Source organism: Coloeus monedula, assembly GCF_965178545.1.
Source record: "Coloeus monedula genome assembly, chromosome: 7".
Classification (NCBI taxonomy): domain Eukaryota; kingdom Metazoa; phylum Chordata; class Aves; order Passeriformes; family Corvidae; genus Coloeus; species Coloeus monedula.
This window is the reverse complement of record NC_138787.1, coordinates 24,815,786-25,059,578: the sequence shown is the minus strand read 5'-3', so window position 1 is coordinate 25,059,578 and position 243,793 is coordinate 24,815,786. Positions and strand designations below refer to the sequence as shown.

Sequence of the window (243,793 nt, the reverse complement as noted above, 5' to 3'; positions counted from 1 at the left end):
AGCTGCGGCTGCTGCGCTGTGGGTGCCCTGTACAAGCCCTGTCCCATGATTGGAGACAGGGCAGGGCACGGGGGCACTTACGGGACCGCGCACCTGTGCACCCTGGACCCCAGTACAGACCCATTAACTGCAGTGCCAGCCAAGCTGAGGGGATGGCAGCCACACCTGTGTGCCCTCAGACCTGACACCACGGTGCTGGGGGTCCCCTCGCCCCATGCAGCTCCGTACAGAGGGGGTTTACAGCTGGGCTCTCTGCAGAGCAAGCAGGGAAGCAGGTGGCACAGCAGGTTGGCTGTGTCCCAGCTCTTAATAACACTGCCAGCCATTAACGAGGGTGTTGCCGATGCTGGCAGGTCCCCTTGCCTGTGGTACCTGTCGCCATGGTGGAGCTCAGCGCCAAAGTCACCAGGACATTGAACAAGACCACGCCGGGCATCCAGATATGGCGAATCGAGGTGGGGACGGGGCTGCATCACTGGGCTGCTTGGGGGGGGCCTCTGTGAGGGAAGATCCTCCCTTTGTGTCCTCAGTACCTGGGTTTGGGGGTCTCAGTGCAGCACCCAGGGTTAAACCCAGCAGTGCTGGTGCTGGGGACAGTGGGTGCATGGAGCTGGGGTGGGGGGATTCCCCACCAGGGCTGATGTCTCCCTTCCTTCTGCAGAACATGGAGATGGTGCCAGTGCCTACCAAAAGCTACGGCAACTTCCACGAGGGGGATTGCTACGTCCTGCTGTCGGTAGGGCAGTCAGGGGTCACACAGGGAACTGGGAATGGGCTCTGCCCTGAGGGGGCAGGGAGGGGTGTCCTTGGCCAGTGTGGCCTGGGGACACAGGGGCTCTTCTAGCGGGGACTGGTGTCCTGCAGACGCGCAAGTCTGGGAGCAACTTCAGCTATGACATCCACTACTGGCTGGGCAAGGAGTCAAGCCAGGATGAGCAGGGGGCAGCTGCCATCTACACCACCCAGATGGACGATCACCTGGGCTCAGTGGCCGTGCAGCACCGCGAGGTCCAGGGACACGAGAGCGAGACCTTCCGCACCTACTTCAAGCACGGACTCATGTATGTCGGTCGCCCCTGGGGACCAGCTCCCATGGTGGGTGACAGTGGGGAGGGGTCCTGTGGAGACATCCCCAGTGGGGATAGGACAGCTCTGTGTCAGTGAGGTGGGGGAGGAAGGAGGAGGATCTGGAGCTGGGCTCCATCTATCCATTACCATGTGTGTGGATGGGGGTCCCCGAACACCTCCCTGTGCACAGAGGTGGGAGGGAGATTCCAGTGGTGTGAGGAGGGGGACCCAGGGGTGACACCATGTCTGTCCCCTCCCAGCTATAAGAAGGGTGGGGTGGCCTCAGGCATGAAGCATGTGGAGACAAACACCTACAACGTCCAGCGACTGCTGCATGTGAAGGGCAAGAAGAACGTGGTGGCAGGAGAGGTGAGTCATGGAATGTGTGGAGTCTGTATCAGGATCAGGCCAGAGCTCCCCCAAGACACAGCTACCTTCAAGCAGGGCACAGTGGGTGTGGGATGATGCTGCCTTGCCTTAAGAGCAACCGCTCCCCAAGAAGTCCCTCTCAGGGTAGGGAGGAGGAATATAGGCTGGAGGCCTGTATTCCTGAGTGAGTGGGGCTGCAAAGCCGTGGGGACCTAGTGTTCTGCTGCTCGACACCCACCCTTCCCAATCCCATCTTGCTGCAGGTGGAGATGAGCTGGAAAAGCTTCAACAGAGGGGATGTGTTCCTGCTGGACCTGGGCCAGCTCATCATCCAGTGGAATGGCCCTGAAAGCAACCGCAACGAGAGGCTGAGGGTACGGCCAGGGGGTCCCAGTGTCCCCTCCTGGAGGAAGGGGGGTCACCAGCCACCGCCTTCCTGATCTGGGCTTATCCCTTCTCCCCTGGCTGCAGGCGATGACCCTGGCCAAGGATATCCGGGACCGGGAACGTGGGGGCCGTGCCAAGGTGGGCGTAGTGGATGGTGAGGATGAGGATGCTTCACCGGGACTCATGAAGATCCTTAAGCATGTGCTGGGTGAGAAGAGGGACATCCAGCCAGCCATCCCTGATGACAAAGTGGGCCAGATTCTCAAGTCCTCCCTCAAGCTCTACCAGTGAGTTCTTCGGGTGGGTTACCCATGGGGGCATTTTCCATGGTGCCAGAGGGAGCCAGCAACCATCTCTGCTGCATCCAGCCCCATGGACAGACACCAAGAAAAGGTCAAGACCACAGTGGGGGTGGGGATAGGTCCTTTGGGTGCCATTGGAGCAAGAGGGATCCCTGGTGCCAAGAGGATTGGTGCCCAATAGAGATGCTCATGCAAGCATCACCCTTAGATGCTGTGGCAATGCCCCTCAGTGGCCCCATAACATCTGACACCCATCTGTCCCTCCCTGTGGCCATGAGTGAGCTGCCTGGCAGGGCAAGCTACAAACCAGGTTGCCACCATGGCACAGCAAGAGAGTCCCTGGGCACCACCCCTGCCATGATCTGGCTGGGGAAGGGGATGGGGAGGGGACACCCCCACTAAACCCTACCACCCTGTAATGGGGATGGGGTTTTCCAACCCATTTTCTAACCCTTTTTTCCTCTCTTTTTCTCCTGTCAGCATCTCCAATGCCAGCGGGAACTTGGTCATACAAGAGGTGGCAATTCAACCCCTATCTCAAGACATGCTCCTGCACGAGGTCTGTCACCCATGGCTTGCTTGGGGGTGCCCAATTTCCTTGGCAGCTTTAATCCTTCAAAAGCCAAATTTGGTGGACTTTGCCTAAAGTCCTAATTTCTATTGTTGCCCCTTCTCCAAGGACTGCTACATCCTTGATCAAGGAGGTACCAGGATCTTCGTCTGGAAGGGCAAGAATGCCAACAAGGAGGAGAAGCAGCAGGCGATGAGCAGGGCGCTGGTGGGTGCTGGGTTAGGGGCTTGTGGAACAGCCTGACTGCTCCCTGGGGTGCCAGGCACTCCACACCCACGCTCTGTGTTTGGGTCTCACCAGGGCTTCATCAAAGCCAAGAACTACCCAGACAGCACCAGCGTGGAAACAGAGAATGATGGGTCCGAGTCAGCTGTCTTCAGGCAGCTCTTCCAAAAATGGACTCTCCCCAACCAGAGCAGTGGGTTGGGCAAGACCCACACTGTGGGCAAAGTGGGTGAGTGTCTCCTTCCAATGTGGCAGGCCTTCTTGGATTGGGATGGATGGGCTGTGGGGAGCCCCTATGGCCAGAGGGATTTGGCTCACCCCTCTGCCCTTCCCCATAGCCAAGGTGGAGCAGGTGAAGTTTGATGCCACGACACTGCACGCCAAGCCCCAGGTGGCTGCCCAGCAGAAGATGGTGGATGATGGATCTGGAGAAGTGGAGGTAGGGTGGCCATGGAAGAATGTGGGACCCTCCCAGGCACCCCCTTTGCTCTACCAGGGGATGGTGTGGGGTCCAGGGTATGCAGGGCAGGAGGATGCACCAACCCTGACAGCAGTATATCCCTGTCCCACCAGGTCTGGCGCGTGGAGAACAATGAACTGGTGCCCGTAGAGAAGAAGTGGCTGGGCCATTTCTATGGCGGGGACTGCTACCTGCTGCTCTACACCTATTTTGTGGGGCCCAAGGTGAACCGCATCATCTACCTCTGGCAGGTGAGACCTCCAGGTCACTGTCCCATGGGTGGGGGACAGGGGTGTATCTCCCTGGACTGGGGGTGCTCTGCCCCTTGGGAGCACCACGAGAGTTGCCTTTTCCCAAGAGGGAAAGGGGGGCTGAGATGGGTGCTGAGCCCCCTCTGCCCTGCCCAGGGCCGCCAAGCCAGCACGGATGAGCTGGCCGCCTCTGCCTACCATGCCGTCGCCCTGGACCAGAAGTACAACAACGAGCCCGTGCAGATCCGCGTCACCATGGGCAAGGAGCCAGCCCATCTGATGGCCATCTTCAAGGGCAAGATGGTGGTGTACGCGGTGAGCACAGGGCTGCTGGGGCATGCGCAGGCGCGTGAGACCGTGGCACTGGTGGTGACCTCCTGTCCCTGTCCCCCAGGGTGGCACATCACGGGCGGGCAGCACGGAGCCCACACCCTCCACCCGCCTCTTCCAAGTGCACGGCACCAACGAGTACAACACCAAGGCCTTCGAGGTGCCCGTCCGCGCCTCCTCCCTCAACTCCAACGACGTCTTTGTGCTCAAAACCCCCAGCTCCTGCTACCTCTGGTATGGGAAGGTGGGTACTGCCAGGCACTGACATGGGTGCTGCCACCCCCAAAAGAAGTGTCCCCACCTCCTCTTCCTCCTCTTTGGCCTGGGCCAGTGACAGAGCAGCTGTGCTTGCTTGGCAGGGCTGCAGCGGGGATGAACGTGAGATGGCCAAGGCTGTGGCTGACATAATCTCCAAGATGGAGAAGCCAGTGGTTGCAGAAGGACAGGAACCACCTGAGTTCTGGCTGGCCCTGGGGGGCAAGTCCCAATATGCCAGCAGCAAGAGGTACCAGTCTTGTCCCTACCCACATCCAGGGGTAAGATGGGCCACCAGTTCCCAACCAAGGGTGAGCCTCATTCCCATCACATTGACCCCTCTCAGGCTGCAGGACGAGAACCCCTCTGTGTCCCCCCGACTCTTTGAGTGCTCCAACAAGACAGGCACCTTCGTGGCCACGGAGATCATAGACTTCACCCAGGATGACCTGGACGAGAATGATGTTTACCTACTAGATGCCTGGGACCAGGTGAGCTGGGGGATCGTGGAGTGGGGGACAGACCTTTGATCCCACAAGCTGATGTTCCCAGGGTTGGAGGACCTGCATCAGCCACAGTTGGTGGGGTGAGAGGCTGGAAACCTGCCTATACGTGGCCCCATGACGTTTTTTTCCAGCATTCTTGCTCCAGGGAATGCTGAGGATGGACTCCCAGTGTTCTTCCCCAGGGACAGGGCCCATGTGCCTCCAACCATGGCCCCAGAGGGCTCCATCTCACCCCAGTGGTGGACATGGTAACCTTATTGCAGGTTTTCTTCTGGATTGGGAAAGGCGCCAGTGAGGCAGAGAAGGAGGCGGCAGCAGTGATGGCACAGGAGTACCTGCGGAGCCACCCCAGTGGGCGTGACCTTGACACCCCCATCATTGTGGTGAAACAAGGTTATGAGCCCCCCACCTTCACCGGCTGGTTCCTGGCCTGGGACCCTCTCAACTGGGACGTGAGTCATGGAGGGGGTTTGAAAGACCAGGGAGTCCCTTTCAGATGGGACCAGATGTGGGTCTGGCCTCACGAGCATCTCCAGGGTGTGGGCAGCAGCTTGCCTGACCCCTGCCCCTGCTGAGGGGCTGAGCACTTTTATCTCCTTCCCAGGACAAGAAATCCTATGAGACGCTGCGAGCTGAGCTGGGTGATGACAGCAGCTTTGGGGAGCTCACCTCAGTAAGTGGCACAAGGAGAAGGACAACTGGGCTGGGTGGGGGCACAGAAAGCCCCCCCCATCCCCTTCGCAGGGTGCCAGGAGGAGCTGCAAGGACAGATTCTCTAGTGAGGAGGCACCTGGAGCCAGCCTGGTGCCTCCATGCCCAGGCCAGGCCCTGACATGACTCTGCACCCCCAATAGGTGCTCACATCCAAGCAAGAGGTCTTCACTGCCTCCACCACCCTCGTCCCCACCAAACTGGAGACTTTCCCCTTGGATGTGCTGGTGAACACCTCAGCCGAGGACCTGCCCCAGGGTGTGGATCCCAGCAGGAAGGAGGTAAGCTGAGGCCAGGGGGCTGGTGGAAGGGGAGACAGGGAAAGCCCCCCCCAAGTTCTTCAGCTCAGCTTCCTTTCTCTGGCCCCAGGACCACCTCTCTGATGGGGACTTCCAGGCTGTTTTTGGCATGAACCGCTCCGCCTTCAGCAACCTGCCCTTGTGGAAACAACAGAAGCTCAAGAAGGACAAAGGACTCTTCTAGGGCAGGAGCCTGGGCCCAGGGACAATCCCAGCTTTTTAGTAAATAAAATTAATTTTAAAAACAGGCCTGTGGTCTCTCCCCTCCAACCCCAGGGCCTAGCCCCAAATGTGGGGGTTATTTGGTAAAGAGCTAGCACAGAGGAAGACACAGGTCTTGACTGGGCACCAGCAGCACAGGGAAGGACCCTCACATCCTTTCCCCTGAGGCCTTCTTTTGTCCTTGCTGTGCTCAGAGGTGAGGCACAGGCTGGGCATGCTCAGGGAGCCAGGACTCTCCCATCCCGGCACCCGCAGCTCCAGGCTAAAGGTCCAGTATACAGCTGGAGCCACTCCCTCCCTTATCACCTGAACTGCAGTAAATACGTGTGGTACCAAAGGTAAATGAGGGGACAGTGTGTCTGTGGGGACACACACCAGGGAGCACTTGTCCTTGACCCAGGAGGGGAGGAGGGCATCTCCCTTCTACTTGGGCTCTACAGGGATGCTGAGAGGCACTGGGGTGTCCCCCATGGGGCCATATCTCCGCCAGGGGAGCCAGGATGGACGTGTGCTGAGGGGCACTGAACACACACAGGATGTTCCCAGGCAACCGAGCAAGTCCCAATGCAAAAGGGGAGGCGAAGGTGTAGTGCCCAGCAAGAGCCAGCAGAAATAAGATTCCAAATCAATAGAGGGTTAATAAAGAGGTTTTAATTTCACAAAAATCTATCTACACATCATTTAAAAACGGGCAGGGGGAACCCAAGAGCAAAAATTATAAAGAATAGAGAGGAACAGGTCTGCTAAAACACAGAGAAAAGCACTGCTCCACATCAACAGTGTAAAGAACCAGAAAGTCAGGGTGCAGGCAGAAGTCAGCGGCAGGGAAGGCTGGAGTCTGGCAGCAAAACCACATGGACAGCAGCTGCCAGGGGTCCTGCACCCCTTTTTCTCTCTTTGGCGGGCGATTACAGGGATAATTAGCTCCATTAAAAACAAAGCAGATGAGTTTTTCCCAGCCCCCTCCCCGGAGCACGACATTCCCCGCGTGCCTCGTGCCAGGGTGAAGCACAGCACGAAGCCCTGAGCTGGCGATCAGCTCTTCCTCGGCTGCGGGAAGGGCAGGAAGATGCGCGGGCAGATCTTATCTGTGCTGCACTGGGCGGGGGGGGAAGAGCAGGCCGAGGCCACAGGTGTTGCAGAGCTCCGCTCTCTCCTCCCGTCAGTCCCACTCTGCTGCTCTGGTTGGGAAACCAGTCCTTGCTTTGCAAAGGCTCTTTGTGCAGACCTGCTGGCCAGGGCTCCCCAGGGACCCGCACACAAGCTCCAGTTCATTGACACAAAAGCTCTGCCCCTCTCAGATTAGGGGTGTAAATCAAGAGCAAATTATTGCAGTCAGACAACGAAGGGACGAGAGGAACAGAGGGATGGGAGTTCCTTGAGTTTCTGTGCTGAATCACACTTGTACTAAGCTAGGTTGATTCAGAAGTGGGTAAATGTTTAACTGAGGAAGAGCCAGTACATGTTCAGGGCCCACAACTAAGCTTCACCTACCTATACCCAAGGACAGGTATCCCACATGGAAGGGCCAACCTTACTGACCTTTCTGCTGCAACAGTGTGAGCAGTGGGAATGACACAACTGATGGGCAGCACATCTTTTGAGGATTACACATCGATCATCCTCCCCACCGCTCTTGGGCAGGGAAAAAACTGGCTTCTGCAAGGAAGGGACTCTGTGGACACTCCTGCCCAGGTGAAGGTGCAATTGAACTGCTGTATGCCAAACAAAAAAGCTTAAATTACAGTATATGTCTGCAAATTCTTAATGACTAGAATAAGAAGCAAGAACTTTTCATAAAACAAGGAACACTGGTTTCAAGCATCAGCTTTTGCACCTTGATCCAAACAAAACTGGTTTTAAACAAAAGTTACTGCACTGAAAAATCAGGCAATGTTTGCTTTTATTATAAATTAACTGGAGTGCAGCACCTTGTAAAAACAACCTTGCCACCCAAAAAAGCAGAGCTGACTTCTGATACTACAGGAATACCAGTTATTTACAGCACAAGCATAGGATGTGCTTGGGGAAAACAGGTTTGCCCTCTGGACGGAGCAGTCCATCACATTCGCAGGGCAATCAGTTCAAAGGACAACTCCCACGTCACCACCTCTTCCCATTGCCCAGAATTCGACCAAAATTAGTATTGACAATAGAAAAGTATAATGCTTTGTAATAAATTAACACACACACCCCCCTTGGGCTGCATCTCACCAGATAAACACTCTGGCAAGTCTACAACCAAACCTTTGCTCCTGGCTCAGAGACCAGGAAGATGCCACCGTGACCAGGGCCCCTGTGCTTGTCCCAACCTGGGAAGTGGGAGGGAGGTCAGTCTTCACCCCACCAGGGTTCCCCAAGGATCAGGGTGGGGAGGACACCGACGCAGTCACTCGCTGTCGCTTGCTGCTGCACACACATGTGGGAAGAGGTCCCTGAGGCAGCGCCCTGCCAGCCTGCCAGGATAAGCTCTAGTGTGGAAGTGCCCTTGAAAGGTGCCTGCTGTCTCTTAAATCGATGGTTTTGTCTGCTTTGCTGCAGCCGATTTATTCCTGAGAAACTCCTAATGATAGTTTAAAAAACTCAGAAACTATCGCAACGGCAAAAAAGGTGATTTTCTTCTTTTTTTTTCCTTAAGGAAGTCTTTCACCTCTAAAACTCAGGCTGCAAAAATCAGAACTAGAGGCCAAAACAAGAGCAACTACTCTGCTTACAGCAACAACTTCTCTGAAATGAAGAAATGTCAGTGAAAGGAAACATCTGCCCCTGCTAATTAGTGCAAAGGTGCTGAAAAGAAATGAACTTAATAGGCCTCTCCCCCCACTGCTGAAACAAGCTATAAAAGGAGCATCATGCTTCTAAACCCAGCAGAAAGCATCACTTCTTCCTAACCATGTTCTGTTAATGCTGAACAAGGGCCTTCCGAAAGCTTTCCACCTGGTTTAGTTTCACAGTTTGAGCACTCTGCACTCCTCAGAGAGGAGAATGGAGGCACGGCTGCAGTGCAAAGCCTCTTACCCTGGGGTGACGTAAGACCATGGCAAGACCACAGTTCAATCACAGAGCAGTTCAAGTGCCAGGTGCTGCACAGGAAGGGTAACGCCAGAACGCTCTTTGCCCCCCAGAATATGCAAAGAGGCTGTGCTCACCTCCTGCCACTGCTCTGTTTGCTCCATGTACTCAGCTATCCCAGAGTCACATCAGAGCAGCCCTAAGCAACATAACTCCAGTGTGAAACACGGCACACCCAATGAGAAACCTCGCCTCTCCAAACGGCACTGATGCAACAGCCTCATGGAGAAAATGCAATCAAATAACAGAACTTGTAAAACAAAAGAAATCACATATATAATCTCATGCCTAAATGAGGATGACAGTGAATGGTGTAAAAAAACAACAGAGCTGCCACCAGGTATCAATACATTCCACAGCACCGACAGTTTGTTTCCTGGAACCGCATGTAAATAGCGGAGCGCTTACAAACCCATGAATGTCACAACGCATCAGCTTGACTGATTCCAAAATGCCTGTTAGCCAGATGACTGGCAAGAGCCTGCTCAGTGATCTGGCTTTCCAGTGAATATTACTAACACAACACACGCCAGGTTACAGTCTATTGCTTAAATTGCTCTTGGAGAAAAGAAAAAAAAGCGCCGAGTGATATGTAAATCTTCGCCACTCACGCCTCACATGTGAATGGGCTTTTAAAGTCGAGTCTCTTTTTGCACTATTTTTTAAACCAGTTTATGAGCAGCTGTAGTCTTGTGACTTGTTACAACTCTTTAAGGCTCCATGCTGACAAAATTATTTGAGGAACATTAAAAATTTCACCACAGGAGGATCTCTCTGGATGTCAAGGTTTAAACACGTAGTTCAGGCCCAGGACTTGCACAGATGGTTCAACAAACCAAGCGTCCCATATTTCTACCTTTTGTCTCATGTTTTGGCCCTGAGCTGTTTGTTACTCCTGCGTGTCTGGCACAAGTTCAGAATCTTCCTTGCTCCTCAGGAGGAACAAGGTGTTTTATTCTTCACAGAGGCTGACGAACCGATCTTCCTACTTCCATGCTAAGTGGCTGTGCATTCTTTTCCGTTTCTAGTAACTCATCGAAGATATCCCTAGAACAGAAGGAAAGACCAACAGTGAAACTTTTGTACAACAACAAACCACTATGTAAGACAGCCCTGAGGGAATCAGCAACTGGATTTGCTCCACAAACTCCAGTGTCACAGAACCTGGCAAAGAGAGACGTCTTATCTGACATCTCCAAGCACTAGTAAAGACAGAAGAGAGGGGACAAACCTTCTTCAGTTCTGTGTGCCTGAAAATACATGATTTCTACCTACAAATCTCATTTTGTCTGTGTCCTGAGGTGACCGTGGCTGCAATAACACAACTGTTAGGAGCAGGGGTAAGGGCATTTACAAATATCACAGCGCTTAAGGAAAAAACCCAAGCTCTATTATGATTCCTGGTGCAAAACATGCACTGAGACACTGAATCCCATTCTTAAAATACAATTTAACGTATTTGTTAAAACACCATGTATTACTGATGTACAGTCCCACACCTCTGAACTAAGAGCACTTCAATTTTGTCATTCTGGAGATATTTTTCATCCCAGCAGAGGACCAGAGGAAGAAGAGAAGCCCACTTCTTCACAACCAGTAGGTAATTTCTAGCACCAAAATTCCCCAAGACACCTACTTGTGCATGTAGAAGAAGATGTATCCACTTCGGTCTCTGTCACACTGAACAGTGGTCTCTAGAGTTCTAGACACTTCCAGGTCATTGTAGGTGAACCAGGACTGCTTCTTGATATCATAGACATCACTGATATAATGACCTTAACAACAGAGAATCACAGAATGGTTTGGGTTGGAAGGGACCTCAGAGGTCATCCTGTTCCAAACTGCCTGCCATGGGCAGGGACACCTTCCACTACTCCAGGTTGCCCAGAGCCCTATCCAACCTGGCTTTGAACACTTCTGGGAATGGGGCAGCAGCCACAACTTCTCTGCACACCTTTCCATGCTGCACTTTGACCAGTGAGCTGGGTAGCTAGGTACCCCAGTCCAGCCACCTATGCCAGATTTAAAGGCTAAAAGACCCTTAAGATCCCGGTCCCTCAATCAGCTGGTAACAAGCACAAGCAGTTCTACATAGCCCATAAGCTGTCCATTTCCTACATGCCATAGTTACACACCATGACATTCCCAACCTGCTCCCCCATCAGCAAGTCATGACAGAAGACTTGCTTTGCTGCCTGAATTCTTCCCTATAAATAATTCTGCTATGGTAATTCTGTATTACAGATTTTTCAAGCTAGGTAAGAGATGAAGAATAAAATGTGGCATCTTTTACCTGAAGATGATGTGCTTCCAATATGGCTGACGATGCTGATGAGACGATAGGAGTGAGGAAGCTCTCCTGTCTGGGGGGGGGGGGGGGGAGGGGGAAAGTACAATTAAAGCTTTCAGGCATTCTTTTTTTCTCCACATAGCTTATGGACAAGATGATTTATACCTGTGATATCAACTTTAGCTACTCTATTCAAAGCTGCAACCCAATGAAGGATTACAGAAACAGACACCCTGGTTCACACCAAACAAGGAGTTCTTCCAGAAGTGGGAAATGTCTATTTAATCTATCAGCAAGCCAGTGAAGGAGCCTCTCCGACCTCAGAACAGATGCTGACATGAGCTCTACACTGCAAAGTTTTCTAAACAACCATTTCCTGACCAACTTCCACTGATGTCAGAATTAATCCAGCAAATAAACAGAAAAGCCAAAAAGGAACACTATGCTTACTTCTGAAATATCAAAGACACGCCATTGATAACGGTACACAGATTCTACAGCTAATACTGGATATGTAGCCCAAATTCTCTTGTTCTGCACCTGTAATGTCAGTGGACAACACCCTCTTCACATGCAGGAAACATGCTCTATCTATTCACTGGCTTTTGACAATTTATTTTTTAATCCTCTCTTGACCAGGAAATGTTACTTACAGAGTTCACTAACAATACTCTTTAAGAGTTCCTTAGAGAAACTCAGAAGGTCTCTGCAGCTGTCTGGTTTTTTTTTTTTTTTTTTTTTTTTTTTTTTTTTTTGGTTTTTTTTTTTTTTTTTTGAGTTTTGTTTGCTTTGGTTTTGGTTGGGGTTTTTTTGTAATTAAAGTAACACAGTAAGACTTACAGATAGAAAATTTTCCATGTTTTCACTTCTGAATATAAAGACCTTTCTAGCCTCTAACCTGCTCTGTAAAACTACCTTCTATAGTATAAAGAATAGCTATATTTCTTATTTGGCTTTTGAAATCATGGATCACACCTCAGCATTTCTTTTCAGCTCTTCTGCTTCAGCTTCTGAATACTCCATGTCAAGAACATCCTCATTCCCAGAGTCTTCATCAGAGCCAACGCTGTCCAGGAGAGAGCTGTTAAACTCTAGATAGCAAGGAAACAATGATAACTGCGTGAGAAGCTGTGGACCACACAGGAATTCACAACAGGCTGAGGTCTATCTACCCACCTAAATAGGCGTAATAAAATTTCAAGCTTAATTTTCAAAGAAAACAGGGGATACTGGAATTTCCAAATAAAAGCTCTTTCCCTTTTCCAACTTGTCAGAGCAACAGTTAAGTATCTTGGAATTAATTTTAGCACCATCTCCCTCATACTTTTCCAAAAGGGCACTATGGCAATGACAGCTGGCTGATAAAAGAGTAGTTAACACCCAACTGGCTCTGGAGCACCAGTGGCCTGCTGACAGGACAGACAGCAAAAGAAGGACAGCCAGTCTGGTCAGTGAACTGTGAGTTCCTGCAACAAGAAGCTATGAATTACAGTTTTAACTATAAGTTGCATTAACAAAGTGCATTTTTGAATTAAAACTGGCTTCAAAATGTGACTGCTGGCAGCAGGCATCTTTTCATTGTTTTCCATGGTAAGAAGGCTGCTAACCACAGGAACTTCCAGTTTGCTTGGCTGAGCAAAATGCACGCAGCTTTCTGTAAAGAGCCGGAAGGCACCACTGCTCCCTGTACACGCTGTTCCAAACTTCCCGGGGTTCTGCAGCTACCCAACTAATTTAAGATTTTGTACAGTACTCATTAGGAGAAGTAGCTATGCTTTTGCCAGCTAAATTAAAGCTATGGAGTCCGGGGTGGATGAGAAGTTGAGATTAACAGGACATTGCTTAGGAATTTTTTCTGCTCTGTTTTTAAGAGACTATCACACTAGCTGTGATGGAGATGTTTTGCCAAAGAGATTCTCACACTGCTTGTCCTGTTAAATCATCAGTCACTGGATTAGTATAATCCTGGGAAGTTTAGAGATTACTCCCTTGCTTAACTGGGAATCCTTTACTGCTGCTTTCCACACTTACCTGGGCTGTAAGGTAGACTACAGCCTAGAAACACAGCCACTTTGGTAGGTCTCTGCATGAAGCACCTGCCACAGGCATTGCTAAATGCCACTTCACCAGTGGTGCCAGGATGACTACTGGTTCTTTGGTTACAGCATCCATGGGATCCCTCCTAAGACAAATGCTACCAGCTCTGCATTCAAGACTAAGTTCATCTCCTTGAACAACTGCTTCCTGATGCCTTACAAACAAGACAGTAGCAAGGAAATGCTTGTGTTTAGGTCAAGCAACTGTAAATCAAGGGGATGAAGAATTTCTAGCCTTGAATTCTTCCTGGATAGGAATCAGGGAAAACCCAAGAGGGACCGGTCACTCAGTCTGCCAGAGCTCAGGGTGACGGATGCCTAAACAGCATTCAACTTACTCCCCTTCAGAAGCTGACACAGGTTCATCCAGTAACATCTGAGGGCCTTTAAAAGGCCCTGAGCAACCACAAGTATCTTAACACAATACTTTATTATCCCTCCCTCTCCCTCTTTGGAGCAGGAATTTTCTCTCGGTTATGCTTTGCTCTGCCAGATTGTATGAAATCACTCGCATGCCAGCCTCACACAAACGTTGAACAGTGCCTGAGAAGGCCTACAGCACTGTCTGGATTTGGAGGAGATAGATAGTATGTTTTGGATTCTTTTCTTCACCCCCAACAGCTATACCTTGCAGTGAGGTCTGTCTCCCTCCCATCCCCTATCTGACAGATACAGCACTGATTCATTTTCCCAAGCAAGGCCAGGGCATTCATTAATCAGCACTAAAATACCAGTGCAAGTAACAATCCTTACGTTCTGACTAGGGCCAGGAGCATGCTGGCTTTTGCAGGGAATGCAAAGTTTCAAGATCCATTGTGCTTTCTCTAAGTTAATATTATGCATTATTGTATATTATATGTGGTTCATATAATATATTACACATACCTCTCTAGATATCTCTATATCTAAGTAAAAACTCAAGAGACTGAAGTAAGTAATTTTTCAGATTAAGTTTTTCCTGGCATTTGCTTTCACAACCAAGAACAAGAAAAACTGACCTTGAGTGCAGCCAAACACAACAAAGCACACACCAAAAGAACATGAATCCCAGCTGTCTTACTGACAGTCAGGAGCTGCACTCATACACACATAACAATTTCCTCTCAAAAGCAACATACTGGAAGAACTTAAATAAGTTTCACCTTGTAGACTTAATTCTGTGGCTCGTTTGAGGTCATCATCCTCTTTCTGTTCTCGTGCCTCCTAATGGGGAGAGAACAAAACTTAGCTCATTGAGACATTTCACTGTTTAAAATTCTTGTGGTGCTCTTTTTCCATTGAAACTGTGCTGCTCTGGTTTCTACAACAAACTTGACATTGTAAATTAAAGGTTCCGTGTGAAGGAATGTTTGCAACCAGCGAGAGTCCAATGTTCCCGTGCAACAGAACCTGGGACAAACCTTCATTAAGGCTTGTCAAAGCTCCTGAAGTTTGGTATGCAGCAGAGTGAGTCTCCACTAACACCGAATGCTTTCCCTGGATCATTAATTTGAAAAGCATCTGAATGAATTTGCAACCCTTTGCTCAGGAAAGCTGTCACTTACACACAAAGCTCCTCACACTTCGGTAAAATTTAGTCTACTTCTGACCAAAGCCAGCTGAGGACATGGTCATTAAATCCTGACAGATTTTGTTATTTCTAAGCCATTTGAAAATAGAGCCAGTGGTTCTATGTAACAGGTGTAATCCACAAAGGCAGGATGCAAAAAGACACCACTAAACAACCAGGTATTAAAAATATTACCATGACCAAGTAGCAAAGAAACCTCAATTCAACCAACACTCCCAATGTTTGGATAATATTCTGCCCCTGTTCCTCCCACCACTCTTGAAAGCCCAGAGCTACAGCAAGCCAGACAATATTTAATGAGCTGGCTTCTTAATTCAGGGTTTGAGTGCTTTCTGCACACCTGAATGCAGCACCCCAGCTATGTATTTCAAATAGAGATAACCACAGCTACCACATTTCCATGCCCAAATCATTAGAATAGCAGATTTTTGCTTCAGAACTGTAGCAGAAACACACTCAAAGGGCAGTTTTACATTATTAGCATGAGGCCTTTTATCTTGCTATTTCTAAAGGATTTGGGAATCTTTGTTAAACTAGTCAGCACTGCTGAATCAAAGCTACATCTGGCATGGAACATACCAACCAGCACCTCATAATGAGTAATGGGAGAGAAAAATCCAAGAGCCATGGAAACATCAGATCTCATAAGGAAAACCATGACAGCTTTGGTATTAATAGAGAGCAGACAAGGGCACCTATTTAAAGAAAGACCTGGCTAAGTGCTTGCTTTATTCTCAGCAGCTTGGTTAAACTTGTAGAAATCAGTTACAGGTCTTGCAATTCAAGTGGAATACAGACAGCACACAACTCAAGAACCCCATGCTTTCCAAGCCTACTTTAAAGGACTTATTTTAGACTAAATTACTTGGGATCCTTTTTCCACTTTACTGACAGGGAAGGATCACATAAATGCTCAGTTCCTATATTCTTCACTAAGCATCCCCTACTCGCTAGCACCAGAGACATAGCCAGGATAGACACATCTTCAACCTGACCTGACATGGCCATTCTTAGCCTTGGCTTTGAAACCTGCCTCTTTCACTGAGTCTTGACAGGACACACTGCAAGAAGCAACTGCCAGGGAAGTTAAAGGTGGGCTGGCTTCTTGATGACAGAGAGGAAGAGTTTAGTTCAGGTTATCATAGTTTTTAATATAATGTGACAAACCAGCGTACAAAAGCACGTGAGGAGCTTTGAGAAATCTATGGGTCTGTGATGTGATGAACAGTTTTCAAAGCACATACAAAATGTGCCCAGATGTATCCAGTGTCATCACTCTACTGACACTGGAGCTAGAAGAAACCCAAACCTTTTTCCATCTAGTTATCTCAAAAAACCCAGAAGAATCCCTTTGCAGCTACTGCCTGAATCCAAGGTTTTCCTTTAGCTTTTAGGTTTCCAATGTTGGGGAACTTAAGGAAGCATACTATTTTTCTTACTTGCTCTTGAAGGCTTTGAGCCAGTGCCTGCTGAAGTTCTTGTTCTTCCCTCTCTCTCTCCATATCGTACTGCTGCAGCCAGTCAACCTCCCCTTGGGAGCCTTCTGGAGTTTTGTTTTCCTTATTCTCATCAAAATCTTTAGTTATCTCAGTGAAATTGGCAGGACCTGAGGAATCACAAAGTACAGTTTATACTTTCCTGGGTCTTCTGTCTGTTACCAGCGAAGTCCTCTTTAAATCACCACAATCCTTGCAGCATAGTGACATCTACTGACAGGGAGCTCACCCACCATAAAACACCCACACAAGAGTCAAATGGAAAAAGTTCCAAAGCGCAGTCTTATACTCATTTTAACTGGAGCACAATGAACCATTTGATTAACACCTGAACCTGTTCTCTTCTTAGCCTTTTATGTTCCCTCAGAAACAGCAAGTTTAACTACAGAAGCCACACACCACTAGGTTTCTGCAGCCGTGAAGCTGACACATGAATTTCTCTATAAGAAACCATGGACTATAAAAATTTGCATTGCATATTATACCTCAGAGTACTACAGATGAAGCCACAATTAAAGCCAAACCATATGCAAGATGGAAAAAAGCACAAACTCAGGTACTGTTCAAATGTGCCACCTTCTGCTTCAGGTAAGAGCCTCAATCTTGTGAACACTACGTACAGCTTTAAATGTGCATGAGGACTATAACTTTTTAGTTCACCTTTGAAGTAAACACTATGGCAGAAGTGCTTTATGAAACATCTGGAATGAACATTCATTCAACCACTGCATAGACTCCTGCAGTTGCAGGACAATTTGATTCTTGCTTGCAACTGAGAAAGTGTCAGGACCTGCTCCAACAGCTGACAGGCAGCAGCATGTGAAACTTCATGGTTTTGTCCTGTGCAGACTTCAGTATCTGCTGATTAGTTATTAACAAGGATAAAACAAGGCAGTCTCAGTATCTGGGAACCCTTAAACACAAGACCACCAGAACCATAATCCATCTGTCTAATCCTTTTAAGATGAAAAACAAAACAGAATTTATTACATGACCTCTGAAAACTTCCAATGTAAGAAGAAATACAGAACTTACATTAAACACATACTTTTTGCTTAAGAAAAGAGCCTTCAAGTATTTACATTGTACTTTCCAAAGAAAACATGGAGAGAAATAAATTTATGTGGCTGCACTCTATCACAGCTCCCTCTCACACCACCACAAGCAACACTACTGTATAAAAAGGAGGGCACAAACCATGCTGTCACATACAGTATTATTCTTATACACTGCCTTCCACCATCAAGGCTGTCAAGAGTTGTCCATTGAAACAAGTGTCATTTTTGGTAACAGTGGGGTATTCTGTTTTCAAATTAACTGCCTGGCTCTTAGAGGACATGAGCTATTGTTGGTCTCTTCTTCCATGCTAGTGGAATTAAAAACCTGATGAAAAGCATGTGGCACACAATAAATGATAAACCACTTCTATTTCCTTCAGCTGGCTAAAGGAAGACTCAACTTCCCCGCACTGAGATCACACAGCCTCCTCCTTGTACTCAATCACGTGTCTCTGTCAGAGGCCATAAATCACTTGAGTCTCTTAAGCTTACAGGTCTACTCTCACAGAAAAAGCTTTAGAAAAAATTACAGAGATATAGTTAAATTCATTAGTAACTAGTGACAAAACAGCTGCATTTATGAAAGCATTCTAGTCTTATGCAGCCCTCTTGCACACCAGCCACGTGAACACTGCTACTGTGCTGCTACAACAGCTACAGAAATGAAAATACTTTCTGCTTATGGAAGAGTCAGTTCTAAACAAGGCCAAATATTAGGAAATTGAATTGTCTGGCACAGGAACCTGGGGAAGCATGTGTTAATCAAGAGAGGAAAAAAAATGGAAATTAACTTTGAATCATGGAGGTGACAGACTTACCAGAAAATACATTTTCACAGTTCGATGAATTAGATGCTTTATACACAGGGAAATTATAAAGTTTAAGTTCCTAAAACTCTTGAGGAAGTCAGGCAGTTTCACCAGTGCACTTGCATGTAGTTCCTACCACCAGCCATTACCAACCTGATGTTATCAGTAACCTGCTTTAGCCTGCTAGAGTCCAGTTAAGATGGTTACTCTGCCTTACCTGAGTCTAATACTGTTTTGGGTTTCTCCATCTCCATAGATTCCAGGTTTTCTGGCAATTCCTGAATTTCATCATCCCCAAAACCAGTGTCTGGGCTGCTTGTGGGCTTATCTTCATCATGGCTCAGAGACAGAGAAGCTTCCCTTTTGCTAATCTCTAAGACAGCTGCTAGCAGTTCATCTTCGCTCATCCCATCAAAACCAGCATTACCCAGCTCAGGTTTATCACCCTCCATTTTACTTCTTTTTGAACCCTAGAGATGAATGGAGTTATGATTAAGTGTTTGAATAAACAGGTATATAACATCAGTTTTACATTTCTGTGGAGATTTATTTTTATTAACCCCAGGGAGTGGGAGCTTGGCACTGTCAACATTCAACATAGTTACAAGAGACTCAATGGAGAGACAGCCTTTGTAGCTACATTTACTCCACAGAATAATATTCAAATATACACTACAACCAGTTTCTACAGGCCTTGTGGATTAACATACACAAGATAACCCTTGCCTTCTTCCTTTCCTTCAACAAATGTTTTTCCCCTTTAGGTTCTGATGAATTCTCAAGCCCCTGGCAAGTCAGTGCTGAGATACAAGCAGGGAAATTGCAAGTTTGTTAACAAAGGATGAAGCAGCAACATGAGAGTAACTGAACTTGAATACAGGGATAGAAGAATAGAAACTGAAATTGAGCTGGTATGAAGAGCAATTAAAATTAGGTTTTGTGCTGCAGATTTGCCATATGAAATCTTGATGTGGGTACAGGGAGGAGGGCAGGACTGCAAACCAAGTAAGAAAACAGTTTAACAGGGAAAGGGGGGAATTATTCTTTCCCAAGAAGAACAGAATGATTTTAAATTGGAAGAAAGAAAAAACACCTTAGTCTTAATCTCAATTTTCCTTTTTATAGTTCATTTTCCTAAAGCTGATGCTCATCAACTCCTACACCACAGTGATGCAAATAATATAGTTATTTCAATCATTTTGATATTAACTGTTAATCAGGAGGTTAACCTCCATGCATGCATGTTGACACAATTACACTATTTACCATATGCTTAGAATTTCTTTTCCTATATTATGTTAAAAAGGGGGTAAGATAGTTTCTATTAAAATGTACTTATCCAGGTCTTAATCCAAACTGCATCAGGATGGATCCCAGAACTTTGTTAAAATGAACAAAAGTACATTTTTACTGCTGCTTTTTACTCAAATACAGCAAGCATTTAGTATTAAAACTACCTTTTCAAAAAAGATTAGTAAATGAATTAGCCAACTAAACTGCTTGTTCTAGACATGTTGCCCTCCAAGAATTAGAAGTGACAAATTTAAACCTCTCCCCTCACAGCTATTTATGCACTGAGTAAGTAAAGCAGAGTACCTGCTTTTTAAGCTTTCTGATTTATCTCTCTGCACCTGTAGGCTACCAACATCAAAACTGGTTTAGCTCTTTGGCAAACCCTAGTTCCAGGCTCTCTGCCAACAACTACCACTAATTCAGTGGCTGGACTTTAAAGACTTGGCAGCATCTGTGCATTATTAGAATACAACTTTTCTATTAGACATTATTTGCATGGATTTTAAATATCTTAGGCTCTAAGACATGCTGTTTTAAGTAAGCATTTTTAAGAAGTCCTTCAAATACTACTTCATCTGCAAAAGCAGAGATCACAGGAATTGCAGTTCTGCCCTGGATAACTGCTATTTGCCCCTATAACCCAGTGCCATATCCAGATGCTTTCCAGCTGTTCTCCCACACTGCAGGGACATTTTGCAAGGAGTGCCTGGCAAGGGATGCACTGGCCAGACAAAGTGACCACCAAGCCCTTAATGCAACCCCATCCACAGCTGTTCTGAGAATCATACCAAGAGAAATGGTGCAGCAGCAGTGCTGCCACTTCTAAAAACCAGGACCAGGTTCCCCAGGGCAACACTGAGAAGGTCAGAGAACCTGGTTAATGGTAACAGATGGTTGGTCAGGCCTGTGTTTGAGAAGTGGCCAATATGCATGACCACAGAATAAAATCATGTATGTGGAATCATCCCCACCAGTGTCTCTTTCCCATAACAGGCTGTAAAGCCTGTAATTAATTTGTTATTCAAATTAGTATGCTTTATTCCCACAATTTCTGCACTTACAGGGCTTGTGTGATAGAGACTACCTACTCTTCTTCACAAACAGAACTCCAGGAAGAATCAGTTAGGACAGTTTGAAATACCTTTGAAGTCCCTCTTATGTACAGAAAAGACAAGCTTGTTTCCTTCCTGCAGCTGCAGCCAGGCATAGATGTGCCATGCAGGACAGCAGGCGCAGGACCTTCAGGAAAGGGTTTTCTGTATTTTTCCACAGCAATCCATTCCATCCCTACATATCCTGACCATCAGGAAGTGTTCCATAATATTTAATCTAAAAATGACTGTCTGCAACTTAGTTTATTACTTCTTGTTCTATCCACCACAGGCACAGCAAACAGCTCAAGTGTTTCTATTAACTTCTTCCTGTTCCTTGAAGACACAAACCTTGCTTATGTTTCTCTTTAAACTAAAGACCAAACTGAAGACCACTTGCCTGCTCTTTCTCTCAAAATCTTCCTTTCTAGACCTCTGACCATTCATGTTCCTCTCCTCTGGCCCCTCTCCAGTTAATCTCTAACTCTTTTCAGTCCAGAGCCCAAAGATGGATACAGAACTCCAGCTAAAGCTCAATGCTGAGGAAGAAAGGAGGGTTACATGACACAACGTGCAGGCTACGGTTCTGTCCAGATACTCCCACTTTCAACCCTTGTGAGTGACTGTCAACTTCCAGGCCCTTTCTGAAGGCCCACTGCTTTCCCAGCTGCTCCCATCCCACATTTATAGTTGATTAATCCTGACAAAATTAGCACCTTCAGCCCGTTCCTACTGAACAACCCTTCCTATTTTTATGCAGTTTCTCTCATTTGTCAAGATCATTCTTATCTGTAGTTCTGAGCTTCATCAGTTCTGAGCTCTTCCCAGCTCTGGATCTTCTAAAAATTTAATACTCAGTATCTATCATTCATTAAATACTAGGTCAGGATCCTCCCATCAGATCAGAAACTGTAGATACCTTCCTCTTGTTACCTGCTGCTATTCACCCAGATTTACACCTGTCCCTCAATGCCATAATCAAGGCCACAAGTCTCTGCTTGATTAAAATAACCCTATGAGTATTGTCAAAAACTTTAGTGAAGCAAAAGCTTTATGGAAGCAGAGATGCAGGAAACTTGTCCTAAGCACCAGGCCTGTATCACTCTTAACAGAAGAAAGTGGTACTGTAAGATAATCCTCTAAGCTGCTTCTATTCCCTCCTAGGTCATCATTTCTTCCCACACAACTCATCTACCTGCTAATACACTGCCCTGACAGAGGCAAAAAAAGCATCTTGGCAGCATTAATGCTAGTCACAAGGAAAAGCTCAAAGGCAATTTGAAATTAACTGTGCCATTACACCAATGAGTTTGGTCTCTTCACACTTCTATGTGTCCGCCTCCAAAGACTGTTAGCTTCAGATTCTAACAGCATTTTAAAAGCCACACTTCAAAGAGGACACAGATTGGATGTGCATGAAATTCTCTTAACTGAATTCTCTGCTTATCCCAACTTGTACTGGATCTAATTTAATCAAGGACTTTACTGCATACTTTTATTATTGACAGCACATTATACTTCGGCCCAGGAACATTATTAGTGAAAGTTACCCAAAGGACTGACCAAACTGCTAAGCAGCTGGTATACATAACCTGAAAACTCAAGTTCAGTTGCAATGCAATTACCTCTGTTCCCAGTGGGAAGCCAAGACAACTGTAGAGAGGGGTCAATTAGCAAAGCACTCCCTTCCAGCACTGCAGTGCTAATTAGGAGGAAAAAAACCTCATCTGACATCAATTTCACTCAGTTTATGCTAAAAAAAGCACACAGCAGACATGAGCACATACAGGATCTAGTACATGAAAGTTTGTGGGGTTTTCCCTTACCTTTTCTGGCTCTTCTTGCAGTTGTTGCTGATCTCTACTCTGTATGTTACACAACCTTTGGCTATGGGCAACAGAGCGTTTCAATGGCTCATCATCACTGTCAGAATCTACATAGAGTGCTGTGGAGCTCTTTGACTTGAAAGTGTATTTTCTGTAAATTAAACACATGGCTATAAAACTTCACAGCATTAGTAGCATCCTACAAACACGTTTCAAAGTAACTGTTGAAGTAGTGCTTTCACACTGTTCAACTGGGGAACAAACTGCCAACAACTCGACAGTGACAATTCATTAACATGGCAGTCAGGGTTTTCAGAACAGGTTTATTTTATTGGGTTAACAGACATATCTACTGGAAGCCTGCAATAATAGCTTACAACATTAAAAGTTACTAAGTGTGTGGCTCTTGCTTTTAAGGCCAAGGATTCTGCACTTTATTACCCCACAATCCCAGACAGAATTCATTTGAGACAAGACCACAGTAACACAGAATCTGGCATAATAAACTTGAGAAGTCAAATGATTTAAGCCAGACATAGGACTTCTCACATCATTATCCAGATATAAAAAGTCAGAAATGCACAGATTTTTCAGTTTTTCTGTTTGCTCTTCCATTAAGATAAATTTTTGCTTCTTTAGAATAGAAGACAAGGGAGTCTGGGGAAGTCATGATTTCCATTTTATTACTAAATCTGGTCTTTAAGCATCCCTCAATGCAAAACCATCCAGTGTGATATCACATTTTTCACAGTATCAAGAACTGGCTGTCTCATGTTTGCAAATAAACTTAAGGAATCAGCCACGTGTTCCCGAAACACACATTTTGACTCCATAGAGTCAGAATAAAGAGCTAGATTGCAGAAGTAGAAATCATTTTGCTTCCTAAACTAGGCAAATTGCACCACTGATGTTAATTTCAGCTAGCATGTAACACCCATAAAACTCAGATATGAAAAAAAGACAGTAACTGAAATAATTTGCAACACAAAAAATAGAAAACAACTAGAAAATCTTAAAATGCCTTAGAAACTATGCCCCAAAACCCCAGGCCATTGGATATGGACATTTCAGAGCTGTAACTCACCTACAAGGTGTGGAAGTGCTTACAGTACAGGAATTCACCATTTGGGAGGCTTTCAATGGACGGGAACTATTAAAAAAGCAAAGTATTTATTGCAGTAGTTACAGTCTTTAAAAAGTGTTTACTTGTCTGCTATGCATGCAAATCCATGACTAAAAGAACAAGCAGAATACCATTATGTACTTGCTAATTACTTAGATTTACAGTAATAACTTCATCACACTATAAATAAACAACAGTTGTTCAAAACCATATATAATTCTTTAAACTTGATTCACTTCTTGGCAACGCACCCTTAGGGACCAGCTCACAAATTAAAGGCTCTCGGCTCCCATGTCAAGACAACTCATTCCTTTATCCTTTATTTTTTATTCCCACCAACACTTGAGTTCCTGCTCCCAAACCACAGTCTCCTGCTGTTGTCTGGATCAGCCAGTTTTCTGGCATATCCCACATCTTAATTTCTCCTCCCTTACCTAGATTCTTCTAAAGAAACTTCCTGCTCCATTTAATCCTTTCATGGGCTCCTCAAAGCCCATCACTACCACTACATACCTATCAAACAGATGGCAGCCACTGCAGAAATCTTTTCTAATCTTCCCCCTAAACCAGGGCTGCTTCTCTTCAGCCTAGTTCCCCTTCCACTCTCTGGTCAATCACAACGGTTTTCATGATTGAAAAAAACTCCAAACACTGGAAAGCTATTTTCAACCTATTTTAAAGTATTGCTGCTCTGGGTAGCATAAACAGTTTATTGAGTCTGAGATTTCAACTGTTAAAGGAAATTTATGGGAAACACCCACTTGCATCTCAAACAACACTAAACATTTGGCACAACACGTGCCACACTGCTGAACACACACACCAGATGTGTCCTAGCTCACAATGGATACCCTGGCTACATCACTAGTCAGGGGCTACAAGAGACCAGAGGGCTTCTTGTTCCTTATTCTGCCACACGCTTCCTGTGTGACAACTGGCACATTTAATCTCTGTGTCTCAGGTCAGGCAGCTGTACAGAAATAACTGCCACAAGGAAAAGGAGAGTATTTTCAGCTTGCAAAGGGCTTAGATACTACGGTGGCACAGGAAAGACAATGAAAAATGAATGACAGCACAGGAGGTGCAAGTGGAAATTAGCAGAAAAAGACACAATGTTTTGACTTCTAAATAGAGTTAGGGTGCTCTGAAGGGAAACGTAATCTAGATTACTTCGGACTGAGAGGCCTACCTTTTAAAAATTACTAACAGAAGCATTCTTAAAAAGAATATGAAGTTATTTTCAAGGACAGTGAAGAATACTATCTTACCAAATATTCCCTAAATAATGCCCAACCATCTCTTCCTACTGCTTCTATCATGCTTCGTTTCCATACATGTTCTTATGACATTACCATTACAAACCAGCAGCACACATCCGAAGCTGCATAACTGTAATGTTTCCTTGCCCAGACATTCTCTGGAGGAGACCTGACAACTGCCTACCTTGTGGCATACATGATTAACACAGCAGGGACCAAAGTTGCACACTTACATGGCAGAATGGACGCTCCATCCCAGCGTCAGTGGCTGCCTGGTGCTTTCTGTACAGTGGGAAAGCAAGGTTAAGTATCTTGGAATAACCACCTGCTGCCCGACTTTATGGTTGAGAGACAATGCTACATTGAAGCTGTATCGTTTCAGATGAAGAATCAGGACCCTGAGAGAGATGAGAGAAGGACAAGTGTTAATCTCAAAACAGAAGTCAGAGAAAACCTATTCAAAATCCAAGTAACCCTTTTTTCCAAAGGCATGCACCTGACCAAACCAGATTATTACTTTGGGGTGGTAGGCAAATGCTGACCCATCTCTTACCTGTCAGACACAGGTAATTATGCCCCTGTCCATCACTCAACTTGTGCAATATTAAAATTCCAGAATATATTTACTGTATCGGCTTCATTCACACCCCAAAAACCCCAAGAAAAGGGGAAGGAGAAAACTCAGTCCTCCTTGTGTAGCAATAGGGAGGAAGACACAAGTACTGCTGAGAGTTTCCAAGAGCTTCTTTAGAGTGAAAGTGAAAAACAGCATGAAGATTGATTGCAGGTGCACCTCTCTCACAGCTGACCACTGTACACACTGTCCTGCTCATTTTCCCAGCTTTACTCTTCAAGGGATTTTTGCTTGCATTTTGTAACATATGCTTCCAGGAAGGAGAGGAACAGGTGTCAACACTTACCTGGGAAGCCTGTTGAACTTGTGTGTGACAACTGCAGACTTTCCATTGCACTTCTCACAGGAATACTCAATCTCCTCTGCCTGTTTAAGGGAGCAGAGAAATGATTGTGGAACAAAAGAGACATCAAACAGATGTCAACCAAAAGTACATCACATCTGTCACACAAACTCTTCAAAACAGCAGTAACCATTTAAAATTATAATCACCTTCAACTTGACCTAATAAGAGGGCATTTAATAAAAGGACAGGCAGCAGACCTTAAAATTTGACATCATATCCACTAATACAGGTGGAATTTTTCCTGCAAGTTTCCTGGAGACCAGTGAATTAGCCACCATTATGACAAATTAGCTTTCAAAGGGAGGGTACAATCTTACGAGGTTTACAGTTTTCTCTCCCACACACAAGATTTGTTTGGGGCTTTTTTCTCCCCTAATAATCTATGGTGGAGGATGGTGCCATGAAATTTTCTCCCTCTTGCTCGAATCCTCTGCTTTGTTCCTCAAAAGCTATTCTCATCTAAACTTATCAAGGATATGCTACATGAAAGTAGAGTTCTGAACAGACATAAAAAGAGGAAGCATCCCTTTCCTGAAATTATGTAACTTGCCCATCAAACATTCCTACAGCCCTTAACCTTAAATGAAGCCAAATTACAACATTACAATTTTAGGAATTCTTTAAAATTGTAAGACCTCCACCAGCTTTTAGAAGAAAAAGCACATCAATCACTCTGTTGAAAACACTACCTATACAGGGAGGAAAAAAGGAGGTTTGTCTCAAGATATGACAAAATACAACACCAATTCACACATCGTACAGCTCATTTTTAGGTTTCAGAAGCCTCACCTTGAAGCTCTACTTACAAAGTGAGCATCCACATATTACAGCTATTTATTTTCTTAAATTATTGTACCTGCATGACCTTTTTACTCCATGCTAATTAAGGCTTGTACACAAGCTGTTGAAGCATCCTAGCCCAGGAGAGGTAGCAATTCCTGAGTGATTATCCCAATCTGACATTCTCTCCTTTGTATTTGTTTATACCTCAAGTTTTTCACCACAAAATTGGGAAGTTTGCCTATTTTACATTAGTTAATTTCTGCACAGCATTTTACAATAAAAACTTCTATATGCTGTTAATGGACAAACCTCAAAAAAATGAAAAGTTAGTTATCTCTAGTTTCTGCAACCACTGTCACAGAAACTAATAATCAGCTGTACAATCAGGATTTCCATATGGTACCTATAACCCACACATGCTCCACAACGCATAAAAAACCCCCTCAAAGTACATACCCGAAAAAAGAGGTCAAGAGAATCCTGGATGGATCGGGAAGGAAGGAATTTCTTCCTTCGAGGAAGATCAATGGAGAGGTCATTAAACTGTTCTCGTTTAGTGACTGTTTCACCACACCTAAAAAAGAAACATGCTGTGCAAGTCTGATGGAAAATAAACTTGAAATTAATGAATGTTTGCATGTTTTAGGGTGAAGTGACTTTCCAGTGAACATGTATTTCTTGATCATCCTATTTTTACTCATCAAAATGGAATTGCTTGATGCTTAGGACAAAGTTGGATCTTGCAATTTCTTTTTGATGCTTTAGAAGTTGAAACATTTGTGTAAGGGTAAGAACGAAAATGCAGGAACTGCTTTGGAGAGGCAAACGATCAGGTATACAGGAAATCAAAGTGACTGCTATAGCTGAACACATCATCATTCAGTATTCTTAGGAGAAAAAAGTGAGCCTAGCCCAGCAGAAGGGCTAGAAATACTTTCAAACTGTTCTTAGAAACGAAACAGTAGAGTCCATCTAAAAAACCAAAGCCAACAAAACCCCCTAATTCTTCTTACGTTTCATTTTTCTTAGGGGGGAAAAAAAAAGACCCTACTACAGTAATTTGTCTTCCATAATTATCACCTGAATGCACTTTACTTTTAATTGCTCTATGGAACTAATTAAATACATACAAGCTAATATTCCCAAATATCTGTGTTCATGAAAACTCTGTGGAATGAAGCACTCCCATGCGGAAATCTGCCACACACACAACGAATGCCCAAACATACTGGTTTACATATTTTTCTTCAAGAATGTAGAGAGACAGAAGAAAATGCCATTTCCTGAAGTCCTTAGAAACATCAAATTAAAAACATGGCTTCCCTTTTTTAAGAGGAAACATTACTTGGCTGAAACCCCCTTTTCTCTCTATTCCCATATAATCAGTGCACAAAGAGCAAAGCACAAAGGCTTTCCATTGGACATGTAATGAAGAAAACTAGGTGGTATGAAACTGCTTAAAGAAGGCTTGCAGCAGCAGACAGTGTGGTGTGAGGTTTACAGCATTTCTAGACAAAAGAGTATTTTTCTAAATACCTAGGTTTGGATAAAACAGTTCTTAATTCTGGTCACAACCTGCAGATGAAGTCACATCAGATGGGAACACTTCCTGTCTTTTAAGGTAAGTGTGAGAAACGCTGTCAAGCACACTTACATTTTGCAAATGATAGAATGCTGAACCTCAAACTCTAAATTACTGATAACGGGACACGTATAAACTTTGGTGGCTGAGAGGTCATCAGAAGCACGTCCCGGTGAGTTATCCTCATTAGGGACTGGTTCACTCTTCCAAGTTTTGTTTAACTTTTCCATGTCTTCCTTCAGCTGATCCAGACACTGGCTCAAGAACTCATGCGCATCCTAGAAACAGGGTAAATGCAACAAAATGGCTTTGAACAATTTCATTCAGTATTTTTCAAACACAGACTGGGGAAACTATGTTTAGTTCATTGCATTCAGTAATACTGAGGCAGCTCTCCTCTAACAATCACTGCCATTCAATCAAAAGTCACTGTCAAACACAGCTGAGGCTTGACAGGTGTTCAACACAGTCCAAACACTGAACAAATTGCACATTACTGTTTCCAGACAGTATGATACTTACATTCTGCATGTACCCGGAAAATCTCTCTGCAGTAGCTGAAATGGCACTTTTCACCTTCTTGAGCAGCTCTTTCTTAACCTCAGGGCTGCAGACATCCTTTTTAGCAAGCAGATGGGCAAAACGTCTGCAGAAGTCAAGGCAATGAAACACTGGTTGGTTTTCCAGGACTTTAGAGAAACAAAACAGAACTCATGATATCTTATTTTAAGAGTTCATAAAAGCTTCTCTCCTGTGATAAGTGGTTCAGAGGTTCTGTATGAAAATATCCCATATATAATTAACCTTTTCCATTTCAAGTATTTTGAGATCTCATTTGAGGCCATCATCAAACAGCACTCAAATGAACATAAAAACCAATCCACAATCTTTTAAGGTAAAGAGAAAAGTCTTATAAAGCTCTAAAAACTTATTTCTGCTCTTTTACAATGAGAAAAAAACCTCTTAATGCTTTTTGAAAACATTTGTATTGATAGGAGAAATTATACCACACAGCACCAAAATAAGCAACACAAAATCACTAAATTCAACTTGAACGATCAGAATGGTTTCTATTTGTTTTATTTTTAAATTTCCACTCATTTTCAAGCCTTACTTCTTTCAGCAGTGAAAACATTATAACAGAAAAAAGCTGTAGCAAAAAGAGCCATGAGGAGTTCTTTGGTTCAAGCTAGTGCTTCTGTTAGCTTTACTACAAAACTTTTGAAATTAACTTTACCTGTGCCTCTCAGCTACTGTGATTTAGTTATCTTTTACAACTGCTTTACAGAATTTCATAGGACATACACACCAAATATATGCCAAGCACAAGTTTCGGTCATGCTACATAGATGGGAAGGTGATAGGAAGATGTGACATTCCAAGACACAAAAACCCCCCAGCCCAAAGACAGGGAAAACCTGTATAATCCCCTTGCATCCCAAACCCAACAACTAATACTCAGTTACCCCAAGAATCTGATCAATTTACTGCAGCTTAACAAGTTTCTGCTACTCTGCCGAATTCCAAGAACAGAGTGTGCTGTCCTAGCCCTCTACAGCTGCCCAGTGAAGCATGTTAGAAGACCACAGCACAGTTGATAAGCAATCACTGATCAACCAGAAAAACAGTCACCAGGTTAGATGATATAGCCAAACCAAGAGAAGACAAAGCAGATGCTTTGTGTATCAACTCTGACTTGTACAGGATCACACACTGCCCATTAGGTATATGGAGCACAACCTTCAGTGGTCTTTCTACAAAAATTAGAGAAAGGACATTTCAAGAGGCACATGGAACAACCTCCAATCCCAAGTAGTGTAGAAAGACTTCAAGACGACACATGAAAAACAGAAAACTACCTCAAAATATATAAAAAATGATGAAACAAAACCACAAATGGTTCTGATAATCCTGCATCTTATTTAGTGACAGGAAAGAAATGAGGTGCACAAGATAAAGTATAACAAAAATCCCAAATGACTGGATTTAGAGAAAGATAAAGTATGCAAAACTTGAACACTTTCCACAGCTACTAAACAAAAGGCATAAGCCCCCACATATCAGGTGAAGTTAGTGACCAGCTTAAACTCTATCTGGCAAAGTTTTAAAAAGAAGTTTTTCTGTATCTAACTTATGTTGCAATTTCTTACATTTTCTTATGAAGCATTTCAGTCTGCCACTAGAAATACAGTAAAAGAATGCCTGTAACTCCGTATTTTAAGTTTTAAGAGCCTATTTCTTATTTCAAAAGTAAAGCTCCAAAATTTCTTTTATTATCTATACAGGCAAATGACCCTCTACAAAGATGCTTCAGTATTACCTGAAACCAGTTTCTCAGTAATGAAGGAGAAAACAGCTTTCCCAGAAAGTGAATTTTACCTGATAAGTGCATTGAGCGGAATTTTTTTCCATGGGATACCCTGTTTGAGCAAATCATTAGCAAAAGACTGAATTGAAAACAAGGACTGTAGAATGGCATTCATATAGCAGGTGTTCCCCAAGTTTGAAAATCTGAAAAAAAAAAAAATTGAACATGTTGTGTCTAATGGTCAGTGTGCAAACCTGACAGAGTTAAGCACAGCACTACCAAGCACAGGATATTCACCCCAGCCACTCCCCACAGTTTCATACTGGAGCTGTTCCCCAGCCCTTCAGACTAAACTGAAAACTCATGGGAGGCAGCACTTATCAGGAAAACACCCATGAGTTTCTATGATCAAACTTTTAAAAAATGCATATATATATATACACATAAACACAAAGACAGAGAAATGAATCATCATTAAAGGAAATTAATTACCTGGAATTATTATGTCTCTGAAATTCCCAGGAAGTGAATTCAAGAACACATATCCTCCAAACTAGGAAAAATGTTCTCTGCCTCAGTGTTCATTAATTTCAGGATTATGCTTTTAACTAAATAATTATAACAAGAATGTGCATGTTCTTATGATCAAAGTATGCATGCTAGATAAAGAAAATTAAATTTACCCTTGCAACTGTTGTTGAGGATGGGAGGAAAGGGGCACTCGGGGTTTGTTCCATCCTGTGTAATCTTGATTAGATCTCATTTTTTTAACAGAAAGAGGGGCAGGCTGAGAAAGAAATCCTAGGCTTCTTTTGGCTGAAGAGGTCTGGCTGGATATGCTAGACCTGGAAACATAAAAGCATTAGAAGGGTATGATTTATAATGTTCTGCCTTAAAGAGCTATAGTCCATGACACTGGGATTGCAGCACTATGGAAGACAAGGACTGGTAAAACCATACAAAATAACTGTAATGTATCACAGTGGAAAAAAGGTGTGACAGAGAACACTTCTTTCCAGAGCACTTAAATACTTAGCTTGGTTAAATTTCCTTACATCCACTGGTATGCGTGCAGTGTAATCAAGTCTTTGGTCTCATAAACATTTAACAATTCTCTCTGCTGTATGATGAGAGGAAGAATGATTACACAGCACAAGACCACTGCTCCCAAGATATGCTTAAAATTCGTATCTGGGACAGAGTCTTCATTTTCAGTCTCTTTCTCTTGTAACCTAATCACTACAGACCTCAATTCCTAACATTTAAACATGGACAATGCTTCTTTTCTCTCTTGATCTTGTATCTCATCTATCTAGGGCAGAGACCAAGAGTCTAACTGCATAGCACCTGACAAAGAAGAATCCCAAGCTCAGCAGGATTTAGTATTTGCTAAAATACTGTTATTAAAATATAGAATTGCATGGCATTTATCTACTTGGGAAAAACAAAGCAAGGGTTCAGACTAAACTTCCAGAGTTTATATAGAATTTGAACCATTTAGAGTCATCCACTACAACTAAAACAGACTTGAGTGATTTCACAAAGTCCTTGTATTGAAAGCAGTAACTAGAGTTTGTAGATGTAAGCAGGGCAGTTGAAGACACACTGAAGAACTGGACTGTGCTCCAGAAGGAAGAAAAAAACCAACAAACCCCACCATGTTATGCATCTAAGCACCATGTGATCAACACACAGGAAACCGAAGAGCTTAATTCCTGTGAAACAACTGCCATTTACAGTTCATTCTAGTGAATCAGCCCTACCTGTCCAGGGTGGAACTGCCAGTGGAGTACTCTTTTGAAGAGGACCGACTACCATAAAAGGATGACGACTGCAGTGGTAAAACACCTTTAAAAGAGAAAGAAAGGCAGAACACTTTGTTTCAGATTACACAGCTATTTATACAATAAACAACTTGCCTGGACGTATTTACTCAAAAGGTTTAAAAATCCTCAAATATTGTTTTCTAGAACTGGTTGGAGACTACTAATACATATGCTTAGAAGTACTAATGTGAATATTAGTGATATGTAACTAAAGGCATGATGGAGTTTAACGTATTCAATTCAGTCTCCATCAAAGCGCAATATGAAATATTAAAAAGTCACGATCTTAACTACGTGAAAGTTAATAAATATCTACCTCTTGCTCAGAGAGACAAGACACATGTACAGAAAACCCCTGATTTCCATTGCAGTGCTCTCAAAATTCAAGGTAAATATGCAGAAGTGAAAACAGCTTCTCTTCCCACTCCCAATTCCACAGTAAATTACTATATACTTGTATATAGTAATATGATTGCTTCATTGCTATGATATCATTGTAACAGATTGTAGGAACCCAGAGTGCAGAGAATATTTCTCTGCCTGTTTTGAAGAGTTCTACCCCCCTGGACAAGTTTGTTTTTGACGCCCGTCCTTGGAGAAAATTGCCTACCCTCTGGGAAGAATTAGAATCTACACTGGTGTGAACTAGGTGATAGAATATTATGTAAGATTGTCACAGGGTGGAAAATTTAGAAGATTTGGGTTTGTTAATATAGTAAATAGATAAAAGCAAAAAACTTCAAAATGGAGGACTGTTGTTGTCCTCCACACTTTCTTCTTCTATTACTCCATATTCTGCAGTAGAAGCGGTTTGGGATGATTGGATAAAGAATTCTGCAGTTCCTGTCTACATGACTAGATGATTTCTTATACACTGGTGGAAAAGTAAAAATAATGTAAGCTTTTAGTGACCATTGGTTAATTTACCTTTAAAAGACTGTGTAAATCTTGATAACAGGGCATTCTCTGCTCTGTGCTATGTCTGGGTCACATTATATGGCTCTATTTCTCTGATAAGACTTAATAAACAACTATCTGAAAGCAGAGAAGGCTGAATGTCCATTCGTCTCACGAACTCCTGGCAAAGACTCTAAATTTCTCCCTCATCAGGGGAGGTGTAATTACGGCATGGTTAGTGTCACAGATCCTGAGACTCTAGTGTCTCAGATGGTGCCACATTAAAAAAATGCTCTCGAGTCAAAAACCCACCTATTACAGTGAATCACAGTGTAATTTAGTTTGAATAATGAATAACCATTTCCTTCTTTCCCAGCTTGAAGTTGTTTGAGCCATGTGACTTTCAGAAATGCAGATATATGAAATAAGTTTGCAATACTGTTATCAGAACTTGCAGGGATACACTCTCAGACTCTAATTTTGACTCTGAAGACAAAACCAGATTTCCATTCAGAGCTAAAAATTCACCTTACTGGCTGTTCCAGCAACACATCTGTGCCATTCAGAGCTGCACTAAAAACAGAATGCATCCACCAACATTCCCCATAGAAACAAGATCTTGAATGCATTCCTCTTTATGGAGAAAGAAGCTAAGTATTTATCCATAAAACTGAAGAACAGTGCTGCTTACTAGCTTATCTACATATAGTCAGTATTTCTGTATTGTCTATAAAGCCTTATCCCACAACAGTATCCAACAGAACTTTGGTACAAACAGGACAAAAGTCCTGGCCCCAAAGAGCTCCCCCTGTAAGCTCTGGGGAAGAGATAAGGAAGTAAAAGCAAGCAGTACACATTTTAATCACAAAAACCAGCCTACAGTTCACATGAGCATTAACAGCAAAGGAAAGTTTTAAAAATAAATAAAGTAAGCAAAAAGGAGTTTAAAGAAATCCCCTCCCAAGGGAAAGGGCAGCTTGGAATTCTTGTTGGAATTTTCAAACAAGCTGGCTCATGGGCTGGCATCAGCACCAAAGATAAAGGTCAAGGCCACACTAGAGCAGGACAGGCTTTGAAAATGAAGGAAAGTTATTTGCATCTTATGTACAGCTCTGGAGGAAGCAACAAAGTTAGTGGCATAGGGAAAGAAGATTAGGAAAAGACACCTCTGCAGCAACTTGCTAATCTAGTATCAAAGGGGTAAAATCATACTGGTCAAGGCTAGGTATCATTTGGCTTTACATCTATTCTTTTACCTGATGTCCTATTCTCCTCAGCCTGCTTCAGGTTCAACTGTTTCTCTCTGCTACTGTTCAAATACTTCCATGCTGGATCACTCAAGGCTTTATTATTCCTACAGAGAGAAGAGTGGAAGGCGGTGCAGTTATGGAAGATGTAGGATATTCCTGCTCAGTATTTACAACTTGTTTTAAAGCATTTCTCTCCTATCACCTTTAATACTTGACAACAGTAGAACTTCACTCACATATAAGTTTAACCAATTTATTTAAAACAAGCCCCCTTACAATTAAATCTGAATTCAAACACATGGAGCTGCTTCTTCCAACATCAACTCCCCTTTATCAATTTTGTTTTGAAAAGGGTCCAAGCACATATAGTACACATGCAATTCTGACTGACATAATTGACAAAAGAATGATGACACAGAATTTGCATGTGCCAGTTCATGCAAATCAACTGCTGGAGTAGTTTGTATTTCCCTTATTATCCCTGAACACACACCTCATTTCAAGCACCCAAGGCATTCACAAGCTGACTGGCCTGGTCCATGTGGCTGAGAGCATTCTTTTCAGAAAAATGTACCTTTACAAACGAACAAGGAACTTAAAATCAGAAACAATAGTTACTTACGTTGAAGAATCATTCTCTTTGGGATAATCTTCACTCATTTCTGAACCAGGGGGTTGTGTTCTTTTCCTCTTTTCACTGAAAACAGAAAAATTTGTGGTAATTCTTTCAGAAAGGTTAGTAAACAACCCTCTTCCAACTGAACAGAACTCCTCAATGCTTTCCACACATTTTGCGGCTATCTTCTGCAATCTCTGCTTTTATAACAGAGAAGCATTTGGTCTGCCCAACTCTTGAGCTGTACTTAAAGCTCTAGTGCCAGTACCAGTCAGAAGCTATAAAAGCATGTATTAACATCCTCTTAAAAGGAACAGCAAAACTAAAGGAAGATTTATGTTCCCTTCTTATATCTCTGTGTACTGAGTTCCACCTGTAGCTCTATAAAGAGCTGAGTTTTAACAGTATCACAGTAAGAAGAAAACCCTCCTACCGATTCTCCAACAAGCCTGTCCTGTGAGGGCCTGATGATGCAGGAGATGCCGAAATGTTCACCCTGTTGCTCGGTGGTCCAGCTCCAGCAGAATTCTTAACAGAGCCTCTCGCTGGGGTACCCAGCACCTTGCGAAATGTATTTTCCTCCTTACTCTCCACTGCCACTCTTTTGGGAGGAGTCTGCAAAACCCAAGTGGAGGGGGTCAGGGAGAAAACCCAGGAGTGAAAAAACAGGGCGATCTTTAGTCTTATCTATCATTTCCACCACTTTTTTACTTGCTACAATAGAGCATCCAGAAGCAGAGAGATGCTACTTGTAACAGATTCAGAGTTTAAACACTAATTAGACACATGTAAAGTTTTGACTGAATCATACAAGTCATCAACACAAAACTCTACTGCAGTAACCACTTTCCCTTTTCACTTTCCAATGCTAAGTCCCCATTGACATTAAGTTTTTCTAAATCTCCTTTACAAGCTTTGATATTAAAAAACCCAAGGCATGATTTCTAACTATCCCCAGATCAATCCTGGGTGGTATTACAATTAAAAATATTAAAAAGCTGTATTAAAACCTGCATAATTAAAACAGTGCCCTGACAGCTTAGGGTCAAGCAAGCCTCACATGTAATGCAACGGAAAGAGGTAACAATTGGTCAACTAAGGAATGTTGGTCAATTTTAGACTTGAAAACTGTACATGTCTAATCTCACCACTGCATACACAGCCTCGAGTTTTTACTGTGAGATTGTCTTTAAGTAATTGGTAGAATTTGTTTTGGGACAACATCAGAAATAGTCTCCCTCAGGGCAGTAATACAAGTACATTCACAGAGATAAAGTAAATTAAAGCCAGTAGATACACCATGAAATCTGGGGAGAAAAAGAAGAACGAAAGTATTTTGAAAGAAAACAACTTCTGGGAAAAAGTCCGTGAAATTTACACAAAAATGTGAGCAGAATGCTACAAATTCAGTAACTTTATTCTGATACAAACCTGGATCAGCTGCTTTTTGATGCACACATTTGGCTGAAGTCTGCTAAACTCATTAAGACCTACACTAACACATGGTCACACACATGTAAGGTGTTCAGCATAAAACAAAGGGAGATGCAGAGCTATGAGAGAAGCAAGTCTCAATCATGTACTTTCCTTCTACTTCTTTGCCTAAAAGCTCATATGTGAAGTCTGACTTCCATAGCCAGACACTGATCTTTCTTATTCATACAGAAGATATCTCCTCACAAGATACAACATTGCCAACCACCCCGTACACATCTATTCCAAGCTCTCTAGATTACAAACACTTTGGGTGTACAGTATTTAGAGTGCTATTACAACATACAATAGGAGAACGAGAGGAAGAAAGGAATAGAATAAAATTAGAGAGGAAAATTTGTAACAATTAAACAAACCTGGTTCTCTATATAAGAGAATTGCCTGTTAGCTTCCTTCTGTGTGGTCCTGCTGCCCAGCACACCTCCAAAGCTGCCAGATCCTTGTGAGGGTTTCCCAGCTGACAGGAAAAATACACAATATTTGATTTGATTGTCATTTAACTGATTGGGATTTTTATTTGCAAAATGTTTATCTGGAGCTGATTTTGGAAAGGGCATGCTAGATTTCTTGCCAACAGACTACAATATTCTGAGTGCACAGACGTAAGTTTATGGATATCCCTCTTACTGGTCATTTAGTCACTTGGCAGCAAACTTCCTATCCTTAAAAAGAACAAAATAAAATAAGTAAAATGAAAAATGAAGAGACTCTGCATGGGTATCAGACAATCTTTCAAATACCAATACACAACATAAACAAATCCTGTATGTTAATCTCTGATTATTGTTCATGAGAAAGGTATAAAACAAAAAAATGGGGTTTGAGGCCAGAAAGAAGCATTTACAGAAATACAAAGAAAGCCAGGAACAGAAGGAGGACAAAATGTGCTGAAGATGTGTGATGGTTTTGGCTGGAACAGAGTTAATTTTCTTCACAGTAGGGGCCACGGGGCTACATTTTGGATTTGTGCTGGAAATAGTGTTGACAACAAAGATGTTATAGCTATTGCTGAGCAGTGCTCACAAAGAGTCAAGGCCTTTTCTGCTGCTCACGTCACTCCTGAGGAAGCAGGGGGTGCACAGAAAGCTGGGAGGGGACACAGCCAGGACAGCTGAGCACAGGGATATCCCACACCATGCAGCATCACACTCAGTGTATAAAGCTGGGGAAGAAGTAAGGGTGGTACAGTGATAGTGTTTGTCTTCTCAAGTCACCATTACACATGGCAGAGTCCTGCTTTCCTGGACATGGCTGAACACCTGCCTGCCCATGGGGAGTGGTGAATGAATTCCTTGTTTGCTTTGCTTGTGTGCACAGCTCTTGCTTTACTTACTAAACTGTCTTTGTCTCTACCCACAAGTTTCCTCATTTTCACTTTTCTCACTGTCTTCCCAACCCAGAGTGAGTGAGCAGATGGTTAGGGCTTAGCTGTTGTTGGATATGGTTAAACCATGATAAGATGGAAGAAAACACAACACCTCTCCATAATGTTATAACATGATTTACAACAATTGCACTTACCAGTGTGAACCCTGTCTTGATGGACTGCATCCAAATACATCCGCATTTCATTTGCATCCTTAAATGGTACCTTATCAATTGTCAGGAAGCTGGTATCCTTTAGTGTTAGCATCAGGCAGCACAGTTTTCTGCCATTTGGTCGTAAGGTCACAGTTTTAATGTTATGGCTTAGCTGAAAACAAGAAAGCGACTATAAACATAAATCCAACTTTAAAAGGCCAAAATACTTACAAATTCAAACGAAGTATTTCAAATAGACAGGACAAGAGAGACTTCCACCAAAGTACTTCTTGCTCCACTTCAAGGAAACATTAAACCTCATGGAATTAATACAATCTGTGACCTCAGCATTTGACAACTGAAAGGACAGTATCACTACTGCTCAACAGTCTCTAGAGTCCTGGATAAGCTTTCTGAAACTTGCTTTCCTACTGAGTATGACATTTCTAAATGTAAAGGAATAACAACTTTAAGAAGTGCCATTTAGTAAAAACTTCCACATCAAGTTTGAAATACAATTTAAGATGGGGAAACTTCCAAATATTAAATACAAACTTCTCACTTCACAATTTGCTCCCAGAGAAGATGGATTTGAAATGGCTTAAAAAAATCTGCTGAGGGAGCAAGTCAGTAGGAAACAAGCTTAGTCTGTATGCAACATCGTAACAATTAAGTGGTGTCAAAACTTTCAGGGTTATGGGTGAGCACAATAATAATTTTAGTAAGAAGTTGTGCTCCCTAATGATGCAGCTGCTACTTTATTATAACCTCACTTAATTGTTACTTCATTCTAAGTCACCTACAAAAACTGGCTGCTGGGTAAAGGTTCTACTATTCATGAAGGTTGAGGGTAGCTCAGAAAGACTGGGAGAGTAAAAGACTCCATGTGCACCAACGAGATTTCTTTTTTCCCATTAAGATCTCTAGCTTCTTGGAAAACCAACCCAGACACAACAGCAGCTTGTAAGAGGGGCTGGAAAACCACCTCAATCAGAAACTAAGGGTTTGTTTTAATGGGAACATTACACTCCTGAAACACTTCGTGCTCAATCCTTGTGTTTTGGGGATTGTTTTTTTTTGGTGGGCTGTTGGGATTTTTTTTTTTTAATATAAGATAAAAATAGCTTCAAATGCCTAAGAATTGAATAATAGGCTCCAAGTTTTTCATCCTCTCTTAAAACACTAAGCCCAGTGCAAAGGGATTACAGTTACTTCACCATCTCAGTGCAAAACAACCCGTATCAACTCAAAATGCTGTCAGGAGAAGACTCCACCCATACTCTTCATGCACCTGTTATGACGCAGTCAGTGTCACAAAGTTTTGCTAAGTGCAGGGAAACAAAGTATTTCTCTTAATACATATCTAGCATCTAGGACAACTTGGTGAAAGCTCTGAAACATCACTAAAACATATCATCTGACAGAAGAAATTTGATGACACACCGGTCACTGTAGAAAGAAATACAATCCTGCATCCATCCAAATCTTCCATTACAGAAAAGCAAAAAAAGGCAGGGAAATCACTCACAGTCCTCTCAGGGCAGCTTGTCAAAAAAAACAGGGAATGCTACTTCTAAAGCAAGATCATCAGGAATCTGTCACACCTGAAGTGGCATGCTGACAGCCTGGGGCTGGCTCACACAGACTACACTCCAGCACAAGCCTTCTCCTCTTCCTTTGCTGCAGTCCCAGCTGCATGGTGGTTTATCAACCCCTCTACTAGAGCCTGCATTCAGTCCTTTCCCCAGACCTGTGAAAACCCTCCACTGAGCTCACAAAGAGATCTGACAAGTGCCAGAGACAGCAGACATGAGAGGCTAGGAACAAAACCTGCCCCTTTAGGCCATGGTTAGCTGTTCTGTAGGCTCATCCTCCCCGTGGAACCTCCCTTCGAGTTGCTGTCACACCACATCACTCACCCAGGCAGAAAGGAGTGTGTGAGAACAAGCACCCAGGGAATGCACGAGGGGAAGACAAGACTGCTCTCCTGAGGAGCAACATGGTCCAATGGTGGATTAAACCAAACCTGCAGCCACAGCATCACACATGAAAAGGGAGAGATTCTTTTCAAGTCTACAGTAACACAGGTGGGAACAATCCACAGCTAATGATTTCCTCACAGCCTTGATTTCAAGGCAACACCAGCTGCCAGATTCTTTGCTGAGACTTTTCAGCATATTAGGCAGCAAAAACCTAATCTTTCAAAAAGAAAGTGAACTTTTTTTCATAGCATCTTCACACAGAAGTAAATGGCTCAGAGAACAGACTGGTGAATGTTACTGGTGGAAAACAAGTAGCATCAAAAAGCAGAAAACAACATATAGATCAGTTTAGGCTGTTGCAAAGTTGCTAAATAGGATTTTTTTTCTTCCAACCGCTTGTGTCCTTTACATACTTTTAAAACAGATATGTATTTCTTACAGAAAAAGCACTCTGCTTTTGATTTGGGGCATTTTTCACAAAAGTTAGGAAGCCTGACCTGAAAACAACTATAGAAAAAGAAAAATTTTGGCTGAATATTTCAAGAGAATCTGCATTTAAAACCTAAAACTGTAACAACTAATGTTCAGCAAAGTCTTGCAAAAGGCTACAGGTGTGTTAACACCACTACACTTCAACTGGGAAAACAGCGGGTACAAAGTGGTCAGGATCTTCACCTCTAGAGAATGCAAATGTGCCAGTAACAGAAAAGTTACAGCTTCCAAAAATCCAAAACATGAGCCACGATGCTCTATACTTCTGTAACTTTTCTCTGCTTTTTCGGCTCTTCCCGTTAAGTGGTATCTCAATGCCAACGTTGGTAGATCCTTAAATAATACATGTAAATAATTTACTGCACAGTTATACAAAGGGATTAGTGTTCAGGAAACGAGGAACAAGAAACAGTGATAGAGAGAAGTCTGCAGGATACTCAATAGCCTTGAAGATGACAGCTGTTCACAAGAGAGCACAATCCATGCACTGTTAAAACAAAAGCCTTAATGTCTGGCATACCTGAAATGTCGTTGGAATTCCTCCAACATTGTAGTGAACTACTAGACTCACTTTGTTGTCCTTCTCCACAATTTCAAAGCTCCCTTCTTTCCATTTTGTAATCCCAGTCTGCATGCTGCGCATCCGGACAGGTCCGTGCACCTTTAACAGAGCCATGCTTTCTCACAGAAAAGAGCTAACACGAGTAAGTGTGTTCCACCTTAAAAACCTGTTAAAAAGGAGAAATGTATAACTTGGCAGGCCAAATGATGGCTAAAGGAAGATGGAAGCATGCCTTGAACTTTCCACAGACGTTTGGTAGAACCGTTTCACTGTTTCTAAACACAGTGAAGAAGAGGTGGAGAGAAGTGAAGAACACTTAAGATCAATAAAATCTCTCCCAGTATGAGCAGCAGTGCACCGACTCCTTACTGCTGAAAGGTGAGCAGACACAATTCCAGACACAGAAATCCTCAAAACCCCTTAACCTCAACGGATTTAAGGAAAAAAAAAAAAAAAAAAAGGTGCCGGAGAAAAGCCGGAGCCGGTATGAGATGAGAACCAAAGTTTTGGAGGAAGCCTAAGACAGAAAACGAGCTCGTCTTTGACCGCGCGGGACTCGCGGTCACCAGGCAGGGCCGGGCCAGGGGTCTCCGGCTTCCCTCGCTGCCCTCCGCCCGGGAAAGCCACGGGCCCGGGGGTGAGACACACAGCCCCACAGGTTCCGGAAAGCACGGCAAAGCGTATTCCCGACAAAAACCAAAAGAAATGAATGGAGCAGCCCCTGCGCGCAGCCCGGGAAGCGCTGCCGGGGAGGTTCCCCCAGGCATCCCGCGCTCAAGCCGCCGCCACCGCCGCTCCCAGCCCGGCCTGGCGACGGTCCCGCTCTTCCCGGGTCTGGCCCCGCTCCCTTCCCGCCGCCCACCCATACAGGGACACGGAGAGCACGGGGAGCGCCGCCCGCCCCGGACCGGGCCGGGCCGCTCTGAGGGGAGGCGGCTGCCGCGCGGCGGGAGGGGCACGCGGCCGGCGGGAGTGGGGAGGAGGCAGCGGCGGCGACCCCCGGTACCTGCGTTCCGGCGCGTTCCGGCGCGTCCCGCGGGGCCCGGGGTGAGGCCGGGGGTGGGCGGGGGAAGGGGGCGGCAGCGGATGGCGGGAACCGGCCACAGCAGCGCGAGACGGCGCGCGACGCGCGCCCGCTCACGTCAGCGCGGCGGCGCCTTCCCGGCGCGCCCCGCGTGCGCCCGCTCCGCGCGCAGGCGCCGGCGCCGGACCGGCCCCACCCGGCCCCGTCCCGGCGTCCCCCGCGCGCCGGGTGAGAGGTCGTGGCGGCGCCGAGTCCATGGCGGCGGCGGCGGCGGCGGCTTGAGGCGGCACCGGCTCCGCTTCCACTCTCCGACCATGCACAGTCTGGCTACGGCCGCGGTGAGTGCGCGGCTCCGCGTCCCGCCGGGCGGCTCCGCGACAGTGCTGGGGATGGGGCCCCGTTGCGCGGGCCGCGCGGGGAGCGGGAGCGCGGCCGCTTGTGGCTGTGGGGCGGACTTGAGGCCGCGAGGTGGCGGAGCCCCGGTGAGCTCCGTCCCCTCTGCGTCACCGGCGGGGTCCTTTTGGCAGCTGCCTGAGTGGGGCTGCTCCGTGCCTTCCTTCCTTCCTTCCTTCGCGCATCAGTGTTTTAAGATCCCTTAAAGAATCACTAGCAAAAGTATCGGCAAAAGCAGGTTTAATATAAAAGTAGAAGCGTGACGAAGTTCGTTGATAGGGTTTGCTCTACTGCTAAAGAAGCACATAGAGAAAAAGCAAACAAAAGTCTAAAATTAATTAATGTATCACCAAAATAAACCTAAAAAGTTATCCACAGTGTGTGTGGAGGGGGAGGAGTGGGGAAGAAACGGATAAGGATAGGAAAGGAGAAGATAAGAAGGGATAAGGAAGACCCTCCCGTTCAGAGTAGATCTTCCTTGATTGACCTTAAAACACTCATCTGTGACACCTCCTGTGTGCCCAGCCGTCCCCTCTGGGGACCTGTTCTACTGCTGGCCTTGACTGCAGAGAGAAAGAGTAGATATCAGAAAGCTCCTCAGAGCAGCCGATGCTGCCTATTCCTACTTCCCTTTTCCCCCATTGCAGTGCCCTCCATAGTTAGTGCTTGCCCTCATTCCCCTCAGGAAGCTGCCACGGTTGGATAATGGTGCTTGATGTTCAGGCTGGCGGGAGTGGAATGGTACCTTGGCCTGGCTGGGTTCGAAAATGGAAGCTCAGTTTGAAGGCTGTGGTTATTGCTTTGTATCTCCTACGTGACTGGGTTTGTGATTTGGTTTTCACTTCTCCAAATGCACGTTCATGGCATGTGTAAGACTTCCTAGAGCTGACTGAGTCTTGCATGTACTGAGTGTGGGAGGTGTGTTGCAAAACCAGCAGTTAGAGATGTTTCAAATGAACTTAGATCAAGGGTCTGCTTGGACTAACAAGCTATTGAGTGAGTAAAGTTCTGATGAACAGGAGTTAGAGAACTTTTTAAGTTTTTCCTCTTTGTTTAAATGCTTGTGACTTTAACTGGTTCTTGGAGTGCTGTCAAATACTACATTTGAAGTAATTTCAAATACTGATTTGAAGTAATGTTCTCCAGAGCATGGAAGGGTGTGCAAGATCAGGTAAACTCTCTTAATCAGCATTTACCTTTTTATAGCACTGTAGTTCCTAAGTGTTTGTTGAAATGCATGAAGGACTCCCATTATATGCATCTCCCATTAATCCTCTGTCTGTGATCTAGTTACCTCTCTTTTTTTAAAACAATTTTAACCAAAAAATTTATTTCAGAACAGAGATCAGCTTTATTTTAGGACTCACTTGAATGTATATTTAATTTATACATAGTTTATGCTAGCTGGTAGTTCTGTATTGAAATGTTTCCTACCACAGTTAGTGTGCTTGTACTGGAGGTGACAGGGAAGGGTGTCTGGCTCTGAAAATGTGCTCAGGACCTGTGGTAAATAAAGTCACCTCTTAGTAAGGTCATGAATTGGCTCGGGAATCACTTTGGGTGTTGTGAACACGGTTGTGATAAAGCTGTGGTGAGCCAGAGCATTGGTCTTCACACAGTGATACTGATGTGTGCAGAGCTGACACTTAGGTGTCAGGCCTGAAAACATCATAGAGTGCTCAAGAACAGACTGAAACAAATAAATGTAGCTGTAATTAGCTGTAAGGCATTGAAAGCCCTGCTTGAATCAGCTAATTCACTGCTATGGAAGTTCAAAGTTCATTTTTGGTGTTTTTGAGCAGATGGGCTATCAAACTAGTTTAAAAAGCTCATGTTATCCAGTTAGTCAATGTTCGGCTTTGGCTGACCAGGACTTTTACCAGTGTGCCTTGCAGCAACTGGTAGCAACAATCAGGAAGAGAAAGCCATTTGTCTAAATCAATTTGTTATGTGATTGTTGGAGATGTCTTTTCTCCAGGAAGGAGAAAAGGTGTTACAAGATCTTTTGTGATGTAATACTGTTGGCAAGTTTTGCTTTCCCTGTGTGCAAAAGAAAGTCTGCAGGATTTGTGTGACCCCCAGGGTTCCCCAGAATTTTGGGTCTTAGAGGGAGAAGAAGAAACAATAATGAAATAGGGAATTAGGAAAAAGATAAGTCTTCACATTTCAACTAAAACAAAAGGAGCAACTGTAGAGCCTATGAAAAGCAGTTTGTTCTGGATAAGGCAGATATTGGACATCATAAACTTAATTGTGTGGAAAATCTACTTAGTGTTCTCTAGGGATCACGAGCACATGATTGTGCTTTTAAGGGGCGAATGTATTTAAGCTTACAGGAACTGAAACTTCCAGTCAGTCTAGGAAAATAGATGGAAGTTTTAGATAACACAATTATAACAACGTTATTGCTACACTGCTTGTCAATCCACCATCCCAAATAAAAACAAATGACCTCTGTTCATTCTCCCTCTCTTTTTGAGCTTCAGTGTAGAAGTTAGCATTGCAATTGCACTCACAGTTGTACAGGCACAAGAAACTTGGCAGGATCACTAATTTAGTGTGAGATGTTTTGGAAAAAAAATTACAAATTGAGTAAGTAAGTGTCCTGGTTCTGGCCAGAACAGGGTTAATTTTTGCAGTAGACAGGAGGGAGCATAGCTAGGACCCAGAGATTATTCTATACCACCTAACATAATTTTCCAGGGAGGGAGGAGGGGCTTGCTTTGGGTTTGGGGTAGTGTGGCAGAGGGAGCAGTCAGGTATTGTCAGGGGGGTTAAGTGGGGTGAGCAGTAACTTTTCTTTTCTTGTACCCTCTGTCTCTAATATTGTTGTTTTACTGTTAGTTTTCTTATCTCATTGCTGTTTCCGGTAAATTATTCCTATCTCAGCCTGTGATCTTTACATTTTGTAAATCTTACCATCCAGGAGCAGGGGGACTGGGAAGGGGAGGAGGGAGGGAGTGAGTGAGTGAGTGAAAAGTGGTTTGGAGTGGTTTCAGTGGGAACATTAAATTGGAGAATACCATCCCTAAATCGTGACAGTGAGAAAAAAGAGGATAGGAGGAAATATGAACAGCTACAAAAATATTTTAGCCCTAGAGTACAGGGACTGATAACACTGCATTGGCTTATATATGAACATTTAAGTTAAATAATACAATGAAAGTGGCTGGAGGGGAGAGAAATCCCACAGCTGGGGAAGAATCTCTTTGGGCATGACTATGGATATAAAAATGGGGACAAACAGAGGAGGGAAACCTTTGCAGAAATAAAGAAAGCTGTTGGTGTCTGCCAAAGGTTTAGTAGTCTCTCTCTATCCCCCCTGCCTCCCTTCTGGGACTGCTTTTGCCATGTGGCTTCTGGTTTCATTGCAGCCACTCTCAGTTCCTGAGCTCCCTGTATCCTCCTGTGTGTCTCGGTGCTGAGCTGCTTGGGGGCAGCATTGCTGTCAGTGCGGTACGGGCTCTGCTCACATCTGTCAGGGGGAGCACATGAAGAGTTTCAGTCTAAAAGAGTTCCTTTTCCAAAAAAGAAAGGAGGAAATACAGTCCTGTTCCCAGCCAGGATCACCGTGCACAGTGGTATGCGGAGCTGGTTGCATGCTGGTTTGGCTGGCTCAGAAGCAGCAAGTACCAACAAGGCTTCAGTAACAGTAACAACCACTGCAGCAGTGTTTGAAAAGGTTCTGACCTGGCTTTTGGAAGTGTTCACACAGGAGGTTTTAGTGATGGTGTTTGTCTTCCTCAAAATTTTGTGTCTGAATCACCAAACTATCTCCTTAGGAAGCCTGCAGAGCATTTGTTTCCACCGAGTGCTGCTTGTACCAGCAGAGGCAGGAGACAAAGTATCACTGAAAGACTTGTGCCTTGCCTTCCCCACAGAAATTATGATACAGTCCCTCTTTTTTTTTTTTTTTTATTGAAAACTTGTTGATACTTGTCTTTCCCTGACGTTTCAAGAGAGGCAAAAGCAAAATCCTGAGTAGTAGAAAATGTGTCTTGGCTAGGAGTACAGATCTACCCTTCTCTGGGTTTATTTGAACAAGAATCAAATCATCCTCAGATCTTGTACAAAGTCATTATTGAAAAATTCTCTTTTAGCGCCATGCATGTGAACAAGGTACCTGGTATGAATATGAGCCATTGGTAACACCAGCTGTTACTGGCTGTGGCCGGTGTCATGCTGATGGTGAAGGAGTGAAATTTTTTCTAGTATTTGTATGAATATTTTTCTCATGTACATTGAGTGAATCTCACTAGCAGTTTCCAGTGTCATGGGTGTTTTTGGAGAGAAAAAGGTAACATCTGCCTTACTCTGAATCTGTGGAATCTTGCACTTGAAGCATGAAATGAATGCAGGCTAAATGCAGGGGGAGTAAATGATAGCTGGCTGAAGTGTGTATCACTCCCCAGGAGCTCTGCTGGCACAGACAGGCAGCAGCTTGGCTCTCATTGCTGAAAGAAGTTACAAAGGTACTGCTTGACAAGGGGATTACGAGAGACTGTCTTAACAAGTCAGGCCAGAAAATAAAGCCTTTGCATTTCAAATAGGTGAAATACTAAGACTAGTCTAAGGAAGGGATGGATCCATATCCAGAGCATCTTAATGGAGCCTTAGGTTCTGCCCTCTCAGTTGGGAGTTTCTTTTTCTGGCAGATTGTGGGAACGGTTTGGGTGAGAACTGGATAAAATGTTTGGACTGAAGCTTTCCTGTCTCCCTCCCAGCCTGTGCCAACAGCACTGGCTCAGGTTGACCGTGAAAAGATTTACCAATGGATCAATGAGCTGTCCAGCCCTGAGACACGGGAGAATGCACTGCTGGAGCTGAGCAAGAAGCGCGAGTCTGTGCCTGACCTCGCCCCGATGCTGTGGCACTCATTTGGCACGATTGCAGCACTCCTTCAGGTGGGTCAGGTTGTCTGTGTCTTTATTCTGTGGTGTAGCATCAGCATGTTGCAGAGCTTGTGCATCCTTGAGTTGGATCTGGGGAGGAACCGGTGGGATCCCTTATTGCCATTGCTTGGGAGTATGATCTTTGTTGGATCATGTGGTGAGGGGGGCAGATTAAGGTTTGAATGCAATACTGTGACTCCTTGTCAAATTGACTCTGTCCCAGCTCTGCCCTTGCCTGGGCAGCATGGTGGCTGCTGTGTAACTTGAAAGTGATGCTTGGTGAAAGCAGACTGTTATCTGCTGTCACTGTACTTCCTTACCAGGCAAGTGCTTTGGTCTAGCTTTCTGATATTTTTCTCCTTTAACTTTCCACTCTCTGTTAATTTTTAGGAAATTGTAAATATTTATCCATCAATCAACCCTCCAACTTTGACAGCCCATCAGTCCAACAGAGTCTGCAATGCTTTAGCTCTACTACAGTGTGTTGCATCACACCCTGAAACGAGGTAAGTGTTTCCAAGTTGTGCGAGTTTTCTGAGGTATTGATATTGACACTTCAGCCTGTGTGTTTTGACTTTAGAAGCACTTTAGCTGCTTTCTCTTTATTTACTTAAGTGAAACAGACAACAGAGCTGATAGATAGGCAGCTGCCTGCTGCTTTTACTTGTTTGCATGGATTATTAGGATGACAGCTTTATGGTCCTAAATGCATTGCATTCCCTGCGTCATCCTGAGATCTTGCAAATTCCCAAAACATTGGGTTGTGGCAGCTTCTGGGAGGTCAGCCAGAGCTAAGAGTACCTTTGTGTTGATTGCTGTGTTCAAGGATCCTTGTTTTAATGAGCTTAAAATTACTTAGACAAGCAGCTTGGTTAGAGCATGTTAATAATGCCAAGGTTGTGGGTTCTATCCCCATATGAGCCATTCACTTAAGAGGTGGACTCCATGATCCCTGTGGGTCTCTTCCAACTCTGAATATTCTCTGAAATCAAAAAAGAACTCCTTAAATTTCAGCTTACAGTTATTTAGACCAGCTGTTGAAAGGGTGGAATGAACAGGACTGTCCTTCCCAGGCAAGTGTGAGGCAAGGGAGCAATAGCAGAGCCATTTTTGGAGTCTTCAGCCAGCGTCTGACTTCATGTTTTCTCAATCTGTGCCCAGCCCATGTCAGTAGGGAAAAATATGATGTTGGTTCAGCCAAAATCAGTAGCTAAAACTCAGAAGGAAACTACCCAGAGGTCCATAATCCCATGCTTCTGTTACTGCTGAGCAGCAGCATAGCTGAAGTTGTTTTTGAGCTGCTGCAAAGCAGTGTTAAACAGCAACCCTCCATGAGATGATATCCAAAGAAAAAGGGTAGTTTTATGTGACTCACCTTTGCATTTAAAGTTTGAAAACTGAAAATGGAAGAAGTATTTTGGATGATTGTGCAAGAGAGCTTCCCTCCATTAGCAGAGCAATATATCAGCATTCTACCTGCAGGCTCTATTTTTCACTACTGCCAGAAGGCAAGGTGAGGACTCTTGGGGAAAGGTGTTTTTGCACATTTAAGCTCTGATGATGCCTAAAGCTCAGCCAGTCTGTATTTCTGACAGAGGCTTTGCACAGGCATTGTGGCTGACTGTCCTTGCCACTGGCAAAGTGCAGGGTGAAATGCAGCAGTGAATGTACAAAACAGAGGGTCTGGGTGGCAGGAGGAGGTAATAAAAACAGGGTGTGCTCAGTTCCTGGTCAGCTGAAGCAAGAATGCAGGTAACTGGCAGATCAGGTGTTAGGTTTTGTGCTGTGCCCCAGTGCAGGATTTGCTTCATGCCTTTCCATCAGAGAATTAACTGTTACCCACTTTTGAGGAGCAGTAGCAATGGGGTCCATCAGGAATAGTCTGAGGCTCTTTATGGTAATGCTGGATTGTGTGCTCGCTTTTTTTTCCCTTGTTGTTCACATTGTGTGTTCTCTCTTTCCTATAGATCAGCCTTTCTGGCAGCTCATATTCCTCTCTTCCTGTACCCCTTCCTGCACACAGTCAGCAAGACCCGTCCATTTGAGTACCTGCGGCTCACGAGCCTCGGAGTCATTGGTGAGCAGCCAGACTAATGCTGGAGCACTGATCTCTTACTGAGTTAGAACAGTTCATGCTGTGGGCATAGAGCCTTGGATGACCAAAGTCAGAGGTCTCTTGTTACTGGGATTTTCCAAGTCCTGTAGTAGTAAGAGGAGGAATTGCTCCTTTTCCATTGTGGAGGCAAGCTCCTCTTCCTTTTCAGTTATAAAAAACCCACTGAAGTCTAAATGCGTTGCCAAAAATACGTTTCTTTGAGTATCAGTACCTGCAGACTTGTACCTTCACTCTCAGCCCTCCCAGCTAGACACTGGGATGGGTGGGTGCAGGCTGGGCCTTCTTTGGGTTTCTGTCATTGATTGACTTGGGTGTATTTTCCCTGTCTTCCCCTTATCCTGTTTTTTTTTTAATTTCTTCTTTCTGCCCAAATCATTTTTCTTTCAATGCATAAAGAGTCTTAAAATGCATTTCTTCCTTCCAGAAGTTGCTGTGGGTGCCTTGATCCTCCTGTGTTTGGGTTCCTACTGAGGGAGAGTCAAGAGTGCATCCCCTTTCTGAAAATTAAACAACCCCCAAACCCAGCTTGATTACTTTTACCCTGCCTAAATGATTTTTTCCCCAGCCATGTGCTGCAACATGTTTAGGATGATAGTTGTTCTGCCTGCCATTCAGACTGAATGGTTTCCAGGGAGGGCAGAGCACAGGCCCTCTTTGAAAGGTGAGATTTTTTGAAACAGTTTATCGTTTCCTGATTTTGGGTTTTGTTTTTACTTCAAGGGGCCTTGGTGAAAACTGACGAGCAAGAAGTGATAAATTTCTTATTGACAACAGAAATTATCCCCCTGTGCTTACGCATTATGGAGTCTGGCAGTGAGCTCTCCAAAACGGTACCTTTTTTGTTTTGTTTCAATAAAGACACGTAATTGTTCATTTCTGACTGACCAGGCAGCCAGTGCCCTGCAGAGTTGGCTTCTGTGCTGTTGCAAATGCTGGGACAAGTCTGGGTGGAGTTTTTACCTCCTTAAATACCAAGCAGATCAGGACCTGAGGCTGCCTGAGTGGCCTGTCTGTAGTTGGCATCTTATGCAACCTGCATCCAGTCATCTTGTACACTGTGCTTTGTGTCCACTTATTTTGTTTAGCCAGAGATGCCAGGCATTGTGTACTGTCCTGTATTTTCTTTTGGCTTTTAACTATCACTGAGTAAAGCATTTGCTGCCTGCTGGAAGGCTTTTCAGCTCTGGGGCTGACTTGAAAAGAGCACCACACAAAGGGTGTCCCTTTTCAGGGTACATAAGTTGTCTATATGCTTTTTTTTCTGCTTTCTCCCCATTCTAGGTTGCTACGTTTATTCTCCAGAAAATCCTCCTGGATGACACAGGGCTGGCATATATCTGTCAGACTTACGAGCGGTTTTCCCATGTTGCCATGATACTGGTAAGATTATTTGTTTTTAAAGCATTTATATCTAAAAAAGAAAAAACTGTGCTGTAGCAGCCAGCTTTTTCAGCAACTACTTTACTGCTGTCTGGTTGGAACACAGGATGAGGGAGGCAAATCGTTCCTGGGCTAATTGCTTGTGGCACTGTAGCTCTGCATCTAGGTTTCCGTTGTATACTTCTGGTTTACACGTCGAGAGAACACATATTAGTTGTGATACACTAAGTCCCCAAGACAAAATAGGTAAACCTCTCCAGAGAAGAAGATTTTCCAGAGTTGTGGACGTTTCCAGTTGTTGGTGGGATGTGAATTGATTTAATTTTATGTAAGAATGATCACACAGTTCAGATCATGGATCTGTCTCATCCCTGTCTCTCACAACATGTTTAAAGAGCAGGACAGGTATATATGATACTTGTCCTCATAACAGTCTCACAGCTGCCAGCTACTTTCAGCTTTGGATTTCTGGGGCCACTTGTGGGTTTCTGTGTAGTAGCCCCCAGTGTTTGTCCCATCTACCCCTTGAACCCATGGAAACTTTTTGCGCCCACAGTGTCTTTGACCAAGGAGTTTGACAAGGTTTCCTGTTTGCTGCCTGGAATGCCACCCTCATTTTTCTTCCTTTCTGAATCTGGCTCCTACTAGCTGCTGCATATGATCTAATTTTTGTGTTGGAATACAGAAAGCAAATAAGTTCTGTCCTTTCCGTAATCCCTGTAAAGGACAAGTTTGGGTACTCAAAATTTGTTCATCCCAAGAGTAATAGCCCCAGCTTGAGCTTTATCTTTGAGCTTGCCAAGGGGAATACAAACCTACCCTGGAATAGTTATTGCCATGCTTCTGTGTGCATTTGTTTGCTTTTTAAAGGGTGGTCTCAGGAGAACAAAATGCAGCAGTAAGTTAAGCACTTAGCAATGCTGGTTCTCTGACTAAGTGTTAATATTTTCATTAGGGATATTTACTTGTCTGTTTTCACAAATGTAGAGAAAACATTGCCTCCTGTTCACCCACAAACAGCAAAATAGGAATGATTTTGAGCTAATGTCCCTAATATCCAGTATGATGTGATTTTTGCATTCAAGAAGATCAGTTTTGATGCAAATACATCTCAAGGTGCAAGGTGAAGGTTACAATTAGAAACTGAGGTAGGGGAGGGAAGGAGACCATGCCATTCCCAGACATGAATTCTTCTTTGAACATAGAAGGAGCTGGGTGTGTAAAGGTGTGTTAGCATGTGTAGTCCCACCACTGAGTGAAGCACTGGCAGGATCAATATTCCATAGTGAAAGAGAGGAAGATGAAAATGTTCACAGACTTTTTCGTTGTCTGTTTCAAAAATCAGGATACTGCACTCCTGTCTAATGAGGGTGATGATTTACCTCCATGTCTGCTGATAACTGAGTAAGATGTCATACAAGTATTATTGCTCTTTTAAAAGAGAAAGTGAGTATTTTCCATTCAGGAGCTCTCTGAGGAAACTTGTGGTTATTTATTTTGAAGAAATATTGGTATCCTGGGGAATTGCTAAGAACAGGAAGCTTGCAAAAGGGCAGATGAGGGGGACCTGCTAATTGCTAACTGCCAGGATAGACAAATACCGGTGAATTTGGCTAATGGGGAAAATGGTTAGTGCTAGCCAATGTAGTTTACAGGAAAAAACCCAACTTGTTGGGCAGATGTGATTGACACCTAAATACAAGCCAGCAGTCTGTTAAATTCTTCAGAGCAGGTGTGCGAAGGCAGCCACACTGCTTGCTCAGCTGGGCATGTTCAAAGGTGCAGCCATGTGCAAAGTCCTGCTTAGTGTGAGAAACAGAGACTGAGCCAGGAAGATCTATCTGTCTGTGCCTTGCTTCCCTGGAACAGCTTCCTGAGGGATATAGCAGAAAGAAAAAATACACTGCTTGGATGTGTGCTAAGACCAGATAAGGATCTTGCTACATGTGGTGTGGGTGAGCCCAGTCCTATGGCCTGGCTTTTCAGGGTATTGCTATTGTCTTAAAAGGTTGTTGAAGTGAAGGGAATGCATATGAGAACAGGAGGTGTTGCAGAGCTTGGAAACACACCTCATGGTGTCACTCAGCCTGAGCTTATCCACATGTTTGGAATGTGTCTGTCTTCCATGAAGGGGAAACCCCAGGTTCTCTTTTATCTCACAAAGAGTTGCTAAGCAGTCCTAGGAAGGTAAAAACCAAACAGAAATGAGATGAGCTTTCCCCGAGCTGCTGGGAGAATCCTTTCCAAGTCATGGCAAGCTGCTCTTCTCCAAGGCTTCTTGGCAAGCAGCACCAGGCTCTGTGCAGGGGTACCTAGATAAAAGGTAATAGGCTGTGCTGCACAGGAAGCCAGGGTGAGTGATTTAATGATCTTTCCCAGTCTCTGCTGGTTGTGAAGCTGTTCTTTTAAAGACTTTAACTGGTGGCACTGGCCTCTGTCAAACAGGGTAAAATGGTCCTGCAGCTCTCCAAGGAGCCATCGGCACGGCTGCTGAAACATGTCGTCCGCTGCTACCTTCGCCTTTCTGATAACCCCAGGTAAACATTTTAGGAGTTTGGGCAGGGGCTTCTCCTGTGCCCGTGGAACTCAGTTCTTCTCCACAGTGCCCACCTGGGGGGAATCAAGGTTCCTGGTCTGTCAGCCTTAGCTCAGTGTGGAAAATGGATGGGGGTGGGGGTTTTGCTTTGATTTTTTTATTGCTAGCCACAGGAGCTTTTATGGTACATGGGAGAAACAGTGACTGTTGGGGGCTTGTGCAAATTCCAGCTGCGCAGCTTACTACTCTCTGAGCTCAAATGTAGCTTGAACAAGATACAAAGGAGGGCCTGAGGTGGAAGGTACACTATACTCTCCCTCTTCTGCATCAAACAGGCTGTTAGCAATAGATGAAATTCAGCTGAGAGAATACAAACTCATCTCCTGCTGGCCAGTAGCTCTGCCCAGAGCTGCTGGGTGTGTTTGTTGCCTCAGCCTCTCCTGGCATCGCATCACTTTGCTGCTGGGTGTCGGGGTGCAGGGGCTGCGCAGGGGTTTGGTGTGAGGGGTGGGAGCTGTGCTGGCTGGCTGAGTGCCACCTGCTGCGGTGCTGCTGCTCAGTGTTTTCATTGGCTGGCTCTGCCGGGGAGACCTCCAGGCTAAGGAACTCTGTGTCCCCAGTGGGGTTTGCTCCCCTCTTGCCCCTGTGAGTTTATTTGTTGGGCCCCGTTACTTGTCTCTTGATGTAGGGCACGTGAAGCTCTCAGGCAGTGCCTTCCTGACCAGCTGAAGGACACCACCTTCGCCCAGGTCCTGAAGGATGACACCACCACAAAACGCTGGCTGGCTCAGCTCGTCAAGAACCTGCAAGAGGGTCAAGTCACTGACCCACGGGGCATCCCTCTTCCTCCGCAATGACTGCTGGGGGAGGTGGGGCACTGGGGAAGAAACAGCTCAGGTTTACAAAGAACCAGGAACAGGTGACCTCTTCTGCAACAAACTGGGCACGCCAGCTGGCTGCTAGCCTGTCGGACCATCCCACCCAGCCAAAGGGCTGCTCTGTAGCAGTGCAGCAAGCCTCCGGGGATCCCAGCACCAGCAAATGCTGATAGTACAGCTTCAAAAAAAATCAATAAAAACAATCTCTATAGATCCCAGTCTCTCCGGAAGGCTTGGGTGGCATCTCTTCCCCCACCTCCAGTCAGGGGGCAGTGCAGATGTCCGCTCTTCCAGCAAGCTCAGCCTCCGCCCAAGTGGTGCACGACACCAGGTGTGTGCACCACGTCCTTCCAGTTCCTTGTCACTTCTTGTTTACATGTCTGTTTAGATGAGTGAACTGAATAAAAGCCTATCCAGTTGTTTTATCCCCTCCTAATACTGCTACTCAGCTGCAGGTAGCCCAGGGACAGCTTTCTTCCCTGCCAGCACATCCTTGCTCATGGCTCTGCATCCGGCTGGCACAGTGAAGTTCTCTGTTCTTTTCCTTTGGTGTGGAGGAAGTGGCTGGAGCCAGGCCATTGCAGTGCTTGCCGCAAGAGGAGGGGTGAATTACTTGCAATGAACCCATGTGTCATAACCTTGCTTCCCAGGGCTCTGGGGAAGGACAAGACAGCAGGATTGTGGCTCTTGTGCTGTAAATAGTGCACTCCTGCAGCTGACCAGCAGCCAGGGGCTGATGTGTGCTGGCCTCTCATCTAGACCTGGGAAGGCTGCCGGCTGGCTTATCCCATGGAGCTCAGTGTGAGGGCACCTGCCTTGAGGTGGTGGGCAGGCCACCGACTGATCCCGTGCCGCCTGCAGGCTCCAGGTATGCTGCCTTCTGCACCCACTGCTGCCCGCCAGGTGGCCCTCAGTCCTGTCCCCTACCCTCCCCCCTCCTTCCACTCCTCTCTGCCAGCCGGGTGCATCCATTTCAGCTTTGAAACCTGCCTTGGCATCTGCCATGGCCCCACTGCAATTAAACTGGACCAGCAGCCACTTACCTGCCTCCCCTGTGCCGAGGGCCTAATGCGGCCGCAGCGGGCTCTCAGAAGCTGTGGAGGAGCTCCCAGGCTCTGCGGTAGCAGAGCCTGTTCTTGGCTGCAGGCAAGTCTGGGCAGCTACTTAATTTCTCCCCCCTCTTCGAGTAGTCCATTTTGCTGATCATCTGCAGTGTCGTGCCAACAGTGTCTTAAATCCCACCATTTCCCTTCCCTCCTCCCCTCAGCCTTGCATAACAAGGACAGAGCACAGCCTCTTCCTTGCCCTCGGGTTCCTGTTTTATAACCATTGCCTTTTCCCTCCTTTTCACCCTGACCTTGCCAGGGTGTGAAAATGCTTCTGTGTGGTTGATTGGTTTTTTTTAAAATTCGGATTAATAAATAATAAAACCTCATCCAGCACAGATTGCTCCTGGTCTGGTCTCTCGGGGTGGGGGGCAAACGGCGAGGTGGGGGCTTATTGCAGGTGGGAGGAAGGGTGGGATGTACCGTCTTGGGGATGTGAGCTGGGAAGAGTGGCTTTTCCCAGTGGGAGCTGGCTACGTCCCTGTGGCGCCGCATCTCTTCTGGGGCAGGTAGTGTGGAGGGGATGCTGCTCTGTTTTGCTTTGCAGGCAGGCAGCGAGCCTGCCAAGGAGAGAGGACTCGCTGCCTCCCCACAGCGTCTTTGCAAGCGCTGCCGCGCTCCCCCGGTGTCCAGATCTGTTAGAGCATCGCCCACCCGAAAGTTTAGTCCCTGCCCCGCACCCCTTGCCCCCAACTCGGCCTGCCCTAAGGCTGCCTCAACTTGGATCGCCGTGGGAGTTTTGCCTCTGGATGCTCAAACTGTGCCCTGCTTTTTGGGTCCCGCATCGCTCCCAACTGAAGTGTTCCGTGGACCACCGCGTCCTGGAGAAGACAGGGACACATTGAGGACACTCTGTGGATGGGGAGATTGGTCTGTGCTGGGTGCAAGCGGGTCTGGGGGCAGACGAGCTCAACCGGAGGATGGGAGTGGGGGCTCGACCCCAGAGGAGGGGAGCCGCAGGGTGCTCCCAACCCCGCCGGCCCCTCCACTGCCTTCTTTACCCGTCACCCCCCCTCCCCCCCCCGCCTCGGGAGTGGCGTGACCTTAATCCGAAGCGACCTTGAGAGAGGCTGCGGCTGCGGGGCGTGCGGGGGCCGGGGGCGTCCCGCGGCGGCGGGGCCGAGGGAGGGCTCGCCGCCCAGGCGCTGCCGAGGGGCGGGCAGCCCCGGCTCCGTGCGGCCGCCGGCGGTGGAGCGGAGCGGAGCGGCAACGGAGAGCGGGTAAGAGGCTGGGCGTCCGGTCCTCCGCGGGCAGCCGGGCGTCCTGCGGAGGGGAGGGGGCGGCGGCGGGTACGGGGCTGCGACCTCCAGGCTCTGGGATCCCCCAGGCTCTGGGATCCCCCAGGCTCTGGGACCCCCCAGGCTCTGGGACCCCCTGTCTCGGGCTGCGCTGCCCCGGAGCGGCTGCACTGTTGGGGTGGCGCGAGGCGGGAGGAGAAGTGCCGGCGATTTTGTCTCCTTTGCCATAAGGTGTGATTTGCCCCCTGAACCCCAAATCCCTTGGGGTTTGCCGCTCCATCCCGGAGCCCCTTGTCTGTTCCTCGCCTCGCTTCCAAGCCGTTCTGCCCCTGTCAGACACGGGCAGTTTGTAAGCACAGCGGGGCAGCAAGGTGTGGGGTGCCTGAAGGGGGGTGAGGGGATCATCCCTCCCTGTGCTGGCACGGTCACCCGTAAGGTGGCATTTTATTCTGCCGGGGGACTCCACACTGGAACGGCTGGGGACCGCTCATACTCGCTGGCCCTCCAGCTCTGCTGGGGCCTGTCACCATCAGGGGAGACTCTGCGATGGCTCAGAGTGTGCTGGGGTAGCTGGGGGATGTTTCTGGCAGCAGGCAGCTGCCCTGCGGGAAACTCTCGGGTTGGGTTTCTCCACACCGTGGCTCTCATCCCGCTTGGCTCAAGAATGTAACTCAGACTGGGGCAAGGGGGCCTGCATGGGGCCAGGCTGTGAGGGGCTCGTGGCATCCCTCACATAACAGGAGAGAGCAGAAGAGATGCGTCCTTGCATCCACATGCCCTTCCTTGTGCTTCCTTGGGCTTTCTTGGGCTGGAAGGGATCATCCCTTCTTTGCTGCGTTTGTGGGGAGGGCACTGCTCCATGGTTGGGACTGGGCATGCTTGTGCCGCACTGGGAGCCTGGAGGGGCTGGCACTGGGCGAGAAGTTTAGCTCCAAACTCGGTGTGGTAATGGGCCCAAGGGCTGCAAGCTGCTCCCTTGCACACTGCCACCTTGTACACATGCATGGCAGGGTGCCAAGAGGACAGAACTGTTGGTGGCACTGAGCCCATCTCTGTCCCAGTCTTGCATGTCTCCCTGCTTCTCCAGCCCTGGTGCCTCTTCCTCCACCCCAGCTTCCCTAAGACACGCCCATCTCTCTGATCTGCTGCGGCACAGGGGCTGCAGGGCAGGTGAGCACCTGGAGCTGTGGCTCTGCTAAGTGGCTGTGCCAGGCTGGGTGCTGCTGGAAAGCAGGAGGGTGCAGGCGGATGGGTGACTGGGGTTGTCCCCCCTGGTTCCCTGAGGGCCATGGGGTGCAGGGGCTGAGAGCGCACTGCGGGGAATGGATGTGGGACGCTCCTGGAGCTGTGCTGGCCAGCATCAGGGCACCAACTCTGCAGGGCACAAGAGGAGTGCTGGGCTACTCCCTGTTTTTGGGTGCGGGCACTCCAAGTCCTGGGCCAGTGGGTCAGCGCCCTGTGGGTTGGATGTGGGGGGATACAGGCACTACAGCAAGTCCTTGCAGTCTGAACCTTGCAAGAAGGATCCGTGTTGGGAAGGCACAGCCCCAGCACTGGGCACTACTAGGAAGGATTTGGGATGGCACCCCAGCTACTCCATGTCTCCAGCAACATGTGAGGTCCCCAAGAGTGGACAGGTGGTCCCTATGTGGCCTGGGGCCAGCCAAACAGCCACAGCTTGCCCCACGACTAGGATGTCTCCCAAGAGCAGGGCTACAGCCCTGGCCAGTGCTGTTCTGCCCTGCTGAGGCACACTGAGCAGGGGATGGCTGCTGTCTGGTCCGAGAGCCCACAAGGGTCTGGCAGTCGGGCTTGGCAGCTGCCTGCACGCTGACAGCACCAGCTATTCCCAGCCCTGCCTCACCGGTGCCTGTGCTGAGTCAGGGGCCTAGGGCACGGCTGCTACCCCTGCACCCTGGCACAGAGCCCTTTGCTCTCAGGGACCCTGGGTCCCCTCCTGCACCCAAATCCCAGCCCACCAGCTGTGGCATCCGCTCCTTGAGGGCCCAGCTCCAGCACCTGGCTGACAAGCGCATCCAGTGATTTGTCAGAGTAATTAAAGTCTCAACAGCCTAATCAAGGTCTTATTGTCCAGTAGTATTTATAGTCCCACTCACTGCAGCGTGCTCCCTGTACAGCTGCGGGTGCAGTCACTGCCTGGGGTGCTGGTATTCCCTGGGGAGAAGAGGCTGTGGGAGCTGAGGGTCATTGCTCTGTGTCCCCTTCCTTGCTATCACAGCTGCGCCTCTCCCTTACTTTCAAATTTGCTGGTTGGGGTGGTTTCCTAGGTGGTGGAGGCTATTCTTGGGCACCACCAGTGCAGTTTTTCCTGGTTTCAGGGGCTGCTTCTTACCTGGGAGCAGCAGGGCTCTGGTACCCACTGGGCTGTGGGGCGTCAGCGCTGGCAAGTTTTTCTGTTTTCCACCAACACCTTTTGAGCTCCGGCTTCCCGGTAACACAGATTAATATTTCATGAGTATGGCGGTGTGAACTCGACACTTAAGGAATGCAATGACCCAGCAGGAGACAGACACAGGTGCGCTCAGATGCGGGCAGGGGCACACACACCTCGCACACACATGGGTACAGCTGGAGACCACTCAGCGGGACCCTGGGCACAGCATGAGGGTCTGACCTTGCTTCCCCCAGCCACCCTCTCTCTTCCGTCCCCAGCAGCTGCCAGCGTGGAGAAGGCAGAGCTATGGCATCGCTGCTGTGCAACACCCGTGAGTGCCCCAGCGGAGGATGGGTGCAGGGCAGGGCATTGGGCCATCTGGATTTATGCCAAGGCAAATCTGGCTTCTGGGTTGAGCTCACCTTGCTGCACTCAGAAGCATACCTACCCCACCATGGCCATTGGGATTTGGGCTTGGAAGCGCCCAGGGTGGATGGGAAGGGTTGATGGGGAATTACCTTGTGCAACTCTTGTGGTGAAGGGAGTTTGTTTCTGGTTTGTCTCTCCTCCCTCACGGGTTGAGGGACCTTGTGGGATCCCGGAGGTGAGAGAAAGCAAAGTACCAGGGCGCAGTGCCTGGATACCCCCACCCTCCGTGATGCAGCCCATGCTACCCCCAGGCATCCAGCTCACAGACACGCTGGAGCAGATGCAGCAGGGGACCCTGATGCGCAAAGTCAAGTCCAAGAGCTGGAAGAAGCAGCGTTACTTCAAGCTGCAGGAAGACTGCATGACCATCTGGTACCAGTCCAAGAGGACAGGCAAAACTGAGTCTGCCTGTGAGTACCAGCTGCTCTGTGTTTCAGTAGGTTTCAGAGTGAACAGGGATGTGAAGGTGCGGAGATTCTTGGGCCATGCTTGCTAAGGGTGCTGGGGCATTGAAGAAAAGCTCTGCCTGTGAGATCTCTTCTCACCCACACGTCTCCATGAAACATCCTGTCCCCAGCAGGACCCATGGGTCAAAAGGACTGAGTAGAAATTGCAGCTGATACAAACGGAACCTCTGGAATTCCAGTGCAGGAATAAGCAGACAAAGGGGCAGATGGATGACTGGCTGACTTGATAGCTCAATGGTTAATGGATAGATTACTAGCCCAGTGGGTGGATGGATGGATGGATGGATGGAGTGGAAGAAGGGATGACTGGAAGGATACATGTCTGTGGGCAGGGCCCCTTCCCCTGTGGTCCTTGTCCCCTACAGACAGGCCTCCCCTCCCTTTGCCCTAGTCTCCATCAGTGATGTGGAGACAGTGCGGGAAGGGCACCAGTCGGAGGTGCTGCAGAGCGTGGCCGAGGAGTTCCCCCCTGAGCGCTGCTTCACCATTGTCTTCTACGGCCGTCGTGGCAACCTGGACCTCATTGCTGGCTCGGCGGAGGAGGCACAGTGCTGGGTCCAGGGCCTGCGTCAGCTCATCGAGGTGGCCACCACCATGGACCAAAGGGAGAAGATAGACCAATATCTTTCCTGAGAGCATCCCCCACACCCATTGCTGATCATTCCCCAGGCCCTGCATCTTCTGCCTTGCCCCAGCATGTGTGTAGCTATTCTGGGTCTCACCATCTGCATCAGTGTAGGGCACAGGAAAAGGAAAAGATGTGCTCTGATACTCCCCAGCCCCATTTCTCATAGCCAAGGTCCTTTCCCTTAACATTTGCCCTGGTTTCTCGCACATGGATTCGTGACTGGTTCCAGAAAGCTGACAAGAATAAAGATGGGCGCATGAACTTCAAGGAAGTGCAGCGTCTCCTGAAGATGATGAACGTGGACATGAACGAGGATCATGCCCTGCGGCTCTTCCAGGTAACCACAGCATCCGAGAGTCTGGAGGGGCTGGAGAGAGACTGGAAGGGCTGGAATAAGCTGTACAACACCTCCTTGCAAAAGGACCTGATCACTTTCTTCCATCCACCCATCCACCCATCCATGCATCCAGCCATCCACCCATCGACCCAGCCAGCCAGCCAACTACCTGTTTACCCCAACAAACACACATTTGTTCATTTATTTGTTAAACTAGCCAGCCAAGGCAGCTCTTCCTCCCATTCATTTCTCCATCCAGCTGCTTATCTGTCTACCAAGCTAACCAGCCATCTGTTTTTTTATCCCTCCCTCCCATCCATCCATCCACCTAACCAGCCCTCCATCTGCCCATTCATCCATTCCAACATTGATCAATGCCTGCCTCTGCCACTGGCATGGGGGTCTCTGTTTGGGGTGGGAGAATTCCCTCACAGCACCTTCTGTGGCCAAGACACCCCATTTTGCCCCATCTGGGTGCTGAGGGAGCTCCCTTGCAGGATGCCGACAAGTCAGAGTCGGGGACACTGGAAGGGGAGGAATTTGTACTCTTCTACAAGTCTCTCACGCAGCGTGAGGAGGTGCTGAGCCTCTTCCAGGAATTCTCTGAGGATGGAAAGAAGCTGACGCTGCTGGAGCTGGTGGATTTCCTGCGGCAAGAGCAGCTGGAGGATGAGGGCACAGAGGAGCTGGCCATGGAGCTCATTGACAAGTATGAACCATCGGAGACAGGTGAGAGCTGGCTCAGACATCATCTGTACTCTGCATGGGGGCAAGGAGGGGTCACAGACTCACAGCCCCATGGCAGGAGCATTCCCAGCCCCATCCTGCTGTGAGTGGGCACAAGAAGAAGACTCACCAAGGTGTGATCTGGGTGCAGTTCCACTCTATTTGGTCCGTTCCTGGGCCTTTTTTGTGTAGAAGGTTGACCAGCCATGGTGTGCAAGCTCCAGCTTTGGGGTCCACTGCCCACCTTTCCCCGTGGCATGTCTTTCTGTGCCCCAGACTCTGGCATCAGTTTGGGGATTCCAGGAGCCACTAGCAGCCCTGTTTGCCCCCATTCTGCCTCTTCCATGTCCCCTGGCTGTTGCTGAGCCTCCCCCTGTGCCTGCAGCCCGGGCTCGCCATGTGCTGAGTGCTGATGGGTTCCTCATGTACCTCTGCTCCCCGGAGGGCTCCATCTTCAACCCCCAGCACCGGGCGCTGTGGCAGGACATGAGCCAGCCACTCTGCCACTACTTCATCTCCTCCTCCCACAACACCTACCTGATAGAGGATCAGATTCGGGGCCAGAGCAGCATCGAGGGCTACATCAGGTAAAGGGACTGCTCCCTTCCAGCTGCCCTCTGACACCCTCCCACCTTAGTGTCATGTCCTCAGCAGCTCCATAGGGTAAACCCCAGAAGCTCCTTTGCTCCTCTGTGGTGCACTCCTCTGGCCTTGCCCTGCATGCAGCAGCATCCCCACCCTTGGTGGGTGTCCCCTGGTCCCTTAGGGGTGACACCCACGGGCAGAGGGGAGGGCAGGGAGCTGGTGCCCTGGCTGAGTGCAGGGTTCCAGGGGTGACAACCCACCCCCAGGGCTCTGAAACGGGGCTGCCGGTGCCTGGAGGTGGATTGCTGGGACGGACCAAATGGGGAGCCCATGGTGTACCACGGCCACACCTTCACCTCCAAGATCCCCTTCCGGGAGGTGGTGAGCACCCTGGGGAAGTACGCCTTCAAGGTAAGGCACCCTTCCCCAGGTGCTGGTGGTCGTGGGTGGTCCTCAGTGGGTGGGGATGCATGGTAGTGGTGGGTCCCTGGAGAGGGAGTGGTGCTGAGGCTCACACACCTGGTGATGCAGCCGGACTGGTCACACTGCGGGAGAGGAGGGCAGCTGTCACTTCCTGGGGACAGCCTGCACTGTGCTGTGCCAGGGGGTGGGTGCTGATGCAGACAAGGTCTGTTGGGGGTGCAGGGGTGAGATGGGATGTGGGAGGTACTGGGGGATTGGAGGGGTATGAAGGTCTCAGGGGACAAACAGACACAAGTGGCTCCATCCTGGCACTGATCATGCCTGGATGGAGCCCTTGTGAGAGCTCACCAGCCCCACCAAGGCTGATCTCCAGCTGTGCATGTTGCTCCTCAGACTTCGGACTACCCGGTGATCCTGTCCCTGGAGAACCACTGCAGCATGGAGCAGCAGGACGTCCTGGCCCAGCAGCTCAAGGACATCCTGGGGGAACAGCTCCTCACCACTACCATTGATGGGCATGTCCCCACCCAGCTCCCATCCCCAGAGGTAGGGACAGAGCACAGCTGTGCAGGGCATCTCTGTCCTGCCTTGAGAGTGTGCTAAGGAAGTGGATCTGCTGTTCAGAGAATAGGCCAACCTGTTCCAGCATTGTCCTGCTCCACTGGAGGATTTGAGGACCCTGGGGGTGGGTGTCCTCATGTTCACAGAGGTGCCAAGGCTGTCCCCAGGGTTGTCTCCCCATGCCCTGCAGAATCAGAGAGCAGGGCAAAACGCTCCTACCCCATCCCCTCCTGAGTGCTGAAGTGATCTGGTCATGCTGGCCTCCAGCAGTTCAGGATCCCAGGGGACGTGGCCATGGAAGCGCTGAGTAGCCCAAGGTGCTTCTCTATCCCCAACCCCACAGGAGCTGAAGCACAAGATCTTGCTGAAGGGCAAGAAGATTGGGCGGCTGGAGGACACCCTGGATGGGCCAGGGGATGAGGCGCCCGATGTGTCTGACAATGACAATGGGGCAGAGGCAGAGGAGGAGAAGCGGAGGGCAAAGGTAAGTGGCCCAGGCTGGGGACCAGCTGGGACCACTGAGTCCCTGGACACAGGTATGAGCTGTGGTGACATCCTACTGCATAGAGGGGAGACAGAGACTGCAGAGACATCACCAGGCAGGGAGGACAGCCCTTTCTGCCTCTGGCCATGCCAGCTCCCTCCTTGTTGTGGTGGCAACATATTGGAGGTCCCCTGCTTGCTCTGTTCCTGGCAGGAAGGCTGCTCATAGTAGGGATGCTGCCATCCACCAGCACACCTCTGGCTGCTCTTGCCTGCCCTGGCTCTACAGGCCCTGGCCTGGCTGAGTGCTGGTGGGTGGAGCCCAACATGGCTCTGCCTTGCAGAAGGACAAGGAGAGCCTGGCACAAGCATTGTCCGACTGTGTCATCTACTGCAAGAACGTGCCCTTCCGGGGCTTCCAGGAGGCCCGCAGCCATTCCCGGCCCTCTGAGATCTCCTCCCTCTCTGAAGCCAAGGCCAGGAAGCTCATCCGGGATGAAGGTGAGATTTAGGGGGCAGTGGCACCGGGTGACTGGGACAGAGTAGAGGGGGCCAATGGCTTCCTCGTGGGTAGTGCCAAAGCCCTCCTTTTCTGGGAGAAACAGGGTTCAGTGGGGCTGTACTGTGGGGTTTGGCTCTGGTAGGTGATGAGGTTATTGGCTTACAAAACAAGGCAGGACACCTGGATTCCTGAGCAGGGAGAGGGATGAGAATTGGTGGGTGGGTGCGCAGGTGGATGGATGGACGGATGGATGGGCAGCACATGTGGGTGGCTGTGCAGGCCAGAGAATGAACCCACAAGTGGCTCTCATGCTCTATCCCTAGGAAATGAGTTTGTTCGCCACAATGCCTGGCAGCTGACACGCATCTACCCCAGCGGGATGCGGACTGACTCCTCCAACTACAGCCCTCAGGAGATGTGGAATGTGGGGTGCCAGATCGGTATGGCCGGGGTGCAACAGGGCTGTGGGCTGTGCCAAATGCCACCATCAACACCTGTGTTAATGCCAGCTACAACCCTATCCGGAGCCAGGTCAGGTTGCTGGCTCTTGTGCTGCCCTGTGGGTGTCCAGGAACTAGTGCCTTATTCCCCTATGTGTTGGGGTCTTTCCTTTCCACGGGACTCCTGGTTTGATATATGCATGTTGCAGTATCCCTGCTGCAACACCTATGCAACCCCACATCTCTCTAGGTATGGGGACAGGCTGGTTTTCTGCTCAAAGCAGTGTCTCCAAGCTGTTCTGAACCCTTTTCCCTGCCACCTCCCTCCAGTGGCCTTGAACTTCCAGACAGCCGGCACGGAGATGGACCTGTGTGATGGGCTCTTCAGCCAGAACGGCCGCTGTGGCTACGTGCTCAAACCACCCTTCATGAGGGATGAGGAGACTCTCTTCAACCCTAGTGACCCCAGCAGCCGGGAAGGCCCTGGCCCCATCACCCTGACAATCCAGGTACAGGGTTGTGGAGAGACCCTGGGGAAGCCATGATAGTGTGCTGGGGCTCTCTTGGTCCCAGACAGATGGGGACACTGTTGGGCAGTGTGGAGCCAAGTAGCCTCACAACAGATAGATTTGGCTGCTCCCCAGCTCAGGGGGTTCATGCTCCTTCCTGCAGGTAATCAGTGGGCAGCAGCTGCCCAAAGTGGCCAACAGCAAGGAGGGAGCCATCATTGACCCACTGGTGCGTGTGGAGATCTACGGGGTCCCCGCAGACCAGGCGCACCAGGAGACCAAGTACATCGAGAACAACGGTGAGACCCACAGTGGTACCAGGCACAGTCCCTGCTGTCCTTCACTCTCTCAGCACCTGCTCTCTCTTCCCAGGGTTTAACCCCCGCTGGGACGAGACACTGCAGTTTCAGCTCCACGTGCCAGAGCTGGCCCTCATCCGCTTTGTGGTGGAGGATTATGACAAGACTTCCAGGAATGATTTTGTGGGTCAGTTCACCCTAGCCTTTGCCAACATCAAACCCGGTGAGTGGCTGCTGCTCAGTGGTTTTGGGCACCCAGGACAGCCCTGCAGGCATGTCTGGGGCTCAGTTGAGTACTAGAGAGGAGGGCGGGACTCCAGTTGGCCAGAACCTTGCTGTCCTTCCTGCAGGATATCGCCACATCCATCTCCTCTCAAAGGATGGCACCAGCATCCCACCCTCTTCGCTCTTTGTCCATATATGCATCACCAAACCACCTGCTCCTGAGCAGGACTGAGCTCATGGGGTGAGCAGCACCCAGACGGAAGCCATAGAGCCAGCTCCAAGCAGCTGGGGCCATAGAGCCAACCACCTTGCCCTCTTGTTGAGCTGTTTCTGTCATCCCTGTGTCATTGTTGCTGCTGTGACTCCTTCTGCAGTAGCCTCCAAGGGCTGGACAAAGCACTGACCTCCCCTTTCCAGGTTCAGGTTGCTGCTGCGCATGCATGAGTGTGGGGTCTACACCAGTGCAGCTCCCTGCACCCTCCACAGGCACCCTGTCCTGGCCCACGGTCACAGCTTGACTGTGGGAAGGAGGAGAGATGGTGTGTGGCCCAGCTCTGCTGCAGGGGCTGGTCCCCCTCCAGCCAGGGGAGCAAGGCTGGAGCCGAGCAAACCCTAGGGCTGGGCACAGCTGGGAGTAAAGTTGGTCCTCACTGCCCCCTAACCCTGCAGAACCCCATCACATCCCTTGGCCCCTAGAGCTCCAAATTAACCCTTGTCCCATCCTTTCTCTGTAAGCAACCTAATAAATTGTTCAGTGACAAACAGGTCCGGGTCTGGGCGCAGCAGTGCTGGGGAGAGAGGGGGAGCTGAGCTTGGGTTTGTGCTCTTTCTCTGTGGGTACCTGGCCCACTGTTCACACAGGGGTTCCAAGCAGCCCAAATAAATGGTATTAAAAGGAACTGAGGGATTCCTTTTATACAGTTGTGTATTTTACAACCCATATACATATATGCCTGTACACACACATACATCTCTGCAGCAGGCCTGTGCCACCAGCACCTTAAAGCAGTTGGGATTCAGCCTCACTGTGGCGTGCCATCCTTCTCCACAGGGCACCCTCCTTCTTGCTCCATCCTGGGGGGCCCCTTGGCCTGGCTCTCCCTCTGCACAGTGTGTAAGTGGACAGTGTGAGTGCTGGGGTCCTTTCCCACCCCCTGGCTAGGGTCGACAGCCCCGTGCTCAGGGTGATGCCGCTGGATGTGTTTGATGACCTGGAACTTCTGCTTGGCCTTGTAGGGGCAGTAGCGGCAGAAGAAGGGGTGCTCGTTGGTGTGCGTCAGGTAGTGGTGGCGCAGGCCAGCTGCCCAGCGGAAAGCCCGCCCGCAGGCGTTGCACACATAGGGCTTCTCCTCACTGTGCTTCTTCAGGTGAGTCTTGAGGAGAAAGCGGGTCTTGAAGGCTTTGCCACACTGCTCACAGATGAAGGAACGGGCTTCCTGGTGCCGTGTCTCCTTGTGCACCCGCAGGGCATCCGCACGGTTGGTGCAGTACTCACACTCATCGCAGCAGTATGGCTTCAGGCCTGTGGCAACAGGGAAGGGGATGGCACCGGGATGGGGGCACAGTGCTCCCCAGTCCACGGGTCTCACCATCCCTATAACAGAGCATCAGTCCCCAGGGACTTCCCCCCACATCCCATTTTGTTAGCAGGCATACCAAGATCCCCATTTCCAAGGCTCCAAACAGTGCCTAGGGTCTGTGCCACCCAAACTTCCCTCCCACCTGAGAGCACTGCCCCCACCCCATTAGCACAGGATGATGTGCTGCCCCCTAAATGTCCTCCTCCATCACCAGCTGGGCCACTGGCAGAAAGAGAAGCATGGAGCAGCCCCAACACCCTCCCTGGTGCTCGACAGCCTGTCCTCAGTGGGCAGCACTCACCTGTGTGCTTTGTCATGTGGTACTTGAGCTGGTTCACCCACTTGCATTTGTAGCCACAGTCAGGGCAGAGGTATTTCCGCTCCTCCTTGTGGATCCGCATGTGATACTGGGCAGGAGGATAGGGTCAGGATGAGACCATGTCCCCTGCCCTGGGGATGTGCAGGGCTCTGGGGTGGCAATGAGAGGCTCAAAGACAGCTCTGACATCTCCAGCTGCATGGGACAAGGAGGGCTGTGTGCTTGCTTGGCAGGCTATGGGCAAGGGGGATCCACAGCAGGGTCAGGATGAGATGCCTGTACTGCTGAGCTGCTCTGTCCCAGCCTGTGGATGGCACAGGCTTTGTTCCCCAGTTTGGTATGTAAGGCAGAGTCAGGTTAAAAAGCCAGCCCAACAGAGCTGAGCACATTGCACAGCCTCACCCAGGTGGCCCCAGGGAGCTCCGGCTCAACCTGGCCATTAAAAAAGTCAATACTTCTTTTAGCAAAACCAGACTATTTTTCCCTCCATTACCCTATGCCTCCATCACCCACGCATTTCCTTTTCCAGGAAAAGCCCTTTACCACACATCAGGATGCTAATCACCTACAAAAACGAGGGCAGGGTCATGCTCTGCGTGCAAGAAAGCTGGAGGTTTCCCTGCACCGTCTAACTGGCACCACAGAGCATGCCAAAGCCAGCAAGCAGCCAAACTTGACTTTGAATGGTGCAAGGCTGCACCCAGAGAAAGTCAAAGATGTCAGTAAGAAAAGAGAACACAGACTGCTGCCCATCTTCTTGCTTTGTTAAAAGTCTCCCTCGCCCTTAAACTGCAACGGCAGAGAAGAAATGTATTGTACTGACATGACTTTTATCTGCTTGTCTCCTATTTCTGTTCAGTATGAGCCACTGAACACAGAGGATAAAACCTCCCCTTGGGAACTTCTTCCCCAAAGCCCTGTGGCTGGATGCCCCTCAAGCCACGTAGACGCAACAGGATACATTCCCAAGCCGAGCTCTTACCTTGAGACGTGAGGGGTCAGCACAGGCATATTTACAGAGGTGGCACTTGTAGGGCTTCTCTCCAGTGTGGATACGGATGTGCCACGTGATTTTTTGCCTGTTCTTGGTGGTGTACTCACAGTCTGAGCACTTGTACACGCGGGTGCCCCCATGGCCCTTCATGTGCTGGTCAAACACAAGCTGGTGCCGGCAGGCAAAGTCGCAGAAGGGGCAGTGCAGTGGTTTGTCCTGGGGGGCAGCTGGTTCGTGGCTCTCCATGTAATGCCGCACCAGCTGCTGCCGCTCCTTGGCTGCAAAGCTGCACAGCTCACAGCGGTGGCTGAAATGCTGCGTCTTGTGCTCCTCCAGTGCCTCCCGGGTGGCGAAGGTCTCCTTGCAGGTGCTGCACTCCAGGTGTGGGTGCTGCTTCTGCACGTGGCACTTGAGCGTGGCCTCACTGTGACACACGAAGTCGCAGCGTGGGCAGCTGTAGGAAACCTTTTCCTCATGCCGCCGCAGGACGTGCTGCTTGAGGGCCGTCTCAGAACTGAAGCGAGCCTCACAGCGGGAGCAGCCGAAGTTGAGCTCACCATGGTGGCAGCTGTTAACGTGGCGGGTAATGTCATTCTGCAGGTAGCTGCTGTAGTCACAGAGTGGGCAGAAGTGGGTGGGTGTCTTCTCATGCACCCGCAGGCGGTGGATGCGCAGCTTGGAGTTGGTGCCGAAAGTCTGGCTGCAGATGCTGCAGGAGATGCGCCCCACGCCGGTGTGCAGGGACTGGTGGGCCTCCAGGCGGTAGCGTCGCGTGGTGCTGAACTCGCAGTAGCGGCACTTGTGCGGCTTCACCCCCTCGTGCTTGATGCGGACGTGCTGCCGTAGGCACCGGGCCTGCTTGCAGGTGAACTCGCACTGGCGGCACTGCAGCTGTGGCCGCTTGCTGTAGTGCTTGCGGTGCAGCCTGCGGTGCAGCCGCAGGGCTTTGGCCACCTTGGAGGTGAAGGGGCAGGAGGTGCAACGAAACTCGCCCAGGGTCACACAGCCCCTCTTCTTGTGCGTCTTCATGGCCCGTTCCTGGTGGCAGGTGAAGGGGCAAGTGGGGCAGGAGAAACGCCTCCTCTTGGGCAGGGTGGCTTTTGGTGGGGCTGCATCCAGTGGGAGCTCGCTGGGCTGGCCTTTCTCAACACTGGGTGGGTCCCCCTCAGGGAGTTCGGTCCTTTGGGGTTCGTCCTCCTTGGGATGCATGATGTGCTTTTCAGCACAGTGGCTCTTGAGTGCCCGCCGGGAGCGGAAGGCCTCAGGGCACAGGGAGCACCAGAACTGCTCCAGGTTCCGGCAGCCATCCTCCACATGGGAGGTGATGGTGGTGACACGGGAGCACACAAAGGAGCAGGCATTGCAGTGCAGCTTCCCTCCCTCCAGTCGGTATTTCTCTGAGGGCTTCCCAGACTGGGAGGCACCAGCAGCTCCACCTGGCTCAGTACCTCCCCTTTTCTGGGGAGGCTCTTCTGCCATCTCTGTGCTGTCAACCAGCAGGGATTTCTCAGAGGCATGACAGCCCAGTGTCTGTGCCCCAGCCAAAGGACTGCCTGCTGCTTGTGTTTTATCAGGCAGCAGTTCAGCTTCCCAAGGGCTCTCAGTATGCCTGGACTCCTCTGAGCCTCCCTTCTCGCTCTCTGCCATTTCTGTACCATTATCACCAGGCTGGTGAGCAGGTTGGCACAGTCCAGGTGCCTCCTGACTGGTTGGTTTGAGGATCTTGTTCTTCAGGATAACTGGGCACTTCTTCAGGAGGTGAGTGTTGAGTCCCCTCTGCTGTTTAAAGCTGGCGCCACACTCACGGCACACAAGCGGGGCCCGGCGGCTCTGGCAGCTGGCTTTGGAGTGCAGGGACATGGATTTCTCCTTCCGTGTGATGTACGAGCACTTCTCGCACTTGAAGACCTGGCTCTCCGACTGCACCACCAGCATCTGCACCCTGCCCTCCAGCACCAGCGTCTCTGCCTGCTCCTTGTCCTGCTTCCGCAGAGCCTTCAGCACTGACTCCGAGCCGCCCCTGGCATTGTCACCAGAGGTGGTGACATCCTCTGGGACAGGCAGGCAGCCCTGTTCACGTGTCTTCAGCATGCTGAGCCAGGCCTCTGGCAGCTTGGCTTGGCTGGTCTCTCTCAGCTCCGTGTCTGCCACCAATTTATGGTGGTCTGAGCATGACCCCTCAAGGTGGCCCATGTCCTCCTTTAGGGCATCTTTTCCCTGGTTGTCTCCTGCCACTACACTGCCCTTCACCACTTTGTCTTCCTGTACATTTACCTCCTCTTCCTCAAAGTCTGGGATGTCTTCAAGTGTATTGCCACTGTCCTCCAAGCCAAGGCCATCCTGGGAGCCCAGCATCTCATAGGCTGCGGGAGGCTCCTTGCAGGACAGCATTTCCACACTCTCTGGCTGGGTCACACAGGCTCCTCCAGTCAAGTTCTCCAGGAGAGGGTCAGACGAGACATTCAGTGCCTCCAAGTGCAAGGTGCAGCTCTCTGCCACATCTTCAGAAACAGTGAGCTCAGTAGAGCCTGTGGCAGCATTTCCTTGCAGGCAGTCATCTTCCAGGGCATTGCCAGCAATAGGACAGCTCTGCTCCCCCTCGCCCACACTTCTCTCTGCCTCACTGCTGCTCTCTGGTGGAGCAGCATCCTGCTCAAGGAGGGGCACCACAAACACTTGCTGGTAGCCCTCTTCTCCCTGAGACTCTGCTTGGGATGGCTTCTCCTTCATCCACTGCTCCTTGCCAGTGAGGGAGGAACTGGCATCCACATGCAGGGCTGCACCGAGCTCATAGCCAAAGAGTGCCTCAGATGAGCTGATCTCCAGCTCCTTGCTGGCGTAATTTTCCAGCCAGTCCTTGTCACCGGGAACATAGCCATGAACCTTGCGCTTGTGGAAGAAGAGGCTGGTGTTACTGAAGGTGCAGTATGAACACAGGGCACAGCGAAACTCCTTCTGCTTGGTGTGCTTGCAGTTCTCATGGTTCAGCAGCGCCTGCTTGTACTTGGTCTGGTAGGTGCAGTACTGGCACTGGAAGACAGGCACCTGGTAGTTCTGCGAGTGCTTCGCCTGCATGTGCTTCTGCAGCTCGTACTTGCGCTTGCAGGCGAAGCCGCACACCTCGCAGATCAGACTTTTACCCTGGTGCCGCAGCTTGTGGCTGCTCAGCTGGTCAGCACGGTGACACCGGTACGAGCACTGGTTACACTGGTATCTGTGGGGACAAGCAGAACTGGTCAGGCAGCACAAGGAACTGGGGCAGGCTGAGCTTAGTCAGGCGTGCTGAGCTCTCTTCCCCCACCCCAGACAAATGGGGAAGGGGTATTGTTCGATTTGCCAGATCTGACCTTTGCCATCCAGACAGCTCTTACCACAGGCCATTCCTCCCTGCTACAGCCCTTGGCACTGCTGGTTCTTTACACCCCCAGCCTGGGGACTGGAGATAGATTACCTGAGTAATCCATACAGTGACCATGTCAGACACACATATTCTCACATGTGCACACCAACAGCACTTCCAGCATCCCTGGAGGAAGGCTAGACCCAAATGAGGTGATAATTTGGCAGTCCTGAACAGGCCTTGACCCACGAACAACAGCAGAGCCATGAACCCAAGCTCAGAGTTGCACCTTTGAGGTAATACACCTCCTTGGTGGCATAGAGACAACAAAAATAGCTTTGCCTCCACAGCACCATGCTGCAAGTTCAAAGACCAAATTTCTTATGCACCAGACAGGGCAGGCCAGACATGAGAAAGTCTGGCACACAATGCAGCCAAGAGAAGCAGACCCCTAGAGCAGGATCTGGGGAGCCTTGACTATGCTGCCAGGCCAGTGGAGCAGGGGGTCTTACCGGAGATCTCCAGTGTGCTTGCGCATGTGGACGTTCAGGTAATGCTTCCACTTGGTGATGTACCCGCACTCGGTGCACATGAAGTTCTTGTCATTGGAGTGGGTCAGCATGTGTTTGGACAGGTAGCTCACATCCCGGCACGTGAAGTCGCAGAGCTCACACTTGTGAGGTTTCTCTCCTACATGCAACACACAAATGCCTTCAGCATGACAGCCAGATAAAGCAACACGGCAGAGAAACCAGCTCAGCAGGGAGCATGCAACAACTTCAGCCAAGTGATCCTGAGGTGGCAAAGCTGGTGGTGGGACCCAGGAGCCCTAACTCAGCCCTGTCTACCCACCCAGGGCCAGGACAAGACACCTTCCCCATCCCAGTTCAGCTTTTGGGACCCCTACAGGGACACCCACCAGTGTGCAACAGCATGTGCCGGATGAGCACCCGCTTGTGCGCGGTGGCGAAGGCACACTCAGTGCACTTGTGGATCTTCTCGTTGGCGTGCATCTTGCCCACGTGGTCATGAAACTCCACAGGGTTGAAAGTGGCATAGGGGCAGAAGCTGCACTGGAGCTGCTCACTGCCCGGGTGCCCCTGCTTCTTGTGCTTGCGGAAAACGTGCTTGTTGGAGCAGATGAAGTCGCACTGCTGGCAGTGGAAGGCATAGTGGGTTTTCCGGTGAGCCTCCATGGCCTCAGCCGTGCCAAAGAGCAGCGAGCAGGCATGGTACTTGCACTCCACCGCCTTGATGCCATGAGCATCCTTGAGGTGACGGACAAACTCCTTCCGGTCCTCTGCGCAGTAGTCGCAGTCCCCGTGGAAGCAGCTCAGCCTCTTGGGTTCGGCTTTGTGAGTCTTCAAGTGCTCCTTGAGGGCCTGGCTGAGTCGAAACTTCTCCTCACAGACGGGGCAGGAGTAAACATCGGAGTAGAAGTTGGAGATGTCCTCGTGCATGCTGGCCATGTGGCGGTTGAGGGCGTTCTTCTCCACTGAGCTGTAGTGGCAGAGTGGGCAGCGATGAGCCTTCTCGCCTGTTTCCCGCATCATGTGGATTTTCAGCTTGCTTTTGCTGGTGAAGTACTTGTGGCAGTTGGGGCACTGCAGGCTGGGGTCAGGGAAGTGCAGGTGGAGGTGCTCCACCAGGTGCGTCCGCTTCTTGAAACACCGCTTGCATTCGGGGCACATGTGGGTTTTGTAGAGGTACTCGGAGCCTTCTGCAACATCCCCTGGGGGAACAGAGGAGGGGGAGCAGTTAACAGGGAAAAGATGGAGAGCACAGGTGGGTGTTCTGTCCCTGATCCAGTTGTGCCACAGTGAGGGTTTATACACGTGCAGTCACACAGCCACCACCTACTCAAGAGGGACTGTTCCCACCCCAAGCCACCAGCACACTTCAGGTGAGCTCTTTCCAGCTCAACACTGGCAAAGCGCAGCCTACATTAGGTCTGCCCATGTGCCCCTGGTCCCCAAAGCCAGGCAGACCTTTGTCTAAACCTGGCAGCATGTGTGAACAGGAAAAGAAGGGATGTATTTGCTTGGGCAGAGGTTGGGGGAACAAGTGCACTGGTACCTGCAGGAGATATGAGGTCACCCATCAGCCTGGGCCACATTTCCCTGCCAGCCCTAAGGATGTGGTGCTTGTTCACAAAGCCTGACCACGTCTTAGTAGGGCCCCACATCCTACCTTTGAAGTGCTGTGCCTGTGGCACTCCAACTTTCTTGGGAGCTGTCTTCCCATTCTCTTTGGCCTCAGCTTCGCAGAGGTTCTCTCCATCCTCCTCTGGTGATTCATCCCCACTGCTGTCGGAGTCCTCTTCTCCAGCTGATGCTTTCTGCCCCTTCAAGAAGTTGTCCCCAGTACCCTCAGGCTTTGCTGGCCTGGCTTCTACTGCGCTGGCTTTCCACCCAGGGTGGCAATTACCTGCCTCCTCCTGCCCTTCTGATGCTGCTTCAGTGGGGAAAGACAAGAGATCATCACATTCCAGGCAAGAGGAAGCCACCCCCACACACATGCAGAAAATCCACCTGGCTGAGATGGAGGGCACAAACATTGCTGCAGGGAGGCAGGAATGCAGAGTTCCCAACCCTCCAGCACTGCAGCTTCACCCCCCACTCCTCCAGTTGTAACTGGGATACACAGACAAAGCCAGCCTCTGCAGCACCCACAGGCCCCAACCCCCCACCCAGCTATACCTGATGGCAGGACGCAGCACTGGTCGAGGCTGTGGGAGTCTGAACTTGGGGGGTCGCCTGTTGTGGGCATCTCAGAGGGGGACTCTATGGTGTGACCCTTCCTGTGCTGCCAGAAGAGCTTAGCATTGGCTGTGATGAAGTCGCAGTGGCCACAGTGGAAGGGGAAGTGTGTCCGGTGGTGCTGTTCCATGGCCTGGCGGCTGGGGAAGAGCAGCGGACAGGCCCGGCAGGCGCAGGACACGGGGGACGCCCCGTGCAGGTGGCGCAAGTGGCTGCGCAGTTGCTTGCGGTCCTCTGTGGTGAAGTGGCAGCCCCTCTCAGGACAGGACAGGGCTCCCAACGGGGCACGGTGGGTCTTGAAGTGCTCCTTGAGTTGGCCAGGCTGCACAAACGCCTCCCGGCAGACGGGGCACAGCAGGCACTCGGAAGCAGAGCTCTCCTGTGTGCTGGCTCTGGGCAGCTCTGAGCCCACAGGGTCAGTCTGGCCCTCACTGGCAGAAGCCAACAGTGCCCCTGGGAGTTCCAGGTGCTCTGGGGGGGGAAGCAGCAGGCACTGGTGCTGGGACAGCAGGGAGGCCTCTGAGAAGCTCTGGCCACACCTCTCGCAGAAGTACAGTTCCACCACTTTGACCAGAACCTCTGCAGAGAGCAAGGGATGAGTGTTAGAAACAGCTTTTGCCAGGCCCAGAGCTTGGGACTGGTGGTTCAGTTCCAGCTCTGGACAAGGAGAATAAACCCCTATTGCCACAAATTACAGTTTGGGAACCACATCTCCCATAAGAGGGGAATACCACCACCCAGGTGACCACGATAACCAGTTCTGTCCCTTTGCACCTTGGAGGCATACAGAAATGAGAGGCTGGTCTGGCCCCATTCCTATTAGGATGCACCCACACCAGATCCACGTGGGAAGCATGCTGGGGGGCAGCAGCCCAGGTGGAGATCTCTGTCTGGTCCCTACCAAGAGCCTGGAGTGACCCTCTCACACAGCATGCAACTCCCGCAGCCACTCTCCCCATCCACACACCCAGCTAGTGCCAGGTCTGTGCCCAGTGGTGGCACCAGACTCATGATGCAGGGTCAGAGATCTGAGGGCACCTGGGACAGGGACCCTGGCCAGACCTTTCTCCCTCTGCTGAATACAGTGGGGCCCATTCTGCGCTCCCTGCATCCCATACCTGTGGCACTGGCCGCGTTGCTCAGTGTCACATTGCCAGCCACTGCCTCGATGAATATTTCCACATTGCTTCCTTCAGAGTGAGCCCCTTCCCCAGGCATCGATGCCTCTGCCAGCAGCAAGTCCTGGCTGGCAGCCAGCGGGGGTGTCCCAGCCAGACCAGTGCTGGCCACACCAGGGCTTCCCACGGCTCCCACCTCTCCTGGTGTGGGCAGGAGCAGCTCCGAGCACAGGGACTCCATCTCCCTGCTGGCACCCTCTGATACAGTCACTGCTGCACTCATTGCCACCAGGCACTGCCTTGGTGCTGGGCTGGATGACCTCTCAGTCTGAAACAGAAGAAAGCACTTTAAATGAGGGACATCCCAGGGCCCAAGAGGATTTTGGGGAGCAGCCTGTGGTGCCAGTCTCAAGGCAGGGTATCTCAGTGCTGGCTCCTTCCTGCTGTGCCTCAAGCAGGCCGCTGGCAAAGCCCTCTGTCACGGGGGAGACAAGAATGCAAGGACACCTGTGCCCTCTCCCTCAGCCCAACACCGCGGGCTTGCTCCCCGGGTCCAGCTGGGCCGAGCCCCGAGCCCACCCTCAGAGCTATGCCCAGTCTCCAGCCAGCAGGTGCCTCCACGAGTCCCGCCCGGCCAGGTCCCCCCCCACAGCCCCTCGCCCTTCACCCCGGGCTGTTCCCAGCCCCCCCAGCCCCTCATCCCAGGCAGTTCCCGGCCCTCCCAGCCACTCACTCCTCACCCCGATCTGTCCCTGGCACCCCCAGTCTCTCGCCCCTTACCCTGGGCTGTCGCCAGGGTCCCCTCAGCCCGGGCTGTCCCCGCCGCTCCGGGTCCCCCTGCCCCAGCACATCTCGGTGGTGGTGTCGGGCGGCGAGAGCGCCGCCCTTTGTGCCTCTCGCGCAGCCGCTCTGCCCGGCCTGGCCGGCCCCGCTCTATGGTGCGGCCGGAAGCGGCGCGGGCGGGAGCGGAAGCGGCGCGGCGCAGGTGAGCGGCGGCGGCAGCGGCGCCGGGGGAGCGGGGGCGAGAGCGGGGGCGAGAGCGGGAGCGAGAGCGGGAGCGGTGCGGGTTCCTCCGCGGAGCGGCCGGGGCTGGGCCTCTGCTGCGGCGAAGGCCGGTGTGGATCCGGATCTTTTGCAGGGGAGGGTGGGGCTCCTGCAGGGGGAAGTTGCGGGACCCTGCCCACCGGCCGCTGTGGCCTGGGAAGGAGGAAGGTCACACCTTGTTCTAGTGGAGGGGGAATTCTGCACCTTGGGGAGCAGAGCGTGTCTGTGCGTCTCGCGGGGAAGGCTCCCCCTCGTTCCCAGTACATGATAGACCTGCTGAGGGAGATGGAGAAGCTTCAGGCCCCGGGAGCATGCGGCTGTAATGCGGATATGGAGGTGCGCCTTCTACCACCGTCGTGTTCCCGTTCTCAGCAGCAAAGACCCGGCTCTTGGCTCAGCCTGGGGATGTGCTTCAGCTTTTTCAGACGATAAACCTTAAATAGTTGTAGTGCTCATGATTTATGGCTGTTTAAAGAATAAAACCCTGTAAATCTCTGGGCTTGTTGTCTTGACTGAAGAAGCTACACATGCTCCTGTGCTTCTTCAAGAGCCTCCTGGCCCTCTCCTGCTTGGCTCACCCAGTGGCCAAGGGAGGAGGTTCCTGCAGCCAGCAGCTGTCTGAACACTTGGTAATAAGCACAGATGTGGGAAATCCAAATGTGCCAGGCAGCCTTTCACCTTGAGGACTGGCCACAATAAAGGCCAGGGAACTGTGGGTGATCTGTTGTGTTCCTTGCTACCATTCAGTCTTTTCTCGCAGGTTTGTTTCCAGAGTGCAGGAACCATGCTGTGGAAAGGAGCTGCTTAACTTCCCACGATGCCCCTTTCTGACTTTGTCTTAGCTCTGAAGGACAACCCATATTTCGGGGCTGGGTTTGGCCTCGTTGGGGTGGGCACAGTCCTGGCAGCAGCCCGTAAGGGGGCCCAGTTTGGACTGGTGGCTTTCAGGCGCCACTATATGATCACTTTGGAGGTGCCCAGCAAGGATAAGAGCTACCAGTGGCTGCTGAATTGGGTCTCCCACCACGCCAAGCACACGCAGCACCTCAGTGTTGAGACGTCGTACCTGCAGCATGAAAGTGGGCGTGTCAGCACCAAGTTCGACTTTGTCCCCAGCCTTGGGAATCATTTCATCTGGTAAGGGAGGGTAGGAGAAAGCAGTTTGGGGATTGAGTGTCAATTTTGGCAAATTGGGGGGCCTATAGAGGCAGCAGAGAGGATCCTGCCTCCTCTCTGGGTCTGGGTTAGGGTGGGGGATGAAGAGTAGCAAGAGCAGCCTGTACCCAACAGTGAAATGATTTCCTTACCTGAGATGAGTTTTCTTAGTGCATGAACCAGGCAAGGCGCAGCCAAGCAGTGCTGGATCATTGTACCCCCACCTGTCTTCCTGCCCCAGGTATCGCAGGAAGTGGATTCGCGTTGAGCGCAGCCGGGAGACGCAGATGATTGACCTGAACACAGGGACTCCCTGGGAGTCTGTCACCTTCACTGCACTGGGCACTGACCGGGAGATCTTCTTCAATATCCTTCAGGAAGGTCTGTAGGGGAACTGTGTGGGGTCCTGCTGGGAACAGCCTACTCCCTGGAGATGTCCAGGGCTTCCCGGGAGATCCTCTTCCTGGCAGCTGTCCCCTCTGCCTCTCTCTGCAGCCCGGGAGCTGGCGCTGCAGCAGCAGGAGGGGAGGACGATCATGTACACGGCTGTGGGAGCAGAGTGGCGTCAGTTTGGCTTCCCCCGCCGCCGCCGGCCCCTCAGCTCTGTGGTGCTGGAGGAAGGAGTGTCAGAGAGGCTGGTTCAGGACGTGAAGGAGTTTATCAACAACCCCAAGTGGTACAGTGAAAGAGGCAAGGCTCTGGTGTGGTGTGCTCTGTACCATGTGGGGTGGTGCAGGATGCTCATGGTCCTCTCTGGAATTGGCTGTGGAGAGATTTTTCCCTGCTGCTTAACTTCCCCAGGTGTATCCTCTTTGCATGCTCAGCACAGTACCACAGCTCGGAGGGAGGGAGCACAGAGCAATCCAGGTGGTTATCCTAAAAGAACACTGTCTTCTTAGGGATCCCCTACCGAAGAGGCTACCTGCTGTATGGTCCTCCTGGCTGTGGGAAAAGCAGCTTCATGTGAGTATTGCCAGCTGCCTGACAGCAGTTTACCCACCAGCTGCCTGCTCTGGGCCACAGCAGTCTTGGATGAGAGGGTGTGGATGAGTTTGGGTTTGGAATACAGGAGTGAGCTGTGCCTTACATGTGGTGCCTGTTGTAAGCATTTGCATTGCTGGCGCTGTGACAGGTGAGGGTGACAAGCCCTTTGTGCCCTTGCTTTGCACAGTGCTGCATGGCATGGGTGGGCTGAGCAGGGGCTTCCGCCTGCCCCTCAGATCTGATCCCTGCTGGGAAAGGACCCCTCTGCCCTCTCCCCTACTGCTGGGTGGAGAAATCTGATTCTTCCTTGACTCCGGGCTTTCCCACTGTGATTCACCCTTGTGGTTTGTGTCCTTTCCAGCACAGCCCTGGCCGGGGAACTGGAGTACAGTATCTGCCTGCTGAGCCTCAGTGACCACAGCCTCTCTGATGACCGGCTCAATCACCTCCTGAGTGTAGCACCGCAGCAGAGCATCATCCTGCTAGAGGATGTGGACGCTGCCTTCGTCAGCCGGGACCTTGCTGCTGAGAGTGAGCACTGCCCCTGTTCCTGGGTCAGCAGCAGGAGGGAGGTTCCCTGGCTGTACCAAGAAAATGTTTGGACTCTGGGCTGCTCAACCGCACCAACAGAGACCAGGAGTGGGGGAATGGGGGAATCTCTCAGGCCTCAGGGTCCAAACTGGAGCTTGTCTAGTTTTGGCTAGACTGTAAAAGGAAATTTGGATCCTTTATCCTCAGGCAAAGGTCATTCTCCTGCCCAGCTACTTTCAGCATGAGGGAGAAAGTGGCTTTCTCTCATTCTCTGTTTGTGTTCCCATGGGTCCGTGCGGGCAGGGGAGGTGAATGTGCTGCCAGCCAGGCAGAAGGTCAGCCTCCAGGCAAGGAGTGAGTGGGGAGCTTGGCATAAGCCTCAGGTGATAGGAAGGTGGCCCGCAAGCCAACGGCTACTATCTCAGACACCTCTGTTCCCAGACCCGGCTGTGTACCAAGGCATGGGGCGCCTGACCTTCAGCGGTCTCCTCAATGCACTGGACGGCGTGGCCTCCACAGAAGCCAGGATTGTCTTCATGACCACCAACTATGTGGACAGGTCAGAGCTGCCCCCTGGGAGGGAGGGGAGTGGGTAGCACAGGAAAACCTTGCTCCCTTTTGCTGGGCTTTTTTTATTCAGTCTGCCAGCATGAAGACTGGGGGTTCAGATTTCCCACATCCTCCCTTGGGATGCAAATCCCTTGACTGCTAATCAGGATCCCTTTTGCTGGACCCTCAAATGCCTACTTGCTGTTCAGAACATGGTTGTGCCCTTAAGGAGTGGTATCACCTTCCTGTCTGTGGGGAGCTGCAAGTTTGGGGGTTGTGTCCATGCTGTGAGTGGAGTGCTGGCCCCATGTGCAGCCCACTGGGTTGGTGGGATGCACCCTGGGACACTGCCTGCTGTGCTGTGGCAGGCTTGGCTCACTCTGGACCGAGCTGGCCTAGGGGTTTGTTCAGAGGTTGCTCATGGGACAGAGATGGGCAGAGCTGTTTCCAAGGATGTTCTTGTCCTCCTTTGGAGTCAGTCCTTCCCCAGCTCTCTCCTTTCTTTTGGGTTGACTTCCCCCTCAATCTCCCCAGGGATGAGCCTGCTTTCCCCCTTTACCATCTCACAGTGCACAGCACTTTGCAGATAGGACATGGGTTGTGCTAGTGTGGACAGGGGCTTCCTGCAGGACCCACCCTGCACAGATGCTTCTGATCAGGTTTCCCAGGCCCCCCCCTTTGTCTCTTGACAGGCTGGACCCAGCCCTGGTGCGTCCTGGCCGTGTGGATCTGAAGCAGTACGTGGGCCATTGCTCCCACTGGCAGCTCGCCCGCATGTTCCAGCGCTTCTACCCCGAGCAGCCCCTGGCTGCAGCCCAGCGGTTCGCGGAGCAGGCGCTGGCCGTCTCCAAACAGATCAGCGCTGCCCAGGTGCAAGGCCACTTCATGCTTTACAAGACAGACCCTGAAGGAGCCACTTCAAACATAAGCTCCAGCCTGCTGTGACTGGGGGCCAGCTTTCCCTTGTCACACTGAGAGGGCTGGGACAAAGATGTGATTGTCCTGGGGATACCATGAAGCTGCTCACCTGCACAGGCCAGGTCTCTGCTCATTTCTACCCCTCTGATTCCTTGGTTTTGGAGCATCAGAGCTGCCAGCCTCACAGCAAAGGAGGGAATCTGGCTCTTGCTGCTCCCTAGACTCGGGTGCTACAGTGTGCCTCATGTTGGGATTGCTATAAGCTACCAAGGCTCCTGGTGTGAATCCCCTTCCTTGTGGGTCAGCCTGGAGGTGCTCCAGAAGGGCATTTACCTTTGGGCAGGACATTGGGGTTCTACACTGCTAAAAGCATCTGGTTTTTTTAAAGGACAGTGGTCTCACTGGTTTGTGAATATCCTCTGTGAAGTGCACAACACAGCTTTTGTCTCACTGGTCCATTTTCCTGTTAGTTGCCCCACTATCCAGCTGCTGGTCCAGAGCCCTCCTGACCAGGGCCTGGCCAGGCCAGTACAGCAAATCCAGAGTGTTTCTAAAAAAAAAGCAGCTCCTAAGAGACAACTCATTGTTCCTCGAGCTCCAGGCTGGTGCCGCTGGTCCTGCTGAGTTATGATGTCCTGCTGAGTTATGATGCCAAGCCACAGATCTGCTTGGATATTGTTCCTAGGTGGACATGACTGTTCTTCCCACCAGAGGAGATGTGGGGCCCTGGAGCTGTATAAGGGCAGATGAGAGGCTTTGGCCAGTTACAGCATATTTTCCCAAGAGCTCTCCCCTTCCAGTCCCTCTTTCAGAACCCTGAAAATCAGTTGTCCCCAGAGCCAGTCCTGTGTTAATGTGGTCAGTTGCATCACCTTGCTGGGACTGGAGGGAATGGGTTCCAAGCCAAACCCAAATTGTAGATCACTGCTTAGCCCTCCTCTTGGCTCCGCCCTGTGGGGCCAAAGGCATAGCCAAAAGCACACAGCAATACACAAGGCCAATGGCACCTGGATGGATTTTGGTGCAAACAGGAACTGCTTTAATGCAACCCCATACTTACAAAAATGTTTCTGCAAATGCTGCTGGTTGGCATCTCAAACCCTGTGTTTGGCCATCCAGCAGAGGCTGGCTGCTCAGATCCAGCCTCTTCCCTCAAAGCTGGGGGTCAAAACTGGCCAGTGAGTGACTGGCAACTGTCCCACAGCTGTCTGGGAGGACAGGAATTGTTTGGGGGGGAGCCAGAGGGGCCCGATGCCATCACACACAACATCTCTCTCTGCTTGCTTTTAATAGTGTTAATGCTACAGACGCTGCCGGTGCCTTTCTGCCCGGCCCAAGGGCTTTTGCCAGTTAAGCCTCACAACAGCCTTGTGAGGTAGGCAAGTGACACAGGTGGACACCAAGCAAGGGGACCCAGGTCAGGTCAGTGTGCAGGCTCTCTTCCTCCCCTCTGACCTCGAGGTTTCGTTTATCCCAAGTTCATTTCCACATACTGTTGCAAAATGCCCTCTGCTCCAGGCTGACAGCAGAGAGTCAGAGAGGGCCCTTCCTAAAGCACTATTCCCAGGGAAAAATCCCTTCCCACTAACATATCTGGCATTTGATTGAAGTTATCCAAGTCCTCACTCTGATTTCCATGGCTGAATTCCCATGCTCCAAACATGGCACAGCAACTTTCCTGCTGAGAGTAATCCTGGCACACCAGAGGAAGCCAAGGAGCTTCAGCTGCTGTAAGGGGCAGAGATCTTCCATGTTTCTTTCAGGATACAATCAAATGGCTTTCTTGGAGCACAGCAGTTTCACCAGTGAAGGCAGGAGGCAGCAGAACAAGCACCAGTGTCAGGTAAAGTTTGTGCCTTTTCACCCAACTGTGGGCAGGCCATTCCCCCAGAAAATAGCTGAACAAGGACAGAGCGAGCACTGAAGAAAAATTAGGGTTCTCTTCAGGGCACAAGTGCTCAGCCCTCATCTGCAGGAGGGCACAACATCTGGCTCTCAGATCACCTAGCCCAGGACAGGTAGTCTAGGCTCAGGCCAAGGAGGGAGAAAAAAATTATTATTTTAGAGCATCAGGGTTGGAAATAGACCAGTGTTGGAAATTTAAGCACAGAAGGTTCTTGGGCAGCATGTTAAACCAACCCCTTCAGGTCAAGACCAGATATGGAGTAAGGAGGGCAGCAGATGAGGAGTTCTTAGTCAATAATGGGGTTAGTGCAACTTTCATGTGCCAAAGATCAGCCAGACAGATGTGTGCACTGGCAAATGCCCTTGTGGCACTGCTATTCTTGCACTTAGCAGAAAGAGGAAGACAATAACAATCCATGTGTGGGCACAAGAGGTGGGGGACAAGGCACAAACAAGTGTGAAGGAATCAGTATTGTCTAGGTGAGGCAGAGAGCTTACACTAAGCCAGGCAAAGCAGGGAGCCCTCCTGCCACCCAGGAGTGCCAGGGGAAGGTCTCTGCCTCGGTCCTGGTAGTAGGGAACAGGGAAAGAATTGAAAAATACCAGGGATCAACACCTTCGCTCCAAAAAGCAACAAAGAGGAGCAAGAGGGCAGAGGAAACAAAGGGAGCAGGCTCTGGACAAGACCCAACAAATTAATTTAATAGCAGTGCCCCACTCAGAGGCTTGGGGATCACTCTTCGTGGCTTTGGATTGGGACACCATTTAAATCTGTGGAGCAGCAGTAGATGTAACTGCACCAAGTTAGTTTAAACATCAAATCCTCATTTAGGCAGTATCAGCTTGATTACAGGAGGTTAGCAATATCCAAAATACTGGGGCAGGTATTCACTTCTGGGTTGTCAGAAGTGCCAAGAGACAGCCTGGCCTTGGAGGGGGATTCTGACAGATAAAGGTTACAAAGCAGAGTGCTCTCTTCCAAGGTTCCCCCCATCAGCTTCAGCCTCCACAAAAGCAGTTGAAGAACAGGGCAGGAGCTCCAGCTAAATATGGGCTTCCTGGAGAAGTGGGAGCCAAGGTGAGGCCTTAGCCACCAGACAGCTGTGACCTGCCAAGGCATTGACTTAAGCTTAACTTGGATCTCCTGGCTGGGACTGGGAGATTCCCTGTGTAAAGAGGACTTGCCTGGCCAATCCCAGCAGTTGAGAAGGTGCTCTGAGAAGGAATGGGGGACAGAGCGAGTGGAGCTGAGCTCCAATATACTGCCCTGGCACAGTCCCAGCACTTGGCACCACCACAGCTCCACTGGGACACTGGCTTCCAGGCAAGGTCTTGCCACAGCTTTGGCTCTGCCATGGCACCATGCTGGGCTCAGTCCATTTGCTCTGTAGGTGTACATATTTCTTGGCATTTCACCTATAGGGATGATGGCTGCAGATCCCCAAAACTACCTCTGTCTTCTGGGTCCTCTGAGACCTAGGCTGATATGATCTGTCAAGATTCAACTTCTCTAATGCTAGCGACAGCCAGCTGCTCATGCCAGGATGCTTTACTCTGCACATACCCTGGCAACACTGTCTGTCTCAAGCTGTCCCATGTGCCATCTGCCTCCTCCCTTCCATGGGGTAAAGTATCTGCTTGCTACTGCTTCACCAGAGCACTCATTGTTCTCACCAGAAACAGCCCTTTTTTCCCCCAGCCCAGCCCCTCATCATTCCTGCTAGGAGCCACTCTCCTTCTCAGGATGGGCTTCTTGATGTCCACTGGGCCTGAACACCCCTCGCCCTCTTGGTGCTCTAGGGTAGGAACCACGCTCCTGAACTCTGGACCTCTCCCACCTTCCACAATCCCAGGGCCTATGGTGGCCCTGCCAGTTGGGGGCAGCTTTGTGGTCACTGCGGTTGAACATCAGGTTCTCCTTTTTCCTGCCCTGGGCCTCAGTCCCCTCCTCTGTGCTCCATTTCTCCACGTCATGATGCTCCTCTTTCAAGTCCACAGCCTCTCTTGCTGGTGAGGGCTCTTCAGGGCAGATCCCCTTTCTGTCAGCCAAGGGAGCAGCCCTGCTTCTACTGTGAGGCTTTGAAAACTCCTGGCTGTGCCGTCCAGCAGGTCTCCGCTCCGGTCTCCGGCTGAAGACCCTGGGCCCCCTGGAGCCATGGAGCGGATGACAGGCTTCCTCTCCTGGTTCCTGCGAGCCACTGCACAGCTGCCTGCCTTGGCCTCTGGAGCCTGGCTTCTCCCCTCTGTGCCTCTCCCTCTTGCTCAGTTGCTCTCTGGGCACAGCAGGCCTCTCAGGCCGCGTGGGTTCTGCCCTGGCCTCCGACGCCCCAGTTGGCTCGGGAGCTGAGGCTTGGCTTGGTGGCTGGGGCACGTCCGCAGCACGGGCACTCACCGACAGCTCAGAGGCAGCGGCTGCTTGGCCTGGATCCACAGCAGCTGGAGGCTGAAAGAAAGAAGCCACCAGTGAAGGAAAGGACAGGGGTGTCCCACAGCAGATGCCAGTGCTTAGTCCTGCAGCCCAGAGCCCTCTCAGCAGCTCTCTGCCCCCAGTGCCGTACCGCCTGGAGGCTGATGAAATATCGGTTCCTCTCTGCCTCGGGGTCGATGATTCCCCCTTTCTCTTGCTGTCTCTTGAAAATCAGGCGCAGTTCTTCCTGGTGCTGCAGCACCTTGGCATCTGGCCTATACGGCTCCTGAGTGGAAGAAAGCAATGCAGGGTAAGGGCTCTCTCAACACCTAGCATGGATAGGCAGTGGCAAGGCTGGGAGCTACTCCCCAAACCCTTCTTTGCACAGTGCCAGGCAACTTGCTTCCTTCTACCACATTGACCAGGCCTACAGATGCATGAGAAATCCCTGGACAGAGGCACAGCATCCCAGTGCAGACCCACTGTTTCTGCAGTGACTGCTGTGGGGCAGAATGCAGAGCAGCTACCATCAGGTCACTCTCCTGACCTGATTGTATCCCAGTGAGGGCAGGGATGTGCCCCATGGCAGAATCAGCTCTCACTCAGCACATCTGCTCAACTCAGGGCTATACAACTGAACCTGCTCTGTGAGCTGCCCTTTGGATGGGACATCTACGAGGACCTGAGAGAGAGTGCATGCATTCATCCTTTACAGTGTCCCAGTTGAAGCCACAGCTGGGCAGGTGAACCCCCATCTCTTACCAGAGGGTGCTGTGGGGGTGGTGCTGCCTTCAGAGCAGAGAGGTCGTAGACCAGGGTCTCCCGGCAGACAGGGCACTGCACACCAACTTCCTGTGGGGAGGCAAGAGGTGACAGCAAACCCTGTCTGCAATCCAGCTCACATGCTGCCCCATAACCCCACCCTAAGAGTGGTCTTCTTCACTCTTCTGCCAAGGTAAGGAAGCCCAGAGGGGTTCCAGCAGCATGAAAGCAGCCTGGGTTCTCAACAACTGCTAGGGAAGGTGTCTCCACATGAGGCATGCTGGGACTTGTGCTCCAGCAGCTGACTGCTTTACAAAGCATCCCTGTCAACACGTATGGCTTCAGTCCTCAGCCTAGGATCTATTTCTCTCTGCTCCAAAGGAGTGTGTCATCTAGGCAGCACCTCTTTGAAAGGATTTGTAGGAAGGAACCTTTGACTTGTTCCATGCTCAGCTGTGGTGTTTGCTCCACAGCTGACAACTGTTCCAACATGTGCTAGGCAGGTTTTATCACCCCAAAACACAGCTGATTGTGTTTACCCTGCTGCAACCTCCTACAGTTCAAGGACTAGGACTAGGGAAGGAACTCTCTAAATCCTGTGGTTCCAGAAGTCTAAAAATGCAACTCCCTTGCTCCCTCACACAGCAGGCACTGACCCAGAGATCCAATAAACCAATTTGTTTGGTTCCAATCTCCCTGGAAAGGGCCCTTGGAGATAACTTAGTCTAGTCCCTGCTCTGATTCTCAGCACAGGCTCCATGTCCCAAAGAGCATGATACAGATGTTAGAAGGGTCTGTGCAGGGGGCCAAGGAAGTGGGCCCAGTACCTGTTTGGGGGATGGTGCAAGGTGCTGCTCTCTCTCCTCCTGCTGCATGAGGATCTCCTCCTCCATGTGCTGGGCGTAGCGGGCCAGACAGTGGGAGTGGAAGTAGTGGTAGCACTGGGTCTTTGTGAAGGCTTCCTTCTCCTGTCAAGAGAAAAGAGTGCCTTTGAAGGATTTCTAAGCAAAGGGTTGTGTAACCACCCAGCTGAGTTGGGTTTTCACTTCCATGTCAGTGGTGGCCATGGGGAACTAGGGCTAGTGGTGGCAGAGGCACTTAACACCTTCTGTTGGGCTGCATCTCCACTCCCTCAGCAATTACTGAGATGCTGCTTCTTGTTTCAAATGTTAGAAATAGTCCTAATGTCAAGATGCAAAGATTTTATGACTGATTTCTCTGCATGTGTTCCTGTGTAAGCAGCAATCTTCCCACCTGATGTGTTCTCCTTCCTAGGCAGGTGCTGACTTTCCTTGCAACCCTGATAAGGCCAGCTTCCCTGTCCCCACAGACCTCAGCACCCGCATGGATATGTTCTAGTCCCTCCTGACCACCTGTGTGCTGATCTCCAGGTGAGGTGTAACCAACACAGGGAAGCTGAAATGCACCATCAACTAGTCCCAGAGTCTATGCTTCTTTGGAGATGCTCCAGCATCTCTCACTGCCCCATGCCCATTTTCTGTAGAAGATTATCTAAAGGTTGATGGGAAGAGCAGCATGTATTGCACTAGGAAGGGCCCTGTGCAGCCAGATCACCCACAGAATGAGGGGCAGGGGACTGCTGGGGCACATCTTGGTCCCAGACTGATATCCCAGTGTCAGACTTCCTGTTCTCTTGCCTCACTTCCCAGTCAGTCTGTGGGGTCAGGAGACACATGCCTACCTGGAATCCATAGAGGCAGATCACACACTGTCCTTGAGGAATATTATTGTCAGTGAGGATCTCCTTCCCCTTCTGTGAAAGCATTAAAGCAAACATTTTACTCACTGGCCTGCCCATGGGCTCAGAGATGTCCCACCCCTGGGCCGTCAGGGATCAGTGTCTGTGGCTGGTCACCCCCAGCCTCCTCCAACTCTCACCTCGATCAGTTCATAGAGCACCTCTGTCCCCAGTCTGGCTTCAGCAACACTTCTGAGGGTCTGGGAAATCCTACAGCAAAGCAGCAGAAATCCTTAATACAAATTTAGCTACCTTTTCACTGTCCCACATACCTGCCATCTTGCCATGATGACAAGAAAAAAGAGAGGACTGGCCTTCAGACTTTGCTTGGAGAACAGGACAGGCACACATGCACACACATATTCACATGCAGTCCTGGCTCCCCACAAGCCAGTGCACAGGAAGCCTTTGTCATGACAGGACTTGCAGGAGCAGATTTGCTGATGGCCTCAGCTTGAGCTCACCCAGCACCCTTTGGTTTTGGTGAATCCCAGGCTTTGGTGAATCAGCAACCCCTGAGCAGGGGGAGCCTGCCTGAGTGTTGGGAGCTGCATCCTCACGTGCTGCTGGCAGGCACCAACGTCTCTGCACACATTCCACTTTGCCAAGGACTGAAGCACAAAGGCAAGAACTGACTGCCCAAGGACTTGGATCAGTCCTACCTCTGCCAGAGCAGGACCAGCAGCTTTCAAGGCCCTGGGGATTCAAATTACATTCCACGGGGACCACAGGGGAACAACCACAAGGTGGACCCCTCTGTGTCAAATTCGGCACCAGTGGCTCCTGAGAAATTTAGGACAAAGTAATTTAGGGACCTGTATCCATCTCATCCCTGTATCCCAGACATGGGAAGTCACATGAATTACAGAAGGCTTGTCCAACGGTTCTGCCTCTCGGATCTCTGGAGGAAAGGATCGCCACTCCCCGCCCTCCTGGCACTCACTTTTGAATTTGCTCATCTGACAGCCCCCGCGGATTCCTGATGGAGATCTCCGGAGTTTTATCAGGATACTAAGATAAAAGAGAAACACCCGAAGCACAAGGAAGGTGGAGTGGCCCGCGACCGGGAGGTGCAGGGGCGCGGGGGGAGCGGGAAGCCTACCTGAGGGGGCACGGAGAGGACCAGGGTGAAGTGCACGTACTGGGAGTCCTGGTCCTGGGCCGTGGCAGGGTGCAGGGTGATGCTGATCTCCCAGGGCTCCCACCTGGAGAAGGGGCAGTTCGGGGTGAGGAGGGCGGCGCTGGGCCGGGCCGGGGATGGGGAACGCGGGACGTACCTGCCCAGGCCCCGCGCCACCCGCAGCTCCTCCAGGTAGATGGACTCCAGCACCTCCACTTCCGGCGGCAGCGCCCTGCGGGAACCGACCGGGCGGGGGTCAGACGGCCCCGGCGGGCTGGGGGTGCGGGACAGCAGGGGTGCGGGCACGGGGGAGGGTGCAGAGACCGGGGAAGGTACGGGGGCTGTTACCAGTCCGTCGCCTCCGCTTCCTCACCGGCCGCCGCCATCTCCCCGCCCGCCCCGGAAGCGGAAGCGGGCAGTCCGTTGCCAGGAGACGGCTCGGCGGCGGGTCCGGGGCAGGAGCGGAGCGGGGCGAGGCTCATCCCGCGGCGGGAGTGCTGCCGTCAGGGCTCGCGGCTCGTCCTGCCGTGCGGCCGGTGGGCAGGAACAAAGCCTGGGGCGGGGGGAGGACACTCGCCCAGGGGAACGGGCGCTGGGTGCAGCCCCGCGGGAGGGGAGACGTTGCTCCTCACTGGCCTCTTTGTCTCGGCAGCTCAGCGGCCCCGTCCCGAACGATGGAGAACTACCACATCCTCGAAATGGTCGGCGAAGGCTCCTTTGGGCGCGTGTACAAGGGGCGCCGGAAGCACAGCGCCCAGGTGAGGGGAGAGGGTTGGGGCTCTGTTGTATGTGGCTGGGGCTGATTTCTGGTGCCTCTTGGGTTCTAAGACTCTGCCAGGCCTTTGGGACTCGGCGTTCATTCGGCTTTCTGCTGACATTCCTGACCAGCTCCTGCTGGCACTGAGTCATTTGGATTCAAGGGACATCAGGAGCGACCTCAAGACCTCACAGCAGGGCCAGCGCTAAATTTAGATCCTCTGAAACCCTCAAGACAAACACCCTACAGCTGGTGCCTGACTATTACTAGGATGAATGTGTTTTCCTCTTATCAAATTGAACCTCCCTCTGTTTCAATTTGTAATCCCTGTGTCGTCCTTCCACGTGTTTCAGTCCCCTCAACCATCATGGGTCTCTCTGCTATACCCACTCCAGCCTACTGATGTCTTTCTGGGCCAAAAACCTGGCCACAATATTCCCAACATGGTCCACAAGGTTGAAAATAAAGGCCAATAATCACTTCCCTGAAGTTCCTGCCTGTTGATCCAGCCCAGGGTGCTGCTAGTGTTCCTCATTTCCAGGGCACACTGCTGGCTCATGTTAGACCTGCTGTTCACCAGCATCTTGAGGTCCTGTCCCATGTTTCTGAAGTCCTGGTTTTATCTGTGTTCACTGATTACATTTCTTTGCTTTAAATGCCAGTGTGAAAAGAAGTGTGAGCACCAGTGCTGATGTGCAAGGGCCTGGGGAGAACCCTAGGTCCAAGGGGCCCAGTGAACAAATGTCTCATTGTTCTGTTGTCTGTGTTCAGCTGGAAAGTACTGAGTCCTGTTTGGGTTAAAAGCAGCCTTTGCCAGGGTGGGTCTGACCAGGAGCCTGGTCTGATCCCAGCTTTTCCTGCTTTGAAAGGTGGTGGCCTTGAAGTTCATCCCCAAGGTGGGGCGGTCTGAGAAGGAGCTGAAGAACCTGCAGCGGGAAATTGAGATTGTGAGAGATCTCCATCACCCCAACATCATCCAGATGCTTGACAGCTTTGAGACTGCTAAGGAGGTGAAGGGGACTACTCCAGGCAAACGCTTTTTCTTGACTGGGGCAGGGGAAGAAGGGCTGTCCCCTGCTGTTGTAGGGACATCTTTCTCGGGAGATGGTAGTGACTTCATCCCAGGGTCTGGTTAGTGTTTTTCAGAGCCCTTTAGTATGTGTTATGTGGGGAGCCAACACCTGTGTGGGCTGCATGGGCTGTACTAGGTCATATGCAGAGGTGAAGGAGCTGACCAGGGGGTGTGTGATGCAGGAAAAGTGGTTTGAGATCACAGTATGAGTGTGACTCTTCACTCCTCAGTCTCTCCAGAGACTAGCTTTTCACTGATTTAAACTCTCACGGGTAGAATACGATTATAGAGAATTGAAGACCTCTATGGAACATGGGAACATGAAATGAAGTCATTAGACAGCAGATTCAAAACAAGCTCAAGGGAGTGATTCTACCCACTGGGCTTGGAAGTACCATTCTGGGCTTGTCCTGTTCTTCCCTCTTCCCTTGTTTCTGCTGGCTGTCTTAGATATGGACAGCTACAAGACCTCTGCCAAGTGCCAGGTCCTTGCTGCAGTGCAGCCATGGGAGGTCTATTCCATTCCAAGTCCCAGCCCAAGCTGATGGACTTTGCACGATGACACCCCAACACCTCCCTCAGATTTCTTACCCTGCTCTGTCCTGGTCCCCAGGGCCTGATCTCACCATGCTGCTCTTCCCTCCAGGTGGTAGTAGTGACTGACTACGCAGAGGGAGAGCTCTTCCAGATCCTGGAGGATGATGGGAGTTTCCCTGAGGACCAGGTGTCTATCATGGTAGTGGCCATGCAGTGTTTGCTGCAGGCTGGAGAAAACAGGACTTGTCTGCCTGCAGGCAGAGGGTCTCTGCTGTGAGCCAGGAGATGTCAGGAGGGTGAGGGTGCCTCTGGGGCTTTACCTGGCAGAGTTTCTGGAAAGGATGGAGAGGAGGCCAGGTTGGCACTGTGGGAGAGTGGGGTCTTGCAGAGACCTCAGTTTCTCTGTTCCCTTTCCAAGGGCCACAGCACCAGACTGCTGCCTTGGCTATTGGCCTACTCCAAGAAACTGCTGGCCCACAGCTGGGGTCGGTCCCTGCCCCAAGCAGGACAGAAGTAGAAGTAGTGTGGGAGCCAGGCTGTAAGGGACCTGGCCCCCATGGTTGTGCCAGTGGGTGGCACCATGGGACACAGGGTGAGGCTTCTGTGTCTCTGGCAGGTCCAGACCATAGCTGCCCAGCTCATCTCCGCTCTCTATTACCTGCACTCCCACCGCATCCTGCACCGTGACATAAAACCCCAGAACATCCTGCTGGCCAAAGATGGTGTTGTCAAGCTCTGTGACTTCGGGTGAGTGCTGAGGGAGATGCTTGGCCTTGGAGCAGCCAAGGGGTGTCCTGGATGCTGTAGAGGAGGAGTGGGGGAGTGTGGAAGGGGGCCTGGATTCTGTGCATATTTAGAGGTTAAGCAGAGAGGAGAGATTTTGTCCTCCAGAGGGAAGAAGTATTGGTAAATTCATAGGGAACTCCCTGGGAGCTGCAACAGATGTTTCAGCCTGAACTTGCGATCTGTGCTTTGCTCTGAGCAGCTTTGCCCGTACCATGAGCATCCACACCATGGTGCTGACCTCCATCAAGGGCACCCCGCTGTACATGTCCCCTGAGCTGGTGGAAGAACGGCCGTATGACCACACAGCAGACCTGTGGTCTGTGGGCTGCATCCTGTACGAGCTGTTTGTGGGTACTCCTCCCTTCTACACCAACAGCATCTTCCAGCTTGTCAGCCTCATCATCAAGGACCCTGTCAAATGGCCCATGACCATGAGCCCAGTGTTCAAGGTAAGGGCCGAGGCCCTGTCTGCAGGGTGAGATCTGTTAATGCAGTTTTGGCCTTGCCTGCTGCTGTAGTGGGTCACTCTTAGCTTTTATGTCCCCTAACAGGGACTTCAGAACATAGAAAAGCAATGAGAGCTGGACCCCCTGGAAGGGGAACCCGTATCACTGTTACCAAATGTCTGCTGTCCATAAGCTGGGAAACTGGGTCCAACAGCAGAGGAGTGATTTATTGGGTTGGGAAGTGAAATGTCTTCCCATCTGCCCTAGGCACTAGAGCCACTCCTTTCCCAGAGCTAGGCAGGAAAGGCAGGCCTCCTGGGTGCCCTCACTGGGGGAGACTGGTGGGTACATTATGCTCACTGGTGGGTGCTGAACATGTGTCAGTGATCCTTCTGCTCTGCTGCTCTGCAGAACTTCCTTCAGGGTTTACTAATGAAGGACCCCCACCAGCGCCTGTCATGGCCAGAGCTGCTTTCTCACCCCTTCATTGCTGGACGGGTTACTGGTGAGTACTTACTCTTTTTTCCAAAACTGTCCAGGTCTGTTTCCTTCTACTACTGGCTGGAGACTGGGAGGACCTCCCTGCCCTGCTATTTTTTACTATCCTGGTCAATGCCTCCCTCCTCTCAGCTTTTTCCAAGCAATGACTCCTAGCTCCTGCACCTGGTCTTGCTCTGGGTCCCTTGGGATTCCCCTGGGATCTCAAGAGAGATCACTCTCTCTGTGTCACAAGGTAGAGCTGCTGCTGAAGTTCTCCTCTTGCCTCCCCAGTGATTGATGACACAGAAGAGCATGTGATCTCAAACCCCTTCACCACCAAGCTGTCCCCAGAGCTGCAGGCCCTGAAGGAGCAGCAAGTCCATTCCATGGCCCCCAGGAGCAGCCAGTCCAGGATCCTGAGAAAGGCCCAGCAGAAGATGGCTGAAGAGAGACAGAAAAAGGTGGAGAAAAGTGTGGGGTTCCCCTGGTTTTGTCTGACAGTCATGGCAAAGGAGGGGCACTGGAATGGTTCCTGGGGGGAAACACATGAGTACATGGGTCAGGCTGGGGTGTCAGTGACACACAAGGCAGGATGTGGGGTGCTCATGGTGGTGGAGTCTAGGGGACTCATCTGGCTGAGTAACCCTGCCCTGACCAAACTTCTCTGCCATCACCAGGGGCAACTGAAGGCAGGTGATGCATCTATGAAGGATTCTGACAATGGACCTCCCACGCATAGACCCAGGGCAGCATCACGGAAGGCAGCCCGTGAGGAGAGGGAGCCACTGGCTGCCTCCAGTGAGAAGAATCCATGTCTCCTGCAAGGGAAAAGCAGCATAGCAGAGTGGGAGTTTGAGGAGTGTCCTCCCAACCCAGGGTGAGGAAGGCTGAGGCTGGGGCAGGAGGAAGAGGGAAAGAAAAGGTCTTTCACTGACTGTACTGTTTCCTTGGCCAGGCAACACAGCCTCTCTCGAGACTATGAGTGGGAGTTTCCTGAAGCAGGTTCCCATCCACAGCCTGGTGCTGGCAGGACAGAGCCCTGGGGCAGGCACAGCACTGAGGCTGTAGACTTGGAGAGTGAGGTAAGATGGTGTCTTAAGTGAGGACAGCAGGGCCCAGTTGCCAGGGGCTGGTACAGAGACCCTGGGACTGGCAGGGTCTGTGGCACCAGTCCTCTCTCCTCTGTGGCTAGGAGCTGGAGAGCGATGAGGAGTGGCAGCATCTGATTGAGGGAACTGAGCCCTCAGCCATGCAGCTGAGCATGCCTCTGAGCCTCCTGAGGGACCCGGCCTTCCAGCACCATGTCCGGGACCACCTGGCAGACTCTGCTCAGCAGGTAAGTGATGGCTGGCCCAGACAACAAAGACTGGAGACTTGGATGCTGCCTTCTTCCCCAGGGTTGGGTTGGAAACATTTGGAGAGTCCTCAGTCCAGCCAGCAAAAAGATCTTCTGCTTTTCCAGGAGTTGTAGCTGTCCCATGCACTTGGCTTGCCACCTGCTCTTCTGCTGTCCTCTGCCTGAATGGGTTGAAGGGCTGTTCTGTGGCTGGTGGAGAGACCAAAACTGCTGCTCATTATAAGCTCTTCTGGCTCCTCTGTGTCCAGGTGCTGGAAGGGATGCTGGAGGGAGCCTCCCATCTTCGTTCTGTGCTTCGTGTTACGGGCAGCCTCCTGTCTACCCAGTGTGATGCTGAGCTGCTGGACCACTTCTGCCAAGAACTGAATGTGCCTCTGTCCCTGCTGTGTCTAGCCAAGCAGATCCTGGAGACTGGTTGCACCAAGCAGGTGAGTGTAGAACCCCAGAGAAATTTGGGCTCCTTCCAGCCCTGCAGAGTGCTGGTGCTGAGGAGGCCCTGGTGTCCTGCTGGATTTGGCTCACAGATTCCTCTTCTAGGCACCCTTGAGAAGGGGGAGGTTCTGGCAGGGAAGGATCCTGTCACAGTGGTGTGGGGATGGCCAGCAGACAATCCCCATTTGTGGTTTCTTTCTGGATTCTGCAGCAGCCCTGGTGTATTGCTGTGCTGACAGACATCCTCATGGTGACCAAAATTTATTTCAGCAGTGAATGCAGCCTGCAGGAGAGTGGGCAAAAGGACAGGTAGGAACAACTTTTTGTTCTCTGAGGTCTCGTGTGGCCACTTTGGGGACCTGGCAGTAGGTAGAAGGGTGGTGTTCATAGTCTGCAGCTGGAGTTGCCTCTGTGGGGAAGCATCATGGTCTAAGCGCTTCATGCCATATTGCTGAGCTTACAGAGGAGCACTTTCCTTGAATGGGACTAATTAAAGGAAAGGCACAGTTGACAAGTCCAGTTGTGCTGCCTGCTGACAGCAGCTCACAGTGTGAGTGTGTGCTGCCTGCTCCATTAGCCAGCACCATGTGGGCCTGTTCAGATCCTGTCCTCATGGCAAGGGGCTGTGTTTCTCTGCACTCATTTGCCCCTGCTGCCCCCCCCCCCCCCCCCCCCCAGCCTGCAGGCCTTTCAGGAGAGTGCTGACTGCTTCTTGTCCCTGCTGCCGGAGCTGCTGGCTGCACCCGTTGACACTGAGATGAGACTCTGCCAGCAAAGCCTCCTGGTAAGGGTACCCCCATCTCCCTCTGCCACACCCTCTGCCCCAGGGACAGAAGCTATGGGGTTGTCTGTGTATGTTGGGGGAACACAGGCTGAGGACTGTGCTCCTAACTACGGGGTCTAATGTATTCTTGTCAGGGCAGGCTGTCTGACCCCTTGGGGTTTTTGTGGGGAATTGCATACATAAAGAAGGTCTCTTAGGGGGCACCTTTGCTGGCTTTACCATTCTGCTGTGGCTTTACCATTCTGGTGTGGCTTTACCAGCTGAGCTGATGGCAGGCACAGTCTCTTGTACACACCCTGGCACAAAAACTGTCACTTTGCCAGACATGCTTCTGGTTCTGCTGCCAAAAGTTCTGCTGCTGGGATTGTGCTGGGTGGGCACAGCAGGTTCTCAGCGTTGGAGTATGATTCACATGTGGCTCAGGCAGGAAATGCATACAGGCTCACATTTGATATCATCTTGCTTTTAGCCTTTGTTTTTGAGCTGAATGTTTTAGGGCCAGAAGAATTAAGAGCAAAAATAGCTGTTGGGCATGCTCTGCCAGGCTGTGATAGAGGTGAGAAGGGACATGTGCCTCCATATGTACCCCTCACTTCGTCAGCGTGCAGCCATATGTGGGTCCCGTACAGTAACCTGGCTGGAGTGGACATTTGGAGGTCCCTGAAGTTCCAGCATGAGTCCTTCTCCCATCTCTGCTGTCCTCCCACAGCTTCCTCCTGTGCTGTCCTTCTCTCCCCTCCCACACTCAGTCTGCAGTGATGGCAACCCCTGTGTTTTTCCCAGTGCTTCACCCAGCTCTGTGAGAGCCTGGACACGACAGACCCCTCTATCTCTGCACACTTCTACACCAGGCTGCGAGAGGAGTATCAGCCCCTGCTGAACAGACTCCTTCAGGGATCCATCTCAGAGCAGCCTGCTCTTCGAGGTAGCAGTAGTAGCAGCTCGCCACATCTTCCTGGGGTTTCTTCTCCCTCTTGCCCTTGGGCTCCATCAGAGCACTGACGGCCATTGTAGAGCTGTTGGCCAGAAGAGGTGGCTGAAGCTTATCTGTCCAGACCCCTGCTAACTTGGGCTCTCCTCCCTCAATCCCAGATCTCACCCTCCTCCATATCACAAGCCTGACTTTTCCTCTCTTGCCATCCAACCCCATCCTGCTGCCCCTCAGCACCTTCAGTACGACTCCCAAGCTCTGTCCCTGTGCAGGTGCAGCGGTGGAGGGAAAGTCAGCCCATGACCAGAGTCCATGTGTGGCAGACGTCTTCCTGGCTGCGTTGGCTGCTGCCTGCAGCATCCCCCTGGAGAGAAACAGCTGTTGGGAAGCCAAGCAGCAGGTCAGACCAGCTCTGTGTACAGGGTGAAGAGGTGTGTTCTCCACAGGGGCAGCAGCCCTTTCCAGGAGGATCTCTTTCTCAGCAGTAGAGTGGAGGGCTGGGATCCTCTGGCTTTATTGGCTGCAGGGCTCATATTTGTGGGCTGCACCTCCCCAGCCAGCAGCTGACCCTAGGAATGTATGGATTCTTGAATCAATTAAGAGACTCAAACTTAGGATCTGAACTGTGAGATGGGCTAAGTAAAGAACTAGGCAATGCATGGAAAACATGAAGAATTCTTTTATTACAGTGTTATGAACTGTAGGAAATCTGAAATTGAAGGGGCAGTAAGAGGGAAAACAATTACAGGTTTACATTTGATTCTTTAGCTCTGAGTCAACAAGGAGGGAAGCAGAGGAGGAATCTTACCTTGCTCATCTCAGCTCTGGGACTGTGCATCAAAGCCATGCTAGGTCATGGCAGATAGGCATTCCTGAGTAGACACAGGCAAAATGTAGGAAGCAGATGCTTTTTTCATTAAATTGTTGCTAGCATTAAACTTCTCTAGTCTGTGCAGTCCTTCAGGTACCCAGAGTGCAAAACAGGCTGATTTCTGCAGGTTGCTCATGCAGTAGCTGAAAAGCTTATGGAAGGAGAGAGCCAGCAACTTGCAAGACTGCTGGGGAGACTGGAGCACCCAGGCTGCTCCTTGAACATCCTGAAGGTAATGGCCCCATCCTTTTATCTGTCTCTGCCCAGAGGTGCCTGGGCCTTTGCTCTGGAATTAGGAGCATGGGGAAGAGGGAACCGTGGGTTTAGCCCTCAGTGTCTCCCATCTGCCTAGTGTCAGTTATTGAATAAATGAGCTTATGGTAGCCATGGGGTGGAACCTGTCCTGGTAGGCATCTCTCCCCTCTGCTTTGCAGATCCTCTACGCTGGCTGCCATGCCTGTCCAAACCTGTGCCAGCACCTGGGAAGGAGCCAACCACTGTGGGATTCCCTCATGCAGCTCTTGAAGGGTGAGGTAGGACTGACCACAGCCCTGGTGGTGGAGTGGGAGCATGGGCAAGCAGGATGCATTCCTCTGAGCACTGGTCAGCCCAATCCGTGTGGGAAGAAGAGTTTAGGGGAGTTTAATCTGAAGAGTGCAGTTCTCCTCCGGGGCCCAGAAACATCTTCTTCTCCCCTGCTGTGACTCCTGTTCCCTTGGTAGGTCCCTGTGGTGGAGGTGGCCCAGGAGGCAGCCTGTGAAGCCTCTCTGTACCTGCTGGCCCTGCTCACCCTGCAGCTTCAGGCCTCCCCTCCCAGGTAAGCACCCACTTGCACTCATGGGTGGGAGAGGAACATGCCTTGCCCTGAACAGCCCTCTGTCCTGCACCCTGCCCAGAGCTGGGAACCTGTCCCACTGATCCCTCTGATCCAGACATACCAGTGGAATTCTGGGCAGTGTGGGTGGGTGCTGAGGATGTGGTGAGGATGACCCAGTGCAGACAAGGAGGTGCTGTGAACCAGGGCTCCTCCTGAAACATGGCTGCTTGCCAGCCTTGTGGGTATTTGGATGCTGCCATTCTGCATGATGTGAAGCTGTGGGAACATAGTGCTTGTCTCCTGGTCCTTGCATTTCAGGCTTGAGGAGGTGGTTACCCTGGCTGTGGACCTCATCACCCAGTCTCCTGTCGTGTCCCTCGTGGTAAGCCGCCCCCACTGCCAGAGCCACCACTGAGAGCCTTGCAGACCCCTGCATCCCATTTGGGCCTTACTGTTCCTCACTCAGGGTGGGATGAAGGGTCAATAGTGACCAAGCAGATGGGAAAGTCCCAAAGGTGCTGAGCTCTCCTTGTCCTGCAGGGTGCTGCAGCATTCCTCCTGGCACAGCTCAGCCAGCATGGGGTGGCTTTGGAGCTCAAGAGAGAAAAGATCCTACCAGGAGTGACAAATGCACTGACAGCGCCTGCAGAGGTATGGGATGGGGACAGAGAAGCTGGGGAGCCATGCATACCCCTCTGTGCAGGTGTGCAGAGATGGGCCCAGAAGGGTGCAAGTGTGATGCTGCTGCCCTCAAACCCAGCACCCAGCTCCAGACTGTCTCCCACTCTCTTACAGCTGTGGCTCCCCCTGCCAATGGGTGCTGGTCTCTATGATGGGCTCTTTTTCCTCCTGCTGGAACTCCTTGAACAGGTACCAGTCTGGCCATCTCCTTTGCCTTGTCCCTGCCAAAAGGTGTGGTGGCAAAAAGGCCTGAATGCAGATTGGTAATGAGGCTGAGGGAAACCAGTGAACTGTGCAGCTTTGGCTGAGCTGTGCAACCCCATGAGAGTCAGCTTATCTCCCTGATGGGAGATGGGTGGGGAGGGAGGGGTGATGGGAGAGTGGTGGGCAGGGAGGGGTGATCCATGAGCACACTGGAGTGAAGGAGGGCAGAGATGCCCTGGGCTTGACACTATTGAAAGGTGCAGCAGGACCCGTGGGCCATGTCCGTCTAGCCCTGACCTTCACAGGGCCATGGGGCTGGCAGAGCCATTTATCAGAACCCTGGGGAGCCACAGAGGACCATGAAGGCCTCTGACATCTGCCTCTCTGCCTCTAGGAGGATGTGGCCTTGGAGCAGGGCTTTGCTTCCTCAGAGCTGTGGAGCCTGGTCTGGCATTGCGTTGCTGTGGTGCTTCATGTGGGCACCAACAGGGCAGCGCTGGAGGGAGACCCGCCCCCAGGTGCTGGTCACCACATGGCAGAGCCAGACTGGAACCTCCTCTCCCCTCAAGGTAGGAGCTGCAGGACAGCAGGGCATCTGCCCTGGACCCTGCTTCACATCCTGCTCTCAGACTTGCCCATGTTTGTCCCTGTTCACATCTGTTCCCTGAGGCCAGAGGACCAGGTGGTTTTTCTTGAGGATTGCAGTGTCTTCTGGGGAGAGAGGGCCGGGCTGGCCCATGCTGTGCCCAGTTGGCAGTAGCTCAGCTGAGCTGGCTGTGGGGGAATGAAAAAGGGTGTCTATGCTGCAGGGAATGTCCACTCTGGCAGGTGTGACCACCTGGGTGGAGGTTTTCTGGTTTTGGGCAGGGAATCACAGAATCCACCTTGGAGCAGCCTTGAGGTAGCACAGACAGAAGTGAAGGGACTTTACGGCCTTCTCTAGCTGTGCCCTTCTGCCTGCTGTTTCCCCTGCAGGAACCCTGTTCTTCCTCAGCCTGGCCCTCAGAGTCTTCACTCGTGAGTCCCACCAGTGCCTGCCTCAGCTCACCCAGTCCCATGGTGTCCTCATGGTGACCCTGAAGAGACTGCTGTCCCCTGGCTTCTTGGCATGCCTGGCACAGATGTGAGTTGTGGCAAGGGCTGAGCTCAGCTGCTGAATGGGGCATGGACATGAGCACACCAAGGGCTCAGAAGTTCCTGACCTGGCTCTTGCAGAGCCTCTTAGTGTCCGGTGCAGGGAATGCCCTTTGCCCCTTGCCCTGAGGTTTTTCTGATCACCTCTGTATTAAGCCCTCTCTTTCACATATTCAGGCAAGCAGGAAAGGATGGGGACCCTGAGGTTGTCCCAGATGTGGTCATCCAGGTCTGCCAGCTCCTCTGTTTCCCTTTTACCCTGGATGTGGATAAAGACACCTTAGCACTGATCGTGGAGGCTGTGAGAGATATCCAGATCCCTGCCCAGCTGCTGCAGGTACTCTCTTGGCCCTGTGTTCCTCCTTCCCCCCATACTGTGGTCACACCTCCCTACATTGCAGTCCCCAATGCATGGCACCACTTCACATCATGTTGGCAGTTCCTGCCCACACAGGAATGTCAGTTGGGTGCTATGTAGCCCTTGGAGAAGCTTGACTGGCTGCTAAGCTTGTGCTGACCTGCTGGCTGCATTCAGCTGCTGCTTGGCTTGGCTCGGCTCACACGTGAGTGCAGTGCACTTGGCAGTGCTGTCTGTCCTTTTTCCTTAGGTCTGCGCTCGCCATCTGCCCTTCTCGTTCACCGAGCTCCCCATGGGCCTCTTGTGCCATCTTGTTGTGTCTGACACACAGGTCATAGACCAAGTAGTGAGGGAAGCTGCTGCCTCGGAGCACATTGTTGCCTTCTTGAAGTCTGTCTTGTTCTCAGACAATGTCATGCTTACAACTGACCTCCTGTCTCTCTTGGCCCACGTGGCCCGGACCTGTTCAGAGCACCTGCTCTTTCTCCAGAGGATCCTAAGGGACTCAGATGTGGCTGACCAGCCACTGACCTACCTGCTCAGCCACCAGCAACACCTGATACGGGCCAGAACCTGCAACTTGCTGGGCAACCTGCTCCGCCACAGCTTTCCCCCAGCGCTGCAGAGCCAGCCCGGTTGGCTGGAGAGGCTGCTGGAGTGTCTGTCGGACCCGGAGGGCTGCGTGCGCAAGGCAGCCACCTTTGCAGTGGGCAACGCCGCCTTCCATGCGTCTTGCCCGGCGGGGACCCTGCACAGGGCCGTGCCCACGCTGACCCGGCTGCTGAGCGACACGCAGGCCAAGACGTGCTGCAACGCGGCCCTAGCCCTGAGCAACCTGGGCCAGCGCGGGGCGGAGTTGCGGGATCTGCTGATCCAGAACAGGGCCCCCGACCTCCTGCTGCAGGTGACCTGCCAGGACCCGCGCAAAACCGTGAAGGAGGGAGCCCTCGAAGCACTGCGAGCCCTCAGCCAGTACCCCGGGATCCAGCAGGTACTGCACGGGGACCTCGGCTCCTTTGGGGGACCTAATGGAGTTGTGGGGACAAGGGTCAAACTGGTGGGTGACTCCTGTCCCTCTCTTGACTGTGCAGGTCCTGCTGGCCCTCAACGCCACCGAGAGACTGGCCGCGCTGGCCGGTGGCAGTCTCCGGTCGCCTTCTGCCCGGCACTGCGAGGTGCTCCTCCGCCGCCTCGCAGCTCTGCGCGGCCGCGCGGGGCCCAGCCAGCTGTAGCCGCAGACCGGCGCTGGGCGGTGACGCCCGGGCACCCCGGGACGCCACCGACGCCTCCTTCGCCCTCCTCAGACTCCAGCCCAACCTTCCTTGGAACTCGCGTTGTCCGCCCGAGGGGGACTCTACCCGGCCTTCTTTACCCGGGGTGCCCCCCGTGGGAATCCGGCCCTGGAAAAAAATGTCCGTTCCTTTAGAAACCGCCTGTTTCCCGACGGCTCCCAGTGCCGCGCCCGCGTCGCGGGGCTGAGCTCCGCCGCCAGACTCCGCCGCGCCGCCAGGGGGCGGTGCACCCCGTGGCGCGGTGGGTGCCGGGAGCTGTAGTCACGTGGGCCCGCCGGCTCCCCATGGTAACGGCGGCGGCGGGTCCGGCGGGCCCGGGTGGGCGGTGAGTACGGCGGGGCCGCTCTGTGGAGCGGGGCTTTGCTCCCCGTGTGTTCCCCCGGGTGCCACCTTCAGAGTTCCCCCACTGGGGCGTAGGGCCCTTGGCCCTCTCGCTGCCTCCCCGGCCCCTCCGCCCCATAGCCGTGCCCGAGCCCCGAGGAGGCACCTCGCTCCACCCCGGGCCTTCTCGCGGGGCTCGCCATGGCCTTGCCCTGTGGCCCCGTGGGGCTGCGGGAGTGGGTCGGGAGCGCTCTGTAGCGAGACGTGCTGGGGTTGGTGGCCTGGGCGGCGCTCCGGGGCCAGGATAGAGCATCCTGGTAGCACCTCTGGCCGCAAAGGCTTTCAGTGGGAGAAATGAGACACAGCATGTTCCCCGGGCGAGCGGCAGGGAGGAAGAGCTGGCTTCCCAGCCAGCCACGGCCCCAGAGAGCCTCTCCAAAGGTACTTGGAGTATCAGGATGGAGCTGGGATTGACCAGGCCCAGGTGGGGTGCTGGGACATCTTGGCTGTTCATCCTTTCATTGAGGTCTTGGCTTGGCTGCTCTTGTGTTGTAAAAAGGAGCTGATGAGTCTGAAAGGTGGAAGGCAGAGCTGAGTTGAGACAAGCCTGGACTATTTCCTGAATGGCTCCGGGTTTGGGCAGGGAATGAGGAGTGAAGGCATGGGGAAGCCCTTTGGCACTGTACCAGCCTCCTGTCTCCCTTCACAGCTGGGCTGTGGATTTCTCATGGGAGTCAGAGTTCAACCCCTCAGCTCCACATCAAAACCCTGCCTACATGACTCCCTGAGATGAGACTTGTCTTTCTCATTGTGGTGTGCTCCTCACAGAATGGGCAGATGATGTCTTGTGACTCTTGGATAGTTTGGGGGAATTTACAGTGGATTGTTGGCCATATTATAGTTTTATAGAATAGTATTTCCATGATTCTTACTGTTTGTACCCAGCAGATAGTAGCATTTGTCTGTCCTTTTGTTGCTCTCTTGCTGCAGTTGTTTCATGTTAGGCAAACTTCGCTGATCACAATTGCCGCCTTCCACACCTCAGTTGTCGGGTCCTCAGCACAGCAGGGATCGCATTTCGAAGAGGAGCTGAGGGGACAAATGTCACCATCCCCAGATAACAGTGCCTGCATGAATATGTCAGATCACTGACACAGGCTGTGGGCTTTGGCTGCTGTATCAGCCTGGCTGGGTGCCACTCCTTGACATTTCCCAGGTTCCTGCCATACATCAAGTCTGGGAGTATTTGGCAGCTTCTCACCTTGAATCTCTGTTTCTTCTCCACTCCTGAGCTCTGAGAGATTGCTGTATGGAGTGAGGGTTTTGCAGTACCTTCAGAAGAATTTTTCTCAGCCCTGTCAAGACATGGAAGAGTCCTCAGCACATACTGAAGGACAAACTTGGGAACCTTTTCTTCCAGTTGCAGATATATTTCAGTAAAATGTATTAAGAACAGAGGATGGACTAAGAATTTGTGTTTTGAACTAATGGGTTGTTCTTGTCTCCTTGCTATGTGTTAATGTCTTATAGTTGTTTCACTCACTCCAAATCCTCCACTTTTTAATTTTTCTACTAAAGGCCAGCCTGGTAAGACCAGATGGAGCTGTGCTGACTGCCCTCAGTTCCTACACTGGTGGCCAAACTCTTCCCAGGTCTTGCCATGTAATTCTCCGATACCTTTTCTCCCATCATGAAGCTCAATTGAAAATGCTGTCCCTTCAGTTTGGATCTCCAGGAATGGGCTGTAGACCTCCTTAATGAAAGGCTGTTAAACACCTCATGGTTTAGCTTGTTGCTTTTAACCCAGACTTGTTTCTCTACTCTCATTTATGCTGCAGTAGGACTGCTTCTGTAGCCCATGTGATGAAAAAGTATAAATCAGGTGTGGGAGGAAGGGCAGGCACTTGCCAGCTTCACTGCTGGGGAAATAGAGCTGCACGGTCTGCTGTCACTATGCAGCATGTCTGCTTCAGGGCCTGGGGAATCTGCCAGGGAGAAAAGTTTATATCCTTTGATAGCAATAGGGACTCCATGCTCTTTGCCCTTTGCTGTGGCCCCTGCACTGTCTGGTCACAGCTCTCCTGGGGTGAGCACTGAGCCAGCCCTTTATTGTAGGTGTCCTTGGTGCACTCAAGCTACAGTCCTGGATTTTCTGCCTAACTATGCCAGAGTTCCTCACCTAGTCTGGCAACGGTGCTTCAATGCCCTTAGAGTGGTGGGGAAGTCCCTCGTGAAGTCAAACACATGACCCTTCAGTCCCCAGCCCACCCTGTGTGTGTGCATGGAGGGAGGCATTTGCTGCAGCACAGGGTGAGGTGGTGGCTGGATTCCAGCTCTCCCATGGCTTGGTCCAGCATCCTGCTGTCCCTGAGGTCTGCCTCCACCTCGGGAAGGGGAGCACACAAGGAGCTATTCTGTTTCTCTTGCAGAGCAGTGAGCAGTGCTCTGCTTACGTAAAGGGTCTCTTTGGGCAGCCGTACACTTCTCATACTTTCTCTGTTCAGTGTGGAGTGGAGTTCAGCACACAGCTGTTGAATGGAAATGAGCAACCCTGGCACAAATGTAATCCTGGGATGAAGTGGAATTTGCTGGTGCATCCTCACAGAGGTCGATTTCTCACTGGTTTTTTTTTTTTTTGTTGTTGTTTTTTTTTTTTTTTGACCTAAGTGGCCAAGAAAAACTTGGTGTCTTGATTAGGACAGAAATTGATTATCATCCTCTGGATTTGCACAAAGAATGTGGTTCTGCAAGGATGACACTGGAGGTGAGAGGGAACAGTGATGCTTAACTGTGGCAAAGCGGCACACCAGGCTGTTGCACCAACAGCATTTCTGTGGTGGCTAAGCTGTCTCTGAGCTGTCTTGTCCTCATGAACAACTTGTGGCCAGCAACACCCTCTGCTCTTCAGCTTGTACTTGCTGGTAGCCTCAGGCACTGCTTTGGCATGGTGTGTGACTGCGGTTGAGGCCACTTGTTTCTTGGAGCTGCTGTAGGGGAGGAAGGGGGATGGAAACACAAGCTGAATATGCTGTTGAAACACAAGTTTGTACCTAGCTACCAGCTGTTGGAGCAGCTTTAGGCACTCAGTTGGTTTCAGATCAATGTTGTTAATCTTGTTCAAAGTTTTAAATTTCTTGAAGGGATACAAACGCTTATTTTGAAATGTATATTGTTTTAAAACCTGTGTTTTGCGTTGTTGTTAACTTGCTTGTTCAAGCTTTAATCAAAAGTCCCAGAGCTGCAACTGAGGAACTTGGTGTGAACTCAGGTCTCATTTAGAAAAAAATGTTATCCTTTTTAATTATCAAAACAGAATATGCACCTTGCAATGGCATAGAAAACAGTAGCAATTGCAGTTGTCTAACCTCTCCTCCTTTGGGCTGTGTGTGGCTCACAGCACATTATCAGGTCAGCTTGCGGTGCATGCATTTACAAGCTCTTGTTATTTTAAGTGTGTCACCAAGCTTCGTTTAAAATAACCTCCCCAGCGAAACCCCTTTAACAGTGGGATGATGTGCATACCTGGGCTCTTAAGGTCTTGTCCTTTCCTGTTTGGGAGAGGACTGTGAGGAGCTGCCACGCTGCCATTGGAGGAGCACATGCTGCAGCAGGGCTCGGGCTGGAAGAAAGGATTTTGACTGATGCTCCTGGGGTGCACAGAGGCTGGGGCATGTGTTGGTCCAATGCACTTGTGACGTGACATTTGTACAGGCTGTGGCAGCGCTCCAGCTGGTGTCCCAACATTTGTGAGCAACCTGTGTGGCAATAGAAGGTGCTGGCAGAATCATTGTAAGCAAGTGCAGCTGTACAGTCACTCCAACAGTGACAGCTTTGGCCTCTGTATTGTGTGTCAGTAAGTCCAAGCCAAGATCCATTAATTACTTGGTTGGGTTTGAATTCCAGCCTGGCCAGTTCACCCAGGGCTTTTCCTAGCTCACATTTCTACAATAAAATTTCAAGAGTGTAGTTTTATTTCCATTGTGAGATGCAGAACAGACTCCAGCTCCTTTGTTGTAGGGTTAGATTGGCAGAACTAGGGATTGCATCAAGCTGTGACCTTTATCCATCCCAAAACTCCAGCTGAATTAAAGATAAAGGGAAGACTTCCCTGACTGGTAACCAGCAGGGATTTACTGTGGGGCAGGTGATGTTGTTCCTGCCCAGAGCCACAGAGATGTGGCAGCTGCTGTCCTATTGTGACCGCAGCCTGGCATGTGAAGGTGCCTCCCTCCATCTCCTGGATGCTCAGCAGCTGCTTTGTCAAGCTGTCCTTGCAGTAAGGATGGGAGACACTTTTCAGGTGGACATTAGAGTTGGCTGTGCTGGCATGCAGGAGGTGGAACAGAAGGGTGAATGGCGGGAAGGACAGGCAGTATGGGCTGGTGCTGCCAGTCTGGATGCATCCTGACCTGCCCCTTGTGGAGGCATCTTCCTTTCATCCTTCCTGCCCCTTCTGCCCCTATCTCTGAGCTCCTGTGTCTCCACAGGGAAACAGGGGTGATGACTAGCTGTTGGCCAGCCTAGTCCTTAACTGAAAGCTGTACTAAAGGCCCTACCACTTTCTTATGCAGCTGCTGCTTCCAGCACACCCCTCCCCTGTGCTGGCCCAGACGCTTCTGCAACTCCATGACAAAACTGCTTCAGAGAGAGGCAAGCTCAGCACATTTTTGTCTGCTACTGCGGGGCTGGTTTTCAGGCAGTGTTAGCTAAGGCCATGCCATGGCCAGATCTCCACCCTGGCAGCCACAGTTGTCAGCAGTACCCCGTGTCTGTGTCAGTCACATCTGTGCTACCATTGTTACTTACTCTGGATCGGGGTCACACAGGGCTTCTGCTGGCATTTTCACGCCTGTGTATAAGCTGACTGTAAGATTCACAGCCCTTGTTACAGCTTCATTAGGCCACATCACTTTTATTTTTACAGCAGGATGATCCACTGATAGCTGTAAAGCCGGGTGGAGATGAGGTACAGATGGCTTTCACTGCAGGCTGGTTTTGCAAGGTCATTCACTGCTGGGTGACAGTGCAGGCGATGGCCAAGCTGGCAGCACATGTGGTGATGCCACAGTGACAGACTCTCTAGGCAGGAACACTTTCATTCTCCTTGAATTTTAATTTGCTCTTTAACACCTCCGTTCACTGGTGTGCTGGGGTCACTTTGTGGTCTGAGTGCGCTTGGGAGGTGGGTGTATCTGGGGGGCAGCGTGTGGAAGCCAAGCTTTGCTCCCTTGTTTACTGGTGGAAATTTGAGCTGGGCAGGTGGTGGCATCTGAGCCACAGTTCTTCACTCTGTGCTAATCACTGTGAATGTCACAACACAGCCAGGTTGGCTGTTGGGGGCAGACTGGGTAGCAGTGGAATAGTGTTGTACATCTCAGTTGTGAGATTCTCTTCCCTGGAGATTGGAGCCCCTCTGGGCTGCAGCTCCCACTTGGATGCAGGTGTCCTGTCCTCATCAGGAGTTCTCAGCTTGACTGTACAAGCACTAACAAGCAATGCAGCCCTATGGGCATGGAGTGGACTTGGCACCTTCCATATTTCCTTGCAGAGCTTGGCAGGGTAGTAGCTCTCCTTGAGAATGTGTAGCTCCTATGGGATCCTGCATGGGATGTTCCATCTCCTACATCCTCTGGCTGGGATGCTGCTGACCTGGTATGTGCTGGTTCTGGGGCACATGAGACTGGAGCTGATTCACAGATTGAGAAGATCTGGCAGGTGTAGGTCTGTCTGACCCAGCCCTGTGATGGTGTGAGCTGCTGTCATGGTGCTACAGAGCAACCTCAGGGTCTCCAAGCTACCCTTTAACTACTGCATCTGAGGCTTGTCTTTCAGGTGAGAAAGGAGTGCGTATGTGTATTGCAAGAAAAGCGAGAGTGTGATGGTTGATGCACTCCTTATCCTTCTTTTTATACCTTTTTTTTTTTTTTAAAACATGCAAGAATGTGAGAGCTAGAAGGTGGAAGAACCAGCTAGCCTGCTTGGAATACAAATTCCTATCGCAGCTGTATCCAGGGGCCCTCTAGGCATGTGTTAAAGCAATAACTGGCTTGTGGTTTGTTTTCTCTTTTCCCTTCTCCTCAGGCAAGAGGATGTTGCAGGTATGGTGCAATAGTTCATTCTAGGAGGATTCAGGACACTTATATCTGCAGCTCTGTGGTCTGCCAGTTTGCTCCTTGCAGGAGGCTTTTCTGTAGGACTGCAATGGGGAGAAATGTATGTGCACAGTAGTGCCAGTCTCTGCTGGAAACCGAGGTGTTGATGTTAGAACAGCGCTGCATTTGCTGCTTGCTGTCTTTTCAGTCCTGAGCTTTACAGGATGCCCTTAGCCCTCACTGAGCTTTTCTACAAAAAAAAATGCTCCTTTTAAAAGCAGGGGCTGAGGTTCTTGCCTAGTTGTGTAATGTTATGAGCTGAAGCGTTAAGGAGCAGGGACAAAAAATAAGCAGATGTTTTGGGGCTTGTGGTGAGTCAGGAGGCTGATGTCAGAGACACAGACCTGTAGGAGTGGGTCCCAGGCAGGCAGCCTCTTGCTGCAGACAGGGCTACTGTGCTGGGGCTGCTACCCCATGGCCCTGGCTGGTAGTCAGGCAGCCCCATGTGTTTACAGGGTGCAAGCTTTCCTGCAGATGGCCCTCTCTATATTTTTCTTTGCATCCTCTGGTTTCATGTGAGATGCCAGCTGTTCTTTGACTTGGTCTCAGGAGGCTCTTGGTGAGCTCAGTAGACGAGAGATGTGGTTTTTTTATCCTGCAGGAAAAGCAGCTCACCCTGCTTTCCTCATGTGGCATTGGGCTGGGTGCTGTGCCCTGATAGGGCAACAGTGTCTTTCATGCTGTCCTCTTGTTTCAGACCAGCAGAGATGCTTCTGTAGATGACTGATGTGCTTGTGCCTCACGTGCTATGGCTCTACATGGCGTCTGCAGGACCAGACCATGCTAATCTGGGCCCCAAACAGCAGAAGAGCATTGGGCTGGCATCAGGCACCCTTCTGGCAGAAAGACCTCAACCGTGCTGGACCTGGCGGCTCGCTCAGCAGCAGGCAAAACCCGTCTGGAATTTAGAGAAGAGATATGTGAGTGCTTTCCAGGATCGCATGCTGCTGCCCTCGGGGATCCCTCTGCAGCAATCCTGCTTCTTGCGTTCACCATCACTATGCCATGTGCAGCCCACTGAAGACACCCTCTGCAGCCCTCCAGACACTGGCTCTGTCACGGGAAGGGTGATGTCTTCCATGCTGATGGAGCCCTGCCTGCTGGCAGAGGAGCGTCCTGGGACTGGGGTCAAAGGCTCTGCCCTCAGCTCAGGTCAGCAGGCTGCCAGTTCCTGTAGACCAGTGCTCAGTAACAGCTCCTTCCTACGGCCAAGCAGTGCTAAAGTGCCTTTTCTGCAGTCACTGAAGATGAAAAAGGTGGAAAACACCCGGAGTTTTCCTGCTGCTTCACAGTCCCACTCTGGGGACACTGGGGACACTAGAGACAGCTTCCCTAGCAGCCTGATCAACAGAGCAGTGATGAACGGCAACCTTGTGTCAGAACAAAACACAATCCCCTCCCTTACCCCTGTTCCAAGCAGTGTGATCCTCAGGAAGGACCAGTGCTCATGGGAGGACGCTAAGGGGAGACTTCACAGCTCAAAAGAGAAAGAACCGGAGAAGAGCCTCTTGAAGGCTGTGCAGCAGCTACCTAGTCAGGCTGCCACAGGCAAAGGCTTTGGGTGCCAAGTCGAAAGTTCTGGCCTTATGAATGTGGGCAGCCTGTCCAACTGGAACAGCAGGAGGAGGCAGCATGTCGGAGCGCAGATCACCCGGAAAGAAAGCATCACTCCCCTGAACTTGGAGCTGGGGAGCCATCGCCTTAACAGTAACTCGAGCCTTACGGGCACCTGTGGGGCCATTGCCCACGCTAAGCAGATCAGCCCCCATTCCTTGGCCTCGGGTGCTGGCGCTCCCGACTGCAGCACTGGCTGCCGTCCCGTGGGCATGCTGAGCCCTCAGTGTGCTGGGGACCGGGTGGTGAAAACAGAGCCTTTGCACTCGTCTGCCATCTCTGAAGTGGCAGCACAGGTGTCCACCATCCAACTGGAGAAAGAGGAGAAGCAGGCCCAGGCTGTGGTCCCAGGAAAGCTTAAGTAAGTAGAGGCAGGAGGAGGAGGGAGGTTATGGCAGGATGTGCTGGGCTGGTGGTTGTGTTTGCATGTGTTGGGAGAGGAAGCACTGTGGGCAATATGGGGTGGCCATAAGGATAACCATGGGCTGTGTCCATGAGCAAAACCCAGCTGCTGCATCCTGGTGGGTGGGTTGCCTTCCTGCTATCCCCAGCTTGACGCAGGCACTCAGGATGGCTCTAAGGCATTCCACCTTTGCCTTCAACCACAGCATGGAATTGCTGTGTGGGATTTCTAGTTTGTTCTCCTCAGTCAGGGGGCCCTGCCTGCAGTGGTAAGCTCTGCACATGTGTTGAATGAAGCCTGCTGTTGAGCCAGGCCTTCCTAGTCAGAGACATGAGTTCATAAAAGACCACAGCTAATAGAGGATAGGGAGGGTGTGAGGATGTGGAGCTCCTGCTCTCCTGCTGGGAGAAGGGTGCCCTTGTTCCTCTTCTTTCTAGCTGCTCTGGAACACGTTCCTTGTCAGCATGGTCTGGGGCCTCTCCATCTTGCTAGCTTGGGGTGAGTGCTCTCAGCACTGGAGAGGACAGTGCCCTCATTCCCCTGCCCACATTATCTCATGCTGCCTCATGGGCTACTGGGTTTTTGGCCCCAGAAACCATGTGGCATTCCTTGTGATGTGATGTCCTTTGTCCCAGTGCTACTGCTGAGAAGTCACTGCTGGAGCTGAGCCATCCCCGTGATGAAGCAGAGGAAGAACTTCCTGATGACCTGGATGAGAGCTGCAGTCAAGAGGAGTATGAGGACAGTGAGTGCTGGTTCCCCAGGGAAGGCTGTGCTCCATGCCTCAATGTGGGGAGTGCAGGAGCTGTCTGGGAGCTGGGGGTGAGCACAGCTGCCCTCCTGTCTTACATTCATGCTGTCATTTCAGAATGTGCTGAACCCAAAAGTGCTGTAACAGCAAGGAGGAACTGAATCAGTTCCTTTGGGGAGCAAGCTAGGGCTCACCACTGTCCTTCTCCAGAACTTACCCATCTCCTCTCAGTGCAGGGCTGTCAGCTCTGCTCCCTTCCCTGTTTTTTATGACACCAGTTGGTGGGCAAAAGCCAGGATCCAAGGATTTGGGGCATTTGGAACGTTCTTTCCCCTGGAGCATTTGTTTTCTCTCTTCCCTCCCTAACTCTGTGTGCATTCACTCCTCATGGAGACAAAACTTGAATTTGTTCACTCCTGCAGGTGACTCGGATGCTTCCTCTGATGCTGATGAGTCATCCAGTGGCTCCGTGACTCCTGTATCCAGGTTAGTAGCTGTAAACAGTGCATTGAGCTTGGCATATTTGTGCAGACTTGTCCCAGGACCTGAGGGAATGGCCTGAAGTTGTGTCAAGGGAGGTTTAGACTGGCTGTTAGAAAAAGATTCTTCACCCAAAGGGTGGCTGGGCACTGGAACAGGCTTTTTTGGAAGTGGTCACAGCACCAAGCCTGACAGTTCAGAAAACATTTGGACAATGCTCTCAGGCACATGGTGTGATTCTTGGGCATGACCCTGTGCAGGGCAGGGAGTTGGACTCGATGATGCTTGTGGGTCCCTTCCAAATCAGCATATTCTGTGATTCCATCATCTTTGCCCTCCATGGTGACAGAGGAGACGGTAGCATGTGGGGTAAAGGACTGAAGGTAGGAACAGATGTCCCAGCCAAAGCGAGTTTTCTTGCTACCCTGTAGACTAGAACTACCTCTCTTGCTACAGGCAGCAGCCTGTAAAGTGCTAAGGGTGCATCTACTTCAGCAAAACAGGGATCTTAATTTCACTGGCACTGCCAGTTGCTCAGTTAGGTTTACTGGATTAAATTGTACTCTTGCAAAGTCATTGCCTGGCAGATGAAGCGGAGTGGAGGTGTCCTGGGCCAGAGATTGCAAAAGCTCCTTGGAGTTTTGTGTCTCAGCATAGCATCCTAGAAACAAGTACTGGAGCCTGGGTTTTTCTGTAGCTTTTGGGAGAATCTTTTGGGAGGATTGGTCAGCCTGCGGTCATCTGAGCCCTTCCTTCCTGACTCTTGGCTGGCCTTCGTTGGACCTCTTTTTGCCCATCTAGCAATGGGAGCTGGTCTTGCACCAGGGCTGCCTCAGGCTTTGTTGTCTGTCTGACAACTTGCTGCTTCCCATCGTGTCATCGCTAATCTGGGAGGCAAGCAAGGCTTTCTGTGAGCAAATGTTGAGCCTTAGGGTGCTGCAGGGCTCTGGGTGTGCACATGTGGTTGTGAAAGTCCTGCTGAGGTGATGCAAACTGGCCCAGCAGCTGTTTCTGGCAGGATGTGTCTGGTTGGCCTCTGGGGGAAGCACTGCTTGGGCCAAATGGCTCTTGCAGCAAAGACAGAGGGATGTTGACCACTTCTTTGTGCAGGATGTGTGTGGGCCTGGGCTTGAAACCTTTGCAGCTGTCTCCTGCCTTCAGTTTGTTGTGGACAAAACCAGTTTTGTGCCAGAGAATGTTAACCAATATAATCCTTTGCCAATTAACAAAGTTTTACTTATTGATTTCAGTACTGGAAAGAGAAAAAAACAACCAAGGACTTCAAGAAAACACCTCTTCTTCCCCTATCATGGTCTGCAACCCTTTTGCCACAGGCTACACTCAGTCCCTTCAGTGAGGCAAGGGGTGGCCTGTGAGATTGGGGATAGTGTGTTGTAGTTCCTTTTCTTTTGCTGCTCTTTGTTCCTTAGTGGATTGCTCTGGTGTGGCTCCTTCCACTGGCTGCAGTGGCATATATTTGAGTGTACATTCATTGCAAACTCTACTTTTCACATTATCACATCTTTAATAGAAACATTACAAATTCTATCCCTCCTTCCAGGTATTGGGGCTTGCTGTGGTAAGGTGTACGTACAATTGGTAAAACTCCATCCCTCTTCCCTGCAACACAGCAAAATCATGAGGGTTGCAATTAAATCATATGTATTATGATCTCCACCCCCTGTTCACTTGGACAAGGTTACAGGGTTTGTCACATAAAAAATTCCACTCCTTTCCCCAGAAAATCACAAACCCCAGAGTGGTTACTTGGCATGTGCATTCATTGCAGGCTCACCCCCTCATTGCTGCAGACCGAGTTACTGACCTTAGTGCCCATTGCTTGCACCACATTGCAACAATGGTGCAAATTCCTGATACCCAGATTAAGGCTCCTTCCAGCTTCCCCCTTCCTTTGTTACTTTTCACTTTTAGCCTGCTGCTACTGCTTCATCTTTCCTAGGAATTGCATCGAGTGCCTGGCTGAGCCTGCTGAGGCTCAAGACAAAATGCTCAAACCAGCTCTTGTCTGCAGTTTATTCCCTAATGTGCCTCCAACTATCTACTTCAGTACTCGGGATGAGACAGGTGAGCCAGGGTCTGTTGTCACATAGGGTGAGAGTGGCAAGCCCGTTATTAGGGAGTAAGTGGTGCCAGCACACAGCCTGGAGCAGGCTGGCAGTGGCTGCCCTTAACCCTTCCCATGAGGAGACCCAGCACTACTGTGAGATCCAAATGATTGGAGTAAACTGTGCTGCTTCCATTGTCTGGAGCATGACTCAGGCTGCCACTAAATGTTCCAGTGTCCTGGATCTTCCCCATCTGTGCAGTCTTCTGCTCCATGATGGTTCTGGAATGGGGGCTACACACCCTTGTCTACAGGCCTGGTCCGTGTGTGGCAAACCATAAGAATTTTGCAGCTGTAGGAAATCCAAGTATTGTGTTTGTTTTCCTTCAGTCTTTAACTTTTTGCCTTCCTAGTGGAAAAGCTACCTTGGGAGCAGAGGAAGCTGCTGCGATGGAAAATGTGCAGAGTCACGCCTAACATAGTGAAGCAAACCATTGGCAGGTCCCACTTCAGAGTTAGCAAAAGTAAGTTGGGGGAGGCAACATTGCGTCCTTCCTTGTCTCCAGCCCATGGGTACAAGAAGGCAGAGTGCTTGTGAAGAACAAAGCAGAAGCAATACAGGCTGGGCACTGCAGGATGTTGGGTTCACATTTTTGCCTGTCCGACCTGTAGTATTCAAGGTCAGGGCCTGATCTGCCTCTTGGCTTGTCCCTGGCATAGACCACAAGAACTTGCTCCTGGGCTGTCAGGAGCTGATGCAGATGTGAAGCAGTTTTGTTCTGGCTTGCCACTCTGAGGAGGCTGGTCCTTATCTGCTGCCAGGCCCAGCACTGCTGTTCCTTGTCCCCATGTCCTGAGGAGGAAGTCATCTTCTCTGACCATAGCCAGAGTTCTCAGGGCTGGGACACTTGTCACTGAAGGTATGTGTGGGAGAAGTGCTGAGCATTTGCAGCTGTGATCCATACTCTGGAATGTTATCTCCTGGAAGTATTTATGGGACTCCTGCATGTATCAGTAGACCTCTGCACAGACTATTTTAGGGGTATAATGAGACATGGAGGGCAGAGGAAGTCCTAAGAAGTTTTGACATCCTACATGTCCCTCTGCAGTGCAGCATTCATTAGCCAACTGCTTCATTTGCCAGCTATAAAGCAGAGAAGTCATGATGCTGGGGAATGAAAGGCATTCCTTTGACCTTGTGCCTCTTCAGGTCCTTGCAATGGTATATTTGCAAGGATATCACCCACTTGGTTTACTGGATGCCACTCACAGCCCTTGCTTCGGCAGCTTTGCAGTAGCGAGTATGAGTGCTGTACAGCATCCTTGGCACACTTCTGCTAGCCCAAGGAGATGGGGTGCTGTGGGTTGAGAGGGCATTATGGGTGGCAGGGTACTCGGTCACTGACTTTTCTGTTTTTCCTGCAGAAAGCAATGACTGGCTGGGTTGCTGGGGCCACCACATGAAATCCCCCGGCTTCAAAGCCATCAAGGAACACCAAAAGGTAGGGGATGTTTTGAGCTGACCTCCTTCATGTGCATGGAGAGTGTGTTGGAAGCAATTTGGGTGCCCCTCTCCTCAGGGCCAGGTGTTAGCTGTGCAGGCTGTCCCTGCAGTATCCCTTCCAGAACTGGGAGAGGAGTCCAAGAGACAGGCATAGCTGGATGAGTATCTCTGCTGTGAGCATGGTTCTTGTACAGACTGAGGCTGTGGCCAAATTGTGGGGGTTTTTGTGAGCTTCCTCTAAATTCAGTTGTTGCTGCTTAATGCAGCCCTTCTTCTGGCAGAACTGAGGGGTAGGGACAGTGCCCTTCCTGCCAGTGCAGCGAAGGGCATGTACCTTACTCAGATCACAGAACAGTCAGGTGTGGGTCATGGCTTGAGGAACCTGCAAGGGACCAAAGGCTTGGTATCTGTAACAAGTACATGCCTGTTCTGGAGAGCTGTGATGCTCTAAACTATGGGGTTTGTCCCTGCAAACTTCAGGAGTAGGTGGAATCAGTTTGAGTGCAATCTTGAGAGGGGAGCAAAGAGTGTCACTCTGCACTGTATTAAAAAAGGATGTATCCTCTGCCCAGGGAGCAGGAAGGGGTGGATAAGGAGTTGGGGAAGCAGAGAGATCTCATAGCATCTCTGTTCCTTTCTAGCTAAACCACTTCCCTGGTTCATTTCAAATCGGAAGGAAGGACCGTCTGTGGCGCAACCTGTTGAAGATGCAGGCTCGCTGTGGGAAAAAGGAGTTTAATTTCTTCCCTCAATCCTTCATCCTGCCCCAGGACATCAAATTACTCAGGAAAGCATGGGAGGAAGGAGCTAGCCGACAGAAATGGATTGTGAAACCAGTAAGTGTAAAGCAGAGCTCAATCCTCTGTCTTCTTGTAGGTGTGGGGAGATAATCTGATCCTTTCTTGTTTGTGTTTTGCAGCCAGCATCAGCAAGAGGCATTGGTATTCAGGTCATCCACAAATGGAGCCAGCTACCCAAAAGGAGACCACTGCTAGTTCAGAGGTGAGTGAATATAAAACCAAGGTTGACACACAGCCTGAGACTTCTTAGTGTCTTGTATCTCTGGCCAGTTCTGGGCCCCTGCTGCTCTGTGGCAAAGCAGAAGTACCTGATTTGCATCTGGAGACTTCTCTGGAGACTGTCTGGGTGTCCTGCTGCTGAAAGTTTGGCTCTGTCAGCTGCAGCTGGGCTTACTGGATTGCTGCTGTCTCTGCATATATATATTTGAGGTCTCAGACAGAATTGGTTTCATGAGCTTTTTGGAGCTTCTGTCTGGTAGATGAACAGCTTCAGCTCTGCTGTGATCCAGCTCCCACTGCTCTGTACTCTGGGATTTGGCATGTTTGGAGACAAAAAAACCTTATCCAGTTCACACAAGCAGAGTGGGAAGAGAAGCCCCAGGGAAGAGGTGGCAGTTGTTAAAGATTTGTTCTTATGCAAGTTAGAATGGTTCAGTAAGAGCCTCAGCGCGTGTAGATGATAGCCAAAGGATTTTCTTGAAATAACAAGAGTTCTCAATCTCCTTTCCCTTCTGCAGAAAAGTGGAATAGTTCATCTTGGTTTGAGGTTGCTTTCTGGGAAGATTCTTGTGAGGGCAGGAAAACTGCAGTGTTTGGCAGACAGGGAACTGCTGTGTTTGCTTGTTTGTTCTCCCTGTCCACTTTCCGTGCAAAGAGATAAACTTCCCTATGGAAAATCATGAACTTCTGGGATGAATAATCAAATGGTTTGAATTAAAATATCCAACTGTTTCTGCTCACTGTACAAAACCATCTGTGGTGTACTGCATGTTTTAGATGTTCTTGAATGTTGAGAACAGTGTTGTGGGTGTGGAAGAGCTACTGTGCCTTAGAACTGAAAAACATCTCTTCAAAATGGAACTGAGCAGAAGGAAACATTGTTTATGTGCTGCAGGAACTCCTCATGAATGGGAGAGCTGCTCCTTCCCTCATTTTATCTGTGATGTGATTAACTTGGAAATACTGTCCAAAAAGGCTTCTGCATCAATCCCTCGTTTTGCCAGGCCTTCGGAGTTGGGGGTTAGAGATGTTCCTGCATATGGAAATCATAACCCTTATGTGCTTACTTCCCTCTGCAGATATCTGCACAAACCCTACCTCATTGGCGGGAAGAAGTTTGACCTGAGGCTCTATGTTTACGTCACTTGCTATGATCCCCTTAGGGTCTACCTGTTCAAGGATGGATTGGTTCGCTTTGCCAGCTGCAAGTAGGTTGTGCGGGAGAGCGGTGCTGGGGGCTGCCTTGGCCCTGAGGCATCTGTGGCTGTGATACCTGCTTTGGCCAGGGCAGGAGGGAGTCATCCCCTATAAGGGTGATGCTTAAAGCTGTATCTTGCTGCTTAAGAAGCAGTGTGGAAACACACGGGGTCGCTGCAGGTGACTTTTGAAAGGGAATGTGAGACGATGCTGCCTACCTCCAACCTTCCCAATGAAAGATCATCTCAGTGTGAAGCAGTTCTTGAAATACATTGTGCTTCATTCTGCTTAAAAGCTGGCACACCAGAAACTGAGATGTTTCTTCCAGTTTTTATTGTATTGCCTCAGGCTGCTGCAGTTCCATCAGGGCTTCTGCTCATTGATGCTCTGGCTTTTATTTCTTGAGGACATGCTGTGAGGGTGGGATTGCATTCCACTGTCCCAAGGCAGCCTGTTCTGTCCCATGATTTGTTCCATTAGCTCTGAGCCTGTGGGGACAGAGAGCTCCAGGCAGCAGGGCTGGTGACTGGCTGAGAGTGGTCTGAGATGAGAACAGAGTCAGTCTGCCTGCCTCATGGCCCTGGGGACAGCCACTTCAGTCTTGGACTGCTTGTGCTCCTCTTGCCTCCACCAGGTACTCTTCCTCAATGGACAGCCTCAGCAACAAGTTCATGCACTTGACCAACTACAGTGTGAATAAGAAAAACACAGAGTACAAGTCCAACTCGGATGAGACTGCTTGTCAGGGACACAAATGGTAGGTGCTGCTTTTAGGGTACAAGGTAGCTCTTTCTATTTAGTGTTAAGTCAGACTTTCTTCCGTATTCTTACCCAAAACTTGAACTTGCTTTCTGTATCATCAGCTCCCATTTGGGAAACTGAAAGAGCAGAGTGATTTTAACATGAGTTAGTGTCAATGGAATCCGGATGGTCTCCTTGGCTTGTGACTCATCCTGTCCACTGCTGCTTGAGCTGTAGTTGCTGTTCATCCTGCCTATGTCTGTGCTGTTCCCTGCTTCCAACGCTGCACTCATCTCTGCTCATTCATCCCCTTCCCCTGTGGTGGGGGCGATGGGATGTGGTTAAAGCAGAATCTGATTGGTTTTTGTTAGAAATTGAATGGGTGATGCTTAAATTGGCTAGATGGAAGTTTCTGCCCATCTCACTCTTGACTTCTCTGTGGAGGCAGAGAAGGGGACAGCCCTGGTTCAGAACTGTTAATTTATGTGCTACTTGGTGGGAATAGGAGCAGTGGTGCCATTTCTAGGCCCTTGGGAGGAGGGCTGCAATCTTGCAGGAATTCCCATTCCTTGCTGTCCCATGGGTGAATGGATGCAAGCCCCAGGAACTTGTCTCTGATTCCATGGTGGTGTTTGAACCCTTTTAAAAATAGTGCAGGATAGAGTTCTCAGTTCACAGCCTGGGCAGGGCTGCTGCACTTCAAGGGGAATTGAAGAAGGTATTTTGCTGTGGTCAGTTTGCTTAGACCTGGACTTGCTACACAGTGGTCTCTTCCTCCACTGGGACTTTTAGCAGGGTCTGCTGCTTCTCAGCAGTTGTAATTGCGTGGGGATGGGATTGTGTGGGTTTTCCATACTTGCATGCAGTCAAAGCTGGCTGTTCCTATGTTAAAGAAGTGTGGCTGTAATCCACTCCATCTTGTATGCAGGAAGCGTGACCTTTGGATTCCTGGCCATTAGCCACATGGTCTCACTTGAGAAATATCTGAGCATCCTTGGCTCAGTGTCAGGGTAGCTTGCAGCACTCAGTGTGGTGTGGGAAACTCCTGTAAAAGCATAGATGCTCCCCCATACCATCTTGTTACCCTCATTTTTCAGAAATGTTTTTCATCCCTGAAGCCCCAGTGAAGTGGCTTTAGCTAAAACATTTTTGGGGTCTTGTTGGATTCCTGCTGAGCCGCTTTGCAGTGCTGCGGGGGAAGGCCTGCAGGAAGGGGAGGTTTGCTGAGGACATGGAGGGGGAGGGAAGAGAAGATCTGGGCCTGACTTACCTAGCTCATGTGCTAATTTGGGACTGTTCTGAGAGAAGTCTATGACAGATTCATGTTCCTAGTAGCTTGGGCCTTCAAGACCAGGGGCCAGGCTGGGGAGAGCAGCAACCGGGAACTGAGAGGTTTGAGAATGTCAGGAGGATTGCCATGCTGGGGAACAGTGCTGTCAGGGTTCCCCTCTGTTGCTTTTGCCACCACCAGGAAGGGGCCACAGAGCTACCTCCTTTGCTTTCTTTCTCCCAGGGCACTCAAAGCTCTCTGGAGTTACCTGACCCAGAAGGGAGTTAACAGTGAGGCCATCTGGGAGAAGATTAAGGACATCGTTATCAAAACCATCATTGCGTGAGTCTTGGCACCCCTTGCTCTGTGTCTCTGTGAGGTGCACCCTGTCCCCTTTGACTGTCCTGTCCCTTCTCAGCCTGGTCCTTTTGCTCTTAATTGAAATGGTATCACTGCTGTTGGCTTCAGTATTTCTCTGTGGATCCTCCTTTCATCCTGTTACTTATGCTCCTGCTGCAGTAGCTGCAGTGGGTAAACAGACCTTACATTTCCCTGACCTGCCTGAAGGCCAAGAAGGTGTGGTGTACCCAGAATTGCCCAGCTTGCCACCCTCTCCCCTGCTTTGCCTGGGAGCCTGAGAGAATGGTCCCTGGTGCAGGATGAATCCTGTATTTAGAGGTGGATGCTACCTGACAGAGCAGGGATGCTCAGGATGCAGTGCTGGATCCATACGTGATGAAGCAGCAGCAACTCACAGGCCCGTGTTGGTCCCTCACCCCACCCGCTCCCGCAGCACGTGGCTGCATTATGCTTCCAGAACTGTCAGCATGTGCTGTGATCAGCCAGAGCTCTGCTGTCTGACTGTTGGAAACAAGGATTCTTTTCTTGGCTTGCAGTTCTGAGCCCTATGTGAACAGCCTGGTGAAGATGTACGTGCGCCGACCGTATTGTTGCCATGAGCTGTTTGGGTTTGATATCATGCTGGATGAAAACCTCAAGCCCTGGATCTTAGAAGTCAACATTTCCCCAAGGTAAAGCATATTCTGAGCCACAGCAGAGTGGATAATGGCCTTTCTTTTACTAAAAAGTGAGTTTGGCTTGTGATGTCCCCTGTAGCCTGTGCTGAAAGACCATGGGCTTTGAAGCTTCTCTCTCCAGATTGCAGGAATCAAAGCACTCCCTGTCTGTGAAAGCAACATTCATCTGCAGTTCAGAAAGCTTTGCTGGGCATGCTCCAGCTAGAGCCAGGGAAGAGTATGTTAAAAAAGGAAGGCCAAGGAGGGATGTGTCTTGTACAGAATGGGTGATGGCAGAGATTTCTTTGCGTGGGCAGAAGCAATCAGCAGTTCCACTGCCTCGTGCACGATTCTTTGCTTCCTGACGGCACCCGGCCGTGTGGTGCCGGCTGTGCAGGCAGGGCTGGGAGCTGCAGTGTAACTGAGCATGGCCCCTCCTGTCTGCGAGAGTGGGTGGGCATGAGCTGTACACAGAGCCATGGTCCAACACAGGGCTCTGGGGATGGACTTATCTATTTCTAGCAAACCTGGGAAGCAATGGAAAAATTAACTATTTCTGATTGGAAGCCCCCCCTTCAAAGAACTGTTGTCAGGATTTTTCTCTCAGTGTCTTATGGCTGGTTTGATGAGACAAGGGACAGGCTGGTGTTTGTATCTCAGTCAGTAATAACCCAGAGATTGCACTTGGGGCCATGGGGCTCAACACCTCTATTCTAGCACTCAGGCTGCTGTGATGTTTCTTCTCTGCAGCCTCCACTCCAACTCCCCACTGGATGTGAGCATCAAGGGCCAGATGATTCGGGACCTCCTCAACCTCGCTGGCTTTGTTTTGCCCAGCATGGACAGTGTGGCCTCACGGACACAGATAAGAAGTGGCTCTACCTGCAGGTCAGCCCCCTTCTCTGTCAGAGAAGCAGGCTTTTTTCTTGCGGGATTTCATCTTGGGGGCTGCTTGGAGCCCAGCAAATGCTGGCTTCTAGCTGTTGAGAGCCTGTGCTTGCTGGTGCTTCAGCTATGGGTCCAAAAAACTTGCCTCATTGCCTGAGTATCTGGTTCCTCTGGTCTCTTCAAGGCAGAAGGATTTATGCCCTCTCTGTGGGTCCATAGTTGGAAGTGAGGCCAATGTAATTTGTGCTTGCTCTGCAGTTAATCAAGTCGTTCTCTCTCATCCTTCCCCTGCCAGAGCTAATACCATGCTAGGTCTCACTGCTTCTCTGTTTGCTTGGAGAACTGGCTGGCTCTATTGGGGTTGGATCCACTTACCCTCTGACTTAACAGAACTGACATGCTGCTGCCTGGAGCAAGAGGAGCACCTGTTATTTTGCAAATGCTGGAGTTATCAGTTCTTTAGGCAGGACTGCAGGTGGCACATGCTGCCAGCCTATAGGTGGAGGTGTGCACAGTATTACTTTGCAGCTAACATGACTGTTTTGTGCAGAATGCTAATTCCTGGGTATGTGTCCAGCCAGGCCCCTAATCCTTCTGTGTTTCACTACAGCTAGGGCTTATCCTGGTTTCAAACCTAAAGGCTGAAAGGAAACCAGTCTGTTCCCTGCAGCAGAGTGGCTGCTGGCCATGTCACTGAAGGATCAGCTTGCTGGGTTAAGCACCAGCATGCAGTGATGTGTGGGCATGCCAAAACATGGGACTCTTGCCCTCTGAGTGCCCTGTGCCTTTAGTGGAGAAGCTTGGAACATGGGCCTGTTCCAGATGGGGAGCTCTCACCAGCTCATCTGCGGTGCTTTGATCACACGCTGGTTTGCCACTTCCAGTGGAAGTGCTGAAGGGCAGGTGTCCTCAGAGGGACCTGCAGGGGATTAAGCGGATCCTTAACATGGTTCAGATGATGCATTACCAGATTTCTTGCATCCAGGGGCAAGCTTGTTTAACTGTATCTCCTGCCCTGGGAAGCATATGAAGGGGTTTTCCACATGTGGGCAGAATTCCAGATCTGTATGTTACCCAAGCACCATGCAGCACACTCAAGGTTTTGCTCTTTCTGATCTGCACACAACTAATAAATTTTGCAGCAGCACAACAAAAAAGCTGTTGATAGATGGGTTAAAAGGTTTTCGACAAGTATCTCCCAGATTCTGGCGTCCGCAAATGGTTCAGTTGGTGCTTAGAATAGATGGTTGCTGGTCAGATAGTACAGAAGGCCAGGACTTCCCATGGCATGTGTCTGAATTTGTGTCCTGAGAGTATTTGGATATTGCCAGAGGAAGTTTTTGATCTAAGAGTTCTCTTCTTCCTTGTACAGTACCAGTACTGAGTACTTGTACCCCCATGCCTGTGCTTGCAGTTAGGAAGCTGTGTTCCAAGTGGGATGTACACACGAGATCCCACCAGGCTTCATGTGCTGTGAATCAGGTCACGGTGTATCTTCGACCCTCTTGCATCCTATGTGAGTGTGAGGTGATGGCTCATCTTTTGGGTGAAGGAACACTGAAATGCCTTAGTGAGGAGCTGGCAGAGCCCTCCCAGTTTCCCAGCCCACATCCTTCCTGGGTTCTGTGCTGATGCACAAGACCGTGGATGCATCACTGATCTCAGAACTAGTGAAATCCTTGGAGAAAGTGTTCTCTCCTCCGTGGCATTTTCATGAGGGTGTCATTACTCTCTCAGAAGTTGCTGGGAGCAGCTCTGCCATGACAGGACTTTGTCTTCTCCACTTAAATGCTCTATTGCCTCTCTTGTGTCCTCAGTCTGGGCAATGCTTTGAAGGAGAAGCCCAAGCCAGTATCTGAGCATTTCAGAGCAGAGAAGATGAAGAAGGCCTATTACTTGATGCAGAAGATACCTGACCAGGTACGAAACAACCTCCCCTGTTATTTGCACCATCATGCCAAGCCCATGTCCCAGCCAGTCCCACAAGTCTATCCCTTGTCCGTTTTCAGATTGTGCTCTTCTCTGGGGTCAGCCAGATGATGGGGCGCACTTGGGCTCCAGTGGGTTACAAGACAGTTGGTCAGAAATAAATTGAGCTTGCTTAAGCCACTGTCTCACTGACTCATCTGTACATTAAAATAGGTGTGTGCTAAAGGGGCGCATTACCCACCAGTCCCCAGAGTCTGAGCACTGCCTGTTCCTCCTTATGTATCTGTGCAGCTCTTAACAGCCTTTGCCAGCTGACCCCATGCAGGTTACTAGAGCCACTGGCCTTGTGTGCCTCCTGGCAGTGTGTTTAAGAGAGGCTGGGCTGCAGAATTGGGGTTCTCTTCAGTTCTGTGCAGTGTTGGTGTCACCACTGAACCTAGATTCCTTCAGTTTCCATGTGGCCTGTATCCCAAAGATCTCAGACACATGGAGACCTCTGCTTGAGAGATGCTTCTCCCTGACCTTGGGTTGCTCTTGTCTGCAGGATTTTTATTCTTCTGTCTTGGACATCCTGACTCCAGATGATGTTCGCATCCTGGTGGAGACAGAGGATGAGTATTCGCGACGTGGGCAGTTCGAGCGGGTGTTCCCCAGCCACATCTCTATGCGGTACCTGCGTTTCTTCGAGCAGCCTCGTTACTTTAACATCCTGGTGACCCAGTGGGAGCTCAAATACTACTTGAATAGACACAAAGGTAACTGTCCTCCTAAAGCCTGGCACAGCCACCTGACTCAGGCAGGCTGCCTGCCAGCAATCGTGGGAGACTTCTGAGCTATGCATGTTGAGGGGGAGCTGCCTGCCTGCACACTAACCCCTAGGAAATGTGTTACCTTCCTAGACTGCTTCAAATATCACAAAAAGCTTATTCTAATTTCATGAGAGCTGATGACTGTTGTGGTACACACAGCAGCAGCACTTCTAGGTGCCCTGGGCATGAAGCAGACTGAGATTTTGTCTTCAGCCTGTAGCTCTGGTTTCTTACTGTGTTCCTCTGCTCTCTTTTGAGGGAGAAACAGCTGGAGTTGCTGGGCTTTGCTCCTGACAGGTGATCTGTGAAGGAAAAATTGGGCCTATTCCCTGGTTCCTGCAGCTTTCTAATTGAAGAAAAACAGCGTACAGATGGAAATTTTTCCTAAACACTAGAAATCTAGCTAACATTTCCATCCTTTCAGGACACAACTCTGTATTTTAATAAAAAAATTTCCCTTTAACAATGCATAGCTGCACTGGACCAATTCCTTCTCACCCGGGTTGTCTCTATCAGGGCAGCAGTGGAAGCTGTTTGGGAGAGAGAGTCAATGAAGTCTAGCATGAAGGGTTAGAGAAAATAAAAAGAGACTGGCTCAGGGCTTTCCATCCAATATCTGATCTAGATGGAGAGGTTTCTGGAGGAGCTGGCCCTCCACTGCAGTGACTGTATGTGTACTCCTCACCTGGCTATCAAGGAGAGAAAGAACAAAAATGCTCTTGTCACTTTTCACTGGTGTTAAAGCAAATATCAAAGGGGTCAGTAACAATCTTTCACAGAGAGATGGTAACATCATAGCCTTCTCTGGCTGTGCTGTCAGCATGTGTCATCCTTTCCCTTGCTAGTATCTTTGTTGGATGATCTCCCATCAACTGGAAGAAAGATTCTGTCATCGTTCTCACTGAAGTGCTGCCCTGAACTTTGCCGCTCAGGCAAGGGTCGTGGTTCAGTGCTCCAGCTTCCCCAAAGAAGCCAAGCGAGTAGATTTGCTCTATCCTATCCTTGCTCTTTAGCTCTGATTGGAACCCATCCTCCCCCTGTCCCCTTCCTGTTCCCCTGTGTTCCATGCAGCACTCATCTTTCCGTAGCCAGCAAGATGCAAAGCCCAGGCTGGTGCACAGACCCAGGACAAGGCATCCAAGCTGCCCTGCTCCCCTCAGCCCCCAGTGTGTAGGGGGTTTTTTTACAAGGTTCTGGGACTTGCAGAAAGATCACCAAGGAACAGGCCTTGGACAGCAAGGATTTCTCCTGGTATCCTATAATCTCAGCTGGACAGCATCAAGTTCCTAGCCATTGCTCTTCTGGTTTCTAATTCTCAAGCCACCCTAGCCTTCTGCTATGATCCTAAGGCTCTTAAATAAGAAAACAGGATGGGAGTAGTCCTGGATTTCTCAGTATTTCTGGGTTGGCCAAGAACAGGGTGCTTGGCTGTAGTGGGGACAGCTAGCAGAAAGCTAGCTGGAGGATTAAGCTGGAGGAAGTGGAGCCTGTTCAGTGCAGTTGAACACATGGCTCTGCTTCAAGATGACCTTGCCATACTCTGGAGCACCACATCTTGTGTGTGGTGAGAGGAATGGTCCCTTCCAGTCACACCAGTGATGAGATTGGCCTGTGCTAGTCTTGCACTCCCTCAGGGATGAAGTCTCAGCCCATGTCGAGCTCTGGATGAGGAGGGAGGAGATGATGCACTGGGATGCTGCAGCTGATCAGTGCTGTGCAAGGAGGAGGTTACCTGAGCTGCCCTCCTCTGGGAAAGGGCTTGATGACAGCAAAGCTGCTCTACATTTGCACTGTGGGAACTTTCACCTGTGCAGCCCAAATCAGGTGCTGCTGTTGGCAGGCACCGGGCTCAGGGGGACAGCCAATCTGGTCTAATTTGGCAAATCCTGTGTTGCCCCAGTTTCCCTGTTTCACTTAGCCTGCTGCAAGGAATGTCTTGGCTCCCTGGGAGGAAGGCAAGCACTGCAGCAGCCCACGCACTGATGTTTGCTCGTACAAAGGGTGAACGCCCTTGATTTACCCCGTGTTTGCTGGCGCTCAAGCACGTGTTCAAGTAGTTATTGCATAGCATGTTCTGCGTGGTCAGTGCAGCATATTTGCATGCCCTGAACTGGGAAAGCTTAACTCTCTGTAAACCTGACTGTTCGTTCTCACTTCTTGTTTTCTGTCACTTCCTAGGTCTGGAGCTACTGAAGAACTGGTGTGTCAAAGGGTACCACACTGGGGCAGGGACGGATTTGGCCCAGATGGTGCGTATAACTGTGGGTAAGGTAGGCAGAGATGGTTGTTTACCTGCACAGAGCTGGGTAGAGAGCCTGCTTGTTCTCCTTCCTCTGACTCCTGTCTTACCTGTTTGCCTTCTTCCCTCTTTGCCAAGGCCTCCAGGAGTCTGGAAAAACCCATGCTGCCCTATTTCCCACAAACATGAAATCATGAACAGTATATCAGATCTGCAAGTATTTTGCATCTGAATATCCTTGGGTGCACTGGGCACAGCCCTACATATTTGGCACTTGTCCTGCCCATTGTTCCCCTCTACAAGGGAGTCATCTCTGTCTGTCACTCCCGTGCCTTACAATAGAATGATCCTCTGAAAGAAACCTACTGTTTTGACCTCGAGATGCTCTACTCCCACTTTCAGCAGAGGGATTCATTAGGCAGAGAGCGAAGATTGCTCTGTTTGCTATTCTGGGAACAGTCTGGTGGCAGTGACAATGCGCAGCAGTGAGGCAGCTCTAGCTGAAGATCTCTAGGGCAGTCTGTGGCAAAGCACAGCAGGCTTGAGGGATTTTTGCCACAACTTAAATAGTCATTCTATTGTCTTTCTCTCCTCCCACAGTGGTCATTGCCAAAGTCATTCTTCCTCCAGACGAGTAGCATTCAATCGAACAGCTTCAGCAAACTGGAACTGGGCAGACTGGGGTGAGTTTGCACTGGCTGTGATGTTCATGGTGTTCATAACGTGGCTTTAGGACTGGTGTCCTGGTAGAGAACTGGTGGCCCAGAAACACAGTTTTATTTAAGGGGAGAGGAGCAGGTTGGTTTGCAGGCTCTGAAGCCTCTGCTCTCTGGAGAGCCAACAGATGGGGCTGGCATGATGTCTGTGCAACTGGGCATGTCTCCTTGGCACTGTACACCCAGTTTGGATGGGAATGAAGCTCCGAACAGCCAGATCAGGTGATGTTTGGAGCTGTCATGATCAGAACATGCTGACAAGATATTCCCCATATAGGAACCTGTATCACTTCTGTGGGCACTGATGTGGTGGTTAACAGTGAGCAGAGGCTCTCAGCTGCAGCACTGACTGGGGAGACAGTGAGGCCTCCAGGTCTGTTGAAGCTCCCAGCTTCCCCGAGCAAAGCTGGGCTGCTGACAGCTTCCTGTAGAGGTGGAGGACTGGAGTTTGTTTTCGTGAGCCAAAGTGAAGGGGAGGCACATCCCTGGTCTCTGGTGCTAAGGGGAAAGGACATCTCTGTTCCTGTGCTGAGGCCAGGGTGGAGTTGGGTTTACACACAGACAGGGAGATGAAGCTGTGGCCCTGAAGTCACACTGATATTGGGATACCAGTTGAGGTGAGTGGTGCTGCCTGGGATGGGAGATGGAGTAGATGAGCCTGGCAGCCCTATCTCCATGTGTCATGATTCGGCAGATGATTATTGCACCATAGTCCTTTTGGTCTTTTCTCATTGTCCCTAAGAAGCTCAGGGTCTCCTTTTTTCTGTAGCACATGCCTCTCTTCAGCTGGTGAGGATCTCACAAGATGCCTGGAGCCCAGCCCTACTCAGAGCTTACCTCTCAACAAGTGCACTGGTGGAGCCGACCAGAGACCTGCTGGCTGCCTCTCTGACACCACCCTGGTGATGTGACCAAGCAGCCACCGTCCCTCCCTGGGGACACATCAACCTACCTCAAAGGAAGAGACAGGAGCTAGCTCTGTAGAGCAAGGCTGTGGGAGCTCCTCACACTGCACACTTGCTTGTGGGGCTGGTTGTAGAGAGGGATGTTTTCCTGGGCAAAAAGACATGTGTGACTTCAGTTTCTAAAACAAGTGGAAAAACAAGAGGAAGTGTGGGTTATCTGGCCTTTTTTCCTAGACTGTTCTTAAAGCCTGACATGGTGGTTTCTTTGCTGCATGGGAGCTGGCTGAGCCTGCCCTTCTTGTCCCCAGTCAGCACAGGCTGAGTCCTTGCTTGCCTGTATATGTGTCCTGAGTCGCTGGCAGCTGAGTCTGCTCTTGCCCTGCTGCAGCCTGGCCCCTGGAGAAAAGTCCCCAGCCACTACCCCACTCCTGGGAGGGAGTAAAACTGCCCAGTTTTATCCTTTCTGAATGTCTGTGCCAACATCTTGCCTTCCCCCAATACCAGGCCCTGTGGGAGACCTCAGGCTTGCACATCGCAGCTCAGGACAGACCATGGGTACCAGTGTGGCTCCAGTTTGTTGTGGAAGCAGTAGGGCTGCTGGAGGGGGGAGCATCCTTCTCAAGGCCATTGGCTCTCTGGTGTGCCCTGCAGCATGTGTGCACGGACTGCAGGCTGGTGCTCTTCTCCTCGGTCTGCTCTCTACTTTGTTTCTCGAGGATTTCTAGTAAATACTCACCTGCTCTCCTGGTTCTCATCTGCCTTCCTTTCCCTGACGTCTTTGTGTCTGGTGGGAAGTGCACCTCTTTCGTGCTTCACTGGGCTCTGGTACAGGGGGGGTTTGTGCTACCACCCTGCTTTTCCCTGTCCTTCTGGGGGTAATCCTTGCTGCCCTATGGCAGGTAAACATACCCCCATGCATGGAGGAGCAGCTTCCAGTATAATTGCTTTGGTCTGGGGTCTTCCTTATGTCTTGTGGACTATCCCATGCATCATTAACCAAGGGGAACAATGCACTCCAGCCTTACAGGAGGGGTAGGAAGGGTTGGGTGTCCAGAACTGGCCTTTGCCAGTTCAGGGTTCTGCCCCGCAGCCTGGTGGTTGGATGCTGGGTGCTTGGGCAGGTTCTTGGGGCCCAGAGAAGGTGCTGAGCCTCATGTGTGGGCCCTGGGTCTGGTAGAAAGCCCTTCCCTCCCCTCTTCTCACAGCCCACCGTTTCCCAGCGCTGGGCCCTGTTTCTCTGGTCTCCTTGGTGACAATCTCATCTCTCCTCGGCTTCTCTCCAGCACCTGAAAATAGCCTCCGAAAGTGGAGATGCCTGCTCTCTTCCCTGCTGCCAGCACCCACGAGGGCCAGGCTGGAGCCAGGCTGCTCTGCACAGCACAGCTGTAAGGGCCTGGCCCCATGGGCCCTTGCACCACTGCGGGATTTGGGCCATCCTGTCAGCCAGCACCGAGGCCTCGGCCCCATCCCTCCTCTTCCTGCCTGCTGTGAGGCAGCACCAGGGAACTCTTTTACCCCGCCATGGGCCAATATCCAGCTGCTCCCTGCAGCTAGATAGAGCCCTGTCCCTTTGGTCCTGTAGCCACCAACCCTGTAGCTCGCCCGCAGCTGCCCCGGGCCAGCCCCACAGCCTCACCGAAACAGAAAATGGAGCCGGGGAGCGGGCAGAGGGCGAGAGGAGGGGGTGGCCCCGCGGCAAGGAAGGAGGTTACCCCACAGGTCGGGCTGCCTCACCGTGGGACCAGCGTGGCCGCGGACAGTGAGCTGCAGCAGGACCCCGGGCAGGGACGGGCAGGGCTGGGCAGCGTCGAGGACAAAGGGTCCGCATCCGCTCAGCCCGTGGCTGGACCCAGCCATTCTCCACGCTGTGCCCCCCACCCGCGACGGGGCGGGGCAGCACCGGGCAGGCAGGACCGCGTCCCGACGGCGCGGAGCACCGCTCCTGGAGGACGGGGCTGCACGGAGCGGGGTGTCCCTCCACTCTCTGCCCCCAGCCATGCCTCCATCGCCCCCTCCATCGGGTCCCCAGGGCCGGCGTTGTCCTGCGGCCGCGACCACCTACTTCAGCCCGGGGCCGCGGGGTGGCTGCGGGCGCTGCTCGGTGGTGTCGGCTGTGTCCTCCCCCCCCCGCCCCCCCGCCGGCGGCGCTGGCGGCGGGGGCATGGCTGACATTGCTCACTGACATTCTATCTGCCAGGGCCACGCCAGCCGCGGGCCCAGAATAGCAGCGCTGCCCCGCAGATAGCATGGAGCGGCTCCGTGGCCCCGCTGCGTCCCAGGTACCGTCAGGCTGGGTGGGGGGCCCGACCCGACAGCCCCCCGCCGGGGACAGGTCACCCCTGGGGTGGGGGAATGTGGGCAGCTGATGGGCCCCTTCCCACGGCCATGCAGCCATGGGGACAAGGACGTCCTCGTCCCAGCTGTGCCAAGCCCCTTGGGAACGGTTGGGGGACGGTGTTGCAGGGTCTCTTCTCGGTGTTGGCTCTTAGGCTCCTTAGGCAGTGGTCCCTGTCCCTGTGCCTTCGTTATTTTAGGGTGGCTTGTAAACTTTGGCCCTGTCAGGCAAGTTGTGGCTGGGGTTGCTCTTCCCTCTGCACGTGCTGCTGTACTATAGTAGGGTCTCCTGTGGACTGGGGGAACAGGGTCAGCTGTCCGGCCCTGTGGCCTCCCTTCCTTCTCAGGCTGCTGCTTTGTTAATGTAGGTTTCCTGGGATGAACCTGGTCCCCGGGAGGGGCCAATGGGGCTGGTGAGGCTCTTGGCATGGGAAGAAGCAAGACTGGGATTTACACCTTGGGATTGGGAGAGAATGGGCGCAGAGCCGCTGTGGGACATGCTGGGCTCCAACCTCCGAGAGAGAAGGCAGGAGGTCCTGCCATCCATGCCTTGTCCTGCTCTGGAAACCCCTGCCGTCTCCCCAGAGCAGGAGGACAAGCTGGGTGTCCTGGACTGGAGCCACCATGGAGACTGCAGGCTCTGGGGCTCCTGGGCTGGTGGGGGGTGCCCAGCAGGGCTGGGGACTGAGCCCAGCCCCCATCCCCGCCCTGAAAGGACAGTCCTCTCTGCCCGGCTTGGGTGGACCAGAGCAGCTGGGTGGGTGCAGGCAGAATCCATGGATGCAGGGGAAAGACTGGGTTGACTCCTGCTGACCCCTCCTTGCTGTGTGCCCTCTCAGGTGGCGCTGCTGGATGCTGCTGCGTGCTCTGAGGAGGAAGGTGCGTAGCAGGAAGAGTCTAGGTGTGTAGCAGGGGGGACTGCCTTACTTGTGCGACAGGTGCATTGGTCCTCTGCCCACCCTGCCCATACCCCTCTCCTCAGCTGGAGTGTGCCCCAGGCTGGAGAACTGCAGTGCTATGTGCTGCCCCTGTGGAATGGGGTACAGGGAGGCTCTTTCGGGAGCATTCCCTGCTCCCCCCCCCACGTGGGAGGGTGCTGAGACCCAGCAGCTCAGCTCACTGGCCAGGGCTGGGGTGGCTTTGCCTGCAGGATTTCCGAAGGCTGTATGCCCCAGGGAGGAGGAAGAGGAGGAGGAAGAATACAGGAGACCTGTCACCTTCACACTGGGAAATGAGATACTGGGGCTGGGCCCAGAGTCTGAGTTTCAGAACCCTGATGCTGACGTCTATATGCACTTCTTGATGAGCCACTGCTGTTATGATGCCATCCCCACCAGCTGCAAGCTTGTCATCTTCGACATCTCCCTGGAGGTGATAACCTGGGGGATGAGTGGGGATGGGCAGTGAAGAAGCAGGCTTGGGGACCCTCTGAACCCTTCCGCACTCTGCCAGCAGATCAAGAAAGCCTTTGTGGCACTGGTGGCCAACGGGGTGCGTGCTGCCCCTCTCTGGGACAGCAAGATGCAGAGCTTTGTGGGTGAGTGCCAGCAGCGATGCGTGGCCCCCTCCCCTGCCTTGCAGAGAGGGTGCAGGCAGCGCTGCCAGTCCCACACATCTCCACAGGGATGCTCACCATCACCGACTTCATCAACATCCTCCACCGCTACTACCGCTCGCCTCTGGTGAGTGCAGTGAGGAGGGCTCGGGGGATCAGGACATGCGCGGGGCAGGGAGCAGCTGTCCCCACCACTCCTGGTCCCTTCTTAATCACTAGACAATGACCAGAGGATGATTCTGGGCCAGACCAGCATCCAGTGGTTGCTCCCCTGCTTGGCCTCCAGAATGTAATCCCTATGCTTGGGTGATGGGGTGTGATGCCCAGGGAAGGGGGCAGTGTCCCAGAGTGCCCTCAGTAGCCCATGGAACCACCATGATCAGGGAATTTCCTTGCCTTCAGGTTCAGATCTACGAGTTGGAGGAGCACAAGATTGAGACCTGGAGAGGTAAAAATCATGGGGTGATGTGGGTGGCTGGGCTGATGTTGTCACACACGGCATAGAGGTGGGCTCTGGTGTTGTGGGGCTGCAACAGAGGACTGGAGGACCCGCTCTCATAGCTCTCTCCCTTAGCAGAGGTGTACCTACAGGGCTCCTTCAAGCCACTAGTCTACATCTCTCCGAGTGATAGGTGAGAGCCTGCCCACTGGGGGGGACAGCACACACCTTGGAGTGGGGGTGTGTGTGTGCCTGGAATGCAGCCCTATCCCCCCACGATGTCCCCATCACCCACAGCCTCTTCGACGCTGTCTACTCCCTGATCAAGCACAAAATCCACCGCCTGCCTGTCATTGAGCCTGTCTCAGGCAATGTCCTGCACATCCTGACGCACAAGCGCATCCTCAAGTTTCTCCACATCTTTGTGAGTGTCGGGGCTGTGTGTGCACACATGTGGCTGGTGTGTAGGGGCACAGACAAGGGTGTCAAGCTGTGCATAGGTGCCAGCCCAGCCCTGCCCTGTCCCATCGAAGGGTTCTACCATTCCCAAGCCACACTTCCTGAAGAAAACAGTGCAGGAACTGTGCATTGGCACCTTCCGTGATCTGGCCGTTGTGCCCGAGACTGCCCCGATCTACACTGCCTTGGAGATTTTTGTGGATCGCCGTGTCTCTGCCTTGCCTGTCATCAATGATGCTGGTACCTGGGGAGGGAAAAAGTGACATCCTTATCTCCCTCTGCTAGCAGCTCCAGTACCCTCCCTACCCAAATCCCCTCTCTTGGCCCTTGGGCTGCCCCTTGGGCTGTGGGAGGAACATGGCAGGTGGTCCCAAGGACCCCTTCCACACCCCCTGCACTGTTTCTCTTTGCAGGGCAAGTGGTTGGCCTGTATTCCCGGTTTGATGTCATTGTGAGTACCCTGGGTGTTTGCATGCCTGGGTTCCAGTTTGGCCCCTCGCATGCACTGGTGGGAGCTCATACCTCTCTGTGCCCGTGCAAACCCACCCCACATGCAGTGTCATGCATGCATTGTTGGCACAACGGGGTGCAAGGACACCTTGGGGCGCTGAATGGGGGTCGCATCTACCACAGCACCTGGCAGCCCAGAAGACCTACAACAACCTGGACATCAGTGTGAGGGAGGCACTGCAGCAACGCAGTATCTGCCTGGAGGGGGTCCTCACCTGCTACCCCCATGAACCTATGGAGGACATAATTGACCGCATTGCCAAGGAGCAGGTGAGTGGCCGGGGTGCCTTGTGCCAGCACCAGCCACCACTGCCAGCTGCCCAGCCTGCCTGTGATGCCCTGCCTGCACCCACAGGTCCATCGCCTGGTTCTGGTGGATGAGAACCGGTACCCGCGGGGCATCATCTCCCTCTCTGACATCCTGCAGGCCCTTGTGCTCACTCCCGCAGGTATCGATGCTCTTAACTCTTAGCCCACGACGCTCCATCTTACTCCACTTGCACCTTTAATTTCTCTCCACTTCAGGTAGGCACCACCCCACCATTATTGTGTGCCTGTCCCTGCCCTGCTGCTGGGTCACCTGCACCTTGTTACCTGCCTGCTCAGGCAACCTGCCTCTGCCCCATCCAGAGTGGTCCTGGGGGATGGAGAAGGCTGGGGCTGGGGTCTGGCAGTGCTGGGTGCCCAAGCAGGGACAGCAGGACCCAGATGTTGCTTGACCCAGGAGTACACAAGGATCACAGGGCATCTCTGGTGACTCTGAGGAAGGATGGGGGCACCTTCAATGGAGGCACTTTGCCGGAGCCCCATTCAGGCAGCGTGTGGAATGCAGGTTTTGCAGGTCTCTGGGCTTTGGACTGGATGAGGGTTTTGGGGTGTGATGCACCCCAAGACAAAAGCCTAGTTTTGATCTCGCCTTAATTCCCCCCCTGAGACCTAAGCACCTCCAGTGCCATTCCCAAGGGACACAGAGGGGACAGATCCCCACTTGCACCCCCAGGCATGCTGCCCACCACTAGCCATATGCAAAATGTGGCCAACCCCCAGCTGGCAGAGCCCCCCACCCCCTCCACTTGCAGCAGCCCCAAAACTGCCTGCTCCAGAGACAGGGCTCACTCCCAGGTGGCACTGGAACCATGCTGCCTGGCCATGTGCAGCTGGCTCTGCTCACCCACTGCCTGGTGAATCCTCACTGGCTATGGGTGGGCATGGTCCTGGCACCTACTGTGGCACCTCTTTAGGGGTGAAATGAGGAGGGGGAGCAAGCTCCAGTTCCCAACTGCTTCCCAAAGGTAATGATGCTTTTTGGGGTGGTGGTAGGGAATGGGTTGGGACAGGTCTGTGCCCACCAGTTTCCCCAGCAGTGCCCAGCTGCTCTGCACAGAAGAGGACTGGGAATGGTGCGTGTTAGCCACACATGGGATATCCCCCTTGCCCCCATCCCTCCATTTCCCTATCAGGTATCTTCGCTCACCCCATCCCTGGTGCCCACAGGGGTGGCTATGTCAGGAGCTGCAGGGGGCCACTGAAATGTCCCTCTCCAGCCAAGCTGCCCTCCCTCCTACCCCAGGGCTTGCATACAAGCAAGGAATGGAGGAAAGACCCCAGTGTCCATTGGGATGAGTTGGGGGGATCATGTCACAGGTGCCCAGTCCAACACTGATTTGGGGTTATGGTCTTGCACGCTCTTGCCCCACAGGCATCGACCGATCCTTACTCTGAAGACACCAAATGCTGCTCTTGGGGATCTCTTGCATGACCTGTGAGAAGGAGGCTTGGGCCTGAAGGCTCTCTGGGGGGAGGACATGTCTGTTCACCCCAGTCCTAGGGCTCGTCTTGAGTCCAGGGCTAGATCCTGCCAGTCTTGGAGAGGCAGAAACACTGGAAATGGGACCCAGGGGTGCCTCCTTCCAGTGAGCACACAGTGATGCTCAGTGGGCACTGTGCTGGAGGAGATGCAACATGCCTGCAGCTGGGCACAGAGACCCATGTAGCCCCAGAGGACCTGGCCACCCCACTGCCATCCTGCTGCTGGATTCGAGCGTTTCTATTATGGCTCCCTCCTAACGAACACAGTCCTGCTGTCTGTGCCCGGTGCCTGGTAGCGCAGGCTCAGCTGCACATACAGGCTTTTTTATTGTAGGGTCACATGGGGCTGGAGCTCTCTGGCAGAGGCACAGTCTGTGCCAGAGCTGGCACCAGGATGGGCACTTGCATGGAAACCCTGTGCACGTTTTGGGGTGGGCAGGGGCTATTTATTTATTTGTTAGTCTATTCAGCCTTGCTGTAACAAAGCAGCCTGATCCAAGAACTGCCTCTTGCCTTTCTGGGGTAAAGCTGGACATGACTCCTCTGGAGAGACCCAGGCTGGGGAAGGGGTACTGGCTGCTTGCCAGCAAGTGTGGCACTGGCAGAGTAGCACCTCTGCCCATGTGGGCAGAACCAAGGCGATGGGGACACAGGGCATGCAGTCTTAATCATCTTCCTGGTGTGCAGGTCCCTTCAGGGACACCCTGAGGACAGCAGGCTTGGTAACAGCAAGGTTTCTGCCTGCTGCTTCCCTCAGTCCAAGAAGAGGGAAAGTGTGAGGGGTTCACTGTTAAAAATGTCCCGTGCCCCAGCCCTCGAGGACCGTGGGCAAATGGCAGTGCGTCCCCGGCTTGTGGCTGCTACCAGCTCTGAGCCTTGAAATGGTCCTGGCTTGGGGGTAGGGGATGCTTGAGCTCATCTTTCTCCTCCTGCTTTGCCTGCAGCAAGCCCTGCCATTCTCGTGACTCCATATCAGCATCTCAGTGCAATAACGGCTGACAGTGGAAAGTCCCAGGAACTAAACCTCCCTCCTGTGCTGGCTGGCTCTGCCAGGGGACACAATACCAGTGCTGGGTGGTGACAGGCCTCCTCCCATCATGGGGAATGTGCTGTGTTACTGCTGTGCTTTCCCAGGACTAGGGCTGGCTCCATCCCTTGGGAAAGGCGCAAACCCCAAACCCCGCCAGCACTCAACCCTCCCCTGGGGGCAAGGGGAAAACTGAGGCACAGAGAAGCTTCTGAGGCCAATGTCAGCTGTTCAGAGAGGACCCAGATGTCCTGGCTCCAGGCACAGATCCACGCGCAGCTACACAAGGACGGGACGAAGGAGACACCGAATGGCTGCAAGCCCCCTCCCTGCTTTCCCCCAGCCCCAAAACAGCTCCCAGGTTCTTGAGACAGCCCAGCTGGGCACAGGATGGGGGGGGGGGGGAACACAACCCCCCTGCAGTGTGTCAAAGGCACAGCAGTTCCTCAAACCTCCTGCAGATTTTGGGCAGGGGGATCTGCCCCAGGGGTGATTTGGGGGCAGTCCCCCCCACCTTTCCCACTGTGGGGCTGTGAGCCCCCTAGTCCAAGCTGGCCAGGGAAGGGGTTTGCCTTCCTGTCCCTCCTTGTGGGGCAGTAAGGGGGATCTCCATTTGGCACCCAGGGTGGGGGTGGACGTGCAGTCAGGGGGCTCCTGGGCGAGCGATGAACTCCAGGTTGATGGGCTTGTCGGCCACCAGGACAATGCGGGACACAGATGTCACTTCCACGCCACGGGGGTCCGGCCGCACCTCAAATGCCTGGATCATCTGTGGGGAGAAGGGGGGTTGGCAGTGCCTTGGGGACTCCCTAGGATCCCCATCCCAGCTCATGCCAAGATACCCAAAGTGGGGGGATCCCTACTTACCCTGGCAAGGGCCAGGTGCATCTCCAGCTCAGCGATGCGGCGTCCGACACAGGCACGAACCCCGTAGCCGAAGGGGATGGAGCTGAAGGGGTGGTGAGGGGAGCCATGTCCCCGGAGCCAGCGCTGGGGCAGGAACCGCTCGGGCTCGGGGAAGTAGGTCTCATCGTGGGACATCGCGTAGTGCGCCAGGACAAAGAGGGTCTGCAGGGCAAGAAGTGGGGTTTAATGACCCCACCTGGCCCCACTGAGCACAGTGGGGGTTCCCACAGCACAGCCTCCACTCACATTCTTGGGGAAGAGGTAGTCTCCAATGACAATGTCCTTCTCATAGAAGACCCTGGCGTTGGTGGGCACCACAGGGTAGACTCTGGGATATGGGGAGAGTTAGTGGGGGAGCAGGACTCACCTGGAGATCCCAGAGGGAGAGAGCCACAGGCAGGACAGGGCACAGCAGCTCCCCGGGGGGGAAGTGGGTATTTGCAGTCCAGAGGGACTGAAATTCAGCCTTGCATCCTGCCTGGTTGGTGCATCCCCTCTGGGGAAGGGGCTGGTGACCAGGACCTCAGGGCAGGGACAAGGCTGGAATGTACCTCAGAGTCTCCTTGATAATGGCCCGAAGCATCGGCAACTTGGGAATATCCTCAGCAGCAGGAAACCGGTTGGCAGGCACAACAGCTTTCAGCTCCTGGTACAGGGTCTCCTGGATGTCTGGGTCCCGGGAGAGGTGGTACAAGGCCCACGACAGCGTGTTGGAGGTCTGGGGGAGTGGAGCACCGGGGGGAGTGAAGGAATTGGGGCTGGTACCTGAGCAGCCTTGTGCCAAGCACAGCATCAGTACAGCACCAGAGAGCCCCTGCTCTGGTACACAGAAAAGTCAGGCGTGAGGGGCAGCAAGCACAGGGCAGAGAGAGGCAGGGAGCAGGGCACGAAGCAGAGCAGAGGATATGGTCAGTACTGACTGATCCCTGAGGGTTTGCCCCTGTGGGGCATCAGCCCCACAGCAACCAGGCTAGAGCTTGCAAGGGCTGGGCAAGCCCCAATCACCAGGGATCCCCTAGCAACAGCTTCCTGGCTCTCACCGTGTCCACACCGGCCAGCAGCAGCTCAGCCACGCTGCCATAGACCTCATCCAGGCTGAGTCTGCCACTGGCCAGCAGGTAGCTCAGGTAGCCAGACACCTCCTTGCCACGCTCCACCTGCCCCTCCAGCTCCTCCATCTTTCGGTCAATCAGTTTCTTGCCTGTAGGGACAGAGAGTGGGAACCAGAGCTGACAGAGCGAGGGCTGCCAAAAGGACATGTGGGCAGGGACTGTCTCACTTCTGAGGGTCCTTAAGGAGTCCAGTGCCACCACACTGGGCCCCCATTGTCACCACTCACCGAAGGCGAAGATGGTGTCCCAGCTGTCCAGGTAACGGTCCCAGAAGGGCAGCACCTTGCGGCTCCATCGGGGCAGGACGGTGGCAAAGATGGAGTTCTTGAACATGAGGTTGATGGAGTCAATGAAGTGCTGGGTCTCAGCAGGGACCTGCTGCTTGAGGCACCCGATGCGGGTCTCAAAGAGGATATAAGAGATCCCTGCAGGGGACAAACAGTATCCAGACCTCCGGGGCAATGGGAAGAGTGGGACAGGGCAGGGGTGAGGGCAAGGATCCCCCTACCTTCCAGGGCAAAGCGGTAGAGTAGGTTGGCCACATCCCCCACCAGCACCCCCGAGGGGCTGCGGCTCCGCTCCTCCCGCAGCCGCACCATCAGGTCTGACACCACCTCCCCGATGGCATCCGCGTACAGCAGCGCCTCTGAGGGTTTCAGCAGCCGCTTGTTGAGGACCTGGCGCAGGCGGTACCAGCGCTCCCCTTCCCTGGATGGGCACAAAGCTCAGTGCTGGGGGCATGGACGGGCAGGGGGCAGTGGCTGGCAGCAGTTCCCCAATCCCTGTGTGCATACTCCCTACCCCAGGCTGGAACCATCCCAGGGGTCATTCCACCCGCCACAGCCATGCCCTTCTACTTGGTGGGGGCACGCAGCTTGCAGGAGTGGGAGCAATGCAAACTGCCACCTGGGCTCTACACCTAAGGAAGGGACAGGACATGTGTGCTGCCCACAGAGCACAGCCACGGCAGGACTCACTCGGTGAAGGGTCCATAGGGCAAGCGCCGGGTGTCCCGGTGTTCCTTCCACAGGGCCATGTCGCTCCGCATGGGGTACTTGCCCTCCTGCCGTAGCAGCTGCTCCAGCACCACTGGGCTCCCAATGTTGATGTTCCTATAATGCCCGAAGGTCGACTTCCAGATAGGTCCATAAAGACGTCGGGATATCACCTGCGATGAACAAAGCATGGCAGGGTCAATGGGACAAACTGGGTCAGATCCCCCCTGCCCCCATGCTGCCCTGAATGTGCCTGTCTGCACCCATCCCATGGACCCCTCAGCATCAGCTGAGCCCAAGCACCTGCCTCTGATCCCCCCAAGCTGGCAGCATCCTTGAAGTGCTCTGCAGATGGCCTGGGCCGGTGTCTCCAGGCTCATTTCCTCTGCCAGCACTAAGCACACCAGGCACTGACCCCCCAGCACAGACTGGCACTCTCCTCACCCACCCCAGAGATGCAGAGAGAGCCTGGTGGGTCTTTTGGGGAAGGACGACCAAGAAAGGACAGCAGGGACAGAGACAACTGCCAAGCACAGGACTGTGCTGAGATGCAGGACCATTGCAGCAGCCACCAGCAGGGCTAAGCCCTGCTGCTTCCAGCATGGCCCCAGTTCTTCATAACCTGGGGACAACAGTTGCTGACTGGGTCCTTGAACTCACCACCCAGTAAGGGTGGTTAATGATCAGTGGGAGGGCAGCACCAGGCTAGGGCATGACTGGGCTGCTCCCAGAACAGGGAGAGCCTGGGGCCCCTGGGGCCCTGGGACCACAGGCTCACAAGGCAGCTAGGGGGCGTTCACCATCATCTACCCTGCTCTGGGCTCCGGTGGCTGCAGCTCCCCTCTCCTTGTCTGCAGCCACAGGTGCCATGCCTGCCTCCCTGGCAGGGCGTGCCGTGACCTCCAAGCGCATCCCTTGGGGGCAGCTGGGCATCCCTTTGCAAGTGGATTTGCACAGGGCCATGTCCAAAGGTCACTTTCCATCCCACCCAGGCACTGACAGAGCCCCTGCAGAGCATGGCCAAGCCTGGGGGGGATGCGGGGGACCTAGCAGGGAAACCCTGGTCCCCATTCCCCGTGGCTGCGGGGATGCACGTGGTACAATCTCCCTTGGTGACTGTCTGCATCGCAGCCTGCGCCTGGATTCAGCTGGATTCGTCACCACGGGGAGACGTTCTTCGTGCATGGTGGCAGGAGGAGGGGGAAGGACGGCCGCCCCGGTACTGCAGGCAGCTCGTGGGCATGGGGCAGCTGTGCCCCGGGTTGAAGCCTGCCCACCAGCATCTGCTGGCAGCCACGACCTGGCACAGAGCAGGCCTTGGAGAGCTGGGATGTGAGAAGCCAGAGCTGCCTGGATCTGGGGAAAGGCACCTCCAGAGCATGTGGGCATCTTTCCGCAAAGCCAGGCTGTGCTCGGTGTCCCAAGGGCAGGAGGGAGCAGGAGGCAGCTCCGGTGCCTACACCCTAAAATCCCACTGTCCTGTGACAACCCCTTCTCCAACCAGCAGTGTCTGGTGCTCTGAGATGCCAGGAAGGCCTGATCCTGCACACTTCTCAGGCTGGTCAGAGCTCCAGGGCGCTGGAAGATGCCGCCTGGCTTGCAGCCAGCCAAGCTCATTGCTTGCTTCATCCGACGTATGAGGAAATGTTGACTGAAGAAAACAAATACCTCTGCCTATCCCTCCCCTGCCTGCCTGGGTATCATCTGCCCAAAAACCTGTCCGGTCACCTGCACCCAAAACCGCTGCCCCTCCCCGGGAGCCTAGGGATGCCAGGACCCTGTGAGATGCCCCTGAACCTTTGCCCTCAGCTGCCTGGCCGGCTCGGGGATGCTGGAGCACCCCTAGGCTGGCTGGACCCTCCTGAGGTCACCCGGTTCTGCTGGCCCCTCTCTACCTGCTGGCCCCAGCATTACCCCGCTGTGTCGGGTGCTCTACCGCCCAGTCGCTCTGCTCCCCTGCTCTGCCGCCCCCGCTCAACTCCCTGCCGTCACTTGTCGGCAGCTATCCCCGTCCCTGGAGCCCATCTCCCCTTGCCCCCAGCTCGCACCCACTCCCTCCCTTGCAAAGCCCCCCCGGGTACAGCACCCTCCCTGCAGCCCCCCCGGAATCCACTCCATCCCATGCACCTCTCCCAACCCTCCCCCCACCTACGACCCTACGCAGGGTCGCCAGGCCCCCACGCAACCCGACCCCCGCACCCCCGCAGCCCTAGGGCCGGGCTGCCCCGGCGCACCTGCAGCCGGTGCGTGTGCAGCAGGTAGCCCCGCAGGAACAGCCAGACGAAAGTACGGAGCAGCCCCGGCCCCGGTAGCTCCTCCGGTCCCTTCAGCCGCGCCGGCCCCGCCGCCGCTGCCGCCGAGCCCCCGGTCCTGCGCGACGGTCCCGGGCTGCTGCGCGGCGGCGGCGGGCGGGGGCGCAGGAGCAGCGGCAGCAGCGGCCGCCGGGCCCCGCCGCTCGGGCCCGCCATGCTCCGTCGGCAGCGCACGGGACGGGGCGGGGCGGGGAGGCACCGAGGGTGGCGGGGGGCGGCACGGGGGGCGGTGCGGGGGGCGGTGCGGGGGCGGCAACCGGGCACCAGCACCGGGCACCGCGCACCGGGGACCGAGCGTCGCGGACTGGGTACCGCGCCCCGGGAATAGAGAATCGCGCACCCGGTGCGTTGCGCAACGGGTACCGGCCCCGGCTGCTGCGCTCTGGATGCGGGGTACCGGCTGCTGCTCGGGGGAGACTGGGCACTGAGCAGTCCGTACCGTGCGCCTTGTGCCGGCTGCGGCACACCCGCTACCGGGCCGTGCAGACCGGCTGCGGCGTGCTGGGTACGCGTTACAGCACGCCGGGTACCGTGAGCCGTACACCAAATGCTGGACATCGGCCACTGCTCAGCAGCCTCACAGACCGTGCACAGGGTGCTAAGTACTGGGACTGGCATCAGCAGTACCCAGTGCCATGTTCTGGTACTGGGTGCCATGTGTTGTGCATGATGGCACTATGCATAAGGGCGCTGGCAGCCAGCACTGGCATGGCACGGCAGGTACAGCACCCTGGCACAACGGAGCCTGTGGCACCAGTACTGGTACCAGCGCCAGTTGCTGCATCCTGGGCATTGCACATAGGCAGTGGGTGCTAGGCACTGCACACCAGGCACAGGCACGTGCACTGGGCGCTGCACCAGGCAGGGCACAACATGTGCCAGCACTGGCATTGCACTCTGGCACTGGGTACCACATCCCAGACCTTGCACGCCTTGCGTCAGCACCAGGCTCACCACTGGGCCTGCTCTTCAGGCCTGCTTGCCCTCCTGGACTGAGGCCTCCTGTCCCCTGCCTGTCATCCCCTGGTGTTTGCCTTGTCCCCCAGCAGTGCAGGATGGTGCCATGGGAGCTGGGTCCAAACTGTCCCAGGCTCAACACTTCCTCCAGGCACTGCCAGCCAGGACCACGAATGGGGACACCTTGGTAAGCCCACTGTGGCTGCTGGCAAGAAACTGGAGGCGGATTTGGTATGTTTTCATGCCAGGGAGAGAACAGCACCGGTTCCTGCCTCAGGCTGGTGCAGGTGAAGCTGTCCAGCCCATGAGTAGGACCCTGTTGGGGTGTCTGGCACCATGGATGCAGGACATCTCTGCTCTGGCCAGCCTGAGACAGTGGGGCAGGGCAGTACTCTGATCATGTGTCACGCCTCGGGCGTCCGGCACCATGTTTCTGGGACACCAGTGTTGATCATTAACCGTCCTTATCGGGCATTGGGTTCAAGGTCCTGGATAGGGAGGTTGCATCCTCGGGCTGGGCAGGTGTCTGAGAGCCCCGTGAGTGGCTGTTCTTGCCCTCTGTCCTGTCTCACCGGGCGACCGGGAGCGTCCCGCGCTGGGCTCTAGGCTGATGATTTGTGTGCTCCCTGCCAGCGGGGCCGGGACTGGTGATGTAGGACACGGGCACACCCGTGCCTATAGACACCCCTGAGACACCCCAGGCTGGGACAGCCAAGAATGAGCGCCTGCTGCCATCTCATGGCTGCTCACAGCCAGCTCTGTCGCTTGCCCTGCCCCGGCCAGGCTCAGAGCCGGGGCAGCAGGAGAGCCCCGGCCCGAGGACTTCTGCGAGCTTCCCAGCCTGGGAAACTGAGACTCTGTAGCTCTCACTCCCCCTGGCAGAGGATGCCTTGGCCTCTCCCAACCTGCTGTAACTGTGTTTCCCCTTGCTGGGGAGCGGGATCCTGCCACCTCTTTCAGTTTAAAAGAATTGCCTCTTGCAAAAAGAGTAAAAACTACAGTTCCTGGTAAAAGGTCTCTCTCCATCTTTCTTATAAACCCGTTTATGTATTGAAAAGCTGCAATAAAATGTTACTGAGCCTTCTGTAGGTTGAACAATAAAAATCTCTCACTCTGTCTTCACAGGAGAGGTGCTCCAGCACCCCGATCATTTTGTAGCCTCGTCTGAACCTGCTCTAACAGGTTCATGCCTCTCTTGCACTGCGGCCCCCAGAGCTCAGCATTGTACTCCCGACGGGTTCTCACGAGTGTGGAGTGGAGCAGGAGCAATCAGCTCCCTTGCCCTGCTGGGCATGCTTCTTATTTTCCAGTCTCAGACATGATCTGCTTTCTGGGCTGCAAGTGCACGTTGTCAGCTCATATGCTATTTTTGATCCACCAGTGCCCCTGACTCCTCTGCAGGGCAGCTCTCCATCCGTCCATCCATCCATCCATCCATCCATCCCTCAGACAGAATTGGTACTGGGATCTCCCCGACCTGGGTTCAGGCCCTTGCACTCGGCCTTGTGGAAGGGCAAGCTGTTCCACCGCAGCGACTCCCCAGGCCGGTCCCCGGTGCCCCGCAACCTGCTCGGGGCGGGGAGACGGGCACCGTTATCCCGGCTACTTCCCGATCCTGCCGCTAGGCTGTGCTCCCCGTCCTCGGACGGCGGGAGCGGCGGCGGGGACCGGCCGGGGACTCCTCCGGGGCCACTGCCAGGGTTGTGGGAGAGGCCAGGCTGGAAGGGGGCCGGAAGGGTTGGGTGAGTCAGCCCCTCTCAGAGCCGCCCGGCGGGGACTTCCAAAGGGAACAGGCTAGGCCATGACACATCCACGGCCGGAGGATGCCGCGTGGAGCCGGGGACACCGCCAGCTCCCGGGAGGTCCTCCAGTGCGGGGCCAGCCCAGCTTGGCGACAAGCGTAGCAGAGGCGGGAGAGCAAATACTGCCTTTAGCCATGGGAATGTGGAGCTGGGGGTGGCAGGTCCCATCCTGTGGGTCACTTTGCCCCAGGGATGCTGTGACTCTACTCATCCCACAGACCCGTGGTCAAGTCCGACCTCATCTCACCGGTAGGACCTGTGGGTGCAGATACAGGCTCTGTGGGACCCCTGACTCTCTGCCCCTCAACCATCCACCACACTCTGCTTATGCAGGCTGCTGGCTGCTGGCCCTCCTCAGAGGGAGGGACAGCTTCTTTACGTGACTTGTGCAGTGTCACCCAGGAGCTGGAAATCTTTCCCAGAGCTGCATCCACTGTCCCCGATTTGCTCTCCCACAGACAGGAGGGAGGAAGTGAGATGTCCCAGGGGAGGGCATCCCTTGACTCATCCCCAGGAAAGCCCAGGCTGTGAGAAGGCTGATCCTGGGTCCTGAGGACTGTAAACAGCCCAAAGCATTGAACTGGAGTTAGCCTGTCACATCAACTCTGTGTCACAACACTGTCACTGCCTGAGTCATGAGCCATGCTGGGGCCAGTGGGGCTGCATGGGGGGACATCAAGAGGGATGTGGACAGATCCCAGGTCTGGAGACAGCTGCTCTTCTCCCACAAAGAGAGTTCAAGTGGGATCCTCTTGGCCCTCTCCCAAAGGTCCCCTTCCTCTCATTTCTCTCTGACCTCTCAGACCTGGGCAAGGGCTTGGGGACAGCGCAAAGCTTTTGGAACAAGAGGCAAATCAACCAGCATGATGGTGTGCCCGCCACGACTGCCATGCAGGGCTCAGCATCTGGCAGAAGGCTCTGATCCAGGCTCCCCCTGATTTGTGCCCCGTGGGACCCTGGTGGGCCAGGACCTTTCCCCGAGGACGTGAGAACGGGATGCCGGAGAGAACCGGGGGCTGGCATCCCCTTATCACAGGAGACGGGAGGCAGCCCCAGGCTGCTCTCAAGTGGTCCTGGCTGATTAGTGACTTCAAGTGCCTATGGAGTTATTCTAAGTCAAGTAGGAGCAAAGGGAACAGACCTGGGACCAGCAAGACCAGTGCCAGGCTTTCCTGGAGTGTCCCACATCACCTCTGCTCCCTGCCAAATTCTCCAAGACAGGGAGGTGTCTCCTCTCTTCATCTGCTCTCCCTGTCCCTTACTCCTCCGGCAAAAGGCTGTTTGCTCCAGCCTAAAGCAAACCTGATTTTATCTCCTGACTCCAGTTCCCTTGGCTGTGGGCCATGGTTGATGCCTCCCACGCAGAACTTGTGAAGCCCATTCGGGGACCCGTGCACAGAGCGGGCTGTGTGTGCTGCCACATGACATCATGTTTACAGCCCGCGGGGGCCCAAGGACAGCGGCATCACTCGCAGCCCAGATATGTGTGTCCTTCCCATGGATGGACAGATGGACTTGCGGGGAGCTGGAAGCAGTGGGACTGGCCACAGAGCCATGCCTCCCTGAATAGGGGTGGTTTCAGCTTTGTTGCTCTGCAAGCCAGTCTCCTTGGCCTCAGTTTCCCTTCTGGGCAGTGGAGAGTGGATTTCGTGCTAGCAGTGAGGTGCACTGCTGCAGCAGCACAAGGTCAGGCCCTCAAACTGTAGTGTAGAGAGAAAGGCAAATTTTCTCCCCTTGGGACGTGGATGTTCCCTTCTCTCTCAGGACAGATGCTATGTGAAACTTAGGTTGTTTGGAAAGAGCAATAACGTCCAGAGCTACATGGGCCCACTAAAGAGTGCTAGGGCCATCCTTTCTCCTGTCCGTCCGTCCATCCATCCATCCATCCATCCATCCATCCATCCATCCATCCACACTTGCAAGCAGCTTTCTCACAGCCATCTTTCCATCCATCTACTGAGCTGTCTGGACACTCATCCATCCATCCATCGACAAATGCATGCATTTCTCTTCCCACCCATCCCCTGCCTGTTGACCCGGACAGCTACACACCCATCTGTCAGTCCATCCTCCCATTCACCCCTCCATCCCTCCATCCATCTCCTGCCTGTCAGTCCAGCCCTCCCTGAGAGTATGGGGTGTGTGGACAGGTGTGTGCAAGAGTGTGTGGGTCATGCTGGCCACGCAACGTGCTGTGGGCAGCGATATCCCAGGCTGTGTCCAGCCATGGGGCAGGGCCAGGAGTGCTGGCCAGGGGGAGGGGGACTTGTCTAATTTAAGAATGGGCCCCACAGTCGCTGTCAGCACCGGGCGGCTCTGATCTGGGGACAGGTCCTCGTCAGCTCTGCTTGCTGCCCGCCAGTCTGACATGAAAGGGCTCTGCACCCCGATAAGGCCGCAGACACTTGGTCCCAGAGGTGGGCAGCACTGTGGCCAGGCCTGGAGGACTCTGAGGAGCAAGTTCTAGCATGGCTGTCCCCAAATTCACTGTCACTTCAGCACCATGTGGCTTGTGTATTTGCATCAGCTGGGAGTTCAGCCCTGGGGGCCACCCTCCACTTTGAGCACTGGATCATGCCCTGTGTCATTACCATCTCCCACTGGTGACATAGCCCTGGGGAGGGCACCATCCTCATCATCCCCCTGGCTGCCAAAAGCCTGTCTGCTGGCTGCTACCCTGCACTGGAGTCCCCCGGCTGTGAGCAGCCATGGATGGGGACCATGTTGTTTTAATAAGATCATTCTCCTCCTGCCGTGAGGTCGCAACCCAGGCTTATGACATCACAGCGCGCTGCCATGGAAATGCCGGGATGTCACAAACACAGCTCGATGACCTCACTGCAGGGGCAGGAGATGAGGCCAACGTGGGTTTGATTGCCAATGTCCTCAGGAATAAAGGAGGGGAGGGACGCTGGGAAAGTATGCGGCCGCTGAGCGCCGGGGTGTTTAGGTTGGAAATCGCCACGCTTTCCCCACAGCGGGAAAGGCCCATTACTTCCTCCCCTGTCAGCTCCCTCCCGGCAGCCAAAGCCCCCCCCCCCCCCCCCCCAGCCTTGTGACTGTGGGGTAGGAGGGCTGTTGGAGCAGGGCAGCCCTATCCATGCCCTTGGGGCTGTGTGATCGGGAGTGAGAGACAGAGCTCAGGACAGTATCAGGGCACCAGCCTAGAGGCAGAGGGATTTCAGTGGGGGGTGCAGGACAGGCCACTCAGGGGATGCTTTGTCTTACTAGCAGGCTGGGGATCACTGGGGATGCTGTCACAAGGGGAAGAGTGGGCTAGAGTCCTAGGGAGGTCTCCTCTTCCTCAAGAGGAATTCAAAGTCACGCTGCTGTATAGGGACATGATTCTCCAACACAGCACCCTCAAAGCCGGACCTCAAAGCACTTCTTGGCCCTGCCCAGCCACCCAATAACTGTCCCCTCCCCAGCCTGTAACCAACAGTCCCTCCTGGGGACTCAGCCCCTCTGTCCCATCACCCCTACCACAGCTGAGTCCTCTGTTCTCTGCAGACCTTGCCACTGGGGAAAGCGTGGCTGGCTGGGGGGGCACCCGTCCCCCCATCTCTCTGTTTCAGGGATGCAGGGGTGTCTGCTCTCCCCCTGCATCCTCCATCATTAATTTCCATCAGTGGCCAAGCGGGGCTGGGGCTGCCTGGGGGTGGCCGAGGAACACGGCGCTTTCCCCTGATAGCAAAAATAAATACATTAAAATTCTTGCAGGAGGCAGAAGAATGCGGGACGGCAGGAAAAAATTGTTTTATAATTTGTAATAACACAAAAGCCGAGGGGGGGGAGTGAGCTGCAAGAGGCGAGGAAGGGCAGAGACAAAGGATCAGCTGCGATGGTGGAGGCTGCTTCAGGGTGGCAGTGGCAACCCTGTCACCCCGAATTAGTATGACCGCTGTCACCTTGTCCCCTGAAGTATATGTGCCTTTGGGTCTCGTTGCAGAAGGGGAGGCAGCAAGAAAATTACCGGGGTTGAGTGAACAGGCCACCACTCCCCACCTGCTTAAGCAGGTCTCAGCATCTCTGTGCCTCAGTTTCCCCTTGCTAAAGGGAAATTTTTATGCACTGTGAGAGCAGCGGTGAAATAGGGGCAAACTCCTGGCACCTGATCCAGACACAAGGCAAGGAGCCCACCTTTGTCCCTCTGCCCCACCGGCCCCTCTGAGGGGGCTTTGCCATAGGACCCAGGCGATGGGGCCAGTTCCCATAAGTGTGCTGGGGGCATCACAGCCCCCCCGGCCCCCTCCAGCCTCACGCGGAGCTGACATGATAAGGCGAGTTGCTGAGCACCAGCCGCACCTGCTCGCCGAGACGTCACCCCCCCTCCCGCTCCCTTCTTCGGGGCAAAATCAAAGGGATTTTTCTGCCCTTAGGAAATCAGATAAAGGCTTCTCACCTGCCCCGCGCTGTCTTTGCGAGGAGGCCAGGCGCTAGGGGCGGGGGGACAACAGGCACTTTCAACACGCCGGCAGATGAGCCGTGCGTTGCAGTGAGCTCTGCCGGCAGGGGCTGGGCCCCTGGGTGCAGTGTCAGCCTCGCCCAGCCCTAGCAGGGATGTCCCCCCTCCACGAGCTACTCGTTGCGAACTATCCCCCTAGATTAGAGGTGATGGGGTTCCTGTAGGACAGCTAGGGTAGAGGCTGGTGGGTGAAGGCAAAAGGCAGCAAGGACAGGGCATGGTGCGGCAGCCCAGGGAAGGACCCCGTGTCCCTGTGTCCCCATGCTGTGGCCAGGACAGCTCAATCCTAGTCACCACGCCAGGAGTGCAGACCAGGAACCCAGTTCCTGTGTGGGAGGGCAGAGAAAGAGCAGGTGTGAAACCTCCAGAGGTGGTGGGAGTCTCTCTTACGTCCTGTGCCCAGGAGGGAAAGAATTGTGCCAAGCTGCAGATAAAGCCTGAGTCATTCACCACCAAATGCTGTTAGCAGGGAGCAAACATGCCCAGGTGAAGGGGTGAAACCGCTGGTGATCAAGGCAAGGGGAACAGTGATGGGCAAGCCAGGCGCTTGAGATGGGCAGGGTATGGGGGGCCATGAAGGGAGACAGAGCACAAATAGCTGCTGGAGGGAGGGGTGATCCCACCAGCAGCAAGGTTGCTCTGCTTTGCCCATCACTGGTGGAAGAAACCCCCTTTTCCCAATGGGCTGGCTGGTTGCTCAGTGGAGGTGGGTACAGAGATCAGTTGGGACTCCCCCAGGGTAGCTCTCCCAGGATCCATGGCTCAGATGCTGCAGGTCTGGGAGCTGCATCCCAACCTCTGCTGGGAGCCATGAATGGTACAAGAGGAATCAGAGACGCACTGGACTGAGCACTGGAAAACCATTCCTGAGGCTCCTCTGTGGGGAGAATTGGGGTGGCAGGCTATGGGCTCCTCCTGTCCCCAGCTGCCCAGCCCTTGTGTGGCCCCCTGCTACCTTCTGGGCATGTCAGCTTCCTCCTGCCCCAGGCAGCTCCTGCTGCTCCTCCTGTTGTGCTCTGGTGCTGGGGGCTGTCTCCGTTCTGGGTCCTGGCTGCACCTGAGATGAAATCACCGTAAACAAGATGTCCCTCACCGTACTCTTCTCCTGGTCTCTTTGCTCCTGTGGCTGACTCGGTCATTCCCCTGCGTGTCCCTCTGCCCCAGGCGTGTCTCTCCAGAGTGTTGGAGCTAAGTGTTGGGAGATGCTTGTGAGGGGTCACTCCTCCAGCTTTCCCAGGCGAGACAGAGTGGTCTGAGGACAGGCAGGGTCATGGAGCCAGGGTTGTGCCAGCCGAGCCCAGTCCAGGGACAGGGGCCGGGCCGGGCTCTGCTGGGGGCAACCCAGGGACGCCAGGTTTGGGCAAGGCCATGCCAGAGGTGTCAGGGTCGGGCAGGAGTGTGACAGGAAGGTATCGGGGACGCCTCGAGGCCAGGTCGAGTTTGGCAGGGCTGCGGCAGGACCCCGAGCGGAGCCGGGCAGTGCCGTGCCAGGCAGCGCTGTGCCAGGCAGGTCCGCAGCAGGTCCCGGGGCTTCGGAGGCAGGGCTGTGCCAGCCAGAGCCGCAAAAAGGGCTGCGCGTTCAAACGCGGCGGCGGGACGCGGCGCCGGATGGGCTGCGGCCACCGTCCCCTACCGGAGGGTGCCCGTGGCCGTGGCCGTGCCCACATCGTGGCAGTGGCTGTGCGCCGGGGACGGAGCCTGGCACCCGGGAGTCCCCCCGCCCGGCCCGCCCTGTCCGTCCCCCCGGGCTCCGGTTTCCCTGTCGGAGCAGATGCTTTCGCAGCCCCGTCCCTCCTCCTCCTCCTTCTCCGGAGCAGCCTCCGCGCCGCGCTCCAGCCGTCCGGAGGTGCCTGCCCAGCCCAGCCCAACCCAGCTCGGCCCGGCCCGGCCCCGCCGGCCGCGTTGCCTGCCCGGCCCGGCCCGGCCCGGCGGAGGGAGACAGCGGGCACCCACCCGCCGGGGCCCCGGCCGGACCTTGGGGCTGCCCGGCTCCCCGCGAGTGGCGTGGAGCGAGTTCGACGTTTTCCTCAGCCCTGGCAGGATGCTGCCTTCCTCCCGGACCCAGCTGGGGCTCTTCTTCATCCTCCTCTGCCCCGCTAACATCATCGGGCTCTGGTGGTGAGTAGGACATCCCGGGCGGGGGGGGACGGGGGGGAAGCCAGAAGGGTGCGCAGGGTCTCTCGATCCCCAGGGGTGGTCCCCCCCGACTTGGGGACGACAGAGTCCCCTACACCCACTTGGGTGGGAATTGCTGCTCACTGGCTGTTCGGATCCAGACTGGGGCACCCACATGCTGTCAGGGTTTGGGCACACGAGTGTGTTGGGGGCAGCAGGCTGGGGCACCCCCAGGATTATAGGGCATACAGGTCCTGTGGTGAGAGTTGCATTCTGCCTCCCTGCACCCCAAGCCCACAGCCTGGGAGGCTTATATGCCTGAGAGGTGGGCAAGGGGGCTTAGTGGCTTTCAGACCCCTCCAGTAAGTCAAATTTAATTAAAAGCCTTAGGGTCCCTACAGTGTCCCCCCTGAATGGTGGCCTGGACACAGCAGGGACAAAACCCCTATTTGTAATGGTGCCCTCATCAAAGGCAGAGACAGTGCCTTGCAGGATACCAGAGGGGGTGGGGGATTCATTACAGGCACAGAACTGGGACCCAGCCTTGGAAAGCCCAGGTATCTGTCGAAACATGAACTATTTAAATCTATTAAGAATTTCACCCAGCCTGTCTTTATCCGGTTTTAAGTGCTTAGATTCCAGCTCCCCGGCGTGCTGTCCGGGCTATCATTCATTATCTGAGGCTACTCGTCTCCACGTTTTCACACTCTTTTGACCCCTAAAATAAAGCTCTCCATAAGCCTTTCCCCTCACGGTCCCCTGCCTGCCCACCAGTGATTTATTCCACGTCTCCATTCCCTTTGCTAGCCCTGGCTCCAGGGGTGCAGTGGGGGCCTTTGTGAGTATAAATGCTGCTGTTATAGTCAGTTGTACATCAGCTGAGAGTTTGTCCCTGGAGCCCAAGCACTGTGTTTATTGCCAGGCAAGGGTTTAACATGGGTTTGAGAGGGACTTGCCTTGGTTTTTTTGCTAGAGGAGGGGAGAGAGAGGTAGGGCAAGCTCTGGCCAAAGCAGGGTGCTTGTGGAGGGTCTCCATGCTCCCTGCCACCCATCTCAGGGTAGATGTGCCATTGCAGGGCATATGCCTTCCTGCTTCCTGAGACCTGCTGTTTTTCCCTGGCTCTCAGACACACACACAGCTGTCCCTTCAGCTGTCTGTGCTTTCTCTGCCCCATCCTCATCAATATTTCCAAGCTCATGCCCTGTGCTCCAGCTTCGAGGATATCTGCCCATGGCTGGAGCAGGTAGAGATGAAGCAGAAGCTCATTTTACCTTCATTTCAGGGGCAGGCAGACAGCACCAACAAGGGCAGGGTCTTGGGGTACCGGTGCCCCTTGCCCCAGCTGCTCAGAGCTGCATCTCACCATGGGGTCTGGGTCCTGCTGGTGCCATGTGTGCACTGGCAGCACCAACTTGGGGAGATTAGCAGGATTTGGCAGAGGAGGGCAAGGGGTCAAACTTGTTTTTTCTTCTTTTAAAAAAGAAGAAGAAAGAGAACCTTTATTTTAAGAATAATAACTCAGCTGCCTGAAGCACGGTGAATGCACTGGGCAGTGCAGTGCCTTCAGGGAGATCACCAGCTCACACTCTGCTTCACTCTGGAGCCAGTGAGCTGGGAAGACGTGGTGGGTGGACGAGGCCACCAGCACCACCAAACGGACATGCCAGGCTTCCCGGGACAGGGCACAGGAGCAACTGGATGGTTCATGAACTGCTTGCCTCAGAGTCTGGGGATTTGGCCCCTGGCTGAGATCATCTCAGGGAGCCCTTCCCGTGTTGGGGGAGAGGAGTCTGGGTGCTGCCTAGTCCCCTGAGCCAGCTCATGACAGGCACCTTCCCATGTGTCTGCTCCTGGTACTGGTCCCCTCTCCCAGGCCTGGGCAGCACTGGTGTCTGTGGGCTTTGTCGTTGGTGGGGAGGGGTTCAGGGGTGCAGCTGTGTGTTGTGCCAGAGTTCCTGGAAACCCCAGGACTGGTGGCATTGATGGAGTTGTTCCTCGCTGTCACTGTCACTGATGCATAGGGACTTCGGTGGCACACCTTTGTGTGTGCATCACTGGGCACTCGTGGGTGCTTGGCCAAGGGAGCATTTTTCCCTGGCCAAGAAAGAAATGTCTTTACAATTTCCCCATCCCACCCCTGAGTGCATTATCTGGGAGGTGGTAGTGATACAGGGGTTACCTGAACCAATTTTTTCCACCACTGACGACCTAATTTGTGAGAGTGGCACGGTGGGCTGTAGCTGGGCTGGATGTCAAGAGGCCTGGCCACTCAGGGGTGGTAACTGTGCCCATTGGGATTCTGGCAGATGGCTGCATCTACGGAAAAAGATTCAGGTATGAGGTACAAGCACTGACATCCTGCTAGTGACCTTGTAGCTTGAGAAAGAGCATCCTCATTGTATTAGAATGTCCCCAGAGAGTTCACTGAAGACACAGACCTTTCCATGGCAAAAGGGAGCAGGCTGTGGTCAGTGCCAATGGAAGATACATCACTCACATGCTGTTGGCACCTTGGTTAGTGCCAAGCTGCAGGGAGTAGGCTCTCCTTGCTCCCACCAGCTCTGTAAATTCTCTTTCTTGCTCTTCCCCTATTCTTTACACATTTCTTGCTCAGCTCCTTGTGCAATAGTGATTTCTCTCTGAGCAGGACAGGTAGGGACTGCCTGGGGCTCCTGGGCTGGCCCAGAGGGTGCAGAGATACAGAGCAGGCAAACTTAGTGTCTGAGGAGCCCCAGGCAGGTTCAGAGCAGGATTTCAGCCAAGCCGGTTTGCAGTTGGGCTGTGCTTGCAGAAACAGAGGCACTGTGGGGATGGGGGCAAGCAAAGCCAGCTTCCCCGGTGCCTGTTGGCTCTCCACAGGCATGGCTGAGAGAAGCTGGGAGATGGAAGAGAAAGCAGGGGAGAAAACCATCCCAGCTGAAAGGTGCTCTGCTCCAGCTGTGGGTCTGAGGGGCTCAGAAGGATGGACATCTGCCCTCCATCCCCTTCCCATCCATGCACAAGGGCAGCGCACCTCCAGATTTTCATGGGACTTCTTCAGAGGTGCCCAGGGGACCCATCCACCAGCCCCTGTGGCTGCACCCTTGCTTTAGGGGGTCCCAGTCCCACGTCTCTTGAGCCACACACCCTGGGTGGTTTCATGCAACAGTGGTCTCTCCTCTCTCACTGCCCTGCCCAGCAGCCACACTGCAAGGCCAGAGCCTGTAAGGGCAGGCTGCTGGGCTGGAGGGCCCTGCCTGTGTGCCTTGGGGTGAGCATTGTGAGTCACCCCCTGGGCTTGCTGACCCACAGTTGCTACCCCACGGCACCCAACAGACCGGGCTGTCCAGCCATCCCAGGCATGCCTTCTGCCCTGGAGCAGCACCATATGGGCAGAAGTGAATCTCCCAGCAGGGGAGCCCCTGCCTGGTGCCATCTCCCTGTGCCCTTGCTGGGGCAGCTGCTGACTTGCTGGGTGTTTCAAAGGGACAGTGTTTCTCTTGCACTCTTTTAGATGACTACTGGCTCCCATTGGGCTACTTGTTTTCTCCCACAAAGGCAGCTGAGCTTTCCCCAGTGCCATCCCTTGTCCCTGCTCCTGATCACGTCCACTCTCCCATGGTGACACCTAGGCTCCCTGGCCATGCCCTACACAAACTGGAGAGTTTGTCTGGGCTTTGCATCAGAGGCTTGACCCCTCCAAACACCCCTTGTGTGGGAGGGTACTGGGCAGAGCTGGACACACCCTGACACCTGCTCAAGCTTTGCAGGGTCCTGCCACAAAATGTGGCACCCACATTTGGGCATGAACTAGCCAAGCCCTCATGCTACCCCAGCTCCAGCCTCTGTCAGCATCTGGAGGAAGGACACAGTGACCACAAGTGGGTGGACTTCTTGCTTCTTATCCCAGCCCTTCCAGGGTTTGGACATGGCTTTAGGACCACCACCTCTGCAGGTGCATTCTCCCTCCATCCCCCCAGTACCTGTAGCACAAGTTTGGGCAGCTCCTGCTCACGAGAGCCTGGCCTCAGCATGACCCTGCAGCTAGCAGGTCCATGGGTTGACGCAATGCCATGCCAAAGCCTCTTTTCTTTAGGCAGCTTCCCAGCTGTTTGCATGCCATCCTTGCCAAGGAGGCGTAAGGAGGAGGGCAGGGAATGGGGTCCCCCTTCTCCTCCCAACCCACGGCATTTCCTGCTCCCTCAGTGCCCTGGGTGCTGCTCGGCAGCCAAACCCTGGCTGTGCCCCCCAGGGCAGTGACTTGCTGCTTACTCACCACACCCTCATGGGCCTCCTGCTCTGTTTCCACACCTGGCTGCCCCGGTTAGTGGCAGCACCCACGCATCGCCCCAGGTGAGGGGCCGAGTGCCCGCCACATGCCTGCATGGGCTGCAGGGAAAGCTGGATGGGTGAAAATTCATCCATGTGTCCCCCTTGCCCTGTTAGCACAGCTTGGAAAGAGATGGGCTCCCTGTGGGTTTGACTTCCTTGTAGGCTGTCACTCAGTGTGACATCATTGTGCCTGGCGTGAGGTGACCTATGTCCCTAGGGATGGAGGTCAGTTCTCCAGGGTTGTCATCCTGCAGTTCTTACCTCTCCAGGTGGGTGCAGAATTACCTGTGGGCTCAGAGTGATGACCCGGCTACCCCAGGTAACCATGCATCACCCTCCTGGGGGCTTCCACAGGCTGGGATAGAGACCTGCATGCGAGGCAAGACACAGCCTTACTACTCCAGAGCAGAGTCCCCTTGCCACGTGGGAGTGCCTAGGCAGCAGTACCAATGGGTGCAGACCTGTCAGGTCCCACATGGAGTTGGCCTGGCCCAGCCACTGCTCTCCCTTGGGGCTTCAGGACCATCAGGACCAAAGCAGGCATTTTTCACCCAAGATGCAGGTGCCACTTTTAAAAGCTGACTATCCTCTTGCTCACTGCATGGTTCTGCCAGCCTCACTCCCTTGGCTTCCTGCAAACCAGGACCCCACTGGCTCCCCTCCATAACAGTCTGCTGGCAGGGATCAGAGGTCCTGCTCCACATCATCCCCATGCCCAAGGAGACCATGGTGACTTGGCCCAGGCTCCTTTGTGCATGATTTTGGCTGGGAATGAGACTGGGACATACTGGAAGCTCCATGACTATGAGCTGAGCTGGAAAAAGATGGTGATTATGGCTCTTAGGAACCCTCAGCTCTGTTGCAGCAGGCACAGCATCCAAGGGTTTCATCAGAAGCCCCAGTGACTCCTGTTTGACGTGTGTCACTGGGACTGGGCTCAGGCTGCAGCTGTGGCAGCCTTAGGGGTACCAGCAGCAGGTGGGCAGTGGTTTGCAGACTCTTTTCTGTGCCTCAGTTTCCCCTTTCAGCAATGGAGGTTGTTTCCCTTACACAGGAGTGCTGGAAGGTTGGAAAGTGGGACTCATCATCCCATTGGCTTTTGGGGCAAGACAGCAGCCCCCCAGCAGCAGTTCTGGCAGCCAGCAAAGGGCACCAGGGGCAGGCAGGAAAGATGCTGCTGTGCTGCCGAGCCTGGCTGGGGGCTCCCAGGCAGGAGGCAGTGGGGGGGGGCCGGGGTGCCCCAGGCAAGTTGCGGGGAGCCGGGCTGGCGACCCTGTTCCTTCACCAGGGCAGGGGGAGGAGTGCCCGGCGGCAGAGGTGGGGCACCTTAATTGTGGATGCGGGAGGCCTTCGAGCGGGACAAGCTCAGGCAGATCTGGGCCCTGTGCCGGAGCCCTTGCCAAAGTGGTAGCAGTTTGGCAGCATTTTTCTTGCCCTTGTCTCCCCCCATTCTCCCCCGCCTCTGAACCCTCCAAAGCAAAACAGCTCTTGGGCTCCCGGCAGCCTCCCTGTGCCAGAAAGTGGAGCCCAGCGGAAATTAATATCGCGCTGGACTTAGGCAGCCCACCCCACGCCTCGCCGGCATGGACAGAAAGCTCCCGCGCTCTCCCGCCAGCCTTGCTGCCGCCTGGACCATGGGTGGGGACCCCCGCGGTGCCGGTGAGCCGCCCACCGCCCCCCAGACCCGCGGGGCTGAGATCTTCTTCCCGGCCTGATCCAGCGGGCCGGGGTGAGCCACAGTTCAGTATTTGATCTGACGGCCCCGGGGGGCTGGCGCATCGTTTTTATACAAGTACAAAGAGTCGTCTCTTAATGAAAGTCCCATCTCTGCTCCCCCTCTTCCCCACCCCACCGGCGGAGGCAGCCAAACCTCCGCCATCCTGCTGTAGATGTTGGGAGCCCATGGTCACAAAGGACAGCAAGCTTGGAGACCGACATGGAGGCTTGGATCCCTGTGTGGTCATCGTAGAATGGGACCGGACAGATTTTCTGGTCACTTTCCATGTGGGCCTCAGTTTCCCCATCTATGGGGGACCCGTGCCAGGCAAGCTCCACAATGCTTCCCTAGCTGCCCCATCCCTTTGCAGAGGTGCATATGAATTGTGCAGCAAAGGGAAACTGAGCTGCCAGGAGCAAAGGGAGATGGGTTCTCCCCAGCAGGAGTGTGGGCTTGCCTCAGTTTCCCTGCTGGAAATTCCCTTTCCAGACTAGGCCTCTCTGTTGAGCTCTTTAACCTTTAAACCTCCAGCCAAAGCATAAGGGCTCCTTTTCCAGGCTGTGTGAGAGGGCACGTCCTCTCCAAGCCCAGCTGGGGTCTGGTGGGCAGGAGATCCAGGCAGCTGGGGAGCCTTACATGAGGCAGGGTGATCCTGGCAGGGCCTTGAGCTTCAAACAAGGGGCTTGGAGGGGGTTTGCACTGGGGACAGGATTGCAAGCAGAGTACTGCAGCCTGGTGTCCCAAACACAGCCCCCCAGCTGCACAAGAGTGAAAAGGAAACCCAGAACACAGTTAAACACTGAGATTCAGCTTGTGATTTTTGAGCCCCTGGGGCTTGGCCAGACTATAAAGCTCTGTGTTTGGAAGCTGTGCAGCTGATGCTCTCCAGTGAGTGGGGCTGAAGGCAGCACGAGCAGCCCAAGCACTGCTCCCCAGGGAATCCCAGGGAATGTAGCCTCCCAATCATCGGGCATCTCTTGGTCCTGGGGTATGCTGAGTCCAGCCCTAAGGTTCTGTGGGCATCCATGGCCACGAAAATCATGTTGTTGAGCAGGATGAGCTCTGAGCCCACAGGAGCAGTGCTGGAGGTAAGGGTGGGCTGAGTGGGGCTGTGTTTAGGGTGTGCTAAATTCATGTGGCCCATGGCTCCGGAGTTGCCCATGGCAGAACTGGAGCAGTGCCTGCGTCAGCATGAGGCAGGGTGCTGGCAGGCTGTGCAGCTGCACGAGCTGTGCTGGGGAGGGCACTCCAGGCAAAATGTGTGGGGAAAGTACAGGAGTTTCTGTAGCCAGTGGCACACCAGGGAGCACAGCGTTGTGCTCAGACTTTGCCTCCAGGCTACCAGGGAGCCAGGCACCTCTCTCCAGCTGTGCTGGCAAGGAGGAGCTGCCTCTGACGTGGGCCTAGCCAAGACTTGCCCTTCCTCACTGGCATTGGCAGAGCTGGCGATGCCACCTGCATCCCTCCCTTGCACTCCCGCGCCCGCCTGCAGCTCCATTCCCTGGACTCAATGCCTGGATTTGGGGAGGTGAGTACAGGATCCTGGCCAGCAGCCGAGGGGCTTTATCACATGCAAGGTCACTCATCTAGTCTCCCACGGGGTAAAGCAGCAAGCCTCCGTGGAGAGGGGGAGACACACCAAGAATGCTGGCTGGGCTCCTTGCTGTGTCCACAGCTCTGGGGGACGCAGCTGCATGGGGCATCAGTCACATGGCAATGCCAGGGCTCCGTTGGGTCAGTGCCAGCCCCAAAGAGCAGGTACTGAGTAGCACGATATTTCTGCCATCTCCCATCGGGGACACACCATCACCCCCATGGATGTCCCCAAGGGTGTAGGGTAGTATGTGCCAGCATCATCCTGCAGCCAGTCCCGTGGCTGGAGATCCCCTCCATTCCCTGACTGGATGGAGAGGGCAAGGTATTGCCTGGGTGATCCACCCATACCTATTGTCCTGCCCCTGCTACATACCGCTCTCTGTCCCTGTCACCCGGGCTCAGCATGGAGCTGGCACTGCCCTGCAGCCCTGCTCTGTCCCTGAGGCTAGATCTGGTCATGTCCCATCCACACCCTGGTGTCTCCTGGGCTTGAGTGCTGGTTTTGCTCTGCTCGCTGTCCCCTCCTGCAGGGCAGTGGGGAGCCCCCTGGTCATGGACCCCAACAGCATCTGCCGCAAGACGAAGCGGCTGGCAGGGAAGCAGGCAGAGCTGTGCCAGCTGGAGCCAGAGATTGTGCAGGAGGTGGCCAAGGGCACCAAGCTGGGCGTCCGGGAGTGCCAGTACCAATTCCGCTTCCGCCGCTGGAACTGCACCAGCCACAGCAAGTACTTCGGCAAGATCCTGCAGCAGGGTAAGGCCAGTGCTTCCTCAGCTTCCCATTTCCCAAAAAGGCTCCAGCCCGGTCATGCTCCTCCCTGGGACTCCTGGAGCAGAGTCTTGGTGTGCAAACCTCTGTGTGTGTGTGTGTGTGTGTGTGTGTGTGTGTGTGTGTATGTAGGGGGTTGCTCAGTGCTCCCCAGTTCAGTCACGCTGAGGTTTCACTGCCGGGACATGTTACTGCCGTGTTGTAATGAAGCAATTACCGATGCTCCCAGACAGTGCGGGGCTTCGTGAAGCCCAAGAATGCACCCTCGTCTGGCAGTGATTTACTGCTCCCCTGGGACCCCAGGGTGTGCTGGGGGAAGGGGCCCCGGTGGGAGGCAGTGTGCAGCTGTTGGGAGCTGCCCCTCATCCCGTGGGTGCCCTTCACATCCCTCCTCCTGGCCTTGCAGGGAGCAGAGTTTGTCTCCTGTCCCTGTCCCTGGATGGGCACCCTGATGTCACCCTGAGGAACAGGGCCGGGTGGCAGGAAGGTATGTGCAGGTCTCAGCCACCTGGATACAGTGGTCCAAGCCCAGCCCAGCGGCACCAAAATCAGAGCAGGGGCAGAGGACACCCAAGAGAGTGTAAGGGATGGGAAAGCCCTGCCATGCTCCTCAGGGAGAGAGGCTGGGAGTGGATGATGCTCCAAGCAACAGGGGAAGCTTGAAGCACCTTTGGCTGGTAGGATCGCTTCGTGGGAGATGAGTTTAGTCCTGCCCCTCTTCCCATGTTGGTCCCTGTGCTATGGCAGATGAAGATGCTGGAGTAAGCCCCAGACTCCTCAGCCGTCACATCTGTTGGTACATGGCCAGCCCGAGGCAAAGTGGGTATGTCCTTGGGCCATGCAGGGTGGTCAAGGTGGCCTCCCTGGGAGGACTGGAAAGAGCGGGGTGCCCTGGGCACCCAGCTCACTGCAGGTACTAGTGGGGGTCAGAGCTGAAGCCCTGAGGGAGACACTGGCCCATGGGAGAGAGATAGGCTCATTAAAAAAGTTGATTTGCAGGTGTGGGTTCCCCCCAGCGCAGGGAGGTGTATTCAGTCAAGAGGCAGAGAGTCAAAGCACATGGGGGACTCTTCTGCCTCTGGAGTCACCTATTTTCACCACAACCTGGCAGTGAGGCAGGTGGGATCTGTGCCAGGCAGGGATCCAGGCTGGAAGTGGGGTGGTGCCAGAATACAGGGCCAGACCAGGTGGTGAGTGAAAGGTACTGGCAGATGAGCTGCTGGGTACCCAGGAACAGCTTGTGTTGGAGGAGGCACAGACACATCAAGCATGGGGATGCTGAAGAAGCCACCATATTGGTCCAGCCTCACTGCTGGGGTGATAGAGATAACGAGTGTTGTAGGGACAGCAGTGAGTTTGTGAGTCCCTGGCACTCCGAGGACATGGGGCATCCCAACTAGAGGTGTGGAGTTCCCCAGAGCAACAGGATGGGTGTCAGAAGCCCTCAGAGGTGCCAGTAGGCACCAGCCTCCCTGTAAGCCTGCAGGGATGGCATAAGGTATCCCAGCGTTTTTGGGGTTCCCAGCTCCATCAGATGAGTACCTCCCGTCCAATGTCCTTTTCTATCCAAGGATGGTGCAAACCTCCTGCTCCTGGCCATGGCCTCTCTGGCACAGTCATGGCTGTCCCCTCTTCCCTCCCAGCCGCCTGTGCCAGGTACGGCATGCCAGGGCAGGCTGGCTTGGGGGAAGCCACGTGTCTGGTGGAGCTGTCAGAGGAGCGGCATCCCCCCAGGGCCCGGCTGGCAGGGTGGCATCGGGACCTCTGCCAGCTTCGGGCTGCCTGCTGAGGGCTCTGCCAGCCCCAGGTGGGAGCAGGCGGGTGGTCGGGTGGCTTGTGGGGGCAGGAGGGCCTGGGGAGGGGGTGCCACCCCCTGGGTGGCACTGCCAGAAAGGCACCAGTGTGCCCGGTTCCTGCTAGCACCAGAGGGATTCAGGTGCTGCGTGGGCTTTTGGAGGAGATCCTCATGGAACTGGTGCCCTGGTATCCCTCTCCCTGCAGCCCCCTCAAGTCAGAATACTGAAGATGGAGGGATGGGACACCCCCCGGAACTCACCTTCCCCTCCCTCCTCAGGAATCCCCTGCATGCCACCACCCTGGGCCAGCCCTGCCCTGGCATTTGGGTGGGCAGGGGTTCGGCTGGCACGGAGCAGGGGGAGTGCAGGAGCCCCCCGAGCAGGGCGCCGCACCCCCGCTGCCAGAATCCCCCGCTGGCTGCGTCTGTGAGCGGCAGGTCCGGGCAGGGGAAAGATGCTTGGAATTCGTGTCCCGGAGCAGAGAGAGACAGGAGCAAATACTAATAATAAATAATCCTGCAGGGTGGAGGCTGTGCTGGTGGAGAGAGGGGGGCAGGCAGCTCCCCATGGCAAAGAGGGGAGTGGGGGCAGAGCAGGCAGCACAGATTCATCACTGCCAACATGCAGAGGGGTGAGTGGCACCTTCTGTATCCTTCGCAGTGTTTCTTTCCAGGTGCCAGTTTGGAGCTGGGGATGGGATTTTTACTGCTTGGAAGGATGTCGCAGGGTAGTGTGAGGAAGCTGTGGGTACCACCTGGTCACCTGGGACCACTCTCTGCCTTCTGAGCTTCCCTCTTTCCTATGGGGCAGCACCCAGACTTGCAAGGGGAGGCAGGAGATTTGTTGCCTCTCCGCAGCTGAGTGGAGGAGCACTGGCAGGGCCTGACCATCCCCCAGAGTCCTCAAATCTGCTTGCAAGAGGCCGTTCCTGCCCCAGGCAGCCTATTCCAAGGTGGGTGCATCACCCAGGGAACAGCACTGAGCACATATGAAGAGGGAGAAGGGGGCGTCTGAGCCCCCTGGGATGTCAGCCAGGGTGGATGGTGCTTTGCATGCTGGAGCTGACCCCACATCCCGGCCCTGTCTGTTCTCCTGCAGATATCCGTGAAACAGCCTTCGTGTATGCCATCACGGCGGCGGGGGTGAGCCACGCCATCACGCAGGCCTGCAGCATGGGCGAGCTGCTGCAGTGCGGCTGCGAGCTGACACGGAGCCGGGCCCCCCCCTCGCCCACAGCGGGGCCAGGCACAGAGGGCACCGCCTGGGAGTGGGGGGGCTGTGGGGATGATGTGCAGTTCGGCTACGAGAAATCCCAGCAGTTCATGGATGCCAAGAACAAGAAAGGCAAAAATGACATCCGAGCCCTTATCGACCTGCACAACAATGAAGCTGGGCGCTTGGTAATGCCCCTGCACTCCCTGTCCCCTGCGCCCCCTGTGCCCCACCCCCAGCCCTCCACCTTCAGTGTGCCCAAGCCGTGTACCTGCACCAGCTTTGGCTGAAATATGACCCAATGTCTTTTGGGTATCCTTTGCAGGTGCTTTGGAACCCCTCCCCGTGCCACTCTCCACCCCCAGCCTCTCCCCCGGGCCAGGGCAACACCAAGAGGCAGGGTTTTGGCTGGGGGTGCTGGGCAGCGAGAGAGGGAACCGAGGGCTGAGCATCGCTGTCTCTTCCCCAGGCGGTGCGCAGCTACATGAGGACAGAGTGCAAATGCCACGGGCTGTCGGGCTCCTGCACCCTGCGGACCTGCTGGAGGAAGATGCCCCATTTCCGTGAGGTGGGGGATCGCCTGCTCGAGCGCTTCAATGGGGCTTTCAAGGTGATGGGAGGCAACGACGGGAAAACCCTCATCCCTGTGGGTGACAACATCAAGCCTCCCGATAAACAGGACCTCATCTACTCGGCTGACTCACCTGATTTCTGCTCGGCTAATCGTAAGACAGGCTCACTGGGCACCAGGGGCCGTGTCTGCAACAGCACAGCCATGGACACGAGTGGGTGCGACCTGCTGTGCTGCGGGAGAGGGCACCGGGACGAGACGGTGGTGTTGGAGGAGAACTGCCTTTGCCGCTTCCACTGGTGCTGTGTGGTGCAGTGCCGCAAGTGCTCCGTCCGTCAGGAGCTCAGCCTCTGCATCTGACAGCCTGAGGTCAGGCAAGGACAGTTTGGGAGACCACCTCCAAGCTCACAAGGCCCTCCTGGGACAGAGACAGGAGGAGCCGGTGGCAGGGTCAGCATGGGTGAGCCCAGCTCTGCGCTCTGGGGAGTCCTGCCTTCCCCAGAGGGCAGCATGGGGCTGCCTGGCTTCCCCACGGCCCCCGCGGTGGGAGCTGCGGGCACAGAGCTTCCACTAATAAAGCTATTTAAAGCTGGTATGCCACAGCGCTTCCTGGGGAGGGCTGGGAAGCGCTGACTACCGTACTGGGATGGGACTAGCCAGAGAGCTGTCTTGCCCCAGCTGTGAGTCCCAATCAGTAATTCTCCTGCCAGCCTCTGTCCCTGCTGGGACCTGTGGCAAAGTCCAGCTCATTTTTTATCTACTCTCTGATTTTCTCTGTGGTTGTTGAGCCTGGAGATGTGTGTGGATGAGGGCGAGTACTCTCCTGCCCTGCTCTACTGCGTGAGCGTTCTCCTCCCATCACCCACAGCTGTCATTCCTTGGAGTGCCAGTTTGTGTCCCTCCACCATCTCACCTGGGATGTTTGCAGTCCACGGTGCCTCCACTCATGCCTCATGCCAGGGGCACATCTATCTGCCCTAACACTATGGCGATGTGCTCTGAGTTTCTTGAAGGGATCCTGTATTCTTTTCACTCCAGTCACCGTCACTGCAGTTCCCGCTGCAGAGCCTGGCACACGGCAGCCCTGGACAGCGCTGACACTGTTGGCTTGGTGGCATGCAAGGCATTCACTTGGCATGCCGTGGGCCACGTGCAACCCCACCTGGATGGCAGGGTGCCAGGCATGTATGTCTTGATAACCTGATCAGCCTGTGCCCCTCATGGACAAACACAGGGTGAGGAGCAGCCTGCCTGGCTGCCCAGCAACGCAGGCTGCCAAGCCTCTGTTCCAGGGGCTCCAGGGATCTCTGAGGGGGTCCATCCCATGCTGCAAGGAGCCCACAGGAACTGGTTTCTCCAGCATTACCCAGCAGAAGGGTTCAGGTAACTGCAGAGGGGAATGTGTGTGCAGTGCCTGCTCAGCTGGCAATGCCCCACTAGGCTGAGGAGCCCCAGAGGGATGTCAGCAGAGAGAGGGCCTGGGTAGACAGGTCCATGCTCCTGTGCCTGCCCTCCACTTTGCAGTAGTGCTGGACACTGCGGGCTTTCCTGTCCATCCCTCTGCAAGAGAGCTCTAACCTGAGGTAGCTGAGGTGGACAATGCCCCTTGTGCTGGGTACTGCAGGGCAGGGTAAAAACAGAGCTCACGGTGCTGGACAGACTGCAAGGCAAGGAAGGCTGCATGGGGTGCTGGAGATGCCCACCAGTGGGTGCTTCCTTGCCCGCCCCAGGCAGCTAGCAGGGAAGGGCAGGAGAAGCAGGGTGCTGGTGAACCATTAACTTGGCCCAGAAACCCCTGGGGAGTGAGTCTCTAAATCTGTCAGCTGCAGCTTTGCAGCTGGAAATTCCCTTCTGACTTGGCCACAGTGGTGCTGGGAGAAGGGAGGGACACAGGGCTCCTGGGAATTGCCATCCCCATGCCCGCCCATGGGAACACATGGGTGGGTGTGAGCAGGGCTGGGTGGGTGCAGGTACCTGTGCATGCAGGCAGCTTGGTGTGTTTGCATGCACAGGAGGCACGTTTATGCTTGTCCATGACCATATGTGTGCATGTGAGCTTGTATATACACCCCTCACTGTGTGTGTGACCCCTCGTGGGTGTGTAAATGTTGGCCCGTGTGTCTTCCTGCATCTCCATGAACACACAGCAGATTGCCAGTGTGTGTGTGTGTCAGTGACACTGTCCCCACGTGTACCTGTGTGACAGTATGTTTGCATGTTGTATTGTGTTTCCTCAGGTGTGTCTGGGACAGGCAGAATGTGTGTGGGTGCAAAAGAATCCTCCAGGAAGGGAGCTGGAGAGTTGCAGGAGCTGTGTGCTGGAAGATGTGGGAAGCTGTTCCATAGGCTCTGCAGGTCCCTCTGAATTGGATGCACTTGAGCACACCTCAAGCCCTGGACTGCCAGGAGAGGTCAATTCAGGCAGGTCCTGTGAAACTTTATGTCACTCCTGCTGTCCTCTGGAACCATGGCTGAGAACAGCTATAGAGGGATTCTGAAACCCTCTGTGAGATGTTCAGAGTCTGAGCTCTAACCTTCGGCAAGTTCCTTCTTTGGATTCTGTCTCAGCTCCCCCACAATGGGCTGCTTTCACACTGTGGGCTGGTTGGACATGGCTCTGGAGATCTGGCAATGGATAAACCCATGGGAAGACATTTAGTACTTTTGAGTAAGGTATCTGACCTGTGTTCTCTCTGCCATCGTCCCAAATCACAGCTCCTGAAGGATGGAGATCACAGAAGCCAAAAATGTGGGGAAGCACATGGTCCGTGATTGTGGGGTAACTCCTCTGCACATCCATGAGTTACCTCTGCACTATGTCTGTGAGCCTCTCATGGGTGTGCAAACCACTTGGGCTGTGTGTCTTGTTCTCTGTCCAGCTGGGGGAAAGGGACAGCTCTTGTGGGGGCTGACAGCTCCTTACCACAGCTCCCTGCTGCTCCTGATCTGGCAAAGTCAAATCCCTTCCCTTGATAGCCAGGAGAAGCCCTGACAAAACCTGTCAGGGTATGGACTGGCCCAGTGGTCTGGAGAGGGCCGAACAGCCAGCAGAGCCCCCTAGAAACTTCCCAGTTCTCCAGACCACCACAGCTCCCCAAGAGCTCCCCATCCAACAGGACCTCACCCCAGATTCCTAACACACCCCAGCAGTCCCTAAGGGCAGGTACTCCCCGGGTCCCCAGAAGTGCTCCAGGAGTCCCTCAGATTGCTGGAAGTCCTGCAGCCATCCAGGCCCCCAGGAGCCTGCTGAATCCCCCAAGACCCAGCAGCTCCCGGCCTGGGGGGGCGCAGCATCCCTGCCGTCGCCATGGCAACCCGGGATGCAGGGCGGGGCGGGGCGGGTGGCGCGGCGGCAGGAGGCCGCCAGGGGGAGCTGCGGCACGGCACGGGGAACATGGGAGTGGGAATGGGATGGGATGGGATGGGATGGGATGGGATGGGATGGGATGGGATGGGATGGGATGGGATGGGATGGGATGGGATGGGATGGGATGGGATGGGATGGGATGGGATGGAGGGATGCATGGGGAACGTGGGAGTGGGCATGGGGTGGGATGGAGGAGTGCATGGGGAACATGGGAGTGGGCACATGGTTTAATGGTGAACATGGCAGTGTGATGTTTACAGTTGGACTCGATGATCCTAGAGGTCTTTTTCAACCTAAATGTTTCTATGGCTCTATGAATGTGGCTGTGCACGGGGGCTCGTGGAGGTTCACTGGGGTGTGCCAGTGGCTGCATTTGAGGAGCTGTTGATGTGGACATGTGTGCATGGCAGGGTGTGTGTGGGAGTGCATGGGACTGTGCTTGGGCGGATGGCATGGGAGTGTGTGTGTGAGTGTGTACAACCGTCTGATTCCCATCCCCGTGCTCCTGGGGGCAGTGCTCAGGCAGGACCCAGTTCTGGGGGGGCCTGACGAAAGCCAGGGGTGCACGAGGGTGGCTGTGTGGGTGCAATGTGTAGCTGGAGAGTCTGAGGGGGTGTAGCTGTACATGTGCGTGTGTAGCCCAGATCCCTGCTACTGGACAGTTTACATTGCAAAGTCTTCAGGATCTTCCCAAGGGAAAAAGAGGAAGTTTATAATAATTGGGTAAAAAAAAAAGAGAGAGAGAGAGAATCCCAGACCCCTGTAATGGTAATGACTTCTATTTTTTTTTTTTTTTTTAAATTTTCTTTCCAAATGGGAAGAATGCAATTTTCCCTTCAGTTTCCCAAGTTGAAAACAGCTGGACGGATTAATTCAATCAAACTTGAAAAAGAAAATCTCTCTGGACTGAGACCAAAAATAGAATATTTTTGTCCCCAAAAAAGAAGCACTTTAGGAAAGTTTGGAGTAATGCAGATAGTCCTAAGAGGGCAAGGCAAATAAACCTGGATACCAGCTCAGCCTAGCTGAGTGGACAGGCTTGGACAGTGGCACACAAAAACTGTCAACCCCCTTTCCCGTGGTTGCAGTTCCTTTGCCTGCTCACTGCTTGTTGCTGAGCAGGGGCTGCCCGGCCAGCGGCAGAGATGGGTCCTGGCCAGGGCTCCTGCCTGCCCAGCCCTGCTCTCCCGGGAGGCCTCTAACTCTCCTTCTCCAGGCTCTGCTGCTCCCTCCAGGGAGCTGCCTGTAACTGTCCTCCTCTGTCCTCACTCCATTTCTCAGTGACAGATGTCACCCAGGCAGCCATGAGGACACATCAATCCTGACTTGCCCAGAAGGGCCTGGCTCATCCCTGCCCATCACTGGGGCTCCTCCTGGCTCTGCCCTGTTTCTGGTACTCCAGTGTGTGCAGTGGCTACCTCTGGAGTGGGGGACATGGGTACTGGGGGGTGTCCAGGCCAGCTCTGCTGCAGCATCTCGGAGCTTTCAAGCAAGGGGATATGTTGGGACCCAGGGTACCTAAAGTGGAGTGCAGAGAGTGGGCATGAGCCCTCGAGGGACAAGAGATGGGGTGCACAAGGACCCCAGATCTGTTGTTTGGAGACACTGCCTATGAACATGAAGGGTCTGCATACTTCCTTTTCCTGTTGGACTGGTGTCTGGTCCTTGCTCTGTCCACATAACTCCAGCACCCTGGGACTGGCTGTGCTGGCCTGGCACACACTAAGGAGTGTCTGTAAGGGCAGTGGGCTCTGGAGGCTGTCAGGGAGCTGCCTGACACCAGGACACCCCTTAGCCCCCTCACCCAGAAGAAGGGCAGAGCAGAGGCTCCCTCACTCCTGGGTCCTGTTTCTGACTGCCAACATCTCACCTTATCCAAGTATATTCTACTCCATGGCCTCATTACTTAACCCGTAACGAAGGCAGCAGCCATCCTCCATCTCTAGGGAGGGGGATCTGCCTATGCATACCCTTGGAAGGCAGAGCTGCAGGAAAGGAGGTTGCTGAGGTGGCTTCATGCCCTGATCACTCCACATGGGGACCAGCACCTCCCACCTTTCCTTGTGGCTGTGCGTCCCTCCCTGCAGGAGGCACCCTGCACAGGTGTGCTTAGGCACTCCTATCCGGCCACCTTCCTACTGCCTCAGCCAGCAGCTTGGCCCTTTGGGGACATGCTGTCCTTGCCAAAGGCAGTGCAAGGATTGGGATCCCCCATCGTGGTCATACCAGCTCTCCCACGGGGTGTCCCCCTGCACGGCCAGTCCCTGTGGTGCGCGGGAGGCAGCATGCATGGGGGCCTGCTCCAGCCCCATGGGATGGTACTCACAGCAGGGCTTCAACCCCTTCCTTGCACCCTGCTGTGATCAAGGCACCCTCTGCCAGGTGCTGGGAGGAGGATGAAGAGGGAAGATCTGCCTCACTGCAAGGATGCTCCCAGGGATGGCCAGAGGTGGCCAGGTCCTGCTTTTCCACCCTGACGTGAGGGCAGCGTGGCTGAGAGCTGGTGCTGGTGCTGGCGTGCACCCACTGCCCCGGGCTCTGCCAGCGCCCCAGTCCCAGGCAGCTGGGAGGACTGGCCAGGCCAGACCAGTGGCCGTGTGGTTGGTCCTGAGTCACATCGAGCAAACTCGGGCAGGTCGTGGGGTGTGAGCCAGCGAGAAGGCAGTGATGCTGGGGGCTCCAGTGCTGCTGGGCTGGGGAAGTTTGGCATGGTGACTAATGCTGCCGCAAAAGGCAGGGTCACCCCGACCCCACGCCCTAGCCCTGACTCACGTAGCTGTCGCTCCAGTCCCATGGGTGCTGCTGGGCAGGGGAGTGAGGAGAGTTGTGCTTCAGGATGTCAAAAGCTGGGTGAGTGGATGGCTGCATGGGCTCCCAGCAAGCCTCCCCTTCCTCCTCCTTCTCCTCATCCAAACTGGCCTGCATGCCCCACTCTGGACTGCAAGCAACACAGATCCCAGCACTCTTCCTTGCTGGCTGCCGGGTCCTGGTGGCATCAGGCTGAATGTACGTCCTGGTGCTTCCCCACCTCCGTCCATTTTCCTGCTTCCCCTCACTTTAAGACTCCCCAGAGCTCCCCCCTGCATCCCTTCAGGCCCACTCTGTGTCATCAGAGCTGGCTCATGCTCCCACACCCATACACACAGACTGGATGCTGGCCCTGGTGGTCCCAGAGGCCATCAGCCCCTCCAAGGCTGCAGCATGGCCAAGATTGTGTTTGTCCAGAGCAGGCTGTTCTCTCCCTGTGCTGCCTTCTGGTCACATCTGTGGACCCATGTCCAGTCTGTAAGAACAAGTAGGAGCAGCATGGTATGCACAGAGATCTCCACCCCTGCATTTTCCTGCCATGGATTTCTAATGGGTCATCCTTGGACATTGCAGAACCTCAGAGAGACAGAATGACTGTCCAGGACACAGGCCTTGGAAGTTGCTTCACAAGGCAGAAGGGGCTAGAGGACGGCATATGCCAGGAGGAAAGGGGGTGAGTGAGAGCCAGCAAGTCATGGGCTGCGTGCTGAGGTGCTGGAAAGGAGTTCTGATGGAGATGACAACGGGAGAGCCAGCCCCATCCTCCCAGGGGTGTGGAGCCTGTGGCGTGGGCTGCTGGCAGGACTTGCTCCTGCACAAGGCAAGGAGAACAGAGCAGGCAAAGTGCAGGCAGCCTGAGGGCTGGGCAGGAGGATGTGCAGCGTAAGAGATGGAGGGATGGCAAGAGGGATGGAGAGACAGAGAGAGAGAAGGATGGAGGGAAGGGAGGATGGAGAGGAAGAGGTATGGATGCTTCTGCAGTCCCCTGCACAAAGCACATTGTGGGGCATCATGTAACCTGCTGAAAGAAGGGACCTGCCTGGGTGCTTCGGCCTGGGCAGGGGAGCTCCAAGGGGTGTTCCCACAGTGCCCTGCGCCAGGGATTTCCCCATCACCTTTTGTGTGCTGGCTCTGGGGAGCAACCACCTTCATTGCAGCTCTGAGAGCATCCCAGATCCCTTCCTGGTCTCTGCAGAGTGTGGGGCTGCTGAGCAGTGCTAGAGATGGGACGGAAGCTTGGAGGTGACAGGTCCCATGACCCACTGATGCTCTGTCCCCAGCTGGGGGCCTGCAGTAATGACAAGAACAGATACAGTGCTCTCAGAAGCCTCAGCTTTTTGTCCTGAGCTTTGATGGTCCCATCAGGACCAAAGCATCCTCCACCAGCCTCGTGTGCCTGCCTACACCCATCCCTGCTCGGAGAGGCCAGGTCCTGTTCTGTAGGCCCCCAGTTCCCCGGGCCACAACAGGTGCTCAATCTTGTGTTTAAGGGCTTTGCCAGTGTGATGCAGAAGAACGGCTGGAGCGAAAGGCTCACCTGGCTCCTCTTCAGCCCCAGGACATTGCTGGGACATGAGGGAACAGGTCCCCCTCCTGCCTGCCCCTGCTGTGAGCACTGAGACTGCGGGACACAGCAGCCAGTCTCTTCCCCAAGTCAACAGGAGCATGCGAGTGAGACACCCGCTCTTGGAAGTGATTATGTCATTAAGGGCTGGAGGAGGATGAAAGTGTTTCTCCTCTGATTTTCATTGGCATTTATTTGTGCACAGGATCCTAACGAACACACAAACATCTGTGCTCCTGAAGGCTGGAAGTAAGGGTCCCTTCCCACAGGGAAGGAGCTTCTGGTGGGAAGGTGTCCTGCTTTAACCAGGGGATCTCTGGTGGGTCCAGGCTGAGGGCAGCACATGCCTGGGTGTAATCCCTGGGGTGGCCTGAGAAAAAAAGGGGTGCTGAGGACTGGATGAGGACAGCTGAGCCAGGAAGCTGGCTTAAAGAGGGGGATGTTCCTCTGTCCTATCCCTGCCTGGTAACTGGGGGTTCAGACAGTCTATTCCAGGATGTAAAGAGGAAACTCAGCACAGGAGCCAGGTCTTGTGTGGGAGGAAGTGGAGAGGGTGAGAGCAACGGCTTCTATGTTAGGAAGCATTGTGTGTCATGTCCACAGGTCTGCTGGTGTGCTCTGCCCAGCCCTGACACCACATCTCTCATCACCAGCCTGCACCTCTGCCTCCTTTGGTGGCAGGTGACTAAAGGATGTCCTGACACCACTCCCAAGCTCCCATGGGACACTGCACATCACTTGCTGGGGGCTGGGGGATCCAGGAGGGCAGCAGCTATGGAGGAAGTGATGAGTGCCGGGTGATGCTGTGCCAGGAACCTCTCTGTACTCTCAGGCCTTTGCCTGAGGGATAGAAGGTTCGGCACCCTTGCCTCTTGCTAAACTGTGTGGGCAAGGAAGTTGGAGGGTAGATGCTGGCTCTGTACCAGTGTCCACACCTGCCCACAGGCTAAGCCCACTCAGGAGTAGAGCTGGGGACAGGAGAGCAACCAGCAACCTCAGGACCACAAAAAGAACCTCAGTGCTGATGCCACACTGCTGCACCCAGGGGGAACCAGTACAGTCTTAGGGCCCACCCCCAGATTGCAACTCATTTCCCAAAGGAAGCACATTTTCCTCTCTGGTGCCAACAGGAGCCAACACACTAGCAGAGAAGGTAGCCCCTGTTAGTGCTGCTGTGCTGGTGGGGAGATGCACAGTGCCCAGCTGGCAGGAGAGTGTTTTGCCAGCTTCCAGGCAGCTGTTTATGGCACAAACACCAGCTTGGGGTGGGCTGTGGTGGCTGGGGGTAGTGGGGGCCTGCACGGGTACTGCCTGCCATTCCCCATCTTCCAGAGCCCAAGTGGAGGCCCCTAGCCCCAGAGCAGGCACCCAAACTGAGGGGACACCAAGTATCCCCATGACTGGGAAGAGGCTGCATTGGGGCAGATCATATTCACAGAGAACCCAGTGAGACTGGGCTTTTCCAGGGCCACCCTCCTGTCCCCAAGGAAGAAGCAGGAGGACACAGGGATAACCTGCAAGGCCAGTGCACAGCTCCCAGATGAAAGATACCCTGCCCATCGGGACTCCATGAAGGTAAGGAGAGCCCAAGAACTGAACTGATGGTGCCAAGGAGGTGGGCGAAAACTGGGTGCCCAGCCTGGGAGAGCTCATGGGCAGCTGAGGTTGGGAGCACTTGGTGACCCTGTTAAGGGAAGGCAGAGCCACATCCACTCCATAGGCACTGGCTCTGCAGCACTGCTCTCCTGGCATTGGGTTGGGGGAACCCAAAACAGGGCTGACACATGGGATGTACATGGCCATTAGCCATGTCCACACACAGAGTCACACCCCCAGCATGTGCCACTCATGCTTATACCCCTGTGCACAGTCACAGGCACCCACACGCCTCACAAAATCAGGAATGCCTTCCTGCACAACTACAGCTCATGCCGGCACCCACAGTCCCCATGTGCATTCCCTGATACCTCTATGAATCCCCAGCATCCCTGCACCCCACGCCACAGGGACACTCATCCCCACTCCTCACATATCCCATACTATGCACAGCCCTCTCCTCGTGTTCACTCACTCCATGCCCCATGTGCTTCCCGTCTGCCGGTACTCCCCACACACCCCACACCACACACTCTCTCCATCCCCATTAACACCCACGCCCCCATACCCTGCCTGTTCACCCTTTGCCTCAATCATATTTAATCCACGCTGTCTGCACTTGACCACATTGCACACACTCACACCCCATGCACATTCTCCTCACACTCAGTGCACACAGGCACTGAAGTTGAGAACAGTCATACTCTCAACACTCCACACGTGCTCACGCTCACCACTCACACCTTCTCTGTACTCCATGCGCACTCACCCTGCTATGCACGCTCACCCCATGCCATGCACCCTCCTGCCATATCTAGTGCCTGCTCACATCCCCCATGCCCTACACACTTACTCCACACCATGCACACACCACACCCCACGCACCCTCGCCCCTGCCATGCACGCTCACCTGTGCACTGCTTTCTCACCGTGCTCGGGTACGAGGGTCCCCCATACTCATGCATGCTGTGCACACTCACCCATGTCCCACACGCACTCACCCATGCCACGCACGATCACCCCACACCCTGTGCCCTCACGCGCACTTGGTGCACTCTCACGCTGAGCACATTCAGTCCACACCTGGTGTATGCTTATCCCACGCCATGCACATTCACCCATACTCTCTGCACACTCTGCTTCCTTGTGCACACCACTGAACCCCACGCCCACAGCACCTTTCTCCCATGCCCTCAGCACACTACCCCAAGCAGCATGCAGTCCCCCAAGTTCCCACGAATATGGTCCCACAGCATGCACACTCACCTCCCACTCCACGCACAGTCCCCCACACCGTGCACACATGCCCACGGGCCACGTACACTCAGCTCTCCCCGCGCTCTAGACCCACGCCGTACTTGCTCACCCCACACCATGAACACTTACCCTACACCCTGCGTACACTCCTCCGCGCTGAGCATTCCCACCACACACACTTCTCAGCGCTGTGCACGCTTATCCCACACACCGTGCCCATTCACCCACGCTGTGCCCACCCCACGCCGCTTTCCCCCCCAGCCCCGCGCCCACTCCTCCGCCGCCCGTGCCCGCTCGCCCCCCCGCCGCCCGCTCCCTCCCCGGCAGGCTGCGTGCGACACGCCGGCTCCCCGCCCCGCTGCCACCCTCTGCCCCGTCCTTCCCCCGCGGGCTCCTGTCTGGACGTGTCGGGACTCGGGCTCCGGGCGCTGAGTAATGCTCGGCGCAGCGCGATCCCAGGCAGAGCCGCTGCCGCCGCCGCTCCGCGCCCAGCGCTCCCGGGGCGCTCCGGCCGCGACCCTGCTCGCTCCGCCGGAGGCCCGGCGACACCAGCGGCGGGGGGCGGCGGGGGGGCCGCGGCTCCCCATGTGCCTGCGGGCCCCGCGGGAGCCGCGGAGCCGCTCGCCCGGCGAGCCCTGCCCACGCTCGCCGCGGCCCCGGAGCCCCGGGGCGCCCTGGGGAGCGGCGAGGGAGCGCACCCCGCGGACCGAGGGCCCCCCCGGCCCCCCGGCGCGTCCCGCCATGGGGGGCTGAGCCGGGGGGCTGTGCGCGGCGGGGCGGCGGCGGACAGGGCGGGGGGCGCGCAGCCCTCGCCGGGCTCGGAGGGCGCCGGGGCGGCGGGAGGCGGGGGGGGCATCCCGGGAGGATGGCAGAGCCGCCCCGGCGAGCCGAGCCCCGGCGCGCAGGGAGCCAGTGAGAGGGAGGAGAGGGGAAAACACAAACAAGCAAACAACCCACAACAAACAAAGCGGGCAGAGAGCAGCGCCGAGCCCCGCCGCCCCTGCCCCAAAGGCGCCCGCCCGCCCGCAGCCCGCACAGCCGCTGCCCCAGCGAAGATGCGCCCGGCCTTGGCCCACGGACTCTGCTCGCTGCTGCTCAGCCTCTGGGTACCCAGGTAGGAGCTGCACCCCTCCATCCCCAGCCCCGCCGCTGAGAGCCCCGGCCCCACGGGGAGGGAGCGGGGAAGCCGCCGCGCCCAGCCCCGCACCGGGGGCGGTCTGCCCAGGGGGCTCCGGGGGGGGGGTCCCGCCGCCCCAGCCCAGCCCCGAACGGCTGCGGCCCCCCGTTCAAGGGGCCGTCAGGGCTGCTGCCCCTGCCGCCTTCCCTCGTCCCGACGGAACGCCGGTGGGATGCGCGGCTTCCCCCGCTCCAGGAGGCTGTCCCCCTTCGCCCCCGGCCGGAGACGCTCCAGCGCCCGCCCTGACTGCCTCAGTTTCCCCGCTCTCCCGCAGAGGACGAGGGAGTGCCGGCTGGGATGCCACTGTCGTGGGGGTCGGTGCCTACTGGATCCCCCTGCATCCCTTCCGTGGCTCCGCCAGTCCTAAAGGCTAGGGGGGTAAGAGTGGGCCACCTGCTTTCCAGAAAACGAACCCCCAAATTCACCATCCCTGTCCGTCTTCGCCTTCCCTCTGCCCGCTCCCAAACTTGTGCGCTGCAGGCAGCCAGGGGTTAATCCTGGTACTGGTATGAGTGGGGAGGGTCCCCCGCCCTTCCCCCTCCCTCCAGCCCCTTTAAATATAATTTGTTAACGTTGGGACTTGTATTAATTAAAGCAGCAGCCGCTGCAGCCTGTGACCTGGGGGCCTGTCACCGTGAAATCAAGTTTAAATCCAGATTTAAAGGGGGAAGAGAGCTGGGGGGAGCGCTGCATCCTCCTAAGAAGTGTGACAGTGACAGCTTCTTGCCGGTCCCTGGCCCTCCTGAGCCCTGGGTGGAGCAAGAGGCAGAAGGACCTTCCCTCCACTCTCCGGAGCCCCTGCCTCCGTTTCCCTGCAGTGCAATCGGGAGAAAGACCGTAACGTCGCCCCCATCCCGGGATGCCCTGGGAAAAGATGGCAGGCGCTGTGTCAGGCTCAGGACACGTAGGGAACAAAGTCATTGCAGTGCTCAGGGCAGGAGCTCCTGGGCTTGGGGATGGTGGTAGCTGCGTCCTGCTCTGCATCTTGTGTCAGCGAGGGCTTGCTTGACAGTGGGAATGAGTGCAGGAAGCCGGGAAGAAGATTTCTCCTCCTGTGTAGGGGTTTTGGAGGGATGCACTCCCTTTCTTTTCCTTCTCCGCTCCACCTCGACTCTTCCTATTGGAGTCACTGTGGATTTGCACTGGGGCATATTCGTATATGAACCTGTGAAAGTGGTGGGATGGGTATAAATACTCCTGCGAAGCTGGAGAAAGCAGCAGCCTGATCCTGACAGTTCTCCCTCTCCCCTGAGTAAGCTGTAATTCAGCAGGGACACTGGGGCTGAACCCTCCCTCCAGAGCTGGGTAAGCACTTAGCTGGGGAACTCATCCCCTGACAGCTGCTTCACTCCATGTACCTGCACCAGGCTTGCAGGATTTGAGGAACAGTGGGGGAGTAACCCTTTTCCCCAAGCCCTGGCAGCTGCAGTCCTTCCTCCAGCATCCTCCTCCAAGTCTTGTTTCTGTAATCAAAGTTCAAAGGGCTTCAAGCTCCTTGCTTCTCTGGGGACTCAGATCTTGGCTGTCCCAGGGAACAGGGAGAGACCTTCTTGGGGAGAGCCCCGGCAGAGACCAAGGTCTCCTGAACAAGCAGTGGGATGGTGCTGAGCTCCTAGTGGACCATGCTGCAAGATGCTGGATGCTGCTGGGCATCCTGCTGCCTTCTGCTTGCTTTGTGGGTCTTCCACCTGGACACCCAAGTTTATCCCAGAGTCCTTCAAGCCATTCCCTGGAGATGGGCACACACTTCCTCCTGTCTCCTTCTCCGTATTTGTCTGTCATGCGTACCTCTGTATTAGCTTCCGGCGTCTCTCTCTGGACACGCTTTGTCTCCCCACATCCCATGCCCCATCTCTACACACTCCATCTACTTCCCCATTTCCCCAGGCAGCATCTCTATTTGTACACCCTGGACCCCTGCCATGGACCATGTGCCTCCCCTTGCACCCATCCATCTCCTGCTCTCTGTGCTTCTGGGGCCACAGGCATCTGGTTCAGTGGGGCTAGGATGTGACAGTGGACTTGGGATTGTTGCTGGGAGCTTGAGGGTCATTGGCACATGCTTGGCTCCATATTTCACAGCTGAGCTGAAAGGAAAAGGCTGATTGCTCTCTTTACCTTCTTTGTGAGGGCCAGCAGTGTTGGGGGGGATACAGGAGATGCAGGGAGGGCATCAGCCAGCAACAGGGATGGAGCCAGACCTGGAATGGGCTGCCTGCTCCAGGGTGTCTAAATCCTCCCAAGGGGAAAGCCACGCTTTCTGTGGAAGGCGAGTTGAGGCAATGTGTGCTGAGAGTCTGCACTGCACAGCCAGTGTGGGAGATCCCTGGGGGAGCACACAGAGGGAGTGCAGTCCTGGGAGATGCTGGGCTCCAGAGGCAGGATGGCCAAATTTGAGTGCTGCTGTGCAAAGGCAGCCAGGGTGTCTGCGCTGTACTTATGTTGTTGGAGGGGACTGCAGCCCCAGTGCTGCTGGGTATCTCTGCCTGGCTAAGCTGTAATTGTGCCCAGGGTTTTTCCAGCCTTCCCTATATGCAGTGGGCACAGTGTGGATTGAGGAGCATCTCCCTTCCCTGTGTGTGTCCCCCACAAACTTTTCCCCTTCCCCAAAAGGAAAAACAAGTGGTTGACACATTGCTTGCTCTGAGCTCAAGGGTGTCCTTTTCCCTCCCAGCTCCTGCTCCAATGAGATCCTGGGCCTGAAGCTGCCATCAGAGCCAGTGTTGAATGCCAACACGGTGTGCCTGACCCTGCCGGGGCTGACGCGGCGGCAGCTGGAGGTGTGTGTGCGCCACCCCGACGTCACTGCCTCGGCCATCCAGGGTATCCAGATTGCCATCCATGAATGCCAGCACCAGTTCCGGGACCAGCGCTGGAATTGCTCCAGCCTTGAGACCAAGAACAAGATTCCATATGAGAGCATCATCTTCAGTAGAGGTAAGGGTTGGAGGTTCCCCTCCTCTCCCACTATCCAGCACCTGCTCTCTGGAGCCCTCATGGGTTCCCCCTGGGCCCCTGCACAGCTCTTCCTTGGCCCAGGGGATGAGGCCAGCTCTTCAGCATCACCATGGATGAAAGGAGAGAAATGTCATGGTGCGCCAGACAAAGGATTATGCACTATGGCAAAGCTCCTCCATGCACCTTTGTACCTGTGCTGGCCCTTGTCCTGAGGTGCCCCTCCCTGACCAACCCCAGCTGCTCCTAAGGCTCCATCCAGGCCTCACAGCTTTCTGGCATCTTCTCCCTGTGTGGTCTAGGCTGGTGTTTGGAGCAGTGCCATGGGTGTGCAGCAACAGCTGTGGGTCTGAAGGTGGATGCCATGCTCTGGGATTTGGTTTGGTGGATGCAGTTGAGCATTGTGGCTCAGTCATGCTCTGGGGATGGGGTTTTAGTGTGCTGTGATGAGCTGAAATGCACCCAACTAGTGGGACATAGTTCTGTGAGCCTGGTGTTCTGCCCTTGTGTTGGCTCTCCAGTGCAGAGAGCTAAGGGCGCTCTGTTTTGTGGGACCCTAAAGCATGATGGCACAGGGGACAGGGATACAGGCTGTCCTGTGACCCCACCTGCCCACACAGCCCCCAGCTGTGCTGCTGAGAGAACTCTCCTGGCTCTCCACATTTTGCCAAGGATCCTGATGTCAGGATCTCCTCATCTCCTTCGCAGTCCTGGCTGGCTCTGCCTGTACCAGAGCCTTCCAGGCTGATACTCTTTCCCTCAGGAGCACTCTGGGGGTGCAGATGGGCTGGCCTGCATGGTGCAGATTAGGGCTGTGACCTTCTGTAGGACTTGAAGGTATCTTTTCACCTGAGTACCCTTTCGTGAAGCCTGTGCCTCCGCATGTATCTAAGTGCCCATTGCCCCAGACCACGGGCAGGAAGGACAATATGGTACTAGTGGCAGATGGTCAGGGTGCTGAGGGCAGGCGAGGTGCTCAGCACACATACCACTCCTCCAGCTCCCAAGAAAGGTGAAAACTACTGAAGAAACTGCTCACATACCCACATTGTGAGCCTCTCAGCCTGATGCCCAGCGGAGAGTTGCGACCATCCACTCTTCTTCAAACATCCTTCCACATCCTAGATCTTCTTTCCCTGGGACTATGAGGAGATTCTTAAAGAGGAGAGGTTGGCAGCTTGAGGCTTACATGTCATTGAGGGGATGCAGTGGCAGGAGCCCACAGGCAGTTGTAGCAGGTTGGGAGAAGGCTGGAGAGGGGAGCACAGAAGCGTTTTGGTGTCTGAAGATCCCTCATGTCCAGGGCAGCCTAGACAGCGTCACTGGATGGAGTGCTGCCTTGGAGTATGTGTGGCATCAGGGCTGTGGTCCTGCCGTGGAGCAGCCCTGGTCACTTTCAGGACCTTAGTGCCTGGAGAAGGGCAGTGCCTCTTCCCTCTGTGAGCAGTGCCCAGGTTAGGGCCTGGCAGGAAGGGTGGGGACTGTCAGCTCTGATAAGCATCGAGGTATTTCCAGGTCCTCTGAGGAATGCAGTTCACTTCTAGTCTCCTCGGGCGGCAGGAGACACTGACTTGCTGGCTCAAGTTGCTCACGCACCCAGACAAGCTTCCTTGCTCCGGGTCCCACCAGGCTGGGTGAGAAGCAGCAGCAGCAGCAGAGAGCACTGACCTGCATCCCTCCCTCAGCCCTCCTCGTCTGCTGGTGGCCCCAGTGACGTGCACCTCACTTGTGTCTCAGGTGCTCCTGCAGCCCTTCCTGCTGTCAGGGCTGTGACCGATGGATGTGGGGACTCCCACAGACCCTGGACTCTTGTCCCAGTCCTGGGCTCTTGGATATGGCCCAGCCCAGGCTCTCGGCATTGGTGGGATCCCATTCTCTGGAATGGAGACCCAACACCCAGCCACAGGGCAGGATGGAGGTAGGGCTGGAGCATCAGAGCAGGCAGGCATCTCATGACACTCCTGTTTTGGCAGCAGAGGGTGCAGGATGAGCCTCAGGCACCCAGGCTACCTAATATAGTTTCTTGGAGCCATTCTGGCATGGAACAAGCCTTGAGGCTGGAGCCCTGGCCCACTTTGAACCCACCCATGTCCCTCAATAACAGTGCTGGAGCTCTGAGCTTTGCCTTCCATCTGTTACAGGCACAGCCATCCGGGCAGGGATGCTGGATGCATCTCAGGAGCCCAGTGCTGGAGGAGAGGCGAGTGGCGGAAGTGAGGGGTGCAGGCTCCATGCAGCAGACTTTAATGCATCTGACCTCTGGGGACCAGGTCTCTGCTCTGCTCCCTGCCCCATCTTTGCCGTGCCTGGGAATGCAACGTGCTTGTAGGATCATTGTTTGTAACCTGAAGTGACAGACCCCTTTAATCTTTCATTCCTTTTCCCACTTCTTCTGCCATCAGTTCAGCCGTGCGTGAATCTCACTTTAAATTATTTGTAGCTGGCTTCTCCCTCCCGCTCTCCCTGCTTGGCTCCGCTCCCCAACTCTGTCCTCTCCTCCTGCATCTCTCACATCTTCTGCAGTGTGGGCATGAGCCAGGCAGGGTGCAACACTGTTCCAAGCTGTCACATGGTGCCCGTCCCATACTCTGCCCATTATCTAGGCACTCGGTGGAGCCAGGGGCCTCATCCCCTGGGGACAGAGAAGAGGACAATGGTAAATGAGTGCCTGTCTCCTCATCCTGCTGAGCTGATCCCAGAAGTTTGAGTGCAAGCCCTGGGGAGACAGGAAGGAGAGGCTTCAAACTGGACAGGGCTGGGAGTCTGGGGTGGCTTCAGAGCAGCGTAGCTGGAGACAGAGATGATGACAGCATCCTGGGCAGAGCATAGACCTGGGAGGTGCTGCCATCCCTGGGGCACAGGGAACAGTGGCTGTGAGGCACAACAACAGGTTAGTGGAGGGCAAAGCGGGTGCCTAGGAGTTTACCATCCCTGCTCTCACAGAGTCACTGGGTTCTTTTGAGACATCCCCATGGTCTGTGGGTTTTTCAGATCTGGTCTTTTGATGCTGCATCCTTGGGGTATGAGATGTCCTTTGTACCCTTTTCTGAGTCTCCAGTGCCATCTGCACCCCCCCATCCTCCTCGGCCCGTGTGCCCTCCATGTGCATCCAGGCTCAACAGTTCTATTGTAAATCCTCCTCCAGTCCTTCCTGGCTTCCCAGCTGGCTGCCTATGTACTCACCACCTTCCTGCCCGTTCTCTGGCACTGTCACTTCTGCCAGCACCCTCCAGCGCTGTCCCTGGTCCCATCCTTCTCTGCTGTACCTCCCTCTCCTTCCATGTGCTCGCCTGCCTGACAGAGACATCCTTTCTTGGCCTCAGGAGATGTAGGAGGATGGAGCAGAGAGGTGGAGGCAGGTGGCTGCATCTACACCAGCAGTGGAAATAGGTCCCCTGCTCCTGCTCCACGGGTGAGCAGCACAATTGTGTCCACCTCACTGGAGAGGATGGCCTGTTGTCCTGGTGTATTGTCCCACCACAGCATCTGTGGACTGCCAGGCACTGTGTGGCTTGGTTGGGCTGACTCATGCCTAGTTGCCTGACAAAAACCAAACTGCAGATGATAGTGGGTCACTGGGTCTCGGTCCTTGTCCAGTATGTGTGCACCCATGGGTGGGTACAGTGCCATCAGGGCTGGGACTGTCTGGCTGCTGGGCAGGGGCTGTCTGAGGTGTGCTATGGGACTGACTATTCACTTTTGCTCATCCCAACCCCAACCCTGTCTACATGGAGCTCTGAAAAAATTGGGACCCCCATGGAGGGGCTGGATGTCCTTGAAGGCCTTCAAAGGCTCATGGTTGGAGGGAACGTGACTCTGGAGCGCAGTGTCTCTTGGTTCCTGCAGCCTTTGGAGAGATGGGTGATGCTTCCATGCCCTGTGCCCACCTTAGAAGGGCTCACTGGTGCCAAGGGGTCTGCATTGCCATGGTGAAATCTTGATTTCTTACAGCAGAGAGCGGGGAACTCCCTGCACGGATGGAAACACCAGGTGCTGGGGCCCAGCCAGCTGTGAAATGGAGCTTGGGGAGGCTTTGCTGTGTGCTGAGGGAGGCAGGTGCTGTTACAGCTATCCGGGGAGATGCTGCCAAGCTCAGGACCCCGGCACCCAGCTCTGCAGAACCCCAGCCAAGCTCCGGTGCCCGCAGACCGCAGCGCCTGTCCTGGCGCACCTGCAGCTGGGCTGCTGGCAGGGTTTTGTGTACCCCCAGGCAAACCAAGGGCTTTGCCCACCTGGCCCTGAAGCACATGTGGGTGCTTTGGATGCTTGGCTTCATCCTTGTGGGTTCCCCCGTTCCCTGGACCTTCTCCCCACTGATGGGTGCAAGCGAGACCCTGGGGCCAGGCAGGATTCCCGGCGGTGGGGGGCTGAGCCCAGCTCCCTGCAGCCTGCATAGCAGCAAGGGCTGCTCTCTCAGAGTGCCGTGGGCCGACAAGGAACGAAGGCTGCGGGCTGTCCCTGGCACGCTCAGGAAGGTGCAGGGAGGCAAGTTGGGATCTGCAGGGAGGCATTTAGTGCCTGGTGCTGGGCCAGACCCTGGCAGGTTCACCTGCAGTTTAATTAGGGAGAGGGGAGGGGAAGGAGCGGGGCTGGGGGAGAGGCAGCGTGTCGGGACTGGCCGTGTCGGCAGGCCTTGCAGGAGGTGGCGGGAGAAATTCTCCTCTGCCTTATATCAGGGCGGGGGCAATGTGCCCACAGCTCCTGGCAGATAGACCTCACTCCTGGGGGGTATTGCCATGAAGGGGGCAGCTGAGCATCCCTGGGGTATCCCAGGGTGAGCCTACGTGCGGCTGTCCTGCCAGCTCCCTCAATGCCACCCAGGCACTGCAGTGATGGGGGTTGGGAGAGAGTTGTTGCCTGGATGTGATGGTGAGCTGTGGCAGGAAGGCCATGGCTCCAGCTCTCTCTGGTCTACAGACTGTAGAGCCTAGAGATGTGCCTGAGCCAGCCCTGTAGCCTCCATCCCACCTCTGCTTGAGAGATGGAAGAACTGCAGTGTCCATGGCAGAGCCAGTGCTGCTGAGACTTGGGGTCTTGCTAAATGACCAGCCATCTCCTTGGCACATCTTGACAGGGAAAACTTTCCCCTGCTAAGAAAGCTGCTTTGGGATTTGACCTGGGGATGAGATTTCAGACCTGTCCTCCTTGCCTAGCATGGTCCTTGAGTACACAGCAGGCTGGATGCCGGTGGTGGTGTCAGGGTTGTGTCCTCCATTCCCTCTTCCCTGCAGGATGCAATACATCTTGTACCACCCACCACTACACCTCTTCTGTCGTCTCTGGAGGGATATGGTGACTCAGAAATCACTGCTGAGGTCTTAGGTGGCTGGGGTAGCTGGAGAGCCTCCCTCCAAAGGGCTCAGGGCTGGCCACCACATGCCACTCTTGGCTATGGTTCCTGGAAGCTCCCACCCTTGCCGAGCCCACGAGGCTGGTGGTTGTTGCCTGCAGCCATGTTGCTCTTTGCTTTGCTTCAATCCTCTGTCTCTGGCGTGACTGGGGTAGAGCAAGGAATGTAAACTGAACCTCCAAGCAGAACCATACTGGCATGGCTGCTGTGATCCCCGTGCTGCCCTGACCCTCTCTTCTCCTTTGCTCACAGCTCTCCGTGAGAGCAGGTGAGGGAAGAAGGGGAGAAGGAAGGGAAGAAGGGGAGAAGGAAGGGAAGAATGGTAGGGCCAGGCAGAGTGATACTGAGCAGGGAAAGGAGCATGATGAGATGGGAAGACAACTTCCTGAATGCTGTGATGTCATGCCCTAGGGACCAGTCTGTCCCCTGCCACAGCCTGGGGAATGGCAGCTCCAGGGACAAGGACCCATGCCTCATCCATCAGCTCACATGTGCTTGGAGAGTACTAGAGGAAGAAGGAGGACTGGGGCTTGACCCCAGGGGTTTCCCAGCACTGAAGGGCACCAAACAAACCTGACCTCTTTACCTGTTAGGACACAGGCTTGCTTGACGGACTGGGTGGGGTAGAGCTTGTGTCTGGGCTCCAGAAGGGATTTTAAGGAGATGCCACACCGGAAATTATTTTTTATGCTGGAAAAATGTGCGAGAAAGAGGCAGGGCTGAGAGGAGGGTGTTGTGCTGGGGGAAGGGTTTGCTGCCCCTGTCCCCAGGCACCAGCTGTGTGAGGAGCTGGGGGTGCCTGGCGGGGTGGTCCTGACAAACTGGGCTGTGCCCAGGTTTGGCATGTGAAGGGCTGGAGCTGACCGAGATGGTGGGATCAGAGAACTGACATAGGGAGGATTTGGGAATCCAGGAGAGCTTTCTGTGCTGGTTCTCCATCCTCCATTGCTCACCTGGGGACTGACGTTCCCCAGATGTGGGCCTTCCTGCTCCAGCAGCGCTGTGGGTGTGTTGCAGGCACTGCCTGCCAGCACTCTCCCCGGGGAGGCTGCACGGCACAGTGTACGCACCAGCAGCCCCATTACCTGCCCGCTGAAAAATGTTGTTCAACTTGTGCATGGAAAGAGGCAGGCTGAGAGCAAGCTTGTCCCACACCAAGGGGAAGCTGGGAGAGGCTCCTGCTGGCTTTTAAGCAGCGCCTCGTTAATTTTTTAAATGCACCAGTGTCAAATTAACACACAAAAGAGCAGCATGACTTTAAATGCAGGTTTCTGGGCTGCATTTCATTTTCCTTTAATAAGATCATAGCGTTTGCTCAGCGGGCGGCAGCGAACCACGGAGGAGACATGCGTGGTGGGGAGCACTGCCAAGGATGGGCAACAGCAGTGTTTGCACTCTCACCTCTCCTGACTCTGTGGTGCAGGCAGGGAGCTGGCAGAGCTTTGGGGGGTTCACCTAAGGCCTCCGTTTGATGGCATGGATCTGGTAAAGAAAGCACCCCAAAACCTGTACTCTGTTCAGCTGTGTTGAAGCCAGGGCAAATGAAACTGCTCATGTCCAACAGAGGGAGAGAGGCTGGGAACTCCAGCTATTTATTTATTCACATGTGACGCCACGGCACAAAATCTGGCTCTCCCTCCATCCTCGCCTCATGCTGGGGCCAGTCACTGTGCACCAAAGCAAAGGGCACTGCAGGCTCCCCGCCTGGCCTGGGAACCACAAACAAAAATATTACTTCGCATTTCAAATAAAATAGAAATTCCCAGGGAGGAGAGGGTCCTCACCTGGCTGCAGTGAAGCCAAGAGATTCTCAGGCATCCCCTGCTCACAGCCACATGGAGCCCCATGGAATCCCTTCTGTGAGACCTGTCCCCATCTGCCCTGTCCCCAGCTAATGACACTTGTGGATGTCCTCACTCTCTAGCGTTTAATGACAACCAGCTGCCGGCTCTGGCTGTGCACAGTGTGGTCACGGCATGCTCTAACTGACTAGGGATGCTCATTTTTTTCCAGCCTGGTATCACAGTTAGAGCTTCTTGTGGGAGCTGGCGGGGTTTAGGGTAGGAAGGGATATGGGCAGATGGATGGGGCTGGACAGGGAGTGCAGCCTGCTCTTTTTACTGCCTAATCTGCACCCTGTGAGTAAGGAGAAGTGGCCCATTCTTCAGCAGAAATATTTCTCGGCCAGCGTTATATTTAGTATAATAGGGAACTCTGAGTGGAGAGGGGAGGAGGGATTGCCTTTCCCATCAGAGCCATGATGCTGATGCCTGAACAGTGCTGTGGTGGCATCTCCTGGAGTGATGTGAGAGCAGGGTGATGGTGGAAGCTGGGGTCCCAGCTGGGGCAGCACTGTCCCTCCGGGCAGCAGTGTGTCCTGGAGGGGATGGGGCTGGAGAGGGAGCATGGTCTGTGTGGGAGCCGGTGCATCTGGAAAAAGCAAGACACAAGCTGAACCTCCAAATCCCTACACCCCAGTGTAGGGATCCAGCCAGGATCATCCAGCCCTCCACAGGGGTCACGCCACCCAGCCTGAGCCCCACTCTCTGCTTCCTTGCAGGCTTTCGGGAGAGCGCCTTTGCCTATGCCATCGCGGCCGCTGGTGTGGTGCACGCCGTGTCCAATGCCTGTGCCCTGGGGAAGCTGCAGGCCTGTGGCTGTGACCAGAAGCGCCGTGGCGATGAGGAGGCTTTCCGGCGCAAGCTGCACCGTCTCCAGCTGGAAGCCATGAACCGTGGCAAAGGCATGGTGCACGGGGTGCACATGGAGCACATGCCAGCGGAGACCCCTGGCCTCCAGGACTCCTGGGAATGGGGTGGGTGCAGCCCTGATGTGGACTATGGAGAGAAGTTTTCCAAAGATTTCCTCGATTCCCGGGAAACCTACAGGGATATCCACTCCCGTATGCGGCTGCACAACAACCGCGTGGGCCGGCAGGTGAGTGAGGCACTGGGGACAGTGCGGGGAGGTGATGGTGGGAACAGGGTCCCCAGGACATGTGTGGGAAGGCTGCGAGTGCCTCATGCTGGCTGCTGTGGGACCATCTGTGAGTCTGGGATTGCCCCCAAGGCACTGCCTCTCCCCAGTCTTGCCCAGAACAAAGGCAGTGATGCCCTTAGCAGGACAGGTGCAAGGATGTGCTGGTCAAACACCTGCTGGGGACAATACCTCTGCACATTGCTGCTGTGCCCTTGCCGAGGGACACTGTCCCAGGCCACTGTCACTGCCTGTGCTGCAGTGGTGCTACTGGGGTGGCACAGCAATGATTCTGGCTCCTGCCTCTCAGGAGCTGGGTGAACTGGTGTTGGGCAGCTGCAGTGGGAAGAAGATGAAGACAGGGAGGAGAAAGTCACTGGCATCATGGGGACACAGCACAGATTCTACAGCACCCAGCCATGTCTCTCTCTCCAGAAAGGGGGTCTGTGCCCTAAGGAGGCAGATGTGAATGAGATTGAGTTAGGCAGGTGGCTCCTATACCAGCTGGGAAGCACAGCATGCCCTTGGGAGCAGAGGTGACAGCCCACAGCCTTGTCCCCCTGCTCTAGCAGTGTGATGGAGCCTGTCCAGGCAAGCACGACGGTCTCCCTTCCATTCTTATGATGTCAGGTCTCGTTAAAGGTACTAATTAGTAGCTCACTCCATCTGGAAGCTGATGTTTAAAAGCAGCCTGACATTGGAGACAAGAAGCATGAAGGCAGAAGGGGCTGGGAGGATGGCTGCATTTCCCTGCCTGCTGTTGCTCCCAGCAGGTGCCTGAGAGATCCCATCCAATAGGACACATGTCTGCAAGACCCCAGCCACATGCTGCCAGGGCAGTGCCTAGGGATCTGTAGTGGCTGCAGGAATAAATAATTAAAGGTCAGAATTCCACAGCGAATATTTCCTTGGGATGGCTCAGACATTTGGATGTGCCTCTTGCTTTGAGCATGTTTGAAGTCAGCAGGTGAGGAGAGGATGCTGCAGAGCAGGACTTTAATGTGTGGCTTTCCCTGATGCTGGAGCTGAGTTTAACCACCCTGGAGAAGCCACCCCAGTCTGGCCAAGCTGTAAATGCCTGGGGAATACCAAAGCTTTTGATTTGTTTGGCTTTGTTTGCTTGCGTGTGGTGAAAGCTCACTCAGTGTTAGGCAGCTAAATCCTCTGCAGGCTGCTCTGGCCCAATCTGGGCAAGACCCCCATTCCTGTTCTGACTGCAGGGCTCATCCTGATTCCCCTACATCTCTACATGCCCTGGATCTCTGGGACTCTTGGCAGTGCTCAGAAACCTGTGGTCTGTGTTCCCTGCTTCCCAAGGGAAGCCGCACAGGCTGCAGAAGGAAGGGAAGGTGAGAGAGGAATATTTGCTCTGGCGGGATGTCACGAAACATTTCCTGTGGGATCCAGTAACAGCAAAAATGCCTGGGGTCTGCTTGTCCCCAAGGGCAGGCAGGCACGGGACTTGCAATGTCAGGTCTTGGTGGCTTCAGAGACAAGATCTGGACCGATGAAAGAAGCCTGAGAGCTAGAAGCAGATGCAGAGGAGGACTAAAGGAATAAAGGAGGGAATGGTACCAGTGCAGGTGAGGAAGCAATGCCTGGATAGGCTGCCCAACTCAGGGGCCTTGTTGAGATGAGGGTGTGAACCCATGTGTGATGGCTGTGGGTGCCAGGCATTGGAACAAGGAGATGATGCTGTGCCTGACCTACGTCTGTTGGTGCCATGCTTATTGCCAGGGCTGGTCCTGGCTGCCCCACTGGGGGCGAGTTCTCCAACTCCCCACCGGCTCTTTTAGCAATGCTGTGAGTCCCACACCCACCCAAGCCCCACTTACTCCTAGAAGCAATTTTCCTGCTGTAATAAGGAGCAACCTCCTGGGATTTCCCAGGAAAGGACTGGCTGTACTGATTGCAGCAGCTCTGTGGTCCTCCTCTCCAAGCTTGAGGCTTGAACCTCTTTAGCACAGCAGTGATGTGGACATGCCCACCTTGTGCCATGCCCTGCCATGCACCATCCCTCTCCATGCACCATCCCTCTCCATGCACCATCCCTTTCCATGCACCAGGTAGCTGCAGCACCCAGAGCTCTCCAGCACCTTACTGATTCTGAGCATCCTCTCTGTGTATCCTGAGGGTACTGTGTGTGTGGGTAAGCCTGTCTCCCAGCTCAGACCCTACAATGCTGGAGGGAGGTGACAATTCCAGGAATGGTGGCATCCAGGAGCCAGCAGATGTGGGTTTCTGTAGTGTAGTGGTTATCACGTTCGCCTGACACGCGGAAGGTCCCTGGTTCGAAACCAGGCAGAAACACACTGATTTTTCCTTTTTACATCCAGCTCTGAAGCTGGGCAGGGGATTGCAGCTGCAAGGGATATGCAGCATCCTCTGATGGTGGCAGTGGTGACCTTGGTCCTGAGTTGGAGTAGGAAGTCAGCTATGGGATAATCATTGGTTGGTCCAGCTCAAGACTGAGGTGGGTGTTCTGCATCCCTGGGAGGCAGCAAGCTCCCCAGCAAAGAGCAGCAAGAGTGTGAAGGAGACTTTGCAGGTCCTCCTAACTCACCAGATCAGAGAGTGAGAGGGGATGAAAGGAAGCCAGGAACTACCCATTACCCTCACAACAAAGACCTACGATAAAGCTCTTATGAGCGTGCCTGGGAGGAGCTGGGAATGTTCGAAAGAAAGCACCAGCGAGTCCGGGCATGTGTTGAACTTGGGTGTCTATGAGACAGGGAAAGGACGGGTAAGGGTGCGTGGAGAAAATCCAATGACAAAAGTATGGGGCCAAGGCTCAGATGGGCCCTTCTTGGATCTCCCAGCTCTGTCAGGGTCCTGTCCCCTCTGTGCTGCCTGTGCAGGAGGGAAAGAACAAGCCATTGCTGGTCAGGGATGGATGGGTGTTGTGGTGCTGGGGCTAGGGATGCTCAGCAGGGATGGCTTGGGTGATGGAGATGACCACACTTGACACCTTCTTCAGCCCCTGCTGTGACCAGCTGTAGCCCCAAATGAACCCCTGTCCAGCTGTCACACCACTGCCCCCTGAAGCCCAGTGGCCACCCTGCCAGCCACAGCCCTGTATGCAGATTTTTCCTGGTCTAGCCAAGCCAGCAGGAAGGGAATGTGGGAAAGGATGGGGTCCCGGTGCCAGTGTGTTCCCAAGGATAGTGACAAGAACAGTGGCAAGCAGCTGGTGTTCCTGGCTGGCACACCCAGGCCATGGTAGAGAGGCCAGGTAGCTCATTAACTGTGAGGTGGAGGCTCTTCCCAGCAGGAGCAGGACTCTCAGCAGGATGAAAGCCAAACTCCAGCCCAGCCCAGACCTCTCCACCATGTGCCCCAAGCTCCAGGCATGTTTCCCTGACCTGCCTTCATTACCATAACTGCTTAGCAACGGGGAGATTTACTCAAAAACAGGAAAACAAGGAATAAAAACTACTCACCCTTACCTAAACAAGGCATTCCTGTCACATGTGTCCCTCCCAGGGAGGGGACAGGAATAGGCAACATGTGGCAGGCATGAAGCCAGGTGGCTGGGCAGGTCTGGCATTGTGGCACAGCAGCTTCCACAGGGCCATGTGTCCCCTGGAATCTCCCCACAAGCCCTGGAGCATGGCCCTGGGTACAGTCTGCAAGCCCCAGCTGAGCTCCTGGTAGGGTTTGGGTGTCTGCATGGGCAGGGGACTTGCTGAAGCCTGTGTGAGCACGTGGATATGGGGGCACACAACCCAGCAGGGAACCCCTGTTGGGACAGAGCAGAGGACATTATAAACTGTCTCTTTCCAGGCTGTGTGGGCATATGTGGCCATGTTGTGTACCCCTGGAGATTGATGGCCATGAGCTGTTTCTCTTGGCTTGGCCACAGCAGCATCCCTGTGGCCAGGGTTGCTGAAGGAGAGCAGGCAAGAGCTAAAAGAGCTGCTCCCAGGACTCCCAGAACTGGGGCTTTATGGGATGAAGGCCCTGGGGAGGGGAAAGGAAGGGGAAAGCATCCCTCCCAGCTACTCCCATCCCTTGCGGTGCTACTGGTTGGTGAGGTGCATGGGGGACCCTTGCACTGGGGGGAGGGGTGGGGGGGGGGGGGTCTGCAGAGGTGCAGCCAGGCTGTCTTTTAACTGGGGTCCAGGATCAGGTTGATGCTGCTGGAGCCAAGCAGCAGTGGGAGGTGACATTCAGGCTCCTTCTCCTCCCTGTGCTCAGGTAGCTCACCCTCTCCTTTAGGTGCCAATCCCTTGCTGAAACATAAAAGCCAGTTGGTATTGCCAGGATGGGAAGGGACAGGGTGTGGGACATGAGTTGCACTGGGCACAGCAACAGGGTGCAGCCTTGCTGGCTTTGCACTTCCAGAGCTTTGATGGCTACTCATGCCAGCCCTTGATGTTCTCATAGTGCCAACCCACACAGAGGTCCACTGTGGCTTCTCCAGTCCCCAAAATGGGTCTCCTTCATGCTAACTCGTCTGTCCTTCCTTCCTTCCCCGCCCAGGTGGTGATGGACAACATGAGGAGAAAGTGCAAATGCCACGGTACCTCAGGGAGCTGCCAGCTGAAGACATGCTGGCAGGTGACGCCTGAGTTTCGCCTGGTGGGGTCCCTGCTCAAGGACCGCTTCTACGGGGCCACCCTCATCCGGCCCCACAACCGCAACGCCGGGCAGCTGGAGCCGGGCCACGCTCGGCATCGCCGCCGGGCTGGCATCAGCGAGCTGGTTTACTTCGAGAAGTCACCCGACTTCTGCGAGCGGGAGCCGGCCCTGGACTCCTTGGGCACTCAAGGGCGCCTGTGCAACAAGACCAGTCCGGGCATGGACAACTGTGAGAGCCTGTGCTGCGGCCGCGGGCACAACATCCTGCGGCAGACACGCAGCGAGCGCTGCAACTGCAAGTTCCACTGGTGCTGCTTCGTGGCCTGCGAGGAGTGTCGCATCACCGAGTGGGTCAGCGTCTGCAAGTAGCCAGGCGGGGACGGGTGCCCACCCCAGGGTGCCAGGGACAAGCACGCCTGCCTGCGGCAGGGGAGGGAGACGGGGATTGGCGCTGGGGGGGAGGTGGAGCCCCCATACCCGCTTCCCTCCGCTCCGAGGGAGCAGGAGAGGAGATGCACAGCACCCTCCAAAATCAGCACTTTGTCGTCACCTGGGAAGGGCAGGGCTGCCCGCTGCCCCCCAGCCCCACATGAGAGCACCAAGGCTCCCGGCCCCGGGGAGCGCACGGCCATGCTGTACAGACCGCCGACACCAGCACCACTCGGGGGGGCGGAGGGTGGGCGTGGGGGTGGGGAGTGCCCGCTGGCACCCAGCGGCGTGGAGCAGGGTGGGGTAGGGGACAGCAGGGCATGGGGAGCCCAGGGTGGGAGGGAAGTGGGGGGGACACACACTAGCACTGTGCACAAGTTCCTCCAACCACATGCGAGGTTGTGCTCGGAGCACGATGGGGTTGGAGCATCCCGTGGGATGGAGAAGGGACACAACTCCCCGGGCTGGGGCTCACCTCTCACCTCTGGGCTGGCTTGGGCCGTAGTATCGTGGCCGGAGGGGCGGGTGCCCGGGGCCGTGCTGTGTGTGTCTGTGTTATTATATGGTAAGTTATTTTCTGATTGTGAATAAAAGTGGATTGGAGACAGCACAGGGTATTTCAGGATGCAGCACTCTGCTCTTCCTGCTGCCAAGGGCTCTCCATTCCTGTAGGGTGACAGAAGGATGGAGGGGGACCCTCGGTGTTGCTGACCTACTTGTGGGAGCCTTTCTCCCTGGTGCTCTGCTGCCATCCCATAATAACCATCCTATGAGCTCTTTGCAGACTGGCAAGAGGTGGGGACCCCTCGCAGGCACCCCAGACACTTGCAAGGTGGCTGTTGGGTAGCTCCTGCCCAGCTGGATGCATGCTGGACCCCATCCATCCCATGGGAATCCTGGCTGTTGCCCCCATGCCCGTGACCATGCTGGGGCTGGGAGCTGCCCCACTGTCTCCCACACTCCTGGGTGGGATGGTGGGGCTGGAGAGTAGGGAGAGGGGAAGGCAGCATGGGGTGGGCCAGGCAATGGAGGTCCACAACTGGCAGTTTGCTGTGGCGGTGGGGAGAGCACCCATCTGGCTGCAGCAGCCTGCAGGGGCCAGGCAGTGAATCATGCTGCTGCTATCTCCTGGCTGATAACTTCCCTGCTCCTCCCACGGCTGTGCACTCCTTGGGGCTACACAAAAAAAAAAAAAGAAGTGAATTAAAAAAAAACTAAATCAAGGAGGAAAATACCAGGCTGGAAGGAAGCAAGCGCCCCAGGTCCAGCAGGGAGTGGCCCGTGTCCTCATTTCATAACGCTTGCACACACAGCTGGAGCTGGATCAGCTGGGATGGATGCTCTGCCCTTCACCACCCCTGGATAGGAGGGCTAGCTTTTTCCTTCCTGGAGGGACCATGTGGATGGTGTCCTTGCTTCTGGAACCAGCTGAGGAGAAGAGGAGAATGCTGTAGGTACTGGAAGGAAGTACAGGATCTTCAATAGCCTTGCAGCAGCTGTGTGGCTCCGTCTGCTGGTGCAGAAGGGACAGCAAGTCACACAGTCTCCACAATGGCTCCTGGCAGCAGAGACATTGGGCTGGTGTCCTTGCAGGGAACAGGATCTCATCTTGGGGTTTGGGGCACCCAGGCTTGCCCTATGAGGCATGAAAGCAGTGCTGTTCCCATGGGGCAAGTTTACTCTGACAGGGCATGCTCCAGCAGTTCATTTTCCCTCCTGACATCCTACTTTTCCATCTCCAATATCCATCTCCAGCATCAGGGCCCTTTTTTCAAATCCGAAAGAGCTTTGCCTTTTGGCCATTGTCCCAAGCACTGATTGAACCCCATGAGGTTCCTCTCCCTCCCAGGCTGGCCAAAACCCTGTGTCCCTAAGGTTGTGCTACTCAGAACAGTGGAACTCAGCACATCTGTCAAGCTCCAGCACTGTGTAGGTGACGTTGGTTTCCCACCTCCCAGGAGCTGCTTTGCAGGCACCTGTGATCTCAGGGCTGCCTGAGGTGATGACTGTCTTACCATGGAAGCTCTCCCTGCACTGCACTGACCCCTTCACCCCCTGCTTGCTAATCCCAGGCCACCTGCTCTGCAACAGTGGGATCCTAGGATACGATTGCCCTATAAGGGGATCAGAGTGGGGACAAGGTGTATTTGATGATGCAGAGAGGTGATGCAGGGCAGGACCATTCCCCCCAAGAACATTTCACATCCCCCAGTGAGGCACCAGGCTCTGGGCACCCTGGATCTGCAAAGACTGCAGCTTGCTCTTGCCTCACCACTCTATTTTGGGAACATAGCACTGTGAAAGAGCATACCAGTAACGCCAGCACACCTAGGCTGAGACTCCTAGCACAGTGTCCACTGCTCTTTGGTTCTGTAGAGACCCTGTGTGAGCTAATGACCCTGGGACACTCAGAGGAAAACATAAGATCGCTTGATCTTGGTCAGTCTGCAGGTGGCATGGTTGGGGTACAAGCTGGGTGTGCTGGAGGGGTGCTTTGGGCTTCAGGCAGCACGCTCCAGGTGCAGGCAGCCCCAGGGCACAGGCTTCCTGCTTGCAGAATCTCATTTCCTCCTGGGGCCACCTGGCTACCAGTGCAATACCAGTCTTCAAGATCTGCTCTGTGGCTTCTCTGGCTGAACGTCTGGGAGCCACAGGCAAGGTGCCAGTATGCCTGTGGTTACGAAAAACAGTGTCCCCATGCTTCCCTAACTGGGAACCAGCCACTGGGCAGCTGTCCTAACAACCACATTGCTGGGCAGAGCGTGTGCAGGGCACCTCCTTTCCCCACGGCCGCTGCTGAGCCTCCAGAGCCAGCTGCCAGTGAGGGCTTGGCTCCCCGCGGTCTGGGCATTCCAAACTTCTCTTCTATGAACCACCCTCCCTGATCCACCAATGGGTTATGTCCCAGTCCCATCACAGAGTCATGTTTCCTCACACGGAGGGACTATTTGAGCCTCCTGAGCTGTTCCAGCCTTGCACATTCTGGTGCATGGCCCCCTACTGCCCTGTGAGGGACATCCCCACCCTGCAGAGCACTGCACATGGTTCTGGGCTGATGTGGGAAAGTTCAAGGTGCTTCACCCAAGAGAGAGGAATGATCATCAGTGTAGAACAGCCCAGGTAGATGATGAAGGTGGTTTCCAGCAGAGAGGACCAGATTTTTCCAAAGCTTTCCCATCATCTTCCTACAGAGGCAAACCACTAAGGGAGTTCCAAAACTGAAAAAGGAAATGGCCGTTCCTTTCACTTGCATGTCATAAAAGGGCACTGAAGGCTCTAAAGAAGGCAGCAAGTCCATGCTGGCAATACCAGGTAAAACATACTTCAGTTTCATTAAGTATTTTGGCCCAAGCTCTAGAAATTCCTCCATCCTTGAGGGTCCCTGCTGCAGAGGGAATCACCAGCCCAGTGGCTCTGCTAGAGCCGTGTGAAGTCCAATGGTTTTCTCAAACTTCGAACTTCCTGGTCGTAGGGGCAGGAGAGCTTCTCAGATCCCTCTAGTAAACCGAAAGTAAATATCACTTCTTGCCCCTGTGGTTGTGGAGAGTGATGGGAAAACCTGACCTGAGTGTGACTGCTGAGAGGGCAATAGAGAGACCTGAGCTGGCCTGATCGGTTTGTACTTCTGCCAGGTCTGAAGCCAGATCTGTGGCTGTCCAGATGTGGATACCCCAGGCTGGTGCTCTCTCAGACCCTGGCCTTGTGCCCGTCACCAGACACAGCATGGAAGAGCCAAAGGGACAGTGGATTCCCTCCAGCACAGCAGGTTGCTGGGTCCTTTCTCCTCTCACCCAAAGCCCCAGCTCATCTCTTGCTTCTGGAAAGCTCCAGCAAGGGTGGGGAAGGTCTCTGGGGGTGGCAGAGGAGGAGTGGAGGGGCTGGGACTTTCCCCAGGAGATCACAGGAGGAACTTTGGCTGGAGGGTGGGGGGAACCGATGAGGAGTTGCTACATCATGCCCCAATGAGCCGTGAGTAACTCCTCTGGTATTTCTTCCCCTCACAGAACAGTCATCAGAGCCAGATCCTGCCTGGGGGAATCACTACACGGGAACGCCCAGCCCCATCCAAATTCCATTCCTGCTCCCATCAGAGCTCACAATATGAAGGAGAGCCATGAGTGGACAGTTCTGTCTCAGTGGTACCCCCTGTCCCGTGCCGCACACCGCGGTGGCATGAGCATGGGCATGGGCAGGGCTGGCAGTGCTGGCTGGCAGAGCCTGGTAGGCTGCTGACCCACAAAAGCAGCCAGATGCACCTGGGCTACTGGAAGTCACGAGAGAGCAAAGCCTCATTGTCTGCTTATCCAAGCAGAGCAGAGGGCAGGCCCTCTCCTGCTTTGGTCTGGGCCACTGGCTTCCATGCTTCCTCTGCTTGAGAAGCAAGTAGCCATGGCTTGAGACTCATCCTGAGAGCCTGGTTGGCACCATGCTGCAAGCTGAGATGCAGAGAGGTGCTCCAAGGCTTTCCTGACGTTCAGCCCCAACATGTCATGCTTGGCACCAGCACCCGTGCAAGCCCCCGAAAAGGAAAAAAAAGTTTGGCCCTGACTGACCTGCTTGGCAAGGAGAAGTACCTACAGCGAGGCAGCACCTGGCTTGGGATAGGAGCCCAGGAGCCCTGTGCTCCCTCCACAGACCCAGCTCCTTCCCACCACCCCCTGGGCACAGCATTCTGATGGCATGGCCCTCCATCATGAGGGGTGGGTCACCTACCCAGTGAGAAGGCTGTAGCCACCACTGTGTTGAGCTCACTGAGTTACCAGACATGCTGGCAGCAGCCAGACTCAGGGAGTGTCACCACTGGCTGGACAGACTGCAGCCTCCTTGCACCAGCCCATGGTCCTCCAAGGGAGTCCCTGGCCATGGGGCTGCCACATGCCTGCAGAAGGGCCAGCAGGGTTTGGACATGGGTGGGATGTGGAGATGGAGAGCAGAGGGAGGGCTTGGGCTGAAGGTTGTGATGGAGCCAGGGCAGCTCCAAAGGCTGGGGTAGGACAAGCTCTAGGGGGAGGCTGGGCAAGGGATGGGAAAGGTTGGGGCTGGGCAGAGTTTGGGGTGCACTGGGCCCCTTAGACAGAAGATCAGAGCAGAGGCAGTGGGTGCACTGGAGTGAGAGCAGGTGGAGAGATGCCTGAGAAAGGAGGCTCATATTATGTTCGGGAAGGGGGTGATGTGGACGTCTTCCACAGCCCATACCCCAGTGGCTGAGATCCTCACCAAGGAGGTGGGCACCAAGTCTCCCTAGAGAGCCTCTGGACTAGAGGGAGAGCTCCAACCATAAGCTCCGACCACTTAGCTTGTGTTGTGCCCCTCCTGCAATGGCTGCAGTTATGGTTGGACCCAAATGTTCTTTACTCAGTCCTAAATGTGGTCCTCTGGCCCAGAAAACACCAGGGACACCCCAGGGCTCCTGGAGAGTGTGTGAGGAACACTGGTCCCTGGCACAAATCTGTGATACATGAGAATATTCCAGCACTTTTCTTTATCCCTTGATTTGTCACAGGGAGCACCCAGCCCTGGCCACTGTGTGAATAGGGTCCACCAGCATCCCCAGCTCCTTGCTTCCATGAGGCTGATGGAGGAGGCAAGAGGATGCCTGGGCTGTGACAGCACAGGACACACCAGGGAAGGATGTGAGCCTGGAAGCAGCCTGGTGGGGACACCGGGACAGGTGGGGAAAGAGGGAAAAGCTTTTTTGGACACGGATGGAGAACACCTGGGGCAGACTTTGTGCTACTCTTCTCCTTCCCCCCATGACAAAGGGAGGTTTTGGGCTGGGGAGGGAGGTGATGGAGGGGCACATCCGGCATGGGGGCAGGACACCAGTTCAGGAGGGTGGGAGCAGGCAGCTGGGGGTCGGGGGATGAAAGCACAGGGTCCAGGAGGAGGGGAGTGACAGGAGCAGTGCAAACGCAGCCAGCAAAGCCAGGTGCAGTGGGAAGGGCTGGGGGAAGGCAGGGAAAAGAGGCCAAGTGCAAAGAGAGCAAAGGCAGCGGAGGAAAAGAGAGCATGGCCAGAGAGGCAGAGATGAAAGAGGGAGTGAGGCAGGGGAGAGATGAAAGGGCCACGGCGCGGGTGCTCCTGCCTCCTCCCCAGGCTCCCGGGGCTCTGTAATCCCCGAGGAGCTGGCTCCTCTCATGTGGTGGCCCGCAGCTGTGTGCGGTCGGCTCAGCCCCACCGCTCCGCACTGGGACTTTCCAGGAGGGGGAGAAACCCAACACAAAACACATGACTTAACCAGTGCCTGCCAGGCCCCTGCGCACGCGGGGTCCGGGGCACCCTGGTACGCGGCACACCCCGGGATGCCACGACCCACTGGGGCCAGGGCCAGATGGCAGACATGGTCCCCTCTGCTCTGGGGAAAGGTGGCCCAGGCAGGGTGAAAGCAGTGTGAACCTGGCTGGTCAAGGGGCACAGCTGTAAGGTGCAGGCAAGAGCTGGGCTGAGCCTGGGAGAACACAGCTCAAACAGAACCTGTGTCAGCATGGGGTGGCCTCTTAGGGACCCCCCTCTGAGGTCACAATGGTGGGGGGTGCAGGGGCTGTATGGGCTTGGTCCTTCTGTCCAGCTTTCTCTGTTAAGTGCCATACCGCCTGCTGGCCTTGGCTCTGGGTACCAGGGATGCAGCAGGACTTGGCATATGGAGCTGGAACCTATCCTGGTGGGTCACTGGCTCATTTGCTTCACTGCTCCAAAGCAAACTGAAAACCCAGGCCACTGCAGATACTAAAGCAGCACTTTCAAGGCACTTGTGACCTAGGATATCTCTGTTCTCCTTGCCTAGCTCAGGCCACAACATGGGAGTTCTTTCCCATTACAGATGACTTTGCTGCTTGGCAGTCTCCTGTTCACCACTGCTGACTGCAAGGATGCTGGGCTTGGCTCAAATGCTGGGCTCAGTAGGGATGCAAGCTCTCTTTTCCTCTTTGGGGCAGGTGGGGCAGCAGAGTTGATACCCATGGAGGGTACCCCATGTGTCCCTTCCTCCTTGTCTCAGTTTTGCCCTGCCAACCTTCTCTTTTCTGCCTGTGTGAACCTGGTGAGCTCAGCTAGAAATCACTCTGACTGAGCTTGGGCAGCACCAGAAGCTTCCTTTGCCTTCCTGTCTCGGGGATTTTCCCCATCTCCAGTTTCAAGATTAAAAAGGCAACCTGGCCATCGAGTTCCGCTGAGCCCCTAGTGAGCGTCACTCTGTAGGACCTGCCCCTTCCAAAGGCTCTCACGGAGCAGGGTTGTGTCAGCTCCACAGCTATTGCCCCTCAGGGAAGTTCCTGTGTAACTCCATCTTTTTGGCTACATCTGGAAGCATTCCAGCTTCCTCTGGACTATCCCATCCATGCTCAGTAAGGAGCTGGAAGGGACCCTCCATGCGACAGGGAGGTCTCAGCCTTGATACACTGTCCCTGCCCATGCCACATCTGGCTCCTGCTCTGCTCACACCACCCCAGCCACATGCACAGGAAAGAAGGGGCACAGCTATCCCAGGGTGCTCCCCACAACTGCACAGCAGTCCTGAAATTGCTCCTGGGAACATATCTCTGTGCTGGCTGGGAGTGCTGATTCCGTGGCTGCAGTGGGGTCTCTCTTCAGGGACCAAGCTGAAGAGGTGATGAAGGTGCTGCGGTGCAGAAGAGACCAGCATATTTGGAGAGCAGGAGGTGGCTGTCCGCAGTCCCCCATCCCTCCAGGTACGAGCCAGCCCTCCCCAGAGGAATGCTCCAGCACAGCCGCAGCTGCAGGGAGGGGAGGCGCTTGCCAGGCGCCGTGGCATGAAGGCATGATAGGGCACGCTGCGCCGGACCATGAATACCTGTCCCAGACACTTAGAGGCACCCAAGGTGTGTACGGGTGGCGCAGGAGCTCATACCTCGTCAAGCCTGGGCGGTGGTGCTCCACCGGGAGAGGAGGCTCTTTCCAGTTCGCCCTCCCACTCTCGCTGGTGAACGGCAAGCTCCCTCTCGGCAGCAACCCGCTTCCCCATCACACTCTGCACGTAGCGCACGGGTCTTGCGGGGGGAAAGGAGAGAGCAAGAATGCCCTTTTCTCCCCGGCACAGGGGGTGCAAGGGGTCTGGCCTGAGGCTGGGAGTGGGCTGGGTGGTCTTACTGGGTCCCTCCAGCCTTAGCATCGATGCTTGAATTAATTGCCAAGGGAGTTGCTGAGCGAGGATCAGAAATGAGGAGATGTGCAACACAGCGAAAGAATAAAGAGAAGCACAAGTAGTGGTGCCTGGTGCCTTACTGTCATTTGCTGCTTGCATGGACATGGACCATTTGCTGCTTGCATGGACATGGACCATTGCCTGTCACATGCACCGGGACACATCCGTGTGAGCCTCACCCGTACTGCTCACACAGAGCTGCGCCTCTGCTGCTGCAGGTTCCTATTGCTCGGGACAGGCTGCACCCCTCTGCCACACCGCTGATCACAGTCCCTGCACCACACCAGGAGCATGTGTCATCCCAAAAGGCCCCCAGATTCTGTGCTTGATTGTGCTCTCAGCCCAAGTACTGATGCACATGTCCCTGGCGGCATCCTAAAGGGCTGGCTCCAAGTAAAGAATGAGGAAAAAGCTGAAGCCAAAATCTCCAGCTGTTTGCAACAGCTGCCTAAAAATAAGGATGTACTGCACCATGACACTGCCCGTGCAAATCCTCTGCCGTGAGCAGCTGGGGTAAATACCTGCCAGAGGAAGGGGTTTTGCTGAGCAAATCTGGGCTGATATTGGTAGCCCTGTGCTGCCTAAAGGTGTGTTCCAAACCTCCTGGGAGCCAAGGGTTGGGAGTTCAATTTCTGTATATTTGGGCTAGCAAGATGGCGCCAGAATGCTGAAATGCTTTTAGCCAGGACAGAGGAGTATGCAGTGCTGGAGCCGTTTGAGCCAAGTGAGCTGATAAGCTTTGAGGATGCTTGTCCTCAGAAGCTGGAGGCTGTGACAGGAGAGATGCAAAATCAGAAGACTTCTGCCATGTTCCTCCAGATGTAGAACACACAGCAAGCCTGAAGTGGCTGCGAAGTGGAAGGCAGCAGCACTGCTGTTGCCCCCCACATCCCTCTCCCTGCATACACTGCCTGCCCAGCCTTACAAGGAGAAGCAATCTCTGCTGTCATGATATGTCATGCTCACTGTTCATGGATGCTGAAGCCTGTCATGGGATGGAGTGTCCTGGATTTTCTTTGATGTGGCTGCCTGACGCAAGGTCCCTGGGCAGCAGCCCTGGCTGCAGGGCAGATATCCCAGACCTGCAGGGGCTCCCCTTCAGGTGGTGTTGGCTGGGCTGAAAGAGGAGCCTGACAGCAATGGGAAAAGTGGGATGTGCTGGATGATAAGCAGTTTTCTCCTGGAAACACTTAGCAGCCAGCAGGTTAGCCCTGCAACCTGCCTGCAAGATGCATGCTGTCAGCTACGGTGCCAACACACCAGAGCTCCTATGGATAATGCAGCAAGAAACAGCCAGGTTGGGAATAGGACCCAGAAATCCTGTTCCTGGTGCCACTTTCATGCCACATGTCACCCAGACTAAAAGGGAGCCTGGTCCTTGTGTAGTCTCTGTAGCCTGATGCTGATACTGTAGGAGATGCCTTGAAGAGACATCCCTGGAGGTATTCGGGATGTGAATCCCCCATGGCAGGTGTGCCTGCAAGGAAGCATAGCTCTAAACCAAGGCTGAATTGGGCAGGGGTATGAGGCGTTTTTGTTGCTTGGCTTGGGAACCAGCCCATGCACATTTCAGGGGGTGCTCAGGCTGTGAGCAGAGCTGCAGACGCAATTGGTCCATGTGGTTCCTGGAGCCTCCTGACTCCCCATTCCTGTCGCAGGCTTCCTGTTGCCACAGTCCCAGCACTTTATTTGGGGATACAACTCCATCCCTGTTCTTCTGGGGAGATGTCTTTTTCCACCAGACACCTTTCTCCCCTATGCCACCACAAAGCCTGGGGCTGGCCTGGGCCCATGCTCACCAGGGACCACAGCATCCCTCAGCCAGGCAGCCAGGCTCGGTGGGAGCCTGGCACTCAGCTGCCAGCAGAGTGGCTCTCCCTCTCCAGCTGCCCCACACTGGGGCTGCAAATAAACAAACAAACGCCCCAGAACCAAGCCTCAGCAACTCATCCCCTCCTAACGACGTAATTACAGTGAAGCAGCTGGTGAGCGGCATTGAAACCTGGCATGTAAACATGGCTTTCTCCTCCACTGCTCAGGCAAAAGCAACCTCCTTCAAGGGGAGCAGTAATTTCAGGAGAGGGGTCCACGTTTTTGTGGTGAGGGTTGTGGCCAGACACTTTCATCTCAGCCTTTTGATGCAGAGCGGGAATAATGGATGGCAGACGTCAACACCCCACCTAGCTGTGCTTCCTGCTCTGGGCCATTTTCCACCTCCCGCTGGGTATCTGAGTCTCCTTGCCTTTCCCAGCCCCTGGGCCAGCTGCTGAATCCCTCTCCTTTGCCAGGATGGGTAAGAACACAGGGAATCTCAAAAAGCCAGGCCAGAGCTGGCACCAGCCATCCAGGAGATAAAAGAGCCATCTTGTGCCAAGAAGGGCTGGCAGAGAGAGGCACAAGGGGATGGCAGGGCCACATCACCACCCTGGGCCACATCACCACCCATCTCACTCTCTCACACCACCACTTCTGGAGTTGTGTCTGCTCCAGAGCCAATGGACCAAGCATGTGCACTTTGATACCTTAGTGATGGGGTACCCTTTGAGACCAGTCAGGGAGGTGAGGCTGCCCACAATAAGACATCACCAGAAGATCCCTGGTGATGTCATCTCTTGCAGAGTGAGCCCAAACTACGCCATGAAGGATGTCCCACTCTGTGCACAAAGGTGCTACATCATAGCAGTGTCCCCCAGTCCTGTCCCCTGCTCCAGTCTCTCAGGCCTACCTAGAAGTCCCTTGGGTAGCACTGAAGAGAAGAGGAGGTGTGTGGGAAGCAGAGGGCAGGGGCTGAGGAGGTTGCATGGGTGGAAGAGGATTAGGAGAAAAGATGGAGTGAAGGAGGATTGTCTCAGATGGGAGAGATGGGTGCAGAAGGCCCTTGCTCCCTGCCTTACCTCCCAGCCCCTCCGGTACTCCCCAATACGCAGCCCTGAGCACGATGCTCCTGAGCTTTGGGCCCCTCTGCCCACGTGCTGGCTCACCATCACCGTGCTCCTCGCTGCTCCCCCAGCCTCATGACACCAGAAGCCTCCCATGCCGAGCCTGGCACAGCTGGGTCCCTCTGGGGAAGGAGGTGGCGTGAGTCCTGCCAGCACGGGGAGGAGTGCCACTGTCTACCATGGTGGCAGTACAACGTCCGTACAGGGAGAGGCAGGGACAGGACAGCCCACACTGCCACACCCTATGGCAATGCCAGGCTGAGCACTGGTGAGCCCAGTGCCGTGTCATGACATCTGGGCATGGCTGCCCCAGAACACGCAGTGGCAATGCTTTGAGAGACACTTGGTTTTGTGGCAGTGGTTCCTGCTGTCCATAACACCCAGATACTGTCTGTGCATGCTGGCAGCAAGGGGACAGAGCTGGACATGTGGCTGGTGGCTTCCAGGTACCTCAGGCTGACTCTCTGCACAGTGTCTCTGCACTGTTAGCCAGGGGCAGGCACACTGGGTGGATGGGTCAGACTATCTCAGCACACTCCGCAAGAGTGCTGAGTTGTGTTGGGATTGGTACTCGAAGTATCAGCCACAACATGCTGCCTTACGCCCTGCTGGCTTGATGCTCTCCTACATCCCAAGCCAGGGTGTTAAATCCACCCCTCTGGACCACTTCCAGCTCAGGTAAATGCACCTGCCAGAACCCCCTTCCCTGCAATTTGAGGGCAGGGTACCATCTTTCACTTGCTGGGGCATAGAAGGGATGCTGTTGCCTCCTGGGAATGCTCCGCAGATGTCCAGGATTACCCCTGGCAGGCCCAGGGCTGGTGCTGGCTGCCACATTGCCAGGTGCTGCACAGAAGATGTGCATGGTCCAACTCCCCACTGACGTAACTCCTGGGAGGCAGACAGGAGTTGCCAGTGGGAAATTGGCCCGCATTTCTTAGAGCACTTGGGGAGCTGTGTGGACAGGAGGTAATTGTTAAATGTGGGCTGAGATAGGCTGAGCAGGGAGGGCAGGAGGCCAGGGAGGTGGCAGACACCTCACCAGGTCTGGCTTGGTTTATACAAGCTGAGCTTCGTTCAGTATCTCCCCAGGGTTTCGTGGCTGGGAGGTACCGTCCGGTGCTGCTCAGATGACAGGGAGCCAGGTGGCTACTTTGTGGAGCCTTGCAAAACCTTCCCCATCAGCCATTCCTCAGCAGGACAAAGCACTGAAGGGAGTGGGCCATGGCAGGGCTGCCTCAATTCTATCCCAAATACTGGTGACAAACACCTGTGGAATAATGGCCTCAAAAACTCTTGGGAGAGCAGCAGAGGGTGCAGGTGGTGAAACCTCCTAATCTGAAACAAGAGATGGTGATCACAGCCTGACCGTGTCTTGGCAGCCTTTCTATGGAAGCCAGGTTGAGGGTAGAAGCAGTAGGGTGGCAGCTGTAACCTTCCCCATCTTGATCATGACTGACTACCAGAAAAAGCATCGTCTGGGACAGATGTTTTGGTCCCCATTGGCCAAAGACACAAGGCACAGGGTTTCCAAGAGTTAAGCACAGCTGCTGGGCCAGTCTTCGTGGACCCCTGCAGGCCCCACAGACTCTTGTGGGCAGGTGAGAGATGCCCCTAGTCTGGTAGGAGACAGGCCCTGGCTGCTGGAACAAGCTGCTTTAGCCTTGAAGCATCCAAATGCATGTCCATGCCCACTAAAGTTGATGTCCAGATGGTACAGGAACATGGTCCCTCCTTGCCAGGGGAAGATTTTGCTCCTGCAGTGCTCTCTGCTAAGTAGGGAAGACCCATCACTGCCTTGGACAAACAGATATGGTCTCTCTTGTGCCAGATCTCCTTGACACTGGGATCTAGCAGAAACATGGATTTTGCACTAGCACCCAACTGCCCCCATGGGCAGTCTCAGCTCCCGTGTACGTGCCCCAGCTGGGGCTGTGGGGTGCCCATGGTGCAGAGCTGGCTCCCAGGCTCCCATAGCCCTTTCCACTGTCACACGCCATGAAAGTGGAGCCTCCTGTCCTGCAGGTATTACCTGCCCTTGTCCGCGTCCTGGCACTGCCTTGCACACGCTGTGCTCAGCCAAGCAGCCGGGCTCTGTTGCTCACTGCCAGCACCCTCCAGCCTCTGCATCACCAGAAATTCTGGTTGGTGGTAATGCCACCTCTCAGCTTGCTGGTCCCTCAGTCACACTGGCAAGTGTCTCCAGGACTCTCCAGCATGTCCTTGCCCACACTGCCCTGTCTTGCCGACATTCCTCCCTAAGCTGCACATCCCCAGCATCACCCTGGCCCATCCCCAGCACATCCCCTGCCACCAACCAGACACATTTTGTGTCTCTGTACTAAAACCTCACCAAAAAAGGCAAGGACTTAGCTGGCTCACATGCTCACCCTCACCAAGCCAGACTGGTGCCCAGGTTCACAGCAGTATGTCTCTCTAACTGGGGTTCTGTGCCCACCAGAACACATCTGCTCCTCATCTGTGCCCATACAGGGGAGGTTCTAGCGCAGGAGAGATGCCCCTGTGTGCTTTGTTGAGCAGGGTCATGTGCTCAAAGCCAGCCTGAGAGAGGCTCCTTGCTTGGCTGCAGGGGCATATGTCAGCCCCTCTGAGCCTGCCTTCCCCAAGCTTTTGCTGGCTCACAGGAAGTGGAGGAAAAGCAACCGTCTCGTGGGTTATATGCAGAGGCTGCAGAGCACCTCATGGCATCCAGACACCTCCCCATGCAGCTGTTGTGGACCCCCACCATCCCCAATTCTGCAGACATGGCCCCTTGGCCCCTTCACTGTCTGCTACTCATCTCTGCCTGGCCCCAAGGTCTGGTCACTGAGCAGGAAGATCTGTTCTGCAGGTCTCTTGCCTGCTGGTCCGTCCCAACACACCCAACCTCTGGCTTTCTGGCTGGCTGCAGGGCTGAGCAGTTCTCCCCCAGCCCCACAGTCTTGTGCTCCCCCATACTGGGCACTCCCAGTTCTGGACAACCTCCCCATCAACACCACTGCAAAGGCCTCTGTGAAAGTCATGGGGAGGGGGCAGAAAATACATCCAAGTCTGTCTCACACTTTCCATAGCCACATTACACCTGGCAGAGTGGGAGCAAGGATCCTAGGAGAGGCAGTTCCCTACCTGCTTGCTCCCTTGGCCACAGCTCAGCGGCTGAGCTGGCTCCCCAGCACCTGCCTCCCCCCCAGCCTGCAAGCCCCGGGGCAGCGTGCAAGGAGTGACAGGTGAGTTGGCAGCCACTCAGCTCTGGCACCCCTCGGCGCTCCTTCTAAACCAAGCCCTTTGCACGCCGTGTTTCTGCCATGACGAACCGGCAGACATCAAGGAGAAGTAATTTGCTGGGATTCTTCTGGACAGGTGTGTCCCAACGCCCACACGCCGCTCTCACCCGTGCGGACAGGAGACACGTGCTCTGATGTTTCCCGACACCTGGGCATGGCTGCTGGCTTGTGGTTGCTGGAAACATTGGCAGAGGGGTTGGGTCTGTTTCTCTCCAAGACCTTAGATTCAATGGATGGGTATCGGCTCAGAGTTTGCCCTTCCCAGTACACAGGTCATGAGACACCAAACATGCAGGGCTTTTGGAAAGATTACCAAGGCAGCTTTACTCCTGACAGGACAAAACCAGCTCCAAAAGCAGCAGTATTGCTCTGACCTTCCCTCTGTCCCATCACTCTGGAGCATCCTTTGGCTTTAGGCAAGTAGGATCCTATACCCAAGCTGTTGCTCTGAATCACCAGGTCTGCCTCCTGCTGCCAGTCTGATAACTCATGACCTTCCTTGGCAGAGCCAGGAACAAGCTCTCTGGTCTGCTTTCCAGGACTCCCTGGTCTCTGAAAATCCCTCTGAGTTTATAATTCCTGGCTCTGAAGTCACACTATTCTGTTACATCTCTGGCATCCTATGCCCCATCTAATGTCAGGGTTTTGTGTAAACTTAGAGCAGGGCTCAGGGAGCAGGATCTCGAGCAGGGCTGATGTGGCAGCTTGGTCCTTCCTTAGCATGGAAATCATTCTTGGAAGCTTAGTGTTGGCTGTGTCCATTGTGAAGCTGGGCTGGTGGGACAGGCCTTGGGGACTGGGACATGCCCACTGTCGTAGCAGGAGCTCTGCTGGACCATGAACAAGAGCAGAGGGCATGTCCCATCCCCAGCATGGAGTGGCTCAGTGCCTTGCCCTGACTGAGGACTCTTCAATCCAAGTAGGGTCTCAAGACCTTGGGCCAGGGCAGGCACTTCTCCAGGGAAGGTTTTCCAAGGAAGGGACACTGAGCCAAACCAAGGGACACTCCTCAAGCCATGCCTCTCCTGGCATGGCAGACAACAGCCTCAGTCAGGATGGGCAGGGAATTTCTTCCAGCCAGGTCTGCAGCAGGCTTCCCCATCACCAAGGAAAGCCACAAGTCAATGGCCAGCAAAGGCATACATACCCCGGCATCTGGTGAGGCTCTGGAATGCTCAGCCGTAGCCTGGGCTCAGTGACAGCTGGGCTCAACCCAAAGTGCTGATTTGACTGAATCCAGGCCAGGATGGCTCCTGCCCTTCCAGCAAGCCAAGAGTCTGAAAGCGACAGAGACTTGGAGATCAGATGGCAAAGGCAGCATCCCACAAGACCCCCACTCCCTGCTCAGCTCCCACCACCGTTCATGGGGCCAGCCTGGCCTGAAGAGGAGTGATGGGGTTGGGGTCTGGGAACACCCTCTCTGTGGCTTCCCTCCTAATAAGGAGGGGATGACGCCATGTGCGCAAACTATTCCTAAGGGAGGAATGTCCTTTCTTCCCTTGCCACGTCGCGGCCAGCTAAGTACAGGCCTTCAATTCAGCAGCCTCCTCATGGCTTACTGCTGTAAAGTGTACCTTCCACATCTGGCCTGAATGTTCCACAGCTGCTGGGCCTGCCCTCTCTCTCTTCCCAGCCCATCTGGGTTAGGCTTCACCAAGACAGTGAGGCCAGAAATACTGAGAGAGGCTGGGATGCACTGGAAGAGGATGCTCTGTCTCCCACAGGGAAGGGCTGGCACAGGGAACTCTCCCACAGGTGGAGGAGGAATCTTGAGGCTGTCTGTCATGTGCCTTAGACCACTGTAGTGGTCTTGCTTATATGGTTATAGTGCTCCTCCTGGTATAACAATAAGGACCTCTGCTTATACAGCTGTAGGGGGGACCCCTTTGTACTCTAACAGGCATCACTGACCCAGGAGGCTGCCCACATTCATGCAGACACTTCTTCACACAGACATGCAGACACATTCATGCAGACACTTCTTCACCTTCCCCTGTGCAGCAATAGAGGAGGGGCTCCAGTTTAACAGTCCACAGCTTCATGTGGACACTTCCCCTGCACCTCCCAGCCTCGGGACTGCCTTTATGGCCACATCCTTGCTGCCCAGGACTCTGATTTGCTGCCGTGATAAACGCCGGCGAAAATGGCATGGGCTGGGGTCTTGCAAGCAGAGACCCTCGCTGGCTGCCCCATGGATGCGTTGCAGGGCAGACAGCCCCCACCTCGCCTGCCAGTCCCTGCAGACCCATTTGTCCCCCAAGGGGTGCTAGGCCGTTCCTTCAGCCCGCCGGCGGCATCGGGAGCGCCGAGAGCTGGTCCCCGCTGCCGTGTCCTTCCGTGTCCCGGGCACATGGAGGGTGTGCGGGTGCCCACGGATGTGCAGCACAGGTGTGCAGGCAGGTGCGTGTGCATCCACTGCCCTCTGCTGAGGAGCGCGGGCAGCTCAGCGGGGCTGAGCCGTGCGGGGCTGCTGGGACTGAACAGCCACCGGCTACGGGCACCGGCAGCTTCATCAGGGGCTGATTTTGCTCTTTCTACCCCACTCTGCAGGGGTAATGTGACCTCTCATCTCTCACCAGGTGTTATTTTCTGGCCCCAGTTCCCTGATCTCAGGCTCTGAGCTCTTGTCCCCATGCCACTCCCAGCCTTCCTTGCCGTAGCTTTCCTAGTTTTTCTCTGAGCTTGGTCCCTCTCTACCCTTTCCCATTATTTGCTTGGGGGTGTATGTGCAATTATTTGTCTAGTTTTTCCTACCCCCAACCCCAGCCAAGCAGATCCATCTGAATTAATAACCAGGAGCTGGGAGGCACAAAGCAGCTGGTGGCAGCTGGAACTGTGAGATAGTGGTGTACTTGCCCAAGCCAGCCCAAGTGAGTGGTGATGCACTTGCCTACAACATCCATGCTCCAGTCTGACTTGCCCCAGACTTGCGGGGCACTTCTTCCCAGCCTTCATGCCCAGCTCATACAGCAAGTGGGGTCTGGCCGGGCAGGACCCCCTACATGATGGTAAGAAGGCAGAAGTGTGTCAACAGGGCCAGATTCAGCCTCTCTGCAGCACCTCTACTTGTCTGAGGTGCTAGAATCACATGCTTTGATGCCTGGAGGGTCTCTGGTGGGTCTAGGGTAGGTTCAGCTGCCAGATATGTTGAGGAGGAGATGTTCCCCCCCTCCACATATCTCCTATTCCCTCGCTGCCTCTCTGTAAACAGGCCGCTTAATTCAAAGCCTCCAGAGGAAAGGAGCGGGAATCTCTGGTTTACTGTCTGCACTGGTAAAACAAACAGTCCCAGGGCATTGCCAGGCACAGCAGTGGGATTGTCCCTATGGGAATTTTTAGCACTGTCCTTGTCTGATTTTGTCTTGGGTCAGCTTGCACTGATGCAGACAAATTTTGCTCACAGTTTAGGAGTTAGCCTGGGTCAATCCCAGCAGGATCTGGCACACAGGCTGTCCATTTGCAGGATGCATTTCATAGCCTGGAGGTGGGCTCATCCATGACAGAAGTCCCCAAGGGCAGAGAGAGTTCCCAGGTTTGTTTAACTTAGCATAGAGCTGTAGAGAATCCTTCCCAGAGAGAGTGGGAATGGATGCTTTGGAAATGCAGCCCCATTGTCCCTGACATGTCTGCTCCAGGCATTTAGAGGGGTCTCTGGGTAGAGGAGCTCCCAGGCCAGGGACAGAAGTGTGGTTCTTTTCTGTAGGTATTGTGCAGTCAGGGTTAGGATGAAGGTTAGGGAGAGTTTCAATGGCTAGACTGTGGGACTACAGGCAGGGGAAGGGCTTGGAACAGAACCTGTGGGTGGGATGAGGTAGGAATTCATCCATCCATGACACAGGAGAGCCTAAGCCCATTTTCCCCTAAACCTGTCTCCCACAAACATCAATAGCAACAAGATTTATTCGCATGTTCAATGAAACACTAGAGTCACCCCAGAGAACTTCCACCCTGGGATCTTTTCAGGCATCACTTGCCCTGTCCCACCATGGCCACAAAATATCAGCTGCATTTGCACACCTGCCTGGCCGGAGGGTGAGAATGCACACACACAGGGTGTGTGTGTGTGTGTGTGCTCACGTGTGTGTGCTCATGTGTGTGTGTGCTCGTGTGTGTGTGTGCACATGCACGGGTGATGGGCAGACGCCCCTGGCATGCCGCTTGCCTGTGTTTACACTGCGTTTTCCATGTGCATTTTAGGGCACGTGTGGGATCTGGCAGCCTGATGCGGGTGCTTGGCGTGGGCAGTGGGTGTTTTGCTCAACACCTGCCTTCACCTACGGCTGCGGTTTTGATGCAGAGAAAGACGGGCTTTTGATGTCTGTGTGCGTGTGCTCTGCGGGTATTTCACACACCCTGTGCGCAGCCTGCGTGGAGGGGTGTTTGCACATGCATGTGAGTGTGTGCACGTGTGTCAGCTGGCCGCCACCCCTGCTGGAATCCCTGCCTCCCAGGCCATGTTATAGATGAAAGCATTTTTTTCCCCCTTAGCCACCAGATTTCACTGGGAGAAGAAAAGGAACTGGGCACTTTATCTTCATTAGCAGCTGGGAGCCTCTTGGGGCAGCTTTAGTCTGGGTGATGCTCCCTCCGCCCATGCTCTTATCCTCTGTCCTCACTCATTAGCCCTTTCCAGAGGGGAAAGGGGCTGGCTGGCAGGGACTTGTGGCTTTGCTGTGTCCCTGTTCCTGCTGACCACCATATCCCCCAGCCCTATTGCCTTCTCCAGCTGCCCCTAGGCAACAGGGCTGGGAGGGAAGTGCAAATGTCCTTTTCCTTATCTGCCCTGGGAGACCCCAGAATAATTTCAGACTCCAAGATGCTCCTTCAGTTGCAAGCTGCTGCCACCTCTGGGTTTGGAGCTGGCTTAGGCCAGCATTGGCTCAGGGTCTGGAGCAGCTGGGGAGTTGTGGTATGGTGGTGGCTCCATGGCCAAGCCCCCTTGGGAATGGCTGCAGCTGGGCAGGTTAAGGGCAGCCCTTTCCTTCTGGAGCTGCTCATCACCGGGAAGAAGTCATGCCTGCATCCATTAATACCCAGTAACCATGACAACTGCTGTGGAGCTGTCATCCTGTCCCCAGGCCAGCCACCACAGGGTTCCTCTCAGAGGGGTCTCAGGACAGCAGCTTTCCTTGAATCCCTGCTGTGTGGAGGTGGCCTGTGGACTGCACATTGCCCCACGCCGAGGGCTGGGGCATTTGCAGGGGATACAGCACTGTTCCCTGCAGCATGCTGGGGCATCCCTAGGCAAGGCCAGGGGTGCTGCTGACAGGAAGAGGGCAGGATGCTGGGGCTACCATGGCTGTGGGGAGGGCTTTGGGAGAGGACAGGAGCAGAGAGTCGCTCTTGCTCCCCTCTTGCAAGCCCAGATGCTAGGGTTTCAGTGAGAGAGAAAGGCAGGGGTGTTGGGGGCAGACTGCCTTAGGTAACATTCCTTCCCACTTAAAAGGAGCCATAAATCACTTATTCTTTATTAAAAGCTCTGCCTGACCGGGAGAGAAACGTCAGGGGCATAAATCAACTCTACTGCTCTCTTCCAAGGGTCCTGGCTTGCCAAGGACTGCTCCCTCCACCATCCCCAGGTAGAGCACAGCACGGCCACACTCTTTATGCCCACCCGCATGGATGAGGGATGGGGATGCAGGTCAGGGGCCAGTGATGTGAGCTGCTGAAAACCTAGGCTTTCTGGGCCAATCCTTCCCTGGGGAGTTGTAAGGAATAAAAGCAGGGTCTATCCAGGGAGCATGGGCCCAAGTCCTTTGCTTCTCCCTGCTTCTCAGGGCCACAGGGAGAACTGGGCACTGCCCTGGCCATCTGGGTGCAGGGATGCTACAGAGGTGCTCAGGCAGCTGTGGGCAGAGAGCAGCCCCTCCTGGGGCCACTGGGAAGGAGTCCCCTTCTCCCTGCACCTGCCTGGCAGTGAGAAGGGCTGGCCTTCCCCAAACACGCAGCCTTTGCTTAGGAACTGAAAGATGCCAGCTGAAGCCTCTGATACCCTGCAGCTGGCGAAGATTTTGCCCCAAAAGATGGGGACTGGCCCCATTTTGCTGTTCCTGCCCACCTCCGGAGCAGAGCTGGGGGACGGGGACTTCAGCAGGTGGGAAAACACCCCATCTGAAGCCCAAGGGCAAGCTGTATGGGGCAGGTGCCCGTGCCTGCCCCTTGCTTGCACAGAGCAAGGCCAGGCAGGGGGATAGAGGTAGGCAAGAACCTGAGCAGGAGCAGGACTCACTTACACCCTGTTAAAGCATCTGCGGGCACTGAGGTAGCTGCTCTTGCTTCTCCATCTCCTGTTTTTCCAGTTAGATGCGTGGCTTAATATAGCAGCACTTATGTTGTAAAACATCACTCATAAAACAGAGAGGATGTGCTGTGTGGGAGCGTGTGCAAGCCAATCCCCAGCTGCTTTTTGATGTCGGCCTGGAAATTGCAGCATCTTGGCAACGGCTGCTCACTGGGGTTTGTGTGCAGCAGGGCCAAACCTGCCCTGGGTGCAAGCCTGCAGTGATCTCTGGATGAGCTTGGAGGGTTTCCATCCATTGCAGGTTCTCTGTCCAGAGTACAAGGGATGGGAGCTGCTGGGGAGTGCTGGGGGGACATGTGTGCACACCCCCTGCAGATCTCAGCCCGTGCCTGGTACCACGGAGCTGGTGCCACGGGAGCCTTTCCTTAGTGAGGAAGAACAGCAGGTATGGCTAAATCCAGAGCCCAAGGATGGGCAGCAACCAGCAGTAAGTACCCATTGGCCCTGCCAGCACTGACTGTGGATGCTGAGGAGGCAACTGTGCATGCTGATTGTTTCTGCTGTGTTGGTGGGAGGAATCACTGCCTTGGCTGCTCCCAACAGCACTGGCCTTTCTCAAACGTCTTCCCCAGAGGGGGAGCAGGCTAATAAAGGAAGCTGGTGAGACAAAATCAGACCAGTCTCAAGCAGTTTGCACACAGCTAGGCTTCCACATGTGGGAAGGCTGAACACTGGGGCTTCAACCTGCATGGAGGCAAAGGCTTGACTCTGTGGGGTAGCACCAGGCTGGACCAGGCAGCCAAGGATAGCTCATCTTATCTCAGCCCAGGCCTCAGCTGGAGAGGGAATGGGCTGTGAGGGGAAAGAAAAGACAAGGGGGAAGAAGCTGGGATCTTCTTGCTTGGGAACCCGCCAGGACTCTTCCTTCAAAGGGAAGGAAGTCCTAAGCACAGGGCCACAGGCTTTCATCAACCACTTGCTGCAAACCCTGAACCCCATGGGGCTGTTTATCCTGGCATGGGAGAGCCTGTAAAATGCAGCCCCGATCTGGCCCACAGAACATGGCTTTCCTCCCTGCAGCAACCCCAGCAGCAGGGCTGTGACTGCTCTCCAGGGCTGTGCTCAGTCCCCACACAGCCCTGGAGCAGCTGATGGTCACCAGGGCACAGGGGTCTTGGGGTCCTATCTCAGCTACTCACCAGCCTGAAAGCAGGTCTCAGCCCAAGGGCAAGGGGACACGAGCAGTGCTGGGAGCTTGTCACCACGGCTGGCTGGCACCCCCAAAGGGTCTGACCTGTTAAGTTTGTCTCCCAGCTGGGCTGACCCACGGTGCCCCGTAGTTTCCCACGTTCCCTCCTGCCTGCCACCCATCATATTTTGCATTTCTCCCTCTATCTTATCTCCCTGCAAGCTTACCCCTTCGCAGCTGGTCTCTTGTTTTCCCTCTGCCTTCTCCCTTGCTCCTTGGCCTCACCTGCTCCAGCTCCAGCCCAGCTCCCATGCCGAAGGGCCTCGAGGCAGGACCCTGATAAGGGCCAGACCAAACAAGAACCTTTTGTGCCATGCTGAGTTCATCCACAGGAACTGGGAGAAGACCTGGCCTGGGCAGGGCAAGGAGCAACGTACAGAGAGACAGAGTGGTTCAGTGCCTCCATGCGATGTCTGACATGCAGCACGAGGCTGCCTCCGTTTCCCCACTTCTCCAAAAATCTTTCTTCTGCTCCTGCTCAAAGAAGCTCACATCCCTGGAACAGGGAGGAAGGAGAGCCCATGACGAGGGCTGAGCTGGGGAGGGAGGGCACATGTCCTGCTGAGAGATGCTGTCAGTGCTGAGCCCTGTGTGCACAGCGGCCCTGGCAGCCAGCAAGTGCAAGGAATAAAATTCTCCCCCCTCCCAACCCGCTGTCGGGTTAATATTCCCTCTAACGACAGACGGCTCCTTTTATCCTCTCTCGCACTCCTGCCAGTGATTTAATCTTGGAACAAGCCATGATTATTTCCTGTACAGCTGCCTCCCTCGCTTCCACCACAGACCAGGCTTGACAGCATCCCACCAGGCAAGGAGCAGACTCTCCTCCAGGCCCCCAGCCTGGCCATGACCAAGGGCAGACAGACCCTCTCCAGCACCCTGCCTTCCCAGTGCTACTCTGGGGTGCCATGGAAAGAGGAGGGACAGTCTGTGATGGGAACCCTTCACGGGACTGGCAAGCATTAGGGGAGAAAGGCTGATACAGAAGGGAGTGGATTGCTTGACCAGGGGATCTCCCAGGTCCCAGCTTCACGGGGCAGGTCTAGGGCTGTGAGAGGAGTCTGGTGGGTGTCAGACTATCTTTGGGGGTTATGATGGCATCAGCACAGAAACACTTACCCCTGGACCCCCAAAGCTAAGGCAGCTGGATCTCAGGCTGCAGGTCCTTGGCTCAGGGCTGCTGAGGACTGGCAAAGACAGGCTCTTCTCCCAGAGGTCCTCACGGTCCTTTTGGTCTCACAGGGCTGCAGTGCTTGTGCAGACACACCTTGAGCACAGGGCCACAGGGCACACAGCCTGGAATTCTCCATCAATGGCCACAGCAGAGCCAGTGCCATGGCCAGCAGCAGCTCCAGAGGGCCAGGGGATCCTTGTGGACCCACACACAGCTAGAACGGGCAAGATCCACTTTACATGAAGAGCTTGGCAGGAGCTGGGACTCACCCCATCCTCTGTGCAGTGAATGCAGTGCCCCAAGCACTGTAAAAACGTGAGGCCAGAACACCACTGAGGACAATCTCCCAAGTCCCCTTGTGGTGCTGCTGTGGAGAAGGCTTCCAAAATTCTGTGTCAATATCCACTGTCCCCTTGCAAGCAGGCAACTACTGCTGGGCAAGTGGGACTAATGGGGGTCATCACTTGTTACCAGAGCATATGTACACAACGTGTATGCTTGTCTTTCACGTGTGCAGTACCTGGAGGGCTGGGGAAAGCCAGGGTCCCTCCTTGCCACGATAGGGAAAAGAAGCAAGAGGCCAGGGCTGGCCCAGGGCCACCCCGGCAGCATCAAAACGTGGGGTGCAGCTCCACCTGGTGGACAGCCAGCCCCACGCCCCCCACCAAGCGTCATCAAGTGCCTTTGGCCGCCGCACGGAAACCAGGAGCCCCCAAGCTTATGGCTCTGCCTTCCCTGTCAGTATCAGGAAACAGCCAGGGGATGCAGCCTCGTCCCAGGGCTTGGGATGCTCCAGCACTTCGGAATGCTGAGGCAGCATCGACCTGTGGATGCACACGCTGCCGAACGTGCGCAGTTGCATCTGCATACGCACACAGCCTGGGCAGAGAGCACCAGGAGAGCTGGTGCGGAGCCAGCTGCGCGCCCCACAACCTGCCCTCGGCAGTGTCCCATGTGTCTGCAGCGGAGGTTAAATAAAGGCAGCCGCCTGCCTGCCAGATGGAAGCAATCCTGGATTGTTCAGCTCCTGCCAGCCAGGGAGGTGCGGGAACAACTCGGACCTAGAATCCAGGGGTCCTGGGCTCAACACCCGGCATCTACATGATCCTGGATAAATCTTTGCTGACCGCCATGGAGGAGTACTTGCACAGATGCTTTTGTTGCCCCATGCTTCCCTCTGGCCTCTTCCCCCAGGACTCTCCTCACACACAGCACCCTGCGGCATCCCTTCCATCCCAGCACAGAGTCCTCAGCCCCTTCATCCACAGCCATTTCACTGCCAGGAGACCTCAGAGATGCTCCCTGCTTCTGGCGGGTTGGGAGGTGCTGGGTGCTCACAGGTGGGTGATGGACAGCATGGAGGAATCACAGCCACCAAGTGGGCAACCAGACGCTTTCCCTCAGAGCCGTGGCATGTTCACAGAGCTATGCCAGTGCCCCTGACGCCCAGACTCCCCACAGCGGAGGGAGGCAAGGAGTCACGGTGATGGGCTGGGCACGCAGCCGCTGCGGAGACAACCTGGAGATGGGGATGGAGATGGAGATGCGGCGGAGCAGCTGCGGGGGCGGCTGTCGCGAGAGGGCAGCACAGCCCCGGCCCGGGCCACCCCCGAGCCCCACGGAGCCGCCACCGCGCCCGGGCTCGCCCAGCTCCGCCTCACCCTTTCGGGGGCTCCAGCGGAGAGACCCTCGTCACCTCCCCGTGCTGGGCTGGCAGGGGATCTCCTGATGGAGCCTGAGTTGGTTGCAGAGGGGATAATTAGCCCTTCATCAACCGCTACCACCCTGCGGCTGTGTGGGTTTTCTCCTGCCTCAAGACCTTACAGATATGCTGGCAGGAATTTAAGCAGCCCGTGGCGATACTCGGTACTTCCCAGTTATTCCTTCCTGTTCCACTCAGCGCTCAGAGCTCCTTCCCTAAGGGCTTTGGTGGCAGCAGTCCTGGGAGGGAGGTGGGCTGGAAGCATCGCCTTGATGGCAATCAATCCACATCCTCACCCCTATGCCAGCAAGGACCACCTTGCCTCTCCCACCAGCAGCCCAGTTCTAGGACCCATCTCTCTGCCCATAGATTAGGAAGCAGAGATGTGTTTTCGTGTGGATTCAAGCCCGCCTCTGCCTTGCGTGTTTTCCACCCAGAGAAGCTCCTTTTCTCCAGCTCTCTGAGCCATTGCCATCACCACGGTTCAGCAAATGGCAGGACAAAAATAGCTTCTCTCCAGGGGCTGCAACAGGACTGCTTGACTTGGCTGTGCTCTGCTTCACTCTGCTGTGTGAATCCAGGGCCGACTTTGGATCAGGGACTGCACAAGCTCCTCCAGCCACCATAGGTAGGGACTGCTCCCCACCCTGAGCCACACTAAGCAGGTATTGCAGGGTAAGGTTCGGTGGAGCCACAGCTGTAGCCCCCTGCCCTTGAGGGCTGGTATGGGAACAGGGGACAGGTGGAAGATAATCAGGAATGGAAAAGGGAGAGGTGCCTGGGCTGGGGCGCTCAGAAGCACAAGCCAGTTCTCCTCCCTGGGCACTGCAGACATCCTGCCAGCCCCAGGGCTACCAACACAGGCAGGAGTTCTGCTGGAAGCTCTCTGCTGTGCGGCCTGGGGAGGGGGAGCATCAGGGCTGTCAGACCCACTCACTGAGAGATGTACGAAGGCTGAGTTTCGTCTCTGTGGGTAAAGCAGAGCAAGAGCTGGCTGGCCAGCTGCTGCCACGGAGACAGTCCTTTACCCTGCCTGCCTTTGCCAGTACAGACAGACCACAGCACAGCAAGTGAGCTATTAAAGAACAGCTCTAGCCAGCCAGCAAACACATGCTCATTCATCATTCTGGAGCAGGCAGGGGGACGTGCCAACTGCTTTCAGCCAGGACCCATCACAAAGCCTGTGTCCGATAGCTCAGTAGCCTGGAAGCTGACTAGGGGGCCCTGGACCCTCCAAAATGCCTTTTTTGTCATGGGGGTCCTGCGAGAGCTGCCCTGCCCCAGGCTGAGGGCTTATGCATTTCTGAGCCAGAGTCCCAGCATGGAAACATCATGCTGGAGACAGTTTGGAGAGGATGCAACAGTTGGCATGAGCTTAGCCAAGGCCTGAGCTGCCCCCACATTCCCACCTGAACCAGGCAGGCAGAGCTGCACAGCTCTGTGTGGTGGGAGGCTCAGGTCAGGTGAAGCAGAGTGGGAGACAGCCAGGTACCCCCAGGGAAATTGTGATCCAGCCAGAGTGCTGGCTCTCTCAAAGACTTTTTACAGTACTGCCTACAGTACTGGTTTTACACCAGCTTCTCTCCCCTGGTGCTGCTGTCTTCCCACCTGTCTCCATCCCTAGAGCCCAGTCAGCTGCGCTGGGAACCAGAGTGCTCCAATTTCCCATCTGGAACACCCCTGATTCAGGGACAGGGATACCCCTTTACATAGCCCAGATTAGGGACTTGGATAAGAAAGCATCCCTTTGCTGGTGATAGCACGTCACTGAAGTATGTGTTGTCCTGCTAGAGTGACTCTTAGTCACAGAGGATCTGTGTATGCCAGCAGTGTTCCTGCAAGTCCACCCCACCAACAGCTGAAGATTTGGCCAAGGGCAGAAGTCTGAGAGCTTTGAGACTGACTGTGCCTGAAGACCTACTTCATTCCTCCCTTTCATCTGAGGGCATGCCATTCCTGCTGCCTGGGGGGGGAACCCAAATTCCTCAGGGAAGGGAAATGCTGCCCTTCCCTCCTGCTTTGTGCCTTTCCCTGCCAGCTGACCAAGAAAGAGACCAAGCAGAGATGGTCTCAAGGATGTAGCTTGTGCTCTATCATTGCCTGCCAGCCTCAGGGCTTGAGCCTGAAGAGTAAAACTAAAGAGTGGGGAAAAAATCCTCCTCTTTCACGTGGAAGTGCGTCTGCCTCCCATGTAAGCTGCAAAGCTGCTTCTTTACCCACATAAGAAACATCCTGCTGTTCTTATAGGGCTTGGGTAATTCCGTAGTGCTTGCAGGAAGCTCTTGCCACTGTCAGCAATGCTGTCTTGGGAAAGGACTACGGGCCTGCTGACCTCCTCTGCCCCAGAGCTGCTGCCGCAGCAGGACAAAAGCTGCAAGCAAGAAGGGAATAATGCCCTGGAGCTCTTCTGCTGCTCATAGCCGAGGCCTCGAGCTGCATCACTAAACAGCCCTGAGCTGGATTTTTAAAGAGGCTTCAGCCAAATGTCCCCACCTGGGAGTGGTAGGAGGTGCACAGGCACCGAGCAGCGTGGTGCGGTAACCACAAGCCCAGCCAGGGCTGGGGAACTCTCTGGCCTCTGCTGCGAAGTCCAGCTAATCGCTGCTATATAGGAATAACCTTTATGAACGAGTTCTGGGAACCCAGTTTGGGAGAGTTCACACAGCATGGGGGGAGGCTTCGTGTGTTTCTGGTGAAGCAATCTGAGAGCAATTTTACTTCGACAGGAGCAAGTAGTATGCAGAAAGGTCTCCACTTCCTCACCTGAAAAATTCAACCATGGGTTTCTGATGAAACCACGTGTGCACACCAGAAAATCCTTAAACATGCAAAGAGAGCAAAGACAACAAGCTCCTTCCCATCCCTTCCCTAGGGCTCCTCCATCTTCTCGGCTATGTTGAAACCAGCTGTGTATATCTAAAGGTGCTGACTTGTCGTCAGGATCCTTGTACTGATTTTCTTCCTCTGTATTTATACCCCTTTATCAAATCCTCATGGTTACTTCAGCCCAGACTAAGCTGGCCTTGAGTAGGTAATGCTGGCCCAGATCCACTTTGGTTCTGGCCACTCCCAAAGCAAACCTCTGCATCTGAGGGTCTGTGTGTACACATGCCTGTTCTTTGTAGATGCCACTGCAGGAATGGTGGCTGGCCACAGTGCAGGATATGTGGGAATGAGACTTTGCTCTTTTTCCCTGCCATGGCCCAGAGCACATAGCCTCTGCCCTGCCCCTAGATGAGGCAAGTCAACCCCAAGCATCGGGAGGCCAGTCTAGAAGCCTGAAACATGGCTCCGAGCCTGCGCTTTCTTTGCAAACACCTCCAGCATCAGCAGAGCAGGAGGAAGTGGGGAGGGGAGAGGGGGCTGGCTTAGCTCCTCCCTGCTGATAATTCATTACCGCCTGTTAGCCTGTATCCATCCGGCAGCAGCTACATCCTGGCAACGACCTGTTCATTTCACACATAAAGTGCTGTATCAAAATGCATCCTTGAGACATTCCCCCCAAAACCTTTCCCAGCTGCCTCTCCCAGCGCTTTACATGCAGGAGCAGTCCCTGCAATTGGGGCGTTTTGTTCCTAATGGATGCCTGGCACCCATCGTAGAAATCAGGGCTGCAGCTCATGAGAAATACAAGGGGGATCTTTCTGCATGGACCAGAGAGGCAGCAACATCTATGGCATGCTCAGATCCATAGAGGGAGAAGCAGCATCTATGCACGTGTACGTGGCTGATTTATTGCACTCCATTTGCAATGATGCAGAAGTGCAGCATCTCTTCCCTCCCCTCCTTCCCTGAGCGTCTGGGAGCTTTGGACGGCAGGACTGGCTGGTCTTGCCTTGGAAACATGGAGGTGGTCTCCTCCCGTTTCTCCAAGGTCCCTGACTTTGGCCCAATGCTGGTGACTGTCAGCCTGGCGGTAAATCTCCCTTCCACAGCTGAGTGGGAAGAGGCAGGGTGGGTGAAGGACCCCAGGCTTGCACAGCAGGTCATGGGAGTGCTTCCCCGTGGCACCTTCTGACTCCGTGTGGAGCCATGCCCAGGGCTGGGCTGGTTCACAGGAGAAATGAGGCTCGCCCCCCAAGCGTAATAAACCTTTCAGGTTGGCTGCCGAGTCACAGCCGGCCTTGCACCCACCCCAAGTCTTCTCCAGCTGCCCTCTGAGCACACGTTCTTCTTGATCCTCACCCCTCCTCAGCATCTCCTCTAGCATTTTCAAAGGCTCTTCTTCCCCACCGTGTTCTCCTAGCACCTATGGGCCAGGGGGCTCTGCTGGTCTGGGAAGGTTCATCCCTCCCCTTGTAGATAAGAAAACAGAGCAGGACTTGGGAAGAACAGCCGAGTTCAGAAGCCCTCCCTAGACCCCTCCCGTGTCCCCTGTCCTCTGGGCTCTCCCCCCCACCACGTCCCCACACAAAGGGCTGGGGGGCTGTGAGAGCATCGCAGGTCCCCGACCCCCGCCCTGGCGGGCGCACCGAACGAGGCCCCCATCGGTGAAGGTCACTCCGGGGCGGCGGCCGCCGGGCAAAGCCGCGCCGCGCTCTCCCCCCGTCGCCGCCCACCGGCGAGGGGCGGGCGCACCGGGGGCCCGTGCGGCGGCGATTGGCTGTCGGCGGAGAGGCGGGGAGCGGCGGGGCCGCGGCTGGCTGCAGCGGCGGGCGCGGAGCCCAGAGCGGGCGCGGCGTAGCATCCTCGGGCACCGCGGCCCCGGTGCGGGCCGCCTCCCCCGCAGCTCCCGGCCTCCTATGGGCGGTGCCGGCGTCCCGGCCCCCGCACGCCCGTCCCGCTCGGCGTTAGCATGGGCACGGTGCTCTCCCTCTCCCCCGCCGCCTCCTCGGGCAAGGGCGGCGGCGGCGGGGGGCTGCTGGCCGACAAGGCGCCGGGAAGGGTGCCGGGCAAGGGCGAGAGCCGGCTGAAGCGCCCCGGCGTGCTAATCTCGGCGCTAACCTGGAAGCGGCTGGTGGCCGCCTCGGCCAAGAAGAAGAAGAGCACCAAGAAGGTGACGCCGAAGCCCAGCGGCGGGGCCCCGGGGGGCGGCCCGGGCCAGCCCGACCCGCTGGTGGTGCAGCGCAACCGCGAGAACTTGCGCAAGTCGGTGGTGGGGCCGGCCGACGGCGCCAAGCAGGGCCCGCTGGCCGTGCCGGTGCCCACAGTGCCCTCGGCGCCGCAGGAGCTGCACCCGGGCTCCGGCGGGGGAAAGCCGCCGCCGCCACCGCCGCCGGCCGGCAGCCGCCCCCCGGGGTCTCCGCGCCGCGTGGTGGTGCAGGCGTCCACCGGCGAGCTGCTGCGCTGCTTGGGGGACTTCGTGTGCCGCCGCTGCTATCGCCTGAAGGAGCTGAGCCCCGGCGAACTCATCTCCTGGTTTCGCAGCGTGGACCGCTCGCTGCTGCTGCAGGGCTGGCAGGACCAGGGCTTCATCACCCCGGCCAACCTGGTGTTCGTCTACCTGCTGTGCCGAGAAGCGCTGCGGGGCGAAGACATCGGGAGCCAGGCCGAGCTGCAGGCCGCCTTCCTCACCTGCCTCTATCTCGCCTACTCCTACATGGGCAACGAGATCTCCTACCCGCTCAAGCCCTTCCTGGTGGAGGGAGACAAGGGGCGCTTCTGGGAGCGCTGCCTGGGCATCATCCAGCGCCTCAGCGCCAAGATGCTGCGAATCAACGCGGACCCGCACTACTTCACGCAACTCTTCCAGGACCTCAAGAGCGAGGGCGAGGGCGGAGACGGGTCCAAGCACTGGACGATCAGCCTGGACCGCTAGGGAGGTACCAGGCCCCCGGCCCCGGGGGCGGAAGGGGCCGCGCACCGAGGGGCGGGGGAGGCGAAAGACTGTCGGATTCCCCCTCCTGCCCCCACATCCTCCTCGCCTTCCCCCTTCCTCAGCCGTCAGTTCCACGGAGACGCTGCTTGGACCCTCCCTGCTCCGGATCCGGCTGCCCCCCTCCCCCGCCTCCGACCCCAGCTGGGGGCTGCGCTCCGGAACACCGAGGCGGCGGTGAAGACCGGGGAGGGGGAGTGGTGTCCCTCCCACCTTCGCGAAGGGGGGGAGGGGGAGGCTGCGGAGGAGCGGAGGCTCCTGGATACGTTTTCTCTAGAAAAAAGGGGTGATAAAATGGATGCGGGGGTCAGGGGCAGGAGGGTTCGGGGGGGGGGGGGGTTTGGGGTGTGGCGGGTGCCCCAGGCAGAGGGTGCATGTGAACGAGCCCCGCAGCGCGGGCAGGGCCGCCCCGCGCTTCCGCAGCGCTCCCGGTGCTGTCCGTGGTGCTGGAGCTGCCGCGCCTGAGCAGACAAAGGCGGGGATTGCGGGCAAGGCCGGGGGGGTTTCTGTGCTGTGGGCGATGCCTTCCCCCCATCCCCCCCGCCCACGTGTGGTATATGGGCCCCCCCAGCATGGGCGACTCTGCCCCTCACCCCGCGGGAGCCGCCCGCGTGCCCCTTTGTTCGAGCCGCTGGGGGGGCGCCCACGCCCCGCCCCGCCGGTAAATCCCCCCGGTGCGCCCCCCGAAACAGGGGGGATGCCTCCCCCCACCTTGGCCTGCTGCGGGAAGAGGGGTCTGTGCCAGGGGAGGCCTAGGGTGCCCAAACGGAGGGGGCCTGCTACGGGAGGGGGGGGGGTCTCCTCTCCTCTTGCTTTGCTTCACTGGAGAATAAAGAGGTGGCCTGGATGGGCCTGGTGGTGGCTCCTGGACTTGCTGGGCTGTGGGGTGCAAGGGCAATTGGGGTAGCACCCCAAGCTCCTGGTCATGGCCTACTCCTCCCCAAGAGGAATGGGGGGCCCTAGTTCCCAAAGGGGGTTTTACTATCCAGTGTGAGTTGGGGGTCGAAATTTCACCCCTCTTTGTGCCCAAGGCCAGTCTTGGTCCACCTAAGTGTCTCTTGGACCCTTGTGAGCTCTCCTGGCCTCCTCCATTCCAGATGGAAATTCCTGATGCCTGTCTGCCACAATGAATTTTAACAGGATGCCTGTGTGACAGGCATCCTGTCACCTCCTTTTTTTATTATTATATTTAGTTTTATTTTTCCTAAAGCTATGCCCTCCCTCACCTCATTCCTCCCTATGTCTGCTCTGCAGGGCTGGGCTCCCTTCCCTGGCAGCAGCAGGCTGTGGGAGCTGTGCTGCTATCCCTGTTACCAGCCCTGTGCTTCTGCAGACTTCCAGGGAGAGGAGCGGAGAACAGGAAGGCTTTGCCTTTTTTGTAGCTGGTTGCTATGCTTCAGGGTACTGAATTTGCCAGGACTTCTTTAGCAGAAGCTGCCGCATATGCTCTCTGGTCGGGGTCTGCATCCAGTGCTTCACAGCCCCTCTGAGCCAGGCATTCAGGCTCCACTCAGCTGGGAAGAGCTGTGCTGGCTCTGCAGGTCATGGAGGGTAAGGTGGATTCTCTCTACCTTTGTGTGCATCAGCAGAGCTCTAATTAGGCCCAATCTGGCTCATTCAGGCAAAGCTGTGCTGCCAGGAAGACAGCACAGATGTCCCTGTGACAGGGCCTGACCTGGCAGGGTGCTGTGCAAGGCTTTTCCATGGCTGTGTAAACCCACCAGGACCGATGCTGCTCCCGTCCTCCCTCTCATCATGGATGCTCTTGTCCCTGCCTTTAGATTGACATTCATGTGACCTTGTGGTGAGCTGTCTGGGCCACAATACATTCACAACCCACCCCAAATTTGGCCATATCCACATCTTGTCATGAGAAAGGTAACTTTGGCTTAAACTGGTGGAATTGGAGCCTTAGAGCTCCTGTGGGGCTGCTGGGGGAGGCCTGACTCTCCCACAGCAGCGTTTTGCAGAGAGGGAAACTGAGGTGCAGTGAGAATCAAGCATGGTGGTTTGCTGCATCACAGGGCAACACCCGAGCCACTGGTGCCAGCTATTTCCACCCTGAGCTGTGGTGGTTGTCCAGTGATCTCTACTCCCAGCTGCAGGGCTTTCCAGAGTCTCCTCCACAGAGCTGAACAGCCTCCCAGCACTGGAGGATTTTCCCACCCTACAGATCTCCTTAGAAACACTCACAGGGTTATTCCGGCTCCAATCCCCAGGCTTTTAAAATGCTTCCAGCTGCAGTGAGGCCATGTCCTTCCCCTCCTCCCTTGTGTTTCATTGATTAAGAGTGCTAGGCCTCATTGGGGGATTTAGGAAGAGCTAATTGCAGACTGGTAATTGAAGACAGCTTGGAGTCCCTGGAAATGTGAAGGAATGAGAGAGGAGCTTAGATGCTCCCATGCATTTAAATATGCATCATCGGCTCAGCCAGAGCCTTACTGGAGGGAGGGAGACATGTCTGATTTTCCCTCCCCCGGAGGACCTTGTACAGCTGCTGGGGGGAGTGAGGCAGGGGGAGTACTAATCTTACCTTGTCTGGGAGCCTTCTGATCCCCCAAGGCAAAGGGGACATGAGAGGGAACACAAGCAGGGCTGGGTACTGAGGGTGGGAATCTCAGAGAGGCTCAGGAGCTTGGTTTTCGCCTCTTAAAAACTGTGTGATTTTACATGCCAGACCCCTGTGCTGCTGCATGATTGATGGTCTGGACTCAGGAGCTAGCTATTGGGCAGCAGCAAGGGGAATGGATAGCGCTTGTCCCCAAACTTGTGATCCCTTCAGCCACCAGTGCTCTTTGAGGAGCAGTGAGGGACTGAGATTCTCTCAGGAGGGGCTGGGAAGCCCCCTGTGCTGGCAGCCACAGGGCCTGGCAGTGTCTGGGCTTGCAGGGATGGGAGGATTCACACTGGGTTTGGGACTCGGAGGTAGAGCAGCAGGGCCAGGTCAGTGATCAGTCACTGCAGGGATCCAGGTGAGGGACCCCAGTACTTTCCTAGTTTGAAATTCCTCCAGCAGCAACACATCTCCTTTCCACGCCTCACAGTGGATGCCCCATCTACTCCACATTGCAGCAGCAGAGGTGGGGACTGCAGCCCGCAGTGGGTTTGGTCCCTCCTGCCCCAAGGAAGTCTCTTCTCAGGCCATAGCACCCTTATCTTCCTTCCCAAAGGTTCATGGGGCTGTTAGAGGCACCCTGGGTGGCAGTGGGTCCCAAGGATGCATAGTCACACATGAAAAAGGGAGTTTCTCCTTGGAGTCATGGAAAAACAGCTCTGTGGGACTTTCCTTGCCTGAATTCTCTGTCTGTGGAGCAAACACCATGGGCTAGATGAGCTGGCCATGGCACTGGAGCATGGAGTTGATGGGCAACATGAACAGCCAGCCTGGCAAGCCATGCCTCTTCCGGTCAGATAAACAGCAGGGAAGCTGTGTTTGTGCTCTTAAGAGTTGTCATCATCCCCCAGAATGACTTGGAGATGCTCCATGGGAGGAACATGTTCTGGATGATGCAGACCCAGCACCTGCATGGCTGGTGAAGGACCTGCCTGGGCCCAGCTTTCTGTGCAAGCCTTTCCTCGTTTGCGTGGATGATGGATAACGTGTTCCTCGATGCAGATGGAAGTAGAAGGTCTCTCTTCTGCCTCTGTGGGAGCTGCTCGAACAGTGGCTCCAGTGCAGCTTTGGGCTCTTGCTGCTCTGTTGAAATGGGGATGGCTTGTGGGTGCAGGTTTCTGGTGGCCTCCCTGCTCCATGGCACTTCAGTCGCAGCTGCTAGTGGGGTGCCTGTGGGGGAATACGTGGGCAAAATGACCCAGGGAGGTGGCAGCAAATGGCAGAGACAATATGTCAGGTCCCAGACTAAACTGTCTGATGAGAAATTTGTACCCAGGGAGGGGCAGGATGCTGCCCCAGGGTCTCATCTGGTAGAAGACACGCCCAGCTTGGGTGGAAACCTGCAAGAGCTCTGCCTGTGCCAAGGGTGGCCCAGTGGCAGGCATGAAACTGAGGGAGGTGGGATGGCAGACAGTTTGGCTCCCACTGTAGCCAAAGCATGGCCTGTGGCCTTGCCTGGCTGATGTGTTTGGGACTGAGGAGGACAGACTGGGGACTGCTCTGTGCCAGGAAGCTGGGGCAGGTGAGGAAGGGGAACTGGCTACCTTGGAGCCCTACTGTGATGGTTAATCCTTCTGCCTGGCAGAATCCAGAGCCTGGCAAAGCAGAGGGCCACTGTACAGTCTGGGTCATTACCTCCAGCTCACCGAGAGCTGAGCATGGAAGTTTCCCTGTGCTGTGTCCCCTGCCTGTCTCACAGTCCTTTGTCACCTCTGAGGACTGAGCTCCTTGGGGGACAGCCAGGCAGAACCAAGCTGTGACCCAGGGCAGATGTGGGGAGTCTGGCCCAGGGAATGAGTGTCCCCTGGGCTGGAACAGGGACTGTTCCCTCATCAGAAGTCCTGCATTAGAGCATAATCTGGCATTAGTGCATTAATCCAGTCCTGCTGCTACTCAGCTCCTGCCCTCAGCAAAGTCCACACCAAGGTCTCAGTGTACAGCTAGGCAGCAGTGGCACCAGGACACTCTCCCTGGCTGCCCATGATGGGCACCAGAGAGCTGGTGGCAGCAGAGACAAGGTTTGGGTTTTGGTGGTAGTACAGCTCCAGCCCTCAACACGTTGCCAAGGGAGAAAGCATCTTCTGGAAGCATCACTGTTGCTTCCTTGGAGGGACTTCACACAGGGTTTTGGAGCCTGGCTGCCTGCACCTGCAGGCACTGGCTGAGCCACAACTAAGTCATGAAGCACTTTGCAGGGAGCCAGGCCAAAAGGAGGTGGTGTCTGGAGAGAGGATGTGAGTCAGCAGCTTGGGGGTAGGGGGCTGAGGAGCCAGTGCAGCCAGGATGAGGAGAGAAGGAAATAGGTGGGAATTGGGAGAGCTGGAGAGGGTGCAGGAGTGGGCAGGGAGGCAGACTGTGTGCCCCAGGTCAGGCATGGCCTGGCTGTGCTGCAAAGGCTCTTCCCAGCATGAGAAATGAAGACAGTGACAACATGACTTCAATAAAATAGGAGAGGGGCTACTCCATTCCCCCTCTGATCCATTACTGGGGGACTGGAAGGTTTTGGAGAAGTTGGAGGGGTCCCCCTGTCATGCTGGCAAGAGGCTGAGGTAAGGGAAGCCCTCTTGCCAGCTGAGCAAAGCCAGATACAAAGATACATTTGTTTTTATTTTTTTAGTACCAAAAAAAAATCTGTCTTCCTTTAATCACAGGGCAGCAGAAGAAGCTGCCAGGCCATGTGCTCTGCTCCCTCACTCTTCCTAGCACAGGCTGAAGCCCTTCGTGGCTGTGTTCCCCATCTCACCCTGCACCCGGCACCCAAGGACTCCCCACAGGTAGGTTGGAAGCCCATGGGTGCACTGAGAGCAGCTGTCACCCACATAAAACAGGCTCCCCACCAGCTGCTGCACCCCACTGCCAGAGACAGTGCTCCCCCATCTGCTCCGTGGGCTGGGCACCCCTGCTCAGGGCCAGGGATGATGTTCCACGGGGAGCTGTGCTGGGCTCGGCCCTGCTTGCCCATTGGCAGGATTTTGCTGCAGTCTGCTCCGAGCCGGTGGTTTTGGTGACTGAAGAAACCTGCAGAAAGCAGCACTGCTGGTGGACAGGGTTAGACAGGGCTCCGGGCAGGGGGGGGGGGCTGGGTTGGGAGAAGGTGGTGCTCTGTTCACCCCTCCGATAGGCTCAACGTGTCGTGAGGGGAGGTGGTTCCCAGTGGGGCCTGGGGATGGGAGCATCCCGAGTTGCCATGGTGACACCGGCTGCATCCTCAGGCGGGCAAGAGCAGCGCTGGTGCAGTCCCGCATGGGTGTCCCTCCCGCTTCCTTCCTGGCTGCCGTCCCTAGGGAGTGCGGGGCTGGCGCTCGGCTTTTGGCGTGGCACCCTGGGGACAGAGCGGTGGGACTGTGCCAGGTGAGCTCAGAGCAGAGCCAAGCCAGCCATAGCTGCAGCCTGTTGGGTGTGTGCGGTGGTCCTCCCTCGCCCAAAAAGGTATGTCCCCCTTTTCCCTAGCATATCCCGCCTCCAATCTATCAGGAATCCGGACTGCAGAGTCGGGCGTGAGGCGGGGGCTGGACTCACCTGGGCTTCCCTGGTGCAGACACTGGCAGAGGAACGGGAAGGGGGGGCGAAGGGAGGAGCTACTAGTGACCCACATCTCTTAATCCGTGTCCTGCCCTGCGTCACGCAGTTACCTAAGCCCTGAAGCAGGCTTCCCCGGCGAGGGCACAGCCCTCTGCCCCTCTCTGAGGGAGTCAGTTGTGGCCATTTCCCCTATTTTGCCCTTGTAAAGCCGAACTTGGGGGCAGGGGTTGTCTCCAGCCTATCTCGGCACTGGTTGTGTGGGGGTAACTCCTCCCTTTCCCCCTCACTTCACCTCCTGCCGTGCTTGGGAACCAGGCTGTGCAACACTCAGAAAGCCTGGAGGTAGGGATAGCCCCCCACCCAGTCCCTGCAACTCCTTTCACACCCATGGCCTCTCTGCTAGCAGCATCAGGCCCCCGCACTTCAGCCTGAGCTCTCCCTGCAGGACACACTGGCATCAGATCCCACTCCCTCAAGCTGATTAGGGCAGTGAGGATGCATTGGAGCAGATGCCACCAAGGCTCTGAGAGTGACCAGACCCTGGCGGGATGCAGAAGTGGCAGCATGGAGCCCCCAGATCTGGGAACTGCTGTGATCTGGGGCACGAAGGGAGAGGAGGTGGGGGCTGGCCACTCCTTCCATGGTCTGGGTGGTTGCATGACTCCCCCTACACAGCCGGTTTGATCTCTGTTGCAAGCCTGGGAGCCTGAGACAGCGTATGTGACTTTCCTGAAGGCATGTTTCAAGGAACCCAGAGGTTTCCAGCTCTGTCCTATCTCTTGGGGGCTGTAAGAACCAGAGGGGATGCCTGGAGAAAAGGTGATGCAGACACTGGCAACGTCCTTCCCACCCCAGCCCTGAAGGTGTTCTGCCTCAGATGGAAGAGGATTTGCTGAGTGGTTCCACCTCTCACCAGCTCCCTTCAGACAGGAGAGGACACAGGTCACAGCACCTCTCTGTTTTATTGAAGACCAATCCCACCCCCCAGCCAGTGTGGAGCTCAGCGTGCCCAGCTCTTCTGCATCCACTGGGCCAAAGTCCTGCTCTGGAGGATGGGGGCAGTTCCTTGAACCCAGGGGCAGAGACCCAGGGCTGCCCCTTGGTGCCTGGGGCTCCCAGTCCTGCTGTCATCCCTTCTTCTGCTCCACCGCTCGCCCTGCCTTGTCCCTGGGGATGTTCCTACTTATGGGGGGGTGTCCCACCAAGCCCTGCATGTGAGGGGCTAAAGCTGGAGTAAAACTGGAACAATTAATCTTGGAAGTGATGAGCAGGACACGGGCTCATGTGCAGGGTGTCAGGGACTGTCTGTGGTGTGATCCTCGGGCACTGGGGAGAGGGTGGAGTTGCAGAGACCAGGCTATGCTGCCTCCAGGCTCTGGCCTTGCCCTGAGGGCTGGCAGTGTGCCCCACACTTGTCCCTGGCACATCCAATCCCAGAGCCCTGCCCTTGGCATGAGAGAACCCATAGAAAGCATCTGCCCTCCGGACCAAGGCTTCTCCTGAGGGCTGAAGGAAGCTGCCTTCAGGCGGCAGGTGTAGGAGGGATGGAGGAAAGGAAGTCTTTGGAGACAAAGGTGAGGGGACCAAGTGGTCAAGGAAGGTCCCCTTTCTTTGTCCCTGCTCAGTGGGACCTTCATTCATGGACACAGCCGCCCTGGGGCCCCAGCTCCTGACTCCCCTCTGCAGGGAACAGGGAGGGCAGGATATTCACGGAGCGGGCAGCATGTTGCAAAGGAAAGGTGGGGCAATGTCCCTGCCAGGAGGGGAGCCCATGGTTTTTCCTTCCATTCACACCCTGCTTTAGGTATCCACATCTGTCCCCAGGATCATGGATACTTCCTCATCTTAAATTTAGACGGCTTCTCTCCTCCAGCCACCCACATCAAAGAACCAACCCAGCTACCCTGCAAGCACCCCCCCGCCCCCACACCACTCCAAATCTAAAAGGGGGCAAATAAGAGCAGGGCACAATCCCATCCCCCATCCCTCCCTGCTGAGCTTCCCAACTCCACAGCCCCATGCTTCCAGGGACATGGAGCATCCACTTGGCACAGCCAAGCCTCTAATGGTAATGGTTGTTCATGTTGTTGAGGTGGGAGGCTGCCATAGCGCTGAACGGGGCTGAGGGCTGGAGCCCATGCCCAGGGTAGAGGGATGGGCTGGAGCCAGGCCAGTAGGAGAAGCCAGCTGGTGTCACTCCCGAAGTCATGAGGTTGAGTTTGGAGATGCCTGAGAAGGGCAGTGGTGCCAGGTTGCCCTGAAATTTGTAGAGAGCGTGATCGGGGGTGGCTGGCTGGCACACCTGCGCCAGCCCGTGGAAGTCGAACTTGTAGGCGTAGCGCTTGCCGTGGACCTTGGTCATGATGTTCTTGTCGTAGTAGTAGCGCAGTGCTCGGCTCAGCTTGTCATAATTCATGTTGGGTTTGCTCTTGCGCTCGCCCCAGCGCCGTGCCACCTCGTCAGGGTCGATCAGCTTGAACTCCCCGTTGGTGCCTTCCCAGGCGATGCAGTTCAGGTTGGCCCGGTCCGAAAGCAGCTCCAGCAAGAACTGCCACAGCTGGATCTGCCCGCTACCTGCAAGGCCGGGCCCCAGAGAGGTTAAAGCTCCCTCCCAGGGCACAAGGTGAGGTACAGGATATGCCCCAAGCCCCTTGACCCACTGTTATGTTGCCCCCTCCTGCACCCAGGTTTCGGCTGCGCCTCATTGCATCTTCCCTGCAATGGTAACAAGGTTATGTCTCCTTTGCAACGTCCCAACCCCATCCTACACCCCAGGTATGAGGACAAGAAGAAGCCCCTGCACCTTGGGGTGGAGGAGGAGTGCTCAGAGGTCAACACAGGTTGCAGTGGGTCTGGATCCAGGGTGTCCCCATCCCTCCCACCCACATTCACACACCACTGAAGATGAATACCTGCTTGTTTGTTTTCATGTGAGGACGTGGACTTATTCTTTTATTGGCAGCCTCAAGAAGGAGATATTTTGGCAGAACCCAGATCTATCCCAACACAAATACTCCCCACAGCCATGTCTGCTTGAAACTGGGCTGGTGTCACAGCACAGCCCCTGCTCTAGGGACATTGTGCCCTGCACAAACATCTCCATGATCAGCTCAAGTCAGGGTGCAACGCTCATCTGAACTACACCACAGAGGGGCACAGATAGGTACAGGAGAGGGAGAGATGAGGACATAGCATGACCTTCTGCGGCTTTGAATCAGGCTTCAGTGATGGTCCTTATTTCCAGAGGAAAAATGTCCTCCCTGAGCCATGGCCATTGCATCTGCAGCTTGCACTGAGGAGTATCCTCGGTGGGTGCCTGTGGTGCCCCTGCGCCAGGCTGTGCACACACTGGAGCCTGGCACACCTCCACATGCCCATGGTGTAGCACAAGGGCATGCTTCATCGAGTCTGGCCAGAGGTCAGAGAGGAGAGGGAGTCTGGACCTTTAGGCAAGGAGGAATCCTACTGCTGGGACCTGGCCACCCTGCAGAGCAGCCCTGCACTTACCTAGACACCCCACTCTGCCTCCTCTGAGCAGCATCCCCTGCACATCCCTGCTCCTGATGCCAGCCCTTGCAGCACAGTCTCTTTACAGAGCAGAGGATGTGCCTTTGCAGTTATCCCTGTGCTTTTCTATCATTATTTTGTCTAAAGGTGCTTAGATCCTATACAGAAGTTTAGCACCCATGACTTCTGCAGCAAGCAGTCCTACAGCTCTATTACATTTCCCACAAAGAACCACCTTGTTTTGCTTGTTTTAGACCCACCTATTTTATCTGGTGCTACCCAGATCTTGCTGTAGAAGAAGCAGGGAAAAGCCATTCTCCATCCATCCCTGTTCCACCAAAACCCACTCAGACATCCTGATCCAGGCAGTTGAGCCCAGCTCTTTCCAAGGCATTGTATTTCCTAATTCCCCATCCTGGGACCAAGGTGGGGGATCTCTCCTCCCTAGGGTGCAGCTGCAGCCCTTGCCTCCTCTCCATCCCCACAGCCCCCACCCCGGCCTCCAGCTATCTCCCACCCGCGGGTGTTCCACCCCATGCAAGGAGGTCAGGGAGGTGTTGGAGGGTGCATCTTGGTGGGATGGTGAGGCTCAATCCTACCTGCTGCAGGGTGCCATGATAATGCACCTGAGAGCTCCCTAAGGAAATATCCAGGAATCCAAAAAGATCCTTCTCACTGCAGCACAGTGCTTGAGTATGGCTGGGCAGAGTCTGCAGTGCAGAGGCAAAAGGGTTCCCCCAGTTCCATCTTTTCTCCCCCTCCCACCACTAAACCAGGGCTCCATTTTTCCTGCTTAGAACACCCCTGGCCCCTGTTTTCCTGCAAGCAGGCAAGCTACACGGTCCAAACACTACAGTGCTGGCCCCGCGATGCCCAGTGCTGCTGTACTCCAAAGCAGGCTCCAGCCTGCTCCCTGGCCAGCGCTGGCCGATGCCCGTGACCCCTGCGTGGTTTTTTCCAGATGGATGGCTCCGGTTCCCGGGAACCCATCACTTCCCAGCTCTGCCCCAGCACTTCACTGGCAGCTTCCTCACGGATGATGTCTCAACTCTTCTCTCCACTCGCCGGAACGGATCTCCCGAGCCCGGATTAGCCCGCCCCACTCCCGGGATGGCTGGCAGCTCCCTCCCCGTCGGATGTCCCGGAGCTCCTGGGAGACCGGAGCTAGGACCCTGCACTCTCCCCGCTGCGGGGCTCGGGGGCATGAGTACCTCTCTCCCCCTCTGATCCCACGGGACGGGAGCTTCCGACCGTCGGGGCTCGCCGCTCTTCCCGTGGGAATTGGCGGCAGGATGCTCCCAGCCCGAGGCGCTCGCAGGAGCAGGGAACGGGGACTCCGCGGTGCCCGTGTCCTGCATGGGCAGTGCCCGGGAAAGGGTCCCCGGTGGCTGCTGGGCGGGGGAGAATGCGAGTGTCCCGGGAGTCCCCGCTCTGTGCCGGCCGAGGGGAGCAGGGCCTGTCCGGGGGAAGGGGCAGCAGTGCTCTTACCTTTCTGCACGCCGGGGCTGAGAGACCCCCACGCCTGGCTCTTCCCGTCTTTGAACAAAGTTTCCCCGACTGGATCTGGGGGAAAAAGAGGCGCGGGTGGAGTGTAGGGAGGGCTGGAGCCAGGCGGGACAGCGACCCCCCAGCGCCCACCCGCGGGCAGCGTCCCCGCAGCCCCCGGCCGCTCCCCCTTGCCTGCCCCGCCGCTGCGGCGAAGCCAGGAAACGCGTCCAGGAAAAAGGAAATCCGATTTCCGACCCAGCCGGGGAAGCTTTTAAATAGGAATAGAAAATCCCGTGGGCTGGGGTAGGGAGGAGAGAGGGAGTGAGGGAGAGAGCTGTGGGGCAGGGGGAGAGGGAGAGGAGGCGGGTGGGTGGCAGGATGGGTGACAGGAGCGGTGGGTGGAAGGAAGGATGTCTGTCGGCATTTGGGGAGTGGACCGCTGTGGAAAGGAGAGAAAAATGGATAGATGGATAGAAGGAAGGAAGGAAGGAAGGAAGGAAATGGGTGAATGGATGGAAAGACAGAAGAGACGATGGCGAGTGGCTAAATGGAGGAAAGAAAGTGCAAGAGATGGGCGGATGGAAGGAAGGGCAGGTAATGGGTAAGGTGATGGGAAAACAGGCTGATGGAAGGGACACTGGGTAGATGGAGATGTTGGCTGATAGCAGGGATGGAAAGGGGGATGCAGGGACAAATGGGTGGGGTGGAAGAATGGATGGATGGAATCACAGGGGTAGGGTGGGTGCGTGGGTGGAAAGATAGGTTGGAAGAAAAGAAGGGTGGATGAAGAGATGGAAGGACAGGGTGACGGTGGGAGGATGAAGAATGGCAAGGTGAGTATGTGGGTGTGGAAGGCTGTGAGGACAGCTGGAAGGAAGAAGGAAGGGATGGTTGTGGTGCTGGGAGGCAGGAAGAGAGAATGGACAGAGGGAGAGGAGGTAACAGGGTGGACGCTGGAAGAAGATGGGGCAGAGGAGAGCCCCAGGGCCTCAGCGGGACAGGGCGGGCAGGGGCTGGGTGCTGTGCGGTGCACGGCGCTGCGGTGGGGCAGCGGCCGAGGGATCCGCCCGTACCTGGCAGGTACATGTTGAGCAGCAGTGGCACCGCTCCGGTGCCGTGTCTCATGGCAGCTGTGGGGGCGGCCCGCGGGCTGCATGTTTTAATATTCCTGCCCCTATTATTATTATTATTATTCCACTTTATCAGGGAGCAGCTGATGGCGAATAAATGGCAGCGGGACGGGCAGGGGACGGGCAGGGGCCGGGGGAGGCGGGGGAGGGGGGAGTTTCCAGGCAACTCGCAGGGGCTGGGGCCCCGGCTCCAGCAATTTCCTCCGCTGTAATTAAAGCGGGCGCTGCCCCCCCCCGCTCCCCCCGCTATCGGGCCCGCATCAGACTTTAATCACGGCCGCGGGTTTCTATGGAGAGCGGCTCGGGCCGCTTCCTGCCTCTTCCGCCTCCTTAACTCTTCGCAAACACGGCGCTGACATCCCAGCTGGGAGCGGGCTCGGACACTGCCTGGAGACTGCCCGGCCCCGGCCTCCCACCAGCATCCCGCTTCCCGACTCGCCGATCGGCCAGCATCGCCTCGGACCCTGCATCTCTCTGCACGGCATCGGCAGCGGCATTGTCCCCCTGGCGTCTGTCTCTCCGAGCCACAGTGCTGCTGGCCATCGGGGTCCGTGCCTGCCCCTTCCCCAACTCCAGCGTCGGCAGCACAGTCCTGGGGTCTCCTTGGAGTTCCCAGAGCCCTGGGATGGGCCAGCTGAGTCCCCACCAGGTCCCTCCACCTCCAGGACACTGGTCATGGGGTTTCTTTGCAGTGCTCAGGTTCAGGGGGGGTAAGTGCGTCTCCAGCAGCTGGTGGCACCAGGTCATACCACAGCTCTGCCACCTCCCTGGCTCCTCTGTGCCCTTCTGAATAGTCCCTGCCTCAGGGACAGTTAAGCCTGTGATCATCCCACAGCACCCCGCCCTGTCCCAACCTGTTGCACATCTTTATTAGGATCTGTAGAAGCTGGGTAACCCCCAACACCCACACAAAGCACGATGGCCCCATCTTCATCTGCTCATCCTGGGCAGCCCTGGGTACATTCTGAAGACAGGAGGGTATTTCGTGGAGAAACTTACAACGAAGAAAGGGGATACCAGCTCCAAAAAGACACATCTGGCCAGGATTTTCCCTGTCACCCGTGGCTCCAGCTGCTATATGCACTTGTGAGGTGCTGTCAGAGTCTCTGTCCCTGGGGTCAAGAGTGGGCCCTCCACAGGATCCCACAGCTTGAGGCAGCCAGGCAGTGTGCCAACAGCTGTCACCAGTTCTACTCTGAGTCCCACACCATACAGCCAAGCTCACAACTTCTCCTGTGGTGTTTCATTGATGTCTGGCAGAAGGATGAGCTCTTATGCTGGATTTAGCTGCCTTTCTGGAAAGTGATCATTGCAAGATATGAACCTAATGGAAACCGGGATATGGCCATGCCAGACTCACTGTTATTATTTATACTGCAGCCAAAATGTGCCCTGCATAAGAAGCTGCAGCCCCAGGAGAGCGATGCTCAGTCAGGGTGGCACAGCCCAAAAGGACTGGTGTCTCCTCTTTGCAGGGGGTGTACAAAGTGTTTAGAAAACCGAGGGTCCCTTGGTTACTGAGCTCCACCTCTGCTCCACATGCTCCACCTCTGGTGTCCATCTCCATCACAGACTAAGAGCAGATGATGGCAAGGGGAGACATGAGCAGAGCCCATGGTATTCCTCCAGCAATTCCCCACCAATCCACCAATGTAACAGCTCTTAAAAAGTTTCTTTTCCACCAACTTGTCCCCTGAGCTCCCGTGAACCCCTCAGTGGGGTGCCCAGCTCTGTACAGCCCAGCAGCGCTGGCTGCTCCCTGCATCCCTGTCCTCCCCAGCCCCTCAAGGGCAGCACTCCCAGCAGTGGCTCCGCAGCCTCCCGGACTTGCTTTCGCTGCCTGAGTCACTGAAACAAACCGCAGGCAACGGAAAACAAGCCCCGGAGACGGCGGGGTGAGGTGAGGAGCATGCCAGACCCACCAACCCCTTCTCTCCTGGCAGCCGGAGTGACCATGACACTCCTCCTGCAAACCTGCATGGCGGAGGGCATGGAGGGGGGGTCTGGGCTGAGGGACACTGCATCAGCCCAGAGTGGGGAGGGGGCAGGGGTGCAGTAGGGATCTGGCTGAGAAATAGGGTTAGGGCTGCAGGAGCAGGAGATGGGGGTGCTTTGGAGGGTACTGGGGATGGAGACGCCCGGGTCCCTGGGAAAGCCAGTGGGTGGGGGGCTTAAAGTGGGGTGTGAGGGAACCGAGGTCTTTGAGTGACCTGGGGTCAGTGGTGTGCAGAAAGGCAGGGAGTGCCAGATCCTAAGAGCTGGGGAGCCCTGTGTCCATGGGGACCTGAGCGATGTGACCCCTGGTTCGTGGGGGAGGTGGGACATGGGGGAGCTGGGGCAGACCCAGAGGATGGGGAAGGCAGGGTAGATGAGAAATCCAGGAAACAGGGACCATGTCCATGAGGGACCAAGGGACTGGGCTTTGGGTCTGCAGGGGATCTAGGAGATGAGGTTTCAGGTCTGTGGGACTTCTGGGGACAGAGTCCGGACACATGAACACCCAGCTGGAAGCAGCTGCAGGTCTCTCTGACTGCAAGAGGCAGTCTGCCCCCCACCCCCCACTCCAGTGCTCTCCCCCCAGCCCAGGTGAAGCAATAAGGACCCCAGACTTTGCAATGACCCCCACAGCCCACCCCTACCTCCCCCATCGCAGCCCTACGTGCAGGCGCCCGGGAAAGCTTCACCTGGAGCCGGCGTTGTGGAGTGGAGCCGAGCTGACGTGGCCCTGGGCTGGCTGCACCTGGCCAGGTGTGCCGGAATGTGTTTGTGCAGGGGGAGAGGCCGTGGGGCCGTGGTGGGGTGGGGCCAGTGGGGACACGGAGGGGACAGGGGAGGGCTGGGGGGCACCCTGCAGCTGGGATGCTGTGTGGGATGGGGATACACAGGTGCTGGGTCTTCTGCACGGCAGCACTGGGGCTGGAGGGGAGAGGAGCCATGCAGGGATCACTTGTGTGCACGGTCGTGTGCAGCTCACACACACACACACACACACACACTCACACTCATGCACATGCTGACACACACACCAGGGCTGAGGTCTCTGCCCGCTGTTGGGTGAGGGGTGTGCCCAGACTGACCCCCAACCCAGTCTCACAGCACCCTTCTGGGACACTCCTTGCCTCAGGGCTAGGCATGATTTTAGCAAGGGTGGGCATTGGGGGACCCAGGCATCTGAGACACTCAGAATTGTTCCACCATGCATCCATGTACTGGATGTGGGGAGCACCTCGGGACGGAAAGCCTGTGCCCCAGGAGGGTTTTGGAGTGCCAGTGCAGGATAGAAGAAGAGGAGGAAGAGGAAGGGATGTCCTGGGTGCAGGGAGCACCTCGGGATGGGTAGCCTGCACCCCAGGAGGGTTTAGGGTGCTGGAGCCAGATGGAAGAGGAGGAGGAGGCTGGGAAAGGGTGCCGGAGGAGGAGGAGGCTGGGTGGGGCTGCCCGTGTCCCGGAGCCGGATACTGGCACGGATATGCTGGCGTGGCAAGGCTGGGGGAGGGCACACACACCTGAGAGCACCAAGCCAAGCCCCCTCCCACCTGTGGAACACTGCCCTGAGAGCTTCTTCCCCTGGCCCCTGCACAACCCACCTCCCCACCCCCAGCCCCTCTGTGCCAGTGCCCCCAAACCTGACACAACTGTGGCTGCCCCATTTGTGTCAGTGTCCCGTCCTGCCCCACATGACCCCTATGTTCTTCCTCCTTCCCAGGCCCACAGCAGGCAGGGACCCCCTTCTCTCTTCCGGAGGGGTGCAGAGGAGGAGGAGGACCTTGAGCTCACAGACTTTGTAGCAATCAATTTCCCCAGCACTGATCCTGGGAGGAGAACCCAGGGCACAACCCCGCTGGATGCCCCTTCCCAGGGCACAACCATCTTGGATGCCCCCTCCCACCTCCAGCCCTTTCTTTGTCCAGTAAGTTCCCATTTTCCCAGCCAGACCATCACAGCAGTGGAACTGTTCTGCAGCCCCTCTGTTCTTTGTGCATGGACAAGACGTGGGGTGCAGAGAGCTCAGCCCAGGATGGAGCTGGCCATGGACCCAAAACTGCCTGGGGAAGGAGAAACCTCACCTTCCACCCCACAGAAGGTTCTCCCAGCATGGCAGCCCCCTGAGGAGCAGAGCAGAGGCAGGAGCACTCTTTTTTTGACAAATGCCTTTATTTGCTACCGGATAGAGGTCTATTGCACAGCAGCCTGGAGGCTGCAGGGCACACAGCCCTGCCCCTGTTCAGTGCTGGACGCGGCGGATGGATTGGATCTGGTTGGTGTGGGCCTGGCTGCTGTATTCATTGTACTTCTTGAACTCGCCGTTCTGTCTGTCCCGCTCCAGCACATACTGGTAGCCCCTGTATCCTGGGTACTGGTATGCCACCCACCTGCAGGCAGACCCTTGGCTCAGAGCCCCAAGCCAAAACCCATCCCATCCCATCCCATCCCATCCCATCCCATCCCATCCCATCCCATCCCACCCCTCTGCTTGCCCTGGGAGGAGAGGGACAAAAAATACCCAATGGCTTGTATTTTCAAGGAAAAGGTAGCAGGAAGGCATCCCTTTCTTGAGGGGGTCCCCCTTCCGCATCCTGGGGTTATACAGGAGGGAGGTGCTTGCTGAACCTCTGCTCTTGACACCCCCCGGTCCCTGCCCCACTGGCTGCACTCACGCTCCGGCGTTCACTTTGATGGACGCCACCTCCTTGTTGCCCCAGCCCATGGCCTGCAGCGAGGGATAGTCGTCACTCAGCTCAAACTTGTGACCCTGGAAGTTCTCAGCCTCGTAGAGAATGGCTTTGCTGTCATTGTGGTTCTGCGGAGGGAGAGAGCTGGAGGTCAGCAGGAATGGGTTGGCTTGCCCAGGGATAGGGGATGTGGCATCAGTGCGACACAAAACAAGGCACTGTGAGAGGCCTGGGATCCTAACCGGCTTTGGTGCAATGCATGGGGTTGTCCTACAGCCTGGCACCCCTTCAGTGGGACACCTCTGGACTGCCCAGAGGATGCTGCTCCCATGTCCCTGCAGTCCCAATGCACAGCTGTCAGTGAGAGTTACAGTGGCTACAACCTCCAGACCCACACAGACTGCTGCCCTCAGCATCGTCATGCTCCCCAAGGTTACAGGAGGGTTCAGGGCAAGGCAGGATGTTGAGAGAGATCCCCTCAGCTCTGTGGGGCCTTTCTGGGTGCTGGACATGGAGGGGTTAATGGCTGGGACACTGAGTGATGCAGCACTGTCCCCCGTGCCCAGCCCCCACATGCATCTATCTGCACTGAGGAGCAGTCCTGCCAGTAAGGAGTGATCTTATCACATCCCCTTTATTAAAGCCTGAACATATCTGCCTGGCGATTATTAAAAGTTGGGGGGGGACCCCCCGCTCGGAGGCGCAGACGTGCCGCTGCTGCGAGCACCAGTGTCTCTGCAGATGGAGCGATAGAGCTGCGCCTGCCCGGGCACGGCTCAGGTACCCTGGACGGGAGGGGAACAGACCCTGTACCCTGAGCATCCCTGCGGTCCTGCCAGCTCCTCTCTGTTCACCCCATCCCCGGTAACTGGGGCTGGGAGACAAGGCCTTGGGATCCCAATCTGGGAGGTGACTCTCCAAAGCACAAAGCAGAAGGAGCTGGAACTGTGGTTCAGGCTAAATTTTAGACCTAAAAAGCATCCTAGGATCTTTTCAGGGAGGTGGGAGCTGGTGGGTGCAGCTACTCCTCCACTTCACAGGTACCTCTGTGTATACCTCACCCCTCCATCCCATGCCCCATGTAAGTCATCCTCCAGTCTGTCCCTCTCCACCTCCCTGCTGGGCTGCCTGGAGGAGGCTCTGCCTGCCCTGAGCCCCCCCTCTGTGGTGTCCCAGTAACTCACTGCGCATTTGACAGGCCGGAAGGAGAGGAGGTGCTCGGTCCGGTAGCCACTGTTCCCGCTCCAGGCCTCCCACCGGGGATAGTCACCCTTCTCCAGGATAAACTGCTGTCCCTGGTACTCAGGGTACTCGAAGCCTACCCAGCTGGAGGGGAGAGGAGGAAAACCCTCAGGGATGTGTGACACAGTCCCCAGGATTAGCCAGGGGTCGGCTTCTCCTTTCTGGGCAGGGGACAGAGACATCCTGGCAGGTTATGGGTCTGTCACAGACGTTGGGGTCCTTGCTAGCAGCAAATGTCCCTTTTGAAAGTGGGGCCCCTCTCCCCAGAGCCACACCATTGCCTCCAACCTGGACCTTGGCTCGGCAGGGTCTCCCTGAACAGCAGATGGGGAAACTGGGGCACCACACAAGGAGCGCAAGCAGGAAGATCGCATGATGAGGCTGTGTCATAGCTGAGGAAGGACTTGGGTGTTCTGGCTCCCTAGCAGCTCCCAACGATCCCCTGGGAGCAGTGGGTTTGCTGGAGTGGGGTGTGCCAAGGGGCCACGGGGCTGGCGGGGCACTTACGGGCCAGACTCCACCTTGATGGAGCGGATCTTGCGGAAGCCGCGCTCCATGATGCTGGGGCACTCCATGAGGAATTCGCAGCGCTTGCCCTGGAAGTTCTCCTCCTCCCACACCGTGATCTTGTACTGCCCCAGGGTGTCCATGGCTTCACTGCTGGTCATACGGGTCACTCGGCTGCTGGCAGAGCCCCACATATCACCCCAGGGCAGGTGCCCACTGTCAGCCCCCAGCCACCCCGCTGCCTGCCGCTGAGCCTGGGATGCCAGTGGTGCTGCCCTCACACATCCCATGCCACTGGCCCTTTGCCCTCCCAGGCTGGCATGGGGGCATTTCCCTTTCCCTTTCCTTTGGTGCTGGGGGATCTCTGTCCAGTGAACCCCAAGTTGCAGGGGGAATTTGCAATGCCCCATCTCTCCATGTGATGTACCCAGAACTGCCTCAGTTTTTCTTCTCCCAAGCTCCCTGCGATGGCTCCAGGAGTTGTCTGGGTGCAGCGGCACTGTACCCACTGCTGGGAGGCGGCCGTGACCCCAGCTCAGACACGGGTGCAAGTGTAGCCCTGGGGTAGAGCAGCCTGGCTCTTCCATCCCTCCTGCCAGGTCCCTCCTGCCCGCGCAGGGCACTCCCGCTGTGCCACACAGCACCCGCCACTTGCCCTTCCCCAGGGTGAGCGTCGGGTGGGGGCTTGGTGTGGGGTGAAGGGAGCGTGGCAGCGCCTGTGCAGTGGGGTCTTGGGGGCTCACAGCCTGGTACTTACTTGGTCGGCAGGGCAGGGCACAGAGGCGAAGGTGGCGGTGCCGGCGCCGGCTTTTCCCCTCGCCCTTTATAGGCGGGCGCTGAAGTGCCGATGGTGCAGGCGGTCAGGGCGCTGTGTCAGCAGGCAGGGGATGCGGGGGGGACGGGCTGCTCGCCCACCCCAGACTCCGGCTGTCCATTCCACTTAGGCAGTGTGGCGAGAGCGGCCCCCCCGCGCCCAGCGCGGCTGACAATGAAAGTGCTGGGCTGTGTTTGCGCAGCGGCTCAGGGCACAATGGGCAAAGGGCCTGACGCGCCGCTTTCCTTTCTGCCCACGGACAATGTCCCCGCTTGGCCCAGGGATTAGGGACCCAGCCTTTCCCAGGGCACCCGCAGCCTTTGCCAGGGTTGAGGCTGGTGGGAAGGAGGTGCCAGGGTGAAGTGGGGATTTACCATCTGGGAGCTGAGGGGTACTGATGTCCTCATGCTGGAACACAGGGCTTATCTGGGGCTGCTTCTGCCCCTCCACGTGGGACTCTGCCACCATGGGTCCCTTCTCCAGACAGGCCCTGCAGGGGTTCCTGCGTTGGCTGCAGACTGGGTGCTAATGGTCACCAGTTACATGCTTGTAATGTCCTGGGCATGTCCCCTGGCTTGACAAAGAGCTCCCTGTGCTCCCACTCACTTCCCATTTGGACAAGGGACACCATGCACAGCGGGAGGGGACCAGCTTTGGGACAGAGCAGTGTCCCTCACCTGGACAGCAGGACCAGCTCTGCCTGGAACTGCACCATGCCATGCAGATATCCCCACTGTCTCCCACCAGCAGCTGGGATGGATGAGGCCAACACAGGCTGGAAAGGAGGAAGAGTGCCCTGTCGAGCTGTGAAATCCTGGGTGTCTAGGCAGCAGTGTTTCTTGCAGCATCCCTGTGTAGTCTGTGGTGAGGCCAGGCACTCCCCACCTTCAGCTGGGCAGGTGCCATGCTGGCCGCTGGGCAAGGGCTGGGCCATAGCACCTCAAACCTTCCCAGGAAAACTCCAGCCCTTCTGGGGGTCCTGGGCATGGGGTCAACATCACAAGTGGCCCCGACATGGTTGGTTATGGAGAGTGCAGTGTGGGCAGCTGGGAGTGGTGTTAGCCTGGCATCAGCAAGAATCGGGGACAGAGGGGTGACAGCAAGGACGGGCTGGGGGCAGGACTCGAGGGTCCTCTTCGTGTCCTCCCCACTGCTCCACGGCTCCGGGGCTCGGTGCGAGTCCGCGCCGATGCCTGCGGGTCCCACCAGAGGGTGCAGCCCGGCAGCGGTTGGAGCAGGCTCCAGCTCAGGGACATTAGTGGCCCTTGGCCGGGGACAGGCGCTGGGGAGGCGACCCTCAGCTTGCGTTGCCTGGAGTGCTCCTAGCAGGGAGGGGGAAGACCCTCTTGGAGCTGTCTGGGGAAGCAGAAGGTGGAAGGAAGGATAGGGATGCTCCCTGGAGAAGGAAGAGCACCTTGGTGCAGCCTGGTGGGCTGGGGGCATCTCTCAAAACGCTGGGAGACAGGCCTGGGCAGCGTTTAGGGAAGCCATCACCTTGGCGAAGGTGAGGCAAGATGCAGAGCCAGTGCACCGCAGGGTCCCCCCACGGGGCTGCCACCCCTTGCCTGGGCCGTGTGAACAGAGGTGTGGGGCACTGGTTAGTTTGGGGTGCTTGAGGCATGAGGGCAGCTGGGGACTCTGAGGTGCAGGGCACTGTGGGCTGTATTACAGAACCCCAGTGCGTGAGGCACCACAGAATGTGTAGGATGCTGCAAGCTGTTATGGGATGTGCATGTAGGGTGTGTGGGGCACTGTATGGTGTGCTACAGGATCTGTGGGGCACTGGTGGTGTGCCACGAGGAGCATGCAAACAGTTCAGTCATCCCCATACAACATTTTGGACAAAAGCACTGGAAGGCAAATGGTGCAGGGGAGAAACCCAGATGCAGACTGTGCCCCTCCCTTGATTCTCAGCACATTGTACTCACTGGGACGTGCCTCACCTCTTGCTCGGTGCGTTCAGGGCAGCCACATGGGAGTCACAGCCACATCAGGGCACAGTGGATCAGTGGGGTCACTCACAAGGAGCCCTCTCCTACTGCATCCCAGAATGCTGATGCAGCCTGTCCTCCCCGGGCCATCTCCAGGCAGTCTCTGTCACCAGCCAGCATTCCCATGGCTAGGTCACCTGCCAGCCCCCAGCCACACCTGCCCAGCTGGGAACAGGGACAGAGCGAGGCTGGTAGGGGGCAGGCAGTGACTCTGCTCAAGGGCAGCTGCTAATACTTGCTGTGGGAGCTGGTTAGCACTCACCCACGGCCTCCTGCATAGGCTAATTTAATAAGGGCCCCTCATTGCTCCCAGCTCAGCTTGTTCCCTGCACTAGCAAAACAGATCATGTTTCTCTGTGCCACTGGGCACAGCGCGGCAGCCGGCAGCCCGGGGGCATGGTGGGAGCACAAGGTCACCCAAGTGCTCCATGCCAAGCCCAGACCATGCCAACCATGGGTTGTACCCATGTTGCAGACCATGTACCCCTTTTGCAGGCACTGGTCTCAGGACAGTGCACAGCTGGGGCAGCTGAGCAGGGAGAGGTGAGGCAGGTGCTGCCCAGGAGCCCTGGTGCTGATGCCATGTCTGTGGCAATACCCAGTTGTAGCCACTGAGGTTATGAATATCTGAGCTAGCTGACCAGGGCAGCACAGCTGTGTGCAGGCCATCTGGCTGACACCACGGGTTGAGCCCCGCTCACACCCTGCAAGGACCTCTAGCTGCTCTCTCCTTCTCCCCAGGCCTGCTGGGGGCTGCACTGCCACTCCAGGGGGCTGGAGGTCTGGGGGCTGGGCCGAACAGGAGCAGATGGAGCTGGTGCCGGCCCCTGTTTGTCTTTCTCCCAGTTGCCTGGTGCTCTGTTTGTTCTAGGGATGGCTTCCTGCTGCCAGGGCCAAAACAGGTGGCT

At 54.3% G+C, this 243,793-nt stretch overlaps 16 protein-coding genes across 23 annotated transcripts; 10 read left to right on the top strand and 6 right to left on the bottom strand.

The window, feature by feature from the left end:
* Positions 1 to 380: 380 nt before the first annotated feature.
* Positions 381 to 5,918, top strand: VIL1 (villin 1; the record flags this gene model as incomplete). Of its 2 annotated transcripts, none has more annotated exons than XM_082284793.1 (19): positions 381 to 455; positions 662 to 736; positions 865 to 1,061; positions 1,329 to 1,437; positions 1,701 to 1,811; positions 1,909 to 2,111; positions 2,607 to 2,685; positions 2,806 to 2,904; positions 2,998 to 3,151; positions 3,261 to 3,361; positions 3,496 to 3,633; positions 3,790 to 3,948; positions 4,028 to 4,197; positions 4,331 to 4,468; positions 4,565 to 4,709; positions 4,988 to 5,176; positions 5,329 to 5,397; positions 5,579 to 5,716; positions 5,805 to 5,918. In XM_082284793.1, 19 exons carry the CDS (start codon positions 381 to 383, stop codon positions 5,916 to 5,918), a joined length of 2,463 nt encoding a protein of 820 aa, XP_082140919.1. The 2 variants fall into 2 exon arrangements, with proteins under 2 accessions (XP_082140919.1, XP_082140918.1); XM_082284792.1 differs by having other exon boundaries at positions 4,028 to 4,207; positions 4,323 to 4,468.
* Positions 5,919 to 7,842: 1,924 nt separating this feature from the next.
* Positions 7,843 to 42,373, bottom strand: USP37 (ubiquitin specific peptidase 37). The gene is made up of 24 exons (XM_082285558.1): positions 42,239 to 42,373; positions 41,191 to 41,398; positions 38,197 to 38,368; positions 37,032 to 37,132; positions 35,615 to 35,796; positions 35,188 to 35,262; positions 34,572 to 34,669; positions 32,356 to 32,440; positions 31,276 to 31,437; positions 30,664 to 30,795; positions 28,807 to 28,930; positions 28,357 to 28,562; positions 27,159 to 27,276; positions 25,860 to 25,939; positions 25,173 to 25,337; positions 23,642 to 23,707; positions 22,558 to 22,708; positions 18,565 to 18,817; positions 16,424 to 16,590; positions 14,557 to 14,617; positions 12,294 to 12,409; positions 11,322 to 11,391; positions 10,665 to 10,803; positions 7,843 to 10,075 (listed from the first exon to the last, which is right to left on the bottom strand). Exons 2-24 carry the CDS (start codon positions 41,344 to 41,346, stop codon positions 9,988 to 9,990), a joined length of 2,967 nt encoding a protein of 988 aa, XP_082141684.1. The 5' UTR covers positions 41,347 to 41,398; positions 42,239 to 42,373; the 3' UTR covers positions 7,843 to 9,987.
* Positions 42,374 to 42,479: 106 nt separating this feature from the next.
* Positions 42,480 to 55,886, top strand: CNOT9 (CCR4-NOT transcription complex subunit 9). 2 transcript variants are annotated; one of them, XM_082285088.1, is made up of 9 exons: positions 42,512 to 42,594; positions 43,335 to 43,471; positions 47,374 to 47,553; positions 47,932 to 48,047; positions 49,509 to 49,618; positions 50,378 to 50,487; positions 50,939 to 51,037; positions 53,483 to 53,574; positions 54,262 to 55,886. In XM_082285088.1, exons 2-9 carry the CDS (start codon positions 43,355 to 43,357, stop codon positions 54,428 to 54,430), a joined length of 993 nt encoding a protein of 330 aa, XP_082141214.1. In that variant the 5' UTR covers positions 42,512 to 42,594; positions 43,335 to 43,354; the 3' UTR covers positions 54,431 to 55,886. The 2 variants fall into 2 exon arrangements, with proteins under 2 accessions (XP_082141215.1, XP_082141214.1); XM_082285089.1 differs by lacking the exon at positions 43,335 to 43,471 and having other exon boundaries at positions 42,480 to 42,594.
* Positions 55,887 to 56,623: 737 nt separating this feature from the next.
* PLCD4 (phospholipase C delta 4) lies at positions 56,624 to 66,657 on the top strand. Its single transcript, XM_082285451.1, has 16 exons — positions 56,624 to 56,777; positions 59,469 to 59,521; positions 59,871 to 60,029; positions 60,478 to 60,708; positions 60,924 to 61,051; positions 61,549 to 61,780; positions 62,163 to 62,364; positions 62,629 to 62,773; positions 63,179 to 63,331; positions 63,690 to 63,830; positions 64,174 to 64,330; positions 64,655 to 64,771; positions 65,102 to 65,280; positions 65,444 to 65,579; positions 65,653 to 65,802; positions 65,930 to 66,657. Exons 2-16 carry the CDS (start codon positions 59,497 to 59,499, stop codon positions 66,034 to 66,036), a joined length of 2,262 nt encoding a protein of 753 aa, XP_082141577.1. The 5' UTR covers positions 56,624 to 56,777; positions 59,469 to 59,496; the 3' UTR covers positions 66,037 to 66,657.
* Positions 66,658 to 66,781: 124 nt separating this feature from the next.
* Positions 66,782 to 76,760, bottom strand: ZNF142 (zinc finger protein 142). Of its 2 annotated transcripts, none has more exons than XM_082285351.1 (9): positions 76,694 to 76,760; positions 75,914 to 76,241; positions 74,736 to 75,374; positions 74,227 to 74,490; positions 72,956 to 73,768; positions 72,549 to 72,726; positions 68,685 to 71,910; positions 67,686 to 67,791; positions 66,782 to 67,326 (listed from the first exon to the last, which is right to left on the bottom strand). In XM_082285351.1, exons 2-9 carry the CDS (start codon positions 76,194 to 76,196, stop codon positions 66,827 to 66,829), a joined length of 6,009 nt encoding a protein of 2,002 aa, XP_082141477.1. In that variant the 5' UTR covers positions 76,197 to 76,241; positions 76,694 to 76,760; the 3' UTR covers positions 66,782 to 66,826. The 2 variants fall into 2 exon arrangements, with proteins under 2 accessions (XP_082141477.1, XP_082141478.1); XM_082285352.1 differs by having other exon boundaries at positions 74,227 to 74,487.
* Positions 76,761 to 76,880: 120 nt separating this feature from the next.
* BCS1L (BCS1 homolog, ubiquinol-cytochrome c reductase complex chaperone) lies at positions 76,881 to 81,458 on the top strand. Its single transcript, XM_082284906.1, has 8 exons — positions 76,881 to 76,898; positions 77,718 to 78,094; positions 78,354 to 78,493; positions 78,608 to 78,802; positions 79,012 to 79,075; positions 79,458 to 79,627; positions 80,069 to 80,186; positions 80,869 to 81,458. The coding sequence occupies exons 2-8, from the start codon at positions 77,775 to 77,777 to the stop codon at positions 81,119 to 81,121; spliced, it is 1,260 nt and encodes a 419-aa protein (XP_082141032.1). The 5' UTR covers positions 76,881 to 76,898; positions 77,718 to 77,774; the 3' UTR covers positions 81,122 to 81,458.
* A 913-nt stretch (positions 81,459 to 82,371) lies between these two features.
* On the bottom strand, positions 82,372 to 89,450 carry RNF25 (ring finger protein 25). 2 transcript variants are annotated; one of them, XM_082285462.1, is made up of 10 exons: positions 89,396 to 89,450; positions 89,205 to 89,279; positions 89,030 to 89,132; positions 88,871 to 88,938; positions 88,068 to 88,137; positions 87,871 to 87,942; positions 86,996 to 87,136; positions 86,169 to 86,258; positions 85,558 to 85,692; positions 82,372 to 85,442 (listed from the first exon to the last, which is right to left on the bottom strand). In XM_082285462.1, exons 1-10 carry the CDS (start codon positions 89,431 to 89,433, stop codon positions 84,720 to 84,722), a joined length of 1,515 nt encoding a protein of 504 aa, XP_082141588.1. In that variant the 5' UTR covers positions 89,434 to 89,450; the 3' UTR covers positions 82,372 to 84,719. The 2 variants fall into 2 exon arrangements, with proteins under 2 accessions (XP_082141588.1, XP_082141587.1); XM_082285461.1 differs by having other exon boundaries at positions 89,030 to 89,279; positions 89,396 to 89,435.
* Positions 89,451 to 89,498: 48 nt separating this feature from the next.
* STK36 (serine/threonine kinase 36) lies at positions 89,499 to 102,121 on the top strand. Its single transcript, XM_082285222.1, has 27 exons — positions 89,499 to 89,583; positions 89,700 to 89,805; positions 90,674 to 90,814; positions 91,523 to 91,600; positions 92,030 to 92,160; positions 92,399 to 92,648; positions 93,057 to 93,150; positions 93,417 to 93,586; positions 93,803 to 94,002; positions 94,081 to 94,207; positions 94,318 to 94,461; positions 94,731 to 94,910; positions 95,126 to 95,223; positions 95,593 to 95,698; positions 96,482 to 96,623; positions 96,902 to 97,029; positions 97,628 to 97,732; positions 97,935 to 98,033; positions 98,223 to 98,317; positions 98,636 to 98,699; positions 98,858 to 98,968; positions 99,113 to 99,187; positions 99,597 to 99,771; positions 100,178 to 100,325; positions 100,514 to 100,673; positions 100,945 to 101,685; positions 101,786 to 102,121. The coding sequence occupies exons 2-27, from the start codon at positions 89,722 to 89,724 to the stop codon at positions 101,924 to 101,926; spliced, it is 3,987 nt and encodes a 1,328-aa protein (XP_082141348.1). The 5' UTR covers positions 89,499 to 89,583; positions 89,700 to 89,721; the 3' UTR covers positions 101,927 to 102,121.
* Positions 102,122 to 102,233: 112 nt separating this feature from the next.
* On the top strand, positions 102,234 to 128,753 carry TTLL4 (tubulin tyrosine ligase like 4). 4 transcript variants are annotated; one of them, XM_082284897.1, is made up of 19 exons: positions 102,234 to 102,311; positions 109,157 to 110,434; positions 111,112 to 111,221; positions 111,650 to 111,713; positions 113,668 to 113,792; positions 114,186 to 114,296; positions 115,198 to 115,274; positions 115,918 to 116,112; positions 116,196 to 116,278; positions 117,375 to 117,503; positions 118,127 to 118,249; positions 119,747 to 119,845; positions 120,400 to 120,534; positions 121,270 to 121,407; positions 123,225 to 123,327; positions 123,881 to 124,091; positions 126,324 to 126,394; positions 126,985 to 127,067; positions 127,870 to 128,753. In XM_082284897.1, exons 2-19 carry the CDS (start codon positions 109,179 to 109,181, stop codon positions 128,009 to 128,011), a joined length of 3,255 nt encoding a protein of 1,084 aa, XP_082141023.1. In that variant the 5' UTR covers positions 102,234 to 102,311; positions 109,157 to 109,178; the 3' UTR covers positions 128,012 to 128,753. The 4 variants fall into 4 exon arrangements, with proteins under 4 accessions (XP_082141023.1, XP_082141026.1, XP_082141025.1 ...); XM_082284899.1 differs by lacking the exon at positions 102,234 to 102,311 and adding an exon at positions 102,699 to 102,748; XM_082284898.1 differs by lacking the exon at positions 102,234 to 102,311 and adding an exon at positions 104,982 to 105,071.
* A 1,454-nt stretch (positions 128,754 to 130,207) lies between these two features.
* On the top strand, positions 130,208 to 136,359 carry PRKAG3 (protein kinase AMP-activated non-catalytic subunit gamma 3). The gene is made up of 13 exons (XM_082285350.1): positions 130,208 to 130,284; positions 131,179 to 131,218; positions 131,490 to 131,710; positions 131,795 to 131,876; positions 131,963 to 132,021; positions 132,297 to 132,342; positions 132,472 to 132,526; positions 132,631 to 132,757; positions 132,867 to 133,032; positions 133,206 to 133,243; positions 133,426 to 133,572; positions 133,658 to 133,827; positions 135,002 to 136,359. The coding sequence occupies exons 1-12, from the start codon at positions 130,252 to 130,254 to the stop codon at positions 133,772 to 133,774; spliced, it is 1,131 nt and encodes a 376-aa protein (XP_082141476.1). The 5' UTR covers positions 130,208 to 130,251; the 3' UTR covers positions 133,775 to 133,827; positions 135,002 to 136,359.
* Positions 136,360 to 141,619, bottom strand: CYP27A1 (cytochrome P450 family 27 subfamily A member 1; the record flags this gene model as incomplete). The annotated part of the gene is made up of 9 exons (XM_082285349.1): positions 136,360 to 136,907; positions 137,006 to 137,206; positions 137,291 to 137,372; positions 137,596 to 137,762; positions 138,085 to 138,245; positions 138,384 to 138,581; positions 138,665 to 138,864; positions 139,134 to 139,324; positions 141,386 to 141,619. 9 exons carry the CDS (start codon positions 141,617 to 141,619, stop codon positions 136,782 to 136,784), a joined length of 1,560 nt encoding a protein of 519 aa, XP_082141475.1. The 3' UTR covers positions 136,360 to 136,781.
* A 9,109-nt stretch (positions 141,620 to 150,728) lies between these two features.
* On the top strand, positions 150,729 to 163,132 carry WNT6 (Wnt family member 6; the record flags this gene model as incomplete). Its single annotated transcript, XM_082284915.1, has 4 exons — positions 150,729 to 150,805; positions 158,958 to 159,178; positions 162,088 to 162,389; positions 162,671 to 163,132. The coding sequence occupies 4 exons, from the start codon at positions 150,729 to 150,731 to the stop codon at positions 163,130 to 163,132; spliced, it is 1,062 nt and encodes a 353-aa protein (XP_082141041.1).
* An 11,287-nt stretch (positions 163,133 to 174,419) lies between these two features.
* Positions 174,420 to 190,772, top strand: WNT10A (Wnt family member 10A; the record flags this gene model as incomplete). Its single annotated transcript, XM_082284594.1, has 4 exons — positions 174,420 to 174,478; positions 177,216 to 177,478; positions 185,407 to 185,783; positions 190,305 to 190,772. 4 exons carry the CDS (start codon positions 174,420 to 174,422, stop codon positions 190,770 to 190,772), a joined length of 1,167 nt encoding a protein of 388 aa, XP_082140720.1.
* Positions 190,773 to 220,377: 29,605 nt separating this feature from the next.
* Positions 220,378 to 221,340, top strand: CDK5R2 (cyclin dependent kinase 5 regulatory subunit 2; the record flags this gene model as incomplete). The annotated part of the gene is made up of 1 exon (XM_082285514.1): positions 220,378 to 221,340. One exon carries the CDS (start codon positions 220,378 to 220,380, stop codon positions 221,338 to 221,340), a length of 963 nt encoding a protein of 320 aa, XP_082141640.1.
* Positions 221,341 to 229,595: 8,255 nt separating this feature from the next.
* FEV (FEV transcription factor, ETS family member) lies at positions 229,596 to 233,653 on the bottom strand (the record flags this gene model as incomplete). The annotated part of the gene is made up of 3 exons (XM_082285480.1): positions 229,596 to 230,107; positions 232,529 to 232,603; positions 233,602 to 233,653. The coding sequence occupies 3 exons, from the start codon at positions 233,651 to 233,653 to the stop codon at positions 229,596 to 229,598; spliced, it is 639 nt and encodes a 212-aa protein (XP_082141606.1).
* A 4,230-nt stretch (positions 233,654 to 237,883) lies between these two features.
* On the bottom strand, positions 237,884 to 240,241 carry CRYBA2 (crystallin beta A2; the record flags this gene model as incomplete). Its single annotated transcript, XM_082284975.1, has 4 exons — positions 237,884 to 238,031; positions 238,317 to 238,459; positions 239,516 to 239,657; positions 240,081 to 240,241. The coding sequence occupies 4 exons, from the start codon at positions 240,239 to 240,241 to the stop codon at positions 237,884 to 237,886; spliced, it is 594 nt and encodes a 197-aa protein (XP_082141101.1).
* Between the last annotated feature and the right edge of the window lie 3,552 nt (positions 240,242 to 243,793).

Bases quoted from the DNA above. Each gene is read 5' to 3' on its own strand.
- PRKAG3 (XM_082285350.1), top strand. From the start codon at position 130,252: ATGGAGCGGCTCCGTGGCCCCGCTGCGTCCCAG. The intron at 132,527-132,630 runs GTGAGAGCCTGC...CATCACCCACAG, and splicing joins TACATCTCTCCGAGTGATAG to CCTCTTCGACGCTGTCTACT. The intron at 133,033-133,205 runs GTACCTGGGGAG...TTCTCTTTGCAG, and splicing joins GCCTGTCATCAATGATGCTG to GGCAAGTGGTTGGCCTGTAT.
- CNOT9 (XM_082285088.1), top strand. From the start codon at position 43,355: ATGGTGCTTGATGTTCAGGCTGGCGGGAGTGGAATGGTACCTTGGCCT. The intron at 43,472-47,373 runs GTTTGTGATTTG...TCTCCCTCCCAG, and splicing joins TGTATCTCCTACGTGACTGG to CCTGTGCCAACAGCACTGGC. The intron at 47,554-47,931 runs GTGGGTCAGGTT...GTTAATTTTTAG, and splicing joins CGATTGCAGCACTCCTTCAG to GAAATTGTAAATATTTATCC.
- BCS1L (XM_082284906.1), top strand. From the start codon at position 77,775: ATGCCCCTTTCTGACTTTGTCTTAGCTCTGAAGGACAACCCATATTTC. The intron at 79,076-79,457 runs GTGAGTATTGCC...TGTCCTTTCCAG, and splicing joins TGTGGGAAAAGCAGCTTCAT to CACAGCCCTGGCCGGGGAAC. The intron at 80,187-80,868 runs GTCAGAGCTGCC...GTCTCTTGACAG, and splicing joins ACCACCAACTATGTGGACAG to GCTGGACCCAGCCCTGGTGC.
- TTLL4 (XM_082284897.1), top strand. From the start codon at position 109,179: ATGACTGATGTGCTTGTGCCTCACGTGCTATGGCTCTACATGGCGTCT. The intron at 111,222-111,649 runs GTGAGTGCTGGT...TCACTCCTGCAG, and splicing joins TCAAGAGGAGTATGAGGACA to GTGACTCGGATGCTTCCTCT. The intron at 116,113-116,195 runs GTAAGTGTAAAG...TGTGTTTTGCAG, and splicing joins AGAAATGGATTGTGAAACCA to CCAGCATCAGCAAGAGGCAT.
- PLCD4 (XM_082285451.1), top strand. From the start codon at position 59,497: ATGGCATCGCTGCTGTGCAACACCC. The intron at 59,522-59,870 runs GTGAGTGCCCCA...TGCTACCCCCAG, and splicing joins ATCGCTGCTGTGCAACACCC to GCATCCAGCTCACAGACACG. The intron at 63,831-64,173 runs GTAAGTGGCCCA...TCTGCCTTGCAG, and splicing joins AGGAGAAGCGGAGGGCAAAG to AAGGACAAGGAGAGCCTGGC.
- USP37 (XM_082285558.1), bottom strand. From the start codon at position 41,346: ATGGCTCTGTTAAAGGTGCACGGACCTGTCCGGATGCGCAGCATGCAG. The intron at 28,931-30,663 runs GTAAAATTCACT...TGACTTCTGCAG, and splicing joins CCGCTCAATGCACTTATCAG to ACGTTTTGCCCATCTGCTTG. The intron at 16,591-18,564 runs GTAAGGCAGAGT...GTGATTCCTCAG, and splicing joins CAAAACAGTATTAGACTCAG to GTCCTGCCAATTTCACTGAG.
- RNF25 (XM_082285461.1), bottom strand. From the start codon at position 89,433: ATGGCGGCGGCCGGTGAGGAAGCGGAGGCGACGGACTG. The intron at 88,138-88,870 runs GTGAGTGCCAGG...GCTTTGCTGTAG, and splicing joins TCAGATGAGCAAATTCAAAA to GATTTCCCAGACCCTCAGAA. The intron at 85,693-86,168 runs GTAAGAGATGGG...TCTTCCACTCAG, and splicing joins CACCCCCACAGCACCCTCTG to GAGCCGTATAGGCCAGATGC.
- ZNF142 (XM_082285351.1), bottom strand. From the start codon at position 76,196: ATGAGTGCAGCAGTGACTGTATCAGAGGGTGCCAGCAGGGAGATGGAG. The intron at 73,769-74,226 runs GTAGGATGTGGG...CTGTTCCCCCAG, and splicing joins ACAGGCACAGCACTTCAAAG to GGGATGTTGCAGAAGGCTCC. The intron at 67,327-67,685 runs GTGAGTGCTGCC...CTGTTGCCACAG, and splicing joins CCACATGACAAAGCACACAG to GCCTGAAGCCATACTGCTGC.
- STK36 (XM_082285222.1), top strand. From the start codon at position 89,722: ATGGAGAACTACCACATCCTCGAAATGGTCGGCGAAGGCTCCTTTGGG. The intron at 89,806-90,673 runs GTGAGGGGAGAG...CTGCTTTGAAAG, and splicing joins GCCGGAAGCACAGCGCCCAG to GTGGTGGCCTTGAAGTTCAT. The intron at 98,700-98,857 runs GTAAGCCGCCCC...CTTGTCCTGCAG, and splicing joins CTCCTGTCGTGTCCCTCGTG to GGTGCTGCAGCATTCCTCCT.